Source organism: Oryctolagus cuniculus, chromosome 6, assembly GCF_051225735.1.
Source record: "Oryctolagus cuniculus isolate XC-2025 breed Fujian yellow rabbit chromosome 6, ASM5122573v1, whole genome shotgun sequence".
Lineage (NCBI taxonomy): Eukaryota > Metazoa > Chordata > Mammalia > Lagomorpha > Leporidae > Oryctolagus > Oryctolagus cuniculus.
Genome location: NC_142872.1, coordinates 168,781,759 through 168,997,500, shown reverse-complemented (window position 1 = coordinate 168,997,500; position 215,742 = coordinate 168,781,759). Strand labels below are relative to the sequence as shown.

Below are 215,742 nucleotides of genomic sequence, written 5' to 3'. Positions count from 1 at the left end.
AGCCAATTCTTTATTTAAGAGTGGTCTTTGCTCGTGTTTATTGTTTTATTTTTGCACTGCTCTTTGGGGTAGCCACTAATGTGCGAACGATTAAGACTACCATTGTCCAGGAACAAACAGTTCCTGAGCCACAGTAAAACACCAGTCAGCCTCCGATCCACGTAAAAATTGGAGACTATCACAGGAACACCTGTGGAAAAGAATCAATGGAAGCCACGGCAACGCTCAAGATCAATTGTCCTGAAGTCTGCGGGGCACACGGGGCTCCTTCCTCTCAATGTGGGGGAGATGGGAGGCCTGGGTTTCTGCCACAGTTCTCGTTGATGGGTCGGTGGTGCTCACCTGAAATAAATCTTCAAGACCACACGTCATTGTCTTCCATATTCTTTCATCAGCTGTCAGGAGTCCAGGAGAGCCCAGAGGAGACCCGAATCAGCAGCAGGGTGAGGCCTGAGCGGCTGGTCCCAGGATCAGTGAAAGTGTCCCTAGCTCCTTGAGCAGCACGTTCATGACATTTCTCTAAAATAGTGTTCCTCGGCTCTGCATTTTTCCTCCTTTTCTAAGTAATCTGTCCTTTCCTGAATCCAGAATGAATTTAGAGCCACCCAGGGCTAATCCCAACCAAAGTCTCCCATTCCACACTGGAGTGGCTGTGAGCAATGGGACAGAGCGATGGGGGCCCAAATCCCTCACCAGGCCCAACCAGTGCCAATCTAGGGCACAGATTCCTCAGTGAGAGGCAGCCATGGGGAGGCTTCACTGGAACAACTGTTGTGGCCTGGGAGGGAGCAGCTGGCCAGGGTGAGAGGCCAGCCTGGAATCTGGGCCCCTCAGGTGCAAGGCTCATGGTGTGCTTGGCCTAGGTTCCATCCTAGTCCTGCATGGCAGTTTCAAGTACGGTTTCTCCCCATTGCCCTTTGCCTGTCTTCTTGGGACAAGTCCGCCCTCCGTGCCTACAGATCTCAAATCCCGGAGCCATGTTCTCTGTGCTTTATGCTGTCTCTATCCTGAGCGTCAGTCCACCAGCTGAGTCTTGTCTTTTGCTCCACATAAATCTGCAGTGGATCCAGCTGCTGTAATGCCCCTGGCTAGTGCTTCCTTGGCTCCCTGCTTGGGGAGGTTGATATTTCCTTATACTCACACGTTCTCCATCATAAAGGTTTCTGTGTCTTACTCAGGACTGTTGTCACAACTGCCCTATAGTCCCAGGAAGCCAGGGAGGCCGTTCCCACGAGACCTGTGCCCTCTTCACATAAAGAAACATCATCCTGTGGACAGGAATCTAAGCCAGGTCTTGAGAAAGGGCTGCCCTGCCCTCCCGTTTCAAGGGCATTGAAACCAACTCCAAAGACCCCTATGTCTGGCTTCAAAGAAATCAATACCCTTTTCAGACGCAGCATGGGGTACAGTAGAGCAGGTTCTGGGTGACAGGAGAGCACCCCGTTGGGAGATGCCCAGGGCAGGAGGCACATGGACAGCTAAGTCAGAACTGGCATGGTGCTTGGGCACAGTGTGTGACTCAGACTGAGTTTAGAGAAGCGATGCAGATGGATCCCTGGGTGAGACGGCATCTGTCCTGGGGGAGAGAAGGGAATGGGGGGCTCTCATTACTACTGAGAGAGAAACCCACCAGAGTCCCGAGGGAGGAACCTGCTTCCCTGACACATGAAGGCCTTCATTTTCTGCCAACACAGGCAGAGGGGAGAAGGGGGCCTGGGCAACAGGTGTTTGGTCGAGGACTGTGAAAAGACAGCACCATGAGGACACGGATGAGCAGCAGCAGGTCCGAGTCCCACCCCAGGAGGAGCCACCCTAGACACCACAGTTCCTTTTCCTCTGGGGTTTCCTCTGGGGGTGGGTCAGGTACTTTTCATTTGCTGCTGAATAGCTCTGATGGTTGAGGGAGAACTGAGTCTTCCCATCCTCGGGTGGAGCAGTTTTCTGGGAAAATGTTAGATGGAGAAGAAGCCTCACATGATGACAGGAAACCAGCCCTCAACCTCCTGCACAGTGATACATGGTCGTGTCCTTGGCTGTCACAGTCCATCTGCAGTTGGGCAACTCCTCTGTAGCTATCTCTGGAGATGATGAATCTGCCTTTCACAGTTGCAGAATATTCTACGGCTTGAACTTTACTCTTGTTTGTCATAAAACCAATCTGCTCCCGCTCCTTCACTGGAGCCTCGCGCACCCGGTCCATGCTGTAGTCACCGAAGGTAAATCCAGAGGCTTTCCCAAGAGACTCAAGGATGCCCAAGGCTGGATCAAGCATCCCCTGGACTCCACCAGATGCACCTCACACTGGTCCCCTGCAAACACTGATGTCATAATCAGGAATGTGTCACTCTCACTCACTGCTTCACTCACAACTTTCTTTCTTTCTTCTTTTTTTTTTTTTACAGGCAGAGTGGACAGTGAGAGAGAGAGACAGAGAGAAAGGTCTTCCTTTGCCGTTGCTTCACCCTCCAATGGCCACCGCAGCCGGCGTGCTGCAGCCAGTGCACCGCACTGATCTGAAACCAGGAGCCAGGTGCTTCTCCTGGTCTCCCATGGGGTGCAGGGCCCAAGCACTTGGGCCGTCCTCCACCGCACTCCCAAGCCACAGCAGAGAGCTGGCCTGGAAGAGGGGCAACCGGGACAGAATCCGGCGCCCCGACCGGGACTAGAACCTGGTGTGCCGGCACCGCTAGGCGGAGGATTAGCCTATTGTGCCACGGCGCTGGCCTTACAACTTTCCCATACTCAATATCCCTTGTTCTGTTAGCACATACCCCTTGAATTACCTTGTAGCACAGTAACACGGAAAACCTAACTTAGCCCTGTCTCCATGGTGAATGTCCGTGTTCAGTGTGATTACTGAATGGGACATCTGGGAGTACCGGGGAGGGGGCTCCCATGTCAGAGCTGCAGGGTCAAGGCTGGGCTGGTTTTTGCGGACTCACCCTGCAAGACCCGCACCATCGGGGAGAGTAGGGTGACGTGTTCTTCCACAAGAAGCACTGGGAACAGGCTACAGTGAACATGTCCACCTTTATTAATGACCACGTACACTTTTAAAGGGCAATCAGGAGGGGCGTCACTAACTCAGGGCAACACTAATTCTATAGGACAGAACCCACACTGGCACCAATGTGCCTCTCCAATCAGCTTGAAGGTCACATAGCTTTCCAGGTGGGCCTAATGGGCCTGGGACACACCCAGGAGCAGTTGACTTGATTGGCAGAAGGCAGGGGTGGGGAGAAATGTGCCTGGGGCTCCCACTGCCTGCCAGCAGTCAGGCCGGCTGCATGGGTTAGGGAGGCAGCCCACAACCCGCTATGCCACAGTGCTGGCCCCATGGAAAGCCCTAACAACAGACTTGGTGAGGCTGAAGAAAGAATATCCAAGTTAGAAGACAAATCTCTGGAAGTATTACAGTCAGACCTAAAGAAAAAAGAGGAGGAGGAGAGGAGGAGGAGCAGGAGGAGGAGGAAGAGGAGGAGGATGAAGAAAAAGAAGAAGAGGAGGAGGAGGAGAGGGAGGAAGAAGAAGAAGAAGAAGAAGAAGAAGAAGAAGAAGAAGAAGAAGAAGAAGAAGAAGAAGAAGAAGAAGGGGAAGGGGAAGGGGAAGGGGAAGGGGAAGAAGAAAAAAAAGAAGAAGAAATTGAAGAGCTAAAAAGCACAGGTTCCACTATGGCAGAATAGGGAAGGAGCTTACTGATAGTCCGGGAGAACACAGATTATTAAGAGCGGAGATAGTGTAGTCTCAGGGAAGAGTTAGGGGGAACATGGCAGAGGAAACTCTTCCATAATTAGAGGGACACGGTGGACCTACATCGAGGGAATGGGCGCCCATGGCTCGGGACTCTAGCTGCCGAGAGCCTTCACACCAGCGTTGGAAGGTGAGGTGAGATGAAACCACAGTAGCCCAAGACACTGGCGGAAGGGCAGTAGGAAGAGCCTAGAGGGAACGAAGCTTGCAGCCCAGTGGGAGAAAGAACACCAGCCTAACTACAGCTGAGAGAAAATAAAAGGGACGGGATGTACACGATTGTCTCTCTCCAATCACCTTACGAAGGCCTACAAGCCGATAGAGCGGGCACCATTTTGGACAAATGTAACAGCTGCACCAGCTCAGGGCTGTGCAAGGCAATCAGCTGAGCAGAAAAACCTGACTCTGGATGGGAAGTAATAACAAGAGACTTAGACCTAGTGAATGTGTGGAGCTTATGAACTGTGACTGTCGAAAGAAAAAAAAAAACTGAGGGTGTGTGGGAGAACTCATGGTGTGGCTGAGAAATGAGTAGTCTCCGTGGGAGACGCCACAAGCTCAGGCAGCCCTGGCTAATGGTGAGAGGCACTGAAGAGGAATCTGAGATTACACTGAGGACTGCACAGATCCTTCGTGTGGTCCTTGGGAAAGAGCTGATGAATATTATACCCACTGGGGCTAGTGCTCAGGCTCTGGACTCCACTGAGGAGAGCTCGGCTGAGTGGATTACTTCCCTTCTGATTAAGAAAACAGAGGGAGAGAGAGAGAGAGAGAGAGAGAGAGAGAGAGAGAAAGAAAGAAGATTTACCACGCCAAACCTGGGTGTCTCACCTTATGGACACCCTTAACCCTGAAGAACTGAACAGAGCTCTCTGGCCACACCCACCACAAGCCTCCAGAGATTCACTGAAAGCAGACAGTTTACTTATCTACAGAGTCATAGTATAATGAGAAAAGCCACCACCACAGGAAAAGAAGAAGAAGAGGAAAAAGAAGAAGAAAAAGAAGAAGAAGAAGAGGGAAGAAGAGGAAGAAGAAGAAGAGGAAGAGGAAGAAGAAAGAAGAAGAAGGAAGAAGAAGAAGGAGGAGGAGAGGAAGAAGAAGAAGAGGAAGAAGAAGAAAGAAGAAGAGGAAGAAGAAGAAGAAAGAAGAAGAGGAAGAAGAAGAGGAAGAAGAGGAAGAGGAAGAAGAAGAAGAAGAGGAAGAAGAAGAAGAAGAAAGAAGACAAAGGAAGAAGGAAGAAGAGGAAGAAGAAGAAGAAGAGGAAGAGGAAGAAGAGGAAGAAGAAGAAGAAAGAAGAGGAGGAAGAAGAAGAAGAAGAAGAAGAAGAAGAAGAAGAAAGAAGAGGAGGAAGAAGAAGAAGAGGAGGAAGAAGAAGAGGAAGAGGAAGAAGAGGAAGAAGAAGAAGAAGAAAGAAGAAGAAGGAGGAGGAGGAGGAGAAACCAAAGAATATCGCCACGAAGCCGAACAACAAACACAGCGACTGAGGAAACAAGAACAAGGAAGACAACATGATGCTCCTAAAAGAACACAACACTTCAATACAAGATTATGAAGATGACAAGAAAGAAATTTAAGAAATGGAAGGCAAAAAATGTATGTTAAGAATATTTAGAATTAATAAAAAACAAATGCCTTGAACGACTGAAATCCATGCAGGACATGAAAGAAAATCTCTCTCTCATGAAAATGAAATCTGAAGGAGGAATCAAAATGAAATGAGGAATTTAATGGAACATGAAATTGAGATATTGAAGAGAAATCAAAATGAAATGAACAATTCAATAGAACAAATAAAAAACACAGTTGAGGCCAGTGCCGCAGCTCACTAGGCTGATGCTCCACCTTGCAGCTCCAGCACCATGGGTTCTAGTCCCGGTCAGGGCGCCGGATTCTGTCCCGGTTGCCCCTCTTCCAGGCCAGCTCTCTGCTGTGGCCCGGGAAGGCAGTGGAGGATGGCCCAAGTGCTTGGGCCCTGCACCCCATGGGAGACCAGGAGAAGCACCTGGCTCCTGCCATCGGATCAGCGCAGTGCACCGGCTGCAGCGCGCCAGCTGCGGTGGCCATTGGAGGGTGAACCAACGGCAAAGGAAGACCTTTCTCTCTGTCTCTCTCTCTCACTGTCCACTCTGCCTGTCAAAAAAAAAAACAGTTGAGAGCCTTAAAAACAGAATCAGTGAGGCAGAAGAGAGAATATCAGACTTAGAAGACAGAGCACAGGAAAGTATACAGTCAAACCAAAGACAAGAAGAGAAAATTAGAAATCTAAAAAATATTGTTGGGAATCTACAGGATACTATTGAAAAACCCAACATTCAGGTTCTAGGAGTTCCTGAAGGTATGGAGAGAGAGAAAAGATTAGAAGGCCTTTTTAGTGAGATACTAGCAGAAAACTTCCTGGGTTTGGAGAAAGAAAGAGACATCCAAGTACAGGAAGCACACAGAACTCCCAATAAACATGACCAGAAGAGATCCTTGCCATGACACATTGTAATCAACTCACCACAGTGAAACATGTGCAAGAAAATGTGCAAGAGAGAAACGGCAGGTTACTCTCAGAGGATCTCCAGTTAGACTCACAGCAGACTGCTCGTCAGAAACCCTACAGGCTAGGAGGGAATGGCAAGATATAGCCCAAGCACTAAGAGGGAAAAAACTGCCATCCCAGAATATTTTATCCTGCAAATCTCTCATTTATGAATGAAGGGAAATAAAGACCTTTCATAGCAAAGAGAAATTGAAAGAATTTGTCACGACTCATCCAGCCCTGCAAAAGATGCTTAAAGACGTGTTTCAAACAGAAACACAGAAACATGGTCATCAATACGAAAGAAGGGAAAGGAAGAAAATCTCTCAGTAAAAGATCACAGGAAGTTCAAAGTGTACATCAGAAATATCTTTGGAAAATGGCAGGGCATGTTGAATGTAAATGGCCTCAACTCTCCAGTTAAAAGACACAGACTGGCTGAATGGATTAAAAAAACAAAACCCATCTATATGCTGCTTACAAGAAACACATCTCTTGTCTAAATAAGATAAGAGTTGGAGAACTAAAAAGGCTTCCATAGCCTTGGAAACTCATGACGACCATAGGGAGATTACTGATGCCATAAACAGGAGTGTCAATTTGTAAAGTCAACAACAGGAGTCACTGTGCACTTACTCCTCATGTAGGATCTCTGTCCTTAATGCGCTGTACATTGAGATTTAATGCTATAACAAGTACTCAAACAGTATTTTTCACTTTGTGTTTCTATGTGGGTGCAAACTGTTAAAATCTTTACTTAATGTATACTAAACTGATCTTCTGTATATATAGAAAATTGAAAATGAATCATGATATGAATGGAAGGGGAGAGAGAGAGGGAAAGGGGGGGGTTGAGGGTGGGAGGAAAGTCATCGGCGGGGGGAGCCAATATAGTCCATAAGCTGTACTTTGGAAATCTATATTCATTAAATAAAAGTTAAAAAAAAAAAAAACAAGAAACACATCTCTCCGACAAAGGTGCATGCAGACTGAAAGTGAAAGGATGCAAAAAGATATTCCATGCCAGCAGAAACCAAAAAAGAGATGTCGTAGCCTTAATATCAGACAAAATAAACTTTAACACAAAAATTCTTAAGAGAGACAAGAGGGGCACTATATAATGATTAAGGGATCAATTCAACAGGAAGATGTGACTACTATAAACGTATATGCACCTGATTACGGGGCACCGGGTTATTTAAAAGATGTGTCAAGGAACTTAAAGGGAGACTTAGACTCCAATACAATAGTTCTGTGGGACTTCAGTACTCCACTTTCAGCAAAGGACAGATCAACCAGACAAAATCAACAAAAAAATAGCAGATTCAATTGACACTATAGAACAAATGGATCTAACAAATATCTACAGAACTTTTCATCCTACACTTGAAGAATACACATTCTTCTCAGCAGTGCATAGAACTTACTCTAGGATTGACCACATACTAGGCCATAAAGCAAGTCTCAGCAAATTCAAAAGAATCAAAATCACACCACGCATCTTCACAGACCACAATGGAATGAAGCTGGAAATAAAATTAGCAAGTCAGGAATCCCTAGAGCATACGCAAGCACACGGACACTAAACAGCATGCTCCTGAATGCACAGTGGGCCATAGAAAAAAATCAAAAGAGAAATCAAAAACTTTCTGGAAGCAAATGAAGACAACAACACAACACATCAAAACTTATGGGATACAGCAAAAGCATTGTTAAGGGAAAAGTTTATAGCAATAGGTGCCTACATCAAGAAATTGGAAAGGCACCAAATAAATGAGCTATCAGTGCATCTCAAGGATCTAGAAAAACTACAGCAAGCCAAACCCAAAACTAGTAGAAGACAAATAATTAAAATTAGAGAAGAAATCAACAGAATTGAATAAAAAAATTACAAAAGATCAGCAAAATGAAGAGCTGGTTTTCTGAAAAAATAAATGAAATTGACACACCATTGGCCCAACAAACTAAAAAAGGAGAGAGAAGACCCAAATCAACAAGACCAGAGATGAAAAAGGGAATGTAACAACAGACACCACAGAAATAAAAAGAGTCATCAGAAATTACTACAAAGAGTTGTATGCCAGCAAACTGGGAAATCTATCAGAAATGGATAGATTCTGGACACAGACAACCTACCTAAATTGAACCATGAAGACAGAAAACCTAAACAGACCCATAACCGAGTCAGAAATTGAATCAGTAATAAAGGCCCTCCCAACAAAGAAAAGCCCAGGACCGGATGGATTCACTGCTGAATTCTACCAGACATTTAAGGAAGAACTAACTCCAATTCTTCTCAAACTATTCAAAACAACTGAAAGAGAGGGAATCCTCCCAAATTCTTTCCATGAAGCCAGCATCACCTTAATCCCTAAGCCTGAAAAAGATGCAACAGAGAAAGAATTACAGGCCAATTTCCCTGATGAACACAGATGCAAAAATCCTCAATAAAAATCTGGCCAATAGAATTCAACAACACATCAGAAAGAGCATCCACCCAAACTGTCGCTCCCCCTCTTCGTGGAGGAACGACACTAAACCCTGCCTAGGCTTCACATCCGAGTCACGGCACCATTATGTCGCTCCCCTGTCTTCGTGGAGGAGCGACACTAAACCCTGCCTAGGCTTCATATCCAAGTCACGGCACCATTATGTCGCTCCCCTGTCTTCGTGGAGGAGCGACACTGAACCCTGCCTAGGCTTCATATCCGAGTCACGGCACCATTATGTCGCTCCCCCTCTTCATGGAGGAACGGCACTATACCCTGCCTAGGCTTCATATCCGAGTCACGGCACCATTATGTCGCTCCCCCTCTTCATGGAGGAACGACACTAAACCTTGCCTAGGCTTCATATCCGAGTCACGGCACCATTATGTCGCTCCCCGTCTTCGTGGAGGAACAACACAGGACCCTGCGCTGTTCTTTTGTCTGCTCGGCCCTCCCCGGGTTTGCTGCTGGTTCTTCCCGGGTTGGCTACTGTCCTTTCCACCTCCGTGGAAGGGCGGTTCCCCCTGGCCACTTTCCCCACTTCCGCAGGGGAGCGGCACACCGCCGGCCAGCTCTCTTGGGGGCTGCACAGGTGTTCCCTCAGATGTTCCCCTTAGATGTTCCTAGTGCATGTTGTCTCTCTCCTCCTTTATAGTCCTCTTCCGCCAATCCCAACTCGGCTGCCCACACACCGAGTACGCTGCTCTCCTCCAATCAGGAGCAGGATCAGCTCCTGGAGGTCATCACTCAAGTTGGCAAGAGGCAGCTGCGTAGAAGCTGTTTTCTCCTCTCCCAGCGCCATATTGTGGGAGAGCAGATGCATAGAATAAGTCTTAATTCCAGTAACTCAGTCCAGTCCGGGTTGCTCCCCACACCAAACCAACTGGGATTTATCCCTGGCATGCAGGGATGTTTCAACGTTCACAAATCAATCAATGTGATACACCACATTAACAAACTGCAGAAGAAAAACCACATGATTATCTCAAGAGATGCAGAGAAAGCCTTTGGTAAAATACAACACCCTTTCTTGATGAAAACTCTAAGCAAATTGGGTACAGAAGGAACATTCCTCAACACAATCAAGGCAATTTATGAAAAACCCACGGCCAGCATCCAATTGAATGGGGAAAAGTTGGAAGCATTTCCACAGAGATCTGGTACCAGACAGGGATGCCCGCTCTCACCACTGCTATTCAATATAGTACTGGAAGTTTTAGCCAGAGCCATTAGGCAAGAAAAAGAAATGAAACGGATACAAATTGGGAAGGAAGAAGTCAAACTATCCCTCTTTGCAGATGATATGATTTCTTATTTAGGGGATCCAAAGAACTCTACTAAGAGACTATTGGAACTCATAGAAGAGTTTGGCAAAGTAGCAGGATATGAAATCAACGCAAAAAATCAACAGCCTTTGTATACACAAGCAATGCCATGGCTGAGGAAGAACTTCTAAGATCAATCCCATTCACAATAGCTACAAAAACAATCAAATACCTTGGAATAAACTTAACCAAGGACGTTAAAGACCTCTACGATGAGAATTACAAAACCTTAAAGAAAGAAATAGAAGAGGATACCAAAACATGGAAAAATCTTCCATGCTCATGGATTGGAAGAATCAATATCATCAAAATGTCCATTCTCCCAAAAGCAATTTATACATTCAATGCAATACCAATCAAGATACCGAAGACATTCTTCTCAGATCTGGAAAAAATGATGCTGAAATCCATATGGAGACACAGGAGACCTCAGATAGCTAAAGCAATCTTGTGCAACAAAAACAAAGCCGGAGGCATCACAATGCCAGATTTCAGGACATACTACAGGGCAGTTATAATCAAAACAGCATGGTCGGGTGGGAGGGACGGTATGGGGGGGAAAGCCATTGTAACCCATGAGACGTACTTTGGAAATTTATATTCATTAAATAAAAGATAAAAAAAAAACAGCATGGTCTTGGTACACAAACAGATGGATAGGCCAATGGAACAGAATAGAAACACCAGAAATCAATCCAAACATCCACAACCAACACATATTTGATCAAGAATCTAAAACCAATTCCTGGAGCAAGGACAGTCTATTCAACAAAGGGTGCTAGGAAAACTGGATTTCAGCATGCAGAAGCATGAAGCAAGATGCCTACTTTACACCTTACACACAAATCCACTCAACATAGATTAAAGATCTAAACCTATGACCTGACACCATCAAATTATTAGGGAACATCAGAGAAACCCTGCAAGATATAGGCACAGGCAAAGATTTCTTGGAAAAGACCCCAGAGGCACAGGCAGTCAAAGCCAGAATTAACAATTGGGATTACATCAAATTGAGAAGTTTCTGTACTGCAAAAGAAATAGTCAGGAAAGTGAAGAGCCAACTGACAGAATGGAGAAAATATTTGCAAACTATGAAACCAATTAAGGATTAATAACCAGAATCTACAAAGAGATCAAGAAACTCCACAACAACAAAGCAAACAACCCACCTAAGATATGGGCCAAGGACCTAAACAGACATTTTTCAAAAGAGGAAATCCAAAGGGCCAACAGACACAATGAAAAAATGTTCAGGATCACTAGTCATCAGGGAAATGCAAATCAAAACCACAATGAGGTTTCACCTCACCCCAATTAGAATGGCTTACATACAGAAATCAACTAACAACAGGTGCTGGCAAGGATGTGGGGAAAAAGGCACACTAATCCACTGTTGGTGGGAATGCAAACTGGTAAAGCCACTATGGAAGACAGTTTGGAGCTTCCTCAGAAACCTGAATATAGCCCTACCACATGACACAGCCATCCCGCTCCTTGGAATTTACCCAAAGGAAATTAAATTGGCAAATAAAAGGGCTGTCTGCACCTCAATGTTTATTGCAGCTCAATTGACAATAGCTGAGACATGGAATTAACCCAAATGCCCATCTACGGAAGACTGGATAAAGAAATCATAGGATTTGTACTCAATAGAATACTATGCAGCAGTAAAAAAAAAATGAAATGAAACCCGGTCATTCACAACAAAATGGAGGAATCTGGAAAACATCATGCTGAGTGAAATAAGCCAGTCCCAAAGGGACAAATATCCTATGTTCTCCCTGATCAGTGACAACTGTGAGAAACAATGACTTGATCTACCTTGTCTGGACTGCTGAGGAACAACTTACTACTTTATTCCTTTTAGTATTTTTTTAGTTCTGCTTAATACCATTGGTTGGGCCGGCGCCATGGCTCACTAGGCTAATCCTCCACCTGCAGCACCGGCACTCTGGGTTCTAGTCCTGGTTGGGGGGTCGGTTCTGCTCTGGTTGCTCCTCTTCCAGTCCAGCTCTCTGCTGTGGCCCGGGAGTGCAGTGGAGGATGGCCCAAGTGCTTGGGCCCTGTACCTGCATGGGAGACCAGGAGGCAGCGCCTGGCTCCAGGCTTTGGATCGGCGCAGCATGCCAGCCATGGTGGCCAATTGAGGGGTCAACCAACGGAAGGAAGACCTTTCAATCTGTCTCTCACTGTCTAACTCTGCCTCTCAAAAAAAAAATACCATTTGTAGAACTCTTTAATTAACACACAATTATTCTTAGGTGTTAAAATAACTGAAACATGATCCCTGTTAAATATAGAGTGGGAATAAGAGAAGGAGGAGATGTACCATTCGGCACATGCTCACTCTGACTTACCCCTAATGGTAGAGCTGGGAACGTGCCAGGGGATTCCAAATCAATCCCATCAAGGTGGCATGTACCAATGCCCTCTTACTAGTCAAAGTGATCCGTTTCAGTTCAGAATTGATAATAATGATAGGATTAAGTGTCAAAGGGATCACATAAACAGGACTAATGTCTGCTAATAATAACTGATAGAATTAAAAGGGAGAGCACGATCCAACATGGGAAGTGGGATACACAGCAGACTCAGAATGGCAGATGCCCTAAACAGCACTCTGGCCTCAGAATCAGCCCTTAAGGCATTTGGATCTAGCTAAAAAGCCCATGAGAGTTTCTTGGGCATGGGAAGCCAAGACGCTGTGGCAAAAATAATAATAATAATAATAATAATAATAATGACCTAAATGAAAGATCTATGTGAGTGAGAGCCCAGCAGAAAGAAGGGGCCATCAAAGAAGGAGGTACCATTCTCTGAAGGGAGGAGAGAACTTCCACTGTGATTATGGCCTTGTCTAAATAAGGTCAGAGTTTGTGAGCTCAAGAGCCTTCCATAGCCTTGGTAGCTCATGACAAGAGCCTCGGGTGATTACTGACATCATAAATAAGACTGTCAATTGTTAAATCAACAACAGGAGTCACTATGCACCTGCTCCCCATGTAGGAGCTCTGTCCTTAATGTGTTGTACTAAGAGAATTAACGGTAAAACTAGTGCTCAAACAGTACTTTATACTTTGTGTATCTGTGTGGGTGCAAACTGATTAAATCTTTACTTAGTATACACCAAGTTGATCTTCTGTATAAAAGAGAATTGAAAATTAATCTTGATGAAGAATGGGATGGGGGAGAGAGTGGGAGATGGGATGGCTGTGGGTAGGAGGGAGGTTATGGGGAGAAAAGCCACTATAATCCAAAAGTTCTACTTTCAAAATTTATATTTATTAAATAAAAGTTTTTAAAAAAGAAAACTAAAAAACAGTGCTGGACATTTATGGGATACTATCAAACAACCGCACATATGGGTCTTAGGAGTTCCTGAAGGCATGACGAAAAAGAGAGAGTGGATTAGAAGGCCTTTTTACTGAAATAAATACAGAAAACTTCCCTAGTTTGGAGAAAGAAAGGAATGTCCAGGTACAGGGAGCACAAAATCTCCTAAAAGAAATGACCAGAAAAGATCTTCACGTTGTAGCCACACTTTCCATGGTAAAACATAAAGGAAAGATTCTAAAATGTGTGTGACAGAAACGCCAGATTACTCTCAGAGGATCTCCAGTTAGACTCACAGCAGACTGCTCATCAGAACCCCTACAGGCTAGGAGAGAATGGCAAGATATATTCCAATCGTAAGAGGAAAAAACTGAACCCAGAATGGTGTACCCAGCAAAGCTCTCACTTATGAAAGAAGCTGAAATAAAGACCTTCCATAACAAACAGAAATTGAAAGAATTTGTTGCCGCACGTCCAACCTTAGAAAAGATGTTTAAGGATGTGCTACACACAGAAACACATAAACATGGTCATCACTATGAAAGAAGGTGAAGGCAGAAAATCTAGTAAAGGGACAAAGGAAATCCAAAGGAAACCACAGGAATACTTACGGAAAGTGGCAGGGCCCAAGTTGTTACTTACCAATAGTCATCTTGAATGTAAATGGCCTCCACTCTCCAGTTAAAAGATATAGACTGGCTGAATAGATTAAAAAAACTCATCTATTTGTTGCCTATGGGAAAAACATCTCACCAACAAAGGCACATGCTGACTGAAAGTGAAAGGATGCAAAAAGATATTCTATGCTAACAGAAACCAAAAAAGAGGGGGTGTAGCCATCCTAATATCAGACAAAATAGACTTTCACACAAAAACTGTGAAAAGAGACAAAGAAGGGCACTATGCAATGATTAAGGGATCAATTCAACAGGAAGATGTAACAAATATAATGTATATGCACCTAATTACAGGGCACCTGGGTTTTTAAAAGAAATGTTAAGGGATCTAAAGGGAGACTTAGACTCCAATACAGTAGTAATGGGGGACTTCAATACACCATTTTCAGCAATGGACAGATCAACCAGGCAGAAAATCAGCAAGGAAACAACAGTTAATTGACAACATAGATCAGATGGACCCAATGGATATCTACAGAACTTTTCATCCCACAGTTACAGAATACATATGTGTCGCACCAGTGCATGCAACTTTCCCTAGGATTGACCAAAGGCCAGGCCATAAAGCAAGTTTCAGCAAATCAAAAAAGAAATTGACCGCAACAGAATGAGGCTGGAAATCAACAACTCAAGAATCTCTAGAACATAGACAAGCACATGGAGATCGAACAACGTGCTCCTGAAGGAGCAGTGGGTCGTAGAACAAATCAAAAGAGAAATCAAAAAACCGCTGAGGAACAGTTTTTTTCTCTATACCATTTGTTGAACTCTTTACCTAGTATAGAGTTAATCTTCTGTGTATAAAGTTAATTGAATATAGATTTTAGTAAAAAAAATAATAATGGGAATAGGAGAAGGAGGAGGAAGGAGGGTGGGAGAGTGGGTGGGAGGGCAGGTACGGTGGGAAGAATCACCGTGTTCCTAAAGTTGTATTTATGAAATGCATGAAGTTTGTACTCCTCAAATAAAAGGTTTCTGAGGTGGGGAGCTACAATACTGTGATGGCGTTAGATGGTGGGGGCCACTGGGAAGTGATTAGGTCACGAGGGTGGAACCTTCACGAGTTCTGAGTTAGACTTGAAAAGCCTCTTGTGTGTCCTGGCTACTCTACTTCAGGTCCAACTTCCTGCTAATGTGCCTGGGGAAGAAGCAGATGCTGGCTCAAGTACTTGGGCCCCTGTCACCCACATGAGAGACCCAGATGGAGTTCTAGGCTCCTGGCTTCAGCCTGGCCCAGCCCCTGCCATTGCTGCCACTGGGAGAGTGAACCAGTGGGTGGGAGGTCTCTCTCTTGCTCTCTCTGTCTCTCCTTTTCCCCCTGTGACTCTGACTTTCAAATAAAATAAATAAATCTTTTTAAAAAGAAAAGTTTTTCTTTTTGATGCCCTTCTTTTGCTGTTACATGCTTATGTTGACAGAAGCCAACTGTCATGTAGTGATCTGCTCCATTGAGAAGACCACTTGGCAGGAAACTGAGGGAATCAGATAACCAATGAAAACTAAATCCTGCCAATAGCCACAGGAGTGAAGCTGGAAGTGGATACTCTCTGGAGATGACTGGTGCTGTGGCTGTGATTATAGTCGACTGAGGGGATCTTTGTGTGTATTTTACTGAAGAATCAAGTAGCCAAGTGAGGACATGAAAGTGAGTAATTTCAAAATATGCCAACTAGAGAAATTCTGAGTCATTTACAGGAGAATACAGAAACTGGGTTCTGATTTAAATTAGCAAAAACCAGAAAACTCCAATCTGCCTAATCCCAAACCATCAGCAAGGGATATAGAAGGAAAATAAGTTGTCCTTAGAGACACAAATGTTAGCTGACAAAGTGGAAATATTACCAGATTCTCTTACTTTCTTCTTTTCTTTTTTAATTTTGCTCCCACAAATAGGGAGAACAGATTCATTTAAGTAGTCCTATAAATAAAACAGGGTTTTATAAATAAAAGACTTAATTATTGCTATATTATTTGTTCATTTGAATTTATTTTATGATATTTAATCACATATTGACTTTTGAATTTAAAATGAGCTGGGGGCCGGTGCTGTTAAATAGCTGGTAAAGCTGCCTCCTGCAGTGCCAGCATCCAACATGGTCACCAGTTTGAGACCTGGCTGCTCCACTTCTGATCCAGCTTTCTGCTATGGCCTGGGAAAGCAGCAGAAGATGGACCAAGTGCTTGGGCCCCTGCACCCACGTGGGAGACCTGGAGGAAGCTCCTGGCTCCTGGCTTCAGATCAGCTCAGCTCCAGCCACTGCAACTATCTGGGGAGTGAACCAGAGGATGGATGACCTCTACCTCTCCTCTCTCTCTCTCTCTAACTGACTTCCAATAAATAGATAAATAAATACATCTTTAAACAATTAGTCTGATTTCTGCAAGAATTCTGAAACCTGGTAGTCACATGAGAAGCGCACAGGAGAACTTCATTCTGAGAAGTGGAAGGCTCCAGATGTTAAAGCCACTGACTTTTCCTATGCTCCAGTGCCATTAATATTCACAAGCCCCGTGAAATTAGGATAACACAGACCAATCTGGCTTGTTACTACCTTTGTACATTCAATCTCCAGTCCATTCAACTGCAGATAATCAGCCTGTGCCCACCAGCCCTTCAGTTTTCAAATCCCAGGCCGGTTGCACCTGTGTGCATCTCCTCTTCCCAGAGTCACTGTCTGCCCTCCAAGCCTGAGTCTGTCTTCCTGCTAGTCCTCAGGACACAACCAAATTCTTCATTGCTCACAAGGCAGGAGAGGGGTTCTGGAGCATCATTTTTTGGCCATCCTTCAACACAGAGACAGCACAGTCCAGTGAGTGCTGGAGAGAGACACCAGACACAGTGGGGGCTGAGGGGACATTGTTTTTCTAATCATCAAGACAAGTAAGACAACTGCAGCAGCCAGACTGGGAGGGCCCCCAGTTGTAGAGATTTAGCTTAGAGACACATGAAGCATATTTAGTTAAAATTTAAAAAAAAATCTGGGGCCAGTATTGTGGCACAGTGGATTAAGCCACTGCCTGCAGTGCCAGCATCCCATATGGGTGCCAAATTGAATCCTGGCTGCTCCATTTCTGATCAGCTCTCTGCTAATGCACTTGGGAAAGCATCAGAGGATGACTCAACTCCTTGGGACCCCACACCCATGTGGGAGACCCAGATGAAGCTTCTGGCCCTGGCTTTGGCTTGATCAGGCCTGGTCATTGCGGCCATTTGGAGGAGTGAACTAGCAAATGGAAGATCTCTCTCTCTCTCTCTCTCTAACTCTGCCTTTCAAATAAATAGCTAAATCTAATAGTTATACATTTATGGATCACATTATGATAGTTAAATACATGTATACATTATTATGATCAAATAAGAGTACTTAGAATTTCCATTTCCTTAAACATGGATCACTCCTTGTGCTGAGAATTCCTCTCTGCACTCTGCACTCTGCACTCTGCTGTAGAAACCAGAGCTTGTTTCTCTTCTTTACCTGCATTGTGGTGTTTGATATCCAAACCCCTTCTCTCCTGCCTCCTCCTTCCCCTTCTTAGAGTCTGGTGACCACTATTCTACTTCACGTTCTTTATTCTTGTGGGGTTCTGAGAACTAACAGTCAGAGCTCTGCTTTCCTTCTCAAGTAGGGGAATGGAATGTATACATATATTTTTTTTCCAGGCTCTTGTCATGCACAAAGAGGAATTATGTGTGCTAACATAAACAAGGTAAATTTTATTCAGAAGGGGAGGAAGTGAATACACACACATATGTGAACATGGGTTGCCCCACACAGAGAGGCACCCATCATGAGTGGGCGGTGGGCTCAGGAAAAGGGGGTGAGGGAAGGGAACCAGAGAGAACACTCCCGTCCATTCTCTGGTCATGATCTCTGGTGGAAGAGAGAGAGCACCTCCTCCTATGAGGTTGGGAAGCCACCTGGGAGTTTTATGGTGCCTCCATAAAATTCCATATGAATCTTTATATATATAAAGAAATACATATATATATATATATATATATATATATCTTTCTCCCCAGTTCTGGATAAAACAAACGCTTTCTGGCCTCAGGAAAGGGGGTATTTTGATTCACAGGTTGAATAGAATTACACACTGAGCTGGGGTGGGGACTTGCTGCTACTTCCACCTCAGTAGATTCAACACTAGTTGCCTGCTAATCCCATATCACTTGCACCTGGTTCTAACCTCTGCAGGCATCTCTGTCACTGGAACAGGGCAAGGGTCCCTCCAAAGTCCCCTTAAGTACTTCAAAACAAGTATAAAGGTGATGAAGATGAGGAGGGTGATGATGACCGGTGACTATAACCATGAGATCATGAGCCTTTATCAAAGTTCTGCTAGTGACAGACACTGAGCCAGGTGCACTGTGTAGTTAATATCATCTACACAACTCTCCCCAAGATGTAAGTGCACACATTAGCGTTCTCTTGTGGATGAGGAAAGGATCATGGTGGTCTTCGTAACTTGTACCACACGTTGGGATAGAATTGGGTGAAACCAGGTTTTAATCAGACAGTCTGACTCTGGACCTGTTAGGTAGGAAGTCAGATATGAGCTTATGTGTGTGTAACAGGCCTAAAGAGAAGATGTTTATGTCCAGCATATGCATCTGCATCTCACAGTCATCCCGATAATGTTTCAGGGGCAGCCCGGTATCTGCATCCTGCCCTGCCCCCTCCTACTCCATAACCTGCCAGGTGGGGGTCCCCACCCCTTCTGCCTGACAAATCTTCCACAATCTCCCAGATGCAGCCCAGTATCTGCATTTCAAACACCCTGCTCCGGATCCCCATTCTCCAGGGGGGTCTTGCTCACCCTTCCTCTAAACTCTGGAGGACGGTGCCAGATAGCCTTCCTCCTGTCTGATACCTTCAGGGGAAAACTCAGAAGTTTTTCTATTTACATCCAAAAAGCCCTTTGTTCCAAGAGGAGCAAAAGTGGGGAAGCAAGACCCATCTCCTTAAAAACCCCCGGCCTTGACTGGACAGTGCGCTCAGCCCTCTGCCTCTCTGCTGGGCCGCCCACCTGACCTGGTCAGGTGTAATCTCTCCACTCAACCATGTAACCTCGCTCCTCCCCCCCTGCCAGTCCGAGCGACTGGGCACTCTCTCAGGCTCTGTCTGGAGAGGTGCCCATCTGTCCTTATGGATGTCCCTTCCCTAATAAACCTTGCTATTTTACCTCCCACTACTCTCTGTCTCACGCCTGGATTCTTTCTTGTGTGAAGACAAGAACCCTGCCATTCACCGGTAACACCCAGCACATCTGCTAGCTCTGGATGGAAGATTGCAACCACCCTGGAGGTGTGATTTAAAGCAGCAAGGTCACATATGCAGCACAGCTGTTAGGGGGGGAGATGCTGGTCGGTCTGGCGCCAGGCTTTCCAACTGCAGCTGGCAGCCTGCTTGTGCAGCAGCCTGCATTTGAGGGGACCCCAGCCCCCAGCCCCATGGGCCGGCCTCAATAGTGATCACACTAAGCTTTGTAACATTCAGTTCAAATATCTAGGAATGAAGATATGGTTTTCAAAAAAAAAAAAAAAACTTGCAAAAATATCTTATTTGTGTCCCTGTACAATTATGTAATGAGTACTTAGAGGAAGATTACTGAATCTTATTTATTTCTGGTTGTCCACAATACCTTTGACATGGAGTTCCCAACAAAAATGAAAAAAAAATTTTTTTAATTTATTTATTTGACAGATAGAGCTAGACAGTGAGAGAGAGAGAAAGGTCTCCCTTCCATTGGTTCACTCCCCAGATGGCGGCCACGGCTGACGCTGCGCCGATCCGAAACCAGGAGCCAGGAGCTTCTTCCTGGTCTCCCATGCGGGTGCAGGGACCCAAGGACTTGGGTCATCCTCCCCTGCACTCCCGAGCCACAGCAGAAAGCTGGACTGGAAGAGGAACAACTGGCACTAGAACCCAGCGCCCACATGGGATGCCTGCGCCACAGGCGGAGGATTAACCAAGTGAGCCACGGTGCTGGCCCCTAAAAATATCTTTTAAACATTGAATTTATAAAAAAGTAGAATACAGTCAATATGGATTGCAAACTCTGAAGAGCTTTCCTGATTGTGCTTTCGTGTTTAGAGGAGGTCTTGTAGGACTACAGACAAGAGAAAATGACAATTTTCTATGTCTATTTCATGAACTTTCTATGGGTCCTATTATTTTCTATGCCATAGCTTGTATACCATTCAATAATGTAAAAACCATTGTACAGATTTTAAGATTTACTGGCTGGCGCCGCAGCTCAATAGGCTAATCCTCCGCCTTGCAGCACCGGCACACCGGGTTCTAGTCCCGGTCGGGGCGCCGGATTCTATCCCGGTTGCCCCTCTTCCAGGCCAGCTCTCTGCTGTGGCCAGGGAATGCAGTGGAGGATGGCCCAAGTGCTTGGGCCCTGCACCCCATGGGAGACCAGGAGAAGCACCTGGCTCCTGGTTTCAGATCAGCGCGGTGCACTGGCAGCAGCGCACTGGCCGCGGCGGCCATTGGAGGGTGAACCAACGGCAAAGGAAGACCTTTCTCTCTGTCTCTCTCTCTCACTGTCCACTCTGCCTGTCAAAAAAAAAAAAAAAAGGATAGAGATAGGGCTAGGGGTTGGGGTTGGGTTGTATTATAATTGACCTTGGATTTGAGTTAAGGTTAGGGTTTCTGGCTAGGGTTGAGGTTGATAGCTAGAGTTAGAGTTAGGTTGGGTTAAGGGTTTGGTGGTTGTGGATTGGGATTAGAGGTTAGGGTTTAGGGTTTGGTTTAAATGAGTAGGATAAAGGTTAGGGTGGTTCAGATTAGGTTTAGAAGAGGGTGAGAGTATAGGACATAGGGAATAGGGTTAGGGTCAGGTTAAGTTTAGGTTTTAGGGATTAGTATTAGGTAGGGTTTTGGGTTGTTTGTTAGGGTTAGTGTTTAAGTTAGGGTCTGGGTTCAGGGTCAGTTTCAGAGTCAGGAATTAAGGTTAGGTTTAGGTGGTATTGGGGTCAGAGGTGAGGGTGAGGGTGAATGTGAGGATTAGGGCTTTAGTTGAAAGGGTTAGTGTTAGGACTGGGATTATGGGTTGGGGTGGGGGTGAGTGTTAGGATTGGATTAGGTTAGTTAGGGTTAGGGTTACAGTTTAGGGTTAGTGTTAAGAACTAGTGTCGCTCCCTTGCCCGCAAAGGAATGACACTGCTTCCAGCTGATCGGTCTTCAGTAGACTTTTATTTAAACAGGATAGAAAGAGAAATCCTTGAGCAAGGGGAGCTCCGAAAGAAAGGGGAAGCTCCTGTTACTCTTTCACGAATGGCTTATATAGTATAACATTGTTGAAGCATGTAATGCAAGCTTAGTCCATGCTACAGTCCATGTGGCGGCGCTCCAATCGGGTGCCTGATCACACACAGTCCATGCGCTCCTTGTCCAACCATAAAGGTGATCACGTATCTTCATCCAATCAAGCTCCTGGTCACGTAGCAGGCGGCTCGGGTGCTAACAACAAGCTTCCTCCTGGTGTTTTCTCAGCCTTGGTCAGTGGGAAAAGAGGTACAGGAAGCCCCAAGGCCATAGTTGTTTTGACTCTAGCCTGAGGTTGTGAAACGGTCCCGATATCACAGCTCAACAGAAACCATAAACATCCACACAGCAGTAACTATTGCCAATGGTCAGCAAGCCAGGCCTTAGCATGTGGGCCCATGGCCGGCTCATGGGTCCCCACAAACTAGGATTAGGGTTTTGTGATTTTAGGGGTAAGGGTAGGTTTAATGTTAGGGTTAGAACTAGAGTTTAAGGTTTAATGTTAAGGTTAGAGCTTTAGTCTAAGAGTAGTACTGGGTTTAAGTGTTAAGGGTTAGGGGTTAGGTTTAGTGTTAGGTTTTAGGGTAGGGTTAGTGAAAGATACTGGGTTAGGTATTAGGGTTTTGAGTTTGGGTTTGTCTTCTAGTGAAGGGTTAGATTTTAGGGTTTTGGGTTTAAGTTCATGAGTTAGAGGTCAAATGTCTGGGTCCAACTCATATCAATGGCTTGGGCTAGGGTTGGGGTTAGGGTTAGGGTTTTAGGGTTGGGTTAGTGTTTTAGGATTAGAGGTTAGGGTTGATGCTGGGATTAGGGGTTGGTTCTAGAATTGGTTAGGGTCTAAGAGTCAGGATTAAGGATTAATTGTTAAGGTTAGAGTTAGGGTTAGGCTTTAGTGTTATGGTTTTGATTGGGTTGGGGCTAGGGTTACGATTGATAGTAGGATTTAAGGTTGAGGTTGAGGTTAAGATTAGAGTTAGGGTTGTTAGTGTTAGAGTTCAATTGTTAATGTGAAGGTGTATGTAAGTGAGAGTTTAGAGCATAGATGTTAGGGTTTAGGGTTATGATTATGGTTTAGGGTTAGGGTTTAGTGATTAGGGGTATGTAGTTAGGTTAGAGATTTGGGTTGTGGTAAGGGTTAAGTTTAGGTGTTAGGGTTGGGTTAGGATTTACTATTTATGTTCAGGTTAGGGTTAGGGTTGTGATTGGGGTTAGGTGTATGATTAGGTTTTAGGGTTATGATTTAAGAGTTAGGGATAGCATTAGGGTCAGAGCTAGGTTTAAGGTTAGGGATTGAGTGTTGGATTGGGGTTAGGGTTTAGAATTGTGTTTGGGAGTGGGTTAGGGTTAGTGTTAGGCTTAAGATTGATTAGTGTTGTGGGGGATAGAGTTAGGGTTTACCTTTCAGGTTTAGAGTTGGGGTTGAGGATTGGGTTAGTGTTAAGGGTTAATGTTAGGTTGACTCTCACTGGGATTAAACATGACAATAGGTCTGATCTGATTTCATCATCATTTAAAAAAATCATCTATTATTTTTCACTTTATGTTTCTGTGTGGGAGCAAACTGTTGAAATCCTTACTTAAGGTATACTAAGCTGATCTTCTGTATATTAAGATAATCGAAAATGAATCTTGATGTGAATGGAAGGGGAGAGGGAGTGGGAAAGGGGAGGGTTGTGGGTGGGAGGGACGGTATGGGGGGGGAAGCCATTGTAACCCATGAGTCGTACTTCGGAAATTTATATTCATTAAATAAAAGATAAAAAAAAGGGTTAATGTTAGGGTTTAAGATTTAGGGTTATAGTTAGGATTAGGGTTTAGTGTTTGGTTTGGAGTTTGTGTTTAGGTGTTAAGATTAGGGTTTATGGGTAAGGCTAGTGGTTTTGGTTTGGGTTGGGATTTGTTTTTTGTATTTGGGTTTAGGATTATGGTTTGGGTTGAGGTTGAGGTTAATGTTGGGGTTAGGAGTTTAGTTTTTAGATTAGGGTTTGTTTTAGGATTTTAGGGTTAGGGTAGGATTAAGCTATGGTTAGGGATGGGGTTAGGGTTAGTGTTAGAGCTATGGTTAGAATTTGAATTAGAGGTCAGGTTTATGGTCAGTGATAAGGGGTAAAGGATATGGTTTGGATCAGGGTTAGTATTAATTTATGTATCCATTAGCTATTTTTTTGGTAAACTGACCTAAGTACTATTACACTACAAATACTGTTTTATAAGTTTTCATTTACTACAATATTGTGTTGGAGTCTCTTTGTGTTGCATATATATCTTCTTCAAACACTTTATAATTTATTTTATATTTGAAAGGGAGAGACACAGAAAGAGGTGAAAAGATTTTCCATCCTGTGGTTCATTTCCCAAATATCTGCAACTGCCTGGGATGGGTCAGGCAGAAGCCAGGATCTAGGAATTCAATCTAGGTTTCCCTTGTGGGTGGTATGAACCCAAATATTTAAGCTATCCTGCTGCCTCCCAGGGTATGCTTTAGTAGGAACCTGAAGTCAGGAACAGAGCCAGGATTCAAACCCAAGCACTCTAATATATAATATGTGGTGTCCTTCCTGATACCTTAACACTACACCAGATGCCTACTCTAGCTTTTATGTGTTAATTTTAAAAATAAAAAGTAAAAATTACATTAAAATGCCTTCAATTGTCCTCTGTCACTCCCCGTCTTCGTGGAAGAACGACACAGGACCCTGCGCTGTTCTTTTGTCTGCTCGGCCCTCCCCGGGTTTGCTGCTGGTTCTTCCCGGGTTGGCTACTGTCCCTTCCACCTCCGTGGAAGGGCGGTTCCCCCTGGCCACTTTCCCCACTTCCGCAGGGGAGCGGCACACCGCCAGCCGGCTCTCTCGGGGGCTGCACAGGTGTTCCCTCAGATGTTCCCCTTAGATGTTCCTGGTGCATGTTGTCTCTCTCCTCCTTTATAGTCCTCTTCCACCAATCCCAACTCGGCTGCCCACACGCCAAGTACGCTGCTCTCCTCCAATCAGGAAGCAGGATCAGCTCCTGGAGGTCATCACTCAAGTTGGCAAGAGGCAGCTGCGTAGAAGCTGTTTTCTCCTCTCCCAGCGCCATATTGTGGGAGAGCAGATGGTTGGTTCACCCTCCAACGGCCGCCACGGCTGGCGCACTGCGGCCGGTGCACCGTGCCGATCCAAAGCCAGGAGCCACGTGCTTCTCCTGGTCTCCCATTGGGTGCAGGGCCCAAGCACTTGGGCCATCCTCCACTGCCTTCCCGGGCCACAGCAGAGAGCTGGCCTGGAAGAGGGGCAACCGGGACAGAATCCGGTGCCCTGACCGGGACTAGAACCCGGTGTGCCGGCGCTGCTAGGTGGAGGATTAGCCTATTGAGCCGCAGCGCCGGCCAATGTAATATTTTGATACATGCATACATTTTAATGAACAAATTAGGATGATTGGCATCCATCACTTCCTATATGCAAGATTTCTTTGTAGTGTGAACATTCAAGTCTTTTTTCTAGCTATTTAGAAATATACAGTATGGTTTTTTAAACATTTTATTTATTTATTTGAAAGTCAGAATTACACACAGAGAGAGGAGAGAGAGAGGGAGGGAGGGAGGGAGGGAGGGAGAAAGGTCTTCCATCCACTGGTTCACTCCCCAATTGGCCGCAACGGCCAGAGCTGTGCCAATCCGAAGCCAGGAGCCAGGAGCTTCTTCCAGGTCTCCCACATGGGTGCAGGGGCCGAAGGACTTGGGCCATCTTCCACTGCTTTCTCAGGCCACAGCAGAGAGCTGGATCAGAAGAGGAGAAGCTGGGACTAGAACAGGAAATATGGGATGCCAAACGCTTCAGACCAGGACTTTAACCCGCTGCACCACAGTGCCGGCCCCTACAATATGTTATTGTTAACTACTGTTACCCTGCTGTGCAATAGAACACCAGAAGGGTTATTTTTAAAATTTGGAAAAAAATACTTTTTAATTCAATAAAAGTAAACCTTTCTGAGGTTTAATTTTTTTTTAATTTTTAAGGTTTTTGAGAAACAATTAACTTTGAATAACCCAAGACTGATCATCTTTTGCAAGCACTTAGACATAACTATAGCTTATGAGACATAAGAATACCCTCCACTTAATGCACTAAAACAAAGTAAATCTTTGAGAACAAGTTTTACTATTAACTCTCAGAATACAACTCTTTGAGGACAGAAGTCCTTCATGGGAAGTTAGTGCACAGTGACTCCTGCTGTTAATTTAACAATTAATATTATTATGTGTGACATCAGTGATCACCCGAGAATCTTGACATTAGCTGCCTAGGCTATGGAAGCCTTTTTAATTCACAAACTCATTCTGTATTTCTGTATTTAGACAAGGCCATAAACAAAGGGGATGTTCTGTCCTCCTTTCAGAGAAAAGTACATTCTTCTTTGATGACCACTTTTTTCCACTGGAGACTCACCCACTGAGGTCCTTCATGTAGGTCACTTTTTGCCACAGTGTCTTGGCTTTCCATGCCTGAAATGCTCTCATGGACTTTTTAGCCAGATCAGAATGACTTAAGGGCTGATTCTGAGGTCAGAGTTCTGCTTAAAGTGCTTGACATTCTATGAGTTTGCTGTGTGGACTACTTCCCATGTTGGACATTCCCTCCTTTTTAATTCTGTTATTATTACCAAACACTTAATCCTATTTACATGATCACTTTAACACTTAATACTACCTATATGATCACTTTAATGCTTAATCCTATTCATATGTTCACTTGAACACTTTTTTTTTTTTTTGACAGGCAGAGTGGACAGTGAGAGAGAGAGACAGAGAGAAAGGTCCTCCTTTTGCCGTTGGTTCACCCTCCAATGGCCGCCATGGCTGGTGCACTGCAGCCGGCGCACCGCGCTGATCCGATGGCAGGAGCCAGGTGCTTCTCCTGGTCTCCCATGGGGTGCAGGGCCCAAGCACTTGGGCCATCCTCCACTGCCTTCCCGGGCCACAGCAGAGAGCTGGCCTGGAAGAGGGGCAACTGGGATAGAATCCGGCACCCCGACCAGGACTAGAACCCGGTGTGCTGGAGCCGCAAGGCGGAGGATTAGCCTAGTGAGCTGCGGCACCGGCTCACTTGAACACTTTTTAAAAAATTTTTTTGACAGGTGGAGTTGAGAGAGAGAGAGAGAAAGAGACAGAAAAAAAGGTCTTCCTTTTTCTGTTGGTTCACCCACCAAGTGGCTGCTATGGCTGGCGTGTTGTGGCCCGCCGATCCAAAGCCAGGAGCCAGGTGCTTCCTCCTGGTCTCCCACGCAGGTGCAGGGCCCAAAGACCTGGGCCATCCTCCACTGCACTCCCAGGCCACAGCAGAGAGCTGGACTGGAAGAGGAGCAACCGGGACAGAACCAGCGCCCCTACCGGGACTAGAACCCGGGGTGCTGGTGCTGCAGGCGGAGTATTAGTCTAGTGAGCCACGGTGCTGGCCATCACTTTTTTTAAAAAAAGAAAGATTTGTTTTACTTATTTGAAAAAGTTACAGAGAGAGGTAGAGACAGAGAGAGAAGTCTTCCATCTGCTGGTTCACTCCCCAGATGGCTGCAATGGCTGCAATGGCTGGAGCTGTGCCGATCCGAAGCCAGGATCCAGGAGCTTCTGTGTCTCCCACGTGCGTGCAGGGGCTGAAGGACTTGGGCCATCTTCTACTGCTTTCCCAGGCCATACCAGAGAGCTGGATCAGAAGAGGAGAAGCTGGGACTAGAACAGGAAATATGAGAAATATGGGATGCCAGGTACTTCAGACCAGGACTTTAACCTGCTGCACCACAGTGCCAGCCCCACTTCAACACTTAAGTTGCTATTTGTACCACCCAGCTTAAGGGGATTTGGAGTCCCATGGCAAGTTTTTTTTTATTTTTTATTTTTTTTTTTTTTTAAGATTTATTTATTTGAAAGAGTTACAGAGAGAGAGGAGAGGCCTTCCATCCACTGATTTACTCCTGAAATGGCTGCAACAGTCAGAGCTGCACCAATCCAAAGCCAGGAGCCAGGAGCTTCCTCCAGGTCTCCCACGCGGGTGCAGGGGCCCAAGGACATTGGCCATCTTCTACTGCTTTCCCAGGCCACAGCAGAGAGGTGGATTGGCAGTGGAGCAGCCTGGACTCGAACCAGCACCCATATGAGATGTTGGCACTGCAAGCGGCAGCTTCACCCACTACACTACAGTGCCAGCCCCAGTGGCAAGTTTTAAATTGTACCCTTAAAAACAAGTCCATAGTAATATATGCAGAACTATGTATGTAACTTTACAGTTACAAACTTTGACATTTCACAATTACAACTTTAGGAACACAGTGTTTATTCCCACCTTTCTCCTCCCTCTTTTATTCCCACTCTTATTTTTACTTTAATCTATTTTCAATTAACTTTATACACATAAGATTATCTCTGTTAAATAAAGAGTTCAACAAATAGTATGAAAAAGAAAGTTCCTCTACAGTTGAGGCAAGGGCCGTTCAAAGTCATTGCTTCTCAGTGTCAATTTCACTTCTACAGATTGCCTTTTAGGTGCTGTATTAGTTATCACAGGGAGAACATGTGGTATTTGTCCCTTTGGCACTGGCTTCTTTCACTAAGTATGATGTTTTCCAGTTTCATCCATTTTGTTTCAAATGATTTTCCTCCTTCCTTCCTTCCTTCCCTCCCTCCCTTCCTTTTTTTTTTTTATCACTGCATAGTATTCCATGGTGTACATATCCCATAATTTCTTTTTTTTTTTTTTTGATAGGCAGAGTGGATAGTGAGAGAGAGAGACAGAGAGAGAAAGGTCTTCCTTTGCCGTTGGTTCACCCTCCAATGGCCGCCACGGCTGGTGCGCTGCGGCCGGCGCACCACGCTGATCCAAAGCCAGGAGCCACGTGCTTCTCCTGGTCTCCCATGGGGTGCAGGGCCCAAGCACTTGGGCCATCCTCCACTGCCTTCCCGGGCCACAGCAGAGAGCTGGCCTGGAAGAGGGGCAACCGGGAGAGAATCCGGCACCCCGACCGGGACTAGAACCCAGTGTGCTGGCGCTGCTAGGCGGTGGATTAGCCTATTGAGCTGCGGCACTGGCCCAATTTTGGCTTTCATTGCCTGTGCCTTTAGGGCCTTTTCCAAGAATTATTTGCCTATGCCAATATCTTTCAGGTTTTCCCAATGTTCTCTAATAATTTGATGGTATTAGGTCATAGATTTTGAGTGGGTTTTTGTATAAGGTGTAAGGTGTAAGATAGGGGTCTTGCTTCATACTTCCGCATATGGAGATCCAGTTTTTCCAGCACCATTTGTTAAAGAGACTGTCCTTGCTCCAGGGATTTATTTTAGCCTCTTTGTCAAAGATTAGTTGGTTGTAGATGTTTGGATTAATTTCTGGGGATTCTATTCTAGTCAATGGTCTACATGTCTATTTCTATACCAGTGCCAGGCTGTTTTGATTATAACTGTCCTGTGGTATCTCTTGAAATCTGGTATTGTGATGCTACCAGCTTTGTTTTTGTTTACAGTTGCTTTAGCTATTTGGGGTCTCTTGTGTTTTCATATGAATTCTAGCATCACTTTTTCTAGGTCTTTGAAGAATGTCATTGGTATTTTGATTGGGATGACATTGAATCTGTAAATTGCAGTGAGTAGGATGAACATTTTGATGATATTAATTCTTCTTATCCATGAACATGGACTATTTTTCCATTTCTTTATGTGTCTTCTCTATATCTTTTTTTTATGTTTTAAAATTTTTATTGTAGAGCTTTCACCTCCTTGGTTAAATTTATTCTACAACTTTTAAAATTTTTGTAGCTATTGTGAATAGGATTGATATTACAAGTTCTTTCTCAACCAGGGCATTGTATATACAAAGGCTATTGATTTTTCTGTGTTGATTTTATATCCTGAAACTTTACCAAACTCTCTTATGAGTTCCAATAGTCTCGTAGTGGAGTCTTTTTGATTATATATATATATATATCTGAAAGTCAGAGTTACACAGAGAGAGGAGAGGCAGAGAGAGAGAGAGAGAGAGAGAGAGAGAGAGTGTCTTCCATTCACTGGTTCACTCCCCAATTGGCCGCAACGGCTGGAGCTGCGCCGATCCGAAGCCAGGAGCCAGGAGCTTCTTCCAGGTCTCCCATGTGGATGCAGGGGCCCAAGGACTTGGGCCATCTTCTACTGCTTTCCCAGGCCATAGCAGAGAGCTGGATCAGAAATGGAGCAGCCGGGGCTTGAACCGGTGCCCATATGGGATGCTGGTGCTTCAGGCCAGGGCATTAACCTGCTGTGCCACAGCGCTGGCCCTGGATTCCCTATATATAGAATTGTGTCATCTGCAAACAGGGATAATTTGACTTCTTCCTTTCCAGTTTGTATACCTTTGATTTATTTTTCTTTCCTAATATCTCTGGCTGAAACTTCCAAGACTATATTCATTAGCAGTGGTGAAATTGGGCATCCTTGTCTGGTTCTGGATCTGAATGGGAATGCCTTCAACTTTTCACTATTCAGTATGATGCTGGCTGAGGGTTTGTCCTAAACTGCCTTGATTGCATTGAAGAATGTTCCTCTATACCATATTTGCATAAGGTTTTTATCATGAAAGGATTTTATATTTTATCAAATGCTTTCTTTGTATCTATTGAGATAATCAAATGGGTTTTGGTCTTTATTTTATAAATGTGATATATCACATTTATTGATTTGCATATGTTGAACCATCCCTGCATACTAAGGATAAATCCCTCTTGGTTCAGGTTAATGATCTTTCTGATGTGTTGTTGGATTCGATTAGCTAGTATTTTGTTGAGGATTTTTGCATCTATGTTCATCAGCAATATTGGTCTGTTGTTCTCTTTCTGTGTTGTATTTTTTCCTGTTTTTGGAATTAAGGTGATGCTGGCATCATAGAAGGAGTTTGGGAGGATTTCTTCCTTTTCAATTGTTTTGAATAGTTTGAGAAGATTTGGATTTAGTTCTTTAAAAGTCTGGTATAATTCAGCAATGAAGCCATCATGTCCTGGGCTTATGAACTTGCAGTATTTTTACATTTTTGCAGGGTACAGTGCATTATTATCATTATCATTAATACCCACTACCATATGAAGATATAAATATTTAATATTTGCATGAAAACTCATAATTTGAAGATATTTAAAATGTTACCAATACAGTTTGTTTCTTTGTATCCCTACATGGAACCATTCCTCTGTGCATCTGTCCCCCAAATACAACCACGGTCATGAATTTTGTTGAGTGTGTTTCCTCTCAATCATTCCATGTTAGTAATGACTTAGGCATCCATAGAGAATTTTTTAAGAACTTAAGTAACTAGTGTAATAGTATTCCCACAGCATGCAACATATCCTTATGCACTACATCAGAGTTTGTCTTTTTGTGAAGTACATGCATTTAGATATAACACTTTAACTAGTATATAATATTCATATTACCTGAGGATTGTACTCCACTTTATTTGCTAATTCCTTTGAAAATTCCTGTGTCTCTGTCTGTCTTATCACTATGAGAGATATGTTCTCAGAGAATAACTGAGTTGTGAAACCATTGCATGTACAATTTTACTATCTGCTGTCCACAAATGTCTTCCAAATGGAAAAAAGAAGTTGCCATCAACCACCTTCTCTTGTTAAGATACAGAATCAAAAATTATTTTGAAGTCTGTCTTACAATTATTGCATGATAACTCCATATAAAATGTCTCATACAGAGAATATTTACATATTTCAGATTTCCAAATGGTAAAATACATTATTCTTCATATAAAACCCTATAATCCATTACACTAATGCTATAAATACTCCTGTAACTCTTGATTCTCACCCATACCTTCATTTTGAACTCGCTGAATCCCAAGAGAAACAATCAATGATTCTGCCTTGATTTGTTCATCTGTACTCAAGTAGTTTGGGAACAAAATACACTCAGCTTTAGTGAAGAGGCCAGGGCACTGAGCAAGAGAGTCAGTAGAACAAGATCTGAGTCCCACCTCTTTTTTTTTTTTTTTTTTTTTTTTTTGACAGGCAGAGTGGACAGTGAGAGAGACAGAAAGGTCTTCCTTTTCCGTTGATTCACTCCGCAATGGCTGATGATCTGAAGCCAGGAGCCAGGTGCTTCTCCCGGTCTCCCATGAGGGTGCAGGGCCCAAGGACCTGCTCCATCCTCCACTGCCTTTCCGGGCCACAGCAGAGAGTTGGACTGGAAGAGGAGCAACCGGGACAGAATCTGGCACCCCGACTGGGACTAGAACCCCGGGTGCTGGCGCCACAGGTGGAGGATTAGCCTATTGAGCTGCGTACCGGCCCCACATCTTTCAAACACTAAATGTGTAGATCACTCAGCCTCCCTGGGCTATCCCCTTATTTGCAAATGGGGAGAATAACAGTCACTTTTAAAGATGTACAGCGCCTAAAGGAAGTGGAACTTAGGAACATTTGGCCATTGTATTGGAATCAGAATTGGAATCATGGGTTGGATATTTGGCATGGTGATTGAGATGTTGCTTGAGACATTTGCAACCCAAATGGGAGTGCTTGGATCCACTTTAATTCCAGTTCCTGCTAATGTGCACCCTGGAAAGCAGCAGGGTCCCTACCATCCATGTGGGAAATCTGAATTGAGTTTCTAGCTCCAGGCTTTGGCCTGGCCCAGCCTTGGCTATTGCAGGCATTTGGGAAGTAAACCGGCAAATGGAAATTCTCTCTCTCTTTCTCTCTCTGTCTTTCAAATATACAGAGAATTTGAATTATTATTGGAATCTATTGCAGGTTTATTGATGAAATACAACTCTATGACAGCTTCAGTTGCTCTTTTACTTGATTATATGAGGAATTAAAAAATGTTCATGGAATGTATGTATTAAGAAACAGCTGCATGAATTTCAGTGTTTTTAATTTACTTAATTGAAAGGCAGAGTGACAGAAAGGGAAGGGAGAGAGAGAATGAGAGAATCTTGCATCTATTGGAAGATCCATAAGCTGCATCCAGGTCTTCCACATGGGTTAGCATGCTGAGTTGTCATCTGCTGCCTTCCCAGATGCATTAGCAGAAAGCTGGATGGGAAGCAAAGTCTCCAGCAGTCAGTCTGGCACTCTGACATGAGATGTTGGCATTGAAGTGGTGATTTAACCCACTGAGCTACAACACCAGCCGGGATTTCAAAATGTTTTGTACCATAAAAACCTGATCTCTTAATTGCATTTTTTCTGTGAATTTTTTTTTAAGTACTCTCATAAGGCAGAGAGAACAAGTCTCTTGTCTCGGGGCATCCAAGCTTAGAGTGATTTGTAATCCAAAAATGTGTTTCACCCCATATAATAAGATTTACCTACCCCTTCACCTTCTGTTCCTTTTTTTTTTTTCAGGTCAGCGAAAGTCTCTGGGGACCGGTGCTGTGGCACAGCAGGTTAAAGACACCACCTGAAGCACCAACATCCCATATGGGCACCAGTTTGTGTCCCTGCTGCTCCACTTCCGATCCAGCTCTCTGCTATGGCCTGGGAAAGCAGTAGAAGATGGCCCAAGTCCTCGGGCCCCTGCACCCACGTGGGAGACCTGGAAGAAGCTCCTGGCTCCTGGCTTCAGATCAGCTCAGCTCTGGCCGTTGCGGTCATTTGGGGAGTGAACCAGTGGAATGGAAGACCTCTCTCTCGCTCTCTGGCTCTACCTCCCTCTGTAACTCTTTCAAATAAATAAAATAAATCTAAAAAATAAAAAAAAAAAATCTCTGGAGGGGCCAGCGCCATGGTACAGCAAGTTACGCTGCCACCTGCAGCACCGTGTCCCATGTGGGCACTGGGTTTAAGTCCCATCTGCTCCACTTCCAAACCACTCCCTGCTACTGCTTCCAGGAATGCAGCAAAAGGAGCCCCTGCATCCATGTGGGAGACCTGGAAGAAGCTCCAGGCTCCTGGCTTCGGCCTGGCCCAGGCCTGGCTATTGTGGCCATTTGGAGAGTGAGGCAGCAGATGGAAGATTTTCTTTCTGTCTCTCTTTCTCTTTCTTTCTGTCTCCCCATGTAATTCTGCCTTTCACATATGTAAGTAGGAGAGAAATGTCTTCCTTTTGCCGTTGGTTCACCCTCCAATGGCCGCCACGGCCAGCGCGCTGCGGCCGGCACACCGCGCTGATCTGATGCCAGGAGCCAGGTACTTATCCTGGTCTCCCATGGGGTGCAGGGCCCAAGCACTTGGGCCATCCTCCACTGCCTTTCCGGGCCACAGCAGAGAGCTGGCCTGGAAGAGGGGCAACCGGGACAGAATCCGGTGCCCTGACCGGGACTAGAACCCGGTGTGCCGGCACCACAAGGCAGAGGAATAGCCTAGTGAGCCGCGGCACTGGCTCCTATCTCTATCCTTAACCCTAAAACCTAACACCAACTCCAACCCCTAGTCCCAGCCCCAAACTTAAACCCTAACCCCAAACCCAGTCCTCAAAAGTTAACCCCCAGTTAATCCTATCCTACCCGACCCTTGACACTAAACCAAACCCTATATCTAAAACTCCAACCATAACCCTAAAACCCCAACCATAACTCTATCCCCATCAAACCCACCCCACTAACCCTAAAACTGTAAAACCCTAACACCCTAGACTTAACCCTCAACTGCAAGCCTCACCCTTTACCCTAAACCAAGAATCCTAGAACTAGCACTAACCCTAACTCATACTCTATACCCTACCCCAACTTTAATCCCAAATGCTAATCCCAGCCCTAACCATAACCCTATACCATAATCCTAAACCTTAGCTCTAACCCTAACCTAAACAACCCAATTCTGAACCCTTAACTCACACTCTAACCTTCAACCCTAAAACTAACCCTAAACCCTGATCCCAATCCCATCTCCTGACCCCTAGATCCTAACCACCCTAACCCTAAACCAGACCTTGACACTGACATGGACCCTAAGCCCTTACCTCCACCCCTAACTGTAACCCTATCTCAACTCCAAACCTAACCCTAACACAGTGCTAACCCCTACCCTAACCCAAATCCTATAGCTTGACTCCAACACTAAACCCTATTCATACCAATAACCATAGCCCTTAAACCTACCCCAACCTTAAAACCATAGCCCATATTCTACCCTAACCCCAAACCCTGACCATTGTCAGGCAGTAGCCCTAACCCTCACCCAACTGTAACACTAACAACCCTAGCCCCCTTAAGCCTTAACTGTAACTCGAAACCCCAACCCAAATCCTATCCTTAACCCTTATAGCCTAATCTCCCATACCCTAAACCTAACACTTAACCCTATCCCCTAAAGCTAACCCTAACAACCCTATCCTCCGACCTTAATCTTAAATCCCTAACCCTAAGACTCGAGCTCTATTCTTAATACCTAACCTACTATAACCCCAACCCTAAGACCTAACATTGGACCCAATTCCAACCTCAACCCTGGTGTCAAACTATCACTAATACCTAACATCAACCATATCCCTTGCTCCAGGTTTCATCCCTATTTAAGCCCAATCCTAGCTCAAACCACCCTAAAACTAACCAACCCTGGTACACCCACATCCTAGACTGGAGTGTTCAGCTGATGCCCTGGCTCCACTCACTATTCCAGCTTCCTGTTAAATGTACCCCGCCAGGCAGTGGTGATGGCTCAATTGGGCCCCCGCCACCCACATGGCAAACACAGATGGAGTCCTGCCTCCTGGCTATTGTAGGCATTTAGGAAGTGAAGCAAAGGATGGAAGATCACTCCATTTGTCTCTGCCTTTCAATTAAATAAAATTAAACAAAACTAGCAAAAGCCCTAACTTGACCCCTGGCCTTCATCCACCTGCCCTGACTCCATCTGCCTGAATTCCAATCACTGAGGAGACCCAAGGTTAGCTGGACAACGTCATAGCATCAAACCCTGGACTTACAGGCCAGCCACATATCCCCCTTCAAGGACTCAACTGGGCTCCTACCAATTACATGGGGGGTACAGATTGAGTTTCTGGCTCCTGGCTTTGGCCTGGCCCAGCTGCAGCTCTCAAAGGCATTTGAGAAATAAACCAGACACTCGGGTGCTTTGCAGTCTAACCTATACAGATGCCACCTAGACTCTAGGATGCAAGCTAGCGCCAGGACAGGTCAGCGACACGAGAGGACATGCTGATTCTGTGCCAAGTGGGCCAAGGAACATCAAGGGTCATAGGTTGGTGGGGAGGCCCAACCAGCACTTAGTTTCATTCACGGATACGTGGCTTGTGAGAGGCCAGCGAGCCTAGAGCCTGAATCTGGGGAGATTGTTCTTGGGTGCATTCTCATTCAGGAGGAACAAAAGATGCTTAGTCCACAGAAAACTGATGGACCTGAGGTTGGTAAACTTATCATAAGCAATAAAGAAAGTAGGTGAGAGGTCAACACTAAGGCAAAGCAGGTAAAGTTGCCTGTGGTGCCAGCATGCCATACGGGTGCAGGTTCAAGTCCCAGCTGCTCCACTTCTGATTTAGCTCACTGCTAATGCGCCTGGGAAAGCAGCAGAGGATGACCCAAGTCCTTCAGCCCCTTCACCCACATGGGAGACCCGCAAGAAGTTCCTGGCTCCTGGTTTTGGATCAGCCTAGCTCCAGCCATTGTGGCCATTTGGGGAGCAAGCCAGTGGATGGAAGATCTGTCTCTCCCTCTAACTGCCTTTCAAATAAGTAAATAAATCTTTTTTTAAAAGGTAGGTGAAAACTTTCTTCAGCATTTGGAGAAAATCACACAAATGTAGCTTGTAGAGCAACCAAGAGAAATTTAAAATTGCTATCAGAAAATGTCTACTATAAGATTCAGTAGGGGCTGGCACTGTGATGTAATGGGTAAAGCCACCACCTGCAGTGCCGGCATTCCATATGGGCACCGGTCGGAGTCCTGGCTGCTCCACTTCTGATCCAGCTCTCTGCTATGGCCTGGGAAAGCAGTGGAAGATGGCCCAAGTCCTTGGGCCCCTGCACCTACGTGGGAGGCCCAGAGGAAGCTCCTATCTCCTGATTGGCACAGCTCTGGCCGTGGCAGCCATCTGGGGAGTGAACCAGCGGATCTCTCTCTGCCTCTCCTCTTTGTGTAGTTCTTTCAAGTAAGTAAATAAATCTTTAAAAAAAAAAAAAAAAATGTGGCTGGCGCCACAGCTCACTAGGCTAATCCTCCACCTGTGACGCCAGCACCCCGGGTTCTAGTCCTGGTCGGGGCGCCGGATTCTGTCCCAGTTGCTCCTCTTCCAGTCCAGCTCTCTGCTGTGGCCTGGGATAGCAGTAGAAGATGGCCCAAGTGCTTGGGCCCTGAACCCACATGGGAGACCAGGAGGAAGCACCTGGCTCCTGGCTTTGGATCTGCACAGTGCGCAGGCTGTAGCAACCATTTGAGGGTTGAACCAATGGAAGGAAGACCTTTCTCTTTGTCCTCTGTCTCTAACTCTGCCTGTCAAAAAAAAAAAGTTTAATCAGACAAAGCTCACCTAGAGCAAGGATTACAGCCTTAGCAATCTGATTCAAAAATCCACCAGGTTCCAAGGTTGGATGCACCCCTTAAAAAAAAATCAGTAACCATGTTTAAGAAAGAAAACTAGAGGTGGTGCTGGGCCTGGTGGTTGAGGCCACTTTGACACCTGCTTCCTGTAATAGTCTGGGCTCCACTCCCTGATCCCAGCTCCCCACTACTGCAGACCTTGGGAGGCAGTGGTGATGGCTCGTAGTTGGGTCCCTGCCACCCACAGGAGAGGCCTGTACTGAGTTCACAGCTCCTGGCTTTGGCCCTGTTCCGCTGATCACTGCAGGGATTCAGAAGTGGAGAGGATGGGTGCTCTATTCACCTCCCAAAATAAACCAAGAAAATCAAATGTTGCTGAAATACTCACCTGTTTGTTTGAGGTCATGGCATTTAAAGAACACATTAGAAAGCCAGATCTCTTCTCACACATTAATATGAGCTCTGCCAAGGGCTCCACTGAAGAGTTAGAGATCAGTGATGAAGCTGTTACAAAAGGAATCAGCTCAACTCTGTGAACCGAGCCTGGCTCTGTAATCCTAGACTCTAACAACCTTAACCCCAATTCCTAACTGACAACATCATCCCTGTCCTAGTCCATCTTCTATTGTGTTAGGATACCAGGCTGGAAAAATTATACCCAGACATTTGCTGGACTCAAGGTTCTATTTTTTTTTTTTTTTAAGATTTATTTATTTATTTGAAAGCAGAGTTAGAGAGAGGGGCAGAAGCAGAGAGGTCTTCCATCCGCTGGTTCACCACCCAGATGGCCACAATGGCCAGAGCTGTGCTGCCCTGAAGCCAGGAGACAGGAGCTTCTTCCGGGTCTCCCATGTGGGTGCAGGGGCCCAAGAACTTGGGCCATCTTCTACTGCTTTCCCAGGCCACAGCAGAGAGCTTCGATCAGAAGTGGAGCAGCTGGGTCTCGAACAGGTGCCAAACAGGATGCCGGCACTGCAGGTGGCAGCTTTACCCACTACGCCACAGCTCCAGTCCCCAAACTCAAGGTTCTAGAGCTGGGAAGTCCCAAATGGAGGAAACCGCCTTCAGTCTCCAGTCTTCTCCATTACCCTCATCAGACCACAACCATACTCTGATCTTAAAGTAAACCCTGAGCCCTTAAGCAGAATGGACCAAGGAACAGGTGGTTTTAACAGGGCCCAGATGGGTTTCAGAGAGGGAATGTAACTACAGACATCAGGAAAGGAAGATCTCCCCTGGTGTTCCCTTTCTTAGGCCCTCCCAACTCCTAGAAATATACCCAATGCAAAGGGTCAAACTGCGAATGGGGAATGGGAGAGGAAGCGACAAAATCCAAGATGAAGACTGTCCTAGCCCAAGCATCCCAAGCCAACAGGGACTAACCTGTGTAACCCCAGTTTACTGTCTTATTCCCAGGCAGACTATACTCAGATGCACAGGGCACCTCACCGCAGAGATAGGGGACGTTACAGCATTTACGGGAGGGGCATTTAGGTGGAATCTAAATGGGAACAGAAGGCAGGGAGGTGTAATTGGGATAACACCAGGTCTCAACTGTGACGTGGACTAGGCTATTTCCCGAGAATGCACAGAATCAAGACAGAGGTGTGAGTGGCTTCCACAAGCCGCGTGTGTGAAACTGCTTCACAAACAGACCAGGGCATCCTCCTGAGATCAGGCTGTCTCCTTTCTACCCACCATTCCTGACAACAAAGCGGTTGTCTGTGATTTCAACAAACAGCATTCTTAGCAAGAAAGCAGACACTAAATAAAGGGGTCATTCTGACACTTTACATCTGCACTGTGCCCAAGCGGGAACCACTTCCTGTGAACACTGCTGAGTCTCTTCACAGGATATTACCTCGCCTAGTAAACAATGGACGAAGCCCGTTGATATTTGCTTTCCCAGGAGCCAGTCAAGGAAACCCACATAAAATGAGCAGTAATGCTGAAAACCCTGAGGCAGGATAACGTTTGGTTATTTCAGGAGTAAACAAGAAACCAGAGAGGCTGGAACAAGGGCGGGAGGTTATGTCAGAGCCATCGTGACGCTCCTGCCGTAAGGCCTTGTGTGTCAGTTTTCATACCGTAGTCTGGGTTTAATGAAGCCATTCAGTCAGGAGAACCATGAGCCGACACACCCACAGAGCGGCAACGCAGCAGACATCAGGCCAACACAGCAGTCATGGTTGAGACCTGGGGCCGGAACCAAGAGCAGCAGTGCAGATGAGACGCAGATCTGACAACCATTCAAGTACTGACGTGTGTTGAAAAAGGGAGATGACAAGTTTGCCACCTAAGCAGCCAGGTGGGCAGAAGCACCACTGACCAGAAAGCAAAAGACAGACGGAGATGTTGGGCCTGACGCAGTGTTCTGAACAGCCTGTGCTGCTGGGACCCACAGCGGCCCTGGGGATAACACTGCTCACGAGGGCAACAAGGACAAGGGACCACACGTCGGGTGAGGTCCTGGACCCAACTATGCTGGGCCCTCAGCTCGTGTACTTCCTCAGACAGAGATGTTCAGCATTCTTTCAATCATCCACTTCCATCAAAAGTGGAGACTGAGGCAATAAGACAAAATGGTATAAAGCAATGAAATATTTAATGGGCTTATTTTCAAAACTGAGCCCCAGCGTACAATTAGGTAGCTTCACCACTAATCCTTATTACCAGGAGCACTTAACCAAGCCTGAAAAACCAATAAAGTACATTATTCTTTTCATGACACTCATTTCTGTTTCCTGTAGATTTTCCTCTCTCTCTCTCATGCCAGGAGGGGCATGTCATCCAAAAACATACAAATGGGGGCTTGCACTTGTCTGACACTCACAGCAGCCCAACAGCCCTGCTGTAGACGAAGCTGACCTCTGCCAACAGAGACCTCCTGGAAAGTCTCTGCACTCAAGACAACATCCCGGGGTTGTTCTTTGATGGGGGAGAGGCTAAAAGAAATTGAACCTAAACTCTTCATCAGGAGTATCCACAGTGGCCTTGGCGCCTCCCACTGGACGTGGCCTGCAGACCTTTCGGCTCTTCTTTCTGGTGGCCTCACCCACAGGCTGCACCTGGGCAGACCGAGCAGCTGGGGGGGGGGGGGGGGCCAGAGGGCATCAGAGTCAGGACCGAGTAACAGCAAACAGCACCTGTGCAGTTACGACTGCTCATGCAACCCTGACCCTCAGCAGAAATCAACTGATCTTGAGAATCCTAAGGCAGTTCCTATCATGACTTACAGAATCACGGAGAGAACCGGAACTTGCCAAGGGTGTTAACGACCTAAGTGGTAGCTTCAGGACTGGAGCAAGGTGGATGGCTGGTTCCAGGACTTACTAACTGCTGCATGGAAGGTGAGGCAGGGCCAGCTGTGGGCCAGGCTCCTTCCCCTCCGAGAACCTCTGCCCCCTGCGCCCAGGCCCAGTTCTGCTTTGCTGAGGGCTCCACACTTCCGCCCCGCCCAGGCTTCCCTGAGCTCAACTCCATCCCCACCAGCGTCAGAGATGCACTCCCTAAGCCCTTCCTCTCTATTGAACCGGACATCCCAAAACGCAAAGCTCCTCACCAGCCCTAAGAGACCGCAGGGCCTCCAGACGCTCGGCATCCATCTGAGCCCTGTAGTCTCCAAACAGGGCACGCATCAGCTGCCGCTTCCGGGGCAGGGGCGTCCTGTCGCTGCGCAGGGTTCGTATGGCCCCGACAGCCTGCTCTCCTGCGCATGAGAGAAAAGGCCAGTCCCCCGCTCTGTACCCACCTCCTCTCACCCAGCGCCGCCACCGCCACACCCCCACTCACTCTGCTTCAGGGTGGGTTTCCGCGTCTGGAGGCCCAGCTCCAACTGCTCCACGCACCAGGCCAGTTCTCGGGCCAGCTGCTCCGCCTGAGACGGGTGGAGAGAGGGGCTGAGGGCCGGCACCGGGACCTGCCGCCCCAGGCCCTTCCTTGCCTCCACAAGGCTGATTTCTAGACGCCACCGGGAGACCCCCTTGCCTGCGCCTCGGCACTTCGCGAGGCTTCCTCTGGAGCGGGCTGCTCCGAAGCCGTCTGGCCTCCGTTCGCCGCAGGAGCCCTGTCCCGGATTTTCTTCTTGGACTTCCTGGAGGCGGCACTGCCCTCAGAGACTGCGGGGTTCGCTTTGCGGGCGGCGGCACCGCACGTGGGTCGCCCTGCACGGAAACAGGGGAAGTACTCGGGGCACCGGAACCGCGCCAGGGGCCCGGGGTCTGCGTGGCGCGCAGGCGGTACCTGAGCCTGAGGCCGCAGAGGCCTCGCGAGCAGGACGTCCTGGGGCCTGAAGAGAAGAGGGCAGCATCAGGGTCACTGGAGGCCGCCAGCAGCCCAGGGCCCCGCAGCGCGCGCGCCTCCGCCACGCTCACCGCCATGCTCCGCCTTCGCCGCCGGAACCCGCGTAGGGCGCAGAGTCCGGGACCAAATTGGCCCCTCCAGCAACGCGACTGCGACGCGGAGTTCCGGGTGCGCGGGGAGGCGCGGGGCGGGGCAGGGGGCGGGGCTACAGGCGAGGCGGGGCGGCGCTGGCCGAGCTCCGGCTGCGTAGACAAAGCCATCTTCTGCTGCCTTCCCAGGCACATTAGCAAGAAGCTGGATTAGAGGTAGAGCAGGCGGGGCCGGGGCCGGCGCTGTGGCATAGCTGGTAAAGCTGCCCCCTGCAGTGCCGGCATCCCATATGGGCGCTGGTCCGAGTAAGATAACAGCTAACAAGAACAAACCCAATAACGGATCCAAGATATGGTTGTAAGGTAACAGTGAGGCGCTGCTCCACTTCCAATCCAGCTCTCTGCTATGGCCTGGGCCAGAAGATGGCCCAAGTACTTGGGCCCCTGCACCCCTGTGGGAGACCCAAAGGAAGTGAGGAAGTGAACCAGCAGATGGAAGACCTCTTTCTGTGTGTGTGTGTTGTGTCACTCTTTTAAATAAATAAAAATTTAAAAGAAAAAAAGAAGTAGAGCAGCCAGGACTGGAACCAAGCAATGATATGGATATTTACTAACATATTAATATGCATTTTTCAAAAACCTCGTTGTCATAACAGAAGATTGGACTTCAATCTTGGGTCAATGTAATTTTGGCATTCACATTCAACTTGTAGAAAACTTGGGGCCGATGCTGTGGCGCAACGGGTTAACGCCCTGGTCTGAAGCGCCAGCATCCCACATGGATGCCAGTTTGAGACCCGGCTGCTCCACTTCCGATCCAGCTCTATGCTATGGCCTGGGAAAGCAGAAAGAAGATGGCCCAAGTCCTTGGGACCCTGCACCCGCATGGGAGACCTGGAAGAAGCTCCTGGCTCCTGGATTCCGGTCAGCACAGCTCCAGCCGTTGCAGCCAATTGGGGAGTGAACCAGCAGATGGAAGACCTCTCTCTCTCTCTCTCTCTCTCTCTCTCTCTCTGCTTCTCCTCTTTCTCTGTGTAACTCTGACTTTCAAATAAATAAATAAATCTTTTTAAAAAAGAAAACTCTATGAACAATGTTTTAAAATTGTAAACTTTTCTTAAAACTTTTTATGACTTGCTCACACCTTCTGAAATTTACACCCATAGTTACATAGTCTTGAATTGTCATGTATAGACAACCTATGAGAATACATGCTAACAAACACAAAGTCTCCCCTACAGCATTTAAGATGTTAAAAGTACACATAATAAGCCACGCCGTGGCTCAATAGGCTAATCCTCTGCCTGCGGCGCCAGCACCCTGGATTCTGGTCCTGGTCGGGGCACTGGATTCTGTCCCGGTTGCTCCTCTTCCAGTCCAGCTCTCTGCTGTGGCCCAAGTCCTTGGGTCCTGCACCCGTGTGGGAGACCAGGAGGAAGCACCTGGCTCCTGGCTTTGGATCGGCGCAGCGCCAGCCATAGCAGCCACTTGGGGGGTGAACCAATGGAAAAAGGAAGACCTTTCTCTCTGTCTCTCTCTCTCTCTCTCTCACTAACTCTGCCTGTCAAAAAGAAAGAAGGAAAGAAAAAAAGAAAGAAAGATCTAAAAAAGAGCAGAATCTACACATCGAGTCTCCCATCAACCTGAGTCGATTCCTATTATCTTCCCAATTAACTGGTTTTCTTGTTTGTTTTATCCAAATAATCTTTCAGAAAAAAACCCTTTCACTTGTGTTGACTTTTTACAGGACTTCATCAGTTTGAATCCACATACAAATCTCACATGCCTAAACCAACTTTTGTTTGTACTCCTAAAGTTTATCTCCTGTCTTCATTATCTGATGGTAAAAAAATATTTTTTGAAGTTGAAGTTACCATATTCTTCATGATAGAAAAACATTTTTGAAGAAGCCCAAACAAGAAAACCCCAACCTGGCTCCACACACTTGAAAGTACAAGATTACAATCACTTTTCTTAAAGTTGAAATGAGTGATAAAGATGAAAGAAAAGCAAATAGTCAAACAAAATACGTAACTGCACCTTAAGAACTAGTGCCATGAACACCTATCTAAACTGAGTCACTTCTGTTAGATAGGAAGTCAGGTATGAGCTTATGTGTGTGTGACAAAGGCCTAAGTAGACATTTGGGTCCAGCATCTGCATCTCAAGGTCATCCCGATAATGTTTCAGGGGCAACCCAGTATCTTCTACCCAATAACCATCCTTCCTCTAACTGGGGCAACCCATCTGATAACTTCAGGGGAAAGCTCAGATAGGAGTTTTTAGTATTTACATCCAAGAAGTCCTTTGTTCCAAGAGGAGCAGAGGTGGGAAAGCAAGACCCATCCCCTTAAAAACCCCTGGCCTCAACCAGACTGCGCACTCAGCCCTCTGCCTTTATGCTGAGCTGCCCACCTGGCCTGCCCAGGTGTACTCTTTCCACTCAACCATGTAACCTCGATCTTTCCCCCAGTCTGAGTGACTGGGCACTCTCTCTCAGGTCCTGTCTGGAGAGGTGCCCATCCGTTCTTACGGATGTCCCTTCCCTAATAAACCTTGCTATTTTGCCTCCCACTACTCTCTGTCTCATGCCTGAATTCTTTCTTGCAGGAAAACAAGAACCCTGCATTTTACCGGTAACATTTTGGCAACCACGAAGGGATTTTAAGAAGACATTGAAGGTCCGTATTCCTTCCCTCAAGCGGGACCGGATCTGTGGAAGTGACTGTTGAGTGTCCGGCACCCCACAGCTCTCCAAGAACACAGAGTCCCCCCCCCCCCCCGGCCATGGCTTAGCTACAGCCGAAACTCCAGAGGGACTGTAAGAAATGGGAGGGTGATTAGGAGAAGTAGTTGGCCAGAGATTTCTGGGGGGAGATGAGGGCAGTAACACACAACATGTCCTCTGTCGCTTTCCCACTTCCTCCCGGTCTCCCTCCCCCTCTCCTTGTGCTCCTCATATCTGTTTCTATAGCGCTTGCCTCGAGGAAGGGAGAGGGAAATTCCACAAGGGAAAAGTCTTGATCCAATAACCCTTCCAACCCGATAAATGTCTTTGCAGCTTATGGTAGCTCTGGTGCGTCTGAAAGTTTTTGTGTGCTGTTACTGTTGCTAAGCTTTGAATGCCTGAGGACTGAATCTGGAAAGGAGCTAAAGATAACTATCTGTTTTTAATTGACTGATTGTAGTAGCCCTGATTGGATCTGGCTTTGGTTGAAATATTCGAGTTGAATAGATTAAGATCTCAGCTTCGTGGCCATTTTAATTAGACTAGGCAAATGCGAACTTCTGTTGTGTTAAAAAGGATTTGCTATATGAGGTTCCCAGCACTCTTGGTGAAACAGAGCGCCTACCCAATCCCACGGCCAGTCCTGCTAGGCCCTGGCGTGCACCGTCTTCCCTGTAAAGGGGGCACCATGGCCTTTCTCTGCACACTATTCTAGTCAACGTGGCCTGCTGCACCCACATAGGCACGGCCAGACATCTCTGGTGAGAGTGCTGGGGGGGGGGGGCTGCTTTTTTTTCCTCTCTATTTCCAATTCAATACCCCTCCTCACTAGGAGGGGGGAGGGGAAATGCCTCTGGCTACTACTGGCCTTACCTAAGGGAGCTAGAACCTTAATCCATTAACCCTTTCCAACCTGATGTGTCTTTCTCTTTGCAGTTAATGAAAACCTAAGCAATGGGCTCATACACTGATGATCAGCTCTTTTCTGTGCTGCTGTAGCTAACTTATCTGATGAGAGTTTGCACATGTCTTGAAGGTTTTGTGTTTTTCTATTGCCAGTACTGAGTCTTGATTGGGAAAACTGCAAGGCGAAGTTGTTTACATTATTTGCCTGTTTTTAATGCTTGAGTAATTACCTTAACACTAGTTAAAATGCTCAGGTTGTAGGACCCCAAAAGTGGTGTCCTTTTGTGACGACCCCAGAAACACAGACTCCAGACCAGACGATGCAAAAGGCAGGAGGTAATTTTATTTCATTTGCGCAAATGGGCCCTCTGCTGCCACAAGCAGCGAGCAAGAGAGAGGAGCCCCGAACAGCTATCTCACACAGCTTTTAAGGGGCAAAACCGCAAAATTAACATACCATAGGGTGGCGTGAGTTTATTGGGCAACTACAAGGGGAGGAGGTCGTCGAGGAGGAGGAGAAACGGGGGCTACGTGCCCTACGTGTCTAAGCTTGGACAAGGGGAGGGGGTCCTTGAAGAGCAGAAAGGGGTGGCTACGTGCCCTACGTGTCTAAGCTTGGATATGGGGAGGGGATCCTTGAAGAGCAGAAAGGGGTGGCTACGTGCCCTACGTGCCTCGGGGTTTCTTTGTTAAGCTTGAACAAGCACAGGGGAGGGGGCTTAGGTGCATACCAGGATGTTCTGTCGCCCTTATCTCTGGGTAGTAGCCCTTATCTCTGGGTAGTAGCTATCTGCTTTCTCTGTGAACTTAGTTTACTCCCCATTTCTCAGGACTGTTTTATTAAGGCCATTTTTTTATGGCGGCTCTTGGCTCTCGGCCGTTCCTTTCAAGGTTAAACATACTAATTTTTGGCTAAATAGTTTGACTCTCTGATAGTTTAAGCCCTAAACTGAGTCTTCCAATTTTGAGGCTTCCAGTAGGATCCCTGGAATTCTCAAAGGAGAAGACTCTAAATTTGATAAAGTAACAGCTTTTTAAGTCAATTCAAATTATGTAAAATGCATTAAAATGTTGTAAATGATGTAAGACCTATGTTGTATTCATTTTCTTGCTTTCCAGCTAGAGTGGTCTTATAAAAATGAGAGTAAATTCTATGTATACAAGCCTTTATGTTGTTAATTAAAGTAAACCAATACAGATTGGTTCAGAAAATTGGGTGAATGCAAATGTCCTTCAGTTTGCTTGGATCACTTGCTCAGTTTTACATGTCTTTGATATGCTTTAAACTTGTTTCTTTTTTAGAGAACTGGATTTTTTTTTTAAAGATTTCTTTATGTATTTGAAAGTCAGAGTTACACAGAGAGAGGAGAGGCAGAGAGAGAGAGAGAGAGAGAGAGAGAGGTCTTCTACTGCTTTCCCAGGCCATAGCAGAGAGCTGGATTGGAAGAGGAGCAACCAGGTCTTGAACCGCCGCCCATATAGGATGCCAGCTCTTCAGCCCAGGGCATTAACCTGCTGGGCCACAGCGCCGGCCCCTAAACTTGTTTCTTTTAAAGATGAAGATCTTTTCAAAGTTGTAAACATGCACTAGTGTCCATGTTTGCTGTCTGGGGGGTGTTATTCTTATTAGTTACTTAAGAGCATGGAAATGTAATTTTGACTTTTAATTCAGATAATGGTGTGGTGGTCATTAATAACTCAGTGTCTTAAGTCATCTAGGCATCAGTGCTAAGTAAAACATGGAAAATGTATTATGTGTATTTTTTTAACTTATTTGACAGAGTTAGACAGTGAGAGAGAGAGATAGAGAGAAAGGTCTTCCTTCCATTGGTTCACCCCCCAAAAGGCCGCTACAGCCAGTGCTGCGCCGATCCAAAGCCAGGAGCCAGGTGCTTCTGTTAGGCAGGAAGTTAGGTATGAGCTTATGTGTGTGTGACAAAGAAGACTTCTACATCCAGCATATGCATCTACATCCTGATAATGCTTCAGGGGCAGCCCAGCTTTCCCATCCTGCCCTGCCCCCTTCTACCTGATAACCTGCCAGGGGGAGATCCCTGCCCCTTCTGCCTGACAAATCTTCCACAATCTCCCAGATGCAGCCCAGTATCTGCATTTCAAACACCCTGCTCCGGATCCCCATTCTCTAGGGGTCCTGCTCACCCTTCCTCTGAACCCAGGATGGCGCCAGCTAGCCTTCCTCCTGTCTGATACCTTCAAGGAAAAGCTCAGATAGGAGCTTCTTAGTATTTACAGCCATAAAATCCTTTGTTTCGGGAGGAGATGTGTGAAGACAGGAGACCCATCTCCTTAAAAACTCCCGGCCTCAACCGGACTGTGCGCTCAGCCCTCTGCCTCTCTGCTGAGCTGCCCGCCTGGCCTGGTCAGGTGTAATCTCTCTACTCAATCATGTAACCTCACTCCCCCTGCCCCCAGTCTCTCAGGCTCTGTCTGGAGGGGTGCCCTTCCCTAATAAACCTTGCTATTTTACCTCCCACTACTCTGTCTCACGCCTGAATTCTTTCTTGCACAAAGACAAGAACCCTGCAATTTCTCCGGTAACACTTCCTCCTGGTCTCCCACACGGGTCAGGAGCCCTAGCACTTGGGCCATCCTCCACTGCCTTCCGGGGCCACAGCAGAGAGCTGGACAGGAAGAGGAGCAGCCGGGACTAGTAACTATGGGTGTAAGTTTCAGACGGTGTGAGCAAGTCACAAAAAGTTTATGATTTTAAAATATTTTTTAAATATTTTAAAGTTTTTAAGTATTTTTAAATATTTTAAAGTTTTCTATAAGTTAAGTCTTAATGCCAAAATCACAGACCTAAAGCTGAAGTCTGATCTTCTGTTACAACAATGGGTTTTTTTTAAAAATGTGTATTAATATGTTCGTAAATATCTGGAAATGGTCTAAATCGTAAATCTTAAAATCTGCTCTTGTAAAAACTGTAACATCTCTTTTAACAGTGTCTGCTTAATTGGTTACTCTGCCATTTCTAGAGTTAGGTCCTGTAAGCTTTTTTTGACTCTGTTAAATAGTGCTGAGTTATGTGATGATTTCGTGTGCTAACTCCTATGTTCAAGGTTTTTATTTCTGGTTTATTCGACAACAAGAGACATAGAATTCATGTTCTGCCAAAATAATCTATTGTGTACTCTACTGTCTCTGTTAAGTTCAGATTGATGAAAAGCATTAAGTCTTAAAAAGTTATGTTAAATATCATTATAATTAAATCTGGTCTAAAAGTGTTTTAATCGCCCTGATTAAATGAATGGCTATCATTTCAGGATGTTAAGGAATTCTATTTTGCCCCGATACTCTAAGTTCTCTTGGCACCTTTAGCAGACTTTCTGAAAATCAAAGTTCTAAATTCTCTGGACTTTTGACATCTCCAGGGGGCCCCTGGAGATTCAAAAGATGTATCCCTCATCTTGCAGAGATAATAACCAATCAGGCTGTTTAGATTAAAAGTGGTGCCAAGATGTGAAATGATGCTAAACTTCAGTCATAAACGTGTTTCTTTCTAGCTGCTCCAGTCTCTGGCTCAGAAGCCAGATCCTTTAAAGAGGGACTGACAAGTCTCCGTCCAGCTAACACTGAACAACCAGGCATTGCTAGTTCAAATGTATTGCTGGTTCAAATGTGGATCAAACGGGAGGTCTAGCCAAAAGGGAGAAAGTGTTCCAGAAGAGACTTAGACACGACAAGAGATGGTTATGCGGCAGATGCTAGAGCACTGGGTTCCAGGAGCCCAAGAAAGCTCTAATGTCCACAGGCTACACGGGGAAAACCCGGAAGCCCAAAACCTAAACTTATGGGTTCCACAGTAAGACTAGTTAAACCCGGAAACCCAGGCCCATAACCCACTGGCTACACGGTAAATACCGGAAGCCAAAGGATGGCAGAGACGTCTGCCACAACTTCTCCTCTGAGTCAGGCTATGCAGTAAGCACTGGTCAAACACCAGTTAAATCTGAAAGCCCGGGAAGTCAGGCTAGAGACCCGAATCGCTGCCTCACTTCTGCTCTTTTCTCTTTCAGAAGGGAGGTTACTACTGTTCTGCAGGAGACATTTGCCAGGATATGCATCTCAAAGTAATCCCGATAACGTTTCAGGGGCAGCCCAGTATCTGCATGCTGCCCTGCCCCTCCTACCTGATAACCTGCCAGCTGGGGGTCCCCGCCCCTTCTGCCCCTTCCAGGTACAGCTCAGTATCTGCACTTCAATATCCTGCCCATCCTTCCTCTAACCAGGGCAGTGCCAGTCAGGCTTCCCCGTCTGATAGCTTCAGGGGAAAACTCAGATAGGAGTTTTTCTATTTACATCCAAGAAGTCCTTTGTTTCAAGAGGAGCAGAAGTGGGGAGGCAAGACCTATCCCCTTAAAAACCCCCGGCCTCAACCAGACTGCATGCTCAGCCCTCTGCCTCATTGCTGTGCCGCCCGCCTGCCCTGCCCAGGCGTACTCCCCACTCAACCACGGAACCCCACTCTCCCCCAGTCCGAGTGACTGGGCACTCTCTCTCAGGTTGTATCTGGAGAGGTGCCCATCTGTTCTTACGGATGTCCCTTCCCTAATAAACCTTGCTATTTTACTTTCCGCTACTCTCTGTCTCACACCTGAATTCTTTCTTGCGCGAAGACAAGAACCCTGCCATTTCACCGGTAACAGAATTGGAGCATCTGGGAATAGAACTGGCACCCATATGGATGCCAGCACTTCAGGCAGCAGCTTAGCCCATTATGCCACAATGCCAGCTCCAGAAAGAGCATATTTCTACAGTAAAGAAAATATTGGGGCTGGCACTGTGGCACAGGAGATTAATCCTCTACCTGAGGCGCTGGCATCCCTTATGGGCACCGGTTTGAGTCCCGGCCGCTCCTCTTCTGATCCAGCTCTCTGCTATGGCCTGGGAAAGCAGTAGAAGATGGCCCAAGTCCTTGGGCCTCTGCACCTGTGTGGCAGACCTGGAGGAAGTTCCTGGCTCCTGGCTTCGGATTGGCCCAGCTCCAGCCTTCACCTCTGTTTGGGGAATGAAACAGCAGACGGAAGACCTTTCTGTCTGTTTCTCCCTCTCACTGTCTGTAACTCTACCTGTCAAACAAATAAAATAAAAATTAAAAAAATATATCAACCCATTTATGCAGCTAATAGGGGCCATTAACAGCAAGACAAGATCAAAGACAGAAAATGGAGAAGGAAGGACACAAAGCAAAGGGACAATAAGAACTTTAACTTGCTGCTTACAAAGAGAGGCCTAGTGAGGCAGCACCACCTGCGGACAGAACCAAAAGAGAGCGGGGGAGGGGCTGGCACCGTGGCGTAGCAAGTAAAGCTGTCACCTGCAGCACTGGCACCCCATATGATCACCTGTTCAAGTCCCGGCTGCTCCACTTCTGATACAGCTCCCTGTTAATGCGCTTGGGAAAGCAGTGGAGGCTGGCCCAAGTCCTTGGGCCCCTGTATTCCAGTGGGAGACCCGGAAGAAGCTCCTGAACCCTGGCTTTGGTCTAATCCAGCCCCAACTATTGCAGCCATTTGGGGAGTAAACCAGCAGATGGAAGAGCTCGCGCGCGCTCTCTCTTGCTTGCTCGCTCTCTCTCTCTCTCTCCCTCTTTCTGCCTCTGTCTCTCCTCTGTAGCTTTGACATTCAAATAAATAAATAAATCTTTTTAAAATAGAGGGGGGACTCACCCTCACCCTTGTGCCCCTAGCTCCAGGTCCCCTCAGTTCTTGGTGAATGTGGGTTCCAAGGCTCTTCCCTCTGCTCCAGCCTAGAGCTCACATCAGGTTTGGAACTTGAAGCCCTGCTCCAGAGAAAGAAGCAAGACCTTGTTCCTCTCATGTCCAGGGCAGCACGGCCCTGAAGTCTGAGACTGTGCTGGTCCTGACCTCTGATGTGGGTGCCTCATCTTTATTCCCAGTATCTAGCACCCTGCCCTGCCCTGCCACACTGATCCTGCCTTGTGTAGACACCAACCTCACCACACCTGAGTTCCTGGTTCCCCATGGCCCGGCTATTATAGGCATTTGAGGAGTGACCTAGCAGATGGGAGCCTCTCTCTCTCTCGTGTGTGTGTGTGTGTGTGTGTGTATGTGTGTGTCTCTCAAAATAAATTAAATAAAATAAATTTTAAAATTATGTCAAATTACAAGCAAGAAAAAGTGTTTTTCTGCCTTGAAAGTGCAGAAAAACAGAATCAAAGAATAAGTTCTTAAAAGCAATTAGACACTAGGCTAATCCTCCGCCTTGCGGCGCCGGCACACCGGGTTCTAGTCCCGGTCGGGGCGCCGGATTCTGTCCCGGTTGCCCCTCTTCCAGGCCAGCTCTCTGCTGTGGCCCGGGAGTGCAGTGGAGGATGGCCCAAGTGCTTGGGCCCTGCAACCCATGGGAGACCAGGATAAGTACCTGGCTCCTGCCATCGGATCAGTGCAGTGCGCCGGCCACGGCGGCCATTGGAGGGTGAACCAACAGCAAAGGAAGACCTTTCTCTCTGTCTCTCTCTCTCACTGTCCACTCTGCCTGTCAAAAAATAAAAAAAAAAAGCAATTAAAGAAGAAAGTCAGTAAAATTGTCATCAGAAATTGTAGAAGCCAGAAGATTCTGGGAAAATAACAACCTACGATTCTATGCAGGCTAAACTATCATCAAAAGAGAAATAAGGACAGTTTTAGATAAGCTGAAAGAACCTGCTACTTGTGGACACTTACTGAATGAGCCTGGGGAGAATATACGACTGGAAGTTCTGTTTGCAAGAAGAAGCCATCAGCAAGGCAGGCACTGAGGCAGAGGGCTACACTGCTGCTTGGGACACCTGTGTCTAGTATCTGAGCAACTGGAGCTGGCCTCCAGCAGATGTGCCTCCTGAGAGGCACCAGATAATTGCTCAAGTACTTGGGTTCCTGCCACCCAGATGGGAGACCTGGATGGAGTCCCTGGCTCCTGGCTTTGGCATGGCCCAGCCCCAGTTGTTATAGATGTTTGGGGAGTAAACCAGAGAATGGAAGATCTTTCTCCTCTCTTTGTCACTCTGCCTTTCAGATAAATAATTTTTAAAAAGTGTAAATTGTTTTTTAAAAATGGAAGGAAATTGTGTACCTTGTTTATAAATTATTGGTGGTGGGGTGTTAAGTGGTTAATATAATCAGGAAGAGGTATGACTAGGAGATTGCAAATACTTTTATTTCTTTTTTAAAATTTATTTATGTATTATGGCCGGCGCCGTGGCTCGCTAGGCTAATCCTCCGCCTAGCGGCGCCGGCACACCAGGTTCTAGTCCCGGTCGGGGTGCCGGATTCTGTCCCGGTTGCCCCTCTTCCAGGCCAGCTCTCTGCTGTGGCCAGGGAGTGCAGTGGAGGATGGCCCAGGTGCTTGGGCCCTGCACCCCATGGGAGACCAGGAAAAGCACCTGGCTTCTGGCTCCTGCCATCGGATCAGCGCAGTGCGCCGGCCGCAGCGCGCCGGCCGCGGCGGCCATTGGAGGGTGAACCAACGGCAAAAGGAAGACCTTTCTCTCTGTCTCTCTCTCTCACTGTCCACTCTGCCTGTCAAAAAATAAAATAAAAAAATAAAATAAATAAAAAAATAAATAAAAATTTATTTATGTATTAAAAGGCAGAGAGCAAGAGTAAGCAAGATTTTCTGTTCTTCCATCAGCTGGTTCACTCCCCATATGGCCACAACAGCCAAGGCTAGGCTAGGCTGAAGCCAGGAGCCAGGAGTTCCATCTGGACCTCTCAGGTGGGTAACAGGGGCCCAAATACTTGGGCCATCATCCACTGTCTTCCCAGGCACCTCAGTAGAAAAGTGGTTCAGAAGTGGAGCAGCCAGGACTCAAACCAGCACTCTAATATAGGATGCCAGCATCCCTATTGGTGTGAACCCTTTGTGCCACAATGCAAGCTCCATAACTTTGTTAAAAAAAAAAAAAGGCAATAGATTTGATGGGTTAAAGCTGAGCAGAGAATGACCAACAGCCGAACACAAATCTGTAACTTCCTGTACTGTAAGTGCATACACTTGGGCTCCAGAATGAGACTGCTAGGGTTCGAGTCCAAGTTATGCCCTCTCTAATCACTCCAACAGCAATTTCCAGCAACTGGCAGTGGGAAGAGAATTAGAGGCAACCCGGGGGGAAAGTCATTCCCCCAGCTTTTTCTGATCCCTGCCTCCTTGCCTGAAACACCCTCTGAGTCTTCTACCACCAATCCCTGGCATCCACCAATCTATTTGCTGCTTCAGGGAGTTTGATTTTTTTTTAGATTCCACATATAAGTGAGATCACATGGTATTTATCTTTCGGTGCCTGGCTTATTTCGCTTAACTTCACGCCCTCCAGGTTTGTCCATGTGGCCACAGTGGTAGGATTTCCTTCTTCCTGCAGCTGAACAGTATTCCATTGTGTGGCTGTCCCTCCATGACTGCTGGAATTGCTTCTGGCTCCTCAGTGTTCTGGAAAAACCCAGGTGGGAGAACAAGCCACCAAAGATGGGAGAGGCAAAAAGACTAAAGAAAGAGGATCAATTCAAGATTACATAAAGTGCAGCTTATTGGGGGGATTTACGGATGTAAGAGTGGTCTCTGGCACCAGTGAGACAATGGAGTCCTACACCCTTATGGTAATAAGAGGTTATATTTTAAGCCAAAGGGGACCCACAGCTAACCTAAGTACTCCTGAATTTTCTCAAAAAACAGTAACATTCCAGGAGTTAAGATAAAAGGCATTACAGTGTTCAGGCCAGCAAGGCAAGCCCAGCAGACCATCTTGGTTTGGATTAATCAGTTACATCCAAAGTGACTCCAGTGATGTAAAGGTGGATGCCTTCACTCAGGATACCAGCATCCCCCAGTGCTTGCATAAAATGACATAGTGTTTGCTCATAACCTTCACTCATCCTCCAGCATATGTTGTCATCTTTAGATTCCTGATGATACTTACTACAATATAAATGCAGGGGCTGGTGCAGTGGCATAGTGGGTAAAGCTACGCCTGTGGTGCAGACATCCCACATGGGCACCAGTTTGAGTTCTGGCTGCTCCACCACGGGCTCTCTGCTATGGCCCAAGCCCTTGGGCCCTTGCACCCACGTGGGAGACCCAGAAGAAGCTCCTGGCTTCGGATCGGCTCAGCTCCAGCTGTTGTGGCCATTTAAGGAGTGAACCAGAGGATGGAAGACTCTCTCTGCCTTTCAAGGAAATATATAAATCTTTTTAAAAATACATAAATGCAGTCTAAATAGTTGGTATAGTGCATTGTTCAGAGAATGATGACAAGAAAACATTTTTGACTGACTCACTTCTACCATGTGTGTTCTCACGTCTTTATCAAGCGGCAATCTCCCAATTCTGCGAATTTCTAAGAGTTCACTTGACCTTCCCAGGCTCCGGGAGCCGAGTGCCAGAACCATCGAGTCGCCCAGTCCTCCCGCCACCTAGAGCGACTGCGCTGCTCCGACGGGGCGGGGCCACGGCCGGAAGTGGGGCGGGACGTGCGGGGGTCAGTCGCTCCGCAGATCCGCTTTCTCGCTGCGCGACCCTGAGTGCAGGTGAGGGTCCACGCTTCGGACTGCGCCTCTGGGTGCCCCTGATGCCCGCGGCGGGGGGACCGGTGGGGTCCTCGGGCTCCACGGAGCGGGCGGCCAGGTGCCGACCTCAGGCGGAGGTGGGGCTGCTGTGCTAGGAGTTGTGCGAGCGCCGGGCGGGCGGGGCCGCGGCTGGCGGGCCTCCGTGGGGAGCCGATTCTGCGGAGGGCGGCCTCCGGGGAGGTGTCTCGGGGGGCAGCCCTCCTAAGGGGTGTGCCGTGGTGGGCCGAGTCGGGACTTGGGGCCCGGAGGCCGGCGGCGTCCCTGCCTGGCAGGGCCGTCACGGGAGCTCGTGAGGCGATGGGGGCAGATCGGGCTGGAGGAAGCGGCTGCAGGATTTCGGTGTGACGTCAGTGTGACGCCAGATGCGCAGAGCTCGGGGAGGGGTGAGGGTTTCGCTCCCAATCGGTGCCCTGCCCGGGGCCCAATAGTGGTGGCTTCCCGGCAGGATGGCGCAGGAGCTCTGGAGGCAAGGAACACGGCCGCCTCCTCCCCCGCGGGAGTGGAAGCCAGGGGACTGGCCGCGGCCCTGCCTGTGGGTTTCTGTCGTGGGGGCGGATGGCCAGGGCTTCAGCTGTTAGTCTCCGCCGCCTCGGGCTGATCCGTTAGCTGGGAGAGTCGGCTTTCCTCAGCAGTTGGCAGAACCCATTTCCTGGGTTATCGCCAGCCCTAGCGGCCCTTGAGAGGTTCTTGTGCCTGTGCACTGGGGGGGGGGGGGGGGGGGTCTTCCTTTCAGATGCTTCTCGGCCCGGCAGGGCTCCTGTGATCAAACCAGGCCACCAGGGTAATCCATGACCATAATCATGTCTTCTGCGAAGTCGCTCTTGCGTAGCTGGCGTATCCACAGGTTTCTAGGCTTGCGATGAGACCTGTAGTGGTGGGATGTTCCGTCTTCCACAGATTGTCTGTTCTCGCGAGCAGGATCCCTCATAAAGTGAGGTGAGAAAAACATTGTGTAAAGAAGCATCGTTTGGTTCAGTTTGTAACAAAGTCAAGTACACATGTGTGCACGGACTAATCTGTAGGGTTTGTCAGGCGGCCAAGGCCACCATCCCCAGGGACCAGCCCTTTACGTGCTATCCTTACTTCCTGCCCTTCTCCCAAGAGCTTGGTCTCTACTCTGTGCCTGTCACCCAGAACACGTAGGGTCCTCGTGGTCTCGCCCTGCAGCCCCTCTTTCTTCTCCGGGAAACCCGCGGGTGATGCTCACCATCACCTTGGCTCTCGGCTTCCTCTCACCCTTCCGAGCAACCACACCGCAGCCCCTCCCCGCATACCCACGACCACACTCTGCCTGCAGCAGACAACGCTGCTGCCGCCTCGGAGCCTCCCTCCCAGGCAAGGCAGAAAGGAACAGGAGAGCCCCTGGATCTGCATGCCGCTCCTCGCCCGGAGGTGGCACCCTCTGAGTGCCGCCCGCACGTGCAGCCCTAAGAGGCCTCTGCAGCAGAGCCTCCGTGTCACAGACTGCACGCAGCACCTACCCCCACCCCGCTGGATGCCGCCCCCCTTTCTCAGTGATTGCCCTAGTTGAAATAGCCCCACCTGCACCCCAGTCTTCTGCTGCCTCTGCTTAGAGCACTTGCCCAAATTCAGTAACGTATTTGGTGTGCTCTGTCTCCCCCGTGAGCTCCGTGAGGCCAGTAGTCAGTGCTGTGTCCTGTGCTTCTCCCTAGAACAGACTTTACAGTGGGTATTCAGGGAACGTGTTCAAGAGGGGAAGCTAGACCACAGGTAGTCAGGCTTTTTCTACTGTTGCTTTTTCCAAGCATTTCCTGCCTTGTCTTTACCCATGAAAGTGAAGAGTCAGCAGTACCTGGTGGCCCATGCAGCATGAGAGAGGGCTGAGAGTCAAGCCCCATACCCCAGTGGGCCTCTGGGCAGGACGGGGAGAATCCATCAGTCCTCACAGGGAGCCCGTCTGTGCCTCCATCTCCTGCTCAGAGTGGTGAGCGGAAATGAGCCCAGACTTGGGGCTCTTTACAGAATAAGGAATACTAATGCCTCCAGACTGGACGGAATCATCAAGGAAGTTGGTGTAGGTGCAGAAACAAATACTGGGGCCTCAAAAAGGAGAGGGAGATGAGAGGCTTGGAGAGAGAAGCTGGTACCATAGAAGGACATCCCAAGAGGATGCAGTTCAGACAGAATTGATGAGGGAGATGGGCAAGAATGAGCACATGATGACCATGTGTGTTTCTACAGCACAGGCTACCTGGGTTGCTCGACCTTTGGAGTTGTTTCCCTGCAGAGGGTGGGTCTGTGACCAGCTTCAGGGCCCTGTGTCAGGAATGAGGAGTGAGAGTGGTAGCCCACAGCAGGGTGCAGGCTCTAGGGGCTGGGCCCTTCAGGGCGATGCTTGCTGGACACCATGAGCTCACTCTGCCTTGGGGTCAGCATCTTGCCTCTCTGTGCTGCAGCTGGGACTCAGGAGCCTCTGTCTCCAAGGCTGACTTTCCCTCTCCTTGGGTCCAGGATCAGGGAATGCAGCATTAACCCCCGAGACCTGGCAATACCAGGTTCTCGCCAGCTTCTGGCTGGGGAGGTGCCTGACGGGGAGATGGGTCCTTGGAGCTAACTCCTCTGTATGCTTACCCATATCCTTGCTGGTCTCCAGGGCCCAGCCACACCCAGCTTCAGAGTTTGCCCCAAGGAGGCAGTGATGAAGACCTCTGCTCCAGGACCACCCCCCAGGCCTGTGTGCCAGACGCTCCTGCTGTCTATGGCCCTTTCTGCAGCAGTGCTGAGCTGACAGCCGTTCACCCTTCCCATCGGCAGCCAGGTACTGGGAATGGTTCCCCTCTGGGAAAATGATGTCCATGTTATCCTGTGCCTACCCTGAGACATCTGTATCATCCTGAGGGTAGGGAGGTGGGGGCCTGCTTCATGGACTCAAGGGGCTGCTCTTGGCCTGGCCCTGTGGCTGAGCAGGACACTGCAACTTCCCTGCTAGACACAGAGAGCTGTTACGTGATGACCACTAGGGTCCTTTGCTTTGTCCCACAAAGCTGCAAAGCTGCCGAGTTGGTGGCAGCACCCTGCTCTCAGGACTCTGCTTTAGTCCAGACCTTGACCTGGTCCCTTCCAGCTGTGTTCACATGGGCATTCTGCTCAGAACCCTTCTAGACAATCCGTTGAAAAGACTCCTCACCAACTCTCCTGTTTGGATCTTTCAGCAGTGGTTACTTGATGTTAGCTTCCCTCGCTTGAATCAGGCAGTGGCTGTTTTACAAGAGGACACCCTAGTCCGACTGTTTGTGGGCAGAGATGGTTCAAGGCAGTCATGTGTGTGCTGAACAGAACAGATTCTAAATGGAGAAGTGGAAGTGGAGGGCAGGCAGAGAGTAAGAAACACGAGAAAGGACCCAAAAATAGGGGGCCAGCTTGTTGTGTAGGCTGTGATGCCAGCATCGCACATGAGTGCTGGTTCAAGTCCTGGCTGCTCCACTTCCCATTTATCTCCCGGCTTTTGTGCCTGGGAGAGCAGCAGAGGATGGCCTGAGTGCCTGGGCCCTGACCATGTGGAGTTGGCTTCAGCTGGCCCAGTTCCAGCTGTTGCAGCCCTTTGGGGAGTGAACCAGCAGATGGAAGATCATTTCTCTTTCTCTCCCTTCCCCTCTCTCTCCCTCTCTCACCCCCTCTCACCCCGCCCCATCTGTCTTTTAACTCTGCCTTTCAAACAAATGAATAAATATTTTTTAAAAAGAAAGAGAGCACCCAGAAGTGGACCTGAGAAACAGATGTGACCAGCATGAGCGGAGGCAGGTGTTAAACAGATGGCCAGGGGCCCTTGTGAGTATCTTGAGCAGAGAATGATCGGAGAATCCACCACATTTGCTCAGGAACAAAGGCTGATGATAACTCTTGTTTTAAAGACCACTGTGGAGCAAGTTGATGGAGTAGGCAGCTCCAGGCATCTGTGCTTCCACATAAACCTCCAAGAAACCAAGCAGAAACTCCGAGTCAACCGTTGGAAATGATTATCAGAAGTTTACAGCAACCAAGAAAGCGTTGAATCAAGAAAAATACAACCTAAAGGTGATAGGAAAAGTTTGTGGTGTTTTTGCTTGCCTACTTCCTAGCGTCCATCTGTCTCAGTGGTATTCGTGAAGCAAACAGCCTGTGTTCCCTGGTTGCAGAGGAGCAGATCAGATCTTACTCAGAATGTGTGTGTGTTCTTACCTGGTCAGGGCTACCTGAAGGATTGGTGCAGGATGCTTATATCTTCTTTGTCTAACTCAGAACTTAGAGCAGAAAAGTAGGTAGACACAAAAACATTGTGGGGCCACCGGTTACACATTGGATTTGTTTTCTGTCACTATAACAAAATCCCTGAGGCTAGGTAACTTTAAAAGAAAAAAAAATTTTTTTTGTTTTGTTTTATTTGAAAGATACCTTTCATCTGTTAGTTCGTGCCCCAGATGCCCACAACAGCCAGGGCTGGGCCAGGCTGAGTCCAGGAGCCTAGAAGTCAACCTGGGTCTCCCACATGGGTTGAAAGGGACCCAACTATTTGAGCCATTACCTGCTGCCTGCCAGGGTCTGCATTAACAGGAAACTGAAATTGGGAACAGAGTCAGAACGTGAACCTAGGCACTCTGCTCTGGGATGCAGGCATCCCAAGTGACATCTTAACCTTTGTGTTAAAAAAAAAAAAAAAGATTTCATTAGGTCACAGTTTTAGATGCTAGAAGTCCAAACAGTGTGTGCACACTTTGATGAGAGCCCCTTTTTGTATCACATCAGGGCAGAGCGCATGTGGAGATACATGATCAGATCTTGAAATGGAGCCAAACAGGGATTCAGGTCAGGCTCAGGATTTTATAACAGCTAATTCTTGGGAGAACTAACCAGAATCATGTGAGAAATATCTTCATCTCTTCTGAGAGCCACACTCCACAAGGAACTAAGGATCTCTCCCTGAACCCCACTTTTAAAAGGTACGAGCACCCTAAGGACCAAGGCTCAGGGTGCAAACCACATCCACATGAGAGCACCCAGCTTCCAAGGACAGGTTGGCTCCCTTGTTAGGGCAGGATGAGAAATTGCTTCCTAAGGATAGGCAAAGAAAGTAATTTCTTGAGATGGAACCTACTTCTAGTGAAGCTGCTTTGAGCATTACTGAAATAACATAAAAGGAATTAGCTTGTGAAAGCAGTGGCAGGGTTTGAGAAGATTGACTCCAATTGTGAAAGAAGTTCTGTGGGAAAAGAACGTCTCATGCAGCAGAGAACCTGTTGTGAGAGAGAGTCAGTCTGTGCGGCGAACTTCATTCTCGCCTAATAGCCTTTAGTGACGACCACCCTGGTCGGTCAGCAGCCTTTAGCATTAGGCAGAACCCTCCACCAATAAAGACTGTGGCTTGCTCAAGGCATAGAGGGTCACTAGCATTTTTAACAATAAAGCATTTTTAAATTAAGGTTATAAGTGTACCTTTTATTGCATTGGGGAACCAAAAGATGGATTTGACTGAGTTTATTGTGGTATTTGCTTTATTGTGCTGGTCAGGAACCAATCTTGGTTCCTTTTTATAATTTGTTATCTCTTTATTGCTATTATCAACTTGTTCATCTTCCTGGTTGCTAATACTTCTCTGCCTCCCTAGCCCCCTTTTCTGGGCCATATTTTCTAGATTTTGTTTTTGTTGTTGTTAAAAACTGGACACTTGAATATCATATGGTAACTGGAAATAAGAGTTTCCTCCTCCTATAGGGTTTCCTTTTCTTAATCTTTGAAGGCTGCAGTCATCTGCTCAATTTTCCAACTGTATCTGCAAAAGCGATAGACATACATAAAAGGTACTGCATTTAGGCATTTGGGGGAGTGAATAAGCAGGTGAAAAATTTGATTCTCTGCCTTTAAAATGAACAGTTTTTTAAAATATTTATTATTTGGAAGGCAGAGTTACAGAGAGAGAGGGTGAGACAGAGAGATATTCCATCTGCTGCATTTACTGCTCAGATGGTCACAATGGCCAGGACTGGGCCAGACAGACGTCAGGAGCCAGGGTGGCAGGGGTGGAAACATTTGAACCATCTTCTACTTTTCCCAGTTCATTAGTAGGGAGTTGGATCAGAAGTGGAGCAGCCGGGACACGAACCAGCGCCCATATGAAATGCCAGTGTTCCAGGTGGCAGCTTTACCTGCTATACCACAGTGCCAGCCCTGAAAACAAATTTTTTTAAAAAAATATTTATATATTTGAAAGACAGAGTTAGAAAGAGAGGAAGAAGAGCTTCCATCTGATGGTTTACTCCCTAAATGGCACAACAGCCAGGAACCTGAAATTCCATCCGGTCTCACACGTGAGTGGCAGGGGTCCAAGCACTGGGGCCGTCTTTCACTGCCTTCCCAGGTGCATCAGCAGGGAGCTGGATCAGAAGCTGAGCAGGCAGGACTTGAACCGTTGCTCAGATGGGATGCCAGCATTCCAAATGGAGGCCCAACCCACTGTGCCACAATGTCAGCCCCCAAATAAATTTTTGAAGGAACTAAATAGAAACTGTGGAACTAAAAAGTAAAATAAAATGACATGAAAAGTTTCCACAGTAGATTTTAGCAGACAGAGGAATCAGCAAATTTAAGATGAGATAGTTGAACTTAGCAGGTCTCAGGAACAAATAGAACAAAGATCTAAGAATAGTGGATAGAATTTAACAGACCTGGGGAACACCTTTAGGCAGATCAACTTGGGTATTTTCTGAATCCAAACAGGGAAAGAATAGAGACTGTGGTACAAAACAAACAAACAAACAACAACAACAAAAAACATGAAAAATAATGGGGCCTGTGATTAAGATGCCAACCCAGACTCGCATGTCCCACTTCCGAGTTGTCTGGGCTGGATGCCCACTCTGGCTCCTGGTGCGAGCCCTCTGCTAGGGCAGACCCTGGGCAGCAGTGATGGTGGCTTCAGACTCGCATGTCCCACTTCCGAGTTGTCTGGGCTGGATGCCCACTCTGGCTCCTGGTGCGAGCCCTCTGCTAGGGCAGACCCTGGGCAGCAGTGATGGTGGCTTCAGACTCGCATGTCCCACTTCCGAGTTGTCTGGGCTGGATGCCCACTCTGGCTCCTGGTGCGAGCCCTCTGCTAGGGCAGACCCTGGGCAGCAGTGATGGTGGCTTCAAGTGACTGAGTTCCTGCCACACGTGTGGGAGACCTGGATTTCACTCCCAAGTTCCCGAGCCATTCCAGGAATGCAGAGAGTGAGCCAACAGATGGGAACTCTGGCTCTCAAGTAAGTACTTTGTTAAGGGCCAAAAATGAAGCAGAAGATAGCCCAAGTGCTTGGGCCCTTGCCACCCATGTGGGAAAACTGGATGGCGTTCCAGGCTCCTGGCCTCAGCCTAACCTCGACCTGGCTGTTGCAGTCATTTGGGAAGTGAACTCGAAGGTGGAAGATCTCTGTGTCTCTCCCTCTCTGTGTCACTTTTTCAAATAAATAAATATTTTAAAAATAAGAATAATGGCCCAAAAGTTCCAAAGCTTAATGAAACATGAATCTACATATCCAAGAAAGCCAATAAAGTCTGAGTAGGATACATTTAGATATCCACAGAGTCTTGTTACAATAAAATTGTTGACAGTTTTAAAACTGAGAAAGGACTCATGTCCTACAAGGGTCCTCAATAAAATTAACAGCCATTTTCCATCAGACAAGATGAAGTTCAGAAGGCAGTAAGATGACATTTAAAATACTAGAGGAAAAAGCCTGTCAAACAAGAATTCTATATCCAGCAACCTTTAACTACAGAATGAGAAATTAGGACATTCCCAGATGAACAAAAATTGGAAGTTTGTTACCAGTACCCCTTCCCTACAAGAAGTGCTGACAAGATGCTTAAAGGTGGGCATGGAAGAACAGCAGACAGAGATGCAAAGCCGTATGAAGAAACAAAGACCTCCAGCAGAGGTCAGCTACATAGGTAAGTGTAAAAACTTAGTGTTGGGAGCCAGTGTGGCACAGCAGGTAGGACCACTGCCTGTGATACTGGCTTCCTGGGTCCCAGGAAGCTGCTCCACTTCTAATCCAGCTACCTGCTAATGGCCTGGGAGAAGTAGTGGAAGATGGCCCAGGTTGTTTGGGCCCCTGCACTCATGTGGGGACTTCAGATGAAGCTTCTGACTGCAGCCTGGCCCAGCCCTGGCTGTTGAGGCCATCTGGGGAGTGAATCCGTGAACAGAAGACCTCTGCTTCTCCCTCTCTCTGTAACTGACTTTCAAATAAAATAAATCTTTTTTTTTAAAAAAAAAGTTACTGTAAGCCCACTTTTTATTTCCCATATGAAAGACAAATGCATAAAAAACAATAAATCGTATGTTTTGGAGCCCACAATATATAAAGATTTAGTTTGCCATGACAACAACACAAAGGGTAACAGCTGAATAGGAGCAGAGTTTTGTGTGGTATAAAAGCTAAGTTGGCTTCAGTTGTTTGAGGATATTCATGGTAATGAGTAAGAAAATACTTAAAAAGTGTACACACAATAGGTAAAGAGACAATCGAAATGGCACACACACATACACACACACACACAGACTAAGCTGGACAGGAGACAGCAGGGGAGAGTACTGTGGAGTAGTGGGTAAAGCCACCACCTGCAGGGTGGGCATCACATATGGGCATCAGTTCTAGTCCCAGCTGCTTCACTTATGATTCAGCTACCTGCTAATGTACCTGGAAAAGCAGTAGAAGATGTCCCAAGTGCTTAGGCCCCTGCACCCACATGGGAGACCCAGAAGAAGCTCCTGGCTCCTGGCTTCAGATTGGCTCAGTTCCAGCCATTGTGGCCATTTGGGGAGTGAACCAGCAGATAGAAGACCTTTCTCTCACTCTCACTCTCACTCTCTCTAAATCTGCCTTTCAAATAAAAAAAAAAAAGAGAGAGAGAGAAAAGAAATTGAACAAGAAAGTGAAAGTTGTACCAAAAACAAATTGCAAATTTCTGCAAATTGTAGAAATCCTTCCTTTTCCGTTACTACTTTAAATGCAAATGAATTAAACTTTCCATTCAGAGGCAGATACTAACAGAATGGATAAGAAAATGATGTCCAACTATATACCGTCTACAGTGGATTTACTTCAAATTCAAAAACGTGAGTAAGTTTAAAGTGAAAATATTCTATGCAAATAATAACCAAGGGTCCAGTGCTGTGGCACGGTGGGTTAAAGCCCCAGTCTGCAATGCTGGCATCCCATGTGGGCGCTGGTTCAAGTTCCAGCTACTCCACTTCTGATCCAGCTCTCTGCTATGGCCTGGGAAAGCAGTGGAAGATGGCCTGAGTGCTTGGGCTCCTGCACCCACGTGGGAGACCCGGAAGAAGCTCCTGGCTCCTGGCCGTTGTGGCCATTTGGGGAATGAACCAGCGGATGGAACACTTCTCTCTCTGCCTCTATCTAATTCTGTCTTTCAAATAAATACATCTTTAAAAAGTAATAACCTGGCTGGCGCCGTGGCTCACTTGGCTAATCCTCCGCATGTGGCACTGGCACCCCGGGTTCTAGTCCCAGTCCGGGCGCCGGATTCTGTCCTGGTAGCTCCTCTTCCTGTCCAGCTCTCTGCTGTGGCCTGGGAGTGCAGTGGAGGATGGCCCAAGTGCTTGAGCCCTGCACCCACATAGGAGACCAGGAGGAAGCACCTGGCTCCTGGCTTTGGATCAGCGCAGCATGCCGGCCATAGTGGCCATTTGGGGGGTAAACCAATGGAAAAAAAAGGAAGACTTTTCTCTCTCTCTCTGTCTCTCTCTCTCTCTCTCACTGTCTAACTCTGCCTGTTTAAAAAAAAAAAAGTAATAACCTAAAGATAGCTGAGTGACTATACTAATATCAGAGAAAATATGTTGAAAACTTCAGAAGACATAAGGCAGGTTATATGTTGGCTTTTTAAAAGGTCGATTTGTCAAAAAGATACAACACAGGCTAGCCTGTGGCACAGCAGATCAAGCCACTACTTCCTGCCTGCATCCCTCATCAGAGTGCCAGCTCAGGTTCCAGTTGCTCCTCTGATCCAGCTTTCAGCTAAATTGAGAAGGCAGCAGATGATGGCCCAAGTACTTGGGCCCCTGCTGCTCACAAGGAAGACCTGGATGCATTTCTAGACTCCTAGCTCCTGCCTATGCCATCCCTGACCATTGCAGCCATTTGAGGGAGAGAGCCAGTAGATTAAGATATCTCCCTCTCTCTGTCTCGCTCACTGCCTTCCAAATAAATAAAGCTTTAAATGGGAGGCAGGGGTATAGCACTTAAAAATGTAAACCAAAAAGTCCCAAAATACATGAGGTAGACCCCACACTTCCAAAAGTGGATAGAATGTCGACATGATAGTAAGATGATCAGCATCACCATGAACGAGGTAGACCTAGTAGATGTGCTTTGGCCTGAGTGAAATGTCCCTTCAAAAAACACCTGGAAAGTTGATCCCCAATGTGTCTGTATTGAGAGGCAGAGTGACTAGGTTCATGGGATTTGTACCCTGACAGAAGAGGCCTGAGGGCATGCTCCTGCCTTCTCCCATGTGAGGGGACGCAGAAGGTGCTATCCGTGCAGAACAAGCCCACATCAGACAGGGATCTGATGCACCTGATATTCCCACCTTGCAAGACTGTGCTCTGTTATTTATAAATTACCCTAAGATATTTTGTTTTGAAGCCCAAACTAATAAATATATAAAATACTCTGCCCCAAAGAGCAGATACGTATTCTTAAGTGTATACCATATGCCAGCCCACAAATGAAGCCTTGATAAATTTTAAAAGTTTGGAGTCATACAAAGTGTTTTCTCCAACCAGTAACAGCAGGAAAATGGGAAAATTTATAAATATGTAGAGAGAAAGCTAGCATTTGGGTAAAGAAGAAATTGTGAGGAAAATTAAAGGATACCTGCAGGCACTAAGAGTGAAAACACAACATTCCGAAACTATGGAGCACATCAAGTGCCATACCAAAGGCAGCAAAGGCCTTCCTTAAAAAGGAAGAAAGATTGACTCACTTTACTTCTTAGGGGACTACAAAAAGACCAAACTAAACAAAAGCTAGCAGAAAGAAGGCTAGAGCAGAGGTCAGAGAAACAGAATTGCAAAATGAAAGACTCCAAAAAGTGAAAATTGTTTTTTTGGGGCCAGTATTGTGGTGTAGCAGGTGAGTGTGCCATCTGTGTTGCTGGTATACCACATGGGCACCAGTTTGCAGCCTGGCTGCTCCGCTTCCAGTCCAGCTCCCTGCTGTGGCCTGGGAAAGCAGTAGAAGATGGCTCAAGTGCTTGGGCCCCTGCACCCACATGGGAGACCTGGAAGAAGCTCCTGGCTTCTGGCTTCAGATAGACCCAGCTCTGGCTATTGCGGTTGTTTGAGGAGTGAGCCAGTAGATGGGGGAACCTCTCTCTGTGTGTCTCCCTTTCTAATTCTGCCTCTCAAATGAATAAATATTTTTTGAAAAATGGAGGTAAAAGATGTTTTTTGAAAAAAATAAATTTTTTTTGGAAAAACATTGATGAAATTGACAAGTCATTAGTTAACTTCACCAAAAAGATGATACAAATAACTAGAATCAGAAATAAGGGAACATTATTATTCACATTACAAAAAATAAGAGGAAAATAACAAGTTAGATAAGATGAATGAAAGGGATAAACTATAGAAACAAATTAGCAGGGGCTGGCACTGTGGTGTAGTAGGTTAAAGCCCTGGCTCTAAAGCGCCAGAATCCCATATGGGTGCCAGTTTTAGTCGCGGCTGCTCCTTTTCCGATCCAGCTCTCTGCTGTGGCCTGGGAAAGCAGTAGAAGATGGCCCAAGTGCTTGGGCCCCTGCACCCACATGGGAGACCCGAAGGAACTCCCGGCTCCTGCCTTTGGATCCGCGCAGCGCTGGCCATTACAGCCATCTGGGGAGTGAACCAGTGGATGGAAGAACTCTCCTCCCCCCCCCCCCTTCCTCTCTGTAACTCAGTCTTTCAAATAAATAAAATAAATCTTTAAAAAAAAAAAAAAAAAGGGCTGGCGCTGCGGCTCACTAGGCTAATCCTCCACCTGCGGTGCCGGTACTCCAGGGTCTAGTCCTGGTTGCTCCTCTTCCATTCCAGCTCTCTGCTGTGACCCGGGAAGGCAGTGGAGGATGGCCCAAGTGCTTGGGCCCTGTACCCGCATGGGAGACCAGGAGGAAACACCTGTCTTCTGGCTTCAGATCGGTGCAGGGCGCTGGCCGTAGCAGCCACTTGGGGGGTAAACCAACGGAAAAAGGAAGACCTTTCTGTCTGTCTCTCTCTCACTGTCTAACTCTGCCTGTCCAAAAAAAAAAAAAAAAAAAAAAAAAAGGCAAATTAGCAAAACTGACTCAGGAATAGGCAGAAGATTGAACAGGCCAATAACAGAGATTGAATCAGTAATAAAAACTCCCATCAGGAAAGTTTATGACTAGAATGAATCCTACCAGCATTTAATGAATTAATAGCAAACTTTCTCAAACTCTTCCTTACCCTGATACCAAAGCCAAATAAGGACATCACAAGAAAACTATAAGCTAATATCCCTTATGTCCAGAGATGGAAACTGAACAAAATAATGGCACGCTGAGCCCAACTGTGCATCAACAAAAGTATTAGAATCTGTGACCAAGTAGGATTTAACTCAGGAATTTAAAAAGGGTTCAATATAAGAAACCCAATAAATGTAATTGATCATGTTTGCTAGAACAAAGGAGAAAACTCATGATTATTTCAATTTATGCAGGAAAAAGCATATGACACAAATATAACACTTTGATGGTGTCTTTTTTTAGGATTTATTCTATTTATTTGAAAAGCAGAGTTAGAGAGAGAAAGGTCTTTGATTCGCTAGTTCACTCCCTAAATGTCCACAACAGTCAGGGCTGGGTCAGGCTGAAGCCAGGAGCCAGGAACTTCTTCCAGGTCTCTCAACGTGGATTCAGGGGCCCAAGCACTTGGGCCATCTACTGCTGCTTTCTCAGGTGCATTAGCAGGAAGCTGGATCAGTAGAACAGCTGGGACTTGAACTGGTGCCCATGTGGGAAGCCAGCGCTGCAGATGGTATACGCCACAGCACCAGTCCTTGATGTTTTTTAAAACACTCCAAAAAATTCTAATAGATGGGAACATTTTCAATATCATAAAAGGTATTTATGAAAAGTCCACAACATCATACTAAATTGTGAAAGGCTATAAACTTCTCTGAAATTAGGAAAAAAAAAAAAAAAAAAAAAAAAAACAGGTACAAGGGAATTTCAAAACGTTCATGGAAAAGTCACATCTTTGAATTCTATTTTCCCATGAATTTTTTTTTCTTAAGAGTTAGGTATTTATTTGAAAGAGTTACATAGAGAGAGAGAGAATTTCCATCCACTGGTTCACTCCCAAAATGGCCACAACAGCCAGGAATGGACCAGGCTGAAGCCAGGAACCAGGAGCTGCTTCTGGGTCTCCCATGTGGGTACAGGGGCCCTAACACTTGGGCCATCTTTGGCTGCTCTTCCTAGGCCATAAGCAGGGAGCTGGATCAGAAGTGGAGCAGCTGGGACTCGAGCTCATGCCTATATGGGATGATGGCATTGCAGACGATGGCTTAATTCAATACACCACAGTGCTGGCCCCAGTTTTGTTCTGTTTAAGATTGATAAGTTTAAAAGGCAGGGAGAAGGAAAGACAAGGTCTTGCATCCACTGGTTCACTCCCCAAATGGCCATAACAGCCAGGGGCTGGGGCAGGCCGAAACCAGGAGCCTGGAACCCCATCTAGGTTTCCCATGTGAGTAGCAGGGACCCATGCACTTGGGCCATTTTCCACTATCCTTCCCAGGCCCATTAGGGAGCTGGATCAGAAGCAAGCATCTGGGACTACAGCCAGTGCTCATGAGGGATGCCGGCATCACAGGCAGCAACTTAACCTGCTGCTCCACAACACTGCCCCCTACCCCCACCATAAACTTTCTGAAACCCCCTAATGGTCCTGTGTTTACCACTGTTGTTCAACGTTATACTCAAAGTTCTAGCTGGAGCAGTGAAGCAAGCAAAAGAAGTAAAAAGCATCCAAACTGGAAATAAAGGTGTGAAACCACTTTTCATAAAACATAGTCCCTATATAGAAAATTAACTAAAGATGCCACAAAAACCGTCTAGAACTTATAAATGAATTCAGCATAGTAGAGTATAGGTAACACACAGTCAGTTGTGTTTGTATATACCAGCAATGAAAATCTAAAATGGAAATTAAGAAAGCTATTATATTCACAATAGAATCAATAGGGGGAAATAACCTAGGAGGAATTAGAAGACTTGTTTACTCAAAGTTGTAAATAAAAGTGTTTGAGAGACGGCTCATATCTGCTGTTTCACTCTCCAGCTGCCTAAATGGCTGGGAACACAGTCCAGGTTTCCCACCTGGGAGGCAGGGACCCAACTGCTGGAACCATCACGTGGTGCCTCCCAAGGTGTTCATGTATCTGGCCAGAAATTGCTTGATCCCAGGCACCCCATGGGCATATTAATACTAGACCAGATGTTCACCCCAAGAGATTTAATAATGTCAGAAACACCCAAAGTCATCTGGAAATTCAGTGGAATTACTCCCCAGACTTTAATAGCTATTTTTATAGAAATGGAAAACTCGGCCGGCGCTGCGGCTCAGTAGGCTAATCCTCCGCCTTGCGGTGCCGGCACACCGGGTTCTAGTCCCAGTCAGGGCGCCGGATTCTATCCCGGTTGCCCCTCTTCCAGGCCAGCTCTCTGCTGTGGCCCGGGAAGGCAGTGGAGGATGGCCCAAGTGCTTGGGCCTTGCACCCCATGGGAGACCAGGAGAAGCTCCTGCCTTCGGATAGGAGCAGTGCACCGGCTGCAGCGCGCCAGCCATGGCGGCCATTGGAGGGTGAACCAACAGCAAAGGAAGACCTTTCTCTCTGTCTCTCTCTCTTTCACTGTCCACTCTGCCTGTCAAAAAAAAAAAAAAATGGAAAACTCGATCCTCAAATTCATATATAATTACATGGGGCTTCAACTAACCTGAACACTCGCAAAGAAGAACAAAGATGGAAGACTCACACAGTCCAGTCTCAAAACCTAAGACAAAGCTAGAATAATCAGATCAATTTGATACTGGCATAAACGAAACAGTGTAAGAGAGAGTTCCGTAGCAAACCCATACATCTGGTGAATTGGTTTTCAGTAAGAGTGCCAAGACCTTTCAGCGAGGACTTCTACCTTAGGCTACTTATAAAAAGTAACACAAAATGGATCAATGACCTAAATATAAGAACTCTTAGAAGGAAATACGAGGTATGTCTTTGTGACCTTATTTGCCAATGGATTCATAGATATGGTATGAAAAACACAAGCCTCAAAGTTGATAACTGGGGGCCGGCACTGTGGCGTGGTGGTTGGAGCTGCCACCTGCAGTGGTGGCATCCCGTATGGGCGCCTGTTGGAGTCCCAGCTGCTCCACCTCTGATCCAGATCTCTGCTATGGCCTTGGAAAGCAGTAGAAGATGGCCCAAGTCTTTGGGCCCCTGCACCCACATGAAAAGCCCAGAGGAAGTTCCTGGCTCCTGGCTTTGGATCGGCGCAGCTCTGACCATTGCAGCCATCTGGGGGAGTGGACCAGCAGATGGAAGATTCGTTCTCTCTCTCCCCCTCCCCCTTTCCCTCTTCCCCCACTTCTCTCTCTCTCTCTCTCTCCCTTCCTCCCTCCCTCTGCCTCGCTGTGGCTCTGCCTTTCAAATAAATGAATATATCTTTAAAAAAATTGATAATTGGACTTCATCAGAATTTTAAAAAATGTTATAGGGCCAGCACTGTAGCGCAGTGGGTTAAAGCCCTGGCCAGAAGCACCGGCATCCCATATGGGCACCGATTCTAGTTCCGGAGGCTCCTCTTCTGATCCAGCTCTCTGCTATGGCCTGGGAAAGCAGTAGAAGATGGCCCAAGTGCTTGGGCTTCTGCACTCATGTGGGAGACTCAGAGGAAGCTCCTGGCTTCTGGCTTCAGATCAGCTCAGCTCCAGCCATTGCGACTATCTGGGGAGTGAACTAGTGGATGGAAGATTTTGTGTGTGTGTGTGTCTATGTGTGTGTCCTCTCTCTGTAACTCTGCTTTTCAAATAATTTTTTTTAATTTAAAATACATTAAAATAGGTAAACGACTTGTATGAGCATTTCCTCAAAGAACATATACAGGTGACAAGCAAATGGGATTTTGCTTAACAGTTCATTAGAGGAATGCAAATCAAAACCCAAACGATTTACCATTTCAAACCTCCTAACATATCTGCAAGCAGAAAAACAAAAGCTTTGCAAGGATGTGAGCCGTTGGAACTCTTGCACACTGCTGCTGGAAATGTAAAATGGCACAGGCAGCATTGGAAACAAGTTGGCTGTTTCTCAGATGTTTAAACCACAGCATTACCATGTGACCCAGCATTTGGATACAGTCAGAAGAACTGACAGGTACTCAGAACAAGTACCCTACCTCGCGGTGGTTCAGCTGATGCTTTTTCAATGTTATGATGCTGAAAAGGCAGTGAGCATTCAGTAAAAAGCACACTGTGAATGTTCACTTTTGCTCTTTGGCTGAGCTAGCACTATGCAGATGATCATCTGTTCTGATGCTGGTACCCAAAGTGACTTGCAGCTCTTGCTGATCCACATCTTCATAGCATGGGAAACACCAGGTTCTTCAGGGCACTACATTGCTAAGCTGTGTGGTCAACAGGTTAGGTGTATTACATGATTTCTGACTTTGGATATTTTTAGCTTGTGATTAGTTTATCAGCACATTAAGGCCAGAAGCTGAGGAGCATCTGTGTTTGCACATCAAATTCTTAGCTCTATGCACAGTAGCGGAAAGGTGCAGCTAGCTCAGATGCACCTTGTGGATGGAAGTTTGGTGGGTAAATTATAGAATAGACATGCAATGAGTGTGAGTCAGCCATAGAAAGAAGTGAAGTACTGGTACCGGCTGCACTGTGGACAAACCTCCAAAACGTGCCAAGTGGAGCCACCCACAGAAGGACATGTGAGACCATTTATGAAAGATGCAGGCATGGGGCCGGCGCTGTGGCCCATGTGGTTAGTCCTCCGCATCCCATGTGAGTGCCGGGTTCTAGTCGCGGGCTAGAGGAGAGTCGCTCCTCTTCCAGGCCAGCTCTCTGCTGTGGCCCGGGAGAGCAGTGGAGGATGGCCCAGGTGCTTGGGCCCTGCACCCCATGGGAGACCAGGAAAGGCACCTGGCTACTGGCTTTGGATTGGTGCAGCGCCAGCCATAGTGGCCATTTGGGGAGTGAACCAATGAAATGAAGACCTTTCTGTCTGTCTCTCTCACTGTCTATAACTCTACCTGTCAAATAAATAAATAATAAAATAAAAAAAAGAAAGATGCAGGAATGAATAAATCCAGAGAGTGCACCTTGGTGGTTTTCAGGGCATGGGGGATGGGAGAGGTGGGGTTAAACTGCCTAGAGAGTATAGGATCTTACTCTGGAGTAAGGGGAATGTTTTAGGAGTAAAAGTGATAGCTGTACAGCATTGTACATGTACTACAGGCTGCTGAATCGTTTTAGAGTGACTAATTTTGTGTCACGTGGGTTCACCTCAGTAAATTGTTAAAATGAGGACAGTAGTCAGTGCAGGAGATGGAAGACTGGTGGCTCAGTGACTGAACCCAGAATGAAGTTTCTGCTTCGCCGCTGGCAACAGCTCATGCATCAGAGTCAGATGTGGGTTGTGTTGTCGGTGTTTTTGTTTTTGTTTTGTTTTTAGGGAACTAGGAGGTGTTTACATTTACCTCTTAGTTCCTTTTTCTTTTTTCTTTTAATTTATTTGAGAGAGAGAGAGTTACAGCAAGTGAGAGGCAGAGACAGAGAAAGGTCTTCCATCCACTGGTTTACTCTCAAATGGCCGCAACGGCCAGAGCTGAGCCAGTCTGGAACCAGGAGCTTCTTCTGGGTCTCCTACGCAGGTGCAGGGGCCCAAGCGCTTGGACCATCTTCTACTGCTTTCCCAGGCCATAGCAGAGAGCTAGATGGGAAGTGGAGCAGCCAGGACTAGAACTGGTGCCCATATGGTGATGCTGTTGCTGTAAGCGGAGGATTAACCTATTGCACCACAGCACCAGCCCCCATACTTGGGAGCCACCAATCAAAGGTTTTAACCATAAAGGTGTTTCTTCTACAGGGACTAATAGTTTTATTTTGTTCTAGAAAGGCAAAATCCTTTTTTCAGTTGGATGTCTGAGTTCAGTGAACATAGTGCAAGCAACTGAGTTTTCTTTGCTTCTAAACCCCAAATTTTACTGACTGCTTAAAGATTTTCTTAGACGGAAACCATGTTTCTGATTTTACATTTCCTTTCTGAAGACTTATAGTTCTTATGATACAAAAAAGAATTACATCAAATTTAAGGAATTAACTTTTACTTTTGATTTCTGTTTCAATAGGACTCATCTAGACAGTGGCTCAGGCTAAAATTCTTTATTGTAACCATCTCCTGATCCACACCAGAAACCTATCTCAATCAGGGCTCACCAAATTTAGCCAGCAGGCTGTTTTTAATAACCGGTAGGCTAAGAATGTTTTTTTTTTTTTTTATTTGACAGGCAGAGTGGACAGTGAGAGAGAGAGATAGAGGGAAGAATGGTTTTTAAGGATTTAAAAAAAAAAAAAAAGCATACCAGACAATATGATAGAGGCCACCAAGCCCAGATATGTCCTGGGCGCCTCACGCCTCACAGAAAGCCCTGCTGACTCCCATCTGGCTGAGCACAGCTTTCTTCAGCCTTCTCTGACTTGGTCCCTTTTCTGTTCACAGCCAGAAGAGGCCGAGGGGCACCCTGGTCAGCCTTGGCAGGGGAAGGAAGGCACAGCAAACCTCACCCCAGCCCTGGCAGGGCTGAGAACTCCCATCAGATCTTACCTGTCCCTGCACCCTCTTAACCCTTTGCTCCATTACCCCTGGGAACCCAGAAGCATGTGGATACCGCATGTCCCAGATGTCCATGAGGGGTGCTCACAGGGCAACATGTGCGGTTCCAGCAGAGCCAAGGCCTGGTTCCAGACTCTGGGGGTTGGGAAGTGTGCAGAGGGGTGTTCCAGCTGGAGGCAGCACAGCTCAGTATGTTTATGCCACAGGAATTAGTGACCAGAGCATAGACTGTCACACCAAGAGATGTGGATGTGCCAAGCATGGGGCTGGCTGCACCTGTGAGATTGAAGACTAGGTGTGTGCCCAGGTCACATTTACAGTGATGCCACTGCTGGCTGCTCATGAGTGGACACTTCCAGACTGGAGGCAGATTCTGGAACTCCCAGAGAGAAGGGAGTGAGACGAGGGTAAAGGCCCAAGGGCAAGATGGCTGGAGGAGGTGGTCTTCACTCACACCCTTTGAGCCCTGGGTATGCAACCCTGGGTCAATGTCAAGTGAGGGAGTGTGAAGGACGCTAGCATTTGTAAACAGTAGTCAGGGAAGACCTGCAGTGAGCCACATTTGAACATAGGCCAGAAGGAGGGAGCAGGAGGGCTGTGTGGAAATGCTCCGTGCAGGGTAGGCCTTAAGGTGAGCATAATTTGTCCTGTTAGGGAAACAGGGCCTGCAGTCCACAGGAGGCTGTTGAAGTGCCTGAGCGTGATTGCAGTGCCATGGTCTCATGTCACCAGGTTGTCTGTGGCAGGAGGGAAGTCACTCAGCATGCAGGCAGCAGGTATCCCAGGATCTCTCAGTTTGAATGAAAGGCAGAGATTCAAGATCTGCATTTGGGTGAGGGACCCAGGTATCAGGGTCCCTGTTCTTGGGGCATGAAAAGATGAAAGTGTCAGTACCTGTCCTCTGACACAAGGACCCTTATATGTATTTCTACCCACAGAAAGACACAGCCACTTACACATTGCTACCAGGGCCAGAAGTCGAGCAGACATGCTTAGGAGTTGTAGGGGGGCTTGGTGAGACACAGCAGTCTCTGAAGGCTCCTCTGTGGAATGGGTGAGAGTCTGACATTCCACACAGGTCTCTGCTGCACACAGGAACTGGGCAGTGCCTCCATTCCATTCTCAGCCTGCCAGTCATCAGAACTAGCCATGCCTCTCTGGAAGAAACACTCCTCTGCATCCTGGGGGTGGGCTGTCTCCACGCTGCCATATCCCAAGACCAGGTCTGAACGTCATTAGCTGGTGTGGATAGAATGGAAGGTGGGCCTGAGAGGCTAAAACCTTGAATATGGGGAAGAAAAGAGGAAATACCGGACAACATAACATGAAGGATGTGGTATTTTCTTTGCATGGGATGGCAGAGTGGGAAGCCCCTGGATTGGGGCACATTCCAAGGTATAACTGTCAGGAGGCTCCCAGAGTTTGGGCCAGAGCCAGTGGGCAAACTGTAGGTGTGTTTCCTGAGACATGGAGTCCCAGGGAGTGCAGGCTGAGGATCCATCAAGACTTCTTCCTTGCCGTTGGCTCCCATGTGGCCTCGTCACTTAGACGCTCTCCCAGCCCCTCCCTGGTCCCTCTCCAAGATCTAGGGCTGCCGTCCCTGATGGATTTTGCTCCCCTCACCTCCACAGAAGGTGAGCTCTGCAGACTCCGTAGTTTTCCAGTTCCCTCATTACTTTGTATTTATTGTTTCCGATTATGTCACCAGGATTGAGAAGAAGGAGTGTGTTCAGAAGGAAGACATGTCTGAGGATTTGGAATTAGAGGTAGAAATGTCAGAAAACTGTGCTGACGATATCTCCCAGTCACCTGGGCTTGCAGAACTCTGTGATGATGCATTAGCAAGAGACTGGGGAGTCCCTGGAGGAGAGAGGCTGGTGCAGTCCTTGTGCCAGGATGGGGACTTCACACCAGCCAAAGTTCTGTTGAAAAGCTCCTTAGAGGGGAAAGACCTGGACTGCAGTGGTTTGGGCAGAAGCTTCAGTCTGAGCCCAAAACTGAGGTCCTATCATCAGGGAGTTCCTGTAGAAGAAAGGCTGCACCCAGATTTGTGTGGCCAGAGCCTCCAGCCCAGCATGGACCTACCTGGCCCCGAGGGGGTCACCACAGCTGAAAGCCCCCTCATATGTAATGAGTGTGGAGAAACCTTCAGCAGAAACCCTGACCTTATTCAGCATCAGACAGGCCACACTGGGGAGAAGTCCTTGATGTGTAGTGAATGTGGGAAGTACTCCAGCCAGTCTCGCATGAGAGAGAAAGCTGGTCAGCGCAGCACGTGTGGGAAAGCCTCCCCTGAGCACACAGACCTAGCCAGGCATCAGAGTCACCATGGTGGTGAGAAGCCTCATGTGTGCACTGACTGTGGGAAGGCCTTCAGCCAGAACTCAAGCCTTAAGAAGCACCAGAAGTCTCACATGAGCGAAAAGCCCTACGAGTGCAATGACTGTGGAAAGGCTTTTAGACGGAGCTCAAACCTCATTCAACACCAGAGAATCCACTCGGGGGAGAAACCTTATGTGTGCACTGACTGTGGGAAGGCCTTCAGGCGGAGTTCAAACCTCATTAAACACCACAGGATTCACACAGGGGAGAAGCCTTTTGAGTGTAGTGAGTGTGGGAAGACCTTTAGCCAGAGTGCACACCTGAGGAAACATCAGAGGATTCACACTGGAGAGAAACCTTACGAGTGTCATGACTGTGGCAAACCATTCAGTCGTATCTCCAACCTCATTAAGCACCACAGGGTTCACACTGGAGAGAAACCATATAAGTGCAGTGACTGTGGGAAAGCATTTAGTCAGAGCTCCAGCCTCATTCAACATCGCAGAATCCACACTGGAGAAAAACCTCACGTATGCAATGTGTGTGGAAAAGCCTTTAGTTACAGCTCTGTTCTCAGAAAGCACCGGATAATCCACACAGGAGAGAAGCCGTATGCATGTAGCACCTGTGGGAAAGCCTTCAGCCACAGCTCAGCCCTCATTCAGCATCAGGGCGTGCACACGGGTGACAAGCCCTACGAGTGTCGTGAGTGTGGGAAGACCTTCGGTCGCAGCTCCAACCTCATTCTTCACCAGCGAGTCCACACGGGAGAGAAACCCTATGAATGCACAGAGTGTGGGAAGACTTTCAGCCAGAGCTCAACCCTCATTCAGCATCAGAGGATTCATAATGGGTTGAAACCCCATGAATGTAACCGGTGCGGTAAAGCCTTCAACCGAAGCTCCAACCTCATTCACCACCAGAAAGTTCACACGGGGGAGAAACCTTACATGTGTGTTGAATGTGGCAAAGGCTTTAGCCAGAGCTCGCACCTCATTCAACATCAGATAATCCACACTGGCGAAAGGCCCTATAAATGCACGGAGTGTGGGAAAGCCTTCAGCCAGCGTTCAGTCCTCATCCAGCATCAGAGGATTCACACTGGGGTGAAACCCTACGACTGCACTACTTGCGGGAAAGCCTTCAGCCAGCGGTCAAAGTTGATTAAACACCAGTTGATCCATACCAGGAATTAGCCCACTGAGGTGGTGGGAGTGAAACCGCCCCTGGTTTCCTCGCTGACTCCCCTGACTGTCGCAGCCTCTGCTGTTTCCCAGACCTGAAGCCTGGCCTGAGGAGCTCTTCACCCTGTGCGCAGATGACCAGACAGCCTGGGGCCCTCCCCTGAATCATCCTGTGCAGGTCTCCTTCCCATTGCCATTGCTCCTGCTTCATGTGACCTCTGTTTTTGCACTGTGTGAGCAGAATGACATCGGTTAGGAGAGAAAATGTAATGGAGGCTTTTATTTTTGCAACCAAAAGTTACCAAAAAAGTAAAGTAACATTTGGATTCTGATAACCAAAGTAATCCTTTTATTTAGTAACTGGTCATAAGGGGTGAGTTCTTTTCAGTGGCTATAATTAACATTTTGTTTATATAAGATCAAGTCCATAGCTTTTCAGGTTTGTTTTTTGTTTTGTTTTGTTTTTTTTGTTTTGTGTTTTTTTTTTTTTTTTTTTTTGACAGGCAGAGTGGACAGTGAGAGAGACAGACAGAGAGAAAGGTCTTCCTTTTGCCGTTGGTTCACCCTCCAATGGCCGCTGTGGCCGGCACACTACGGCCGGTGCACCGTGCTGATCCAAAGGCAGGAGCCAGGTGCTTCTCCTGGTCTCCCATGGGGTGCAGGGCCCAAGCACTTGGGCCATCCTCCACTGCACTCCCTGGCCACAGCAGAGAGCTGGCCTGGAAGAGGGGCAACCGGGAAAGAATCCGGCACCCCGACCGGGACTAGAACCTGGTGTGCCGGCGCCGCTAGGTGGAGGATTAGCCTATTGAGCCGTGGCGCCGGCCCAGGTTTGATTCTTGTGTCATCCTCCCAAGATAACCCAATCCCTTCCCCTCTCATTCCATAACTTGGCACCAGGCCCCCCACTGCCATGTGTGCCTTTGTGCATACCTGTAGTCTGAGGTCAGCTTTCTCCTCCTCTCTGCTCTAATGTGGCTTGGGCCCCCTGGTCCTCTTTGCTGCACAGTTCCCTGTGGCATTTTCCCAGCTTCCATTCCTCATGGTGCAGGAGCCACAGAGGCAGCGCATTTTCTGCCCCACAAGTTTCCAGGCTGCCTCTTCCCACGTGCACTTATCACTGCACACTTACACCTCCTTGGTGTCTTGCCCAGCTCCCCTACCCCCATCCTCAGTTTCCCAAAGCTGTTCCCTTACTCTCTGAACGGGGGAGCTGAGCTCAGATGCAACGCATGGCTCCCAGAGATATCAACCTGGGAGTGTCACAGGACAGTTAAAAAAACTGCAACCCACGGAACAATCCTGACTCAACACGACTTTTAGTAAATACAGTTTTCTTGGCACACAGCCATGCCCATTTATTTAGCTACCTAGTGGCTTTTGCAGGATAGACTTCAGCAGTTGCAATAGAAACCACATGGCCCCTAAAACTGGAGTGTTTGCTTTCTGGCCTCTGCAGGAGAAGCTTGCTGACCCTGCCTTAACCTGCAGCTCTGTGATCTTAGGTGGCTCATGGCCTAGATTTCCCCAGGGCACAGCTTGTGCAGTCGAAGTGTGTGTAGATTTTCCCCAGGGCTCAGCTTGTGCAAAGTGTGTTTTGTGTTTTGCTAAGGTGATTGTATGGGCTGTTCTGTAGTCACAGAGGACCCTAGTCCTCCTTTCCCATGAAGTCCTTGCGAGAGATGCAGAACCAGTGAGTTTTTATTGCAGCTGAGTTTTGTGAAGAGTAAAAGAACTGGAGTTTGCACTCAACAGAATCACTAGGAGAGCAGGAGAAGTAGACCTCAGGCCAAGCTTCCATGACAGATTTTAGAACCATCTCACAAAACCCCACTGCTTTGCTGTGACCTGGGCTTGCAAGCAGATGCCCTGTGGTCAATGCAAGTCTTCAGATAGATCTGAGCCCTAGAACCCAGTCCTGTTTCCCTGCTAGCAGCAAGTGTGGCTTCCATGGTGGAAAGGCTATAGAGAGCTGCTAAAATGGGGAGGTGTCATGACATTTCGGGCTATCACAAATGACAGACACCCACTATGGCCTACATTTTGTAATCTGGAAAGCCTGAAATAGTTTCATGAAGGAAAATACCCATATCCTTTCACTCAGATTCCCCAATTAACACTTTGCCACACCTGTAATTGTCTTCTCTTGCCTCCCTGTCTGCAGGTAGACACCGACATTTTCCCCAACAAAGTAAGCTACAGACAGGATCCATCTTCACCCCAGATAACTTCAGTATGTGCTTCCTAAGAACACTACCACAGTACTGTCATCAAATAAAGTGAATGCTGAGGCAGGCATTGTGGTGCACTGGGTTAAGCTGCCACTTGGGATTCTAACAACCCGTATCCAGGCCAGTTCAAATCCCAGCTACACCACTTCTAATCCAGCTCCCTGCTAATGCACCTAGGAAAGCTGCAACAGAAGACTGGCCCAAGTCCTTCAGCCCCTGCATCCACGTGGGAAACAGAGGTGGAGTCCCAGGCTCCTGGCTTTGGCTTGGCCCAACCCTGGCTGTTGGAGCCATTGGCGAGTGAGCCAATGCATGGAAGATCCTCTGCCTTTCAAATTAATCACGCATTTTTAAAAAAGAGGGAGGGGCCCACGCTGTGGTATAGCAACTAAAAGTCTCCACCTGAAATGCTGGCATCCCATGTGGACACTGGCTTGAGTGCCAGCTGCTCTACTTCACCCAGCTTCCTGCTAATGTGCCTGTGAAAGCAGCAGTTGGGGCCCAAGTGCTTGGACCCCAGCCACCCACCTGGGAGACCAGGTGAAACTTCTGGGTCCTGGCTTCAGATCAGCCCACCTCCAGCCTTTGCCACCATTTGAGGATGAACCAGCAGACAGAAGAGCTCTTTCTGTCTCTCCCTCTCTCCATAATTCTTTCAAATACATAAATAAATCTTTAAAGATTTTTTAAAAGGTGTTGACATACTATAACTTATAAGCCTTAATGCTTTGCCAATTGTTTATATCAATTAGAAATTCTCTTCTTCTTCCAGGATCCAGCCTGAGGTCATACATATATAGTTGTCACAACCTTCCCTCCACACTAGTTCCTGTCTTAACCTTTCATGATATTTGAATTTTTGAAGAGCGCATGTCAATTTCTTTGTAGAAAGTCCTTCACCTTGAATTTCTCGTGTTTCTTGGTGGTTTTGGCAGGAATTGTGGAAAAGATGTGTTCTCGGTGTGTTGTAACAGGAGGTCCATAACTGTCACTTTTGTTGTTGATCTGTTGCTCAGCTGAAATGGTTACTGCTATACCTCTCCACTATAAAATTATTCCCCCTTCTTATTAAGTATTTTTTAAGAGATACTCAAGTTATGTAGACGATCCTGTTTTGTACCAATTTTTATTCCCGTTTAGATCCACAGATAATTCTTCTAATATTAATACAGGAGTTTTACTTTCTCTATTTACTTAATGCTTGGTAATATTCACTGCATGCATCATTTTTTCATGAACTTTTCAAAGACCTCTCAAATGTATGACTTTCAAAACTTTTCATGAAAATAAACCTATCTTCTTTTTTAAAAAATCTGAGTTAGGAAAAGAGAAAGAGAGCGAGCCGGCGCTGTGGCGTAGCGGGTAGAGCCGCTGCCTGCAGTGCCGGTATCCAATGTGGGCACCACTTCGAGTCCCAGCTGCTCTACTTCAGATCCAGCTCTCTGCTATGGCCTGGGAAAACAGCAGAAGATGGCCCAAGACCTTGGGCCCCTGTGCCCATGTGGGAGACCTGAAAGAAGCTCCTGGTTCCTAGCATTGGATCAGCACAGCTCCAGCCGATGCAGCCAGTTGGGGAGTGAACCAGCAGATGGAAGACCTTGCTGTCTCTCTCTGCCTCTCCTTCTCGTTGTAACTCTTTCAAATAAATAAATAAATCTTAAAAGAGAGAGAGAGAGAGAATGCTTCCATCCACTGGTTCACTCCCGAAATGGCCACAATGGCCAGGGCTGGGCCAGTCCAAAGCCTGAAGCCAGGAGCTTTCTCCGGGTCTCCCACATGGGTGACAGGGGCCTAAGCACTTGGGCCATCCTCCACTGCTTTCCCAGGCACATTAACAGGGAGCTGGATCAGAAGCAGAGGTACCCACGTGGAATGCCAGTGTCACAGGTGGCAGCTTCACCACAACACTGACCCCTAAACCTATCTTCTAATTCCATTGTCCACAAATCTCTTGAAGTACCTCCATATCACATAGACACTTTGATTCCTGTTTATTTATCCCCCTCTCGTTGACAGTTCCAAATACCATATGTGACCCAAGGGTGCATTCTGGCTGCTACAGTGGCAACCAGTATCCCAGCTCACCCCACACATGTGCTGGGGCCCAGTGAGGGAGACACTAAGGTTGCAGTGCCATATACCATACAGAAGCCATTGGGGGGCCAGCGCTGTGACATAGCGGGTAAAGCCACCACCTGCAGTGCTGGCATCCCATATGGGCGCTGGTTCCAGTCCTGGCTGCTCCACTTCTGATCCAGCTCCCTGCTGTGGCCTGGGAAAGCAGTGGAAGATGGCCCAAGTGCTGGGGGCCCTGCTCCCACGTGGGAGACCTGGAAGCTCCTGGCTCCTGGCTTCAGATCAGTGCAGATCCAGCTGCTGTGGCCAACTGGGAAGTGAACCAGTGGATGGAAGACCTCTCTCTATTTCTCTCTCTCTCTCTCTCTCTGCCTGTCCAACTCTCTCTGTGTAACTCTTTCAAATAAATAAATAAATCTTTAAAAATAAATAAATAAAACAAAAAATAAGAAGCCATTGGGGGTGATGGCCCTGATTGCAAGTGTGGCTTCCTCTATGTTGCTTAATTTAAAAAATTTTTCTAGAAAATACCAATTTGAAAAAATTGGATAAAACGTTTCCACATGTAATTCCAGACTTCACACATTCCCTCAGGTTACCACTTCCAGAGCTGAGACTTGCTGTTTACTGAACTATGGCCTGCGGTGCAGCATCCCATACGGGCCCTGGTTTGAATCCCAGCTGCTCTACTTCCAATGGCCTGGGAAAAGCAGTGGAAGATGGCCCAAGTGTTTGGGCCCCTGCACCCACATGCGAGACCCTGATGAAGCTCCTGGCTCCTGGCTCCTGACCTCAGCCTGGCCAAGTGCTGGCTGTTGCAGCCATCTGGGGAGTGAACTAGAGGATGGATGATCTCTCTCTCTTCTCTCTCTATAACTGAAAGAGTTACAGAGAGAAGTCTTCCATCCACTGGTTCACTCCCTAAATGACCACAATGGCCAGCGCTGAGCTGATCCGAAACACTAGCCCCTAAATAAGTCTTGTCAAAAACAAATAAAACAAGAGGGGAAATGGGCAAGAGATTAACGCAGTTCAAATAAAATAACTGTAGATAATCCTAGTCTTAGTCCTTGTTTTCTGCTGCTGTAACAAATACACAAGGAAAGAGGTTAATTTTGGCTCCGTTCTGGAGGTCCAAGAGCTCCTGCACAGCACCTGCTGCGCTCCTGGTGAGGGTCTTGGGACAGAAAGTGGAGGGAGAACAGACTGATGGGGGTAGGGAGGGAGTAGGCTCACCGAATACCAAACAACCACTCTCACAGGAAAAAACCTCACCCCTTCATGGGGTGGCACCACCACGACCTAAGCACCTCTTCAAGATCCCACCAACTATCAAAACTAGGCCCCAGTATGATTTAGGGTGGTAAGAACCATACCCAAACTACAGCAGTCCTTAGGAAAATTTGCTTAACTCACAAGAAAAATGATTAAACCACACTGAAGTATTTCTTCCCAGATTATTAAAAAAAATTCAAATATTGTGCGACACACTTAACTTGTAAGGCTGTGGAAAATCAACACCAGGAGGAATACAAGATGCACAACCCTGTGGAAGGGAAGTGGCAATATTTACCAATAATGCATTTACAACTGTCCATTGGTCACGCAATTTGTAGGAATCTTTCCTAGAATTAAAGTGGCAAAAATATGAAAAAGGTAGGATACAACAACTTATTACAAAACTAATTTTAATAGTGAAAGACTGGAAACAACCCAGACACCCAATAATAATGGGGTAGTTGGGCAGCAGGCATTTAGCCCAGCTGTGAAGCTGCTGTGTCCTACTTCAGAGTACCTGGGTTCAGTTCCCAGCGCCAGACTCCAGCTTCCTGTCAATGCACACTCTGCAAGGCAGGGAGAATGGTTCAAGTACTTGGGTTCCTGCCATTTGCATGGGAGATCCATATTGCATTCTCAACTCCTGGTTTTTAATCCAGCCCAGCATCAGCACTGTGGGCATTTGGAGAATGATCCAGCAGGTAGGAGCTTACTGTCTGTCTGCTTCTGTGTGTTTGTCTTTTCCTCTCAAATATTTTAAAAACAGTGTGCTATTTGAAAACACCAAGGCACAGTCTCAGAATGGACAGATATCTCCACACACTGCTGAAAGCTCCAGGATATTAAGTGAAAACAATCGAATGCAGATACATAATGCTATACTCACTGATGTTCAGATCATAGCATTTTTAAAAGGTTTACCGGGTTGAACATTTAGCCTACTGGCTGACACCAATTGGGATTCCCACATCTCAGGGCCAATGTTGTGGCTTAGTGGGCTAAGCCACAGCCTGCAAAACACCAGGATCCCATATGAGCTCCAGTTTCAGTTTCAGCTGCTCCACTTACAATCCAGCTCCCTGCTAATGCACTTGGGAAAGCAGTGTAAGATGGCCCCTTCCACCCACATGGGAGAGCCAGATGGAGTTCTGGGTTCCTGGTTTTAGCCTGGCCCAATATATCTATCTCTCTTTTTCAAATAAATAGATAAATCTTTTTTTTTTTTTTTTAAGATTTATTTATTTGGCCGGTGCCGTGACTCAATAGGCTAATCCTCCACCTTGCGGCGCTGGCACACCGGGTTCTAGTCCTGGTTGGGGTGCTGGATTCTGTCCCAGTTGCCCCTCTTCCAGGCCAGCCCTCTGCTATGGCCCGGGAATGCAGTGGAGGATGGCCCAAGTGCTTGGGCCCTGCACCCCATGGGAGACCAGGAGAAGCACCTGGCTCCTGGCTTCAGATCAGCGCCATGCGGCGGCCATTGGAGGGTGAACCAATGGCAAAAAGGAAGACCTTTCTCTCTGTCTGTCTCTCTCTCTCACTGTCCACTCTGTAAAAAAAAAAAAAAAAAAAAAAGATTTATTTATTTATTTGAAAGAGTTACACAGAGAGAGGAGAGGTAGAGAGAGAGAGAGAAGTCTTCCATCTGCTGGTTCACTCCACAATTGGCCACAATGGCCAGAGCTGCGCCATTCAGGAGCCAGGAGCTCCTTCCAGGTCTCCCATGCAGGTACAGGGGCCCAAGCACTTGGGCCATCTTTTACTGCTTTCCCAGGCCATAGCAGGGAGCTGGATTGGAAGTGGAGCAGCCAGTTCTCAAACCGGCGCCCATATGGGATGCCAGCACTTCAAGCCAAGGCGTTAACCCACTGTGCCACAGCGCCAGCCCCATAAGTAGATAAATCTTAAAAAAAAAAAAAAAATCCCACATCTTACATCAGAGTACCTGGATTTGTTATCCACCTCCAGGTCCTGACTCCAACTTCTTTTTGTCAGTCACTAGGAGGCAGCAAGTGATGGCTCAAGTAATTGGATTCCTGCTACTCATACTGGGAGATCTGGATTAACAGATATTTGAAAACTATTGCAAGCATTTCGAACTGATGGAGGGGAGGGAGAGCGAGCTCACGATCTCTCACTCTCTCTCTCCCCAGAAGATATCTTTGTCTCTCTTCCTCTCCCTGTAACTCTGCCTTTCAAATAAAAAATAACTAAATCTTTTCAAACAAACAAACAAAAATGGCCAGTGGTAAACAGAGGCAGCCTGGGGCCGGTGCTATGGTGCAGCGGGTTAACGCCCTGGCCTGAAGCACTGGCATCCCATTTGGGCGCCAGTTCTAGTCCCGGCTGCTCCTCTTCCAATCCAGCTCTCTGCTATGGCCTGGATGGCCCAAAGTCTTGGGCCCCTGCACCCACGTGGGAGGCCCAGAAGAGGCTCCTGGCTCCGGATTGGCGCAGCTCCAGCCATTGCAGCCAGCTGGGGAGTGAACCAGTGGATGGAAGACCTCTCTCTCTCTCTGCTTCTCTTCTCTCTGTGTAACTCTCTTTTGAATAAATAAATAAAATCTTTGAAAAAATAAATAAATAAAGGGCCAACCTAGGGGCCTAGTAGCATTGTGGGGCCTTGGACAGCCAACTTCTGGACTTCTTATTCCTGGAAAACAAATAAAATGCCTGTTAGGTTAAGTCATTGTGGCCAAGTTTCTACTGCATATGGTCAATGCCAATCCTGGAACTGTAACATGTTAAACTGGTTTGGCCAGCGCCATGGCTCACTAGGCTCATCCTCCGCCTGTGGCGCCAGCACCCCGGGTTCTAGTTCCATTTGGGGCGCTGGATTCTGTTCTGGTTGCTCCTCTTTCAGTCCAGCTCTCTGCTGTGGCCCGGGAGTGCAGTGGAGGATGACCCGGGTCCTTGGGCCCTGCACCTGCATGGGAGACCAGGAGGAAGCACCTGGCTCCTGGCTTCGGATCAGCGCAGTGCACCAGCCACAATGCACCAGCCATAGTGGTCACTTGGGGGATGAACCAATGGAAAAAGGAAGACCTTTCTCTCTGTCTCTCTTCGTCTGTCAAAAAAAAAAAAAAAAAAAAAAAGGTTTAAAAAAATCAATGTGAATTTTTTTTTTTTTTTAAGATTTATTCATTTGAAAGAGAAAGAAAGAGAGAATCTTCCACCCGCTGGTTCAGTCTCCAAATGGCCACAAGGACTGGGGCTTGGCCAGGCCAAAGCCGGGAGCCAGGAACACCATTGGGGTTCTCCCACATAGGTGACAGGGACCCAAGTACTTGGGCTATTCTCTGCTGCCTTCCCAGGCACATTAGCAGGGAGCTGGATTGGAAGCAGAGCAGTAGGGACTCAAACTGTGCCAATCTGGGATACTGGTGTTGTAGATGATGGCTTTACCTGCTGTACCCCAACACAGGCTGTGTGAACACCTTTAAATGACAGTTTCCAGCATGGTACTTTTTTTTTTTTTTTTTTTTTTGACAGGCAGAGTGGACAGTGAGAGAGAGAGACAGAGAGAAAGGTCTTCCTTTTGCCGTTGGTTCACCCTCCAATGGCCGCCACGGCTGGCGCGCTGCGGCCGGCGCACCGCACTGATCCGAAGGCAGGAGCCAGGTACTTCTCCTGGTCTCCCATGGGGTGCAGGGCCCAAGCACTTGGGCCATCCTCCACTGCCTTCCTGGGCCACAGCAGAGAGCTGGCCTAGAAGAGGGGCAACCGGGAAAGAAACCGGCGCCCCGACGGGGACTAGAACCCGGTGTGCCAGCGCCGCTAGGTGGAGGATTAGCCTATTGAGCCGCGGCGCCGGCCTCCAGCATGGTACTTTAACGATACACCAGAAACCTTAGGTGCACTCTTAGAGCTAGACTTTGGCCTCTGATGATCTTTTCCACAAATAACAATCAGAGCTCCTGAGGGGGCTGAATTCATATCTGCAGTCCAGAAAAGTAGGAATCCCTTGAACATCCTGTGGTCAAAAAGCAGAGTAGGGGGCAGGAATTTGGCCTAGCATTTTTTTTTTTTAACAATACAGAGAGGTCTTCTATCCACTGGTTCACTCCCACAAATGACCACAATGGCTGCAGCTAGGCCAAGCCAAACCAGGAGCTTCTTCTGGATCACCCACATGGGTGCAAGGGCCCAACGACTTGGGCCATCTTCTGCTGCTTTCCTAGAAGCATCAGCAGGGAGCTGGATCAGAAGTGGAGCAGCTGGGACTCAAACCAGTGCCCATATGGGATGCCGCCTGGTGATCTAACCTGCTACGCCACAGTGACAACCCCTTGGCCTATCATGTAAGCCACCACTACGTACTCCCACATCACGTATCAAAGTCCCATCTCCACTTCCAATTTCACCTTCTGCTGATGCATTCCCTGGATACAGTGAGTGATGGTGCAAGTCCTTAGATCCCTGCCATCCATGTGAGAGACCTGTACTGAGTTCCAGGCTCCTGGCTTTGGCCTGGCCCAGCCCTGGCTACTTTGGGGATCTGGAGATCAATCAGCAGACTGAAGTGCTCTTCTTCCACCTTTGTCTGCCTTTCAAAAATAATAAGTAGGGGCCGGGGCTGTGGCACCAGAATCCCATAAGGGCACCAGTTCATGTCTCAGCTGCTCCTCTTCCGATCCTGCTCTCTGCTGTGGCCTGGGAAAGCAGTAGAAGATGGCTCGAGTGCTTGAGCCCCTGCACCTAGGTGGGAGACCTGGAAGAAGCTCCTGGCTCCTGGCTTTGGAATGGCTCAGCTCTGGCCATTGCAGCAATCTGGGGAGCAAACCAGTGATAGAAGACATCTCTCTCTGCCTCTCAAATAAATCTTTAATAATAATAATAATAATAAAATATATAAAAGTTCAGTTAGGGGCCAGTGCTGTGGTACAGTGAGCTAAGCATCCACCTGTGGTGCCAGCATCCCATAAGGGCGCTGGTTCATGCCCTGGCTGCTCCTCTTCCAATCCAGCTCTCTGCCCATGGCCTGGGAAAGCAGTAGAAGATGGACCAAGTCTTTGGGCCCCTGCATCAGCATGGGAGACCCGGAAGAAGCTCCTGGCTCCTGCCTTTGGATTGGCTCAGCTCCAGCCATTGTGGCCATCTAGGGAGTGAATCAGCAGATGGAAGACCTTTCTCTCTGTCTCTCCCTCTCTGTAACTCTACCTCAAATAAATAAATAAATATTTTTTTAAAAAAGTTCATCGTTAAAAAGAAAAAAAGAGTAGATTTGAGTACAAAGTAACAAAGCTCAGGGGTTCCCTCTGACTTGTTATGCCAATTTGGGCATCTGAAATCATAATCATAATTATATTTAACTGTATTAAGCAGAGTTGATGACAGGCCTTAATTCATTATGTAATCAAAAGTGTGAACAACAAAGGAAGTAAATGTAGGTGTAATAGGAAAAGGAACCAAATTTTTAATTCTCCATTCACTTTACAATGTAGGAATGTGTGTGTGGTTTACAAGCACACTGCATTAGGATCCAATCAGAGAAGCTGAGAAAAGACAGAAATCACACTGGACCACACAAATTGCAGGATATAGTTAATAATTCCTGTAAGGCTGCTGTTTTTACCTTGATGCTGGAACAGGGAAGGTATTTGGGAAAGAAAAGGGGTGTAAAGTGGAGAAAATGTGGAACTGCTGGGGCTGAAAACCCTTAGGGAAAAAGCTAGAGCCAAAGGGCGATGGGGCAGGTGCAGACTGTGGCTGCCACATGCCACCCAAGTGAGCCAATGTGCCCTCACCAACTCTGGACGCCCTCTGGAATTCCCGCATTTATTCTGTGTATTGCTTGCTGTCCCCGTTCACACTCAAGGTATGGGAGGACACAGATGTGTTAGCAGTGTTGTTTTTGTTCACTGACGTACCCCAGTGCTTAGCACACAGAGGCACTCGACAAATAAACACTGTGTTGGTTGAAATGAAAAGAGAAGAGGTGGCAGAGTTTTGTACAAACAAGATGTGCTAGGATGTTAGCTGCTGAATCTGAGCAAAAGGCATACAGGTAAGCATTGCATTATTCTTTCGACCTTTATGAATATAGAAACACTGGCAAAATGTAAAGTTGAGGAGGAGGAGAAGGAAAACAGGATGCACTGATCTGAGTTAGGACCAAGGTTTCTGGAGCAGAGTCCCATCAACCGGCCAAACCACCCAGGGCAGTCCAGGAAGGGGGCGTGGCTACGACGACCCTGGTGTGAGCCCCACCGCCCCCTGGTGGAGGGGAGCCGAGGTCACTGCCCCACCCTGCTGTTGAGCTAAGGCTCCTGGACGCTCCAGGGCTTGGCGCCTACCTGCCACATCCTTCCCGCCCCGTGACCCGGGTCTCCGCATCAGACAGGCTCGCCCACACCCGCACAATTTCCCGGTTGCCCCTAGCCCGGTCCAGGTGAGAAGGTCTTCCTGAAAGCCTCTGAGCCGCAGACCGTGGTCTGTCCTGGGGTGAGGGGCGCATCTCAGCAGGCAGGGCCCCTCCCTCACACCTACTGCGAGCCAGCCCAGCCCTGCGCTCAGTCCCTTCTTGCTTAGTGTGCCTGCGCCCTTCCCTGGCCCACACCTCCCCAGGCGCGCGGGTTTAAACACACCGAACAGCTCCTACAGACTGACGACCGCCCACCGGGACCAGACCAGGGCCCAACGCCGGTCCCTGACGTCGGGGAGGCAGGACAGTGGGTGCTCACTGCAAACGGCAAAGCGAGGCGCCGGGCTCCCCAAGCTGGTGCTGAGAGGCGCATGGTCAGCTCCTGTCCAGCTTTCTGGGCCTGGGGTCCCTCACGGGAAGACGGACGTCAGGATGCCTTCTGCAGCGAGATGAAGGACCTCGTGAGTCTGGTGCGCAGCCAGGTTAACAGCTGGAGCTGCGGAGACTTTAAGCCGAGGGAGGCAGCCAGACACCGGCCGAGCGCGCCTGACCCGCACAGAACCGGCGTCGGAGGCACTGCCCGCGGCTCGGACTCACCAGGGCACAGCCGTGAGCAGAGCCGGGGCCTCTGACGTCACTACGCTCACCCTGACAGGCCGCAGACGAAACGATGACGGGGGAGAGAGCCGAGGGCGACACGTCAGCCAAAGCGGCGGCAGGCAGCGGGAGAGACGCAGGAAGCTCGCTCCTGGCGGTGGGGACCGCGAGAGTTAAGGGCTCTGCGCCGGGAGCGGGCTGAGGGGCGGCGGCAGGGGGCCAAGGGCGGGCTCCATCCGCTCGGCGACCGCAGAGGCCCGGCAGCCCAGCTCGCCAGCGCCAGAGGCTCGAAGGGCGGCGCCTGCGGAGGCACCCGGAAGTGCGGCCGGGTCCCCGGAAGGCCCGCGCGGAGCGCAGCGTGGCCTCTCTAGCACAGGGAGGCCTCGGCGCTCGGTGGCTCTGGAGCGCGGCCCAGGTGTCCATCACCCAGAAAGGCGCCCGGAGGGCGAGGCGGGGCAGAGGACGGGACCGGCAGGCGTCGCGCTCCAGGATTGGTGGTCGCGGCGGTGGGGCGGGGCCTGAGGGGGCGTGTCTCGCGGCGATTGGCGGCTGCACACGCGGGGCGGAGCGGCCCCTTTGTCTGAGGGCGCTGCAGGCGCCCGTCCCTTCGCGCGTGAGGCTGCGGCGTGGACGGTGAGTGGGGGCGCGTGCCGGACGGCACCCTCTCCTTCTCGGACACGCGCGTCGGCGCGTCCTCCCGGTGGATCGGACGCCTCCCCGCAGGCACGCGCTGCCCTGCGCCCGGCCGAGGCCGCGCCGGGTCCCCACCCCTCTCCCTGGCCGCGGCCTGCGCCTGGGCGACCCTCTCGCAACCCCGGCGAAGCGACCGGGCGCCCAACCCTGGCCCAAGCCCGAGGGCGCTGGCAGGGTCCCCCGGGCCGCCCCTGGCGCCGCGGACAGGCCGGGCAGGCGGGGTGGGTCCCGCAAATACAGAATCGGAGGTTTCCTTGGCGTTCACAGCGCTCGAGCGGCAGGCGAGGCTGGGCCGGCGGGCGCCCCGGCGGAGACCAACGCGTGTCGCAGCGAACGCCGCCCCGTGTGTCCGTGGTCTCTCAGGGTGCCGCGAGCCGCGGGCGCCCTGTCAGGATTGCGAGGCTGCGGCGCGGCGCCCGCACACACCCTTTTCTCTGTTGTCAGCGCGGGCGCGCAGCGCCCCCTGCCGGCTGGGCACTTTCCGGTCCTGGCCGTGGGCTCCTCCCCGGCTCCGCGGGGTGCACCCGGGCGGCGGGGCGGGGCGCGCGGTCGGGGCGCACGTCTTCTTGGGGAGGTTGGGGTCCGCATTTGTGTATTATCCGTTTGTGTTCCATTCTTGATGGGCCGGTGTTGAGAACATGCTTCTCAATTCGTCATTTGGCTCCGATTGTGGTGTTCTGGTTTGGATTTCGGGGGGGGTAAATTTTAAATTTTTAATGGTCAGATATTTTCCCTAAGGACTTTGGGCTTTGTGCTGTGTTTTGAAGGGCTGTTTCTACCCAAGATGGTTTTTAAATAAAGTCTTCTTTTTCTCTAGTATTTATAAAATATTGCGTCCATCTGGAATTTATTTTGGTGTGGGGGGAATTTCAAATCCAGCTGCTTTCCCCCTAAACCATAGCCATTTCTAGCACCATTTGTTGAATAATATATCTTTCCACTGATTTGAAAAGCTGCCTTAGTTATATATTAAATTCTGTAGTGTCTTTAGGCCCATTTCTGGAGTTTAACGTGGCTTTGATGTGCACAATAAGATTTTTTTTTTTTTTTGACAGACAGAGTTAGACAGTGAAAGAGAGAGAGAGAAAGGTCTTCCTTTCCGTTGGTTCACCCCCCAAATGCCCGCCAAGGCCAGCACACTGCGCTGATCCGAAGCCAGGAGCCACATGCTTCCTCCTGGTCTCCCATGCGGGTGCAGGGCCCAAGCACTTGGGCCATCCTCCACTGCCTTCCCGGGTCACAGCAGAGAGCTGGGCTGGAAGAGGAGCAACCGGGACAGAATTCGGCACCCCAACGGGGACTAGAACCTGGGGTACTGGCGCCACAGGCAGAGGATTAGCCAAGTGAGCCGCGGTGCCAGCTAAGATTTTGCTTTATGACTTGTAGGTCTGGGGGTCTTTGACCCCAGACTTTCTGCTTTGAATATTTTGCTTAGACAGGACCACCCCACATAAAATAAAGAAAATTTGCCTATAGTTATTCAAGGTCTTTGTAAAATTTGAAGTTTTTAACTCATTCATATAGATCCATTAGCCTTTCTGTACATCATATGAAATGATGTAATTTTTTTCCTGCCCTTTTAATTTTTATATCAATGCCTTTGGTCTAATTTGTGGTAGTTTGTTGAGCTTCATGTAACGTTAACTTTCTCTTCCCCAAAAATGTTTAACCCATCCTAGCAGGACTTAATGAATCATCTTGCGATTTGAATCTTCCAGCCAAACTTGACCCTGCTCTGTACTGCTACTGAGCTGCCTGCCCACTCTCACCCAGGCCCATACAGCAACCTTATCTTCCTGGCTGACTAAGCCCCTCCCTTAGCCATCTCCTGTCTCCTTTTCTCTGAGATGCCCCAGTATTTTGACTCTTCTCTCAAATGAGTGTAAGAGTACTTGGTGTCCATAAACCTTACGCCTGGTAAACTGAAATGTTTTAACCTTGTTTATACAGTGGACAGATTAACATCTCTGGTCTGTGGTGTCTGGTCTTTATTTTCGAGACCTGGCATGTATGTTTTTTGGGGGTGTCTTGTTATTCAAAAGGTTTTATAGTTCTCTTCGTGGGTATTTGTGCATTTCTAAAATTTTAGCTTGTTTCTTGTTGTTATTTGTAAATAGACTCTTCTTCCCCTTTATTTTTCCTGGCCAGTGTTGGCTGGTGTATGGGAAAGCTGTCAGTTTGGATACATAGTTCTGATCATTACTGTGGGGAGATTGCAGGTGTCACATTGTGCAGTGTTCTGCCTGGTGCTCACAGCTGGCTCCAGAGCTTCCTCTTCTGAAAGTACTGCCAGCCTGGAGTGCGGGGTCCAGCCCGGCTGGAGGTGCAGAGGGAGTGGGGCTTGCTAGCAAGAAGCCAAGAGAGTGAGGATGGTGAAGAGGAAGGGAGGACGTCCTGTCCCAGCATGTGGGCTGGGAGAGCAGGCTATCTGTTGCATTTCAGCAGGGCTGTCAGGAATTCCAGGGGGTGACAGGTTTCCAAAGTTCAGCTTACAAAACACAAAGGAAACATCGGAGTCCACGCTGTTCACGTTGTTGGGTCCTGTTTCAGTCCCTGTCTCTGGACGGTCGCTGAATGTGGCGTCTTTCTAGTTTGCCTTAAGTGATCACTGCTGCTGAGAACCTTGACCTGGTTTGGCTTTGTTTTGGATTATTTCCTCAGGAGACTCAAAAGCAAAATTCCTGAATCTGAAGAATGAACCGGTTATGCTACTGCCACCTTTTTGAACAGTGGGTGGGGTCATATGCAGCCATGACGCTACATGGATGCATGTTGTGTTTACCCAAGTGCAGGTGATGGCAAACCCCTCGAGGAGGCTCCTCATCCCGTGTTTCCCACACTCTGGCTGTTATTCCCTGCCTGTCCCAGTATGCTTATAGGACTTGTTATGAGTCAGGATTATAATTTTTTAAAGACTTATTTATTTATTTATTTGAAAGGCAGAGTTACAGAGAGGCAGAGAGAGAGAGTCTTCCATCTGCTGGTTCACTCTTCAAATGGCCACAGTGGCTGGAGTTGGTGTCATCTGAAGCCAGGAGCCAGGAGCTTCTTGCAGGTCTCCCATGTAGGTGCAGAGGCCCAAAGACTTGGGCCATCTTCTACTGCCTTCCCAGGCCATAAGCAGACAGCCAGATTGGAAGTGGAGCAGCCAGGACTCAAACCAGCGCCCATATGGGATGCCGGCACTGCAGGTGGCAGCTTTACCCCTTATGCCACAGCACCAACCCCTAGGATTATTATTATTATTATTTTTGACAGGCAGAGTGGACAGTGAGAGAGAGAGACAGAGAAAAGGTCTTCCTTTGTCGTTGGTTCACCCTCCAGTGGCCGCTGCGGCCGGCGCACCACGCTGATCCGATGGCAGGAGCCAGGTACTTACCCTGGTCTCCCATGGGGTGCAGGGCCCAAGGACCTGGGCCATGCTCCACTGCACTCCCTGGCCACAGCAGAGAGCTGGCCTGGAAGAGGGGCAACCGGGACAGAATCCGGCACCCCGACCGGGACTAGAACCCGGTGTGCCGGCGCCGCAAGGCGGAGGATTAGCCTAGTGAGCCACAGCGCCAGCTCAGGATTATAATATTTTAAAAACTGACCATACCATTTTTTTTCTCCTGAGCTCCTGTGTTCTTACAGGGTAAAGCCCGAGGTTGAGCCTCGTGATTCTGGGGCATGAAGGGATAATTAAAAACCAGTTTCTATTCCCCCAGATAGCTCTGTGTTTCCTTGCCTTTTTGATGTGAGGTTCAGCTTAAGGACCACTGTGTTTGTCTGGATTGCGTATTTCAGAAGTCCCAGACGTTTATCTGCCAAAATGAAAAAAAAGAAAAACTTGGGGCTGGTGCTGTGGCATTGTAGCTAAGTCTGCCTGCAGGGCTGGAATCCCATTTAGGCACTGGTTCAAGCCCTAGCTGCTCCACTTCTGAACTAGTTCCCTCCTCATGGCCTGAGAAACCAATAGAAGATGGCCCAACCCCTTAGGCCCCTGCACCCATGTGGGAGACCTGGAAGAAGCTCCTGGTTCCTGGCTTCTGATTGGCTCAGCTCCAGCCATTGCAGCCATTTGGAGAGTGAACCAGCAGATGGAAAACCTCTCCCTCTCTGTAACTCTGCCTCTCAAATAAATAAATATATATATATATATAAACTCCCAAGAAAAACTTAACTATTTAGTGTCACTTTTTAAATTCATTTTATCCATCTTTTAGCATAATATATACTTAGTTTTGATACACCTTTTTGACTTGGCAGTATGGGAAAGCTGTCCCTGATGAAGCTTTCATTTTTGTGCTTTTCTAAGACTTATCCCACATGGCAGTCTCCCCTTCTCCCTCTCCTTGCCACACATAAGCCAACACCTGGTGTAGTCTTTCAGAGTCTTCCTGCATGTGAATCTGACTGCATCAGACCTGACAACACCTTGGCCAACAGTGTCCAGCTCTGAGCACTGTCACTAACCATGGTGTCCTAGTGGGGCCCTGAAAAGGGTATGCCATCTCCCGGATTTACAGGTAAGGCAGGGTGGTCAGCCCCAGGTCCCTGTGAAAGTCTTCTGGGGCTTGGAGTCATGGTTTACCAAACAGGATCATCATCTACATGCTGGCTCCAGCCTGCACTTGGACACACTCGTCCAGTAGCCCGCCACAGCGTCTATCTCTCTTCAGCATGTGCATGGCCTGTGTGTGAAAGAACTGTGGTGGCACTTGCTGTGTCAGCATCCTCAAATCTGTGTAGGGCACCCTCTATTGAAGGGCCTACCTGATTGGCCTAAATGCAGCCAGATGACCTTCCTAAGACAGTGGAAGAGTCGACTGCCTTGCCTTGCCAGTAAGCGTTCAGGTCTTGGTGCTTTTCTGAAGGGTGTAAGCTACAATCTCATGGGTTTTCTAACTCCATGAATTAACAATAAATGTTCAACCACTGGCTCCTCTGCTGGGCCTACTGATACAGCAGGGAGCAGTGATGGGAGAGCTGGGTGGGGCTGAGGCCTCTGGAGAGAATGGAGGGGCTTCAGGGGTCTGAAGAAGATTGTGACCTCATAGGACCTGGTGGGGACCTCAGGCCAGTGGACAATCACTGTTCCCATGGTAGGACTGAGTGAGGGCTGGGCAGATGTAGGATCATACTGGGCTCCATGAAAGCAATCGCAAGGGGATGGTCCTGGGCAAGGAAAGTGGGGTGGGCAGCGTGTTCAGAAAGTAGAATAGGAGTGGGATGTGAGAGAGGGAGAAGGAAAGGGGGCTTATGCGCATGTTCGCAGAACAAGCTAGAGACATAATGGGGAGCTGAGGAGAGGCTCAGTGTGGGAAATAAGGGTCCGAGATGCTGCAAGACATTCAAGTGGAGGCGTTGAGTTAGAGGAAGGGAGAACACCAGCTCAGCGGCATCAGCTGCACGTTCCGCTCGGATGACCATGCAGACATCCTGCAGCTCAGGTGCACAGGCAAAAGTGGAAGTTGGCCTGGACCAGCTGTCCATTGAACCAGCCACAAAACCTGCCTATCAGGCCCTGAGTGTGGTTCCTGTTGGTATTCATCATTGTGTTCCAGTCCAGATGTGGTTGGGCCATAGTGGGAGTGGCCATCACCTCTGCCAGATTTTCAGGGAATCAAAGGTCAAATTCACTTTCAGACAAGAATGGAAGGGTCCGAGGGGAGGGGCTTGAGGAGGGCCCAGGAAACTGACTGTGTTCCTGTTGCCAATAGTAGATGGCTGGTGACCAGGTACTGACACGGCTTTGGCTCAGGACCAAAGGAGATGCTTCAGAGATAGGAGAGTGTACATCCTGTGGAGATGGTGTCCCCTGAGGGAGGGGGACAGCATAAGGAGAGACTGCTGGACGAAGGTGTGGTCCCTGGGAGAATGACTGGGTGGTGAGAGAAGGGGCAGGTCTGTGGTGGTGAGCAACACACAGCAAGGGTCAGAATGTGTTGGGAAAGAACAGTGGGTGAGTGCCAGGAGGAGGAGGCCGACAGCAGAGCAGGGAGGCTTTGTCACTGTCACGCTTAGTCCTAACATGAATTGAAAGTGGTTGTTTTGCATCCCATATTGGATTCCTATTGAACTGACAGTGCAACTTGTTGTCTTAAATTCCCAATATGAGTCTGCCTGCTTCTGCCCCTGTGTCAACAGCTGGCTGGCTTGATGGCAGTGGCTCCTGGTAACTGGAAGGCCCCACCACCATCCTTTCCTATTCTCCAGCATCCATATTCATATGAATTCTAGGTCTTATTCACTCCTTTAAAATCCCCCTTTGGGGGACCGGCTCTGGCACAGCAGGTTAAAGCCACAGCCTTTAGCACTGGCATCCTACATGAACGCTGGTTCAAGTCCCCGCTGTTCCCCCTCCAATCCAGCTCCCTGCTAATGTGCCTGGGAAAGCAGCAGGGGATGGCCCAAGTGCTTGGGCCCCTGCACCCACGTGGGAAACCCAGAAGAAGCTCCAGGGTTCAGCCTGGCCCAGCCCCAGTCGTTGGGACCATTTGGGGAGTGAACCAGCGGATGGAAGATCTCTCTGTGTTTCGCCTTCTCTCTATAACTCTGCCTTTCAAGTAAATACATCTTTTAAGAAAGAAATCCTCCTTTGTAATTATAGTTAGACTTGTGTTGCTCTTGCACAGAAACCTGCACGCACATCTGGGGAATGGGCAGTTTGGAGGACAGGACAGATGGAGAGTTGGCCTCTTGACAGTCAAGTCTTCCATCCTTTTCCTCAGAGGTAGCCGTTGGCAGATTATTGTTGGCTATGAAAATATACACATATATCTGAGGTTTATAAAGAAGATAGAGTTGTGATGTCTCGACTTCCTGCCCCCAGGCCTTTCTTCCAGGTGATACCACCCACTGTGTTCTTATATGAAGGTCAGCACGGTGCCCAGCTGAGATGAGGACATAAGAGCGTTCGTTGTGTCCTGCATTTCTTCGGGAGTGATCCATATCCCTTGGTCGCTTGCTGGGTTTCTATTTCTCTGTTGCTTGTTGATCTCAACACTCCTGTGAACCTGTTTGCTACAGAATCAATTGCTGGGAGAGTTCTCGGGCCCTCCTTCTCCTGGTCATTGGGTACATGTCATATACCTCAGCTTACCTTGCCCTGGAGAGAAGCCAGCACCTGCTTACCCCCCAAGCCTCCTGCAGGTGCTCAGACCAAATCCCTGCATCACTCTGGATTCTGTTCACCTAGCAGTGGCCATTTCCCCAAGCACCAGGGCCACCTGAGGATGTCCAAGCATGACGGAGGGCCTGGAGGCTGAGGTTTCTGCTAGAATATGGGCCTTGAGTGGAGCCATTCACTTCCCCCCCTGGTGGCCAGTCTCACCTTGGAATGGTATTGGGAAACCGTTGGGCCTGATGCCCACAGCCCTCAGACACCTGGTATGAGTGATTGGTCAAGAACATGTGGTTTCCCTGGAGAGTGGCTGTCCTTGTTCACAGGCAGAACTGTGGGCCAGGGCCAAAGTGAGCAATCTCTCACTGACCCCCACACAGGTGTGATCAGCCACAAGAACCCCAAGGGTCTTAGAGGTGAAGACTTGGGAACCTGGAAGCTCCAGGGAAAGCACATGTCAGTGCCCAGTGCTCAGAGATCTTGGCACTGCAGGGCTGCAGCTCCTAGGGCCTCTCCTCAGCACCTTTTTGCTAATTTGCGCAAAGGACCATGGACCCCATGAGCTCATAGGAAAGAGGCACCTGTGGTAAGCAACACTAGGCCCCTCACGTGCTCCCTCCTCTCTCTCGGCCCCACAGGCTCCTCCAGCTTCTGTCCTCAGAGGCCCCAGAAGACTGAATGATGGCGGCAGCCAAGCTTTTGCCACCGTCAGCAGGACTTCAGGTGAGCCATCCTCAAGGTCTGTGCAGGGCCCTTCACCAAAGCTCCCGTGGTTCTCTCCATGCCCAGAGCCCCTGTGGCAGCCTGAGCACTACCGCAGCCCCTGAACTCCACGGCCCCTCCCTGTCACCTCCTCGACTCCCAGCCCACCTGGCGCAGCACCTGCTCCCATCACAGAAGTCGAGATTCCATCTTAGCTGGCAAAAGCTCCTGTCATTGCAGGCCAAGGTGACCTTTGATGATGTGGCTGTGCTCCTCTCCCAGGAAGAGTGGGACCAGCTGGGCCCTGCTCAGAGGGGCCTCTACCGAAACGTGATGATGGAGACTTATGGGAACGTGGTTTCACTGGGTAAGACCCCTGAGCAGGCCTCGTCTCTGTGTTGGATGTTGGACTGGGGGAAGGGGCTTAGGAGGCCATAGGGTGGGGGCCTCAGGCTAGTCTTGGAGGTCGCCCAGTTGCTTCCGTGGGGTTCAACTCCAGCAGGAGGTTGATCCAACCCATCTTCATGTCCAGGTGGCTTGGTAAATGTTGTAAAAGGACTTCCCTCCCTATGAACAGGAATTCCAGGATCTAAGCCCATCGTGATCTCCCAGCTGGAACGAGGGGAAGACCCATGGGTTCTGGATGGCCAGGGGGCTGAGAAGAGCCAGCGCCCAGGGAGTAATTACTCAGGTGAGTGAGGAGAGCTGGCCCCTCCTTCACTTAGGACTAAGCAGGTCCCGAGCAAAGCTGTGGACTGAACTTAGGCTGAATTGCTGACAGGATTGCTTCCACATGGGCGTGGTCTGTCAGGCCTCACCTGTCAAAAGAAATCCATAGGCTGGGAGGTGCCGACACACAGGAAGGTCGTTGTCCATGGCAGGAAGTGAGTGTAGGAGTGAATCTAGACAGGTGGTAGAACTGGGTGCACGGGAAGAAAGGCAGGCATGCAGGGCCAGGAAGAGACTAGATTGGAGCATTACCCATGTCTGGTTCTGATGGGATGTGCAGGTTTTGAGTGTTACTTTATTGACTTAGAAAAGATGAAGCAGGGACTAGCATTGTGGTGCAGCAGGTTGCATGTCAGAGTGCCACTTTGAGTTCGGGCTGCCCCAGTTACGATCTAGCTCCCTGCTGATGTGTTTCAGAAAGCAGTAGGTAGCCGGCGCCGTGGCTCACTAGGCTAATCCTCTGCCTGCGGCGCCGGCACACCGGGTTCTAGTCCTGGTTGGGGTGCCGGATTCTGTCCCGGTCGCTCCTCTTCCAGGCCAGCTCTCTACTGTGGCCCAGGAGTGCAGTGGAGGATGGCCCAAGTCCTTGGGCCCTGCACCCCATGGGAGAAGCAACTGGCTCCTGGCTTCGGATCAGCGCGGTGCGCCGGCCGCAGCGGCCATTGGAGGGTGAACCAACGGAAAAGGAAGACCTTTCTCTCTGTCTCTCTCTCTCTCACTGTCCACTCTGTCAAAAAAAAATTTAAAAATAAAGTTAAAAAAAAAAAAAAAGAAAGCAGTAGGTGATGACCCAATTGCTTGGGCCTCTGCCACCCACAAGGGAGACCCAGATAGCATTCTAGGCCCCTGGCTTCAGCCTAGCCCAGCACCAGCCATTGTAGCCATTTGGTAGTGAACCAATGGCTGGAGGATCGATCTCTCTCTCTCTCTCTCTTTCTCTCTCTGCCTTACAAATAAATAGATCATTAAAAAAAAAAAAAAGGCATTGTAAACATAGAAGGGAATTTCTCAACCTAATACTCCTGGTGAAGACTGAAAGCTCCTGAGTCAAGAGAAGAGAAAGGAGCTCATGGTCCTTGCATCCATATAGCACAGTGCTGAGGCCCCACGTATGAAACAAGGCAAAGTAAAACAATAAACTAAAGCTACGACAATTGGAAAACATAAAGACTGTCAACTTGGGAAAAAGATTGAATAGAATTCACAAGACAGTTTACCAGTATTGCAAGATAAGCAGTCATTTGTATTTCTATTCATCAGAAACAAAAGTGAAACATTTTTTAGAAGATTTATTTATTTATTTATTTATTTATTTATTTATTTATTTATAAGTCAGAGTTATAGAGAGTGAGAGAGAGTCTTCCATCTGCTGGTTCATTCCCCAAATGGCCACAATGGCTGGAGTTGGGCTGATCTGAAGCCAAGAGCCAGGAGCTTCTTCCAGGTCTCCCATGTGGGTACAAGGGCCCAAGCACTTGGGCCACCTTCTACTGCTTTCCCAGGCACATTAGCAGGGAGCTGGATTGGAAGTAGATCAGCCAGGACTTGAACCGGTGCCCATATGGGATGCTGGCACTACAAGACCCTCCACACCACAGCACTGGCCCTGAAACTTTTTAAAAGATAATGTTTATAATAGCATCAGGGCCGGCGCTGCAGCTCAATAGGCTAATCCTTCGCCTGTGGCGCCAGCACCCCGGGTTCTAGTCCCAGTCGGGGCCCTGGATTTTATCCTGGTTGCCCCTCTTCCAGGCCAGCTCTCTGCTGTGGCCAGGGAGTGCAGTGGAAGATGGCCCAGGTCCTTGGGCCCTGCACCCGCATGGGAGACCAGGAGAAGCACCTGGCTCCTGCCTTCGGATCAGCGTGATGCGTCGGCCTTAGCGGCCATCTGAGGGGTGAACCAATGGCAAAAGGAAGACCTTTCTCTCACACACTGTCCACTCTGCCTGTCAAAAAAATGAAGAAAAATATAATAGTATCAGAAATGTAAACTGGCCCGGAATTAATCTAACAGAAAAACTCTGAAAAGGAAAATGATGGAGGTACTGATGCCTTCAACCCTGTGACTGGATACAGGCAGACCCACCATGGGATGCTGTAGACACAAGTGAACTCCACCCTGAGGGTGTGCTCACAGTTGATCTCTGACTGCACAATCAGCCTGTCCTGTCAGCTCGGCCTCCTTATTTCTAGAGGTTACAGTCAGCCTCTCACTAGCCTGCAAAAGCAGGTGTCCTCAGAGGAACAGTGGTTCCTGAGCCAGCCTCAGGAGAATTTAATTTTCCAGTGACTATAAATAAGAGGACACAACAACATAGGGCATTATGCACAGTGGTTAAGCAGCCACTTGGGCCCACATCTGTTATCAGAGTGCCAGGTCAAGTCCTGGCTGCTCCAGACTTCTGATCCAGCTTCCTGTTAATGTACCTGGGAGGTGGCAGATGAGAGCCCAAGTTCATGTGTTCCTGCCATTCATGTAGGAGGCCTGAATGGAATTCTTGGCTCCTCACTTGGGCCTGGCTCAGCACCAGTTTTTGCAAGCATGTGGAAAGTGAACCAGCAGACAGAAGACCTCTCCCTCCCTCTCTGTCTCTACCTCTCTTTGTCACTGTACCTTTCAAATAAATCTTTTTAATTTTTATTTTTTTAAAGATTTATTTATTTATTTGAAACGCAGAGGCAGAGAGAGAGAGATCTTCCATTCACTCCCCAAATGGCCGCAACAGCCAGAGCTGAGCCGATCCGAAGCCAGGAGCCAGGAGCTTCTTCCAGGTCTCCCAGGCAGGTACAGGGGCCCAAGCAGTTGGGCCATCTTCCACTGCTTTCCCAGGCCATAGCAGAGCTGGATCAGAAACAGAGCAGCTGGGTCTCAAACTGGCACCCTTATGGGATGCCCGCACTGCAGGTGGTGGCTTTACCCACTATGCCACAGCACCAGCATCCTCAAAAAAAATCTTTAAAAAGGACACAACATGATATTGTGGGAATACTGAACAGAACTTTACATTGTTTGCTGACTACAGCCACGGAAACAAGAAACATGGTATTGTGCAGCCACTGACAAACCAGGCCTGGGCTCTCTGGTGACTGATGACTGGCTATGCTCTCACCTGATGGAGATCTTAGACTCCCTGTGAGTGACACTGAAGAGACGGAAGGTGGGCTGCAGAGTGGAGGGTGTGGCCTCAGAGGAGGAAGGGACTTACTGAGTTTCAGATTAATAGTGTTCATGGAAACCAAAGCCATGGGGTTGCTGCTCAGGCATCAGAGCAGGATAGGAGAGTGCACCAGTGCCTTGTCCTGGCAGCCTACATGAGTGAATGTGTGTGTCTACCGAGCCCCACTTCCGCACTCACGTGTTGTAATAGCGGTGAAATCATTTTTCTACTCTTGAGAAAGGTGGCTTGTCGTCACCTCACCTCTGTTCCTTTTGCAGATGACCTCAAATGTGACTACACTGCACCCTGTGTGCAACAAGACAGTTTACTCGGGGGTAAGTATATGAGCCATTGTTTCAGTTCATTGTGATCCCTCAGGTGCTAATGCTCATATTAGATTGCCCAGGGCATCATGGAGTTCTGTATACAACTCACACAGTCCCTCAGAGAGTGCCCAGGGCGCCATGAGGTTCTTTACACAACTCACAAAATCGCTGCAAAGGGGGTTTTATTAAAAATTTATTTTGGTGGAAGTACTTCTTTTTTTTTTTTTTTTTTTTTTTTTTTTTTGACAGGCAGAGTGGACAGTGAGAGAGAGAGACAGAGAGAAAGGTCTTCCTTTTGCCGTTGGTTCACCCTCCAATGGCCGCCGCTGCAGCCGGCGCACCGCGCTGATCCTGGCAGGAGCCAGGAGCCAGGTGCTTTTCCTGGTCTCCCATGGGGTGCAGGGCCCAAGCACCTGGGCCATCCTCCACTGCACTCCCTGGCCATAGCAGAGAGCTGGCCTGGAAGAGGGGCGACCGGGACAGAATCCGGCGCCCCAACCGGGACTAGAACCCGGTGTGCCGGCGCCGCAAGGTGGAGGATTAGCCTATTGAGCCACGGCGCCGGCCCAGTACTTCTTCCCTTTATTTATTTTGACTCACTCAAAACATACTTCCCAGAGCAGACATTTAAGTATAGCAATCAAGATGCTGGTTAAGACACCCACAGCCCCTATCAGAGTGCCTGGTTCAGTATTCAGCTCTGACTCCTGACTCCACCTTTCTGCTAATGCTGGCCCTGGGGGGCAGTGGTGACAGCCCAAGTACTTGAGTTCTGAAAGTCAGTGGCTCCTGGCTCAGGCCCCACTTCTGAGCAGCAAGGATGCAAGGTGCAGAATAGGTGTAACCTACTGCTGGCCTGCCTGCAACAGCTTGAATCTGATAGTGCTTTTATGCCATGAGAGAACTTCCTGTATAATTTTTATTACTAAAGTCATCTTGTTACTCTGGCATCAGATTAAAAACCACCCATTCAAGAAATGTCAAATAATAGAAGTATAAATGAATAATTATTTCATTTGTTAAGATGAGGGTTCTTAGTTTTAAAAAAAAACTAAAACTTGTTGCCTAGCAATTTCAAAAACATAACAGAACTTGTCAAAATAAGTGCTAAAAATTTTATTAAACATTATAGTGAATTTACTTTTTTAAATAAAGAATATGTTAAGTCCCACTTTCAGTTTATCAATACAGTACACATTTTTAAATGGCTCTAAAAGAGAATAAAAAGAAATATTCAATAAGAAAAATGAACACAAAATTTGAACAAGTTCCTGATAACAGGAGAACTAAAGGGCCCATAGACAAGAAAACATGCTGAGCCTCATTTTTCCCTAATAAACTGGCGATCAAAACTGTGACAGAGCGTCATGTTACACCTGCAGGATGGAAAGGAGTGGGAAGACCTGACCGTGTCAAGGACAGATGAGGGTATGGGCAGCCAGCGGAGCTGCAGCGTCACCCAGGTGTTTGGAAAACAGTGACATCTCATTAAGTTGGAAATAGGAAGCCCTCTGTTTCCCATCTTTACTCCATGTGTGCGTACAGGACGGACATCTGTGTGTGAGCACTTGAAACATGCAAGAATCTTCATAGGACATGCTTCATGATGGAAAACTGAAACTAACCTAAACGTCCATTAACATTTGAGTGGACAGATAAATGAAATACAGTATTTTAAAAGAATGGCATATACCGAGGCCAATATTTCGACGCAGCAGGTTAATCCCCCACTTCCAACACCTGTAACCCATATGATCTCCAGTTTGAGTCCTGGCTATTCTGCTTCCAATCCAGTTACCTGCCAGTGTGCCTAGGAAGGCAACAGAAGATGACCTGAATATTTGGTTGCCGAAGACTGTGCTACATGGAATTATCAGAAACATGCATAAATAAGCTAATTTTTCGAGTAGACATAATTTTTTTTTAGATGAGGGGGTTCCACTGCCTGTCAACTTGGAGCAATGGACCAGACTTACCCTGTCACTGGAAATGACTGAAAAGCTGAACAAGATGTCTGAAACTACAACTCAAGATGTGGAACATCAGTGTCATTGGAAATGAGTCAGCAAGAGAAAGTGATTCCTAAAACAGAAAAGAAGGTGAGCTCTAGCTCACAGCTTGGAGAATGTTGAGGCACAGGGAGGGGGTCCTGGCATAGTTTGTTGTGTTTTTTTAAGGTTTTGTTTATTTATTTGAGAGGTAGAGTTACAGACAGTGAGAGGGAGAGACAGAGAGAGAGGTCTTCCATCCACTGGTTCACTCCCCAAATGGCCACAACGGCCGGAGCTGAGCCCATCTGAAGATGGGAACCAGGAGCTTTTTCCAGGTCTCCTGCGCAGGTGCCAGGGCCCAAGCACTTGAGCCATCTTCTGCTTTCCCAGGCCATAGCAGAGAGCTGGATTAGAAGAGGAGCAGTCGGGACTAGAACCGGCACCCATGGGGACTCCGGCACCACAGTTTGTTGGTCTCCCTGAATTAAGGAGACAGGTCTCAAAGTCCAGAGAAGCTGAGAGAGCTGAAAGTCTTGTGGAAGAGGAATCAATTTCACAAACAATTGTAGAGATCTACAGATTAGCACATGCATATAAGTCAGTTGTCTGAGACCAAGAAAGCACCAGCAGAAGGAATTAAAGGAAGTAGTGACTGTGGTGGCCAGAATTTAAGATCCTGCACCCTGTATTACGCGTTCTGCATAATCCCCAAGCATGTGAATATAATGAGCTTTCCTCTGATGACTAGGCTATGGATGGCGCTGAACTGGTCCGGAGATCAGAGGCAGAGGAGTCAGGTTCAAAACCTAGGAGAGACATTTAGGTGCCATTGCTACTTTGAAGATGGAGGGGCTCATATGGCAAGACATACAGGCAGCATTTAGAAGCTGAGAACAGCCCTCGTCTAACATTCAGCAAAGAACAGCCACCTTGGTCAGTCTGACAAGGAGCTAAATTTTGCCAACAGTAAGAATGAGCTTAGAAGTGGTTTTACTGCCAATGTTGTGGCATAGTGGGTAAAGCCACTGCCTATGACACCGGCATCACTTATGGGCACCAGTTCAAGTCCTGGCTGACCCATTTGTGATCCAGCTCCCTGCTACTGGCCTGGGAAAGCAGCAGAATAGGGCAAGGTGCTTGGGCCCCTACCTCCTATGTGGGAAGCCTGAAAAAAGCTCCTGGCTTCCGCCTGGCCCAGTCCCAGCCATTGTATCCATCTGGGGGGTGAACCAGTGGGTGGGAGACCTTTCTGTCTCTCCCTCTCTCTCTAACTCTGACTTTAGAATAAATAAATAAATCTTTAAAAAAAAAAAAAAAAAGTGGGTTTGTCCCCCTGAGCCTCCACACAGGAACTTAGACTGGCCAACACTTTATGTCAGCTTTTAGATGCCCTGAGCATAGAATATAGCTGTGCCATGTGGAATTCTGGTGTACAGAACTAAGAGTTAAGTGTGACAAACTAATGCAGTACCCAGTGCTCATCCCAAGCTGGTAATACCATCTGTTCCCATCAGCCAGACTGGAAAACCTCACAATTCATGAGACATTAGAGTACCAAGAAAGGTTTTGTCTTAACAACGGAGGAAAACAGCTCCCAGTGTAATCCCACCTAACAAAGCTATAAGAGGAAGACCCAGAAGAATCCCTTCATCCAAGTCATTCAGCCACATAACAGACCTCAACAATGGTATCCAACACTGACCAACATAAACCGCAATTCTGGCGTCTAGTAGAAAATGGCCAGTCATGTAAAGAGGCAAGGCCAGAAATGACACAAATAAAACAGGAAGATGAGGACATGGTATGGAGTTAATAACGGCAAATTAGTCATGAGAAAGGACGAGTGAACTTAAAGACAGCAAGCAATAGAAACTGTCTGGAAGGAGACAGGAGAGCCCAGAGAGAGCAGTGACCATGGACAAGCTGAGTGGTCTCTGACTTGCAGTCAGAGCAGCAGCAGAGCAGGAGGGTCAAAAAAATGTTTGAGGATATAATGATTGCAGACATTTTAAATCTGATGAAAACTATAAACCCACAGATCCAAGAAGGTCCACGAACCCTGTGCTTGAAGAAAATTGCACTAAACCACACTATCACGTTGCTTAAGACAGTGATAAAGAGAAGTTTTAAAGCAGCGAGAGAAAAATACATTGCACATGGAGGAATAAGGGATTACTGCTCATCTCTTGTCAGAAGCAACGTAACAGCACCTCTGAAGCACCTGAGGAAAGTAGAGGTAGATTACGCTTCTAGACACATGGAAGGTCGCAGGGTTCCTAACCAGACCTGAAACCCCCGAGTCCTTCAGGCAGAAAAGAATGCATGAGATGGCAATGTGATGTTCACAAAGGCAGGAAGTGTTAACCACTGAGTCAACAGGGTTGTCTTATTGTTACTATCTCAGTCCCTTTCAAAGACAACTAACTACATAAACAAAAATGAGGATGTATTTTAGAGGTTATGGTACATGTAGAAGTAAAATGTGTGACAACAGTAACAAAGGCAGGGAAGGGAGAAATGAAAGCTTGATGTGTTTTATGCCATCACCTGGAGGTATACTGGGACAAGTTGAAACTATAAAACAGAATAATCACTATACTAAAATTACAAAACAAAGAAGGGCAGGAGCTTTTGGGATGCCCATATCCCAGAATGCACTGTCTGGACTTAGGTCATAACTCTATCCTGATTCCAGCTTCCTGCTTATGTGAACCCTGGAAGGCAGCAGTGATGGTGCCAGTAGTTGGATCCCTGTCATCCACATGGGAGGCCTGGATTGAGTTCTCAGCTCCTGGCTTCAGCCTGGCCAAGCCACAGCTGTTGCAGGCATTTGGGGAGTGAACCAGTGTATGAGATATCTCTGTCTGTCTCTTTATGGCTTTCAAATAAAAACTTTTTTATAGTTATAGCCAAAAAGCCAACACAGACATTGATCAATAAAGAAAGAAACAAGAGGGACAGGGACAGTGATAGACTTAACCAAATTGTGTAAAGGACTTGGATGCTGGTGTGGGGAAAGAGGAAGAGAAGGAATCAGAAAGGAGACCCAAATTCTGCAGGCCCAGCCAAGGGCTTCTTTTGGTGTTGGGTGTGTCCTGCTCCTGTGTGCCCTGTGCGCTCCACCTAGGTGTGACCTCAGGTGGGTTCACATCGCTCTCTTTAACCTTGCTGTCAGCCTTGGCTTGTTCCTGTTTAGAAACACGATCCTCTGACTTCTAGTATTTGAGATGGTTGTAGTGGTCCTGTTCCTCTCCAGCTCATAGCCACATGCGCTCGCACCGTACTTTGATCAGCAAAACCAGTTTCAGAGGTATACTCTGCAGATTTTTAAAAAATATTCATTTGCGGGGCCAGCACTGTGGTGCAGCAGGTTAAAGCCCCAGCCTGCCACACCGGCATCCCATATGGACACCAATTGGAGTCCTGGCTGCTCTACTTCTGATCCAACCCTCTGGTTGTTTTTTTTTTTTTTTTTTTTTTTTTTTTTGGACAGGCAGAGTGGACAGTGAGAGAGAGAGACAGAGAGAAAGGTCTTTCTTTTCTGTTGGTTCACCCTCCAATGGCCGCTGCAGCTGGTGCGCTGCGGCCAGTGCACCGTGCTGATCCGAAGCCAGGAGCCAGGTGCTTCCTCCTGGTCTCCCATGGGGTGCAGGGCCCAAGCACTTGGGCCATCCTCCACTGCCTTCCCGGGCCACAGCAGAAAGCTGTAGTGGAAGAGGAGCAACCGGGACAGAATCCGGTGCCCCAACCGGGACTAGAACCTGGGGTGCCGGCACCACAGGCGGAGGATTAACCTACTGAGCCGCGGCACCGGCCCCAACTCTCTGTTAATGCACCTGGGAAAGCAGTGGAAGATGGCTCAAGTCCTTGGGCCTCTGCACCTACTTGGGAGACCCGGAAGAAGCTCCTGGCTCCTGGCTTCGGATCAGCTCATCTCTGGCCATTTGGAGAGTAAATCAATGAATGGAAGACCTCTCTGTCTGTCTCTACCTCCCTCTGAGGCTGTCTTTCAAATAAATAAAATAAAATCTTTTAAAAAATATTTATTTGAAAGGCAGAGAGACAGATCTTCCATATGGTGGTTTGCTCCCCAAATGGCCTCAACAGCAAGGTCTAGGTAAGGCTGAAGCCAGGAGCCACAAACTTCATCTGGGTCTCCCACATGGATGGCAGGGACCCAGAGTACTTGGGCCATCTTCTGCCACCTTCCAAGGCATATTAGCATGGAACTAGGTTGGAAGTAGAGCCGCTAGATGTGGGATGCTATCATTGTAAGAGGTGGTTTAACCTGCTGCAGTGCAATGCTGGCCCCATTCTGCAGTTGTAGATAGTATTAACATTTTCATTTGGCTTTGTTTCAGGATGTAAAACCAAAGAAGAGAACCAAAATACAGAGTTGGATGTGATGGTGGGGAAAACACCCCCAGGAAGGATTGATCAAGGACCTGATAAAACAGAGCAAAGCTTTGGCCACCGTCCAAACTCTGTTGGCCACCGCGAGGTTGAGGTGTTGAAGCAGAGCATGGCACTTACTCCAGCAGCTCCTAATGGAGAGAGGCCCTACATATGCATCGAGTGTGGGAAGTGCTTCGGTCGGAGCTCGCATCTCCTTCAACATCAGCGAATCCACACTGGAGAGAAACCTTATGTGTGCGGGGTGTGTGGGAAGGCCTTTAGCCAAAGTTCAGTCCTCAGTAAACACAAGAGGATTCACACGGGTGAGAAGCCCTATGAGTGCAATGAGTGTGGAAAAGCCTTCAGGGTGAGCTCAGATCTTGCTCAGCACCACAAGATCCACACGGGAGAGAAGCCCCATGAGTGCCTCGAGTGCCGGAAGGCCTTCACTCAGCTCTCGCACCTCATTCAGCACCAGCGGATCCACACGGGCGAGCGGCCTTATGTGTGTCCCTTGTGTGGGAAAGCCTTCAACCACAGCACCGTGCTGCGCAGCCACCAGCGAGTGCACACCGGGGAGAAGCCCCACAGGTGCGGTGAGTGTGGGAAAACCTTCAGCGTGAAGAGAACGCTGCTGCAGCACCAGAGGACCCACACCGGGGAGAAGCCCTACACCTGCAGCGAGTGCGGGAAGGCCTTCAGTGACCGCTCAGTCCTCATCCAGCACCACAACGTGCACACGGGGGAGAAGCCCTACGAGTGCGGCGAGTGCGGGAAGGCCTTCAGCCACCGTTCCACCCTGATGAACCACGAGCGGATCCACACGGAGGAGAAGCCCTACGCGTGCTATGAGTGTGGGAAGGCCTTTGTTCAGCACTCACACCTGATCCAGCACCAGCGGGTGCACACTGGGGAAAAGCCCTATGTGTGTGGTGAGTGTGGCCATGCCTTCAGTGCACGCCGGTCTCTGATCCAGCATGAGAGGATCCACACAGGCGAGAAGCCCTTCCAGTGCACAGAGTGTGGCAAGGCCTTCAGCCTGAAAGCAACTCTGATTGTGCACCTGAGGACTCACACGGGCGAGAAGCCCTACGAGTGCAACAGCTGCGGGAAGGCCTTCAGCCAGTACTCGGTGCTCATCCAGCACCAGAGGATCCACACGGGCGAGAAGCCCTACGAGTGCGGGGAGTGCGGCCGCGCCTTCAACCAGCATGGGCACCTGATCCAGCACCAGAAAGTGCACAGGAAGCTGTGACCTGCAGCTGCCAGGGCAGCACGTGATCCGAGCTGCATGGGACTGCGGGCATCCTGCATCCCAGAAGAGCCACGTGACCCCACAGGCAGTGCCTGATGATCCCGTGTCACAGAGTGCACCAGACACCTTCTCTCTGCCTGTATGATTACAGTTGTAATGAATTGTGGTAAAGGTAGCCATAACAACATTATTGAAGTGAGTAGGGCGCATTAAGGCATAAGAACTATTGTCCCGGTAAGACTCATTTACATTTCAAATAAAGATTTTCTTCCCCCTGAGGATACTACATGTCTCTTCTGATTCCAATCATCATACTTAGAATGTCGATAGGAAAAATCAGAATGTGATAGGAAACAATGCCATCAAACAGTGTCATGCAGAATGGCTGGAAATCCTAAGTGTGAGAAAGCCTGCTTATCTAGGGCCTTAACTCTCTGCAAGATCAGAGAGGATGCACTGGCTCTTTAGTAAAATTTCAACTTGAAAATGGGTTCTCAGCTCAGAACCTGCCCTGGTGACCCACAGGTCTATCCAGGAGACCATGGTGTCTCCCGCCTGTCAGTCCAATCTGACTGTAGGCGGGGGCTCTATACCTACAGAAGGCCTCACAGCTCCCACACAGGGGGTGCCTCTATACCTCACGGTGTTTTTAAAAATTTCTAAAAAGTTCTTTCATGCATATTTTCAAAACAAAATTTTCAAATTCAGGTAATTCTTTTGGGCTTTGCTAATATTTAGATCCCTATATTTGATGGGGTCTTTAAAGTTATTTTTTTACCCCAGTTCAATAGAATCTAGGATCCATTGCGATATGCTGTGATGAATCTGGTTCACTCAGTTAAAATTTTGTGTTTAACTTCAAAATTATTTGCTCAGTTTTAAGCACAGAGGTCTTGTAACTCAGTTTATGTCTGAGCCATTTCTGGTAGCAGCCAGCTGCAAAACAAAAAACGGAAAGCCACTTCCGATCCTCATCACTGTGTGGAGCGCCTAATGGCAGAGGGTCCTTAGTGCTTAGCTTCTTGGGAGAAAATGGGCGGTGGGCACTGACTGCAGTGCACAGCAGCCACCACAGTGGAAGCAAAAGCTTGTTTCCTGTGCGGACAGAGGAAGTGTTAACTGCAGAAGAGCCGAGATCCCTGCCGTGCAGTGTGATTTCAGAGGAGCTCAGAGAGCTGGGGCAGCTGGCTCTGCTGCAGATAGGAGACGACTTAACCAACAGTCACTTCCAAAAGGACATGAAGAAGCAGTCCTGCGGTGTTCTCCCACAGGGACATCACTGGGTGTTACTTCTGAAAGGAACTGCCATCAGCCACTGGGGCGCAGAGGGCCTGGGGTCACCCAGGGGTCATATCTCTGGTGATCCTTAGAGGAGCCGAAATGTGAAACCCCAGAGGAATGGCGGGCCCTGCAGTGGTACTCCATGAGGGAGGCCAGGAAGAGCTAAAGCCAGTGGAGCACTACTCAGGAGCTGAGATCGCTGAACTCATTTACAGAGGAGCTGAGGGGACTGGGGCTTCGGGAGGGCCCATCACAGGAGTGGTGCTCCACAGAGCAGCGCTAGACAGGACAGGAGCTGGCTGGTGTTGGATCGCTGGGGGTGCGACCACACAGACAGGTAGGGCTTGCTAAGGTGATCCTTCAGGGAGGGTGTCGCAAGCACTACCAGTAAGGCTTTGGGAAAAGAGAGCTTACTTAGGAGCTGTGACCACTGAGAGGAGATAAGGCCACTGTGGTGTTAACTTAGGAATTCCTCAAGAAGGAAGCCACCGACCCTCCCTGGCACCTGAAGGACCCCACCACCACTCAGCCATACTTTTTTTTTTTTTCTTCTTTTTTAAGATTTCGTTTATTTGAAAAGCAGAGAATCTCCCACTTGCCAGTTCACTGCCCAAATGGCCACAAAGGCTGAGGCTGGGCCAGGCGGAAGCCAGGAGCCAGAACTCCATCTGGGTCTCCCATGCAGATTTGAGCTCAAGCACTTGGCCATCACCGGGTGCTTTCCCAGGCGCATTAGCAGGGAGCTGGCTAGATCAGACACCAGCACTCCAAGTCAGGGTGCCAGTGTTGTACGCAGTGGCTTAACCTGCTGTGCCACAGTGCTCGCCCACCAGCTTCTAATCACGTGGAAGAATTAGACAAAGTCATGTTCCAATTAGAAGAGCATAAGAGTTCAGTTAAATTCAATATGGAGGACTATTTGAGGCTCTGTGTCATGAGATGTTACCCAGTACAAGTGGTTCTAGGTTGTTCCATCCCCCGGTAACCTAGGGTCTTCAGAGAAACCTTTCTAAAATACTTGACATGTTCTTGCTGTCAGACTGCACTGATCCAGTAGCAGGCTCACAGTCTCCATGCCCCTTTCTCTGGGGAAAAGGCCTGGGCCGCCCTTTCTCACTCTCTCCACCTCCTCCTCTACCCCAAGGAGCAGAGGCGGCACCTGGCCTACTGTACCCTGAGGTCGTCTGCCTTCTAGGGCCAGAATGATTGCTGGGGTCCTCTTCCTTTTGGTAGCAACCAACATCACATTCTGCCTCTGATTTAGCCACATTCCACACTTCTTTTGGATTTTTTTATTTAGAAGTTTTTACATTTTATTATTTAAATCATTATTATTTCTCCTAATGGCTACCAACACTGCCAGCACCACCTCTCCAGCCCTCACACCATGGGCCCCCTGCATTCAAAGAGGCCACAGTCCCCTGGGTGACACCAATCCAGGGAGCACGACCCTCTCCCCCAGCTGATGGGATGGAGACCCCAGAGCTGATGTCTTAGCAAACAGCCAGGGAGAGTGCAGGGCAGGAGATTCCACTGACACTAATGCAGAGAAAGGCGTCTCCAGGGCCCAGCTCACTTCTAAGCCAGGGCTGCAGTTGTGCCCTCTGCTACGAAGCTCAATCACCCACACAGGAGGTCCACGCTGTTCTGTGTGACTGCGTCCCAGCAGGCAGTAAGCAACTCAGGGAATCAGAAAGAGGTACACAGGAGTCGAAGAGCCAGCGCGGAGACACTGCACTCTGGGAAACATTTGGATATATACATAAACATCCTTTAAAAGCTTATTTGTTTTTAGAATGGTTTCCTAAAGACACAATTTAAAATAAGGGGTAGGTGTTTTGGTGCTGCATCCCGTATCACAGGGCTGGTTCAAGTTCCATTGTCCCTGCTTCCTGCTATTATCCTGGGAGGCAGCAGGTGATGGCCAAGTGCTGGGGTCCCTGCCTCCCATGCAGGAGACCTGGACAGAGCTGCAGACTAACTGGCTGCCTGTTGTGGGCATTTGGGGAGTGAACCAGCTAATGAAAAATCTGTCTGTCTGTCTCATTCTGCCTTTCAAGTAGATGAAAATAAACTTTTTTAAAAAATAAAGACTCCAAAATGAGTCACCGTGGAATAACATGCAGAAGACCCCTAACTACAATGGCTTGACTTAGGGTTTTCCAGCTTTATGGTGGTGCAAAGGTGATGCCCATGCAGAAGAACACACTTCCACTTCCAGTGTGTGTCTTTGTCCAGGCTGTCAGTACTCAGCCGCACAGTCGCAAGGGCCGGGGAGCCGCTGCTCACAGTGCCGGTCCTGCTCAGCCCCGGCGCATGGCAGCTGCACTAACGCACTTTCTTCTCTTTTTTAGAGAAATTTTATTTATTTGAAAGAGTAACAGAGTGAGGTAGAGCCAGAGAGAGAGGTCTTCCATCTGCTGGTTCACTGCCCAAATGACCACAACAGCCAGAGCTGAGCTGATCCAAAACCAGGAGCCAGGAGCTCCTTCAGGGTCTCCCACATGGGTGCAGGGGCCCAAGGACTTGGGCCATCTTCCACTGCTTTCCCAGGCCACAGCAGAGAGCTGGATCAGAAGTGGAGCAGCCAGGACTCGGACCGGTGCCCATATGGGATGCTGGCGCTGCAGGCCGCGGCTTTAACCTGCTGTGCCACAGTGCCAGCCCCACTAAATGCATTTTCAATCCCACTTACGATGCTGTAGGACCCCAGCTTGACACAACCACAGCCATTCCGGTCACAGCCACCTTTAGGTGATCCTGGGGCCATTCCAAGCCCTATGGAGTAAATAGTCATTAAGATGACCTGTTGGGGCCAGCGCCGTGGTACAGTAGGTTAAAGCCCTGGCCTGCAGGGCCGGCATCCCATGTGGGCGCCAGTTCGAGTCCCGGCTGCTCCACTTCTGATCCAGCTCTCTGCTGTGGCCTGGGAAAGCAGTGGAAGATGGCTCAAGTCCTTGGGTCTCTGCACCCGTGTGGGAGACCCTGAAGGAGCTCCTGGCTCCTGGCTTCGGATTGGCCCAGCTCCCACCATTGCAGCCAACTGGGGAGTGAACCAGTGGATGGAAAACCTCTCTCTCTCTCTCTCTCTCTCTCTCTCTGCCTCTCCTTCTCTCTCTGTGTAACTCTTTCAAATAAATAAATAATTTTTTTAAAGCTACATTAATCAAAACAGTGTGGAACTGTGAGTTAGTCTTTTTGATCCTATAACAAAATATCTGAGGCTGGATATTTTATAAAGAAAAGAGATTTATTCAGCTCACAGTTCTGCAGACTCCATAGCACTGCACTGGCACCAGCTCAGCTCTGCTGAGGCCTCGTGGTGGACAGCATGCAGAAGTGGGGCTCCTGTACCCCATGACTTTGACCTCTTCTGAGGGCGGTGCCCCGTGACTCACCTGCCTTCCTCTAGGCCCTACCTCATAGCATTTCCACCTCCTCAAGTGCCAGGAATCCCTGGGGGACAAACGACAGCAGTGTATTCCAGGCCCCCAACATTCATGTCCTTCTCAGAGCACAGAAATATAAGCATTCCATTCCCAAAAGTCCCCAAGTCTTAATTCATTCCCGTGCTGCCCGAAAGCCCAAGTCCAGAGCCACATCTGAGACTCAAGCCCAACTCCTTCCAGTTGTGAGCCTGCAAGTGAGAAACAAGTTACACACTTTGGAGACACAATGTGAAACAGCACAGGGTGAACATTCCTAGACATTGACCAAGAGAAAGACCAAACCTGGCAGGGCTCCAAGCCTAGCATCCAGTGCACAGGATGGGCCTTCGAGGAGCCAGACAGCTCTGTCCCCAGGGCTTTGCTGGTCTCAGTCCACGTGTCTGTCCATGCAGGGTGAAGTCCAGGGCGTGCACTGCCCACTGCCGGATGCTCTGCCTTTCTGGGGTCTCCCACAGCTCCTGGACACTCTGTGGAAGAACCCGTGCCAGCTCCACCCCTGCACCACGCTTCTGTCTGCCTCCCCAGGCTTTCCTGTGAAATCTCAGTGGAAGCACCACGCCCCCATAGCCCCTGCATTCTGCGTGGTGGAACCAGTGTCATGTGGATGCCAGCAGGAGCTCTGCTCACCCGCCTCGCAGTTATGGCTTGGGCTATGCCTGGGCCCATGGGAACCACGGCCAAAGCAACAGAGCACTTTTCCAGAGAGTGGGGACCCCGCGGAGCTGTTCCCTGAAATCACTCTCCCCCACATTCTCGGCCAGCCACTGGAGAGGCAGATTTCTGAGGTGCCCTTGGGCCCCGACGGGCAGCTGGGACCTCTCTCTGCCCACAGCAATCCCCTTAGCAGTTACCGCAACACCCTAACAGGTGTCTTACGCACTCTCTCCTGGGCCAGGCTCTGAATTTTCCAAGCCTCCCATCCTGCTTCCCTTTGCCCAAGTCTGAGAAAAGCAGTTCCAAGTAACCAAGCAGCAGCCTGAAGGATTTACCACGAAGAAACTTCTGCTAATTTTTCATCCTTTTTTTTTTTTTTTAAGATTTATTTATGTGAAAGTCAGAGTTATGGAGGGAGAGGGGGAGAGAGGGAGAGATCTTCCATCCTGTGTTTCATTCCCCAGATCCCAGATGGTCACAAAGGCCAGGGCTGGGCCAGGCCAAAGCCAGGAGTTTCATCCTGGTCTCCTGTGTGGGTGGCAGGGACCCAAACACTTAGGCCATCTTCCACTACTTCTCCCAGTCCATTAGCAGGAAACTGGATTGGAACTGGAGCAGTCAGAACACAAACCAGTGCCCATATGGGATGCTGGGTTTGCAGGCAGTGGCTTCACCCACCACGCCACAGTGCCAGCCCTGATATTCACCATTCTTAAACAATTTGGAGCCAAGTTCCCTGCGACGGTATGCTTTGCTGCACTTTCAACAGCATTCCAGTAACTCTGAAGGTCTTGTTACCTTCTAAGCGCTCACCAGGATCACGCATAAGTCCCCACTGACACGGTATTCTAGGCTTTTCTGTGCCTACCCTTGGAAGCTCTTCCAGCTACCCAGTTGCCCCGCTCTCAGCACAGCGTCTCCCCGCAGTGCGCTGCGTGCTGCTGTAACAGAACACCTGAGTCTGGTACTTTATTTAGGTCACAGGCGTGGAGACTCAAGAGCATGGTGCCAGCATGTTTGGTTCTGGAGAGGGCCCGTGGCAGACAGGATCACCACGGCAAGAGTGTGTGCAGAAGTGAGGAGGGGCTCGGGGGAGGCGTCTGGCTCCCTTGGACAACCCATGCTCACGAGGACTGACCTAGTCTCATGAGACCTGAGTAAATTCTGCCATGAGGCAGTGCCCTCAGTAAAGACAGACAAGACCTCACACAAATGTGGGACTGGTTTTAAACAAGGGTGCAGAGACCATTTGTCAGGGAATGAGTTTGTGCCCCTCCCCCACACCACATGAAGCTCTAACGTCCAACATGATGTATTTGGAGACAGGAAATGAAGCTATAAGGGCGGGGCCTAACCCACTAGGGCTGGTGCCTTCCTAAGAGGAAGATACCAGAGCCCTCTCCCCAACATGAGGGAGGACCTGGGGCAACAGCTGGCCCTGGCAGCCCAGGGAGAGTCCTCGGGGAACCAGACACGCTGGACCGTAGGCCTCAGAACCACGAGCCTCCCAGTCTGGTGTTCTGTGTGGCCGCCCATGCTGACTACCGCACAGTTCAACTGGGAAAGAGAAGTCTACTTAATGAGTGTTGCTGGGAACACTGGGTTTACTCACACAGCATAAATCTGGACCGAGGCGCTGGCAGCTGCTGACTTACACCACACAGAAATTAGTTCAGAGTAAAGACCAACAGGTAAGACATCAACTCAGATGAAAAGACAGCACGCAGCTCCCTCACCTGGGATTTTAGAAATGGTTTTTCACATATGACACCAAAGATGCAGGCAACAACACAGAAGCTGGAGCTCCCCGGGGACACGGTCACGGGAATGAGACCACAAGCGGGAGAAAGCACTGGAAAATCAAGTAGCTGATAGGGGCCTAACACCCAAAACACAGAACAAAAACCCCTGCAATTCAACGATACAAAACACAGAAACCAATTTAAAAATAGGCAAAGAGGGGCCAGCGCTGTGGCGTAGCTGGATAAAGCCCTGGCCTGCAGCACCAGCATCCTATATGGGCACCGGTTCAAGTCCTGGCTGCTCCATTTCCAATCCAGCTCTCTGCTGTGGCCTGGGAAAGCAGTGGAGGATGGCCCAAGTGCTTGTGCCCTGCACCCACATGGGAGACCCAGAGGAAGCTCCTGGATCCCGGTTTTGAAATGGCTCAGCTCCAGCCATTGTGGCCATCTGGGGAGTGAACCAGCAGATAGAAGACCTCTCTCTCCATCTGTAACTCTGCCTCTCAAATAAATAAGCAAATATAATAAAGGACCCAAACACATACAGTGCGTGTACACTAATGTTCAAGCCAACATTATTCACAATCGTGCAAAGGCAGAGACACCCAACTGCCCAACAATCAAGAACACACGGTCCTCAGAGTGGAATATTATTTAGCCATAAAAAGAATGGAGTTTGATTCAGGCTCCATTACTAGAGGAACGAAGCCAGACACGCAGAACGTGTATTACAGATCACACTCAGTTGGGGTTCCTGGGAAAGGGAAACTCAGAACCAGCAACTGGAAGGGGAGGAGGTACTGCGTACTAGGTCCCGAGCTTGTGACTGGGAGAAGAAAACAATTGCGGGAGCAGTGGCAGCTACATTTGCACTGTGAGTGTACTTAGTGCTCTACGCCACACTGGTTACAGTGGTCAATTTTGTTATATAGATTTTTCCCACAACAAAAAAGGCATTTTCAACTCTGTGAACCAAGTTTGAGTGATGTAGTGTCAATTTTTGCTTAGAAACTGTAGAAATATGCCGGTATTGGAGTTCTCTGTAGCTTGAATTTCTTGCACTGAGGAAACGGCACAGATGTTAGGAGTACAGTGGCTCTCCAGCGGGGCGCATGGTACAGGGGTTAAACCACCCTTGTGATGCCGCATCCCATATCAGAGTGCCCGTGTGAGTCCCAGTTACTCTGCCTCCATCCTAGCTCCCTGCTAATACACCAGAGAACCAGACGATGGCTCAAGCATCTGAGTCCCTGCCCATGTGGGAGACCTGGATGGAGCTTCTGGCTCCTGGCATCAGCCTAGTGCAGCCCCAGCTGCTGCAGCCATGTGGGGAGTGAACCAGTAGATGGAAGGTCTCATTCTCACTCTCCCTCTTGCTCTGTCACTCTGCCTTTCAGGTAATAAATAAATCTTGGGAGCCAGCACTGTGGTGTAGCAGGTAAAGCTGCTGCCTGCAGTGCCTGCATCCCATATGGGCACTGGTTCGGGTCCCGGCTGCTCCTCTTCCGATCCAGCTCCCTGCTGTGGCCTGGGAAAGCAGTGGAAGATGGCACCCACATGGGAGACCAGAGAAGCTCCTGGCTCCTGGCTTTGGATCGTCCCAGCTCCGGCTGTTGCAGCCGACTAGTGAACCAGTGGATGGAAAACCTCTCTCTCTCTCTCTCTCTCTGCCTCTCCTTCTCTCTCTGTGTAACTCTTTCAATTAAATAAATAAATAAATCTTTAAAAATAAATACATCTTTTAGAAATATTCCCCAGTGTGTCTAAAACAAAACATTAACTCAGCAGCAAAGAATCTTTTTTTTTTTTTTAAATCTGATTTTTTTTTTTTTTTGACAGGCAGAGTGGACAGTGAGAGAGAGAGACAGAGAGAGAGAAAGGTCTTCCTTTGCCGTTGGTTCACCCTCCAATGGCCGCCGCTGCAGCCGGCGCACCGCACTGATCCGATGGCAGGAGCCAGGATCCAGGTGCTTTTCCTGGTCTCCCATGGGGTGCAGGGCCCAAGCACCTGGGCCATCCTCCACTGCACTCCCGGGCCACAGCAGAGAGCTGGCCTGGAAGAGGGGCAACCGGGACAGAATCCGGCGCCCCGACCGGGACTAGAACCCGGTGTGCTGGCGCCGCTAGGCGGAGGATTAGCCTATTGAACAAATCTGATTTTTTAAAAATTTCACTTAGGTATTGGAAAGCCAGAGTTACAGAGAGAGACAGGGACAGAGAGCCAGAGATCTTCCATCCTCTGGATCGGAAGTGGAGCAGCCAAGACTCGAGCCCACACTCCTCTGGGATGCCCACGTTGTGGGTGGCAGCTAATGTGCTGTGCCAGTGCCAGCCCCAGAATCTTGGTAGGTGGAGACTAAAAGAGCCTCTTTTCTGCTTGCTTTCCCCTCGCAGCTTTTCTAAAGTGAACATGCACTGCTCTTGAGTTAAGAGTTTTGTTTAACTGGAAGACACGCCCTTTGGCCCTGTGGCATGGGGAAGTCCTTCCTGAGGTGGGTCCTCTGGTGCTGGCACATGTTGGAGCTGTGCCGGAAGGCCTTCCCACACTCGCCACACTTGTAGGGCTTCTCCCCCGTGTGGATCCTCCGGTGCTGGATGAGGTACGTGCTCTGGCTGAAGGCCTTCTTGCACTCACCGCACTCGTAGGGCTTCTCCCCGTGGTGCGACCGCTGGTGGTGAATGAGTCTGGAGCTGTTGTGGAAGGCCTTCCCACACTCACACCGGTAGGGCTTCTCCCCGGTGTGGATCCTCCGGTGCTGGATGAGGTGTGTGCTCTGGCTGAAGACTTTGCCGCAGTCATTGCATTCGTAGGGCTTCTCTCCCGTGTGGCTTCGCTGATGTTCAACAAGCTTGGTTTTTTGAATGAAGGCTTTCTCACATTCGTTGCATTTATAGGGTTTCTCTCCAGTGTGAATTCTCTGATGCTGGATAAGGTTGGAACTCTGGGTGAAGCCTTTGCCACATTCCTTACACTCAAACGGCTTCTCTCCAGTGTGAGTCCGGCGATGTCGAATGAGAATGGAGCCGTCACTGAAGGCTTTCCCACAGTCGTTGCATTTATAGGGTTTCTCCCCAGTGTGGATTCTCTGGTGATAGATAAGGGAAGAGTAGGCGCTGAAGTGCTTCCCGCACTCGCCACACTTGTAGGGCTTCTCCCCAGTGTGAATCCTCTGGTGCTTCATGAGGTTGGGCCTCTGGTTGAACGTCTTCCCACACTCCTCGCAGCGATAGGGGACCTCGCCTGAGTGCATCCTGCGGTGGGTGATGAACTCACAGCTCTGGCTGAAGGCCTTCCCGCACTCGCCGCACTTGTAGGGCTTCTCGTCGCTGTGCAGCCGCTGGTGCTTGGCGAGGTTGGCGCTGTACCGGAAGGCCTTCCCACAGCAGCCGCAGCAGTGCAGCCTCCTCCCGCCGGGCAGTCCCTGATCTTGAACAAGCACGCAAGCACCGATGGCTTCCCCAGGGGCCCGAGCTGTACTTGGTTTCTTTGACCTATGTACACGCTTATGGTTATTGAGGTATGACCTCTGTTCAAAACTCTGCTCACATACGTCACACTGATGAGGTCTCTGACCAAGGACAGGGCTCGCACCCAATGCGAGGCTCTCCCCAGATTCCCGGCTATGCTCCTTGTCGGGCAGTGTGACCGGCATGGGGCCTCTCTGACCCACTGGTCTGTCCAGGTCCTGCTCCATCTCTCTGGCATGGTCATGGGCCCCTCCTGGCTCCCGTCCTCGTGGAGTGAGTCCATCCAGTTCTTTCCTGTTAAACGTCTCTCCTGAAGTCAGCTCCTTATACGCAGCCCTGGCCCCACGAGCTGCAACAACAAGCAGAAAGCTAGCAGTCATTGGTCAGGCACTGGGAGGGAGGCAGAGAGGCTGCTGACCAGCTGGGTCATCTCCAAAAGTACCAGGAGCGGTGGAGAGCAGAAAGCCTACAGCTCAGAGACTGAAGGACCTCCCCAAGGGCCACAGTCACGTGGCAGTGCCAGAGCCAGACCAGCCCCCTTTCACACTCTCCCTGGCCGCCTGTGTGGGACTACAGGACACCTGTCCTTGCTACGCCAAAGGGACAGAAGTCACAGACTTCACAGCTCATGGGAAACAGAACAGGGCAGGATCCGGGGCCGGCGCTGTGGCGCAGTGGCTTAAAGCGCTGGCCTGAAGCAGCGGCATCCCATATGGGCGCCGGTTCTTGTCCTGGCTGCTCCTCTTCCGATCCAGCTCTCTGCTGTGGCCTGGGAAAGCATTAGAAGATGGCCCAAGTCCTTGGGCCCCTGCACCCACATGGGAGACCTGGAAGAAGCTCCTGGCTCCTGGCTTCGGATCAGCGCAGCTCCAGCCATTGTGGCCATCTGGGGAGTGAACCAGTGGATGGAAGACCTCTCTCTCTCTCTCTCTCTCTCTCTCTCTTTCTCCTTCTCTCTCTGTGTAACTCTGACTTTCAAATAAATAAAATAAATCTTTAAAATAAATAAATAAATAAATCTTTTTTAAAAAAGGAAGGACCCCAAAATTCACAGAGGACATCTGACAGACAAAGCACCTGAGCCAGGTGAGTCTAAGCCCACCCCACAATCCACGGCAGGAAAACCAGGAGGACCGGCAGTGTGGGCTGGCGCTGAGCAGCGTCTGACGACCCCTCTCTCAGCTGGGCAGCCCACCCACCAGAGGCTTCTCTGTGTGTCAGGGGAGCAAGCACAACACTGACAGCAGTTCCTGCCCAACCTGACTGGAGATGCCACGTGGCCATCACAAGCAGAAGCAAAAATGAACTATGCTGTATTAGCGTGATAGGGCACTGGCAGCAACACAGACTGGACGGTGTCCAGTAAACAGTGACAACACTCACCAAAGACGCACTGGTGGGGCTGGAGCTGTGGCACACACAGCAAGTTAAGCTGCTGTCTATGATGTCTGCATCCCATGTGGATGCCAGTTCAAGTCCCAGGTACTCCACTTCCAATCTAGCTCCCTACCAACACACCTGAGAAAGCAGCTGATGATGGTCCAAGTGCTTGGAGCTCCTGGTTCCGGGATGTGGCATGGCCCAGACCCTGCTATTGCAGCCACGAGTGGATGGAAGATCTCTCTCGCTCTATCTTTCCTTCTCTAATTCTGCCTTTCAAATAAAAAAAATAAATCTTTTGTTTCTTTATTTGAAAGGCAGAGTTACAGACAGAGTAAGGGAGAGACAGAGAGAGAGGTCTTCCATCCTCTGGTTCACTCCCCAAACGGCTGCAATGGCCAGAGCTGGGCCAATCCGAAGCCAGAATCCAGGAGCTTCTTCCTGGTCCCCCAAGCAGGTACAAGGGCCCAAGCACTCAAGCCATCTTCCACTGCCTTCCCAGGTGCATTAGCAGGGAGCTGGACTGGAAATAGAACCGGCATCCCTATGGGATGCCAGCGCCGCAAGAGGATACTTAACCCACGATGCCACAGCGCCGGTCCCAACAAATAAATTTTTAAAACAAAGCAAAACAGATGCCTTGTTGGGGTGGGCATTAAGAAGCAGGTTAAGCCACTGCTTGTGATGCATGCATCCCACATCAGAGCGCCAGGTTCTCCACTTCCAATCCAGCTTTCCTGGGAGCAGCAGACGATGGCTCAAACGCTCGGACCTTGCTCACCCCATGAGAGAGACACAGATGGAGCTCAGGCTCTGGGCTTAGGCCTGGCCCAGCTCGGATGTTGCAGGCATTCGGGGAGTGAACCAGCAGACGGATGGCCTCTGTCCCTATCTCTGTCACCCTGCCTAGCAAGTAAATGAAAATAAATAAAACATAAAAGAGATGCCGTGCAAGAGTCCAGACAGACCACCCAAAGGGCCAAGCAACCAGAAAGACCCCATGGGCAGCAGGAAAGCAACCGAAGGGCCTAGGACTTGTGGGGAGCTGGACATCATCTATATCGCGATCAGGAGGATTTTTTTTGTAAAATTTCTCTAAGCTGTATAGAAAAGAAAAATTCCGATATTCTGAGCCAGAAGACCCTCTCTAGGACCTCACGAGAAACACGCAGGAAGATGACCGTCAGCACTGCCTCAGCTGAGAGAGCGACTGTGACCCACAGGCCCACATCTCTCTTCTCTGCCTGCAGCTGGCACCAACTCAGCCTTCTCGGAACTGGCTGTGTGCAACACTCCTGGGCATTCTCCTCTGTGACACCGCCCCACCCCACCTTCCCAGACCTCCCCTCTGAGCTGCCCGGGGCTTCAGCAGAGGCCACTCTCAGGCCTCCTGTACTCAAGTCTCGGGTCAGTAACCAAACACTGCTCAAGGGCTGGTGGGGGAGGGGGACAGTTCCACTCACACACTGAGCCGCTGGCTCCCGGGCGCTTCTGCCCCACAGAGCCCCGCAGGTCCAGGACCCATGGCACGTCTCCTCGCTCCAGCTGCGAGATCAGCCCAGGCTTGGGACCTGCAGGACCTGTTCCTGGAAGGAGACAGGGCCGGAGGATGGCATCAAGGACGCAAGGCTGCACTGAGAGCTATCTTGCTCTGGGGCTGCAGGGGAGAGGAAGGTGGTGTAGGAACCCCGGATGCCCTCTGCAGGGGCTGAGGTTGGGCTAGGGGTGGTCACAAGGATGGGGGCTGACTCGGGGGGCGGGGGCGTCCCTGCACCTCACACCCTCTCCTCTTCAGAGACCAGGTCTGCTCGGGCACATGTCTCTGAGCCCAGGGATGAGGCCCCCAGCCCAGTTCCTGCTGAGCCGTCAGTCCCCAGAGGTATTCCAGGAGCCGGGTCCCAGTGGTGGGCCTTACCCAGTGAGATCAGGTTCTTGTAGGTCTCCAGCATCACATCCCGGTACAGGCCCCTCTGAGCAGGGCCCAGACAGCCCCACTCCTCCTGGGAAAGGAGGACAGCCACATCCTCAAAGGTCACCTCTGCCTGGAACAACAGGTGCCTACTAGTCCCAGAGGAGCCGGAGTGGCCACAGCGGGCAGTGGCAGGGGCATGCAGGGTCACCCTCCTCTGGTGTCAGGGTTTGCCCCGCAAAGCCCCAGGTGGAGTCCCTGGAAAATCAGAAAGGCAGATACTCACCTGGGGCGGGGCAGATGGGAACAGGGCCGCCATCCCCCGGGGCAGCGGGCGAGAGCCTTCGCTCGGTGCTGAGGGAGGAGGGAGGGGCACAGCCTTCGTTTGGTGCTGAGGGAAGAGGGAGGGGCACAGAGAGGCCTCGTCAGGTCCCGTCCTGCAATCTCAGGGCCCTTGGTGCTGCACAAACGGCCCAGCCTGCCACCCCTGCAACGGCCGAGGGCCCTGGCCATCGCGACTCGCGCCACTGGCCTCCCACCTAGGGCTGCCCTCCCCAGCCCCGGCCCCACTGCCCACCTTGTGGACAGGCAACCTGCCAGTCATCTATTAACCCTCCACCCGGTACCCCGTGTTGTCTCATTCAGCAGGTAGATGACGAGACTCTTTTTTTTTTTTTTTTTTGACAGGCAGAGTGGATAGTGAGAGAGACAGAAAGGAAGGTCTTCCTTTTGCCGTTGGTTCACACTCCAATGGCCGCAACGGCTGGCGTGCTGCGGCCGGCGCACCGCGCTGATCCAAAGGCAGGAGCCAGGTACTTCTCCTGGTCTCCCATGGGGTGCAGGGCCCAAGCACTTGGGCCATCCTCCACTGCACTCCCGGGCCACAGCAGAGAGCTGGCCTGGAAGAGGAGCCACCGGGACAGAATCCAGCGCCCCGACCGGGACTAGAACCCGGTGTGCCAGAGCCGCTAGGTGGAGGATTAGCCTATTGAGCCAAGGCGCCGGCCGAGACTCATTTTCATGGAAGAGCAAAGATAAAATGTTAGGTGCTAAGAAATAAAAAGAGGCTTTGGGGCTGGTGCTGTGGCACAGCGGGTTAAAATGCTGACATCCCATATGGGCAGTGGTTCAAGTCCTGGCTGCACCACTTCCTATCTAGCTCCCTGCTATGGCCTGGGAAAGCAGTAGAAGATGGCCCAAGTGGTTGGGCCCCTGCACCCACGTGGGAGACCTGGAAAAAGCTCCTGGCTCCTGGCTTCAGATCGGCTCAGCTCTGGCCGTTGCAGCCATTTGGGGAGTGAACCAGTGAATGGAGGACCTCTGTGTGTGTGTGTGTGTGTATCTACCTCTCTCTGTAACTGTCTTTCAAATAAATAAAATAAATCTTAAAAAAAAAGAAAAAGAAAAAGAAAAGCAGGTTTCCTAGGGACAGGCACTGTGAAGCTGAGGGTGAAGCCATCGCTCGGGACACCCAAATCTCTGACCAGAGCGCCAGGCACTTTCAACCCAGTTTCCTGTTGATGTACCAGGGAAGGCAGTGGATGATAGCACAACTACTTGGGCCCCTGCTACCCATGTTGGGGTGCACATGCAGCTCCTGGCTCCTGGCTCCTGGCTTCAGCCTGGCCCAGCCCCAGCTGCTGTAGACATTTGGGGAATGAACCAGCACATGAAAGTGTGTGTGTGTGCCTCCCTCTCTCTGCCTTTCAATAAATAATAAATTTTTTAAAACACACACAATGGGGGCTGGCACTGTGGTATAGCAGATAAAGCCGCCGCCTGCAGTGCCAGCATCCCATATGGGTGCCAGTTTGAGTCCTGGCTGCTCCACTGCCCATCCAGCTTTCTGCTATGTCCTGGGAAAGCAGTGGAAGATGGCTCAAGTCATTGGGCCCCTGCACTCGTGTGGGAAATCAGGAAGAAGCTCCTGGTTCCTGGTTTCACATCAGCTCAGCTCTATCTGGGAAGTGAATCAGCAAATGGAAGATCTCTCCTCCCTCTCTCTCTCTCTGCCTCTGCCTCTGCCTCTCTGTAACAGCCTTCAAATAAATAAATAAAATCTTAGAAAAGAAAAATAATACACACAATAGGAGCAGGCATTTGGCACAACTATTAAGCTGCTGCTTGGGACTTTGCATCCTAATCCAGGGTGCCTGGGTTCCAGTCTCAGCTCACTTCCAATTCCAGCTTCCTTGCTAATGCAGACCCTGGGAGGCAGCAGGTGATGGCCCACGGACTAGATACTCTGCCTCCTGTGGGAGACCTAGATTAAGTTCTGGGCTTGTGGCTTCAACCCGGCCCAGACCTGGCAACTGTAAGCACCTGAGGAGTGATCAAGCACATGGGAAGTCTCTGTCCTTCTGTCTCATGTCTCTCTGTCTTTCAAATAAAAGTGAAAAAAAAATCCACACAATAGAAGACAAAGAGCAAAGACAATGCACAGAATATAAAAATCACAAGACTAATAGAAACAAACCCAAACAGATGAGTAATGGTAATAAATGAGTTGAACTCACCCACCAGGTATGCACGACTCTGTGGTAAGATGCACACGATACACTTATCTGTCCTAAAACCAAACAGCATAGAAAAGCTGAATATAGAAAAGACAGATGAGGCAAATGCTAATAAAAACAAAGCTGTGTGGTACATACCTCTTCTGAACCTTGAATGTTTTTAATTGAAGTATGAAATTTACAGAGAAAAGTCAGCAAGCCCTGAGAACACAACTCAATAGATGATCAACTGCACACACCTTGGAAACAGCACATGTGCACACACACACACACACACATATACACACGGACACGCATACACACATACGCATATATAACATACATTCACACACATGTACACACATACAGACACAAGCATACACATATATAAAATACACAGTGCAGGTCGGCGCCGCGGCTCACTAGGCTAATCCTCCACCTGCGGCGCCGGCACCCTGGGTTCTAGTCCCAGTTGGGGCGCTGGTTCTGTCCCGGTTGCTCCTCTTCCAGTCCAGCTCTCTGCTGTGGCCCAGGAGTGCAGTGAAGGATGGGCCAAGTCCTTGGGCCCCTGCACCCGCATGGGAGACCAGGAGGAGGCACCTGGCTCCTGGCTTCGGATCAGCGCAGTGCGCTGGCTGTGGCGGCCATTTGTGGGGTGAACCAACGGAAGGAAGACCTTTCTCTCTGTCTCTCTCTCTCTAACTCTGCCTGTCAAAAAAAAATACACAGTGCATACATACACAGGTACACACGTGCATGCACACATACATGCATGCATATACACGCACCCACACATATAACACTGCACAATACACATGTACACACATACCCATATACACATGCCCACTTATATAACATGCACATTGCACACTGCACATGTACACACATACACGCATATACACATACATGCTGCACACATGCACACTTATACACATATATAACATACAAGCTGCACATACACACAAATATACATATAGAAGATACATGCTGCATACACATATATACACACTCACAGATGTAATGCACACCTATGCATATACTCAAATATGTAACATACACACTGCACACATATATACTACACACATATGTAACACACACCCACATATGTAACATGCATGCTGCACACATACACATGTATGCATACATATAACACACTGTACATATGCACATGTGATATGTATGCTGCACATGTATCCACATATTACACACATACACAAACATACACACATATGCACTACATACATACACAACACACACTCACACACATACACAGATGGAAACAGGTGGAAATGGATCCAAAGAAGGCACCTAAAGAAAATGTGCAGCTTTAATGTGCTTATGTTACGAGAGAAGGAAATATGTGACCTAAACATTAAGTGGAAACCAAGTAGAGAATAAGTAATTCAAGGGGGAAAAGAGCATAAAGAAAATACAATTTAAAGAAACAAAAACTTGCTGGCCAGCGCCACGGTTCACTAGGCTAAATCCTCCGCCTACGGTGCCAGCACCCTGGGTTCTAGTCCCGGTTGCTCCTCTCTGCTGTGGCCCAAGAAGGCAGTGGAGGATGGCCCAAGTCCTTGGGCCCTGCACCCCATGGGAGACCAGGATAAGTACCTGGCTCCTGCCATCAGATCAGCGCAGTGCACTGGCCGCAGCGCACCAGCCGCAGCGGCCATTGAGGGGTGAACCAATGGAAAGGAAGACCTTTCTCTCTGTCTCTCTCTCTCACTGTCCACTCTGCCTGTTAAAAAAAAATTTTTTTTTTTAATCTCCACAATGGTTCTTTAAAATGCTAATGAGGAATGGCTCTGGCTCAGTGGTTAAGACAAAGGTTGGGACACCCACAGCCCCTACCAGAGGGTCTGGGTTCCCTGGCTCTGCTTCTGATCCCAGCTTCCTGCTCACGTGCACCCTAGGAGGCAGCAGGTGATGGCTCACGGACTGTGGGAGACCTGGATGGAGCTCTAGGTTCCTGACTTCAGCCTATCCCAGTTCCAGCTGTTGCAAGCAACTGGGGAGTGAACTAGCAGATTTTCAAATAAATTATTTTAAATAATGTTTTTAATTTAAAAGAAAATGTTAATGATAAAATATACATATGGGGGCATGTGTCTGGCACAGCAGTTAAGATGCCACGTGAGGGGCCGGCGCTGTGGTGTAGCGGGTAAAGCCATCACCTGCAGCGCTGGCATCCCATATGGGCACCAGTTCGAATCCCAGCTGCTCCACTTCTGATCCAGCTCTCTGCTGTGGCCTGGGAAAGCAGTAGAAGATGGCCCAAGTCCTGGGCCCCTGCACCCGCGTGGGAGACCCAGAGGAAGTTCCTGGCTTCTGGCTTCTGATCAGCACAGCACCGGCCGTAGTGGCCAATTGGGGAGAGAACCAGCAGATGGGAGACCTCTCTCTCTCTTTGTCTCTCTGTGTAACTCTGACTTTCAAATAAATAAATAAATCTTAAAAAAAGAGAGAATGATAAAGTGAACTGTATAGAAAATTCAAGAGTATCAATTCATTGTCAAAATGAGCTCAACAGCATTGCACGTATAAGGTCAACACAGACTAATCAATATCAATTCCATAGACTAGAAATCAACAAGCAAAAGCCACATTTACAACAGCTACAAAAATTACATAGTAACTAAGAAAAAGTCTAACAAAAAATAACCCAGGGACTGGCACGGTGCTGTAGTGGGTTAAGCCGCTGGCTGTGATGCCGGCATCCCATGCAGGCACCAGTCCAAGTCCCGCTGCTCCACTTCCGACCAGCTCCCTGCTGTGGCCTGGGAAAGCAGTGGGGGATGCCCAAGTGCGTGGGCCTCTGCCCCCGTGTGGGAGACCCTGATGGAGCTCCAAGCTCCTGGCTTCAGCCTGGCTCAGCGCTGGCTGTTGCTGCCATTTGGGGAATGAACCAGTGGATGGAAAATTTCTCTCTTCTGCTCTGTAACTCTTTCAAAGAAAGTAAATAAATCTTTAAAAAAATATAAATAACTGATATGTCAGACCAAACTATAAACTTCAATGAAGGATCTTAAAAAGACCTATGGAGAAACATATTTATAAATAGAGGGACTACACATCATAAAGATATCAGTGTTCCCCAAATTAACCTATTCTGGGTAATTAGAATAAAAATTACAGGACATGTGAAACCTGACCAAAATGACTTTAAAATATCATATGAAAAGGGGCCGGCACCATGGCGCAGTAGCTTAATCCTCTGCCTGCAGCACCGGCATCCCATATGGATGCTGGTTCACGCCCTTTCTGCTCCACTTCTGATCCAGCTCCCTGCTATGGCCCGGGAAGGCAGTGGAGGATGGCCCAAGTCCTTGGGCCCCTGCACCTGCATGGGAGACCCGGAATAAGCACCTGGCTCCTGGCTTCGGATTGGCACAGTTCCAGCCGTTGCGGGCATTTGGGGAGTGAACCAGCGGAGGGAAAACCTTTCTCTCTGCCTCTCCCTCTCATTGTAACTCTACCTCTCAAGTAAATAAATAAAATCTTTTTAAAAAAAAATCATATGAAAAAATAATGACCCAGAGGACGGGTGTTTGGCACTAGTTAAAAAGCCACTTGGGACACCCGAGTCCCTGACTGGAGTGCCTGGTCTGGGTCCTGATCCAGCTTCCTGCTAGTGTGCACTGGGCGTGGGAGGCAGCAGGTGATGACTCAAGAACCTGGGCTGTTGCCACCAACAGGGGAGCTGGATGAAGTTTTGGCTGGCCCAGCCCTGGCTGCTACAGGCATTTCAGAAGTAAACCAAAGCATAGATCTGTTTCTCTTTGTCCGTCAGATAAGGTGAAAAGAAGTAATAAAAATAAGTAATAACAAGAGGCAGGCCTTTAGCCCAGCAGCTAAGACACCAGTAAAGATGCCCACATACTACAGAGTATTTGGGTTTGACACTCCACATAGCTCCAGCTTTCTGTTCATACAGACCCTAGGAGGCAGTGGCAATGACCCAAGTAATTGGAGTCCTGTCCTCACGTGGACCTGGAATGCATGCCCAGGTCCAGGCTTCCGCTCACTCCAGTCCCAGGCTGTTGCAGGCATCTGAAGACAGGATCAGCACATGGGCTCTCTCTCCCTCTCCCTTTCTCCCTGTGTGTGTGTGTGTGTCTGCCCCTCAAATAAACAAGAAAAAAAGAATGATCTGATTAACCAGGGCAACACCAAAACAGGAACAAGGGAGGCAGGATGTGCCCTACCAGATATCAAGACCTAGGCTCCGGAAACGAAAAGTGAAGTGCAGCGGCCAGCGCTGTGGCACAGCAGGTGAAGCCCTGGCCTGTGGCACGGGCATCTCATATGGGCACCAGTGTGAGCCCAGCTGCTCCACTTCCGATCCAGCTCCCTGCTAATGCACCTGGGAAAGCAGTGGAAAATGGCCCCTGCACCCACCTGGGAGACCTGGAAAAAGCTCCAGGCTCCTGGCCTGTTGTGACCATTTGGGGAGTGAACCAGCAGATGGAAGACCTCTCTCTCGCTCTCTCTCTCTCTCTGCCTCTCAAATAAATAAATAAATCTTAAAAAAAAAAAAAAAAAAAGTGAAGTGCCAGCATGGGAAAACGGATGATGGAAGACGCACAGACAAATCAGAGTCAGTGGCAGTGAAGAGGAGGCACAGTGTTCACACAGGTTTCCAAGGGAAGCAAAACTAGAGCCATGATTTCCATGGCACTGCACTGAAAATCATATTTCAGGGAGGCTGGAGACCTAAATGTTCAAACAAAACAAAAAGTCTAATACAAGGAAAGAATGACTCCGGCCCCCTGCAAAAAGCCTCAGATACCAGAAAATTAAAAGTGACAGAATGAGAGATTTTACAGACATATGTAACAAAAGATAAATATGCAGAATATAAAAAGAATCTTAAAAAGAAAAAAGCCACTCAAAAATAAAAATGCAGGGGCCAGTGCTGTGGCATAGTGGGTAAAGCCGCCACCTGCAGTGCTGACATCCCAAAGAGGTGCCGGTTTGAGTCCCAGCTGCTCCACTTCAATCCAGCTCTCTGCTGTGGCCTGGGAAAGCAGTAGTCCTTGGGCCCCTGCACCTGTGTGAGAGACCAGGAAGAGGCTCCTGGCCCCAGACTGGTGCAGCTCCAGCCGTTGTGGCCATCTGGGGAGTGAACCAGCTGGTCGAAGACCTCTCTCTCTGCCTCTGCCTCTCTGTTAACTCATCCTTTCAAATAAACAAATATATTTTTTTAAATTTATTTGAAAGGCAGAGCTACAGAGAGGCAAAGACAAAGAGATAGGTCTTCCATCTGCTGGTTCACTCCCCAGATAGCTGCAATGGCCAGAGCTGTGCAAATCCAAAGCCTGAAGCCAGGAGCCTCCTCCAGGTTTCCCACACAGGTGCAGGAGCCCAAGGACCATCTACTACTGCTTTCCCAGGCCATAACAGAGATCTGGATCGGAAGTGGAGCAGCTGGGACTCAAACCGGCGCCCATACGGGATGCTGCCGCTGCAGGTGGCGGCTTTACCCACTCCGCCATAGCACCAGCCCCCACATAAATCTTTAAAAAAATAAAGAATGCAAATTTTGGCCTGGTAAATCACAAATAAAGATATCAAACATCTGAAGAGTTTCGGTATCATTAAGAATTAAAGAAATGAAAAGTAAAACATGTAAGACATGTTGAAAACATGAGGAAACATGGAGATTTCAGAGTGCAAGACAGAGGCCGGCACTCTGGCACAGGCTAAGCCTCTCCCACATGGGTGCAGGTTCAGTCCTGGCTGCACCACTTCCAATCCAGCTCCCTGCTAATGCACCTGGGAGGGCAGTGGAGGATGGTGCAAGGGCCCAAGCAGAAGACACTCCAGGCTCCTGGCTTCAGCCTGGCGCAGCCCTGCCCGTTGTGGCCATTTGGAAAGTGAACCAGCAGATGGAAACCCTCTCTCTCTATTTCTGCCTTTCCAATAAATAAATCTTAAAAAACAAACAAACAAAAAAGCGCCCCCGATAAACGGGTGCAGTCACCTGGGAAACCTATCAGGAACTCAGTTCTAAGCAGGTGTCACAGAAATTCTCGCTCCTGCACCCATGCCCAGCTCTACCTAAGAAAAAGCCCTGGGGCTGGCGTGGGACAGCGGGTGGCACCAGCACCAGTATCAGAGTGGCAGTTTGAGTCCCGGCTGCTCTGGTTCCGATACAGCTTCTGGCTAATGTGCCTGAGAAGCAGCAGGAGACAGCCAAAGGACGTGGGTTCAAGACCCAGACGGAGTTCCTCGCTTCTGGCTTCGGCCTGGTCCAGACCTGGTTATTGCAACCATTGGAGAACGAGCCAGCGGACTGCTTGACTGCCTGTCTCTACCTCTCTGTCGCCTTGACTGTACTAAACCTTCAACAAGAAAAACGACTCAACGTCCATCAGAGGGCTGGGCAAGGCCACCGCAGTGAAGGAACGAGCGACATCAACGCCGTCCTCAGGTACAGAGCATCCCGTGGATGAGAAAATGGCCCAACACCCACGCATGACGCGTGGAAGCGAGATGAGCCCAAGGGAGGCTGTCAGGAAGCAACAGGACGGAGTGATTTCACTTCAACAACGCTTTATTTCTTAAAAGTGCAAAACGAGAACTGGCAATCCCAGTCGCTGATGTTCATGTCTGTACTTTCTTTTAAAATTTACTCATTTTCTTAAAATACGTATCGAAAAGCACAAGATGATGGGGCAAATAAGCAGGCTTCAGACCTTGAAGAGGAGCGAAGTCTTGGAAGGCCGGTGAAGAGCAGGGCCCAGCGCCCGGCGACGCCGACAGCGGGAGCGGGGAGCCGGGGGCCGCGGCGGGCACGGGCGCGGAGCTGCTCGGGGAGAATGCGGCCGGCCCACGACCCTGGGGACGGGGGGCCCGGCGGGCCCAGGGCGGAGAATGCGGCCGGTCCACGACCCTAGGGGCTACGGATCGCAGGCGCCGCAGTCCCCCGCGCCCCGGCCGCTCCCACACTCGCCGCAGCGGCGCCCACCGCAGGCCCGGCCAGCCAATCAGAGCCGAGCCGGAACTGACGCCAGGCCGCGCGCCCCAGCCGCTCTAGGAAGCGGGCTGCGCGTCTCGGTTGCCCCATCGAGCGGCCGTCCGAGGCCACTACGCCGAGGCTCCGTCCGGACTGGGTGACCCGCTCCACGGGTCACAATCCCGGGAACCCTGAGAACTCCCTCTCCGGTGAGCCAGGAAGGCACGAAGGTCGGGCAGCAGGAACACCTCTCAGGGCCAAGAGGTTACTGGCCAGTTTGTGAGTGTTCAGCCCACTACCTCCAACACCTGACCACTGCAAATGCAGCGCAGTGTCCAAGCTAGAGAAGGGCCCTTGGATTCCTACACAGCTCCGGAACCCACCTTGCCTGGGAGCAGCCTTCTGTCGCTTCCCAACAACCTGGTTGCAGCAGGGAGCCCAGCCACAGGTGAGCCCACACCGCGAGGACTTGACACCACCCCCACCCCCAGAATCTCCTGCCATCCACCCACCTCAGGCCACCCCGCACAGCTACCTACAGGCCCTGCTCAGGTTGAGGCTAAGGTTAGGGCCTGCTTGTTGTGCTACCTGACGTCTACCCGCCTTCCCTCCCACGGTCAGCCAATTGGGAGTCACTTCACTGATAGTGCAGATCTGGGGCCTCTGTTCCCCGCAGGCTTCGCTGCCGGTCAGGATCACGTGCCAGCCAGCGCCTGTGCCTCCAGTTCTAGGCAGAGGCCAGCTCTCAGGTGATCTGACACCCACAGTACATGCACCTGAAGAACCCATCTCTGAGGGGCAGTGCTGTGGCATAGCAGGCTAAGCCCCAACCTGTGGCAGTGCCAGATCAAGTCCCTGGTGCTCCACTTCCGATCCAGCTCTCCACTGACTTGGGAAGGCAGTGGAAGATGGCCCAAGTGCTCGGGCCCCTGCACCTATGTGAGACCTGAAGCAGATCCTGGCTCCCAACCAGCACGGCTCCAGGCACTGCAGCCATTGGGGTGTGGAAGACCTTTCTCTCAGCTCTCCCTCTCAAACAAAATCTTACAGTGTTATCTTTAAAAAAAAAAAATCTGTGTTCAGCAAAAGGGCCAGCAATCCCATTATGCACAGGATTGGGACCTGGACACCCAGAATCACATCACCATCAGCTTGGATGTCAAGAATGGCCCAGCAGTGACCCCTCACTCAGTACCACCATGGGATGCAGTCCTGTGCAATGTCAGCTTCAGCCTGCTCCTAAAGGCTCATAGGTGAGATGATCGAGTGGATGGTGGCACCAGGCCAAACCCTCCTGAGCAGGACCCCAACCCCAAGCTCTCTGAGCAAGTCAGGAACCACTGCTAGCTTGTCACCTGCGGGAGCCCCCACCACCTGAGGGCAGTGTGCTTTCAGCCGTGATCCAGGGACACATGCCTGGATGCCACACAAGGCACCAGACTCAGGACTGCACACACTACAGATCACAGGTCCAGCGTGCTGGGTCCCTTGTGTCGGGAGGAAGCCCCGGCCCAGGGCACTCTCCCTTCGAAGCTTCCAGGGGTCTACTCCAGCTTCCTTATCTGTGAACCCAGAGGCTCCAGAAGCCTTCCCTCTCACAGCAGAGGTGCACAGCCAGGTGGTAGAAGGGCAAACTTTATTGAGCCCGTCACCCCTAGTTCTCTTTCTCCTGTACAGTCTTGGTTCCACGGAGGCGCCCTGTCCTGCGGGCAGCGATGAGACCCACTTTGCGACCAGCAGGGGCATCCCTGCGGATAGTAGAGGGTTTGCCTATATGCTGGTGGTTGCCACCTCCAAAAGGATGTTCCACAGGCTGCAGGCAGAAGACAGTGTTAGCACAGGTGGCTGCACCTGGGGGGCCGCACAAACCACCACCCAGCGCCTCCCACTGTGGGCACCCCCCAGAAAGGACTGTCCACCCCCACCCAACCTTATTTCTGGGTTACTTACATTCATGGCCACACCCCGCACACGTGGCCAGCAGTTCCTCTTTGCCTTATATTTGTGGTAGGCACGGCCAGCCTTCAAAATGGGCTTGTCAATGCGGCCACCTCCAGCCACCACACCTGTTGGGGAAACCGGGCACTTCAGGGGTGTTATCACACGCTTCCCAGCACCACAGGGCCCAAGTCACTGAGAGCATCCCCCCGGCTGAGCCCTGCCAGTGCTCGCGCCCCACCCCAGCCCTGTGCTAACCCCTCTCAGCACACACATACCAGTAAGGACCTATAGCACTGCCAAAGCAAAGGCCCCACCCCCCAGCTCCAGGAGCTCCTTGCACCTTCTGAGTTCTTAGGGGAGCCAAGGCCCTCACCCACACCACCTAGGACACGAACTGATCTAAAGTCTGCAGAGGGGTCACAGCAGGTAAAGTTGCCACATGTTATGCCGGCATCCCATATGGACACCAGTTTGAGTCCCAGCTGCTCTTCTTCCAATCCAGCTCCCTGCAAACGTGCCTGGGAAAGCAACAAAGGATGGCCCTAGTGCTTGGGCCCCTGTGCCCACATGGGAAACCCGGAAGCTCCTAGCTTCCAACTGGCCCAGCTCCAGCCATTGCAGCCACTTGGGGAGCAAACCTGTGGATGGAAGATCTTTCTCCAACTCTACCTTTCAAATAAAAAGTTTTAAAGGAAAAAAACGAAGCAGGGCCGGCGCCACGGCTCACTAGACTAATCCTCCGCCTAGTGGCTCCGGCACACCGGGTTCTAGTCCCAGTCGGGGCGCCGGATTCTGTCCCGGTTGCCCCTCTTCCAGGCCAGCTCTCTGCTGTGGCCAGGGAGTGCAGTGGAGGATGGCCCAAGTGCTTGGGCCCTGCACCCCATGGGAGACCAGGAGAAGCACCTGGCTCCTGCCTTCGTATCAGCGCAGTGCGCCGGCCGCAGCGACCATTGGAGGGTGAACCAACAGAAAAGGAAGACCTTTCTGTCTCTCTCACTGTCCACTGTCAAAAAAAAAAAAAAAAAAAAAGGCAAAACCGTTTCAGAGAAGGGGCCAGCACTGCAGTGCAGCACGTGAAGCCGCCACTCGCGACACCAGCATAGCATGAGTGCAGGTTCCAGCCTGGACTCCAGTTCCAATCGCGCTCCCTGCCATGTGCCTGGGAAAGCAGAAGATGCTCCTACCAGACGTGGGAGACCCCTGGCTGCAGCCTGGCCCAGCAGACGTAGATCTGTCTGTGCCCCCTGCTCTGTAATTCTACCTTTCAAATAAATTGTTCATTTTACAAGCACCTGCGCAGGCCTGAGTGTTGCCAAACAATGAACAAACCTGGACTCATGCTTTTTCACTCATTAAGCGTCTTCAACTAAGTCAGAACCCTGACCTTGTCACCATTATCTTCCCAGAAAAAAAATAACTGTTAGACCCTGGAATGGAGTCACACAACCATCTACCAAGTTCTAGGTAACTTGGTCCCAACCTCAGTCAACCCACGTGGGCGATGAAACAGACGCTGTCCCGCCCACCGCACAGCGGTGGCCACCTGGCAGTCGGGCTGCGGGCTCAGCTGCACTCACCGACCACAGCTCTGTTGGCAGAAGAGATGACTTTCTTGGAGCCCGAGGGCAGCTTCACGCGGGTCTTCTTGGTCTCGGGGTTGTGGGAGATGACGGTGGCGTAGTTCCCGGACGCCCGGGCCAACTTGCCTCGGTCCCCAGGCTTCTCCTCCAGACAGCACACGATCGTCCCCTCGGGCATGGTGCCCACGGGGAGGACATTGCCGATGTTGAGCTGGGCTGCACGGGAGCGGGTGCCCGGCGTCAGCGCAGCCCCGGGCAGCGCGCCCGCGCCCGCGCCGTCCCCAGGGAGGGCTCACCCTTCTTGCCGCAGTACACGAACTGGCCCGTGTGGATGCCCTCGGCCGCGATGAACAGCTCCGTCCGCTTCTTAAACCGGTACGGGTCCCGGAAGACCACCTTGGCCAGGGGCGCGCCGCGCCCCGGGTCGTGGATGATGTCCTGCGGGCCGGAGCGGCGTGAGTGCGGAGTGCGGGCAGGGCGCCCCGCGCCCCCCGGCCGGCCGGCCCTCCTACCTTCACGATACCCTTGATGTAGCCGTGCCGCTCGGCGAAGTCCACGGCGCGCAGGCGAGCGGCGCCCTTGCGGTGCTTCACGTGCGCGCGGAACACGGAGCCCGCGCCCTTCCTCTGCCCACGGATCACACGGCCCATGGTGACGCGGCTGCGGGAGTTTCAAAGTCAGTGCCCAGCCGGCCCGGCACCCCCCACCCCGGCCTCAGGACCCCTGCCCCCGCGCCCGGGCACGCCAGCGCGTTCTCAGGAGACGCGGCCGGGACCCCGGGAGGGCCCCCAAGGGACAGATGGCGGCGGATGGCGACCGGGCCTGACCACCTCACACACCCTACCTTTCCACAGGCGCGGCCGAAAGAGGAAGCTCGCCGCCGCGCACCGCCTTATCTTCCGGGGCGGAGCCAGGGCCGCAACAGCTTCCGGGCGCGGTGCACACTGGGACTTGAAGTCCCTCCTGGTCTCCGCGCCGGCGCACTAGGGAGGCCTACCAGGCTGTGCGTGCGTGTGGACGCTCGGCCCGGCGCTGTGGAGGCGGCGCCCGGCGGGTCCGGGGCTCCAGGCTTACCGGGGGAGGGTCCTCGGCGTAAGGTGGGGGAGCTGGAGGCCGACACGGGAACGCCGTGGTTTCCTAGCGGGAAGACGGGTACAGACGTCCACCTCCCGCCAGGACGGCTGCTCCTAGAGCGTGTCCACGCGTGGGTCGGCCCTGCGGGCCGGGAGGTCCTGGTCTCCGGGGGCGGAGGGGTAACAGGGGTCACGGTTAGGATGCGGGGACCCCTGGAGAAGCGGGCGGCGTCTTCCCGCTCCCACCCCCGCACCTCCCCTCCGCGGCTCGCAGCAGGTGAAGCGGGGGCGCTGGGCGAGGAGGACGCGGGGCGGTCAGGGGTGCACGTGGAGAGGGTCGGGAAGGGCAGGCCCGCCCGGCCCTGCCTGCTGCGTGCGCTGATGTGCGGGGCGCCTGGTGTGTGAGGGGGAGGGCAGCTCCTGCAGTCAGGTAGGACCCTCCGTGGGCGGAGACAAAGATGACACCACGAGGGGAAAGGGTACCGTGTGGCCACCTGCTGAGGTCCCCTGCCCCCACCAAGGCGTCACCACGCCCCCGCCCTGATTAACCTCAGGCTCATCACAGTGATTGCGACCTCCCCCAAAATCGCCACGACAGATCTGAACAGGCCCCTAATCCCAGCAAGCTTCCGTCTTCTCCATGGGACGCCCCTCCCCACCCCGGGGATACCGCTGCCCACCGTTGCAGCGTCAAGGTACAGCTGTGGGGCCTGTACTTCCACTTAGAATAAGGCTTGCTTGCTTGCTTAATAAAAACTTAACTCCAGTGTGTCCCAGCACCAAGAACCTGGACACCCATTTTCTGGTAACACATGAGGCCCTGCGGAGAGGCGGCAGGGGAGGGGCGGGGACTGAAGGTCCTCCAGGCAGGACTGCGTCAGCCCTGGGCAGGGGTGTATGGGACTGAGGAGGTGGCAGGCTGGCACACAGGCTGGGAGGAGCCCAAGACGGTCCCGTGGGACCCTGGGATGAGGGTGCCCTGGCGGTAACTGCTAAGGCCCTAGGTGCAGCCTTCTGCAAGACTAGCCAGATGGAGCGGAGCCCTGGCCACACCCCACCCACGAGACCCCAGCTCAGCTCTGTGCTGCCAATGTTGACGTCAACCTGAGGCCCTGGGCCACCTAGGGACGGCAGCCACTCGGGATGGGGGTCTCCTCGCCTCTGCCGCCAGGATCAGACGCCTCACAGGGGCTCCTGCTTTGTGCTGGTGGCCTGGGCACACCGTCTGCAGTCACCTTCTCCCTGCCTGTTAGAATTTACTTTTGGATTATTCGTGTCTTCCCTTTTAAAGACGCTCTTGAAAATCTTCACGTGCGTCACCAGCATCAGGTACCCTCCTGCGGGCGGCGGTGGCAGTCACAGGGCCCTGCGGTGTGCCCCGCAGTGGTGTGGGGTTAGGGGCAACCCCTGCCTGGCACTGGTGCAAGTCCTTCTCCAGTGCCCGTGGTCAGCCCGGCAGGCCAGGCCTGCCTAACTCAGCGTCTCCTAACTCTGAAGCTGTCCAACTTTTACAGTTTCCTTGGGGCTGATGCTGTGGCGAAGTAGGTTCATCCTCGGCCTGCAGTGCCGCCATCCCATATGGATGCCGGTTCTAATCCCGGTGGCTTCTCTTCCGATCCAGCTCTCTGCTGTGGCCTGGGAAAGCAGTGGAGGATGGCCCAAGTGCTTGGGCCCCTGCACCCGCATGGGAGACCCAGAGGAAGGCCCAGCTCCGGCCATTGTGGCCATCTGAGGAGTGAACCAGCAGATGGAGAACCTCACTCTGGGTCTCTACCTCTCAAATAAATACAAATCTTACAATTTTTTTTTAAGTTTTATTTCAAAGAGAAAGAGGGACACACAGAGAGAGAGAGGTCTTCTGTCTGCTGGTTCACTCCCCAAATGCACGCAGCAGCCAGGGCTGTAGGAGCTTGGAACTCCACCCAGGACCCCAAGGACGACCTCCCAGGCCTGGGTCAGGAATGTAGAGGAGCCAGGACTTGCTTTCAGGAAGCAGCTGCGAGGGCTGAGGCTCCCGTCCCTGCCCCACCACGTGGTTTCACTGCTGCAGAGTTGCCACTCGGGGGTCTTTCCAGCCATTTCACAAGCCCACACCAAGCACTGCTGTGGACCAGGCTCTCCCCGTGCCCCGGGGGGGGGGGGGGCAGAGTGTTGAGGACAACCGGAAAGCAAGGGGTGGGAATAAGGAGCTCCCTGGATGGGCGGGGAGGCAGCAGTGAGTGGTGTGGTGATGGCTCCTCCTCCCCCATATCCTGGATCTGGAGAGCTCTACCTGAGGGGGAGGGGCCTCAGTCTGGGCTCCTCCGGTGCTCCTTGTCCTTCTAAGGGCCCCACCCCCAGCAGCACCCTGGGATGGCAACCCCAGGTGAGTGAGTGCCCCTCAGCCTGCCTGCTGCCCCCAAGGACTGCCTAGCACCTGGCTCCACCGCTCAGCCCTGAGCACCTCGGAGAGCCCCAGATGCGCCTGTATCCCACAGTGGCCTCACCTGCCAACTGTTTCCTGCGGTTGTGTCCCTGAGCTCCTAGGATCACGGGCTTGCAGCCTGGTGTGAGTGGTCAGTCGCTCTCTCCAGACACTGCCTCCAGCTGGTGTTGGGAGCTGAGAGCCAAGGCACAAGACAGCTCACCCCCGTCTACCTGCAGGGCTCCTTCCGCAAATCCCTCATGACCCTGGAGAGGGTGAGGCTGGGGTTGGGGACCCTCTCCCCCCAGCTGCACTTGCTCCCTCAGGGAATGTTGGGGGGCCGTCTTGTGCTGGGTCCTAGTGACCCAGCAGTGACCATCTCAGAGCCAGGCTGACCACCTGAATGTTGCTAATGTGGCCTCCCCACCTTAGGCCTCAGCCACGCAGAGCGTGTGGCTGCAGAGGCTGTGGTGGTCGAGGACAGAGACCAGCAGGTGCCCTGCAGGGACGTGACGCTGGAAAACCACGGGAGACTGGCCGCGCTGGGCGGGTGCGTCTCCATTCAGTGCTGGGGCTGTGTGAGGCTGAGACGGCCCCGCCTCACCCTCTGAGCCCCGGGCAGTGGCTCCTTTCCTAGTGTCCTGTGATGGTTTGGGGAGGGGGCTGAGGCTCCCTGGGTGTCTTCCCCTCCTGTTGAGCCTCTGAGGCCAAGCCCTGGCTTTCCTGGGGCAAAGTCCCCCTGCTCCCATGAGCATTCCTGACACACTGCATCCTGTGCACGTCCTGGACTTCCACCAGGTGCTGCTGCTTTCTGGTGTGTGTGCCGCTTTTCCTTCCTGCCAAGCCAGCAGGGAGAGGGAGCCAGGGGCCTTGATTCTGCAAGTGAGGAGGACAGAGGGGCCACGGCTGGCCCCTGCACAGGGGAGCGTGCCATCCAGGGTGGGGCAGGCTGTCATCATATGACAGGGTGCGTCGTTGCCTCCATCACCCTAACCTGGGCTTCCTGCAGCTCCGTGTAGGCCTGGGGCCCGGCCTGGACTCGCATGGTGGGCAGGATGGAGCTCCTCACAGCAGAGCCAAGTTTCTCACTGACACCTTGCCTGTGGGTTCAGGTTACCCAGGAGCAACGCCAGTGCAGCATCAAGGATCAATCCATGTGTGCACTGTGGATCGGTTACCACAGCCAAGCGGAGACGCACTGCTCAGGTCACTGAGGTAGGGAGCTTTAAAACCAGGGCTCAGGTGAGAAAGCAGAACAGAAGAAAGGAAACGAGGGAGGAAGGTGAGAAGGGCTGACTCCCCAGGGGCCAGGGCCAGGCTGTGAGAGGCAGTGGGTGGCAACCTTGGGTGTTTTGCCTTTCCTGCTTCCCCACGTCCCATGTGCCAGGGACAGGGCTGCAGGTAGCAAGGAGGCCCGGCAGGCGTGTGCTGGGTGAGGGTGAGGGTGTAGCAGGAATGGCTACAGTGGTCAAGGCTCAGGCTGGGACTCAAGTGACCTGCAGGCTCCCTAAATGTTCTAAGTGAGGGGCACTCCTGGCCGCCTCTTGGGGGCCCCAGGCCAGGCTAGGTGTGGCCACAGGGACAGACCCAGTCTCACCAGGCCTGTTTGTGGAGGGGTCTCACTGTGGAAACCTCCCCACGTGCATCCAGAAGCCTCTGGGGAGAAAGCCCTTGAGGGCCCACAGGCCATAAAGAAGTCCTAGAGACCCCACCATGCCCCTAGAACACTCACAGGCTCTCCAGAATGAGTCAGCCCAGAGCCCAGCCGAGGGCCCAACTCCATCCTTTAAAAAAAAAAAAAAACTTTATTTACTTGAGAGAGTTACAGACAGAGAGAAGGAGAGACAACAGAGAGGTTTTCCATCCACTGGTTCACTCCCCAACTTGCCGCAATGACCAGAACTGGGCCAGGCAGAAGCCAGGAGCCAGGAGCTTCCTCCAGGTCTCCCACGCGGGTGCAGGGGCCCAGTGACTTGTGCCACCTTCTACTGCTTTCCCAGACCACAGCAGGGAGCTGGATCAGAAATGGAGCATCCAGGACTTGAACTGACCCCTGTATGAGATCCCAGCATTGCAGGCAGAGACTTAGGCCACTGTGCCACAGCACCAGCCCCCGTATTTTTAATTGCATGCTTTTCCCCAAAATATAAACTTATTTTTGGAGTATTTGGAAAATGCAGAAGCTTGTAAACGTTTGCCCCAGCATAGGTGTTGTGTTGAAACCAGTTAAACTGTTACTTGGGACACGCACATCCCATATGCAAGCACCAGTTCAAGTCCCAGCTGCTCCACTTCTGATCCTGCTACTGGAGCAGCAGATAATGGCTCAAATAGTTAATTCCCTGGCACCCATGTGGGAGACCTGGATGGAGTTCCTGACTCCTGGGATAGGCCCAGCCCAGCCCCGCCTTTTGTGGTCATCTGGGGAGGGAACCAGTGTATGGAAGGTCTCTCTCTTCCCCCCTCATCCTCTCTCCCTCTGTGTCACTCTCCCTTTCAAACAAATCTTAAGAGAAGCCCCTGTCCCACATCTGGTTCCGGAGGTAGTAGTGATGGCACAGCTACTGTGGTTCCTGCCACTCACGTGGGGAGGGAAAAAACCAGCTCTCGCTCACTCTCCCTTTTCCTCTCTCTGTGTGGGGAGCAACTCGGACTAGACTAAGTTACTGGAATTAAGACTTATTCTATGCATCTGCTCTCCCACAATATGGCACTGGGAGAGGAGGAAGCAGCTTCTACCCAGCTGCCTCTTGCCAACTTGAGTGATGACCTCCAGGAGCTGATCCTGCTCCTGATTGGAGGAGAGCAGCGTACTCGGCGTGTGGGCAGCCGAGTTGGGATTGGCGGAAGAGGACTATAAAGGAGGAGAGAGACAACATGCACTAGGAACATCTAAGGGGAACATCTGAAGGAACACCTGTGCAGCCCCCGAGAGAGCCGGCCGGCGGTGTGCCGCTCCCCCGCGGAAGTGGGGAATGTGGCCAGGGGGAACCGCCCTTCCACGGAGGTGGTAGGGATGGCAGCCAACCCGGGAAGAACCAGCAGCAAACCCGGGGAGGGCCGAGCAGACAAAAGAACAGCGCAGGGTCCTGTGTCGTTCCTCCACGAAGAGGGGGAGCGACATAATGGTGCCGTGACTCGGATTCGAAGCCTAGGCAGGGCTTAGTGTCGTTCCTCCACGAAGAGGGGGAGCGACATAATGGTGCCGTGACTCGGATATGAAGCCTAGGCAGGGTTTAGTGTCGCTCCTCCACGAAGACAGGGGAGCGACATAATGGTGCCGTGACTCGGATATGAAGCCTAGGCCTCGTTTAGTGTCGTTCCTCCATGAAGAGGGGGAGCGACATCTCTGTATGTCGTTCTGCCTCTCAAATAAATGTTTATTTGTTTTTATAGATTTATTTATTAGTTTGGAAAGTATTATACAGAGAATCAAGGAAAGAGAGAGATGTGTCCCATCTGCCTGTTCACTCCCCAGATGGCCACAACAGCCAGTGCCAGTCCAGGCCAAAGCCAAGAACCAGGAGCTCCATCTGGGTCTCTCATGTGGGTGCAGGGGCCCAAGAACTAGGACCATCCTCTGCTGCTTTCCCAGGCCATAGCAGGGTGCTGGATCAGAGGTGGAGCAGCAGGGACACAAACAGGTACCCACATGGGATGCCGGCGCCGCAGGCGGTGGCTTTACCTGCCATACCACAATGCCGGCCCCACAAATTTTTTAAAGTTTTTATATTGTCGTTCACTTCACTGTCCAGAGACAGTTGCTATTTATATTTTTGTATTTGTTCATAGTCTCTAAGGCATGCATACAGATGATTTACAGGGGCTGGTGATGTGGCATAGAGGGTAAAGCTGCCACATGCAGTGTGGGCAACCCATATGGGCTTGGGTTGAAGTCCCAGCTGTTTCACTTCTGATCCAGCTGTCTGCTATGGTCTGAGAAAGCAGTGGAAGATGGCCCAAGTCCTTGGCCCCCTGCACCCACGTGGGAGACCTGGAAGAAGCTTCTGGCTTCAGATCAGCACAACTCTAGCCATTGCAGCCATCTGGGGAGTGAACCAGCAGATGGAAGACCTCTCTCTCTCTCTCTGCCTCTCAAATAAATAAATAAATCTTTTTTAAAAAAGATGATTTAAAGAATTCAGAATTCAGTTTGCACTTAGAATTTGCACCTACTCAACAGACAGCAACCCCTTGTACCTCCGCCACTCTGTGTGAACAATGGTTTATTTAGCAGTTCCATTACTGTCACTTTTTTTTTTTTTTTTGACAGGCAGAGTAGACAGTGAGAGAGACAGAGAGAAAGGTCTTCCTTTTGCCATTGGTTCACCCTCCAATGGCTGCCGCAGCCGGCGCACCGCGCTGATCCGATGGCAGGAGCCAGGTACTTATCCTGGTCTCCCATGGGGTGCAGGGCCCAAGCACTTCGGCCATCCTCCACTGCACTCCCTGGCCACAGCAGAGAGCTGGCCTGGAAGAGGGGCAACCGAGGCAGAATCCGGCGCCCTGACTGGGATTAGAACCCAGTGTGCCGGCGCCACAAGGCGGAGGATTAGCCTAGTGAGCCACGGTGCCACGTCACTTTTTTTTTTTTTTTTAAAGAAAACATTTTCATAGTAATAGTTGGCTCTACACACTCAGGTCCATGATAACTTCCTTGGGGTCGGAGGCAGGCTTGCTTGCTTGCTTTCAGATTTTATTTCTTTGAGAGGCAGAGTTAAAAAGAGAGGGAGAGACAGAGAGAAAGGTCTTCCAGGGGCTGTTTCACCCCCAAGATGGCCACAACAGCTGGAGCTGGGCCTATCCAAAGCCAGGAGCCAGGAGCTTCTTCCAGGTCTCCCATGAGTGCAGAGGCCCAAGGACTTGGGCCATCTTCTGCTGCTTCCCCAGGCCATAGCAGAGAGCTGGATCGGAAATGGAACACCGGGACATGAACCGGCCCCCATATAGGATGCTGGTGCCACAGGCAGATGTGGGGCTCCATGGGATGGGCAGCCATGGAGCCCCCACGTCAAGGTCGGTCTGATAGCTGTTGCTGTGTCTTTATCACAAGGCGAATGTTGCTAGTTTCGGTTAGGGCAATGCTTTCCCACGGTCGGGACTTTCCAGAGGAGTTGAGAATGTTGTAAACAACAAGATGGCGCCGAGGACTGCGCGGTGAGCCTACCTGCTGCGTGACACCTCATCTGATTGGCCCGAGGACGCGTGCACACTGCGTGAACAGACAACGGATTGGAGTGTTCCATGCATGGACTTGAGCCCGCTTGCAATTGGCCAGATTTTGTATATAAGCTGTGTGCTGAGGAAGGAGGGGGCTTTCCTGTCCACTCTCCTCCCTTCATTCTTTCTCTCTCCCTGTTATTTTCCCATTAAAAGTCTGCTGAAGACCGATAAGCTGTGAACAGTGTCATTCCTTTGCAGGCAAGGGAGCGGCAGGCAGAGGCTTAACCTGCTACAGCACAGCCCCGGCCCTGGGAGGCAGACTTTCCGCAGCAAGAATGCTAGGTATGGGAAGGGACATTTTAACCATTTCATTAAACATGAAAAATATCACTTTTTAACTTGCTTTTAAAATTTCTTCTTTTTTGCCTTTTGGTGGGTGAGTTTTGAGTAAAGGGGACATGGCCCCTGCTTTCCTAGGGCTTCTAGTCCATCAACAATGGCAAATAGGGGCCAGCATTGCAACACAGTGGGTGAAGCTGCTGCTTGTGCTGGTTCGAGTCCCAATCCAGCTCCGTGCTGATGCCCCTGGGAAAGCAGCAGAAGACAACCAAAGCGCCTGGGCTCCTGCCCTCCACTTGGGAGACCCAGATGGGGTTCTTTTTATTTTATTTTGCAATTTCTAAAAGATTTATTTTATGCACTTCAAAAGCATGGATATACAGAGAGAGGGAGAGAGCTCTTCATCTGCTGGTTCACTCTCTAAGTGGCCTCAATGGCCAGCACTGGGCCAAGCCAAAGCCAGGAGCCAGGGGCTTCTTCCAGGTCTCCCATGTGGGTACAGAGACCCAAGGGCTTGGGCAATTCTCCGCAGCTTTCCAAGGGGCATTGGCAGGGAGCTGAATCGAAGTGGAGCAACAGGGACTCCAACTGGCACCCATGTGGGATGGCAGCACTGCAGGCAGCAGCTTAAACTGCTACGCCACAGCGCCAGCCCCCAAATGGAGTTCTTGACTCCTGGCTTCAACCTGGCTCAGCCCTGTCTATTGGAGACATTAGGAATGGAAGATCTTTCTCTTTCAGTCACTCTGACTTTCAAATAAATAAAAATTTTAAAAGGATAAATAAAATGTACATTAGTATAAGAATACTTCAAAATGGTTCTCAGGAAATGGAATTAGGACAAGTTTATTTTGGTGCAAAAAATCAAAATCTATGCATAGTCTTTTTTTTTTTTTTTTTTGAGGGGCAGAAAGAGAACTCTGGGGGCAGTGTTGTGGTGTGGTGGGTTAAGCATCCCATATGGGTACAGGTTCAAATCCTGGCTGCTCCACTCCCGAAGCAGCTTCCTGCTAACGCACCCAGGAAAAAGTAGTGGAAGATGGCCCAAGTGCTTGGGCCCCTGCACCCGCGTGGGAGACCCGGATGAAGCCTCTGGCTCCTGGCTTCAGCCCAGTGCTGACAGTTGTAGCCACTTGGAGAGTGAACCAGCATATGGAAAATATCTTTCTCTCTGACTCTGCATTTCAAATAAATAAATCTTAAAAAGAGGGAGAGACACAGAGAGAGAGGAACTCCCACGCACTAGTGCATCCCCCCAAATGCCCGTGGCAGCCAGAGGCATGGCACATGGGGCAAAGCCAGAGTCATTGCCTGCACTAGCAGGAAGCTGGGCTGAGGGGCTGCCGGGGCTCCCGCACAGGCCTCCACAGACTACACTTCCTGAAGACCCCTCCCACACATGTGTTGGGAGCCACTGTGCTGGTTTCCCTGTATAAGCCTTTGCTTAAACTAACCTTCAGCTGTGTTCCTGTAAGGAGGATTCACTAGAAAATTCCATTTGTACAGCTCACTGATATGGTTAGTGCTTGGCCATCTGGCTTCAGTGCTCTCTTTCTTGTACCTTGATAAGCACATCTGGTAGCTGTAAGACCTCGCTGTAACTCCCTTTGTCAAATTGATACTGGTTTGTCGTGTCCCTCGACCAGCAAGGAAGACACAACCCAAACTCTTCTTCAAGCAGTTTATCCAGGAACCTTGAACAAGCTTCTTCTTCCGCCTCCTTTCCTCTCCCATCCCTCTTATAGCCATCAGCACACCAATCAAAAGCAGCCAAGTGGCAAGGATTGATTGGTACAGCAACGCGGAAGCCGGAAGGGAGCTCAGCCATCTCCTTATTAGGAGTTGTTTGTTTCTCGCCAGTCCTTCCGGGAAAAAGGAGCCGGCGCCATCTTTAGGGCGCAGTGCAATGGCTCCCCACAGTTCCCCCTTTTTGTTTTAGAACCAGGCATCTAAGGATTACAGGAGAAGGTAGGGGTCTGTCCCCCACTGCCAGGCATCCACCTGGAACAGCATCCTTTTCGCGGGGGTGGGATCTGGGATGCCAACCCACATGCAGACAGACTTGCCTTCCAGAGAACGTAATGGCTCGTTCTCTGCAGTGCTTTGCCTCGCACCCTGCACCCATGCCTAGCATTCAAGAAAGGCCAGCCATGCTTGCGGCGATTGTCCAGCCTCAAGGGCATAAAAGGCTTGAGCTATCATGGCCAATTCCCGCCGATGAGCTGTCCTCATCCTGCACAAACACCACAGGCAAAATAACACAACAAGTAACAGCAACCCTGTCAAAGCTCCAAGTCCCGCCCACTCCTTCAGGTTGGAGACGGCTGTGCGGATCCAGGATGACAATCCAGATGCGAAGGAGACATCCACACGTGTGGAGTTGATGGTGACCACGGCAAGGCACAGTTGCTTCAAGGTGTAGTCAAATTCCGCAGACCAATTCTGCAAGAGCATCTGAGACAATGTTTAGAGTAATTTGCTGCCTGAGTCATGTTATCGTACTGAACAGAGGTCACACACAACCCTGAAAATTTCCACTCACATCCTAGCTGAGCAAGCTGCCAGAGAGTATCCACCTGCTCCTGTACCAAATCCACACGCTGATTAACAATCATCAAGCCTCCCTTTATTTGTGCATTTAAGGATGTCTGAGTATCCAAAGCAGCAGCCATGGAGGCCGTTAAATTATTCAGGGTATTAGCAGTTTGAACTGTCCCTGTGAGCGCTATAGCAGCTGTTGTAGCGCCCACAGCTGCAATGGAAATGGCGGTTATAACGGCTGCAGTAACGATCCCAATCAGCAATGTTATCATAATGAAGATCGAGGGGCTGCTTTGTGACATTGTTTGCCGCACCAGTCACTCAGGTAACCATCGAGAATATAGAAACATGTCCACGTCCCCATATTAAAACAGGGTCAGGTCCATACCATTGAGCAGTTAGAGGGTCTTTCCACTTCACATAGACTTGTTGTCTTTTGGTTTCAGGATGCCAGTGACGATGAGCTGCAGTTTTCCCTTGATTATCCAGTATTAGAAAATTTAAAATGAAAAGAGCATGTGATAGCCATTTTTGTGGGGAATATGCCATGGTCCCGTATTCCCCCTTTTTTATTTTTTGTAAATAATTTTTTAATGTGGCATGTGCTCGTTCCACAATACCTTGTCCCTGGGGATTATAAGGAATCCCGGTGATGAGAGATGTGGAAGTTAGTACAGAAGTGCTTAAAAGAGTTGGAAGTATACGCTGGGCCATTATCAGTTTTTATCTGTATAGGGGTTCCTAGAACAGCAAAGGCCTGAAGGCAATGAGAGATGTTTGGCAGCCTCGCCGCATTGCGGGGTGGCAAAAACAAAACCTGAACATGTATCTAAAGAGACATGTATGTATTTTAGTTTACCAAGTTCAGGAAAATGGGTAACATCCATCTGCCAAAGCTGATTAGGCATAAAACCTCTAGGATTTACACCATAATGAGGGACTGGGAGAAATGTGACACAGGAAGGGCAGGATTTTACAATTTGCCTTGCCTGTTCCCGGGTGATTCCATATCTTAATCATAAGGTTTGGACATTGAGGTGATGCAAATCATGACCATGGGATGCTTCTTAGACTTTGTCAGTCCCTCTTTAAAGGATCTGGCTTCTGAGCCAGAGACTGGAGCAGCTAGAAAGAAACACGTTTATAGCTGAAGTTTAGCATCATTTCACATCTTGGCACCACTTTTAATCTAAACAGCCCGATTGGTTATTATCTCTGCAAGATGAGAGATATATCTTTTGACATCTCCAGGGGCCCTCTGGAGATACCAAAAGTCCAGAGAATTTAGAACTTTGATTTTCAGAAAGTCTGTTAAAGGTGCCAAGAGAACTTAGAGTATCTGGTCAAAATAGAATTCCTTAACATTTAGTCAGGGCGATTTTAACACTTTTAGACCAGATCTGATCATAATATTTAACATAACTTTTTAAGACTTAATACTTTTTATCAATCATAACTTAACAGACAGTAGTGTTAAAAAGAGACGTTACAGTTTTTGCAACAACAGATTTTAAGATTTACAATTGAGACCATTTCCAGATAATTACTAACATTAGTACACATTTTAAAAAATCCCACTGTTATAACAGAAGATCAGACTTCAACTTTAGGTTAGTGTAATTTTGGCATTAACATTTAACTTATAGAAAACTCTGTAAACAATGTTTTAAAATCGTAAACTTTTTACAACTTTTCATGACTTGCTCACACCTTCTGAAACTTTATACCTGTAGTTACTTTTACAGTCTTGAATTATCATGTATGGACAACCTATGAGAATACATGCTGGCAAACTTAAAAGTCTCTCTTATCAAATTTAAGATGTTAAAAGTACACATAATACGTTTTCCATATTTTACTTAGCACCGATGCCTGGATAACTTAAAACACTGAGCTATTAATGAATACCACACCATTATCTGAATTAAAAGTCAAAATTACATTTCCATGCTTTTAAGTAACATAAGGATAACACCACTTGGGCAGCAACAGTCACTAGTGCATATTTACAACTTTGAAAAGATCTTCATCCTTAAGAGAAACAAGTTTAAAGCATATCAAAGACATGTAAATGTAAAACTGAGCAAGTGAACCAAAGGACGTTTGCATTAACCCAATTTTCTGAACCAATCTGTATTGGCTTACTTGAGTTAACAACATAAAGACTTGTATACACAGAATTTACTCTCATTTTTATAAGACTACTCTAGCTGAAAAGCAAAAACATGAATACAACATAGATTTGACATCATTTACTACATTTTAATACACTTTGTATAATTTGAATTGACTCAAACAGCTGTTACTTTAACAAATTTAGAGTCCCATCCTTTGAGAGTTCCAGGGATCCAACTGGAAGCCCCAAAGTTGAAAGACTCGGTTTAGAATTTAAACTATCAGAGAGTCAAACCATTTTAGTCAAAAATTAGTACATTTAACCAAGGCTGTGGACTAGATCTAATCAGAGTTAGGTAATCACTCAAACATTAAAGATATAACGTAAACAGCTTCATGGTGCAGTTTTTCCAATCAAGAGTCATACTGGCAATAGAAAAATGTGAAACCTTCAAGACACATGAAAACTCTCATTAGATAAGTTAGCTACAGCAGCACAGAAAAGAATTATCAGCGTATGAGCCCATTGCTTAAGTTTTTATTAACTGTAAAGAGAAAAACCCATCAAGTTGGAAAGGGTTATCGAATTAAGACTTTTCTCTAGGTCAAGATACCTGTGGAATTTTTCCTCTCTCTTTCTCCTGGCCTGTCACGTCCCCCTTTTTGTTTTAAAAGATATTCTTTCAGTGTGTGGTGTGCTCGCTCAATTATGCCCTGGCCCTGAGGATTGTACGGCAATCCATGGACAAGTTGAACCTCCATTTTTTGGCAAAAGGTGGTAAAGGTTTGAGATGTATAGGCTGGGCCATTATCAGTTTTTAGCACCTGGGGTCTCCCCCAGGTGGCCCATGCATCCAGACAATGAGCAATCACCTGACGTTAGGGATGCAATTGGGCTAGAAGGTTTAATCGGTCCTGCGGTTTCCAATATCTTTAATGTGTTCACCACATATAAGGAATCTGACAACAAGTTAAAGGCAAAAGAGCACTGCTTAAGGACTTCAATAACTATTTTTAATTCCACAACTTGAGGTGAGCCTGGCTGAAACTGATGAAATACCAGGTCATTACCCTCTACCATATAAACCCCACAGCCTGTTTTTGACCCATCCGTAAATATATTTGGAGCACCTGGTAATGGCTCAGCGGCTGTAATTTTTGGAAATCCTCATTTGCCGATTCAATTCCCATACTTGCTTTATACCAGACTCTTTGTTATCACCACACTCTTCAGACTCACTGCTGCTTTCTGAGCTACTTTCTGCACTAGTAGTACTTACTGAGGAGGGGCTGCGCAACTCGGAAAGATCGGGGTACAGTTTTTTCCTAGTTCTTTTCTGACTCTCCTTCAAAGTTTTCCCTTTTTCACTGGCAGCTCTCTCGGAGCGCTCTTCCTGAAGCTCCTCCAAGGCAGCTTGACCGCTCGGAATAGCTTCACTACACTGCTCATCCTCGAGGCATGCTCGCACTAACTTCCATATTGGTCTCACTCCCCTTTCGAGATTACCCTGTTCGAATGCAAAATCCAAATCCCTGCCTAGTTTGTCCCCTGAAGGGATAGTAAGGCTTCCCGAAACCCCATACCAGGGTGCAATGGTATCGCAGTTACGTAAAAACCTATCCAATGTACTAGGCTTAAGTTTCAAACCGTTTTCTCAAAGCAGCGCATTCAGCGCCAGAAAAATTGGATGGGACTGTGAATTACCCATCGTCAAAAATTGCGCTCTTTCCCTGGCCACGGGTCAGAGCTCCTTCTGCTTTTGTCGCAGAACTTCCTCTGCTTTAATCGCAGAGCTATCCTCCCGCTATTGTCACAGGACTGCCCGCTCTTATAGCGGATCCCCACCTTATTTTCCTGGGGGACTTACCAGCGCTGCCCTGACTGCAGGAAGTTCTGAGTTCACGTTTGAGATGGTTCCCCGTACGGGCCACCAGTTGTCGCGTCCCTCGACCAGCAAGGAAGACACGACCCGAACTCTTCTTCAAGCAGTTTATTCAGGAACCTTGAACAAGCTTCTTCTTCCACCTCCTTCCCTCTCCCATCCCTCTTATAGCCATCAGCACACCAATCAAAAGCAGCCAAGGGGCAAGGATTGATAGGTACAGCAATGCGGAAGCCGGAAGGGAGCTCAGCCATCTCCTTATTAGGAGTTGTTTGTTTCTCGCCAGTCCTTCCAGGAGAAAGGAGCCGGCGCCATCTTTAGGGCACGGTGCAATGGCTCTCCACACTGGTTCCTGTGAAATTATTCCTTTGATCTATGTTGTGAGATGACCCCTGCTTACCCTCAACTGTACAATTCTTGCCTTGTACTATATAAGCTGCCTCCTTCTCCAATAAAGTTGAGACCTTGATCAGAGTACTGTCTTGGTCTCCCTTCTCGTGTCTGGTTTGTCTCTCCATTCAGGTCTGCCCTCCTCAGGTCCTAGTTGATTACCCCGCGGGCCGGGGCAAGTGACGCCCAACGTGGGGCATGGGGAACAGGAATTGAGCTGAACATCGCTGGAAAAGCCGGCTGTTTCATTTAGGTTGCCGCCTCATCTCATAAGAGCCACCATGTCGCTTCCCCTCTCACGGAGGAACGACACTAGACCCTGCGCTGTTCTTTTGTCTGTTCGGCCCTTCCCGGGTTTGCTGCCGTTCCCCCACTCACAGAGGAACGACACCGTCCTGGGTTAGCTGCCGCCCCCCCCCCATGCCTCTGCAGAGGGGCGGCACCCCTGCCACTTTCCCCGCTTCCGCGGAGGAGCAGCACACCGCCAGCCGGCTCTCTCGGGGGCTGCTCAGATGTTCCTGGTGCGTAGTGTCTCTCTCCTCCTTTATAGTCCTCTTCCGCCAATCCCAACTCTGCTGCCCACACGCCGAGCACACTGCTCTCCTCCAATCAGGAGCAGGATCAGCTCCTGCAGCTTATCAGTCAAACTGATGAGGCAGCTGCGTAGAGGTTGTTTGCTCCCTCTCAGCGCCATATTGTGGGAGAACAGATGCATAGAATAAGTCTTAATTCCAGTAACCTAGTGTAGTCTCAGTTGCTCCCCACACACCACAGACAATTCATCTGTGATACAGGCCCGGAGAAGGCGAGTGAAGACCTGCATAGTAGCCACTGCATCCTGACCCGTCCGCAATACAGGCTACGAGGGTAAGTAGAGCGACGAAACTATGGGACAAACACTAAGTAAGCAGGAACTCTTTGTGAAGGGGTTAAATGCATCACTCAAGGCGCGAGGAGCAAGGGTTAAAAAAGGCGAGCCATAGAACAGTTCACTAATGCTATAGGAATAGTCAGTCCTTGGTTCGCAGAAGGAGTCGTGAATGAGCAACATTGGGATTTGCTCGGAAAAGATTTAAATGTGCATTTAAAGAAACAAAGCAAGCCGTGACAAAGGCTGTGAAAACTTTGTCACAGATGTAGAGAATAGGGTTAAAGAAACAAACCGTAGAGCAGTTTATCAGTGCTGTTGAAACAATTAGTCCTTGGTTTGCTGAAGAGGGTGTTGTGGATAAGAAACACTGGGAGTAAAAAATATAGATCAGTGTACACTGGACAGCCTTCACCTTGCATTTAAATATTTCATTTGAAGTAAATGTTATCTGTTATAAAGTTAACATTACTATGTGAAATGAGGAATTGTGGTAACAAAGTGTCCGGACTACCCATTCTGTTTTTGTATTATGTACTAACTCTACCCCTATTATTGATAGGAATGCTTGGACAGATTATGCTTGGTTTGCTTTACAAAAAAATGTAGGGCCGGCGCCGCGGCTCACTAGGCTAATCCTCCGCCTAGCGGCGCCGGCACACCGGGTTCTAGTCCCGGTCGGGGCGCCAGATTCTGTCCCGGTTGCCCCTCTTCCAGTCCAGCCCTCTGCTGTGGCCAGGGAGTGCAGTGGAGGATGGCCCAGGTGCTTGGGCCTTGCACCCCATGGGAGACCAGGAAAAGCACCTGGCTCCTGGCTCCTGCCATCAGATCAGTGCGGTGCACCGGCCGTAGCGGCCATTGGAGGGTGAACCAACGGCAAAGGAAGACCTTTCTCTCTGTCTCTCTCTCTCTCACTGTCCACTCTGCCTGTCAAAAAAAAAAAAATGTAAATCAAAATATGCAAATAGTTAAGATTCCACAAACCTACAAAATGTAATAATTACAGATAATAAGAGGTTAATTCCCCCTCAGATATGTTTCAATTTATCCTTAAAACACATTGAATATTATTGTGTTTGATTGCTGGATGTATTACTTGTATGAGAAATTTGTATTGTATTCTTATGATGTGTTAATTATGTCTACCTCTCAATGCAACCCTAGGGCCAAATGTAAGGACAGATATTTGGGATGGAGAGGCTTGTATCTAGGTTTGGCTCTAATAAACAAGTAACTTTGCTGCCGAATGACCTTCTCCTGCTCTTTGGGAGCCTGGCCAGTTCCCAGGGAGGAGGATAAAGGAATGTTTCTAATAAACAGGTGGGCATGCTTCGTGTCTCGGCTCTCTGGCCAAGATCCGGGACGGGACGCACTGCTTGCCCAACATCTTGGCAATGAGCCACCCTTGTCCTTGGGGGCTTTAAGGGGGAGCCGGAGCAAGCCTCTGCTGCTGCTGTTTCATCCCGGGGGAACACGCAGTCAAGCTAAACGTTAAATGTGCCCGTAATGATTACTAATGATGTTTAATTCTCAGTATGGATCCTTTTCTGGAGCTGTGTGAAGATTGCCTAGTGATGCCCACAGTGCTGTAAATTCTACAAAACATAAGTACAATATGAACATGGATCAATTGGCTACTGTGACTGAGGTGTTCTGTGACAGTCCCTTTGATAAGAAATTAACAAAATGAATTAATAACAGGACATTCAGGACCTGCCACTCTACATGGTACGTCATTACAAAAATCAACAAGGAGGGCTATGCCTGATAATGAGGGTGCTATAAATGTGGGCAGCAGGGACATGTACAAAAATTGTCCAAAAGTCAACAATCAAAATAAGGCTCCTCCTGGGATTTGCCCCCAGTGCAAAAGAGGAAGGCATTGGGCCAATGAATGTCACTCCAAAACTGATAAAGAAGGCAATCCATTAAAGAACAGAGTTCAGGAAACTGGAAGCGGGGCCAGCCTCAGGCCCTCCCTACAGGGATCAGTGGACCGTCTTGCTATAGTATCATTCAAGCAATGGAGCCATGTGTATTGCAACATTCTGTTAATCTATGCTCCTTTACCATCTTTCTTGTAAATAATTTTAGTGTGCACTCCAAGGCTTGCAGCGTATTTCTTGCGGATTAAACTAAAAGTAACTAAGTCTGTGCACAGCAGACAGCTGAAAAATAATTTGCTGTCACAAATTGGCGTAGTTGGCAGGATCCACAAGTATACAAAGCAATGCCTTTCTTTAAAAAGAAAACTGAAGTTGCATGTGTAACCTGTGATGTTCCTGGCTGGAAAGACCCTCAGTTGGCCTCTTTGGTGAAGGAATAGGCTCTCTGCTCAGGATTGAGTGAGAATTGGGATGGCAAGTTACGGAGTGCACAGTCTCCACAAGTTATTGAGGTTTTGCAATCGGTGCCGGTAGAAAAGGGGAATGAATTATAGGCTTTGGGGAGGTGAGGATGGACTTTGTTATCTGCATACTGATGCATGTGTAAGCAATTAAAAAAAGCAGTACAGGATAAATGTAAATTGGAAAACAGAAAATGCTGCCCTTTGGAGTCAAACTGCTAGGTAGTGGTAAAAAAATTATATCAAGTTCCTGTACCGCTGCCAGGGCCAACTAAGGTTATTCAGTGTAAACAATACAGAATTCCAGGTAGACATGGGAAAATATCTAAAACAGTAAAAAATTATGTTAATGCTGGAGTGATGATTCCTATAACCACTAAAAGGAATAATTTGGCCTGTTAAGAAATCAGATGAAACATGGAAAATGACTGCGGATTACAGGGAATTGAACAGTTACTCCCCCATTGACTGCTGCAGTCAGGGATACCATCACTTTGAGTAAAAGGTCACAAGTATAAAAGTGTGTTCTTGATAAGGAAAGTTAAAAGGAAAAGAGATTTTTAAATAAAGGAAGGACATGGTTTGTAAAAATTGTTTATCTTAATGGCTGGTTTATACTGGAATGAAAAAAAAAGATAAAAAAGGTTTGAGTAAGTTACAGAAAGTGTGAGAAAGTTACAAAATGTTATGGGAAGAAGAAATTTTTTACAAAACTATTAGTCTATTTTCTTTGACATAAAATCAAAATCTGATGCTTATTGGATACAACCCATAACTAAAGACTGACCCAAATTTTTCTTAAAACTAAATAAAAAGTTATTCAGTGGTCTCCTAGATACTGGAGCTGATGTCTCTGTTATTTCAGCAGCAAGCTGGCCCACAAATTGGAGAAAGGAAATTACCATGACTCAATTGCGAGGTATTGGTCGGAGTCAGAGATTAGCACAAAGTTCCAAATTGCTGCAATGGGAGGATGAATCAGGTAATGCTGGAGCCTGTCGCCCCTATATTCTGGCTGCATTACTTGTTAATCTATGGAGACGTGATATTCTAACTCAAATGGGGGCTTTAATGCATAGTCCAAGTAAGATTGTTACCATTAACATACTTCAACAAGGTCATTTGCCAGGTAAGGGTTTAGGCAAACAACAACAAAGCATCACATCTCCAGTTACTTTAACTGTCAATCATGACCAGAGAGGCTTGGGTTTCCCTTGACGGCTACTGGTCAGCCTGTGCCCCATGCAAAAATTAAAATAAAATAAAAATCAGATAATCCCATGTGGGTGGATCAGTGGCCTTTACTGCAGGAAAAGATAAATGCTGCACAGATATTGGTGGAAGAACAATTAACAGCAGGACATATAGTTCCTTCTAATTCTCCTTGGAATAGTCCTATTTTTGTTATCAGAAAGAAATCTGGGAGATAGCAATTGCTTCCAGGCCTTAGGGCTGTTAATGCTACTGTGGAAATTATGGGGGCTTTACAACCAGGTTTACCATTGCCTACTACAATTCCAAAGGACTCTTATATTGCAATAATAGATTCAAAAGATTATTTTTATACTATACCTTTACATCCAGAAGATTGTCCCCGATTTGCTTTCAGTGTTCCATGAGTAAATTTTAAAGAACCTATGCAAAAATGCCAATGGAGGATCTTACCTCAAAGAATGGCTAATAGCCCTACTTTGTGCCAACAATTCATTGATGCTGCTCTTCAAAAAATTTGCAAAAAATATAGCAATTTATATATTATACACTATATGGATGATATTTTGAGAGCTGGACCTGAGGAATTTTTGGTGATGCAATGTCTGACGGTAATGAAAGAGCAATTATCTACTTTTGGTCTTATCATAGCTCCTGAGAAAATGCAACTTCAATATCCTTATCAATATCTAGGCTTCCAACTGTACCCATGAAAAATACTTCCACAGAAAGTCACTTTACAATTGGCTTCTTTACAGACTTTAAATGATTTTCAAAAACTTCTAGAGGATATTAATTGGCTTCGTCCACATCTCCACCTCACAACAGGAGACCTTAAACCTTTATTCGATATCCTAAAGGGAGACAGTTCCCCTACCTCCCAACGAGTGCTTACTCCCGCAGATGTCTAGCCTTGGAAAAGGTACAACAAGCCTTATCTCAGAGCTTTGTTTCTTGCATTGATTATAATCAACCTTTAATTCTTATTATTTTGATTACAGATTATTTACCCATAGCTCTGTTGTGGCAAGAGGCCCCTTTACTTTGGATATATTTACAGGCTACCCTTAAAAAAATGTTGTACCATATTATAATGCAATAGCTGAGATTATAGCTAAAGGGAGACTAAAATGTAAAAAAAAATTTTTTTAAATAAAACTGACATGTATATGTCAACCAACCATATACTAACAAACAGCTAATATGGCTCCTGTCTTTCACTGAAGACTGGCCTCTTGCATTAGCTTCTTTTTCAGGACAAGTTCATAATAACTATCCAGCAGATAAAGTGATACAATTTTTATGACATCATTCCTGTGTATTTCCACGAAATACAAGCTTTCAACCCTTAGAGAATGCTGGCTTGATATATATAGAGGGTTCCAACACTGGTCAAGCTTCTGTAATTTGTGATGGTCACCGTACAGTTATTAACACCCCTTTTTCATCTCTACAGCTAGTTGAATTATCTGCTGTTGCACTTGCATTGCAGTCTACTTTGGATGTAGCGGTTAACATATACACCGATAGCAAATATGTGTTCCTATCGGTGCCTCAATTGGAAACTTGTTCATTCCTTCCTAAATCCTCAACTGCTTCTCCTTCGTTTTCTCGCATTTGCACTGTCATTCGGCAGCATACCTGCCCTTTCTTTATAGGTCATATTCGAGCACATTCCAATCTTCCTGGACCTTTGGTAGAGGGTAACCATTTGGCAGATTCTGCTCTATGCATATATTCTATTGATACAGCAACAAAAGATCACGTTTTACATCACTTAAGGGCTCATACATTACGCTTAATACATAATATTACTCAAGAACGAGCTCGACAAATTGTAAAATTCTGTTCTACTTGCTCCATCCAGTTACCATTACCTCACTTTCAAATTAATCCTCGTGGTTTATTCCCCAATCAACTATGGCAAATGGATATCACCCACTTCATGGAATTTGGTAAACAAAAATATATACATGTGTCTATCAATACTTGTTCTGGATTTATTTTTGCTTCCTTACATACAGGTGAAGCTACAAGACATGTTGTTGCCCGTTGCTTACAAGCTTTTGCTTCCCTAGAAACTCCAAAGGAAATTAAAACAGATAATGAACCTGCCTATATTTCTGCCTCTTTTAAAAATTTTTGTGTAACTTTTTTCTATCTCATGTTACTGACATTCCTTATAATCCTCAGGGTCAAGGCATTGTTAAACGTACACATAATACTTTAAAGCAATGCTTTAATAAAATAAAAAAGGGGGGATTTGGAGTTCTTGCCCATTCTCCTAACAAATGGCTCTCACGTGCTTTATTCATTTTAAATTTTTTCACATTGGATAAAGATGGTCGTTTTGCAGCTGATCAACACTGGCATCCACAAACAGCTGCGAAAAGAGCAATGGTGAAATGGAGGGATCCTATCACCAATCAGTCGAATGGACCTGATCCGGTACTGGTATGGGACATGGGCTCCTAAGGGATGGGTATTTTTATGCAACCAATTTGCTTTTACATTGTTAGCCCCTAATGATTTTTGCAACTGCTCACTGGGCCATGTGGCCCCAATGCTAACATCTGTATTTCCAAAGGCACGACAGCGACGCTCATTACCTGAGAACTGTGATGATGATGTCATCTTAATTGGAGACCTGCTTTCACCATGGCTATACAGCTAGTGGTAGTTCCTGGATTGGCTTATGGAAATAATCGTGGACTACGAAGGCTCACATGTTTGGTGACCAAAACAATCAATCTCACTGCTACTGTGCTATCCAATATAGCTGAAGAATTGGATCAAGTTCGTTCAGGAGTACTCTTAAACCGAGCAGCTATCGATTATTTGCTATTAAAAGATCATATAAGCTGTAAATCTGTTCCAGGGGGATGTTGTTTTAACATTACTAACAATTTGCCATATATAGAGTCTGTTATTGATAAACTTGAGAGTAAAATACAACATATGTTTATTACTAACCCACTATTCATTTGGAGGGTTTCAATGGATTCATTGGTTATTAATGTTGGCTGGACCGCTACTGGTTTTCCTACTTTGTATGGGATGTTTTCCGTGTGTTCTGCAATTTGTGCTAACCTCCCTACAGTCTGTATGGACTGACATTCATCATTTAAAACTTTGTACCAAACCTCCTTTGTAATCAAAAATAATTAATATTTGACTATATGTTTCCTCTCTCTCCTAATGTCAGGCTGGTCCGATGGTAGTGGGTTATCAGAACTTATCAACATTAGTGTCACTAAAGTTGGTATACAACCCCCCACTACTAAATTTAACTGGCTTTAAAAAAAATATCAATCATTCGTCAACTGCCCTATTTTTATTAAACGAAAAACAACAAGTATTACGGCAAGGTATTCTAGATAATAGTGCAGCCATTGAATATCTTCTCTTATTACATCACAAAAAATGCAATCAAGTTAAAAATATGTGTTGTTTTAATCTTACTGATAATTCTCTTAGTATTGCTAGTGAAATCCAAAAACTCACAGAACTTGCTTCTCACTTTACTCAAGACAAAGGGTCCAAAAGCTTATTCAATTGGCTTACATCCTGGCTGCCAAATTTATTCTGGCTTAAAGAACTGTTTGTGGGGATTGTAATCTTTCTTGTAAGCCTCCTTACAGCCTGTCTTGTCGGCAGGTGTTTCGTGTATTTTCTAACTAGGCCTTGGAAGTCCCTCAGAAAATAAGACAGTGGGTAGTCAACGATGGGTAAGATGGGTTGCCGCACATATCAACCTAAGACAGGGATTCATCGATGACGATGGATTCTGATGATGGGTAAGAATGTGCAGGTGGAACCCACAACCTAAGACAGGCACCATCGTTTGCTTCATTATAAAACAAAAAACAGCACCGCTCACAAAAATGTGACGGCATAGCACTAATTGTGGGGAGCAGCCCGGACTGGACTGAGTTACTGGAATTAAGACTTATTCTATGCATCTGCTCTCCCACAATATGGCGCTGGGAGAGAAGTAAACAGCTTCCGCACAGCTGCCTCCAGTTCAACCAATAAACTGTAGGACTTGCTCCTGATTGGAGGAGAGCAGCGTACTCGGCGTGTGGGCAGCCGAGTTGGGATTGGCGGAGGAGGACTATAAAGGAGGAGAGAGACGGCATGCACCAGGAACATCTACGGGGAACATCTAGCTGAAGGAACACCTGTGCAGCCCCCGAGAAAGCCGGCCGGCAGTGTGCCGCTCCCCTGCGGAAGTGGGGAATGTGGCCAGGGGGAACTGCCCTTCCACGGAGGTGGAAGGGACAGTAGCCAACCCGGGAAGAACCAGCAGCAAACCCGGGAAGGGCCGAGCAGACGAAAGAACAGCGCAGGGTCCTGTGTCGTTCCTCCACGAAGACGGGGAGCGACAACTAATGACATGTAACCTCATCTTGCTATATACAAAGAAGGGGGAGATGTTGGGAGCCACTGTGCTGGTTTCCCTGTATAGGCCTTTGTTTAGACTAACCTTCAGCTGTGTTCCTGTAAGGAGGATTCACTAGAAAATTCCATTTGTACAGCTCACTGATATGGTTAGCGCTTGGCCATCTGGCTTCAGTGCTCTCTTTCTTGTACCTTGATAAGCACGTCTGGTAGCTGTAAGACCTCGCTGTAACTCCCTTTGTCAAATTGATGCTGGTTCCTGTGAAATTCTTCCTTTGATCTATGTTGTGAGATGACCCCTGCTTACCCTCCACTGTACAATTCTTGCCTTGTACTATATAAGCCACTTCCTTCTCCAATAAAGTGAGACCTTGATCAGAGTACTGTCTTGGTCTCCCTTCTCGTGTCTGGTTTGTCTCTCCCTTCAGGTCTGCCCTCCTCACGTCCTAGTTGATTACCCTGCGGGCCGGGGCACACATGGACTTCAATCGTCTTGGCCTGGTAGAGTGGTTACTACCCAGCACGAACGGAATGAAGTCCTGCTCGGGCTACAAATGGCAGAGAGCGGAAGTCAGTTTCAGGGGACCACCGACCCTTTTTCCAAGCGGACACAGGAAGTTGACGGGTCGCTCGCTGCTGAGGCGGGGCCAGAATGGAGGCGTGGCCAGGACCGAGGGCGGGGCCAGGAAGAAAGCGTGGCCAGGGGGTCGGGACCGGGGTCGGGGCTAAGAAGGAGGCGTGGTCAGGAAGTAGGCGGAGTCAGGGCTGCAGGCGGGGCCAGGAAGGAGGCGTGGCCATGGGTCAGTGGTGGGGCCGGGGGCCGGGGGCCGAGGGCGGGGTCAGAACCGAGGGCGGGCCGGACCGAAATCCGGACCTCACCTGGCCGCGTTCTTCCTTCCCGGTGTGGGCCGAGTGCACGCGCAGATGTGGGCCGCTGGTGGCAGACGAGACGGGGGCTCCAGCTCGAGCACCTTCCGCTGTGGCCACCCCGGTAGGGCCGCCGGTCGAAGCTCCCGTCGCGCTGGGCACCTGCAGAGCTTCTCCCAGATGGGCATCCCCCGGCTGCCGGGTCGGAGGCAGGTTCTGGCCGAACGACTCCAGGAGGCCTCGCTCCCGTGGGGAGCCGGCGACACGCAGCTATTCCCAGTGCGGCTCCCGCTGCCGCTGCGCGGGGCGCTGTGTCGTCGCTCCGTGCCTGCCCCGGAGTCTGGCGGCGGCCCAGGGAGGCCCTGGTGCGTCCGCATCCCCGCCCCACCCTTGCTCAGAGTGACCGCTGGCTCAACGAAGGCCTGAGCTTGCAAAGCAGGGTCTCAACCTGGAGAGTGGGGAGGGAGGGGACAAAGCCAGCGGCTAGTGGACTCTGGGGCAGCAGACAGGGCAGGGGGCCCAGCAGGGCAGAGGCAGAAGGTACAGTCCACCACCTCCGCCTTCCCCGGGCTCAGGCAGAGGCCCAAGGGAAGGGATGTTTGGGGAGAGAGGATGCAGGTCCAGGGGCCTTGGGTGTTGGAGAGAGCCTGGGAGCAGGGCTCAGACCAGCCAGGTGGGCCTCGCAATCTGGACCTGCCCCCAGGCAGAGAAGCCTGCTTGGCAGGGTGACCCAGGGGCTCGACCCAGAAAGGCACAGCTGTGTATCCCCCACCAATTCCTGATGGCCATCAGAGAGAACTCACACTCCAGGGCCCAGGCCAGGTGTGCCACAGGGTGCAGGGACCCCTGGAATAGAGTTTGCTTTTTCCTCTACCTCCACCCCAGGGTAGGGGCCGAGCTCAAAGCTGTGGAGCTCCCTTTGCTCCCAGTGTATTCACCCCAAGGAGGCGAGACGCCGTGGGGCCACCAAACACTGGGCCCCGACTGCTGTCCGTGCAGAGGTGTCCTGGCAGTGTGCCAGCTCCAGCAGGCGCAAAGACACCACATCGCAGGAACACAGCTCTGATGGAGTGCCCCCAAGTCTGAGGACCGGGACACACAGGTGAACTGGCTGCAAAGTACACGGGAACGCCTGGGCTCAGAGGCAGCCTGCTCTGGCTGCCAGGACCTCAGGCCCCTCTCACAGCACCAAGGCTGCACCTCAGCTGTTGGCTGGGTTCCAGCTCTGGACTCCTGGCCCGGTTTTGCAAAGCACATGAAAGCTACTGGTTGGCCCCTCGTGTAAAACCAACTATTTGGGCTCGAATCGCTTCCTAAGCATTTGGCTTTGAGCAAATTCCTTAATGCTCTGTGCCTCTGTTCCTGACCTGTACAAGGGGTAGCAGCCTGCAGGGAGGTTTCCTACAGCCATGGAAACTGGCTCCGTGCCTGCACACAGTTGGTGCTCATAAGTGCTGACTGTGGTCGCCCTCATTGTTATTGCTGGGGACCCCAGTGTCCTGCACTTGGGGGGGGGGTCACACGAGTCCCCTGGAATCCATGGGTCCAAGCCTGCCCTCTCCCTGGGGCCTCTCTCCAGCCTCTGCTATCCCAACCCATCCTCCCTAGGGGTCCTCCTCCCTCCACCGCTTCCCCTTCCCCAGAGACCCGCCAGCCCACTCCCCCACCACCCTCTGAGCAGATTGTAGCTGCACAGCCACCCTGACCGTCCAGTGACGCCAGTCCCTCACGCCTCGTCTCTGTGGCCTGCATGGCACGGTTGCACCTGGCTCCTGGCCCTGGGTGCTAGGAAACCCAGTGGGACAGGAGCCCATGGCTCCCCTCCTGCTCCGTCTGAGCCCACCCTCACGGGCACCTCGAGCTCTGGACTGCCAGCTGGTCCTGGAAGTTCCCAGCCAGACTGCCTGGGTCGGGTGGGCAGCAGGTGCAGGGGGCGTGGAGGAGGCCCTTTCTTCCCGTCCTTCCGTCCTCACAGAAGGGCCGCGGGTCCACCCAGCGGAGGCCGAGTAGCACACTGCTCCCTTTAGTGCAGCTGTCCTGTGAGAGGGAGGAACTGCTGACCCTTGGTAAAGCAGGTCAGGCAGTGTTCAGAGTCACAGCCAGGGGAGGGTAGCGGGGCTATGACTGGGCAAGAGGCATCTACAACGAAGGGACAGAGTGTGCGATGTTCGTGCCCAGTGCCCAGCACCTCGCACGGCTGTCCCTGCCTGGTCCCAGACTCTGAGCAGGCGCCGGCTGAGCGCTAGACACCAGACGGTGCGGGCACAGGATGCAGGCCTTGAGGCCGGGTCAGCCCCCAGGGCAGCCCGCCGTGGGGCGCGAGCTGACCTTCGGTTTTCGAGGGTGTCACCCGGTGGGCCAGGGATTTGGGTCAGTGCGGGTCATTTGGGTCACTCTTTCCATGTGCCCGCGGGCGGCGGGAGAGGCCAAGGATGCCCGGGCCAAGCCCCGCCCCTTCCACGGCCCCGCCTCCACGGGGCTCGGCTCCGCCCCATCCCCCCGGGGTCCTGGGAGGGGAGCCGGAAGCCACCGAGACGGTGGAGCCTCCGAGCGGCCCAGAAAGGCCGGAAGTGGCGGGGCAGGCGCGGGCGCCGCGGTCCGTTTCCGGCGCCGCCGCTCGCTGGCGAGCTCCGGGCGCTCTTCTGGGCGGGTGAGTCCGCGCGCCCCACGCGCCCCTCTGCCCGGGTTCCCGCGCCCCGGGGACTCCGGCCCCGCGATGCCTGCACGCACTGCCTGCCGGCCCTTGCTCGGAGAGGCCTTGGGAACCTGGCTGGGACGGGGTCGCCCCGCGAACCCGGCCGCGTGGCGGCCGCCCCGGTCAGGGGCCTGAGGCGAGCTCGCGCTGCCGGCTTCCCCGGGCCCTCTGCCTCGTGCAGCTCGAGAGCTGTGCCCTGGGCGGGGTAGGCGCTTCGTCTTTCTGGATCCTGGCTGCCGCGCAGGGCCTGCCCCGCTCCACAGGGGCCCTCCTGCGGGGTCTCTGCCTGGACCACCCTCCCTGTGCCGGAGGCGCGGGGATTCCACACACAGGCCGCTTTCAGGGCCAACCGCTGCCCCAGAAAGTCTGCTGCTTCCTTTCCCACCAACAGGGAGACTCCCTGGGGTCGGTCGTTCAGTGGTGGACGGCCCAGCTCCGATTATGTCCCCGGGGCTGATGCTGTCGGGCGACAGGAGAGCGTGACTGGATTTTGGAGTTCATGTCCTTGGAGGCAGAGGCTTCTGGGTCCACTCGCGTCCATTCTACAGTCCATCATTCCGGCCCGTCTCTAACCTCCAGTCTGTCCTGCCTCCACTTGCTGCCTGTGGACAGCCAGACTGGCGCGTTCGACCCCATATCCTCATGCTGGCCTCTCACCCTGGCCTCGGGCCCTGAGGAAGTGACCGTTAACTAAATCAGAGCTTCCTAGCTTAAATGCATTCGTAGTTTTCTGTGCCTCAGCACCATCGTAATTATAATTGTGTGTGTGTGTGTGTGTGTGTGTTGTAACTTACCCCCACCAGGCGCACCACGCAGGCGGGGTCCTTCAGCCCTCACTGCCGCGCCCTGGCTGCTCAGCTGAGTGCCTGGCACGCGGCACCCACTCCACAGGTGTTTGTGGAGTGACTCCTATCACACACACGCACAGAAGATGAAACCAGCTTGGGGGGGCACGTACTCGAGTGTGATGGCTGCTTGGGTCCACGCTTGTCCTGCGGAGCATCTGGGTTGGGGGGGCAGAGAGCACAGTGGCCCCTGGTTAGCCTGGAAGTAGGGGCCTGCCACCCACCTCTGATGCTTGCTTCTTGCCAACAGGTCTCGGCAGGACTTGTGGATGCCACCCACCCAGCCTCATGGTAGGAAGCCCGACTGCCTCCTTTTCCGCACAGCCTGTGAAACCTCACCTCTTGCTTTGGGCGTCAGCCCTGCCAGCTGGGCCTGGGCCCAGCTCCTACGTGGCCCTTGCCAGGTCCAGGCAAGCCCCCTTTGCTCCCTCCCCAAGGCAGTGAGCAAACCTCCACTCGGACCAGAGCCACCTGAGGCTCCTAAGGGGGGCGGGTTGTGAGATCACCGTAGACTGGGTCCCTCTCCCCCAAACTACCCTGCCTCAGGATTTTACAGCCAGAAGAGCCCATCACCGTCTCGCCCAACTCCTCCTTGCACTTGCCTGAGACGTGCTGTGAGGTGGTGCCAGAATGGGGCTGGCACCCAGGGGTCCCTGGCGTGCTGGTGTGTGTCCTTTCAGGAGGCGGTGACATTTGGCGATGTGGCTGTGCACTTCTCTCGGGAGGAGTGGCAGTGTCTGGACTCTGGCCAGAGGGCCCTCTACAGGGAGGTGATGCTGGAGAACCACAGCAGTGTGGCCGGACTAGGTGAGGCTGCACCTGGGGACCCCACCCGCGTCGTCAGTCAGCACCCACTCAGGCAGGCCTCTGTCAGTGGTGGGGGATACGGAAGCTGAGTGCTCAGGCTGAACGGGGGCCCTGGATCTGGGAGTGCCAGGCTGGCTGCAGGCGTTGCGCCTGTCACGATTCAGCCTCCAGGGCAGACAGAATTCCAGAGCTGGTAAAGCCCCTCTTCCTGAGCTATTACGTTGTGAGAAGTAGAACCCGAACTTGAGGTGACTTCGACAAAAGGAGAAATTATTGCCTTGGGGAATCCAAGGAAATGGTTGTCAGCCAGAGCCAGGGGTGGCCGCAGTGCCCTCTGGGGGCTGTACAGATGCTGTCAGGGCATCCCCTCACCTATCCTGCCCTGCCCCTGTCTTCCCATTCCTGCCTCCACCAGAGGTGGCCACTCCAGCCTCTTGATCATCTTCATGTCCTCCTGGGATGTGCTCTGTTGTTGGACTGCAGCTTTGGGAAGGGTGTGTGTGTGTGTGTGTGTGTGTGTAACTTCTCTTTCCTGCAACCAGACTCTCTTTCCATGGCCCCATGTCCTCTGCAGCACTACAGTGCGTGAGCATCCTGGACCCTCAGGAAGGTTTCTGGTGTGGGGAGGGGGCCGCAGTTGGTGAATCAGCTGCTTTTCAGGATGCTGGACCAGGCCTGTGCCCCTTGGTCCTGGCTGGTCTAGCAGAGTCCGGAGCTTTCTGACGTTTTGTCAGTCAGGCCCAGAGCCCTGTCTGCATTCCTCCCGGGGTTGCTCTGCTTTGTTGATTGAAGGTGTCGTTTCTCGTATTAGCTTCCATTGACCCTAAGACGCTGTGCATTGTTAACACACTAGACGCACCATTATTATCTGTAAATTATTTTAAGAAAGGCGGCATGCTGCTGATTGTAGCATATTTCAAAAATTAAACTTATGTTTGATTTTAAATATTTATTTATTTGAAAGGTGGAGTCAGAGAGAGAGAGAGAGAGTCAGGTCTATTCACTAGTTCGCTCTCCAAACAGCTGCAATGGTCAGGACTGGTCCAAGCTGAAGCCAGGAACTAGGAGCTGCTTCTGTGTCTCCCACATGGGTGGCAGGGGGCGAGCACTTGAGCCATCTTCCACTGCTTTTCCCAGGCCATTAGCAGGGAGCCGTATTGGAAGTGGAGTAGCCAGGATACAGACTGGCACCCAATGGGATGCCAGTGTTGCAGGTAGTGATCTAACCTGGTATGCCACAGCCCCGGCCCCAAAATGTATGTTCTTTAAAGAGCTCTGTTAGACTCATTTGTACATGGTTTACCATAAGCCACTGAAATAGAAAGGGAAAGACACGTGGTGAATTGGCTAGGGTATTCTTTTTTGCACAGCCGGTAGTGAGTCACATCTGCGCTTCGTGCGTGATGGTGGCCTGTGAGTCGGCCCTCGAGAGCTGATGCACTCCCCTGCGCGTGGGTGGGGTTTTCGTCCATCCATCAAGGTTGACAGGAAGCTTTCTTGCTTGGCACGTGGCAGCCAGTGACAGACCACCCGGCTGTGCTGCTATGCTGCCCTTTCTCAGGCCCTCTGCACACAGCTGCTGGCTTGCCAGTGACTGGAATTGCAGTCAGTCCTCCACCAGCAGTTGGCTTCTTGTAGAGATTTATTTATTTATTTGAAAGGCAGATTTACAGAGAGAGAGCTTCCATCCACGTGTTCTCTCCCTAAATGGTCACAACAGCTAGGGCTGGGCAAGACTGATGGCAGGAGCCTAGAACTGCATCCAGTCTCCCACATGGGGTGGCAAGCACCTAAGCACTTGGGCCATGTGCTGCTTTCCTGGCACATTAGCAGGAATCTGGACAGGAAGTGGAGCAGCTGGGATTTGAAGTGACACTCATTTGGGATGCCAGCATCCCAGGAGGCAGACAGCTTAGCCCACTGTGCTACAGTGTTTGCTTGTTCAGTCTCAACTGCAGCATTTTCCACTTTGCTTGTACAATAGCTCCTTGCTTCAGTGCCAAGTTCTAAGACAACGTTTTGAGACAGAGGGAAGAACAGACTCAACATGTGTTGTGTGATGCTGGTGACAGCTGCAGAATGATGATCTGAGCATTGTGGGGCCGAGTTCATGTTTGTACATGGGACGGAGAACATGTGTATGCAGGCAGTGGTGGCGCCTGTGGCTGAGCTCACATGTGTACGGGCAGTTGTGGTATGTGACCAGATACACACGACAAGGGCGGTGGTAGTGCATGTGCCTGTGTGTTCACGTTTACACGAGCGGTAGTGGCATGTGACTGAGCACACTGGTGCTGGATACATTACTACCTGGTTGATGATGATTTTAAGTTCAAGTTGTGTCCAAAGTTAGAGACGGGGAAGTGTGTTATAAACAGTCTGTCTTGGAATCCTCCAGATATGGTAATACCACACAGGCTTTAGTGTGTTGTAAACATCTGTTCCGCTTCTCTCGTGCTCCCATCAAATTTTAGTTTAGTATTCTCCAGTTTTTGCCTATGAGTTGTGCCTTTGAAATTTATTTGTTTGTTTATTTTTAAAGATTTTGTTTATTTGGGAGGAAGAGTTACAGGCAGTGAGAGGGAGAGACAGAGAGAAAGGTCCTTGGTTCACTCCCCAGATGGCCTCAATGGCCAGAGCTGCACCGATCTGAAGCCAGGAGCCAGGTGCTTCTTCCCAGTCTCCCATGCGGGTGCAGGGGCCCAAGCACTTGGGGCATTTTCTGCTTTCCCAGAGCTGGATTGGAAGAGGGGCAACCGGGACTAGAACTGGCACCCATATGGGATGCTGGCGCCACAGGCAGAGGATTTACCTACTGTGCCATGGAGCCAGCCCCCTGCCCCCCGCTTTTTTTTTTAAAGAATTATTTTATTTATTTGGAAGAGTTACAGAGAGAGGTAGAGCCAGAGAGAGAGAGAGAGAGGTCTTTCATCTGCTGGTTTATTCCCCAAATGACCTCAATGGCCAGAACTGAGCTGATCTGAAGCCAGGCGCCTCTTCCAGGTCTCCCACATGGGTGCAGGGGCCCAAGGACTTGGGCTATCTTCCATTGCTTTCCCAGGTCATAGCAGAGAGCGGGATCAAAAGAGGAATAGCTGGGACTGGAACCGGCGCCCATATGGGATGCCTGCACTGCAGGCTGGGGCTTTAACCCACTGTGCCATAGCACCAGCCCTGTGCCTTTGAAATTTTAAAATTTCTTTCCTACTCCCAAGCATTGAGGTAGGCAACATTTTCTCCTGTGGATTTTATAGTTTAATTTTCTCATTCGTGTCATGACCCTAGATTTCTGTTGGAGTTCAGTAAAAATCTTGTTTTATTTTTCGTCAAGAGACAGGTGTTTTACCAGCATCATCTACTGAGTAGTCTCACCTTCCTGTGAAATGTTTGTTTCTGAGCTCGGGTCTCCTCCCTGATCGTTCTTGTGGGCCAGCTCTCTGCTTCTTGATTTGGATTAGGTGAGTGGGATTTTCACTGGGCGTGGCTTGAGTTCACTGAGAGCCTTTGGAGCAGTGATCCCCTGTGCGTCTGAAGCTTCGGTTCTTGTTGTTTTGTGGATCTCTCTTGGGCGACTGTGCTTCAGCTGATAGCTGCAGCCGCCCACCAATGCTGCCAGCCTCGGAGGGCTCCGTCGAGCCCCTTTGCTAGTTGGTGATTCTGCCCTGTCCTCCAGGAGGGGGCTCAGTGACTGAGAGTTCGTGCCCTCCCTGCCATAGCCCTCACCTCTTTTCACCTTGGCAGTGGCCAGCCTGATGTTGAACAGGGCCCCCGAGGCTTGTTGTGCTCTGTGCATCCACAGAAGCATGTAGGGATTGACTGAGTTTTCTTTTTGATTTTAAATAAGAATTTCAAATTCTTGTTCCTTATTGATTGAGATAATCACACGATTTTTAAAATTAGAGTAGTAAATTACAACTGGTATGTTTTGAGTACTCCTAGAATAAACCCTACCTAGTTTACAAATAATTACCTAATTACCTTATTTACAAATAAGTTTTGAACTCTGCTGGCCAGTAGTACATTTTGGATTTTTGTATCCCTGTTCATAAGCAATGACTTAGATATTTCTTTTTATTGTCTTTGTATAATTTTGACGTTTTTGACAAGCGGCATTTGGCATACAAATTCCATGAAATAAGCTGGGCAGGTTTTCTGTCTTTTCAATTTCGGGAAGAATTTGTAGGGTCAGGGTCACTGTGTTGGTTGTGATTGGCTTTTGCCACGAGTCCGTAGTAGCCTTTTCACAAAACTGGCTTTTGTTTTGCTGATCTTTTTTGTGGGGTGGGGGGCGGAGATGTTGTTGTATGTCTGTTTTGTTGAATCCTATCCCACTTTTATTATTTTGTTTCTTTTGTTGGGGTTGGCTGTGTTGTTTTGTTTACAGCTTCTGGAGTTTAATAGTTATCCTCATTTGTGTTTTATTATCCTTGTTTCTAGTAAATATGTTTTAAAATTGTATCTTTGCATACTGCTTCTGCTGTATTTTGTGAATTTTGCCCATGATAAACATAGCTGCCATCTAGTAATCATTTGGTTCCCCCGGGGCTGGCATCCCCGAGCTGCGCTTGTGCGGTTGCTTCCATACCAGGTGTACCTGGTTGGGTGCCTGTGGTGTGGTGGTGGTCTTTGCGCTTCCATGACGCCCTTCATGGCTGGACACAGGTGTTTCCCTGTTGCTGGGGTCTTGTCTGCATCTGAGGGCTTGAGCTTGTAGGCTGCAGACCTGTGGGATCCCTGCCTCTCTGTTCCCAGAGACAGGAAGCTTCCAGAGCGTGCCGGCCCTTGCGGCTCATGCTCGTCCCTGCACTGACTGGCAGTGAAGCAGGTTGCCAGGTGGGCACACACCAGGCTCCCCCAGAAGGGATCCTCTGCACAGGGACTCCGGGCTGGGAGACCCCTGGGTGAGGATTGTAACCTAGACCCTCTGACTTAAAGTCTACTTTGCTTGCCTGTTTTTATTGTTGTTTTTTTTTTTCTCTTATTTTTTAACCACCCCTGCCTCTTTGGTGTCTCTGCTCTACTGAGTGAAGTGCTGGCTTGTACTGAGGCTTCTTTCTACCTAGGGTACAGCTGTCCTGTCCTTTGCAGAAGTTTTAGTGACTGGACCACATGGGAGTCCAGAGCCCTCCATGTCCACCCCCAGGAGCTGGACAGATGAGACAGAACAGGGTGCAGTGTACTCTGACGCACATATGCAGAGGCTCTGCTTGTGCTCCAGCCCCACTGCCCCTTACTCCTGGAAAGCAGGGGGCTAAGGGCTGCACAGGCCTCCCAGCATGCTCCCCGCATCTCATGTTCTGCCCCCCACACAGCAGGATTCCTGGTCTTCAAGCCTGAGCTGATCTCCCGGCTGGAGCAGGGACAGGAGCCATGGGTCCTGGACCTGCAGGGAGCAGAGAAGACCGAGGCATCAAGGAGCCCCGAGACAGGTGAGGCTTGGGCCCTGCTGCAGAGATGCTCTGGGGTGAGGAGGACCCACACATGCGGCCTCCGGTGAGGAAGCGGGCAAGTCCACACGGCCAGGCTGTGATGCCTGGGCACTGAGGGGGAGTGGGAGAGACCAACCCGCAGAAAAGCAAGGACACATCATCCTACATCTGTTCAACTTCTGCTACCAGTACTTTTGTTAAGCAGGCATACAAATCTCTAGATCCAGCAACCTGGCTCTCAGCAGCCCCTCCTCCCTGCATTGGTTCTCTTCCAGAAGTTGGGGCCTGGGAGACCCCAGCCTGTCAGGTCAGCTTCTAGGGCTGCAGTAGACTCTTGTGACCAGGTGGCTGAAACAGCAGACGTTTGCTACCTCACAGTGGTGGAGGCCAGAGGCTGAAATCGGGGTGTCCGTAGGGACTCCGCATGAGGGCTCTCAGGAAGGACCCTTCCTTGCCTCTCCCAGCGTATCATGTTTTCTGGAAGTCTTGGCGTTGCTTGGCTTATAGACGTGGCACTCGTAGTCTCTGCTCTGTCTTCATAAATGCCTCCTTCCTGTGTGTGTCCAGTTAGAAGTCAGCCTGGGGCCCCGTCGTGCCCGGTTACCTCTGCAGCACCCCTATTTCCCAGTGAGCTGCACTGTGGTGTGTGTAGAGTCAGGGTGGAAATGCTCAGTCAGCCCAGGCGCAGGCTGCTGCCCTAGGATTAGCTCCCTCTGGGCACCTGTTGCCCCTGCTCAGCCTGCTCTGTAGCCATGCTGCTCCTTTTAGTGAGGCACCAGGGTTTGTGTGCATCCCAGCAGCAGGAAGGAAATTCACCTTCTGTCACTGTTGTGTCCTCACAGTCACTGCTGCAACAGGGCAGAGCCTGTCTTCACAGATGCCATGTTCTCCTAAGGCCAGCTGGAGGCAGGAGGGACAGTGCAGAATTGTAGCTTTCTCTTTGGTACATACATCCCCAGGCCACTTGGAAGGGCCCAGAGGGATCCTTTTATTTATTTCTTTATTTTTTAAGATTTATTTTATTTATTTGAAAGAGTTACAGAGAGAGGGAGAGACAGAGAGAATCTTCCATTCATTGGTTCACTCCTCAGATGGCGCAGGGGCCTGAACTGAACCAGTCCAGAGCCAGGCACTTCCTCCAGGTCTCCCACGTCGGTGCAGGGGCCCAAGGTCTTGGGCCATCCTCTGCTGCTTTCCCAGGCACATTTACAGGGAGCTGCATTGGAACGGTTGGGACTCTTAACAGGTGCCCATATGGGATGCTGGTGCTGCAATCTGGGGCTTTAGCCCACTGTGCCACAGCACTGTCTGCCAGAGGGATCCTTTTAAACACAGGTATATTTTCTCTCTTATTATAATGAGATCCCTGAGGCTAGGTACTTTGTGGGGAAAAAAAAAAAAAAAAAAGAGGTTGCTTTGGCTTAGAGTTCTGGAGATTGAAATTCCAAGGGCAGTGGCCCCATTTGTTTGGCCTCTCGACAAGGACCTCACAGTGGATGGTGTCACAGCAGGAGTGTGTGTGAGAATGGAGGTGAGAGACTGGGGTCCCAAAGAACTCTTTTATTAAAGATTTTATTTATTTATTTGAGAGGTAGAGTCACACACTGAGGGAGAGACAGAGAGAGAGGTCTTCCATCCGCTGGTTCACTCCTCAGATGGCTGCAATGGTCAGAGCTGGGCCCATCCGAAGCCAGGAGCCAGGAGCTTCTCCCGGATCTCCCATGCGGGTGCAGGGGCCCAAGCACTTAGGCCAACTTCTAATGCTTTCCCAGGCTAAAGCAGAGAGCTGGATCGGAACTCCAACTGCCGCCAGCACCACAGGTGGAGGCTTAACCCACTATGCCACAGCTCTGGCCCCCATAAGAACTAATTCTTTCCGAGTGCAGCACCTCCAGTGACTAGGGTCCTCCTCCTAGGTCTGCCTCTGAACATCATAATTGGACCAAGTTTCTGCTGTTAGTCCTTGGAGTTCACACTCTTGAATGAGTTTGGGGAGACATTGTGTTTGAAACCTCACTCACACATATTGTGTGCATTGCAGCAGGAGGGAGAGCTGTGTTGCTTTGAGGAGGGTCATCAGGAGCCCTTGGCCATAGCTCCAGCCTCCTTGGTTCTACTGACCTACCACTCCATGTTATGCTCTTCCTGTTCAGAGTCTTCCGGATCCCCCTTGATTAGGGACAGAGCCATCAGGGGGTCAGTTAAAACGTAACCACCATTAAAATATTTCCAGGGTGGAGGGGAGATTTTATTTCAAAGGCAGAATTAGAGGGGGGGGAGACAGATCTTCCATTTGTTGGTTCACTCCCCCAAATGGCTGCAACCACGATTGGGCAAGGCCAAAGCCAGGGGCTTCATCCGGGTCTCCCATGTTGGTGCAGGGGCCCAAGCACTTGGCCCATCTTCCACTACTTTCCCAGGCACATTAGCAGGGAGCTAGATTGAAAGTGGAGCAGCCGGGACTTGAACCGGCGCACGTATAGGATGTTGGTGTTGCAGGCAGCGGCTTTACCCACTACACCACAATGGTGGCTTCTTATTGATTTTTTTTTTACCTAATTAATTTATTTATTTATTGACAGGCAGAGTTAGAGAGAGAGAGATCTTCCTTCTGTTGGTTCACCCCCAAAAAGGCCGCTACGGCCGGCGCACTCCGCCCATCCGAAGCCAGGAGCCAGGTGCTTCCTCCTGGTCTCCCATGCGGGTGCAGGGCCCAAGCACTTGGGCCATCCTCCACTGCCTTCCCGGGCCACAGCAGAGAGCTGGACTGGAAGAGGAGCAACCAGGACAGAATCCGGTGCCCCAACCGGGACTAGAGCCTGGGGTGCCAGCGCTGCAGGCGGAGGATTAGCCAAGTGAGCTGCGGCGCCGGCCTGTTTATTTTTTTAAAGACTTATTTTATTTATTTGAAAAAGCAGAGTTACAGAGAGAGAAGGAGAGATAAAGAGAGAGGTCTTCCTTCTGCTGATTCACTCCCCAAATGGCCAGGCAGAATCCAGGAACCTGGAACTCCGTCCAGGTCCCTCAAGTAACCCATACTTCTCCCAGAATAGTCGCAGGAAATCCGGCGCTGAGAAATGCAAGCACAGCCAAGTGCTTTGTGGCACCCTCATTCTTTGCTCAGTGGTGGCCTTGACTGCAAGCTCCTAGCCACAGTGCACAGCAGGAGGCCCTGAACAGTGTCCAGCATGGCAGCCAGGACCGCACCATGCTCTGTCCTGGCTCTCCTCAGGGGCCTCCACCTTGGAGGCAGAGACAGCAGAGAGCAGTACATGCGGTGTGTTTCAGTGTCCTGCTTTCTCAGCCACACAGCAGAGAGGGGCTTGGGAGGCCGAGCAAGCCCTGTTGGAGAAACGGATGTGCCATGGTCGTGCGATTGTGCAGGTGAGGGCCAGGCCTGGAGTTGTCAGTGTCGTCTTTTTACTTGGCACATCCTTGCTGCATAGTAAAGGTGAAAAGTCTGGGCTCGGGGCTCAGACCTGAGCTGCTTCCTGACTCTCATGGCCTTGGTGGCTTCCCCTCTGAACTGTTCCCAGTGGGTGCAGATGCTGCTGAACTCACTGGGTCGTGGAAGAGTGATTGCGGAACCATTCTTGCTTATACATAGAAGAGGCTCAGGAGATGGTAGCTCCTTCCTTGCTGCAGGGTTGACAAGATCCTTCGCAAATTACTAGGAGCTCAAGACACCAGCAGTCATCAGGAGTTGGTAGGAAATGAGAGGCTGGCCGGCGCTGTGACTCACTAGGCTAATCCTCCACCTGTGGCACCGGCACCCCAGGTTCTAGTCCCGGTTGGGACATCGGTTCTGTCCTGGTTGCTCCTCTTCCAGTCCAGCTCTCTGCTGTGGCCTGGGAAGGCAGTGGAGGATGGCCCAAATGCTTGGGCCCTGCACCTGCATGTGAGACCAGGAGGAAGCACCTGGCTCCTGGCTTTGGATCGGTGCAGCGCGCCTGCCGTAGCGGCCATTTTGGGGGTGAACCAATGGAAAAGGAAGACCTTTCTCTCTCTCTCTCTCTCTCTCACTGTCTAACTGCTTGTCAAAAAAAAAAAAAAAAAAGGAACTGAGAGGCTGAAATTGGGGATGTGGGGTCACTGTGGGGTAGAATCTGGTAAGTTGTTACTGACTGTGGTCATGACCATGGTTAACGAGAAGTCTGGACCCAGAAGAGGTGTTGTGTTCTCTGGGATTTCAGAGTTTGGATTCCGGAAGGAAGCCTGCATTTATTTGGAGATTAGGGAAAGGAGATGTCAGAAAGACCTCTTGGAGGTGAGTGGACTCCTCCAGAAATGTGCAGCCGCAGGGAAGAAGTCAGTGTGGGTCAGTGGGCCAGTGGGTGGAGTGGCTTAGACACAGCTGGAGGCAGTGGAGAAGTCTAGGGTCCTGCTCAAGGAACAGCCGCAGGGAGCAGCTGCGAATCGCCTGGGCAGCCAGCTGTCTGCTGAGAGCCCCGGGAAGCTCTCAGCTGCTCTTCAGCCTCAGTCTCACGCATTCCTGCCGTTCAGTTCAGACGCCTGCTGCTCTCAGCCTGGTCCCACCCTCTGAGGCTCTGCCTGGTCTCGTTTTGCTTCTCGTGGACTCTGCCTTGCGCCAGAGCCCCGCACGATGGCCCTCTCTGCTCTTGGGGTGTGTAGCTCTTGGCGCTCTGCCCAGCACACTACAAGTACTTCATCATTGATTGTGTGAATGAAACCAAATTTGGAGAAGTATCACGGCTATCACACATTTGGGGTGTGTCACAGTGCTCACTGCAGCTTGTCTTGGGAAGTGATGGCCTCCCCACGGTCACTGTCATCTCTCTGAGCGCAGGACCTAAGAAGCATTTTTATTTTCTGCTTGTTTCAGATTCTAGGAAGAGGACTGACTACGAACAGGCCTGTGGGAGTACAGTCACTCCAAAACCAGAATCCAGCGTAACGATGGTCAGAGCTCTCCCACAGGGTTTTTCTCGAGGTCTTGGTTATGGAGACACTTGTGATTCTGAGGTCTGGTCAGAGAGTCATCCGCACAGCCTTGGCCTGAGAGTGAGGAGCTCCCGCATCCAGAAAAACTGTCCAAGCAAGGGCTCTGAGGCTCCTGAGACCCTCACCACAGACGCTGCCCGGGGATGTAAGGAGCTGGTGGGCAGTGGCATGGATTGTCAGCCTGGCAACAGTCAGAGAGAGAGAGCAGAAGGAGCGCTGCAGAGATGCGAAGCATGTGGCCGAGGATTCGGGCACACCCCAGATGCTGCTCTGCCCTGGGAAGTCGACATGCAGAAGAAACCCAGCAGATGTCAGGAGTGCCAGAAGACGCTCCCTGCCTGCCTGCAGGGAAAGCATCCAGGTGGCTGCCATGGAGAGAAGCCGTATGAGTGTGAGGAGTGTGGGAAAGTCTTCAGGCTGTGCTCGCAGCTTAATCAGCATCAGAGAATCCACACTGGAGAGAAACCGTTTAAATGCATTGAGTGTGGAAAAGCCTTCCGACTGAGCTCAAAACTTATTCAGCATCAAAGAATTCATACAGGAGAGAAGCCCTACAGGTGTGAGGAGTGTGGAAAGGCCTTTGGCCAGAGCTCAAGCCTCATCCACCATCAGAGGATTCACACAGGAGAGAGGCCCTATGGTTGTCCCGAGTGTGGGAAAGCCTTCAGTCAGCAGTCACAGCTGGTCAGACACCAGAGAACTCACACCGGAGAGAGGCCCTACCAGTGCAAGGAGTGTGGGAAGGCCTTTAGCCAGAGCTCAACTCTGGCTCAGCATCAGAGGATGCACACTGGGGAGAAATCTCAGATCCCAAGGACTTCAGACAGTCCAAGCCCAGTTACACATCAGAGAATTCACTCTGTGGAGAAGCCGTTTAAGTGTGATGAGTGTGGGAAAGCCTTTAGATGGATCTCTCGCCTTAGTCAGCATCAGCTGATCCACACTGGAGAGAAACCTTATAAATGCAACAAGTGTACAAAAGCCTTTGGTTGTAGCTCACGGCTTATTCGCCATCAGAGAACTCACACTGGAGAAAAGCCATTTAAGTGTGACGAGTGTGGAAAAGGCTTTGTCCAGGGCTCACACCTCATTCAGCATCAGCGAATCCACACTGGAGAGAAACCTTACGTTTGTAATGACTGTGGCAAAGCCTTCAGCCAGAGCTCCAGCCTCATTTACCATCAGAGGATCCATAAGGGAGAGAAGCCCTATGAATGCCTGCAGTGTGGAAAAGCCTTCAGTATGAGCACACAACTCACAATACATCAGAGGGTTCACACTGGAGAGAGACCCTATAAATGCAACGAATGTGGAAAAGCCTTCAGTCAGAACTCCACCCTCTTCCAACACCAGATCATTCACGCGGGAGTGAAGCCCTATGAGTGTAGTGAGTGTGGGAAAGCCTTCAGCCGGAGCTCCTATCTCATTGAACACCAGAGAATACACACAAGAGCCCAGTGGTACTATGAATACGGGAACACACTGGAAGGGTCCACTTTTGTGAGCCGTAAGAAAGTTAACACTGTGAAGAAACTGCATCAGTGTGATGACTGTGAGAAAATATTCCGGTGGCGTTCACACCTGATTATACATCAAAGAATCCACACTGGGGAGAAGCCCTACAAGTGCAATGACTGTGGCAAAGCTTTTAATCGGAGCTCAAGGCTTACTCAGCATCAGAAAATCCACGTGGGATAAGCCATTTGCCTGTATAAATGTGAATAAAACTACAGCCTTAACTTACGGTTTTATATGAGATCCTTTGTACTGACAGTTTAGAGTATCAGGAGCGATTCAGAATTGCACTGTTGAGAAAGAGTATTGACCTTCATGCAAACTGTTTATTTGCTGGAATGTCTGACGCTAACTAACCCATTGGATGAAGCCCATGTCTCCAACCCGGTGCCACCTGTAGTTCTGAGTCCCTGGGGGACACCCCAAGGCCCTGCAGCCGAGGGGGAAGCGTGTGAAAGGCCCTGTGAGCCCTGCAGCGCCGAGTGAGTTCATAGTTCCGCAGGATGTTTTCCTCAGAGGGCCAGTCCCAGGCTGGCTCCCACAGTAGGAAACGTGTGGCTCATGTCAGAGGATGTCTAGGATCCCTCCCTAACCCGTATGCCCTCCACCTACTCTTTCCAGAAGAGCAGCCCAGGGAAGGGGCAGGCTGGGGAAGTGCCACTGTTGTCACTGGAGTCAGGGACACCTGAGGCCCAGGGCCTGTGTGCTTATCTGAAAACATGAAATTGTAGGGTAACTGGAAGAACGTGTGTATGGGAGCACATCACACTGCCTGGCAGGGAGTAGTACTGTGGGTGACTTCACGTGCCCCCCCTCCCTGCCATGTATGTGGTCCAGTCCCAACCCCACCTCCTGTGCCTGCTGCCCCCAGTGCTTTCCTGGTCATGCGAGGCTGCTCTGGCTAATCTGACAGGCTCAGGTTGTACCCATCTGACACTGTCCTGGAGCATGTGAGGCCATCATCCCCAAGCTCTGCTTTGCAGGGTGAGACCTACAGTGCTGGCCTTGGCCCTGTTGCTGGTGTCCTGGTCTTTAGCTGTGAACTATGCCAGTGGACAGTAGTCATCGGGACCCATGTGAGACCTGCTGGTCTTTGATGTCTGCTGGTTAGTTACAGTACAGTATTTGAGCCTGAAAGACCCATCCCCAATGGAGAGAAACTTCATGGTGTTGTCCGTGAGCAAGTGTGTAACCAGAGGGAGCTATGGCCCAGGCACTTTATGAATTGGTCCAGTTGAAGCAAGTACAGGCCCGTGTGTGGCCAGGAGCTCTCACTGTTGGTGTCTGTTGGGCACAGCAGAGTTCAGGGTGGTTGTGCCCATAAGATTGTGTCTTCGCAGCCTACAGGTGGGGATCAGACCCCACAACTGCACCCAGACTGTCCACTCTAGGGACAAAGAACCACCACCTCGTCTCCACCTACAGCAATCTCACAGCTGTGAGATCTGCGCCCACTGCAGTAGCTTTCATCTCATCCCTTCAGCCACCCACTGTTCAGAGCTTTCTCTGAAGGGGTCAGTGGAAGAGTTACAGGGACACCGCAGAGGTGTGTGATGTCCTCAACCTGTGAGGGCTGCTGTGGAGCGGGAGGGGGTTCGGCAAGTCATGGGCTCAGACAGTCACCTCCACATCTAGGACGGTGTGAGATGTCTCCTCTAGTGGGCTGCAAAGTAAAGCTTTAGGCTGTGTGGGTTACCCAGTGACAGGACCAGAGTGTTCTCGGTCTACGGCCTCATAAGGCCATTTTGGTCCCTAGTAGCTGCTCCTGCTCACTTCCTGGCTAATGGTCAGGGGGAGGAGTGGTCGATTATATGGAGTTAGGGAACTTCCAGGCTCTGTTCTGCTTGCCTTCCTCCCACTGCAACCGACCAAGAAGGGCAAGGCCTGACGTTTGAAATGGTTCTCAGCTCCTGACAGCCCTAAAACAGGGGCTGGCAAACTTGGGGCCTTGCTGCATGCGTTGTGTGGTCCAAGAACTGAGGGTGTTTTCGGTGTTTCTCAATGGCTGGGGGCAGGGGAGAGGACGACAAAAAAACAAAGACAACAAAACACCATTTTGTGACATTTGAAAATTCCACTAAACCTCAGAGCAGGGTTTTGGTGGAGCAAAGCCACACCTATTTACAGGCCGGCCTCTGCCGCGGCACCAGCCCTCCACACTGCCTGCCTCATGTTGCGCTCGGAAGAAGCTTCATGCCCTCCAGCTGCGGGGGAATTCTTTTTCCTCTCAGGGGTTTGTTCTCCTGAATCCGCCCACGTGACTGAGAGCGAAGCCGTGTGGTCGATTCTGTGAAGTCGGTCTGGACCAGAATGGGACGAGGAGTTCTCCGGCTGCATCCGCGTGAAAGAGGTGTGTGACGTGTGTGTGCCGTGAGCCCGGGGTGTCAGTGCTGCGCGGGTCTGTTTCAGATCCCAGTGGAATGAACACCAGGGTGAGGCGTTCTCACAGGCACTGTGAGGTACTGCAGTTGTGTATTCTTTCAAGCTCCGTGTCAGCTCCAGTCCATATATCAGTAAACTCAGAGAATTTTCAGAAGTGTATTTCAGAGGAACTTCAAAAAGATTTGGATTTCTATTTCAGTTAATAAACCTGTAACTTTGGCCTGAAATTGCTTCTGTTTTCAAATTCAGACTGATAATCGACTTAGCCGTGAATTGGAACAACTTTGTGCTCCCTGGAAGCTTCGCAAATGAACAGCGAAAGACAGGGCCTGGCTGGCTTGTGTATCCCCATTTCCCAGAGTGTGGCTCACATCAGGTCCCCAGAGATGGCTGCTGAGTGAATGATGCACTCGGAGCATCCATGCATCTGGGTCAGGACACCGAAGAGAAACTCCTCCAGCAAAAAGTTTCCACAGGGGACTGACTAAGGCTAACAAAGCCAGATGCCAGCGTCTTCTCTGCAAGGCCTTGTGTAAGCCCTGGGGACGAAGATGGAGAGGGCCACAGGGCCGGCGATGTGGCACAGTGGGTTGAGCTGTTGCCTGTAATGCTGGCATCCAGTATGAGCACCAGTTCAAGTCCTGACTGCTCCACTTCCCTGATAATGTGCTTGGGAAAGCTGCAGATGATGGCCTACTCGGGCCCCTGCACCTGTGTGGGAGACCTGGATGGAGTTCCAGACTCCTGGCTTCGGCCTGGCCCAACCCCAGCTGTTGTGACCATTTAGGAAGTGAACCAGTGCATGGAAGCTAGCGCTCTCTAATTGTGCCTTTCAAATAAATAAATGGGGGGGGGGGGGAGGGCTGGACAAGGGACACGGCCAGTTGCCCTGGCATCTCAGGCCTGGTCGGGGAGACTGCACGTAGAGGAGGATGGGGAGGCCTCCCAGCCACAGTATCAGCACCATCTCAGCCAGGCAGGATCAGGGCAGTCACCAACTACCTGCACCTGCCACCTCTTACTGTTTGGCCATGGAGCTAAGAATGGTTTTTAATTGGTTGAAAACAGTCTGTGGCACATGACACAAATGTTACCATTCATGAAGTAACTGTTGGTAGGACGCTTAGATAAAGTAAGTTAGAGGCAGTGGGTGAAAGAGGTGGCCCCTGGACCTCCAGGCCTGCTCCACAGCTAGGAGGATCCAGTCCAGCTGGGTCCTGTCAGCTTCCACTGGATCCTGCTTGCGCCATCCCCTGCTCTCTGGCACTGGGGCTGTGCAGCTGCAGGAGCCCTGATGGGCACGTTAGTTTGGTTTCCACTTTTCCTATGTGTGTCTTGGACACCACACAACACCTGTATCTGCCTGGTCCCTTGAGACATTCATAGCCATTTGGGAAGTGAACCAGCACATGGAAGCTAGTGTGCACTCCCTCTAATTCTGCCTTTCGAATAAGTAAATCGGGGTGTGGTGGGAAAGATGGACAAGGGACAAGGCCAGCTGTCCTGGAGTCTACAACAGAGTGAACTGGAACAAACCCAGAATCTCCAACCCCAGAGACACCAAAAGTTCAACCTAAGGACTGAAGGCAGCTTGGGAAGCAGAGGGGCCAGGCCAGCAAGTCCAAGCAGGACCAGGTCTCCTGAGGAAGGAGGGGAAGGGGCTGCCGTGGTCCCGGCTGATGGCAGAAAGGCACACACATTGCCTTCTGTGGCGGGCTGGTGAGTCCAGGACCTGGAACCCAGCAAGGTGGAGACAGGACTGAGCAGACAGCTACAAGCGTGTGCCCTCGAGGGAGCCTGGGCCACTTCCGGAACCTACCGATCCCTCTCAGGTCCTCAGGGTGGAGTCTGGAGGGAGGAGGACATGCTGGCTGGAATAGGAAACACCAAGAACAGTGCTGGAGCATCCAGAAGTGAGGGGCAGTCCCCAGCCAGCGGGCAGACACCCCTGCTGACCCCCAGGACGACACATGCAGCTCAGCTTGCCCCTCTGTGAAGTGGAACGACCTTTACCTGTGAGGTCTGTGCAAGCTTGGGGTAGTTTCCAAGTGGCAGCTCTGTTCTCCCTAGGGACAGGTGGTGGCCCTGTGCCTGCCGGTGTCCCTGTGCCCACATACATCTCGGCTCTGCCTTTCCAGAACCCGTATTTACACTGTATCTGTGTCTTCGTGGATTACCATGAGTGAGCGCTGCTCATGTAGCTTCTAGGGCTACAGACGTGTGGAACAGCTGGTGAAGCCGCCCCTCGGGACATGCACACCCCGTGTCAGAGTCCAGTGCGAGTCCCAGCTGCTCCACTTCTGATCCAGCTCCCTGCTAATGCATCTGCAAAGCAGCAGATGGAAGATACCTCCCGCCCACGTGGGAGACCTGGGTGTGGTTCTTGGCTCCTGACTCCAGTCTTGCCCAGCCCCAGCAGTTGCTGCCATTTAGGGTGTGGACTAGTGGATGGAATCTTTCTCCCTCTCTGTGACTTCCAAATAAGTAAATCTTTTTTTGTTTTTTAAAGATTGATTTATTTACTCGAAAGTCAGAGTTACACAGAGAGAGAGGTCTTCTACCTGCTGGTTCACTCCTTAGTTGGCCACAATGGCCAGAGCTGCACCAATCCAAAGCCAGGAGCCAGGAGCCTCTTCCTGGTCTCCCACGTGGGTGCAGGGGCCCAAGGACTTGGGCCATCTTCTACTGCTATCCCAGGCCACAGCAGAGAGCTGGATGGGAAGTGGAGCAGCCGTTCTTGAACCAGCACCCAAATGGCATACCGGCACTGCAGGCAGTGGTTTTTACCTGCTACGCCACAGCACCTGCCTCAGTAAAATTTTTAAGATTGATTGATTTGAAAGAGTTAGAGAGGGAAGGAGAGGTGGCGGTGGGGGGTGGGGGTTCCATCCACTGGTTCACTCCCCAACTGGCTGCAACGGCCGGAGCTGCTCTGATGTAAAGCCAAGAGCCAGGAGCTTCCTCCAGGTCTCCCATGTGGGTGCAGGGGCCCAAGGACTTGGGCCATCCTCCACTGCTTTCCCAGGCCACAGCAGAGAGCTGGATCGGCAGTGGAGCAGTGGGGACTCGAACCAGCATCCACATGAGATGCCAACACTGCAGATGGCAGCTTTACCTGCTATGCCATAGCACCAGCCCCTAGTAAATCTTTTTCTAAAAAAAAACAGTCAATACTAGGAAGGCCCATGAGGCAGCTTCTTCCTCACTGCATAATTGAGAACCACAGTGTTCCAGTCCAAGTCGCCCACGGGGCCCACAGGGTGCCTGCATGGGGAGACGCCCAGGCCAGGCTCAGACTCTGTCTCGGTCACACTGGACAAATGTTGCTGTGATAATGATAATCTGCACACGGAAGCCAGAGTCTCGGTGGCTCTCTACTTTCAGCATATTTCTGGCTCCAAGTTTGTACACAGGTTCAGCTCCAGGCACCAGAGGGTGAGCAGAGACAACTGGTAGCTCCGAAGGCCTCCTCTGGGCTGGCACTGTCTCCTTCCACTCTCCACAATCACAAATGTGGGCCACAAGCAAAGTCACTGGGACAGAAGGAAGCCTTGCAAGGTGAGGAGAAAAGGGCCCGCCCTGTGCCTTACTCTGAGTTAAATGATTTAACACACAGGGCCGGCACTGTGGCACAATGAACTAATCATCCACCTGTGGTGCTGGCATCCCATATGGGCGCCTGTTCGAGACCCAGCTGCTCCTCTTCTGATCCAGATCTCTGCTGTGGCCTGGGAAAGCATTGGGAGACGGCCCAAGTCCTTAGGCCCCTGCACCCACATGGGAGACCAGGAGAAGCTCCTGGCTCCTGGCCTCAGATGGGGCCAGCTCCATGTGTTGCGGCCATTTGGGGAGTGAACCAGTGGATGTAAGACATTTCTGTCGGGCCGGCACCGCAGCTCAATAGGCTAATCCTCTGCCTTGCAGCACCGGCACACCACGTTCTAGTCCTGGTCAGGGCACCGGATTCTGTCCCGGTTGCCCCTCTTCCAGGCCAGCTCTCTGCTATGGCCCGGGAAGGCAGTGGAGGATGGCCCAAGTGCTTGGGCCCTGCACCCGCATGGGAAGACCAGGAGAAACACCTGGCTCCTGGCTTCAGATCAGCGCGGTGTGCCGGTCGCGGTGGCCATTGGAGGGTGAGCCAATGGCAAAGGAAGACCTGTCTGTCTGTCTCTCTCACTGTCCACTCTGCCCGAAAAAAAAAAAAAAGACATTTCTGTCTCTCCCTCTCTTTGTCTGTAATTCTACTTCTCAAGTAAATAAATAAAATATTTTTAAAAAGAGTGTTAACGCACAAGAAGTGCTCACAGAGGTGGCCAGACAGGAACTCAGTTAACACCTGAAGTTGCAATGCTGGGCTATGGCCTTTAGGGGGCGTTCAAGAGACACCTAAAGAGAAATGGAAGGGAGCCAGGAGCTTTTTCCGGGTCTCCCACGCGGGTGCAGGGGCCCAAGGACTTGTGTCATCTTCCACTGCTTCCCCAGGCCCTGGCAGAGAGCTGGGTCAGAAGTGGAGCAGCCGGGTCTGGCACTTTAGGCCAGGGCATCAACCCACTTGCACCACAGCGCTGGCCCCCGAGATGGAAGGTTTAAAAAGCCTTGAAAATGTTGACACTACCCTGTTCCTACTTCTAAACAGTCTGAATATAGAAAATGTGCTGACCACTAACATCACTGTGATTTGTAGTAGTTAAAAAAGAAAACACACAGAAGCCCACTAATATAAGGAGTGGCTAGTGGTCTTGAGGGTAGTTTTACAACCATTGAACAGCAGTGTCACACAGAAAGTTCAACGAACGGAGATGTGCTAATACATGAAGACACACAGACTCACAACAGAAGCATCGAATCTGAAAGAGCTACTGGTGAGGTAGAACAGGTAAAGCCGCTGCCTGTGACGCCAGCTTCCCACACAGGTGTCAGTTCACGGACTGGCTGTTCTACTCCTGATCCAGCTCCCTGCTAATGGCCTGGGAAAAGTGTTTAGGCTCCTGCCACCCTCATGGGAGACCCAGATGAAGCCCCCAGCTCCTGACCTCAGACTGGGCCAGTGCTGGCCATTGTGGCCATCTTGGGAGTGAACCAGCGGATGAAAGCACTGTCTCTCCCTCTAACTCTTCCAAATAAAAAAATAAATCTTGTAAAGTCTGGAAAGAGGTCAGAGTGATTTTGGTGAGGGTGGGTGTGTGGCACAGTGGGTTAAGCCTCTATTTGGGATACCTGCAACCCACACTGGAGCGCCTGGCGTCGAGTCCCGCCTCCATGTCCCATTCAGCTTCCTGCTAATGGCCTGGGAGGCAGCAGATGATGGTTCAAGACTTGGGTTCTGACCACCTGCTGGGAGACCGGGATGGAGTTGTGGCTTTGACCTGGCCCAGTCCGGGCTTCTGTGGGTATTTGCGGAGTGAATCAGTAATGCAGATTTCTTTCCCCATCTTTTTTTTTTTTGGTCACTCTGCCTTTCAAATAAATACAATTTAAAAAGATGTTTCATGGCTATATACAGGCAAAAGGATCCTTTTTAAAAAATATTTACTTGAAAGGCAGAGTTATGGCGGGAGAGGGGGAGAGAGAGAGGGAGAGTCTTCCATCCGCCTGTTCACTCCTCAAATGGCCGCAACAACCAGAGCTGAGCTGTGGGGAGCAACCCGGACTAGACTAAGTTACTGGAATTAGGACTTATTCTATGCATCTGCTCTCCCACAATATGGCGCTGAGAAGGGAGTAAGAACTTCTACACAGCTGCCTCCAGTTCAACCAATAAATAGCAGGACCTGCTCCTGATTGGAGGAGAGCAGCATACTCGGCGTGTGGGTAGCAGAGTTGGGATTGGCGGAAGAGGACTATAAAGGAGGAGAGAGACAACATGCACCAGGAACATCTAAGGGGAACACCTGTGCAGCCCCCGAGAGAGCCGGCCGGCGGTGTGCCGCTCCCCCGCGGAAGTGGGGAATGCGGCAGGGGGAACCGCCCTTCCACGGAGGTGGAAGGGACGGTAGCCAACCCCGGAAGAACCAGCAGCAAACCCGGGGAGGGCCGAGCAGACAGAAGAACAGCACAGGGTCCTGTGTCGTTCCTCCACGAAGAGGGGGAGCGACATAATGGTGCCGTGACTCGGATATGAAGCCTAGGCAGGGTTTAGTGTCGTTCCTCCACGAAGAGGGGGAGCGACATAATGGTGCCGTGACTCGGATAGGAAACTTAGGAGGGAAGAAACGGGAAGAAGCAGGAAAATACCGGAGAGAGAGACTAGAAGAGCCTAGGGGAAAGCCGGACGGAAAAGGTGCCAGAAGAAGCTATTGAAAGCCTAGGCATAGACTTGGATACGGACTGTGGGAAAGAAGTTAGGATTTAAAGTGAAAGCAAGAAGAAACTTAGACTCAGATACGGACTGCAGGTTGAAAGTGAAAGTGAAACCTATAAGAAACTTAGACTTGGATACGGACTGTGGGGAGAGGCCAGGAGAAATGAGGGAGGAATATTGTTGGAAGAAAACTTAGGGAAACATACCGGGTAGAAAAATATGTTAGGGAGGATGAAGCCGCGAGTGCAGGCCGAGGCGGAGACGTAAGCCAGCTTGGAATTCTTCAAGTCACCCCGGGGAGCAAGAGGCGAAGATCTGGAACCAGAGGCAGAGACGTGGGCCGCCAGGTTGGAATTCGCCAGGTTAGTCCGGGGAACTTGGATTGAATGCTAGTGGCGGAGACGTAAGCTACGCTGTGTGACTCGCGGAAGCTGCCGCGTGCAGAGAGAGCACGGGGCGTGAATAGATAGGGAACGCGGGGCTGGCGCGAGGCCGTGGTGCGGACGCGAAGGGCGTGGAGACCGCGGAGCGCGCGAAGCCAAGCCGCGCAAAGCCGGGAAGCCGCGCAGATGGGAGAAGCGCGGGCTGAAGCGGCTCAGAGCCGGGAAGCCGCCGAGAAGCAGCCTCGGGGCGGGCGCCGGGAAGCCGCAGGGATAAGAGAAACAGAAGTTTAGAAGTAAAATGAGAGAAATAGGAATGCTGGTAGATAGAAGTAAAATAGGAGAAATAGGAATGCCCGGAGATAGGGAAATAGAGAAAAAATAAGGCCTCCCCACAACACAGCAATGAGAGAGCTTGGATTCGGTCTGCCTGATTAGGACGATAAGCACCTGCGGGCGGCTAGCAGCTTATGCGCCGCAGGTCACCGAAGACAGGCACGAATTAACATCAATAAGTCTTCCCCACAATACCGCAATGAGAAGGCTTGGACTCGGTCTGCCTGATTAGTAAGGCGGTAAGCACCAGCAGGCAGCTCAACCAGAGTATGAGCTGCAGGTCACCAAAGATAGGCACGAATCAACACCAATAAGTCTCCCCACAATACGGCAATGAGAAGGCTTGGATTCGGTTTGCCTGATTGCTAGGACTTGTAAGCACCTGCAGGCAGTTCTAGCAGAGTAGAGCATGCGCTGCAGGGCACCGAACACAGGCACGCATCAGCGCCTAAAAACCTCCTCACAACATGGCGAAGAGAGGACCCGGATTCGGTTTGCCTGATTGATAGGACTTGTAAGCACCTGTGGGCAACTCTAGCAAGCAGAGCAGAGTGTGCGCCGCGGGGCACCGAAGACAGGCGCGTATCAACGCCAAAAAAATAAAAAGAAAGGGGGATCTGTGGGGAGCAACCCGGACTAGACTAAGTTACTGGAATTAGGACTTATTCTATGCATCTGCTCTCCCACAATATGGCGCTGAGAAGGGAGAAACAGCTTCTACACAGCTGCCTCCAGTTCAACCAATAAACAGCAGGACCTGCTCCTGATTGGAGGAGAGCAGCGTACTCGGCGTGTGGGTAGCAGAGTTGGGATTGGCGGAAGAGGACTATAAAGGAGGAGAGAGACAACATGCACCAGGAACATTTAGGGGGAACATCTACCTGAAGGAACACCTGTGCAGCCCCCGAGAGAGCCGGCTGGCGGTGTGCCGCTCCCCCGCGGAAGTGGGGAATGTGGCAGGGGGAACCGCCCTTCCACGGAGGTGGAAGGGATGGTAGCCAACCCGGGAAGGACCAGCAGCAAACCCGGGGAGGGCCGAGCAGACAGAAGAACAGCGCAGGGTCCTGTGTCGTTCCTCCACGAAGAGGGGGAGCGACACTGAGCCAATTCAAAACCAGGAGATTCTTCCAAGTCTCCCATGGGAGTGCAAGAGCCCAAGGACTTGGACCATCTTCTACTGCTTCCCCATGTCATAGCAGAGAGCCAGATCAGCAGTGGAAGAGCTGGGACTCAAACTGGCACCCACGGGGGATACCAGCACTGCAGGCAGTGGCTTTACCTGCTATGCCACAACACTGGCCCCAAAAAGACTTTTTGATTATTGGGGTGGGGGTATGGTGCAGCAGGCAACACTGTTGTCAAGTCGCAGTTACTCCACTTCCAATCCAGCTTCCTGCTCATGTGCCTGGAGTCCATGGGTGATGGCCCAGGACATGGGTTCCTGCCCAAGAGATGGAGATCCCAGTTCCTGGCTTTGTCCTTGTCCAGCCCTGGCTGTCAGATACTTGGAGCGTGAACCAGTGAATCCAAGGTCTCTACCAACATCCCCACTCCTCTGCTGCTGCCACTCTGCCTTTCAAATAAATAAATACAAATTGTTTTACCTGGAGGGGAAGGGGGTGGGAGAAAGAAGGAACGAGGGGAATATCTTTATAGACCTATGTGTTGAATCTGTTAAAAACTAAAATAAGTTAAAAAAGTTGGCATTGGAGTGGCCTTGTACATGTTTAACTATTGTAGGAATAAGATGTCCGAGATGTTTATAATTTCAAGCAGGGAAATATATGGAAATTGGTATGTGAAGGCCTTTTACTGTTGCAGAAATAAATCTTCCAGGCTGGCACCGCGGCTCACTATGCTAATCTTCCGTCTGCGGCGCCGGCACCCCGGGTTCTAGTTCCATTTGGGGCGCCAGATTCTGTCCTGGTAGCTCCTCTTCCAGTCCAGCTCTCTGCTGTGGCCCGGGAGTGCAGTGGAGGATGGCCCAAGTGCTTGGGCCCTGCACCTGCACGGGAGACCAGGAGGAAGCACCTGGCTCATGGCTTTGGATCAGCGTGGTAGGCCGCAGCGCACCAGCCGCAGCGGTCATTGGGGGGTGAACCAACGGAAAGGAAGACCTTTCTCTCTGTCTCTCTCTCTCACTGTCTAACTCTGCCTGTCAAAATAAATAAATAAATCTTCCAGTGATCAAGGAAAAAAACAGATTTGCTTTTTCAGGTTCTTTCCAGGTAAATCAAATACGTGGCCGCTAAGCACGGTTCATGGTTGTGGAACACGAGGCTGTGGTGCAGAACACCCCTGCAGAGCTGGGGCGCATTTCCCCCGGTGCCGGCAGGGGGTGGCTGGGTACCCAGGGGCAGGCAAGGTCCAAGAACCACACTGAGGCTGAGAGGCACCAGGCAGCCGTGCGCTCTCCAGCTGAGCCAGGGCTCGGCCCCCAGCTCAGTCCACAGCCGTCTTCCTGGGCAGCTGCCAGCCCTCGGCGGTGGCCTCCTTTCTGTACTCTTGGCCCACACCTATCGGAGACGGCGAGGGCCAATCAACCTGCAGACAGCCTGTGCTGGTAATGTGGCCTGGCACCAGCTGGGCTTCCAGGACAGACACAAAGCCCATCTGCTGTTCTCAGAAGATGCTGCGGCTCGGATCCGTTTACCTGGAGGCTTGTGAGCTGTTCCTGGCAGAGCACAGCCCAGACCTGGACCAGGGTCTCCAGAGCCCGCTGAGGGATGCTGCAGCGGGCGAAGCACCGAGGCCCTGGAGTTAGGCGGGAGGCTGCAGAGGCCACGCAGCCGCCCCTCTCCAGCCACCACCAACCCCCCCACCGCCCCTCTGAGGGGCTCCCCGCGCCCCTACATGCTGCTCCCAGGCAGCAGCCAGGTCACGCCCCTCCTCTGCTTCACTCAGAATTCAGCCCCTGTTCTCACAGAGGCCTCCCGCCCGGCCACAGCCACGGGGGCCCACACTGGCCAGCCTCCAGCGGCAGCTCTTACACGGCCGTTCCCTCTGCCCAAGTGAGGTCCCCTTGGGCCGTCTGCTCCCTCACCTCCTTCGCATGCTTGCTCAGACACCACACCCCCAAACGTGGCCACCCCACAACCACCTCCCCTGAAACCTGCATCCCACCACTTAGCCCTAGCGCACCACTTGCTAGCACCGGACAAGGTGAGCAGCCCCCTTCCACGCTGTGACGTTTCTTCTCCTCCAAACCCACTGGTGTCAGCTCCGCACGGACCAGGATCTGGGACAGAAGCGCGACAACCTCCGGACTGCAACGGAGGATTCACAAACGCATGCAAGCTGAGCCCGGATGTTATGTGGGGCCAGGCTTGGCAACCTCGTGGCATCTGCAGGGCCCTGACCTGACCACCGCAGCCATCCCTGGCAGCAAAGACCACTGGCCAGGGACAGGGGAGGGTGCAGTTTAGCGCCCACCTAGGGAACATGCTTTTAATGGCTGCTTTGCTTCCAGATAAGACACAGCTGTCTTTTTCCATGAAACACAAAACTGCACAATGCCATGCGCTCACTGCCGCTGAGCTGCCTTTTGGCACCCTCTGTAGCGTCTGCCCAGCTGAGCTGTGCGGCAAGGGTCAGTCCTGCAGCTTGCGCTCACACCTCTTCTCCAGCGCCGCCATCTCTTTCAGCGCCAGGGCCACACTGTATCGCAGCTCCTGGAACTTGGCCACGGGGACCTCGAACCGGTGTTTGGACCCATCAGAAAGACTCAGCTGCACCAGGACACTTGGCTGCAGAGAGCGGGCCAGCGCGCTGGTGGAGATCGCTACGTCCACCCGCCACCGGAAGTCGGTCATGTGGGGCAGCCAGGCCCCTCGCTGCCGGGCGACGGCGTCGAGGAGGGGCCGCTGGCTCCCGAACACCGCGCTGGCCAAGTCCCCGGCCAGGTCCTGGGGAATGCTGAGCTCCTGCAGCTGGTCCCTGAAGGAGTCAGGCTTCAGGCTGGCGGGCGGCAGCCGGAGGGCCTGCTGGAGCAGCGTGTGCGTGCCCCCGAGCAGGGCGGCCAGCCGCTCCTCCGGCAGGTCGGCGCTGGCCCGGAGGCGCTGCACAGCCTCCCGGCAGTCCTCCCCCTGCAGGCCGCCGACCACGAGCTTCAGCAGCCTCCTGAAAGTGCTCCTGTCCAGGTCTCCCAGGAGCCGGGCCATGGCTGCCACCTCCGCGGGGGGCTGGGACCCCAGGAAACTGACTTGGCCAGGGTGATGCAGGTACGGAGCTGCGGCCCCCAAGGCAGACATCTCTGCTTCCTCCTCCGGGGTCAGCCGGCCCAGAGGGGAGGTCCCAGCTGCGGCTGCCTGGGGGAGGGAGAGACCAGTGATTCCCAGGTCCTGGGGGCAGAAGAGGGCCGATGGCGGTGTCCGAGTGAGCCACGGACGAGTCACCGTGACGCGTGCTAGGGACGTGGCCCCTGCAGGTCGCACAGGACTGGGGGTGGGGGGAGCACGAGTGAGCCCTCCTCATGAGCGGCGGTCGTGGGCATTCACCCTCACTCCTCGGAACAGCGGGAGCCAACGCCTCGCCTTCCGCACACGCTACCCGGGTCAGGAGCAGACCAGGCCGGGTGCTCGGAAGGCCCTGCTGCCTTCGCCAGCGGGAGGGGTCGGACCCCGGCGCAGCGAGCAGCGCGCAGCACCGCGGGCACGCGCGCCCTCGGTCGGGAACCCCAGAGCACCCGCCAGCCGATCCCCAGAGGCTCGGCTCCCCCCAGAGCGGCCTGGGCGCGGGCTCGCCTTCGGCCACACTGCCCGAGAAGGCCAAGTCGGCCCCGCCGTGCGCCCCCGGACAGCGGGATCCACTCTCGGCTGCCGCTCCTCCCGCGGATAAGCTGCTGGCGCCCAGCCCCCGGCCCAGGGAGACCCCACAGCACCCAGCGCAGCCCCGCCCACGCGGCCCCACGAGCCCCCGCACCTGGCACAAGCGGCCCAAGCGGCTCCACCGTGGGGCGAGGGCGCGGCGGCGGCCGGAAGCTGGGCCTGGCTCCCGGAAGCGCCGCTGCACTTCCCGGCCGCTCTAGGAATCCGGGAGGCCCCGCTCTCTTGGCCCGCGGGCCCGGGGGGCGGAGCCGAAGCCGCGCCAGGCCCCGCCCCCGCCGTCCGGGCTGCCCGCGCTCTGGGCGGTCGGCGGCCTCCTGCGGCCTGGTACTGGGTCTCGGGTCGCTCTGTGTCTTTGGAAGCGACCCGGAAGTCGCGTGTTCCGTCCGTCTCCGAGGTGGCCGCTGAGCCTGGGCCACCTGCGCGCGTCCCCTCAGGCAGCGCAGGGGCCGCGGGCTGGCCCGGGGGCGGGGATGGGGGCAGCCTCCTGACCAGCGCGAATGTTACCTTGGAAAGCGCTGTGTAAGCCACTGAGGCGGGCTTGGGGACTGGGCCGGGCCCCGCTGGGGCGGCCCGGCGCTCTCCTTGGGCGGCCCAGCCCCCTGCCCAGGCTGACCAGCAGTGAGCCGCCAGGGCGCCCGTCCTCTGGGACAGCTGGCCCTCGGGTGACCGCTGGGGCCCAGCGCAGGCCCAGTCCCAAGCAGTGGCTTCAGTAAGCTTTAGTTAATGCCTTACTGTCGTTTAAAAGCTGCTGCGATAGACCAAAGCCACGGACTCCTACCCTTCTTTCTCAAGGTTTCTTTGTTTCAGAGCGTTTTCATCCTCCGGTTTGCTTCCCAGAGGCTCACAATAGCTAGGACTGGGCCAGGCAGAACCGGAACCAGGGACGCCACCGGGGCCTCCACGTGCCGGCAGGCACCCGGGCACTCGGGCCTGCGTCCTCTGCCTTCCCAGGTGCGGTAGCGGGAGCTGGCCACCGCCAGGCTGCCAGGACCGCTGAGCCGCGGGTGCCGCCGTAACCCACTGCACCACACAGCATCCTGGCCCGAGCCGACCCTTCAAATGAGTGGGATGTGTGGGTGTGAACCTTACCTTAATACAGCTTTTCACAAAAACCTCGACAGGAAAGGCAGACAACTCAGTTGACTAAATGGGCAAACAAGATGACTAGACGTTTAATCAGGGAGCATAACATGGCTAGTGAGTACACAAGATGTTCAGAACCGTTGGTTGTTAAAAAACGGAGACTGCAGTCGCCAGGAAGTGCCATCTCACGCCGTTGCAATAGAGACAATAGCTAGTGATGAACAGCGTGTGGACAGATTAAACACTCCTACACTGCTGGTGGGCGAGCAGACGGGTGTGGCTACAGTGGAAGAGGATTGTCTTAAAAAGTTAGAAATATTTGCGACTGTGACAGGGGGGTGTTTTAAAAATTTAAAACGAGACAAAGTCAAGTCAAAGTCTGTGGGTCGTGTTGAGTGAACATTAAGGAAACCTTTGGTACCAGAGGACATCAGATGCCGGACACCTGGCGCCAGCCATGACGTCAGCGGGAACAGGTGTTATTGCTGATTGCTAACCTCTCGCTCACCAAGCCTGTGCCATTAACTGCTGATAACAGAATGTGGTTTTGCCTTTAAGCCCCCCCCCCCCACAATTCACTGCTGTCTTCTCCGGGCTGGCTAATAAAGACTCCTAACTTGACCTCAAAGTCTCGCTGGTTTTTTTGTTTGTTTATTTGTTTTTAAAGTATTACTTATTCATTAGAAAGATAAAATTACAGAGAGGGAGAGAGAGAGAGAGGTCTTCCATCTGCTGGTTCACTCCCCAGATGGCCGCAACAGCCAGAGATGGGCCGATCCGAAGCTAGGAGCCAGGAGCGGCCGGTGCCATGGCTCACTAGGCTAATCCTCCACCTGCGGAGCCAGGAGCCAGGTGCTTCTCCTGGTCTCCCATGCGGGTGCAGGGACCAAGCACTTGGGCCATCCTCCACTGCCCTCCAGGGCCACAGCAGAGAGTTGGACTGGAAGAGGAGCAACCGGGATTAGAACCCAGTGCCCATATGGGATGCTGGCACCTCAGGCAGAGGATTAGCCAAGTGAGCCAAGGCTCCGGCCCCCAAAAGATAAGAAGTTTTAAGAAAATTTATTTATTTATTTGAAAGGCAGAGTTAGAGAGACAGAGGCAGAGAGAGATCTTCCATCCACTGGTTCACTCCCCAAATGGCCACAAGAATCGGAGCAGAGCGGATATGAAGTCAGGAGCTAGGTGCTTCTTCCAGGTCTCCCACGTGGGTGCAGGGGCCCAAGGACTTGAGCCATCTTCCACCGCTTTCCCAGGTGTATTAGCAGGGAGCTGGATTGGAAGTGAAGCAGCCGGGACTCGAACTGTTGCCCAGATGGATGCCAGCATTGCAGGTGGCGGCTTTACCGGCTATGCCATAGTGCTGGCCCAGCCTCGGATTCCAATTCTTTTGCACTAAAATTGATTTTTTTAGGGTTTGTTTATTTATCTGAGGGGCAGAGTTACAGAGAGAATCTTTCATCTGCAGGTTCACTCCCCAAATGGCTGTAATGGCCAGAGCTGGGCTGATCTGAAGCCAGAATCCGGGAGCTGCTTCTGAATCTCCCTCCTGGGTGCAGGGGCCCAAACTCTTGGGACATCTTGCACTGCTCTCCCAGGTGCAGTAGCAGGGAGCTAGATAGGTAGGACAGCTGGGACTCAAATCGGCACCCATATGCGATGGTGGCGTCACAGCGTTGGCCCCTAAAATTTATCTTTTGTTTTTGTTATCCATGAAAATTTTGAAGTAACCCTCATATTTCACTATTTCTGTACAATGGGACGCTATTAAGCAATAAATAGAAATGGAATACTGATACGCCAAAGCATGAATGGATGTTGAAAACATTGTACAACCTGAAAAAGCAAGACACAAAAGACCATATATTCAAGGCCAATAGGGATAGAAAATGTCCAGCAAAGTCCTCCAAAATTCACACACTGAAACTCCAATTCCCACACCTCAGAATGTGACTGCATTTGGATATAGATGATTAAAAGGGTGAGTAGGTAAAAATGCCGCCATTGTGTGGGTAACACCGACTGCCTGGGGTCCTTAGGAGATGGTGTGAGGACCCAGCAAGAAGGGGCCCCAGAAGAAACCAAACCTGCCGGCACCTTGGCCTTGGCCTTCTCCAGACCTGTGAGAAAATAAGCTTGTGTTGTTCAAGCCAGCAGGTGTGTGGCATTGTTATGGCAGCCTGAGCTAGGACATAGGAACACACATTGTGATCTCTTGGGAGATACCACTCTCAGCATAATATCTGATGACTCAAGTGCCTGCTATTGGGTGTTTGTTTCATTTTATAGCACAGTAGTTTGAATTCAGCATAGTTTGTTCGTTCTTATATGGATAAATATCTGAGGTGTTTCAGAATTTACCTGTTGTAAATAACATTCAAATTCAAGTCTTCTATACGCATGTGCTCATTTCTCTTGGGTGTAGGGTCAGAATAGGCATGTGCTGCCTATGATTCAGAACTGGTTGTGCCACCTAATACTTGCATCAGAGCACCGAGGATTTCCAGGTGCTCTGCATCCCTGCCAACTTTTGGCACTGCCAGACTTTGAACGTGGTCCATTCTGGTGAGCTGATGGTGGTTTGTCTCTGGTTTTCCCTGATGACCAGTGATACTGTGTACTTTTTCATGTGCTCATTGGACACTCACGAATCTTCTCTGTAAATGGTTTGTTCAGATTTTTCCCTTATTTATTGTGTGGCTTTGCATTTTATTATTGCATTGAATGAGTTTTAAGAGTAGTTTTTGTATTTGAAAGGAAGATTTACAGAGAGAAAGAGCAAGAAAGAGGTCTTCCATTTACTGATTCACTCCCCAAATGGCCACAACACCCAGGGCTGGGTCAGGCCAAAGCCAATAGCCTGGAGCTCCACCTGAGTTTCCCAAGGGCAGTGCCAACTTTTGCTGCTTTCCAAGGCACATTAGCAGGGAGCTGGATCAAAAATGGAGCAGCCAGAACTCGAACTGGTACTCATGGGATGCTGGCATCACAGGCTGTGGCTTAACCCACAGCATCAGTCCCTTTTTTATCTGAGAGACAGAGGAACAGAGATGGAAAAAAAACTTCCACTCATGGGCTCACTCCCTAAATGCCTGGAACAGCTGGCCAGAGCCAGAAGCCAGGAACCCAGTCCAGGTGTCCCATGAGGTTGGTAGGAATCCAGCGGCTTGAGTCAGCACTGCTGTCTTCCCAGGTGCATTAGCAGGGAGCTGGATTGGACGTGGAGCAGCAGAGACTCGAACCAGTGCCCATACAGGATGCCAACTTCGCAGGTGACTTAACCTGCTATGCTGCAATACTGGCCCCAATGTTTATCTTTTAATTTTTATCTTTTAATTACATTTTAATTTTTTATTTTATTTTTTATTTTTTGACAGGCAGAGTGGACAGTGAGAGAGAGAGACAGAGAGAAAGGTCTTCCTTTTGCCGTTGGTTCACCCTCCAGTGGCTGCTGTGGCCAGCACACCGCGCTGATCCGAAGGCAGGAGCCAGGGGCTTCTCCTGGTCTCCCATGGGGTGCAGGGCCCAAGGACTTGGGCCATCCTCCACTGCACTCCCTGGCCACAGCAGAGGGCTGGCCTGGAAGAGGGGCAACCGGGACAGAATCCTGCGCCCCAACCAGGACTAGAACCCGGGGTGCCGGTGCCGCAGGCGGAGGATTAGCCTATTGAGCCGCAGCGCCGGCCTTTTAATTCCTTTTTTTTTTTTTTTTTTGACAGGCAGAGTGGACAGTGAGAGAGAGAGACAGAGAGAAAGGTCTTCCTTTTGCCGTTGGTTCACCCTCCAATGGCCGCCGCGGCCGGCGCGCTGCGGCCGGCGCACCGCGCTGATCCGATGGCAGGAGCCAGGAGCCAGGTGCTTTTCCTGGTCTCCCATGGGGTGCAGGGCCCAAGCACCTGGGCCATCCTCCACTGCACTCCCTGGCCACAGCAGAGGGCTGGCCTGGAAGAGGGGCAACCGGGACAGAATCCGGCGCCCCGACCGGGACTAGAACCCGGTGTGCCGGCGCCGCTAGGCGGAGGATTAGCCTAGTGAGCCGTGGCGCTGGCCTTTAATTCCATTTTCTAAGAATATTTCAAAATACCCTTGTATAATGGTACTTTAAACAGTTCGTGGAAAATGCTTATTATAAAAATATGCTTTGATTTAAAAGTTTTTGTGTGAAAATATGCTTCATATGTGTGGGGAGCAACTGAGACTAGACTAGGTTACTGGAATTAAGACTAATTCTATGCATCTGCTCTCCCACAATATGGCGCTGGGAGAGGAGGAAACAACCTCTACGCAGCTGCCTCTCACCAATTTGACTGATAAGCTGCAGGAGCTGATCCTGCTCCTGATTGGAGGAGAGCAGTGTACTCGGCGTGTGGGCAGCAGAGTTGGGATTGGTGGAAGAGGACTATAAAGGAGGAGAGAGACAACATGCACCAGGAACATCTATCTGAAGGAACACCTGAGCAGCCCCCGAGAGAGCCGGCCGGCGGTGTGCCGCTCCACCGCGGAAGTGGGGAAAGTGGCAGGGGGAACCGCCCTTCCACGGAGGTGGAGGGGTCGGCAGCCAACCCGGGAAGGACCAGCAGCAAACCCGGGGAGGGCCGAGCAGACGAAAGAACAGCGCAGGGTCCTGTGTCGTTCCTCCGAGAATGGGGGAGCGACAGTATGTAAGTTGTGTGGATTGTGATCTCCACCACCCCACCCTCCCAGACCACAGGGACCTTCCTCCTGAACCACACCGTTCTGTGCATGGCACACCTGTGCGAGGGGGAGACTGCCTGCACTCTTTCTGGGCCCTCAGCATGTGAGGGCACCTACTGTTTCCACTAATACCCTTTCCACACTCGTGAAAGGGAGAACGAGAGAAGGGTGTGCTGGCAGCTGTTTAGAGAGCTGGTGGTGGTTAGGGTCACCCTACGCTGCTCCAAAAGACACAAGGAGAGGGGCCGGCATTGGGGTGATGTGTAAAGCCACTGCCTGGGACACGGGCATCCTGCGTGGGCATGAGTTGGAGTCCCGGCTGCTCCACTTCTGATACAGCTCCCTGCTAATGTGCCTGGGAAAAGCAGTGAGGGCAGCCCAAGTGCTTGGACCCCTGCACCCACATGGGAGAGCCAGATGAAGCTCTTGGCTCCTGGTTTTGGTGTAGCCCACCACAGGTCACTGTGACCATTTGGGGGAATGAACCAGCAGTTGGAATAACTCCCCCCTCTCTCTTTCACTGCTATCAAATAAACAAATAGTTAAAAAGATGCGTGAAGGCTGGCGCTGCGGCTCACTTGGCCAGTCCTCTGCCGCCGGCACCCCAGGTTCTAGTCCCAGTTGGGGCGCCAGATTCTGTCTAGGTTGCTCCTCTTCCAGTCCAGCTCTCTGCTGTGGCCCAACTGCTTGGGCCCTGCACCCGCACGGGAGACCAGGAGGAAGCACCTGGCTCCTGGTTTCGGATCGGCGCAGTGCGCTGGCCGTGGCGGCCATTTGGGGGTGAACCAATGGAAGGAAGACCTTTTTCTCTGTCTCTCTCACTGTCTAACTGCCTGTCAGAAAAAAAGATGCGTGAAAAAGCATGTTAGCAACGGGAGCCGTCAATCCTGGGTGGTTCACCTTGAACCCGCAGGTAGTTATGAGCACACAGGCACATGTCTTATACAGAAGACCGCTGTGGTATGTTACAGGGGCAGGTAAGGTCTTTCCCAGCAGTGCATCCCCATAATGGCCGGAGAGGTGGACAGCAGTCTCATCCCACGGGCAGCACTTGCAGATGAGGCTGAGGGATGCCAGAGAACTTGCCCGAAGTCCCGCAGCAAATGATGCTGCAGCTAGAAGCTTCCTCTGTGAGTCTAAAATCAATATATCCCTGCAGCAGGTGAAGAGGGGCTCCTGGGTGGCTTCAGTGCCGCTGCTGGGCATGTGAGCAGAGACACAGAAGGTGACCGGGTAGTGCATGACGCTGGGTTCCCAAGCACCTATGTGGGCCCACCTCCCTGCCCCTGCCCTGGAATAAACCGCGGGCTAGGGCAGGGAAGGGAGGCCAGGGCAGTGGAGCTGGGAGAGCCTGATGGAAACACACTTGCACGGCAAGAAACGGAAAAGGTTCGGAGCTGCCGGTGGGAACGTGATGCTGGATTGCTGGGGCAGAGGGGACAGCATGGCCATCCCCATCGAGTTCCAGCCTGGCACACCCAGTGACGCCGTTGCTCACTGCGAGGCCCGCCCACGGGCGCTCCGCCTCGTATAGGTGCTCACTGCAGTGTCCCGTGGAAGCAAGAGCCTGGAAACAGCTCTGTGTCATCAGCAACGGGAAAGAGAAGCATGCGTATATTCGTACACACGGGGTCTCCCACTAGTGAGACAAAGTTGACCCAGGGTGCATCCGTGTACACGCGTGTGCCTAACTGCATAGGTAAAATGTTAAAACAACAAAATAGCATTTTATAAAGATTATACCTGTACAGAAAAAGTTTAAAAATCATGGAGGGGCAGGCACTGTGGTGCAGAGGGTTAAAGCCCCGGCCTGCATCACCAGCATCCCTGTGGGCACCGGTTCAAGTCCTGGCTACTCTATTTCCAACACAGGGGCTTGCTAATGCACCTGGGAAAGCAGCAGAGGGTGACCCAGGTCCTTGAACCCCTGTACCCGTGTGGGAGACCGGGAGGAGGCTCCTGGCTTCAGATGGCTCAGCTCTGGCCATCGCGGCCATCTGGGGAGTGAACCAGCAGATGGAAAACCTCTGTCTCTACCCCTTTCCGTAACTCTGTCTTTCAAATAAATAAAATAAATCGTAAAAAGAAATAAAAATCATAGAGCGGTAGGGTGCTTTTTTCATAAGTGGTATATTTATTGCTCAATTTAAGTTTTATAGGTGTCCTATATTTAGGATGACAAGACAGATGGGTTGACAAATGACACAAAAGACATAGGAAAAAAAAGTCCACCTCTAAGAGGCTAAAAATCAATAACCAATGTGTACCCGAACCAAATCCGCAGGAGTCACAAATTCAGTTTTCTCCAATTGTTTTTCTTCTGCCAGTCCCAACTGGAAAGGAAAAGAACAAGGCAAAGTTCTGCGCTGCTTCTCTTGCCGGGATCCGCCACACTGCGCAGGGAAATCTGGGAAGGCTGCCTTTGGCACGAATGCCTTCTCTTCTGGCTTCTGCCAGAATCCCGTTTCTCAGGATCAGGATGCCTGGAATGTCCCAGAAATTCCTGCCTGAACTGCAAAAACTATCGGGGAGTAATAATTTCCTCTCAACCCTGACAAGTTCGTAGCTGTAACAGACCCTGTAATGAAAGAAGGATTAACAGGAGCAGAAGTAGCCAGTTTGCTGGCACGTGTGCCGCACATCATGTAAGGGAAACCTCAGTGAAGGGTAACTCAAAGCGGTGGCCGGGAACTATGGCTTACGTTGTATCAGTACAGAGCCATACGTCAGGGAAGTGGCAACACAAGAGAAGGCAGTCTTAGGCTTCCAGAAGGAGGAACCGTGAAGAAGGGACACATATAAGAAGTAAACTAACTCTGCTGTGGCCTGGGAAAGCAGAGAAGATGGCCCAAGTCCTTGGGCCCCTGTACGCACGTGGGAGACCCAGAAGAAGCTCCTGGCTTCTGGCTTCGGACCAGCTCAGCTCCGGCCGTTGCGGCCAGTTGGAGAGTGAACCATCGGATGAAGACCTCTCTCTCTCTCTCTCCCTCTCTGTTACTCTGACTTAAGAATAAACAAATCCTTTTTTTTTTAATTTGACAGGTAGTGTTAGAGACAGAGACAGAGAGAAAGGTCTTCCTTCCATTGGTTCACTCCCCAAATGGCCACCACGGCTGGCCCTGCACCGATCCAAAGCCAGGAGCCAGGTGCTTCCTCCTGGTCTCCCATGGGGTGCAGGGCCCAAGCACTTGGGCCATCCTCCACTGCCTTCCCGGGCCACAGCAGAGAGCTGAACTGGAAGAGGAGCAACCGGAACAGAATCCTGTGCCCATGTGGGATGCCAGCACAGCAGGCCCCAACAAACAAATCTTAAAAAAAAAAAAAAAAAAAAAAGGAAGCAAACTAAGGGAAAAACATTTGTCTGCAGCGTCCATTGGTAGCCATATCTGAGCTGGTGAGAATTATCTCCATTGAGAGAGAGGTGTGGGGAGAGGGAGACACCTTCATAAATTTATGTCCTGTTTTGAGGCAAACCAGGGGAAGGCAGAAAGCCTTTCTGACGGAGTTTGCTCTTGTCATCGTTTCAAAGATATTTATGCCAAAGTGGCATATTCTAGAGAGATATTTTTTGCTTTCCTCTACACCACACAAAAACATTACAAAAATCTAAAATGTGTGCAGATATTAGATGAGAATTATTTTTAAAAAGATATACATGATAGAAAAAAACAAAACTTGTTTCAATATGCTATTTACATATTAAGTATAAACCATTGCAGTCAAAGCTTCCCGAACCTTGGCAAGAAGAGCTGAACACTGCTGGTCTTCCTCATTCTCCTAGACCCGCAGGCGCTCGAGCTGAGGAGCACCGTCTCCCACTGCACAGTCCTGCTTCGTTTAGACACAAAGAAACCAAAAACGGGCTCTCAGGATGCTTAGGTTCAATATCAGTGAAAATAAACTGCAATTTCTCACCTCACACTTTTCGAATTTCCAGTCCACGTCGACCGTTACACAGTCCGCAGACGTCTGCAGGCTTCCCACCCTCCGCGCGTGGGTTGGTGGCAGCGGAAGCAGTGTCCTCCTTCCTGGAACATCCTTCCTTAGGATCCCGGATGCTTGTTCCAGGCACTTCCAGTTTCTGCTTTTTGTCTTTACTTCAGCAATCAGTTTTAAAAGTTATCTTTCTTCTCTTGAATCAACTCATTCTGTCTGTTGACCTCTTGGTGGGCAGGCCTGAGACCTACCGCCTTCCAGGCACTAAATCTGTGCCACCTCCAGCCAAAAGCCAGGCTTCAACTCCCACAAATTCCTGATTTCCAGGTGCTTTTTTTTTTTTTTTAAGATTTATTTATTTGAGAGGCAGAGAGAGAGAGAGAGAGCGAGAGCGAGCTTTCTTCCGCTGGCTCACTCCCCAGATGGCTACAACACCTGGAGCTGGGTTGATCTGAAGCCAGGAGCCAGGAGCTTCTTCCAGGTCTCCCACGTGGGTGCAGGGGCCCAAGCACTTGGGCCATCTTCTGCTGCTTTCCCAGGCCACAGCAGAGAGCTGGGTCAGAAGTGGAGCAGCCTGGCCTTGAAGTGGCACCCACATGGGATGCTGGCACCGCAGGCGACGGCTTAGCCCATTACACCACAGCGCCAGCCCCAAAGAAGGACACTTTCAAGGGAATAGACCTGAGAAATTTCAAGAGACTGCATCTTTAAGGCTTTACTTCCTTTTTAAAATAATGAAGCAGAAGGAGAGCGTCAGCATCTGGGAGACGGGTACATGAGAGACCCACTGTGTCCAGGACTGGGCGGGGGCTGCAAGGACAGGCCCACCCAAGGGCCTGAGAGCCTGGCACTTGACAAGATGCTGGTTATCCCATGTACGTTTTATTTTAGATTGTATTTATTTATTTGAAAGGTAGAGTTACAATTAGAGGGAGAGAGAGAAAGGTCTTCCTTCCACTGGTTCACTCCCCAGATGGCTGCAATAGCCAGAGCTGCGCCAATCCAAAGCCAGGAGCCAGGTGCTTCTTCCTGGTCCCCCATGTGGGTGCAGGGCCTAAGGACTCGGGCTATCTTCTACTGCTTTCTCGGGCCATAGCAGAGAGCTAGATTTTGAAGCGGGGCAGCCAGGACTAGAACCAGCACCCATATGGGATGCCGGCACCACAGGTGGAGGATTAACCTACTGGGCCAAGGAGCTGGCCCCTCCCATCTACATTTGTAAGTTAGTTTTGCCTAAAGCAACCCAAACTTGGATAAAAGACTGCAGAAGTCCACTTCCTTCCAGGGACCACACTCAGGGGCTGCCACTGCCTTCTCAGTGTCCCCTGAGCTAGGGCCCCAGCCCAGGGCTGTAATCTGCCCAGTTGTCCTCACTCAGACCCTCCAATCTAGAATGGGCCCTCTGTCCCAGGATGGTTTTTAATATAAATTTTATTTATTTATTTATTTTCATTTTATTTGAAAGGCAGACTGACAGTGGCAGAAGCAGATTATACATATATAGCCTATATATTATATAAAATTACATATATTTATATATTGTACACCACATAGCATCTCCCCAGAAGTGTCTTAGCCACTGCGTCAGAGCCACTCCAGGACCTTGATGTTTGGTGATTGCTGGCAGCTGTGTCAGAGACCATCTCTCAGGTGCTCCTGACTCGCTTGGTCGGTCACAGAGCCTGCCCAGTCCAGAGGAGGAGACAGAGGCCACTGTCGATGGAAGAAATGTCAGAGGGTCGGTGCCCATCCTCAGCCTGCCACAGCGACCAGCACAGAATGACTCAGGAAGAAAATCCATGGCTGCTGAGCGAGGGGGTCTCAGTGGGATCAGGAGCGGGACGCTCACAGACATCACAACACCACCCAGTGCAGTGTCACTGCAAATGTGAATAAAACAGGAGTTATCACTTGTCAAGTGATCTAAGGAAAACCAGAGCCGTGGCACAGATCCGCACCACGTTGGACACAAGCAGGAAGTGACCTCACGGCAGCCTGTGAGGCTCCTCCACCCCTCTCCCCCTTGGGTGTCAGGCTTGGGGCACCCTCCGGTTACCCCCTGCTGTCTTCTCACATGCATGTTCCTAACAAAACTGCTGTATGCTTTTAAATTTTTTTTTCTGCTCATTCAACTCTCCACCCCCCCCCCCAAAGATATATTTATTTGAGAGGCAGACTTACAGAGAGAGGAGAAAGAGATCCTCCATCTGCTGGCTCACTCTCCAATGGCTGGGGCTGGGCCAGGCTGAAGCCAGGAGCAAAGAGCCAGGAGGTTCTTCCATGTATCCCACATGGATGCAGGGGCCCAAGCACCTGGGCCATCTTGCACTGGTTTCCCGGGCTATTGGCAGGGAGCTGGATTAGAAGTGGAGCAGCCATTGGAATCCGGCACTGCAGGTGGCAGCTTTGCCCACTATGCCACAACACCAGCCCCTAGCCAGCTTTCCTAACCAGCCACTTGGAACTAATATGGTAGGTACAAGGGAGAGGTGACCACGGTGACAGAAGACTCCACCTAGCCTCAGGGCATGACCCTCTTTCCTTACCGAGGCTGCTGGCAGCTGTGCCCTCTGAGTGCCCAAGTGCCTGCAGCCCCTCCCGTCCTCACAGGGATGGATGCCTATCAGTGGAAGGTATGAGCTGGCCTTCCCCGAGCCTGTCGGCTCCACTCTGAGGCGTGGACTGCTTGCACACAGGCTGAAACCCCGCGCTGCAGAGCCCCGAGGCAGCAGGCTCACTCAGCTGCGCTGTGGTGTGTGTCACAGTGTCTCCTGGTTGCTCGGCTGGTGGGGACTCAGCAGAAGCACCAGGTCAGCAGACTCTGAACAGGCGGGCACCGCCTGGACACGCTGTGAAACGTGAGCCTGCTTTATGGCATTGATTCCCAGTAGAAGGAACACATGGGGCCAGTGCTGTGGCGCAGCAGGCAAAGCTGCTCTGACGCCGGGACCCCACGTGGGCACTGCTTCAGTTCCTGACTGCTCCAGCTCCCATCCAGCTCCCTGGCCATGGCCTGGGGAAGCAGTGGAACATGACCCAACTGCTTGGGCCCCTGCACCCCTGTGGGAGACCCGGAAGAAGCTCCTGGCTCCTGGCTTCAGATCAGTGCAGCTCCAGCCGTTGTGTCCATCTGGGGAGTGAGCCAGCAGATGGAAGACTTCTCTTTCTCTCTCTGCCTCTCCTTTCTCTGTGTAACTCTGATTTTCAAATAAGTAAATAAAAATCTTTAATAAAAAAAAGTAACCATCTTTTCCAACTTAACCAACTTTTGCCATCATTCATTGTACCTCATCTGCTAGAAAGGAACCATTTCACTCCTGGGAACTGCCAGTTCCTCACCAAAGCTTCCCCACTGCATACTTCCCTCTTCATTTTGTTCTGAGCTCCATCTCCAGTTAACACCTGATTCTCCTGACAACACTCAAGAGTCCTTGTCCCTTGGGTCTCTAGAATCCTGTTACACCTATCCCTGGGCTAGAGTTTTTTTCTCTTTTAGATGTATTAGTTTATTTGAAAGGCAGAGTTACAGAGGCAGAAGCAGAGAGACGGAGAAGTCTTTCATCTGCTGGTTCACTTACCAGATGGTCGCTGTGCCGATCCAAAGCCAGGAGCCGGGAACTTTTTCCTCAGTCTCCCACATGGATGCATGGGCCCAAGGACTTGGGCCTTCCTCCTTCCCCCTTCCCCCTTCCCCCTTCCTCCTTCCTCCTCCTCCTTCTTCTTCTTTTTTATAGGTAGAATTACAGACAGTGAGAGGAGAGAAAGACAGAGAGAAAGGTCCTCCCGCCGCTGGTTCACTTCCCAAATGGTCGCAACAGACGGAGCTGCGCCCATCCAAAGCCAGGAGCCAGGTGCCTCCTGCCGGTCTCCCATGCGCGTGCAGGGGCCCAAGCACCCGGGCCATCCTCCACAGCCTTCCCAGGCCACAGCAGAGAGCTGGACCGGAAGAAGAGCAGCAGGGACTAGAACCAGCACCCACATGGGATGCCAGTGCCGCAGGCGGAGGACCAACCCAGCACGCCTTGGGCCGCCTTCTACTGCTTTCCCAGGCCATAGCAGAGAGCTGGATCAGAAGTGGAACAGCTGAGACTTGAACCAGTGCCCATTTGGGATGCTGGCACTGCAGGCGGCGGCTTTATCTGCTATGCCACAGTGCCAGCCCCTGGGCTAGAGTTTTAACTTATTGCCCAGGCCCTGCTTCTGATGGCCTGCTAATTACTTCTGTGGAGCGCAGGGCACCACACCTGTCCATAAGCCTTGTGACTTGCTTTCTGCTAGAGCCATCAACCAGTGTTTGAGTCATGGGTTAGAATGTCAACATCGAAGTTGTACTCAGAGCTGGTGTTCCAGATTTGCATAGGACAAGATTTAGACAGACATTTGAGTGCACTTCATAAAGCTCATGGATACATGCAATTAAATCAGTGGCAATCCCTGTGCATGCAGTATCCGAAGGTGATAGCCACACAGCTCCTCCAGAATGAACTGTGGTTGTAAGATGACATGTGGGCCGGTGCCGCGGCTCACTAGGCTAATCCTCCGCCTGTGGCGCCTCTGGGTTCTAGTCCCAGTCGGGGCGCTAGATTCTGTCTTGGTTGCCCCTCTCCCAGGCCAGCTCTCTGCTGTGGCCTGGGAGTGCAGTGGAGGATGGCCCAGGTCCTTGGGCCCTGCACCCCATGGGAGACCAGGAGAAGCACCTGGCTCCTGCCTTCGGATCAGCGTGGTGCGCCGGCCGCGGCGGCCATTGGAGGGTGAACCAACGGCAGAAGAAGACCTTTCTCTCTCTCTCTCACTGTCCACTCTGCCTGTCAAAAATAAAAATAAATAAATAAATAAAAAAGATGACATGTGGATCACAACTGGAGGCTGTCCGACATCTCATTATGTATATAGAACTCCTTTCCAGAATGACTTTATTGAAATTTAATAAAGTTCAAAAACATCAGTGGTGGCCGGCGCCGCGGCTCACTAGGCTAATCCTCCGCCTGTGGCGCCGGCACACAGGGTTCTAGTCCCGGTCGGGGCGCCGGATTCTGTCCCGGTTGCCCCTCTTCCAGGCCAGCCCTCTGCTGTGGCCAGGGAGTGCAGCCCAGGTGCTTGGGCCCTGCACCCCATGGGAGACCAGGAAAAGCACCTGGCTCCTGGCTCCTGCCATCGGATCAGCGCGGTGCGCCGGCCGCGGCGGCCATTGGAGGGTGAACCAACGGCAAAGGAAGACCTTTCTCTCTGTCTCTCTCTCTCACTGTCCACTCTGCCTGTCAAAAAAATAAAAATCAGCATGATTTCCTGGATGTAGAATTCCATATGAATTCTGACGAGGCTTTTCCACATTCATTACGCTTGGAGGGTCTTTTTCCAGTGCGAACTCTCCCACGTCTACTGAGTAGTGAACTCTGACACATTACCGCATTTATCCCATTTTTGGTTTTCTCTCCAGTGTGAATTCTCTGATGCATTTTAACTTGGGAATTCTGACGGGAAGCTTTTCCACATTCATTGCATGTCTGTGGTTTCTCTCCCGTACAAATCCTCCAGTGTGGAGTTGGGAACTCTGGTTGAAGGTTCTCCCACACGTGTCACCTCTGTGGGCCCGCTCCCCTGTGGTGCTCTGACGCTCAGGGAGGCGTGAGCTGTGCCAAAAGCTCGGGCACATCGCGTTCACAGTGCTTTCTCCAGGATGAGTTCGTCAGCGCTCAGTGAGGTGTGTGCGTCCAGCGAGCCTTCGCCTCCCGGCACTTACATGGTTCTTCTCCAAGTGAGTTCTCTGCTGTAAAACAACAACTGAGCTGCAACAGAAAAGCCCTAACAGCCTTGTTACACTTACGGGGTTTCTCTCCGGTGTGAATAAGACGTGAAGGAAAATCGCCCACATTAGTTCCACGTGCAGGGCTTCACTCTGGTATCGGGTGGAGCTCTGACTAAACGCTTCCCATGCCCTTTACATCGGTACGGTTTCTCTCTGGTATGAATTCCCTCATGTGAAATAAGATGTGCATTTTTAATGAAAGTTTCCCACACGCCACATTTGTAGGGTCTCTCTTCTGTATGAATTCTCCGAAGTCTGCCAAGGAAAGCTCTCTGACTGAGCAGTCATGGCGTTCAAGGGGTTTCTCTCCGGTCTCTTACTCGATGTAGAGTACGTTGCAGTGTCTTATAAAGGTCACTCTACATGTGTCAGAGCTGTAGGGTTATTAAAGGTCATTCCAGTTATCAGAGCTATAGGGTTATTTTCTGATCTGATACTAAATATCTGCACTTCTGCCTAAAGGATTCTCCACATTCTTTACACTAAAATGGCTTCTCTCCAGTGAGTTCTCTGGGGTCCGTTGAGAGTTAAGACCAAAGGCTGGGGACAACACTGTGGCATAGCACAGCAGGTTAAGGCACTACCAGGAATGCTGACATCCCATATGGGCGCTGATTTGAGTCCCAGCTGCTCCACTTCCAAGCCAGCTCCCTGCTAATACACCTGGGAAAGCAGTAGAAGATGGCCCAAGTGCTTGGGGCCCTGCACCCACGTGGGAGACCTGGAAGCAGCTCCTGGTTCCTGGCTTTGGCCTGCCCTGGCTGTTGTGGCTGTTTGGAGAGTGAACCAGCAGATGGATGATTTTTCTCTCTTTCTCTGTAACACTGACTTTCAAACAGATAAAATAAATCTTAAAAAAAAACTGAAGGCTTTCCCATATTCATTACATCCCTAATGTTTCTTTCCACTATGGATTACCTGGTGTTGAATATACAGTGAGCCGCAGCTAAAGGCTTTCAAACATTTATTACATTTATGTATATTTTCTCCAGTGTGATTCCCCAAGATGTGAACTTTGACTAAAATCTTTACCACATTCATGACATCCGCAGGATTCTTTCCCATGTTAATTTGCTGGTGTGGAATAACATTGGAATTGTATTTAAATTGTGGCTACATTTATTGCATTTATGGCTTTGTTTTCTGTAGAACATTTGTGACCTGTAATGAGATTTGAGTTCCAGCTGAAGTTCTCTCCAAAGTCATTAAATCCCACATGAGCATTTCTACACAGGATACGTAACTTCGCGAAAGCCTTCCTCCAGGGCAGGCTTCCACACTGTTTTCTTTTCCAGGTGGTGGTGAGAAATCCTTAAGGAATGCTTCTAGGCCCCATGTGTGGCCACATGGGAAATCTTCTTTTCTAGAGAATGGCTCATTCCCATCCACAGTAAGGAGTCTGGGAGTGGAAAGCAGAAATGCAGCCACTTATCGTGCAGGAGTTGTAGAAGAGGATAACGGCTTCACAGAAGAGTTCAAGAAGCAAAACTGATTTCCAGTCTCCCGGGAGGATGCGAGACGGAAGGTGATCATGATAGAGGCAGTTAATACGCCACCAAAGGACGGGGTGGGGAGAGGTGGGACTTGCAAGCTGCAAGTTCTCAGGACTAAAAATGTAAAAGACAGGCAAAGTGGAGAGAAGAGAGACAGCAGTCAGGGCTCTAAGGAGCCCGAGAATGGCTGAGGCAGAGGCGCTGAGAGTGAGAAGTGAGTCCCGCCCCAGAAGTTTCCCACCCGAGTGACTCCAAAACCCAAGGACCTCCCTCCCCTTCTAGCCCTGGGCAGGCCTTGCCACCAAGTGCTCCCTTTGGAGTGCTCGCCCCTCCCACCCCTCAAAGATCCCACGCTGGCTTCCCAGTTGCCCAGGACATCCTTTGTGTTCCAGGGATTTCCCCTGCCCTCTTTCCTCTCTCTCATTCGGCTCTGTGCTTTTCTTATTTTTATTGCTTAATTTTCCAGTGCTTTACCATTTACAGATCTTTCACATACATTCCCACTTGACCCTCACAGCGACTCTGTGAGGTGGGCAGCACAGACCTTCTCAGTTAACAGACCAGGGCCGTGTCTCAGAGCAGTGGACTGATGTCCCCAAGTCTAACCTCAACCTCAGTCACTGGCCTAAAAGTTGAGCACCCAACCTCCGCTCATACTTGTGCTCCCTACTTCACAGGAATAATGAAGATAAAATGAGTTCGAGGTTAGAAAAAAATACTCCAAGGGAAAAAAGCACTGTGTAATTATACCCATAGGCTATAATTCCCGCACAACATGTGGCTTACTCTCCTCATCCCAGCTTGCACATTAACCCTGCTGCCTGTCTTGGAAGAGTGGAGGGAATTCTTTGCAGCTGTGGGACAGAGGGAAGTGAGGGAGCCAGCCCCTTCCCTGCAGTTGCTCAGGCCCCCCATGCACTCAGGACATCCCCACAGGGCACACTGTGAAAGGGCAGGAAGGGGGTTACTCACTGGGTCAGGATGGTGACAACTACAAGGCACTATGAGAGATCACGCTGAGACACTCACCAAGGCGGATTAAACTGACGGACTTCAGGAAGTGTCGAAAGGGGTGGGTGCTGTGGGGCAGCAGGTTAAACAGCCTCCTGCGATGCCTGCATACCTACTGGAGTGCCGGTTCGAGTCCTGGCTCTCCTGCTTCTCATCTAGCTCCCGCTAATTCTCCTGGGGAGGGAAGGCAGGGGAAGATGCCTCGTGGGCTGGGCTCCTGCCTGCAGCCTGGCCCAGACCTGGCTCTTACAGCCATCTGGGGAGGGAACCAGTGGATGGAAGGGTTCTTCTTTTGTCTCTCCCTCTCTGTCATTCTGCCTTTCAAATAAAATTAACAAAAAGGTGGTAGATTTTAAAATGTAAAAAGGAAAAGGAAAAACAAATCCAGGCGTAGTTTTGTTACAAACCTTGATCCCTCCCAAGTCCTAACTAGAAGAAACAAATCTAGTGTGGCCTGACTGTCCCACAGCTCTGGGGGAAGGACCAGATACTTAGCCCTACTACCCAACACTGGAACGAAACCAGGGTTCTCTCTGCTCTGCTTCCAACCTAGCTCTCTGCTAACGTGCCTGGGAAGCTGGTGGAAGGTGACTCTGGGCCCCTGTCATCCACGTGAGAGGCAAGAGTGGAGTTCCTGGCTCAAGGCTTCTGCCTGACTGTTGTGGTCATTTGGGGAGTAAACAGGCGAAAATGGAAAATGCATCTGGTATGTGTGCTTCTTCCCTTCTGATCTCTGTCAAATAAATCTTTGAAAAATAAAATTTTATTTGTTATGTCTTTGAGAGGCAGAGAGACACACAGAGCTCCCATCTGCCAGGTCACTCCGCAGATACCCAGAATAGCTCTCCTGCTGTGGCTGAAGCCAGAGCGAGGAACTCAATCTGGGTCGTCCCCTGCAGCCTTCCAGAAGGTGTACTGCTGAGAGTTGGGAGTCAGGAGCCGGAGCCAGGGATGGATCCCAGGCCCTCCCATCGGGATGTGGATGAATTAACGACAAAGCTAAGTCTCACCTTCTGTCCTGTTCTCAACGGTTTCTGACTGTGCGTTTGCAACTGGCAGCTGTCATGACAAATCCCCTAAATATTTCAGCTTGTGTTTGTCAAGGCTGCCACTCCACATAAGCACACGTTCTTCCTCCTCCTCCTCCTCCTCCTCCTCCTCCTCCTCCTCCTCTTCTTCTTTTCAAAGATTTATTTATTTGAGTTACACAGAGAGAGAAGGAGAGGTAGAGAGAGAGAGAGAGGTCTTCCATCTGCTGGTTCACCCCCAATCGGCCGCAAAGGCTGGAGCTGCACAGATCTGAAGCCAGGATCCAGGAGCTTCTTCCAGGTCTCCCACATGGGGGCAGGGGCTTGAGCATTTGGGCCATCTTGTACTGCTTTCCCAGGCCATAGCAGAGAGCTGGATCAGAAGTGGAGCAGCTGGGACTCAAACCAGCGCCCATTTGAGATGCTGGCACTGCAGGCGACGGCTTTACCTGCTACGCCACAGCGCCAGCCCCAGCGCACCTTCTAACAAACATTCTCTAATCTCATTTAATAGCCAGCCCGAATTCAACTTTCCCCCATTTCGCCAGAACATCTGATACAAAAGGTTTCTGATCGACGATCAGCAATCACAGTCCAGGCCCTGAATCTGGTTGTTCCTTTTCATATCTTTTAATCCGGGGCAGTCCTCTTCTGCGTCTGATCTCCATGACAGACATTTTGAAAAGCCACCAAGTGGCCAATTCTGTGTGTGTCTGATGATTCCTCACAATGCAGTTTAATTTGTCCTCCATCCTCTGTATGCTTGGCCCTTCCATATCTGTGGGTGCAATCAATGGCAGATGAAAAGTTTTAGAAAACAAAATTCCATCTGTATCAGACATGTACATTTTTTGTCATTATTCCCCAAGCAATACAACTATTTACATAGCATTTATATTGTGTTAATACAGAATTAGGTAACCTGGGGCTGGCGTTGTGGTGTAGTGCATTAAGCCTCTGCCTGTGATGCCAACAACCCATATGTGCACAGACCCTACTCCTGGCTGCTCGACTTCTGATCCAGCTCCCTTCTAATGCACCTTGGAAAGCAGCAGGAGATGGCCCAAGTGTTTGGGCCCCTGCTACCCCTGTGAGAGAATCTGAATAAGCTCTTGGCGCCCGGCTTCAGCCTGGCCTACCCCCAGCCATTGCAGCCATTTGGAGAGCGAACCAGCAGATGGTAGCGCGCGTGCTCTCTCTCTCTCCCTCCCCCTAACTCTGCCTTCCAAAAATATAATCCAAAAAAATTTTTTTAAAGAAATTAGGTAAAGATGACTAAATACAGGGCTGAGTGACTTATTAGTTAGGACACCTGTGTCCTGTGTCAGAGTCCCTAGTCGGGTTCCAGCACCAACTCTGCATTCTAGAATCCTGCTAATGCAGACCCTGCATTAAGGCAGCAATGATGGCTCAAGTAGTTGGGCTCCTGCTACCCATGTGGGAGACCTGGATTGAGTTCCTGGCTCCTGGCTTTAATCTGGCCCAGCTCCACACACTAGAATTTTGAGGGGGAAATCAGCTTATGGGTACGTGCTCTGTCTGCCTCTCTGTAATTAAAAAAAATAATAAAGCACACAGGAGGACTTGCATAGGTTATTGTCGCTCCCCCTCTTCGTGGAGGAGCGACACTGAACCCTGCCTAGGCTTCATATCCGAGTCACGGCACCATTATGTCGCTCCCCCTCTTCGTGGAGGAACGACACAGGACCCTGCGCTGTTCTTTCGTCTGCTCGGCCCTTCCCGGGTTTGCTGCTGGTTCTTCCCGGGTTGACTACCAACCCTTCCATCTCCGTGGAAGGGCGGTTCCCCCTGCCACTTTCCCCACTTCGGCGGGGGAGTGGCACACCCCCGGCCGGCTCTCTCGGGGGCTGCTCAGGTGTTCCTTCAGATGTTCCCGGTGCATGTTGTCTCTCTCCTCCTTTATAGTCCTCTTCCACCAATCCCAACTCTGCTACCCACACGCTGAGTACGCTGCTCTCCTCCAATCAGGAGCAGGATCAACTCCTGCAGGTCATCACTCAAGTTGGCGAGAGGCAGCTGCGTAGAAGTTGTTACTCCCTTCTCAGCGCCATATTGTGGGAGAGCAGATGCATAGAATAACTCTTAATTCCAGTAACAGTCTAGTCCGAGTTGCTCCCACAATTCCCCCTTTCTTTTTATTTTTGGCGTTGATACGCGCCTGTCTTCGGTGCCCCGTGGCACACACTCTGCTCTGCTTGCTAGAGTTGCCCACAGGTGCTTACAAGCCCTACCAATCAGGCAAACCGAATCCGGGTCCTCTCTTCACCATGTTGTGAGGAGGTTTTTAGGCGCTGATGCGTGCCTGTGTTCGGTGCCCTGCAGTGCATGCTCTGCTCTGCTAGAACTGCCTGCAGGTGCTTACAAGCCCTACCAACCAGGCAAACCGATCCAAGCCCTCTCATTGCCGTCTTGTGGGGAGACTTATTGGTGTTGATAACGTGCCTGTCTTCGGTGACCTGCAGCCGCACACAGGTGCTTATCGTCTTACTAATCAGGCAGACCGAATCCAAGCTCTCTCATTGCTGTGTTGTGGGGAGGCCTTATTTTTCTCTATTTCTCTATCTCCGGGCATTCCTCTCTCTCCTATTTTACTTCTATCTGCCAGCATTCCTATTTCTCTCATTTTACTTCTAAACTTCTGTTTCTCTTATCCCCGCGGCTTCCCAGCGCCCGCCCCGAGGCTGCTTCTCGGTGCCTTGCCCCGTGGCGGCTTCCCAGCTTCGCGCGCACTCTGAGGTCTCTGCGCCCTTCGCGCCCGCACCACGGCCTCGCGCTAGCCCCACGTTTCCTATTCGCGCCCCGTGCGCTCTCCCCACTTGTGCCCCACGCGCTCTCTCTGCGCGGCAGCTTCCGCGAATCACACAACCTAGCTTACGTTTCCGCTTCTTGGTTTTCAGTCTAAGTTCCCCGGGCTAACCTGGCGAAATCCAACCTAGCCTACGTTTCCGCCTTACGGTTTGGCTTCCCGTCTTTTGCTCCCTGGGCTAATCTGACGGATTCCAACCTGGCCCACGTCTCCGCCTCTGGTTCCAGATTTTCGCCTTTTGCTCCCCGGGCTGACTTGACGAATCCCAATCTAGCTTACGTCTCCGCCTCAGCCTGCCCCCGCGGCTTCATTTTCCGTAACATATTTCTCTACCAGGTATGTTTCCTAACTTCTCTTCCAACAATATTCCCCTCTCATTTCTCCTGGCTTCTCCCCACAGTCCATATCCGAGTCTAAGTTTCTTCTAGGTTTCACTTTCACTTTTAACCTGCAGTCCGTATCTGAGTCTAAGTTTCTTCTTGCTTTCACTTTCAATCCTAACTTCTTTCCCACAGTCCATATCCGAGTCTATGCCTAGGCTTTCGATAGCTTCTTCCGGCACCTTTTCCGTCCGGCTTTTCCCTAGGCTCTTTGCTAGTCTCTCTCTCCGGTATTTTCCCACTTCTTCCCGTTTCTCCCCTCCTAGGTTTCCTATCCGAGTCACGGCACCATTATGTCGCTCCCCCTCTTCATGGAGGAGCGACACTGAACCCTGCCTAGGCTTCATATCCAAGTCACGGCACCATTATGTCGCTCCCCCTCTTCGTGGAGGAACGACACAGGACCCTGCGCTGTTCTTTCGTCTGCTCGGCCCTTCCCGGGTTTGCTGCTGGTTCTTCCCGGGTTGACTACCAACCCTTCCATCTCCGTGGAAGGGCGGTTCCCCCTGCCACTTTCCCCACTTCGGCGGGGGAGTGGCACACCCCCGGCCGGCTCTCTCGGGGGCTGCTCAGGTGTTCCTTCAGATGTTCCCGGTGCATGTTGTCTCTCTCCTCCTTTATAGTCCTCTTCCACCAATCCCAACTCTGCTACCCACACGCCGAGTACGCTGCTCTCCTCCAATCAGGAGCAGGATCAGCTCCTGCAGGTCATCACTCAAGTTGGCGAGAGGCAGCTGCATAGAAGTTGTTACTCCCTTCTCAGCGCCACATTGTGGGAGAGCAGATGCATAGAAT

The 215,742-nt window shown here is 50.3% G+C and overlaps 8 protein-coding genes, 1 long non-coding RNA gene and 1 other non-coding gene across 54 annotated transcripts in view; 5 read left to right on the top strand and 5 right to left on the bottom strand.

Moving 5' to 3' along the window:
* Window positions 1-366, top strand: part of ADAM6 (cellular disintegrin ADAM 6d) — a 2,460-nt gene extending 2,094 nt beyond the window's left edge. The window contains 1 exon segment of the mRNA NM_001165916.1: window positions 1-366. This exon segment is cut by the window's left edge and continues 2,094 nt beyond it. Within this exon segment, the coding sequence (NP_001159388.1) occupies window positions 1-137 (137 nt within the window). The 3' untranslated portion in view covers window positions 138-366.
* A 24,520-nt stretch (window positions 367-24,886) lies between these two features.
* On the bottom strand, window positions 24,887-41,401 carry C6H8orf33 (chromosome 6 C8orf33 homolog). 25 transcript variants are annotated; one of them, XR_011389381.2, is made up of 8 exons: window positions 41,198-41,227; window positions 41,067-41,112; window positions 40,812-40,987; window positions 40,617-40,701; window positions 40,387-40,533; window positions 38,912-39,020; window positions 26,566-27,085; window positions 24,887-25,164 (listed from the first exon to the last, which is right to left on the bottom strand). XR_011389381.2 is itself a non-coding variant. In XM_089336590.1 (7 exons), the coding sequence occupies exons 1-6, from the start codon at window positions 41,201-41,203 to the stop codon at window positions 38,941-38,943; spliced, it is 540 nt and encodes a 179-aa protein (XP_089192716.1). In that variant the 5' UTR covers window positions 41,204-41,227; the 3' UTR covers window positions 24,887-25,164; window positions 38,912-38,940. The 25 variants fall into 25 exon arrangements, 11 of the variants coding, with proteins under 11 accessions (XP_089192716.1, XP_089192718.1, XP_089192714.1 ...); XR_011389382.2 differs by having other exon boundaries at window positions 24,887-25,138; XR_016236658.1 differs by having other exon boundaries at window positions 26,566-27,059.
* Window positions 41,402-52,484: 11,083 nt separating this feature from the next.
* Window positions 52,485-87,625, top strand: LOC100356769 (uncharacterized). 9 transcript variants are annotated; one of them, XR_016236653.1, is made up of 4 exons: window positions 52,485-54,391; window positions 57,045-57,209; window positions 58,134-58,219; window positions 58,303-58,477. It is a non-coding gene; the product is annotated as an uncharacterized LOC100356769 (transcript). The 9 variants fall into 9 exon arrangements; XR_011389378.2 differs by having other exon boundaries at window positions 53,973-54,391; window positions 58,138-58,219; XR_016236656.1 differs by lacking the exons at window positions 58,134-58,219; window positions 58,303-58,477 and adding an exon at window positions 87,399-87,625 and having other exon boundaries at window positions 54,079-54,391.
* Window positions 58,225-89,533, bottom strand: LOC103346184 (uncharacterized). Of its 3 annotated transcripts, none has more exons than XR_016236650.1 (4): window positions 89,394-89,533; window positions 89,020-89,235; window positions 85,029-85,085; window positions 58,225-58,362 (listed from the first exon to the last, which is right to left on the bottom strand). It is a non-coding gene; the product is annotated as an uncharacterized LOC103346184 (long non-coding RNA). The 3 variants fall into 3 exon arrangements; XR_016236649.1 differs by lacking the exon at window positions 58,225-58,362 and adding an exon at window positions 83,046-83,981; XR_515701.5 differs by lacking the exons at window positions 58,225-58,362; window positions 85,029-85,085 and having other exon boundaries at window positions 87,826-89,235.
* On the top strand, window positions 75,087-77,185 carry ZNF16 (zinc finger protein 16). Its single transcript, XM_089336584.1, has one exon. The coding sequence runs from the start codon at window positions 75,087-75,089 to the stop codon at window positions 76,860-76,862; it is 1,776 nt and encodes a 591-aa protein (XP_089192710.1). The 3' UTR covers window positions 76,863-77,185.
* Window positions 89,534-89,893: 360 nt separating the features above from the next.
* ZNF250 (zinc finger protein 250) lies at window positions 89,894-110,030 on the top strand. Of its 4 annotated transcripts, none has more exons than XM_089336585.1 (6): window positions 89,894-90,026; window positions 97,830-97,914; window positions 98,176-98,260; window positions 98,471-98,584; window positions 102,059-102,115; window positions 108,459-110,030. In XM_089336585.1, the coding sequence occupies exons 2-6, from the start codon at window positions 97,870-97,872 to the stop codon at window positions 109,745-109,747; spliced, it is 1,590 nt and encodes a 529-aa protein (XP_089192711.1). In that variant the 5' UTR covers window positions 89,894-90,026; window positions 97,830-97,869; the 3' UTR covers window positions 109,748-110,030. The 4 variants fall into 4 exon arrangements, with proteins under 4 accessions (XP_089192711.1, XP_051685501.2, XP_051685499.2 ...); XM_051829539.3 differs by having other exon boundaries at window positions 89,896-90,026; window positions 98,134-98,260; XM_051829541.3 differs by lacking the exon at window positions 102,059-102,115 and having other exon boundaries at window positions 89,895-90,026; window positions 98,134-98,260.
* Window positions 110,031-115,496: 5,466 nt separating this feature from the next.
* Window positions 115,497-133,146, bottom strand: ZNF34 (zinc finger protein 34). Of its 2 annotated transcripts, XM_008251911.5 has the most exons (6): window positions 132,827-133,146; window positions 126,147-126,199; window positions 123,917-124,021; window positions 123,637-123,763; window positions 123,185-123,307; window positions 115,497-120,690 (listed from the first exon to the last, which is right to left on the bottom strand). In XM_008251911.5, the coding sequence occupies exons 3-6, from the start codon at window positions 123,947-123,949 to the stop codon at window positions 119,300-119,302; spliced, it is 1,674 nt and encodes a 557-aa protein (XP_008250133.3). In that variant the 5' UTR covers window positions 123,950-124,021; window positions 126,147-126,199; window positions 132,827-133,146; the 3' UTR covers window positions 115,497-119,299. The 2 variants fall into 2 exon arrangements, with proteins under 2 accessions (XP_008250133.3, XP_051685498.3); XM_051829538.3 differs by lacking the exon at window positions 126,147-126,199 and having other exon boundaries at window positions 132,827-133,013.
* Window positions 133,147-134,705: 1,559 nt separating this feature from the next.
* Window positions 134,706-137,493, bottom strand: RPL8 (ribosomal protein L8). The gene is made up of 6 exons (XM_002723469.6): window positions 137,452-137,493; window positions 137,120-137,267; window positions 136,904-137,045; window positions 136,605-136,823; window positions 135,037-135,152; window positions 134,706-134,899 (listed from the first exon to the last, which is right to left on the bottom strand). The coding sequence occupies exons 2-6, from the start codon at window positions 137,255-137,257 to the stop codon at window positions 134,741-134,743; spliced, it is 774 nt and encodes a 257-aa protein (XP_002723515.1). The 5' UTR covers window positions 137,258-137,267; window positions 137,452-137,493; the 3' UTR covers window positions 134,706-134,740.
* A 27,232-nt stretch (window positions 137,494-164,725) lies between these two features.
* Window positions 164,726-181,072, top strand: ZNF7 (zinc finger protein 7). 7 transcript variants are annotated; one of them, XM_070075691.2, is made up of 5 exons: window positions 164,727-164,860; window positions 166,001-166,041; window positions 166,431-166,557; window positions 171,873-171,986; window positions 176,830-181,072. In XM_070075691.2, the coding sequence occupies exons 2-5, from the start codon at window positions 166,039-166,041 to the stop codon at window positions 178,644-178,646; spliced, it is 2,061 nt and encodes a 686-aa protein (XP_069931792.1). In that variant the 5' UTR covers window positions 164,727-164,860; window positions 166,001-166,038; the 3' UTR covers window positions 178,647-181,072. The 7 variants fall into 7 exon arrangements, with proteins under 7 accessions (XP_069931794.1, XP_069931793.2, XP_069931792.1 ...); XM_008251917.5 differs by having other exon boundaries at window positions 171,870-171,986; XM_008251916.5 differs by having other exon boundaries at window positions 166,398-166,557.
* Window positions 181,073-191,277: 10,205 nt separating this feature from the next.
* Window positions 191,278-192,832, bottom strand: COMMD5 (COMM domain containing 5). Its single transcript, XM_002723470.6, has 2 exons — window positions 192,783-192,832; window positions 191,278-192,169 (listed from the first exon to the last, which is right to left on the bottom strand). The coding sequence occupies exon 2, from the start codon at window positions 192,110-192,112 to the stop codon at window positions 191,453-191,455; it is 660 nt and encodes a 219-aa protein (XP_002723516.3). The 5' UTR covers window positions 192,113-192,169; window positions 192,783-192,832; the 3' UTR covers window positions 191,278-191,452.
* Window positions 192,833-215,742: the final 22,910 nt, after the last annotated feature.

Bases quoted from the DNA above. Each gene is read 5' to 3' on its own strand.
- ZNF250 (XM_051829539.3), top strand. From the start codon at position 97,870: ATGATGGCGGCAGCCAAGCTTTTGCCACCGTCAGCAGGACTTCAG. The intron at 98,261-98,470 runs GTAAGACCCCTG...CCCTATGAACAG, and splicing joins TGGGAACGTGGTTTCACTGG to GAATTCCAGGATCTAAGCCC. The intron at 102,116-108,458 runs GTAAGTATATGA...GCTTTGTTTCAG, and splicing joins ACAAGACAGTTTACTCGGGG to GATGTAAAACCAAAGAAGAG.
- COMMD5 (XM_002723470.6), bottom strand. From the start codon at position 192,112: ATGTCTGCCTTGGGGGCCGCAGCTCCGTACCTGCATCACCCTGGCCAA.
- C6H8orf33 (XM_089336588.1), bottom strand. The intron at 27,086-40,386 runs GTGAGGAGCTTT...TTCCTGTTCTAG, and splicing joins CCTGCGGTCTCTTAGGGCTG to TCCCAGCTTCTCCTCTTCTG. The intron at 25,165-26,868 runs GTAACTTTTTCA...TTCCTGTTCTAG, and splicing joins CTCTGTCTCTACCTCTCTCT to TCCCAGCTTCTCCTCTTCTG.
- ZNF7 (XM_008251914.5), top strand. The intron at 166,558-171,869 runs GTGAGGCTGCAC...CCCCCCACACAG, and splicing joins CAGCAGTGTGGCCGGACTAG to CAGGATTCCTGGTCTTCAAG. The intron at 171,987-176,829 runs GTGAGGCTTGGG...TGCTTGTTTCAG, and splicing joins ATCAAGGAGCCCCGAGACAG to ATTCTAGGAAGAGGACTGAC.
- ZNF16 (XM_089336584.1), top strand. From the start codon at position 75,087: ATGTCTGAGGATTTGGAATTAGAGGTAGAAATGTCAGAAAACTGTGCT.
- ZNF34 (XM_008251911.5), bottom strand. From the start codon at position 123,949: ATGGCGGCCCTGTTCCCATCTGCCCCGCCCCAG. The intron at 123,308-123,636 runs GTAAGGCCCACC...GTCTCCTTCCAG, and splicing joins CAAGAACCTGATCTCACTGG to GAACAGGTCCTGCAGGTCCC. The intron at 120,691-123,184 runs GTGAGTGGAACT...TTGTTGTTGCAG, and splicing joins GGGAGCCAGCGGCTCAGTGT to CTCGTGGGGCCAGGGCTGCG.
- RPL8 (XM_002723469.6), bottom strand. From the start codon at position 137,257: ATGGGCCGTGTGATCCGTGGGCAGAGGAAGGGCGCGGGCTCCGTGTTC. The intron at 136,824-136,903 runs GTGAGCCCTCCC...GCTCCCGTGCAG, and splicing joins CGTGTACTGCGGCAAGAAGG to CCCAGCTCAACATCGGCAAT. The intron at 135,153-136,604 runs GTGAGTGCAGCT...TTTCCCCAACAG, and splicing joins TGCCAACAGAGCTGTGGTCG to GTGTGGTGGCTGGAGGTGGC.